Source organism: Pan troglodytes, chromosome 7 (genome assembly GCF_028858775.2).
Source record: "Pan troglodytes isolate AG18354 chromosome 7, NHGRI_mPanTro3-v2.0_pri, whole genome shotgun sequence".
Lineage (NCBI taxonomy): Eukaryota > Metazoa > Chordata > Mammalia > Primates > Hominidae > Pan > Pan troglodytes.
The window spans coordinates 56,319,092-56,553,388 of record NC_072405.2 but is presented as its reverse complement, the minus strand read 5'-3'; the positions used below and the strand labels follow the sequence as shown (position 1 = coordinate 56,553,388).

Genomic DNA, 234,297 nt, shown 5'->3' with positions numbered 1-234,297 from the left:
AAACCCTAGAAGAAAACCTAGGCAATACCATTCAGGATGTAGGCATGGGCAAAGACTTCATGACTAAAACACCAAAAGCAATGGCAACAAAAGCCAAAATTGACAAATGGAATCTGATTAAATTAAAGAGCTTCTGCACAGCAAAAGAAACTATCATGAGAGTGAACAGGCAACCTATAGAATGGGAGAAAATTTTTGCAATCTATCCATCTGACAAAGGGCCAATATATAGAATCTACAAAGAACTTAAACAGATTTACAAGAAAAAAATAAGTCCATCAAAAAGTGGGCAAAGGATATGAACAGACACTTCTCAAATGAAGACATTTATGCAGCCAAGAAACATGAAAAGAAGCTCATCATCACTGGTCATTAGGGAAATGCAAATCAAAACCACAATGAGCTACCATCTCACGCCAGTTAGAATGGTGATCATTAAAAAGTCAGGAAACAACAGATGCTGGAGAGGATGTGGAGGAATAGGAATGCTTTTACACTGTTGGTGGGAGTATAAATTAGTTCAACCATTGTGGAAGACAGTGTGGCGATTCCTCAAGGATCTAGAACTAGAAATACCATTTGACCCAGCAATCCCATTACTGGGTATATACCCAAAGCATTATAAATCATTCTACTATAAAGACACATGCACATGTATATTTATTGTGGCACTATTCACAATAGCAAAGACTTGGAACCAACCCAAATGGCCATCAGTGATAGACTGCATAAAGAAAATGTGGCAAATATACACCATGGAATACTATGCAGCCATAAATAAGGATGAGTTCATGTCCTTTGCAGGAACATGGATGATGCTGGAAACCGTCATTCTCAGCAAACTATCACAAGAACGGAAAACCAAACACCTCATGTTCTCACTTATAAGTGGGAGTTGAACAGTGAGAACACATGGACACAGGGAGGGGAACATCACACACTGGGGCCTGTCAGGGGTTGGGGGCTAGGGGAGGGATAGCATTAGGAGAAATACCTAATGTAGATGACAGGTTGATGGGTGTAGCAAACCACCATGGCACGTGTATACCTATGTAACAAACCTGCATGTTCTGCCCCTGTTCCCCAGAACTTAAATTAAAAAAAAAAAAAAAGGAGAAAAAGTAGTTAAGAGAAAAAAAAAAAGCTGGCATTCTGGTTCGTGCCTGTAGCCTCAACTACTCAGGAGGATGAGATGGGAGGATCACTTGAGCCAGGAGGTTAAGGCTTCAGTGAGTTATGATGGCACCACTGTAATACAGCCTGGGCAACAGAATGAGACACTGTCTTAAAAAAAAAAAAATGCAGGGGGCCAGGTGCGGTGGCTCACGCCTGTAATCCCAACACTTCGGGAGGCCAAGGCAGGTGGATCACGAGGTCGGGAATTCAATACCAGCCTGGCCAAAATGGTGAAACCCTCTCTCTACTAAAAATAGAAAAATTAGCCAGGTATGGTGGCGGCCACCTGTAATCCCAGCTACTTGGGAGGCTGAGGCAGAGAATTGCTTGAACCCAAGAGGCGGAGGTTGCAGTGAGCTGAGATCACACCACTGCACTCCAGCCTGGATGACAAGAGTGAGACTCTGCCTCAAAAAAAAAACAAAAAAAACAAAAACAAACAAACAAAAAAAACAGAAGAGGAAATAAAGAAGAATCATAATATACTATCCTTATCTACTCTCAAGCCACTGTAACTTGACAAGCCAAAATGAGACTGTTTTTCTCACAAAGGGACCTGACACAATAACCTAACTGAAATTTCTTACCAGTGCAGAGAAAAACTCTAATATTGTCATCAAATTGTTAAACTTTCCCCTAGTTTGTCTGCTGAGTTCTAGTGACCTCAGCATTATATACTTAGCAACAGCCTCTAGCTGACCTATCCTAAATATCAATATTTCTTAAACACCACATTTATTATGTCCTTACTGATTGAGAAAACCTGCATTTGCTTCCTTTTGCCTACCACCAGATTGGTAGTAAGTTTCATATTGATTGCCAATAATGATTATCTGAAGAGCCATTTCTAAGACCATATCCAAGTTCAGCAGAAAAAAAGTCTTGTCATCCCATGTTGGTGTAACTACCATAGGTAGTTATAGCAGAAAATGGTCCATTTACCACCCTGGCCAAGGATGCCAAGCCCAAACACCACGGCCTGATTTTCACAACCTACCAGAACCCAGCCTCCACTGATACCTCCTGAATGATTTCCCATCTCTCTCCAGTGGATTCCCACACTCAGCCAAGCCGCCTCTCAGGTGCACTATTGCCACTGCCCTGGTTGTTTCTCCACCTGAGATACCGCATCTCTCCTCCACCTTTCAACATCCTGTCCTTCCGTAAGGCCAAATTGAAATCCCACTTCTCTGAATCCTTTCCTGATTTATTTTTCTTGTCTTTTCGTTAAACTGATCTGCTCTTTTAGTCTGTACTAAGAAGTTAGTACAGCAAAAAAACTAATATGTTCTCTCTGTAACATGAAAATCAGATCCATTTTAATCCACTTGACTTTTTAACCCTCAGAGTTGTGGGGCCTCAATAGCCAAGACATTCATGGACCCTCCCACTAGCAGGAAGCTCAGTACCTGCGATCAAAGCACACTCACACACATGCACACACAGAAAAACCCATTATGCGCCCTGGGAACATTGTTGCCTTGACATTTTCATGCTATCTCCCCTGTAATTTAAATTTGGAACTGGGCTTCTTTCTCCTGTTGAGGACAAAGTTCAACCACTTAAAGTGCTTGGTCTAAAGCTTACTCTTCTCCACTTTCATTATGTTTTCCCTGTTTACGGTGCCATCCAATTATGGAATCTGATGGTTAATTCCCAGTGCTCATCCCACTTGACCTGCCAGCAGCTTCTAGAGCAATCAACAATTCTGTTATCTGAGAACTAAATTCTCTCTTTTTTTTTTTTTTTGTTTGAGACAGAGTCTTGCTCTGTCGCCCAGGCTGGAGTGCAGTGGCGCAATCTCGGCTCACTGCAACCTCTGCCTCCCGAGTTCATGCGATTCTCCTGCCTCAGCCTCCCAAGTAGCTGGGACTACAGGCATGCGCCACCATGCCCAGCTAATTTTTGTATTTTTAGCAGAGACGGGGTTTCACCATGTTGGCCAGGATGGTCTCAATCTCTTGACCTCATGATTCGCCTTCTTCGGCCTCCCAAAGTGCTGGGATTACAGGTGTCAGCCACTGCGCCTGGCCAATTCTCTCTTTCTTTTTTAACGACATGATATTTTGAAATACGTATACATTACGGAATGGCTAAATCAAGTTAATTAACATATGCATTACCATACATATCATATTCTAGTAAGAACACTTAAAATCTATTCTCAGCCATTTGCAAGAATACAGTACGTTGTTATTAACTATAGATCTGAATTTATTCCTCCTATCTAATTGAAATTTTGTATCCTTTGACCAACATCTCCCCAATCCCCCCACACCCTGGTAACCACTGTTTTTCCTTTCCTTTCCTTTTTCCTTTCCCCTCCCCTCCCCTCCCCTCTCCTCCCTTCTCCTCTCCTCTCAGTTTCACTATATTGCCCAGGCTAGTCTCCAACTCCTGAGGTCAAGCAATCTGCCCACCTCGGCTTCCCAAAGTGCTGGGATTACAGGTGTGAGCCACCATGCCTGGCCTCCATTCCTTAGAGTTGAAATTATTTTATATTCCACAAGTAAGTGAGATAATGTAATATTTATCTTTCTGTGCCTGGCTTATTTCACTTTAATATAAGGTCCTCCAGGTTCACCCACATTGTAACAAATGACAGTGTTTCTTTCTTTTTAAGACTGAGTAGTATTCTACTGTGTACATATATGCCACATTATCTTTATCCATTCATCCACTGATGGACACAAGTCAATTCTGTATCTTGAGGCTATTGTGAATAATGTTTGCCGTGGTTTGAATGTGTCCCCCAAAGATCAAGTGTGGGAAACAATCCCCAATGCAACAATGTTAAGAGGTACGACCTTTAATTAATTATTAGATCATAAGCCTCTGCTTCTTTTTGGAATGTCTTTTTGGATCTGTTGCCCTTTTTTTTTTTTTTCTGAGTCGGAGTTTCACTCTTGTTTCCCAGGCTGGCATGCCATGGCGCAATCTCAGCTCACTGCAACCTCCACCTCCTGGGTTCAAGCGATTCTCCTGCCTCAGCCTTCCAAGCAGCTGGGATTACAGGCATGCGCCACCACGTCCGGCTCATTTTGTATTTTTAGTAGAGATGGGGTTTCACTATGTTGGTCAGGCTGGTCTCAAACTCCTGACCTCAAGTGATCCACCCGCCTTGGCCTCCCACAGTGCTGGGATTACAGGCATGAGCCACTGTGCTGAGCCTGTTGCCCATTTTTAAATCAGGTTATTTGCTTTCTTGCTTTTGAGTTGTTTGAGTTCCTTATATATTTTTGATATTAAGCTCTTTTCAGATGTATGGTTTGCAAATATTTTCTCCCATTCTGTGGGTTGTTTCTTCTGGAGGACCAATTTTTCACTTGGCTTCAAAGCTACCACACTTTCATAGTGTTTTTTTGTTTTGTTTTGTTTTTGAGACAGGGTCTTACTCTGTTGCCCAGCCTGGAGTGCAGTGGCACCATCACAGCTCACTGCAGCCCTAACCTCCCAGGCTCAAGTGATCCTTCACTTCAGCCTCTTGAGTAGCTGGGACTACAGATACATGCCACAATGCCTGGCTAATCTGTTGTACTTTTTGTAGAGACGGGTTTCACCATGTTGCCCAGGCTCACCTCAAACTCTTGAGCTCAAGTGAGCCGCCCACCTCGGTCTCCCAAAGTGCTAGGATTACAGGCATGTCCTAGTGTTTTAAAGGTAGTAGGGTTGGTCAGGAGGCAGGAGCAAGAGGAAAATGTGGGTAACAGCCTTAATTGTATTTTCCATGGGAAGGAACAGGAAAGGAATGACAAGCAGGCTTAGCATTGGCTGCTAAGCCAATGCTAAGCGGGCTCTGAGGCATAAGGGCTGTCCCTAATTGTCGGTTACTTTGTCCTTGAATGATTAAGTTGGGAAAATAGTGTCCAGAGTGTGAGAGCTCAATAATGAAGGTGGTGAGGGAGCGCACTCGGTTGGTTTGTATTTGAAAGGCTCAATCCACAAAATGCTGTTTACTATCTCTAGGAATTAGCTAACACTGAGAGGGGCCATCCTTCAAGGGTCCACAAGGCCCAAAGTCGTCAATGCATCAAAATACAGAGAAACACCTGGTCCTTCTGCTACTTCACTTGCCATTTATTCTGAGTCTTCCTCTTCTACATGAATTCATAGTATTGAGGACTAGTTCTTTTTTTTTTTTTTTTTTTTTTTTTTTTTTGAGGCAAAGTCTCCCTCTGTTGCCCAGGCTGGAGTGCAGTGACGTGATCTCCACTCACTGCAGGCTCCGCCTCCCGGGTTCATGCCATTCTCCTGCCTCAGCCTCCCAAGTAGCTGGGACTACAGGTGCCCGCCTCCATACCCAGCTAATTTTTTTGTATTTTTAGTAGAGACAGGGTTTCACCATGTTAGCCAGGATGGTCTCTATCTCCTGACCTCGTGATCTGCCCACCTCGGCCTCCCAAAGTGCTGGGATTACAGGCATGAGCCACTGCGCCCAGCCATTGAGGACTAGTTCTTAGTGGCCTTATCAGAGCCCCAGCAGCAGAGAGTGGTTGGCTTGCAGGTGGTAAAATAATTTACCAACAACAGTTTAGGTTTGAAAAGGAAAGTTATATTAGATAACACATTGCAGCAGACTGCAACAGGGCGCTTCGGCAAGAGAGGACTGAGCTGCACAGTGGATTTTACTTAGGAGTATTTATGGACCTTAAAGTGGGAGACTAAGGATAATTTGGACCATCTTAGCCACACATGTCATGATAAGTGATTACATCTGTAGACATTTTGGTGCCATGATGTCAGCAAGGGTTGCACAATGAGTTTCAACATGCATACATTCCAGAGACGTATAGAAATTCTAGTTAAGGGAGGAGACCACCCCTCATATTGTCTTATGCCCAATTTCTGCCTCCAAAGAAAGAAGATGTAAAAACTAAAAGGCAGAAATGAAATCCACAGGCAGACAGCCTGGCGCCATGGCGTGGGCCTGGTAGTTAAAGATCAACCCCTGACCTAACCGGTTATGTTATCTATAGATTCCAAACATTGTATGGAAAAGCATTGTGAAAATCCCTGTCCTGTTCTGTTCCATTCTGATTACTGGTGCATGCAAGCCCCCTGCTTGCTCAATCGATCATAACCCTTTCACGTGGACCCCCTTAGAGTTGTCAGCCCTTAAAAGGGACAGGAATTGCTCAATCGGGGAGCTCGGTTTTTGAGACGTGAGTCTGCCGATGCTCCCGACCATATAAAGCTCCTTCCTTCTTTAACCCAGTGTCTGAGGAGTTTTGTCTGTGGCTCATCCTGCTACATAGTTACTTATAAGTTTTTTGTAAAGAAGCTTGGTACCAGATGCTGGCTTTAGATAATAGGGAAGTCTGGGCTGGGCGCAGTGGCTCATGCCTGTAATCACAGCACTTAGGGAGGCCGAGGCATGCAGATCACAAGGTCAGGAGATCAAGACCATCCTGGCTAACATGGTGAAACCCCGTCTCTACTAAAAATACAAAAAAAAAATTAGCTGGGCATGGTGGAACATGCCTGTAATCCCAGCTACTCGGGAGGCTGAGGCAGGAGAATCACTTGAACCTGGGAGGCAGAGGTTGCAGTGAGGCAATATTGTGCCACTGCACTCCAGCCTGGCGACAGAGCAAGACTCCATCTCAAAAAAAAAAAAAAAAAGGGAAGTCTAATTACTTATGAATTCCTCAGATAAGGAGTATTGCCTCTGGATGGTCCACTTGATAGCCACCAGGTGATCTTTGCTCTCCTCAGTTCTCAGTCCTTGGATATTGTTAGGGACAAACTGCCCAAAGAAAGCTTCTTTGGTGCTGCCCACCCCTCCCACTAATGCTCTGCAACTCTTCTCTGTGCCACCCACCCTTCCCCAAGTCTCTTTACATTTCTAAGCCCTTGTCAAGGGCCATGGTGAAGCCAGCCGACTCTCACTTATCAGACCTTGCTGCGATAAGCAAACCCCAATTACAAACCACTCAGACCGCATAGGGGAAGGTTGTGGGAAGCATAAACAAACTTTACCTACACCCTCCTGTAATAAATGTCACAAGGTGATATGTGGCAAAATTAACCAGCAAACAACCCCAGGATGCGGCCATACCAAAGAACTCCCTCAAGCTACTTTCCCCAATATAAACCCCTCATTCTGTAAGCTTGGTGCTGCTTCCCTTGACTGTTAAGGGGGCAGCCGGAAGGTTAATAAAAACTTGCTCGCCTGACTTTGGGTCTATTTTTCCTTTCTCTTGGCTGACCTTACATTCTGGTGCCGAAACCGGGAAGGGGATAGACTCTGGCCGGCTCTCGCTCTCTGTCTCCCTCTCTCTCACTCTCTCTTTCTCTCTCTCTCTCCCTCTCCCTCCCCTATCACCTATCTCCTGGCCAGTCTCTCCCCCTCCCTGAACCTGCCGAAGTCCCAGAGAATCTCCTAGACTCTCCCACTGCTGACGACTTCATCCACCATCAAAGCCTCCGCCAGGGTGAGTAAAAAGAGACTGTTGCTGTTCCCCGAAACCCTTGACCACCTGTCTCTCAGTTTCCAAAAGACCCAGCCCTGGGTCAAGGGCTTCCTCCGGCCTCCAGGCCTCTGGTTCCTCTGTGTCAGGGACGCCTGACACGGCGGTTACCTTCTCTATTCCAGACAAGTTCCCCGGGAAAGGGAACGCCCTCTTCCACGTTCTTGTCACCGGCAGTCTCTTCTTCTTCTAAGTGCCCCCCTACTTCCATTCATTATAGGAGCCTTTCAGTCTGCTCCTTCTAAAACTACCTGCCTTGGGTGCCTCCTATGCAATCTCAATACTCTTGGCCTCCATTCAGAAATCTGCCCTAAAAGGCTTATCTTTTACTGTAATACCGCGTGACCTCAATACAAATTAGACCATGACTCCCAATGGTCCGAAAATGGCACTTTCGATTCCAACGTGCTCAGAGACTTAGACAACTTTTGCCACTGCAATGGGAAGTGGTCTGAGATTCCTTATGTTCTGGCTTTCTTTACTCTCCGTAGTCATCCTTCCCTCTGCCAGTCTTGCTCGACTTTTCAAATTATCCTCGCCCGCTCCAAACTCCACTCGCCTCCTGCTCCCCTCACCCCAATAGCCCCAGCCGATGACTTCGCCTCCTTTGATCCCACTGATTTTTCCCCTCCTTGACAACATCCTAATCCTCCACCAGAACAGCATGACCCCCCCACCGTATGCCTCCACTCCGGCTCTACCTCCGTCTCTCCAACCATCCTGCCTCCTACTCTGAGTCCTCCCCGTCTCCACCCCTTACTCGTCCTCGAGCCCAACATGCCCAGCAGCCCGCTCCCTTGCTTCCTCTCCGGGAAGTGGCAGGGGCCAAAGGGATTGTCCGTGTCCACGTCCCCTTTTCCCTCTCTGATTTCTCCCAAACTGAGGAACGTCTGGGGTCCTTGTCCTCCCATCCCGACACTTATATGAAAGAATTTAAATATCTCACCCAGACTTATGAACTTACTTGGCATGATCTCTATATTATTCTGTATTCTACCCTCCTTCTGGAAGAGAAGGAAACAATGTGACTTGCAGCCCAGGCCCATGCGGATGACTTCCATTGGCAAGATTTTACTGGCCAGTAGGGGCCACTGCAGTCCCCCTGGGAAGAGCCTACCTGGGAATATTAACCCCCAGACCCCAGCCGGGCCTCCCGTAATCATATGATTACTTGCCTCATTGCAGGCCTTAACAAAACTGCCCATAAGGCTGTACATTTCGAAAAACTCAAAGAAACCTCCCAAAAGGCCAATGAAAACCCTGCCCAATTCCTTTCTCGCCTTATAGAGGCTCTCCAAAAATATACCCATGTCAATCCTGCCTCCCAGGAAGGAACTATTGTTCTTAACACCCATTTTTTTCCCAATCTGCCCCCGACATCCAGCGCATATTTAAAAAGGCTGAAGATGGCCCTCAAACCCCACAACAAGACCTCCTTAACCTGGCTTTCAAAGTCTTTAATAGCAGGGATGAGCAAAATAAATTAGAGAAAGCCCAAAGAGATCGTGCTAAATACCAACTTCTAGCAGCGGCTATCCATCAACCCAGCCATATTACCCAAGGGCACAAAGACCTGATAGCAGCAACCCTCCTGGGCCTTGTTTTAAGTGTGGCAAAGAAGGCCACTGGGCATGGGCGTGTCTTAACCCTCGAGTACCAAAGAGCCCTTGCCCAGTCTGCCAGCAGACAGGCCACTGGAAGTCCCTCTGTCCTCTCAGCAAACGGACAGACAAGCCTGCTCCTCAGAGCCACCACCCCTTCAGCAAGACAAAAAGTGAAGAATTGCTTGCACTCCCACAGCTCCTCGGCCTAGCCACTGAAGACTGACAAGGCCCAGGGCCCCTGGCCCCCACTGCCATCACTGCATGGAGCCCAGTGTAACTCTACTGGTAGCAGGTAAGCCGATCTCTTTTTTAATCGATAGCGGGGCCACCTACTGGGCTTTGCCTGAATTTTCAGGACCCACTCATGCCTCCCAGATCTCAGTTGTGGGGCTTGATGGACTCATCTCACGTTAGTCCACGCGCCACCAGACCCCTTACTTGCTCTCTGTTTGATACTGTTTTCTCACACTCTTTCCTTATCATGCCTCATTGCCCTACCCCCCATCCTAGGCCAAGACCTTTTAGCCAAATTCAAAGATTCTATCACCTTTTTCTGCCTTCCTCAACCAGAGTCCCTCCTACTCATTTGCGCTAGTCTGGCCCCTGAGCCCTCTCCCCAGTACCCACTTCCCACCTCTCTTGTAAACCCAATAGTATGGGACACCACCACCCCTTCCCTAGCTGCTTACCGTGACCCCATCAAAATCCAGTTAAAAGACCCCTCTAAATTTCTCAATGTCCCCCAATATCCCATCTCCCTAACCCACCAAAAAGGCTCACAGCCAGTCACAAGCTCTGCTCACGCAGTCTTCTTAGGCCAACACGTTTTCCATATAACACCCCCATCCTCTTGGTTAAAATATCAGATGGCTCATACCAACTCATCCAAGACCTCCAAGCCATCAATCAAGCCATCCTTCCTATTCATCCCATAGTCCCTAACCCCTATACACTTCTCTCTCTCATTCCCTCCAACACTACCCACTACACTGCTATTGACCTGAAAGATGCCTTTTTAACTATTCCCCTTCACCCTGATTCCCAAAACCTCTTTGCTTTTACCTGGACTGACCCTGACACCCTCCAGTCACAACAACTCACCTGGACTGTCCTCCCTCAAGTCTTCAGAGATAGCCCTCATTTCTTTAGACAAGTTTTAGCTTGAAATCTCACCTCCTTAAACCTTTCCCCCAACTGTCTTCTTCATTACGTGGACGAACTTCTCCTTTGCAGCCCCTCTCTAGAAGACTCTCAAACCCACACAGTCTCTCTCTTAAACTTTCTTGCCACCAAAGGGTATAGAGTCTCCCCCTCCAAAGCTCAATTTTCCAGCTCCATAGTAACTTACCTAAGAGTTCAACTTTCCTCTGGGGACCAGGCTATGACCCTGCCCAAGAGGCACTAATAGATAATCTGCCCCCGCCCCACCAAAAGGAAACTCCTTTCCTTCCTAGGACTAGCAGGCTTTTTTAGAATATGGATTCCCAACTTTGCCCTCCTAGCTCACCCCCTGTATGAAGCAGCCAAAGGCCCCCTCAATGAGCCCCTAAATCCCTCGCATAACATATTCCCCATCTTCCGCAAACTTCAAACTGCTCTTGTCACTGCACCAGCTCTGTCCTTACCTGATATCTCCCAACATTTCACTCTCTCCTTTTTTTTTTTTTTTTTTGAGAAGGAGTCTTGCTCTGTCGCCCAGGCTGGAGTGCGGTGGCGTGATCTTGGCTTACTGCAAGCTCTGCCTCCCAGGTTCAAGCCATTCTCCTGCCTCAGCCTCCCAAATGGCTGGGACTACAGGCACCCGCCACCATGCCTGGCTAATTTTTTGTATTTTTAGTAGAGATGGGGTTTCACTGTGTTAGCCAGGATGGTCTCGATCTCCTGACCTCATGATCCACCCGCCTCGGCCTCCCAAAGTGCTGGGATTACAGGTGTGAGCCGCCGCGCCCAGCCCTCTATATACTCTCTATACTGCTGAAAGCTGAGGAATAGCCCTTGGTGTCTTAGGGCAACAGAAAGGAGACCCTCCTTCCTTTGCCCCTGTAGCCTACCTCTCTAAACAATTAGGCAACACAGTCGGAGGATGGCCAACCTGTCTTAGAGCGCTAGCACCAGCAGCCGCTTTAGCTCTAGAAAGCAGGAAACTAACATTTAGTCAAAATACCACCATCTATAGTCCTCATAATCTACAGGATCTCCTCTCCTCCCGAGCATTAGGCTCCCTTCCTCCTTCCCAGATTCAGTTACTTCATGCCCTCTTTTGTTACAGGAAGTCAGGGACCCTGAATGGAGGGACTGACCGGAGCCAAGGCAGAAGAACATAAATTGTGAAGATTTCGTGGACATTTATCAGTTCCTAAAATTAATACTTTTATAATTTCTTATGCCTGTCTTTACTGCAGTCTCTGAACATAAATTGTGAAGATTTCATGGACATTTATCAGTTCCCAAAATTAATACTTTTATAATTTCTTATGCCTGTCTTTACTGCAGTCTCTGAACATAAATTGTGAAGATTTCATGGACATTTATCACTTCCCCAATCAATACTCATAATTTCTTATGCCTGTCTTTACTTTAATCTCTTATTCCTGTTATCTTCATAAGCTGAGAATGTATGTCACCTCAGGACCACTATTGTACAAATTGATTGTAAAATATGTGTGTTTGAATAATATGAAATCAGCGCACCCTGAAAAAGAACAGAATAACAGTGATTTTCAGGGAACAAGGAAAGATAACCATAAGGTCTAACTGCCTGTGGGGTCGGGCAGAACAGAGCCATATTTTTCTTCTTGCAGAGAGCCTCTAGACGGACATATGAGTAGGAGAATTATTGCCGAATTCTTTTCCCAGCAAGAAATATTAATAATTGAGACCCTGGGGAAGGAATGCATTCCTGGGGGTAGGTCTATAGATGGCTGCTCTGGGAGTGTCTGTCTTATGCGATTGAGATAAGGACTGAAATACACCCTGGTCTCCTGCAGTACCCTCAGGCTTACTAGGATTGGGAAATTCCAGCCTGGTAAATTCTAGTCAGACCGGTTGTCTGCTCTCGAACCCTGTTTCCTGTTAAGATGTTTATCAAGACAATGTATGAACAGCGGGACATAGGCCCTCATCAGTAATTCTAATTTTGCCTTGCCTTGTGACCTTTATTGCCCTCTGAAGCATGTGATCTTTGTGACTTACTCCCTGTTCATATACCCCCTCCCCTTTTAAAATCCCTAATAAAAACTTGCTGGTTTTGTGGCTCGGGGTTGCCATCACTGTGTCCTACCAATATGTGATGACACCCCCAGAGGCCCAGCTGTAAAATTTCTCTCTTTGTACTCTTTCACTTTATTTCTCAGACTGGCTGACACTTAGGGAAAATAGAAAGAACCTACATTGAAATATCGGGGGCTGGTTCCCCCGATACTCTTTATCAAAAATCCCAAATTCAGTCTTGCCAAAAGTGCTCACCTCACCCAGCATCCTTACTCCCTGTATCTTCTTCCCCTCCTACTCATTCTTGCACTGACATCCAAGATCACCTGCAGCCATACTTTCCCAACATTTCCTCCAAGCCTCTCACCAACCCTGATGACCAGCTATTTATAGATGGCTCCTCTTCCTGTCCCACTTGCTCCCCCAAAATTGCTGGGTATGCAGTTGTTTCCCTTGACCAAGTAACTGAAGCTAAGCCCCTACCTCCAGGAACCTCCTCTCAAAAAGCTGAACTCATAGCTCTCAACAGAGCCCTAACCGTTTCCAAAGGCAGACGAGTCAACATTTACACAGACTCCAAATATGCCTATCACATTCTTCATTCCCACACCACCATCTGGCAAGAGACGGGATTTCTCACTGCCAAAGGGACCCCTATCACTAACGGCTCCCTTATTTACCAACTCCTTCAGGCCACTAGGATTACTCAGACTTACTAGGCTTACATCTCCCAACTGAGGCAGGAGTTATACACTGTCAGGGACATCAAATGGGACAGATAAAATCTCAGGAGGGAACATAAAGGCTGATGAGGCAGCAAAAGAAGCCTCCCTTTCTTCCGCTCCTACCTCCCTCCTCCTCATTACCCCTGCAATCCAACCTCAATACTCCCCTACTGAGAAGGCCTTATTACTGCAACAAGGAACCTTCCTCCAGGGGGACTGCCTAGTTAAGGACCAGAAGCTAGTTCTTCCCCAGGGACAAACCGACAAAATCCTGACATCCCTCCACCAATCCTTCCATATTGGTGCATGTCCCCTGTATCTCCTCCTCCACCCATATTTCTTCTTCCCTCACCTATTCACCTCACTAAAAAACATAACTTCAAATTGTCATATATGCTCTGTCACCTCCTCTCAAGGAGCCCTCCATTCCCCATCTATTCCTGCACACCAGCTAAGAGGAATACTCCCAGGGGAACACTGGCAAATAGACTTCACCCACATGCCTCCTGTCAAAAACACAAGATTCCTTCTCACTCTTATAGACACCTTCTCTGGGTGGGTGGAGGCATTTCCTACCTCTTCAGAAAAAGCCGCAGTAGTCTCCCAGATCCTCATCACAGAAATCATCCCTAGATTTAGTCTCCCTTGCTCCATTCAATCAGACAATGGCCCTGCCTTCATTTCCCAAATCACCCAACAGGTCTCCCAGCCCCTTGGCGTCCACTGGTGCCTCCATATCCCATATTGACCCCAGTCATTAGGAAAAGTCAAAAGGGCAAATGGAATCCTTAAAACTCAGTTGACCAAACTCACTCTAGAAGTCCAGAGGCCCTGGACTTCCCTCCTACCCATAGCTCTAGCCCGCATCAGAGCCAGCCCAAAAGCACCCTCCTTCCTCAGCCCATTTGAATTAATGTATGGATGCCCTTTCCTCTTACAAAACAGGCCTCCTTCTGATTTTCAATTAGGAGAATACCTCCCAACACTCTCCCTCATCTGCCATCTCCTCCGCAAACAGGCAGACCAGGCCCTCCCAAAACTGAATAAAGTCCCCACTGACCACAGCCTCCTACCAGGAGAACATGTTTTCCTAAAAGCCCTTAACCCAACCAGCCTTTAACCAAAAGGGGAAGGCACTTTCCAGGTCATCCTTACAACCCCTACTGCAGCCAAACTCTCAGGACATACCTCCTGGTATCACCTTTCCAGGTTAAAGAGAGCTCCCACCTCCGATCTACTGACCTGCACTTCACCAACTTCTAATCGGTATTCCAGCACATTCCTCGGTGCCAGAGGAAACTTCACATCAGTAAATCCATCCATCTCAAACAGGTTTAAACTACTATTACAACTAGCCTCCTTTAATGGAAACACTCTATTACACCTTAATTGCAGGCATTATAGTACTTACCCTGTATAGTGTAATTCCTTTCGATTGGAATACCAGCCAAAAACCCTCCCTCACTTTAGCCTTCTGCCTAATTGTTATCCGTATAGCAGGAATCACAATCACTAACAAACAAACATTCCCACATCCTCCCTAGATGCCCTGCTTTTGTCTATCCTGCTGCTTCACTCTCTTCCTCACTCCCTCTCACAAGATATTTCCTAGTTCCGCCCATGGAACAACACCCTGGAAGCCTTTTTGGAGTGGATAACCGACCTTTTCTTCCGAGGCTCTCTATGGCTTCACTCTGGTGAAACCGAACTATTTACTTTTCTGCTCACTCTCTTCCTTTCTAACCCATCTCAGAATCAATACCCCAACCCTTCTTTCAGCCCAACCAATACCTATAACCCGTGAACACCTATACAGAACACTTAATCTCACACACTCCTTACTAAAAAACTCCAATTCCTCCCTGGCAAGAGACTGCTGGCTCTGCGTATCCCTCCTCTCCACAACATACAATGCAATCCCTGCCTCAGCCTATAACTGGACTTCCGCCCAAGTAACCTACCATCCCGAAACCCTCATTAACAGCCGCCTCGAACTCGACATGCTGGCATTAACAGAAATCTCCCCCCACTTAGCTAGCGAGTTCTGGCTGTTACAACCTTACATCCCTACTTACGCAACGTATCCCCCTACCACAGCCATGATAAACCCATATTAGGAGCCATAACAACCCACACAATCTTATCCTATGCAGCACCACTGTGCGTCCAATGACATCTACCCTCTGGCATTCCCCTCGGCAACCTGAATTCCAAACTGTGCAACTATACCCTACAACTCAAACCTTCCACTGAACATACTACTCTCAAAGCTGCCAACAATAAAGACAGGCTTCATTTCTCTAGCCCCCCTGGCCCTTGACACCTCCCACCTCCTTAATAAAAATTCAGAGTACTGTAATGGCCGACACTTCCCCTGTTTATCCCTCTTCCCTTGGCTGCCCTCTCCATGCACCATCCCTGCACCCATCACCTGCGACTGTCTCCTTATCCCAACATTCAGCAACACTCCCACATGGATCTTAGTGGACACAAAATGCTTCCTTTTACACAAGGAAAAATAACCCAAAAGCCTCCCGGACTAAACCAAACACCCCTTTACAACCACTTACAGCAGCAGCCCTAGCCAGGACCCTAGGAGTATGGATGCATGAGAATAACAAAATAATACATCTTTTTAGCACACACAATCAGTTCTGTCTACCAAGCTAAGGTATACTTTTCCTATGTGGTACCTCAACTTATATTTGCCTCCCTTCTAACTGGACAGGCACCTGCACCCTGGTTTTCCTCAGTCCAAAAATCAATGTTGCCCAGGAGACCAACCCCTACCAATACCCCTATCTGACACTGCCGTGCTATACAATTCATACCTCTATTAGTAGCCCTTGGAATAACTACAGGAGTTGGAACTGGGATTATGGGATTAACCACCTCCATTTCCTATTACCAATCCCTCTCCAAAGACCTCACAGATAGCTTGGAAGAGATAGCCAAATACTCTCCAATCACAAATAGATTCTTTAGCGGTGGTGGTTCTTCAAAACCGCAGAGGCTTACACCTACTCACAGCCGAAAAAGAAGGACTATGCCTTTTTCTAGATGAACAGTGTTGCTTTTATCTTAACCAATCTGGCTTAGTATAAGATGCTGTAAAAATATAAAGGACCGAGCACAAAAAATTAAAGAAAACATCCTGCGATGGCCAGCGTGGCCCTCCCAGTCCTTTAGTAGCTGGTTTCCATGGCTAATGCCCGTCCTAGGCCCAGCCATAACCATTCATCTTTTTCTAGCATTCAGCCCTTGTCTCCTATGCCTTCTCACCCAGTTTTTACAGGACCCTATCAGCACTTTCACCCACGGGACAATACAAAATATGATGCTGCTCCAGGAATACCAGAGGCTCCAAGAACAGCAGTCCCTACCGTCCAGCCTTCCCCCACAACTGTCGCCCTCTCCCAGTAAGAAGCAGCCAGATGATAACAGCACCCCTCTTCCATTACCTATTAAAAGTCTGGCATGAGAGGGACAACTGCCCCGAGAAAGCTTCTTTGTGCTGCCCACCCCTCCCCCAATGCTCTGCAATTCTTCTCCATGCTGCCCACCCTTCCCCAAGCCTCTTTACGTTTCTAAGCCCTTATGTAGTCGCTATGGTGAAGCCAACAGACTTCACTTATCAGACCTTGCTGCGATAAGCAAACCCCAATTACAAACCATCCAGACCGCACAGGGGGAGGTTGTGGGAAGCACAAACAAACTTTACTACACCCTCCTGTAATAAATGTCACAAGGTGATATGTGGCAAAATTAACCAGCAAACAACCCTGGGATGCAACCATACCAAAAAACTCCCTCAAACTTCCCTCCCCAATATAAACCCCTCATTCTGTAAGCTTGGTGCTGCTTCCCTTGACTATTAAGGGGGCAGCCGACAGGTTAATAAAAACTTGCTCACCTGACTTTGGGTCTATTTTTCCTTTCTCTCAGCTGATCTTACAGATATCTTTTTATCTCTCTCTACATTCACTTGGTGATCACACAATTAGGCTCATCACTTTAAGTGGCATCCTTTTTTTTTTTTAATTGTTTGTTTGGTTTGAGATGGAGTTTCGCTCATCGCCCAAGCTGGAGCGCAGTGGCACGATCTCGGCTCACTGCAGCCTCTGCCTCCCAGGTTCAAGCGATTCTCCCGCCTCAGCCTCCCAAGTAGCTGGGATTACAGGCATGCACCACTATGCCCCACTAATTTTTGTATTTTTAGTACAGATGGGTTTTCACCATGTTGGCCAGGCTGGTCTCGAACTCCAGACCTCAGGTGATCTGCCCGCTTCGGCCTCCCAAAGTGCAGGGATTACAGGCGTGAGCCACTGCGCCTGGGCAGCATCCGTATATTTCCACTCCCAATTTCTTATCTGAAGCCTGAACCCCTCCCATAAATTCTATGCTCTAATATCTAACTGCCTACTCAGGTTAGCATCTAAAAGGCTGTGTATTAGATGTCTCAAATTTAATTCAACTCCTATATTCTTCCCCAACAGAGTTCTACTGGAAGCCTTTTCTTTTTTTTTTTTTTTTTTTTTTTTTTCGAGACAGAGTCTTGCACCGTCGCCCCGGCTGAGTGCAGTGGTGCGATCTCAGCTCCCTGCAACCTCCGCCTCTCGGGTTCAAGCGATTCTCCTGCCTCAGCCTCCCAAGTAGTTGGTATTACAGGTCCCGCCACCACACCCAGCTAATTTTTTGTATTTTTAGTAGAGATGGGGTTTCACTATGTTGGTCAGGCTGATCTCAAACTCCTGACCTCGTGATCCACCTGCCTCAGCCTCCTAAAGTCCTGGAATTACAGGTGTGAGCCGCTGTGCCCGGCCAGAAACCTTTTCTTTCTTAGTAAACAACAAATCCATTCTTGCTGAGGCCAAAATCCTTGGAGTCATCTGATTTTAATTGCTTTCCCATACACCAGCAATCATCAAGTAGAATCTGAAATTTAAAACAAAATACTGAAACTGCCTTTGCAAAAATCATAACTGAGAAATATTACAATGAAAGAGATCCATCTTGCTTCTAACCCCCAGGCTGTCATTGTTCATTCCTGGGCCTAGGTTGAACTAACTTTGGGAGGAACTTAGTTTATAGTTTAGCTTTGAAACAAAGACAACAACCCTTTCCCAAAACAAGCCTCCTTCCTTCCTGGAGACTAGACTGCCTTTGCAGGACTAACAAATTAGCCACAGGATTAGAAACTACGGTTTAGGAGCCATACTGCTGGAGGCTGCAAGATTCTAAACCTCTCCAAATTGCTCCTAGGGATAACATCACTATTGCAAAACCTAAGATCAGTGCTTGAGATATTTTGCAGACACTGCACTTGATTCATCAGCTGGCACCAATCAGATCGATAAACTGGCTCATCTGGTCTTGTGGCCCCCACCCAGGAACTGACTTAGCAGTGACAAGAGGACAGCTTTGACTCCCATCTCTGACCCGACCAATCAGAACTCCCAACTCACTGGCCCCCTACTCAGCAAATTTTTTTTTTTTTTTTTTTTTTTGGAGACAGAGTTTCACTCTGTCGCCCACAGTGGAGTGCAGTGGCATGATGTCGGCTCACTACAACCTCTACACGCCGGGTTCAAGCAATTCTCCTGCCTCAGCCTCCCGAGTAGCTGGGACTACAGGCGCACGCTGCCATGCCCAGCTAATTTTTTGTATTTTAGTAGAGACGTGGTTTCACCATGTTGCGCAGGTTGTTCTCAAACTCCTGAAGTCAGGCAATCCGCCCGCCTCGGCCTCCCAAAGTGCTAGGATTACAGGCGTGAGCCACCGCGCCAGGCAGCAAATTATTCTTAAAAACTCCAATTCTCGAATTCTCGGGGAGACCGATTGGAGTAATAATAAAACTCTGGGCCAGACACGGTGGCTCACACCTGTAGTCCCAGCACTTTGGGAGGCTGAAGCAGGTGGATCACCTGAGGTCAGGAGTTCAAGAACCAGACTGGCCAACATGGCGAAGCCCCATCTCTACTAAAAATACAAAAATTAGCTGGTGTGGTGGCGTGTGCCTGTAATCCCAGCTACTCTGGAGGCTGAGGCAGGAGAATCGCTTGAACCCGGGAGGTGGAGGTTACAGTGAGCCAAGATCACGCCACTGCACTCCAGCCTGGGTGACAGAGGGAGACTCCGTCTCAAAAAAAAAAAAAAAAAAAAAAGTGGGATGTTTGAGAGGTGATGAGGTCATTAGGGTTCTGCTGTAATGAATGGATGATAGCCCTTATAAAATGGCTCAGGGGAACTAGCTAGCTCCCTTTCCATCTCTTACACCATGTGAGGACACATGTGTTCCTGCCCTCCAGAGGATGCAGCATTCCGGTAGCCATCTGGGAAGCAGAGACTGAGCCCTTACCAGACATCACACCTATTGGCACTTTGCTCTTGGACTTCCCAGCCTCCAGAACTGGGAGGAATAAATTCTGTTCTTTATAAACTACCCAGTCTCAGATATTTTATTATAGCAGCACAAATAATTAATAAAAAATTAATTCATTATTTTTTTTAAATGCCTCTCCATCCTAGGAAGCCTAGCCAAGGTCCTGCTATCCTATAGGTTTCAGTGACTTTCTCTCTTCTTGCGATCCCCAAAATGTCCTGAGGTTCCTGGGCCTGTGCGAAGTGACCGTCCCTTACACATTGCAAGGGAAACATGTGAGGGAATCTTGTGTACAAGATACAAAGCCAGCTTTTTCCTTCAAGGGGCCGTATTGGCTCCATGGAGTCAATCTTAGTTCCTAAAAGTTGTGTGATTATATCTGAAAATATGACATTTCAGTCAAAGCTTTGGTAACATGACTAATGTTTCCAATTGTGTCTTGGTACAAAGAGAGCAGATTCTTACTGAACTTATGCAAATAATTATATTGCCATGAAGATAAAAATACTAATAGTTTCTGAATTCTGCAGGGATAAAGTAGGAAGAAAAGATAAATGTTTACATTCTTTGTACAAAATTATAACTTACCAAATTGCTGTAAGCAATAGATAGCTTAGGAGAAAAGAAAATGGTATTCATATTATAATGATACTGATAAGGAAATTTTGTTATTTCAAGACATACAATATTTTAAGATAATAACTAGAATTAAGACTAATACTATGGTATCAGGACTAACAGATTTCTAGGAACTTTATGTAATTTCTTGAACACTAGTACTAAATATACCCAAAAATGTATGACTTAAAGAAGGTAAAACATCACTTTTCATTTGATAATACTTCCTATGCAAATTTAACATATCAAATAAGCTTAATTATTTTAATATCTTCCCTAAGGAGGGAAAAAAATTCTTTTGAGATAATGTAGGGGCCCTTGGAACATTCCAAAGTAATTTCAAGGTCAAAAGAACTTAATTTAGAAGTTGATTTTGGGAAGTTGTAAAAAATGTCAAAAGGTTTAAAATACTCAAATAGTACCACAGGTCACTGTGAAATATTTAGTTACACAAAGAGACTGGGTGCGGTGGCTCACGCCTGTAATCTCCGCACTTTGGGAGGCCGAGGTGGGAGGATCCCCTGAAGTCAGGAGTTCGAGACCAGCCTGACCAACATGGTGAAAACCCTGTCTCTATGAAAAATACAAAAATTAGCCGGGCATGGGGGTACGAGCCTGTAATCCCAGCTACTCAGGAGGCTGAGGCAGAACAATCACTTGAACCCAGGAGGCGAAGGTTGCAGTGAGCTGAGATCGCGCCACTGAACTCCAGCCTGGGCAACAGAATGAGACTCAGTCATACAAAGAGTCAAAAGATTTTAAAGACAAAGACAGAAAGTTACAGAGTTGTAGGGAAAACATCCACTCTTTTAATAGAGAGGACTCAGTTTTCTTAAGTAATGAAAGACCTGATAAAATACAAGATCAAGTACAGGAAATTATTTTGATAAAACACAAAATCTTTCTTTGGCAGATTACTTAAAAGGTGAAGAAAAACCTCTTATAATTTTTTCCTTCCTTCCTTCCTCCCCTCCTCCTCCTTCCTGCTCCCTCCCTCTCTTCCTTTCCTTTCCTTTTTCCTTTCCTTTCCTTTCCCTCTCTTTCTCTTTCTTTCTTTCTCTCTTTCTTTCCTTTTTTTTTTTTTTTTGACAGAGTCTCACTCTATCGCTCAGGCTACAGTGCAGTGGCACGATCTTGGCTCACTGCAACCTCTGCCTCCGGATTCAAGCGATTCTTCTGCCTCAGCCTCCCTAATAGCTGGGACTACAGGTGTGTGCCACCACACCCGGCTAATTTTTGTACTTTTAGTAGAGATGGGGTTTCACCATATTGGCCAGGCTGGTCTCGAACTCCTGACCTCAAGTGATCTGCCCGCCTGGGCCTCCCAAAGTGCTGGGATTATAAGCATGATCCACTGCACTCAGCCACAATTTCTTCTTACTTCAGAATTCTAAACGCTAGGCATGGTGGCTCACAACATGTTAACCAGCCTGGGAAGCATAGCAAGACCCTGTATCTACAAAAAATAAATTGGCTGGGTGTGGTGGCTCACGCCTGTAATCCCAGCACTTTGGGAGGCTGAGGCTGGCGGATCACGAGGTCAGGAGATCGAGAACATCCTGGCTAACACGGTGAAACCCCGTCTCTACTAAAAATACAAAAAATTATCCGGGCGTGGTGGCAGGCGCCTGTAGTCCCAGCTACTCGGGAGGCTGAGGCAGGAGAATGGCGTGAACCCAGGAGGCGGAGGTTGCAGTGAGCCGAGATCACGCCATTGCACTCCAGCCTGGGCGAGTGCATCTCAAAAAATAAAAAAATAAAAAAAAATTATTCGAGAATGGTGGCATATGCCTATAGTCATAATTACTTGGGAGACTAAGACAGGAGGATTGCTTGAACCAGAAGTTTGAGGTTACAGTGGCCTATGATTGCACCACTGCACTCCAGCCTGGGTGACAGAACAACACTCCATCATTGATTGATTGATTGATTCTGTTGCCCAGGTTGGAGTGCAATGATGCCACTTTGGCTCACTGTAAACTCCGCCTCCCAAATTCCAGTGATTCTCCTGCTTTAGCCTCCAAAGTAGCTGGAATTACCGACGTGCACCACCACGCCTGGATAATTTTTGTTTTTAGTACTCCTGACCTCGTGATCCGCCCGCCTTGGCTCCCGAAGTGCTGGGATTACAGGCGTGAGCCACTGTGCCCAGCCAATATTTATTTATCTTATTTTATTTTATTATTACTATTATTATTATTATTATTGTTATTTTGAGACAGAGTCTCTCTTGCCCAGGCTGGAGTGCAGTGGCGTGATCTCGGCTCACTGCAAGCTCTGCCTCCCAGGTTCACGCCATTCTCCTGCCTCAGCATCCCGATTAGCTAGGACTACAGGAGCCTGCCACCACGTCCAGCTAATTTTTTGTATTTTTAGTAGAGACAGGGTTTCACCATGTTAGCCAGGATGGTCTCGATCTCCTGACCTTGTCATCTGCCCACCTTGGCCTCCCAAAGTGCTGGGATTATAGGCGCGAGCCACTGCGCCTGGCCAATATTTTTTTAAAGATGGGGTGTTGGCTGGGCTCGGTGGCTCACGTCTCTAATCCCAGCACTCTGGGAAGCTGAGGTGGTGTATCACCTGAGGTCAGGAGTTTGAGACCAGCCTGGCCAACATGGTGAAACCCCATCTCTACTAAAGATATAAAAAATTAGCCTGGCGTGGTGGCGCATGCCTGTAATCCCAGCTACTCGGGAGGCTGAGGCAGGAGAACTGCTTGAACCCGGGATGTGGAGGTTGCAGTGAGCTGAGATCATGCCACCGCACTCCAGCCTGGGCAAGAGTGAGACTCTGTCTCAAAAAAAAAAAAAATTAGCTTGGCACAGTGGCAAACGCCTGTAGTCCCAGCCAGCTAGCCAGGAGACTGAGGTGGGAGGATCAATTGGGTCCTGGAGGTCAAGGCTGCAGTGAGCTGTGATTGCACCACTGCACTCCAGTCTGGGTGAGATAGGTTAAGATCCTATCTCAAACAAAACAAAACAAAACAAAACACCTCCCCTAAACCCACAAACTTTCCAACTGGGGCCACCATAATTCTAATTTTTTTTTTTTTTTGAGACTGCATATCACTCTTGTTGCCCAGGCTGGAGTGCAACAGCACGATCTTGGCTCACTGCAACCTCGCCTCCCGGGTTCAAGCGATTCTCCTGCCTCAGCCTCCTGAGTAGCTGAGATTACAGGCATGTACCACCATGCCCAGCTAATTTTGTATTTTTAGTAGAGATGGAGTTTCAACATTTTAGTCAGGCTGGTCTCGAACTCCTGACCAGAGGTGGTCTACCTGCCTCGGCCTCCCAAAGTGCTGGGATTACAGGTGTGAGCCACCGCAACTAGGCATTATTTTTTATCATATGTACCCATATCTCTAGAAATGCACAGGTTCTGAGCAGGAGTCCCAGACTCCTTGGATTCAGATGAACCTATTATTTTCTGACTTCTTGAAACATTACCTACCTGAGACTTCCCGCAGAACCCAGGTTGAACCCAATCTGATGTCTGGCCCTAGTCTGAATGAAAAATGCTCAAATAAACTCCTAAGTTGCCACAAGTTGTGAAAACTTGTATCTATCAAGGGGGCTTATCGATGCAGGTAGAAAAACAAGCACAATGGCTTCACCAGTGCCCCTACAGGTGGCTCATTGCTGCAGGTGCCACCCTCAGTGCCCTCCTTCAGATCCTCACTTCTGACAGGGGTACTATGAGATAAACTTAGGCATATATATTCAAATTTTAAAGTTTATTTGAGCAGACAAGGCAGCACCAGACCATAAGAAAACCTTCGTAAGGTGTTCATGGAAGCAAGACAAGTTTAAAAAATATATATATATACACACACATATATATATATACGTATTTATTTATTTATATATTTATATTTAATCCCTGAATAGCTGGGATTACAGGCGTAAGCCACCAAACCCGGCTATAAAATATATTGAATGCAGGGGCTGGGCACGGTGGCTCACACCTGTAATCCCAGCACTTGGGGAGGCCGAGGTGGGCAGATCACCTGGAGTTCGAGACCAGCCTGGCCAACATGGTGAAACCCTGTCGCTACTAAAAATACAAAAATCAGCCAGGTGTGGTGGCACGCGCCTGTTGTACCAGCTACTCGGGAGGCTGAGGCAGAAGAATTGCTTGAACCTGGGAGTTGGAGGCTGCAGTGAGCTGAGACCACACCATTGCACTCCAGTCTGGGTAACAGAGTGAGACTGTCTCAAAAACAACAACAACAACAACAACAACAACAACAACAACAACAACTACAAAAAAAAAAGGAAATCGAGGGAACATATGAACAAAATGAGAATATCAACAAAGAGATAGAAATTACTAAAACGAGGCCAGGAACAGTTGTTCATGCCTGTAATCCCAGGCATGATTACAAAAAAAAAAAAAATTAGCCAGGCATGGTGGCACACGTCTGTAATCCCAGCTACTCAGGAGACTGAGACAGGAGAACCACTTGAACCCATGAGGTGGAGGTTGCAGTGAGCCAAGATTGCTTCTGTTCAGCCTGGGCAACAGGAAAAAAAAAAAAAAAAAGCATCCATTAAAGGCTGGGTGCAGTGGCACATACTTGTAATCTTAGTATTTTGGGAGGCAGAGGCAGGATGATTGCTGAGGCCAGGAGTTTGAGAGCAGCCTGGGCAAGGTAGCAAGACTCCGTCTCTAAAAATTAGCTAGGCATCATGGTGTGTGCCTGTAGTCCCAGCTATTCAGGAGGCTGAGGTAGGAGGATCACTTGAGCCCAGGAGTTTGAGGCTGCAGTGAGCTACGATCACACCACTGCACTCCAGCCTGGGTGACAGAGGGATACCCTCTGTCTTTAAAAAAAAAAAAAAAAAAAAAAAAAGGCTGGGCACGATGGCTCACACCTATAATCCCAGCACTTTGGGAGGCCAGGGCAGGCAGGTCACTTGAGGTCAGGAGTTCAAGACCAGCCTGGCCAACATAGTGCAACCCCATCTCTACTATGAGATCAGTTAGGAAATAATTTTTTTCTGAGACGTAATCTCGCTCTGTCGCCCAGGCTGGAGTGCAGTGGCGCGATCTCAGCTCACTGCAACCTCCACCTCCTGGGTTCACGCCATTCTCCTGCCTCAGCCTCCCGATTAACTGGGACTATAGGCACCCGCCACCATGCCCGGCTAATTTTTTGTATTTTTAGTAGAGATGGGGTTTCACCATGTTAGCCAGGATGGTCTCAATCTCCTGACCTCATGATCTGCCCGCCTCAGCCTCCCAAAGTGCTGGGATTACAGGCGTGAGCCACCACGCCCAGCCTGGGAAATACTATTAAAAACTGCCGTTGCTTACTAAATCTAAGAAACTCTTAAAATGCCACTATAATTCAATTTTTTAAACTTGTATTTTGAAATAATTTCACTCCCGGGCATGGTGGCTCACACCTGTAATCCCAGCACTTTGGGAGGCCGAGGTGGGCAGATCATCTGAGGCCAGGAGTTCAAGACCAGCCTGGCCAACATGGTGCAACCCCGTCTCTACTAAAAATAAAAAAAAATTAGCTAGGCCTGGTGGTGGGCGCCTGTAATCCCAGCTACTAGGGAGGCTGAGGCAGGAGAATCGCTTGAACCCGGGAGGTGGGGGTTGCAGTGAGCTGAGATCGCACCACTGCACTGCAGCCTGGGTGACAGAGAGAGGCTCTATCTCAAAAAAAAAAAAAGAACAAAAGCAAACTTGATAAAATAATATCATTAAAGGAATGTCAGAGTGAAGGGTATATGGAAACTATACTGTTCTTGCAACTTTTGTGTAAGTTTGAAATTATTTCTATCTTTTTTTTTTTTTTTTTTGAGACGGAGTCTCGCTCAGTCGCCCAGGCTGGAGTGCAGTGGCGCGATCTCGGCTCACTGCAAGCTCCGCCTCCCGGGTTCACGCCATTCTCCTGCCTCAGCCTCCCGAGTAGCTGGGACTACAGGCGCCCGCTACCATGCCCGGCTAATTTTTTGTATTTTTAGTAGAGACGGGGTTTCACCGTGTTAGCCAGGATGGTCTCGATCTCCTGACCTTGTGATCCGCCCGCCTCGGCCTCCCAAAGTGCTGGGATTACAGGCGTGAGCCACCGCGCCCGGCCCTTTTTTTTTTTTTTTGAGATGGGAGTCTTGCTCTGTTGCCCAGGCTGGGATGCAGTGGTATGATCTTGGCTCACCACAACCTCTGCCTCCCGGGTTCAAGTGATTCTCCTGCCTCAGCCTCCTGAATAGCTGGGACTACAGGCACGCACTACCATGCCCGGCTAATTTTTTTGTATTTTTAGTAGAGACGGGGTTTCACTATGTCAGCCAGGCTGGTCTTGAACTCCTGACCTCAGGTGATCCATCCGCCTCAGCCTCCCAAAGTGCTGGGATTACAGGTGTGAGCCACAGTGCCCGGTCATGAAATTAGTTCAAAATAAAAGTTTAAAAAACTGAATTACAGAAGAATTTTAAGAGTTTCTTAGATTTAGTAAGCAACAGCAGTTTTTAAAAGTATTTCCTAACTGATGTGCTGAGTCATTAAATTCTGGGTTTCCTCATTCCTCTTGTTAGTTGTGTACTCCTTTAGATGGAGTTGGTTTTATCTATGATGGATGCTGAAGGAGAATGGCACATGCATTCTCCAATCAAATAAAGCAAGTCGTTTTAATTAGCAATACTAGATATCTCCTGGGTTCCATGAGATTATGAGGCATACCCTCTAAGGGAATACTTATAAGAATTTATGGGGCAGGACTGTAATTCCTCTTATTCCTCCACTCTACAGCCTAATACTTCGCTGTTTTCAAGAATGCCTTCTGACTTTTACACCTTCACCCTCCTTTCATAGGAGTTATCTCTACTAACATGTAACAAGCATCTAGCGCCAAGCACCAGGTACTGCACTGAAGGATACGACCATTCCTTCTCTCAAGAAACTTATGACCAGTAGGCAGGTTATAGACATAAACAAGTTTGCTAAATAACTACAATTTTTTTTTTTCTTTTGAGATGGAGTCTCACTCTGTCACCCAGGCGAGTGCAAGGGCATGATCTCGTCTCACTGCAACCTCCGCCTCCTGGGTTCAAGTGATTCAGCCTCCTGAGTAGCTGGGATTACAGGCACCTGCCACCATGCCCAGCTAATTTCTGTATTTTTAGTAGAGATGGAGTCTCACCATGTTGGTCAGGCTGGTCTCGAACTCCTGACCTCGTGATCCGCCTGCCTCGGCATCCCAAAGTGTTGGGATTACAGGCGTGAGCCATTGCGCCTGGCCAAATTTTAGAGTTTTTATTGAAAGTATAGAATGCTTCATGGATTTGTGTGTCAAACTTGTGCAGGGGCCATGATAATCTTTTGTGTATCATTCCAATTCTCACATATGTGTGGCTGAAGCAAGCACTGAATTATTTTAGACTCTGGAGAAAACAAAGTTTACTGAATTAAACTGAGATTCACTATGATGGAACCTGACAGCAACAGGACAACCCCATTATTTTCATTCTACTAAAATCCCCTTAAAATGAAACTATACACACACTTCATCTACAGTTGAATATACACCTTCAACTTGGTATTCAAGTACTAGGTTTAGAAAAATATTACTAGTACATAAACTTCAGGGGGAAATCATCTTAGTCAATAAGTGCAGATTATTTAATTATTGTTCGACTTATGATTTTTCAACTTTACATGGTATAAAGCTGTTACAATTTCAATGTTCTTCAAATTTTGAATTTTGACTGACCTTTTCTTGTGTTACCAATGTGGTACACAAGACATTTAACACTTTATTTGAGACAGTCTCACACCGCCAGGCTGGAGTGCAGTGGCATGATTTCGGCTCACTGTAACCTCCACCTCCGGGGTTCAAGCAATTCTCCTGCCTCAGCCTCCTGAGTAGCTGAGATTATAGGCACTCACCACCACACTGAGCTAATTTTTTTTTTATTTTTAGTAGAGACAGGGTTTGGCCATGTTGGCCAGACTGGTCTTGAACTCCTCACTTCAGAATCCACCTGCTTTGGCCTCCCAAAGTGTTGGGATTACAGGCGTGAGCCACTGCACCCAACCGTAACACTTTATTGTAAAATAGGCTTTGTTTTGCATGATTTTACTCAACCATAGGCTGATTTAAGTATGCTCAGCCTTTTTAAGGTAGGCTAGGCTAAGGTATGTTTGGTACATTAGGTGTATTAAAAACATTTTCGACTTAGGATATTTAATACAGCATTCTACTGCTAACATTTTAATGCTATTTAAATATTCAATTAGATCTTTTTTTTTTTTGAGATGGAGTCTCACTCTGTTGCCCAGCCTGGAGTGCAGTGGCATGATCTCGGCTCACTGCAAGCTCCGCCTCCTAGGTTCATGTCATTCTCCTGCCTCAGCCTCCAGAGTAGCTGGGACTACAGGTGCCCGCCACCAGGCCCGGCTAGTTTTTTTTGTATTTTTAGTAGAGACGGGGTTTCACGGTGTTAGCCAGGATGGTCTCGATCTCCTGACCTCGTGATCCAGCCATCTCAGCCTCCCAAAGTGCTGGGATTACAGGCGTGAGCCACCGCGCCCGGCCAGATCTATCATTTTCTATGGATACTTTATTAAAAAATGTTGATTCCAAGTTATAAAAAAGGCCCAACTCATATGATTTAAAGGTTTCAGAAATTATTTATTGTAGTAGTACTTACACGTAAGATTTTAGCCTATGGTCATTTTATAAAGATGACTGTCAGGATTTAATTCACATTTAAAGAAAATGAGATTCGTTACATTATGGTGTTTTTTATGACCTATAAAATACTTACCCCTACAAATTTCCATAAATGTAGTGGTTAGTAAAGCTTTTTTCTTACTGAAAAATAATGCCAGGTAACCAAGTATTATTTCTTCCATCATTTATTTAGGAAAAAGTTTTATGTATTAGAGTAAAGTGGTAGAAGTTAACCTAGAATCTAATAATCTCCAATCACCCATTCCTGATCTAATAGTAGCCATGAGAAAAAATCTCTAGAAAGAATCATACCTCTCAAAAAATAAAAAATAAAACAAAGGCTGGGTGCAGTGGCTCACACCTGTAATCTCAGCACTTCCGGAAGTTGAGGTGGGCAGATTGCTTGAGCCTAGGCATATCGCTTGCAGCCTGGGCAACGTGGCGAAGCTGTCTCTACCAAAAAATACAAAAAGTAGCCGGGCATAGTGACATACACCTGAGCCCAGGAGGTTAAGCCTACATTGAGCCGTGATTGTACCAGTGTACTCTAGCCAGGGTGGGAGAGTAAGACCCTATCTCAAAAAAAAAAAGTGCCATAAAAAAGAAAGGCTCTAGCCCTTTACCAATGAGGTGATATGCCCAGGCTATGCCTTTCATCAAATCCATAAGCATACTGATGATGGCCATGAGAAAGTCCAGCACACAAACCATGCCCCAGACTGCATCTGTGCATACACAGAGTAAAAGCCCTACTGCTATACTATAAAATGGCACCTGAAAATAATCTCTATGGTATGTTTGAAAATTGGCAGGTTTTTTTTTTTTTTTTTTTAGACAGTCTCACTCTATTGCTGAGGCTGGAGTGCAGTGGCGCGATCTTGGCTCACTGCAACCTCTGCCGCCTGGGTTTAAGCGATTCTCCTGCCTCAACCTCCCAAGTAGCTGGGATTACAGGAGCGTGCCATCAAGCCCAGCTAATTTTTTGTTATCTTTAGTAGAGACGGGGTTTCACCATCTTGGCTAGGCTGGTCTTGAACTCCTGACCTCATGATCCACCCACATTGGCCTCCCAAAGTGCTGGGATTACAGGTGTGAGCCACTGCGCCCGGCCAGCATAGTATTTTTATTTATAACGTGAAAAAAATGAAAACAGATACTTCACTACAAATATTGAACCCAAGTTAGAAAATTTTTATGCAGCCAAACCATGACTTTAAGCTCTATTTACACTGATGGCGGCCAACTGAGACGCAGACCACACCCATGTGGCGTGCAGCAAGCAGGACATGCAGGGAGCCTTCCTTGCTCACAAGGCTTCAGAGCAAGCGCACGGTCTTCCCAGTCACTGTCAGGAAATCATCATCTGCCAAGGCACGCAGTGCTTCTTCAAACATATCTTTAGTAATTGCCTGTGGGGAAGAGAAAGAAAATAAATATTGTACACGTCAAGTCCCTCCTTTACCTGTTAGAAACACAATAATGTTAAAGTACCACCCAGAATCTTTCTCTTTTTGGTGGCTGTACACATGCCTTAGGCTCTAAATCAGGAGTGGAGTAGCCAGATGGTCCATGTGGTAGACTTGGCATCTGTATAGTCCACGTTGTAACTATCAACTCTGCCCTCTCAGTCACAACACAGCGATGGAAAGTGGACCAGCACTGAAAGACTGCATAGTTCTTTTCACTAAACAACTACCTTACTTATTTACAAAAGGACACCCAAATATTTCATACCTAAAGCAAACTTATAACAACTATGAAAGGGGCATAACAATTTTTTCTTTTTTTTTTTGAGATGGAGTTCCACTCTGGTGCCCAGGCTGGAGTGCAATGGTGGGATCTCAGCTTACTGCAACCTCCGCCTCCCAGGTTCAAGCAATTCTCCTGCCTCAGCCTCCTGAGTAGCTAGGATTTCAGGTGCTTATCACCACACCCAGCTAATTTTTGTATTTTTAATAGAGACAGGGTTTCACCATATTGGTCAGGCTGGTTTCAAACTCCTGGCTGCAAGTGATCTGCCCACCTCAGCGTCCCAAATGAGATTACAGGCGTGAGCTACTGCACCCAGCCAAAAATTTTAATTGTGATTATTTCTTGATGATGGCTTATGGTTCATCTTCCTTTTCTTCATTCTTCTCTATATTTATTATTTAATAAATAAAGGAAAAAAACCCAAAAGCAATATTAAGGAAAAAGAGAAAGCTCTATCAAACAAAAAATACATATAAACACTTACTATGTCAGATTGTCCCCGAATATCTTCAAAAAGTTGCTGGTATTTTAGAGCTGGTGTTTTGCCCTTAGATAAAATAAGCTTTTTCAATGCTTCAGCTAATTCTTCTTTCCGTTTACGAGAGGTGGCACTCATCCCTGATTTAAAAAGAAATCAATGAAAACATTTTTGCTATTATGAAATGAAATGTTTCAAATTCTCAAAAATATTCCTTTAGTAGTATCACCTAGAAAGATAAGGCGACAGGGGCTGAGTACATTTGAAGGGAATGAGTTTTTAATTATTTGGAAATTTCTGTAAGCCACTAGCTGCTGCTTTCCTTAACAGTCTACACATCTGTGCAGCAAACAACTGCTGCTAAGAAACAAACAACTTCTCTAAAATGGGTTAACAAAACTTCCCAGACAGTCAAGGAGACAGAATCTCCTTAAAACTATACACAAAACTGGAATTGAACAATGAGAACACATGGACACAGGAAGGGGAACATCACACACCAGGGCCTGTTGTGGGGTGGGGGGAGGGGGAAGGGATAGCATTTGGAGATACACGTAATGTTAAATGACGAGTTACTGGGTACAGCACACCAACATGGCACATGCGTACATATGTAACTAAACTGCACGTTGTGCACATGTACCCTAAAACTTAAAGTATAAAAAAAAACAAAAAAAAACCATACACAAAACTGTGTGTGTTAATCAACATTTTTATCAAGATAAGATTAAAGGGCAACTTTCATCAGATTCTCAAAGGGGTCCTAATCCAAAAAAGGTTAAGAACTTCTGTTTCAAGTGATTTAACTGTTAGCTTAAATCTGACATATAAACTACATGCATATTGAAATAATTTTCAAAAGCTTTTCTGTTCACTGAAAATAACGAACCCGTAGTAAGAATAGATATGTCCACGATGCCAGTCCGGGGATCAGTTGCAGACTGCTTCAGAGCTTCCCGATGGAGGCGTTTGGCCTCTTCCACATCAATGGCTTCAACTTTGTTAGACAATCTTACTTTAGCATGGGCTTCTGCTAAGCGGATTAATGACTCTAGCTGTCGAGGGTATGCAGAAACCATTCCCCGGCTACTGCCAATCTTCCTCATGTCTACATAAGCCTATTGTAGGTAGAAAAACAAAAGCAAACCTCCTTGGTGACAACTTTAGTTTTGTGGTTGAATTTTGAACACTTAGGCTTCCGTTAAGTAAACGGAACTCAGATATGGTCCTGGGCCCCGGAGCTCATCAAGTGGTAGAGACTACACAGACAGACCACAGAAATCGCAGGTGAAGACATCAACGTGCAGCATGCAGTGGTGGGTGAACATATTCCAACTGGGAGATGCTTGGGAAGAATTCTTGGAGAGGGTGGCATCTAACGTAGCTCTGAAGAACAGAGACGGGCATGGCGTGGCAGAGGGAAGGAATGTGGCATGTGGGGAGAGGAGAAGGCTGTGAGCACTCATAGGGAGAATCAGGCCTGTCTGGGAAAATTGCTCACATGGGGCACAATGGGGCTCATAAGGATTGCTGGGAGAATGCTGCAAAGGTAAGTTGTATCAATTTCACATACAGATGACACAGTCTTATTTCTTCATTAACAACCCCCAAGACTATGACACACAAAAAAATTACATAATGTCTGTAACTTTCATCTTAGAATTTTTGGGAGCTCAGTTAGGATGCAAAGCTCATCAAAGCACCAGGAACCTTCTTAATATCACAATGCTTGAATAACCTAAATGTGCCATCATGCACTTCAGCTCATGTACCAGGATGCTGAAAAGTGAACCTAAAAGACAGCTCATTCTGTTTTTTACAAGCAAAAGGAAGCTTACAGAAACTGGATGACTTTTTCAGTTTCCAAATTACCGTGTAGTGTTGCCACTATTTGAAACCAGGTCTTTGATCTTAAATTCACTATGCTTGTAAGTATTTAAACATATAAAGTGTGTGTACTACCTACATAAATGAACTATTTCCCCCTTTTGCAACATTTGGAAAGGTCAATTTTGCAGTATGGGAGGAAGTAATAAACAGTTATAAAAAATAGTATATTGCTGGGCGCGGTGGCTCACGCCTGTAATCCCAGCACTTTGGGAGGCCGAGGCAGGCGGATCACGAGGTCAGGAGATCGAGACCATCCTAACACAGTGAAACCCCGTCTCTACTAAAAATACAAAAAAATTAGCCAGGTGTGGTGGTGGGTGCCTGTAATCCCAGCTACTCAGGAGGCTGAGGCAGGAGAATGGCGTGAATCCGGGAGGTGGAGCTTGCAGTGAGCCGAGATCGCGCCACTGCACTCCAGCCTGGGGACACAGCGAGACTCCGTCTCACATAAAAAAAAAAAAAAAAAAAAAAAAAAAAAAGTATATTATTCTTAGGCCCAGCATGGTGGCTTGCACCTGCAATCCTAACACTTTGGGAGGCAGAGGCTGGCGCATCACTTGAGGTCAGGATTTCAAGACCAGCCTGGCCAACACGGTGAAACTCTGTCTCTACTAAAAATACAAAAATTAGCCGGAGTGGTTGTGGGCACCTGTAATCCCAGCTAATAGGGAGGCTGAAGCAGGAGAATCGCTTGAACCAGAAGCACAGGCCACAGGCTGCAGTAAGCCGAGATCAAGCCACTGCACTCCAGCCTGGGCAAGAGAGCCAGGCTCTGTCTCAAAACAAGGAAGAGAACAGTATGTTATTCGTAACAAAATAATTAATATTTTAAAGGAGATGATTGGTCAGTTACATTAATGCTGTGGGCTACAGGCACAGTAAGCCTTTTTTCAGCAGGGTTACCTCGATGAGAGCCTGGCTGGCTTCCTCACTTAGCCGCGGCATGATGGTGCTGTGTGCGTAGGCAATGTAGTCCTTTAGCACCGCCATGTCCAGGAGCTCCTCCTCTGCCTGCTCCTCGCTCTGGTAGTACAGTGCGACCAGGTGGTGAGCCAGACGCCTGTCATAGGCTTCGTCCTGAGGGTCCAGCATGAGGAAGATCAAATCAAACCTAAGAAAACAAAGTAAAAATACTGTTTTTCCAGCACCTTGTGAGGCCGAGGCAGGTGGATCACCTGAGGTTGGTAGTTTGAGACCAGCCTGGCCAACACGGTGAAACCTTGTCTCTACTAAATATGCAACAATTAGCCAGGAGTGGTGGTGCCTGCCTGTAATCCCAGCTACTTGGGAGGCTGAAGCAGGAGAATCGCTTGAACCTGGAAGGCGAAGGTTGCGGTGAGCCAAGTTCGCGCCACTGCACTCCAGCCTGGCCGACAGAGGGAGACTCTGTCTCAAAAAAACAAACAAAAAAACCCAAAACAACAACAAAAAAACTGTTTTCCTAGTTGAGACACCAATACACCTACAAACGACGTACTAAAGACTGCTTGAGCACCACAGATGTGCAGTCAATGTGCACCCTGTGAGCGCCACCAGGGAGAAGCATCTTTGCCTGGTGTGGAAAGGGCCTTCGTGTCCATCCACTCACCCCACTCACCCTGTGCTGTCCCTAGCCCTTATGTCGGCCCAGGGAACGGCTGGGGACCAATCAGCTGAGTCAAAGGAAGTCTTCCCTTAGGGAAACGTTACTATAATTTTGACGATGGAAAGTTTTTTTTTTTTTTTTTTTGAGACAGAGTCTCACTCTGTAGCCCAAGCTAGAGTGAAGTGGTATGATCTCAGCTCACTGCAATCTCCACTCCCCCAGGCTCAAGCAATTCTTGTGCCTCCTCAGCCTCCCGAGTAGCTGGGATTACAGGCATGCGCCGCCACGCCGGGCTAATTTTTTGTATTTTAGTAGAGATGGGGTTTCATCAAGTTGCCCAGGGTGGCCTCAAACTCCTGAGCTCAGGCGATCCACCCACCTCAGCCTCCCAAAGTGCTGGAATTACAGGTGTGAGTCACTTTACCTGGCTGACAATGGAAAGATTTGAATGAAAACACATTCAACTGTTTTTTTGGGAAAAAAAAAACTTCTGTCAAAAAAAAGAAAAAAAAGCAAGTAATTAAAACCTAAAATCCATTTATGAAAAATGTCCAATATTTGTAGTGGGGCCAAGAGTGAAGATTATGTGATTGCACTTTAATAAATCTAACTTTTCAGAGCCTCATCTACTGTACGGAGTTGTTCTCTGTTGACTCTCAGCAGTGGCTTTAGGACTAAGAGTAGTGAGTGACAGCCATGTGAAAACGGCGTGGGAGGTAAACATCCCAACTGCTTAAAAAACAAATGAGAACACACATCATCCTTGTCGTGAAAACTCTTGACCAACCAAATTGGAAACATCTTGATAAGAGTGAAGAGTTTCCATTAGCAGTTGCTGAAATCTTAGTAGCTCCTTTTCAATCTCACCCTGAATATTCTACAAATGAACAAAATAAAAATCTGTTTTAATACCTTGATAATAAAGTATGAGGCAGCTGGATGTTTTCAATGGTTGTTTTTTTAGGATTCCACTGAGACTCAATGGGATTTGCTGCTGCCAGGACAGAGGTGCGCGCATTGAGCTGACAGATGATCCCAGCCTATCAGAGAAAGGAGTACAGTTAGAAGCCTCTCCCTGACGCTGGCAATTAACAAGCACCGTCTTTGCCCGGCCACCTACTAAACCCATATTCCCTCTACTGAGTTTCTATTGCCTGAGCCATGTTGCCTTTACTGACTTCAGCAGTTCACCTGGATAAGCCCTGTCCTCAGATTCATGCCAAGGACTGAGTTTAGATGAATGTGTGCTATAACCACATCTTTCTCAGGAAGCAGGCACCTTGCAAGAGCTTTAGGACAAATTCAAGGCTAGTACAGCAATAAAGACAAAACATGACACCCTGTAGAAGACATGTTGAGATTTAGCTGAAATATGATGTGAAAAGCACTTATCAATCTCCCCAAGTTAGAACCAAAGTAGCACAGCACAGTTCCACAGACCCTGTCTTTCAAGGGTCCACATATTTTAAACACGTCCACGTTCACGGTGGAGAAGGCGACTCACCTTTGCAATGGACAGAGTCTGCTGTTCCATGACTTCATGCAATACCGATCTTGTACTTTCATTCATCTTGTCGAACTCATCGATACAGCAGATGCCGTTGTCACTCAGGACAAGAGCACCTGTCTGCAGGACCAGCTGCCTTGTCTCAGGGTCTTTCATTACGTACGCAGTGAGGCCAACTGCACTGGAGCCCTTCCCAGACGTGTACTGGCCCCTGGGGACGAGGTTGTACACATACTGCAGCAGCTGGGACTTGCTGGTACCAGGGTCGCCACACAGCAAGATGTTGATCTCAGCCCGAAATTTGCCCCTTCCAGTGTGACTAAAATCCTTCCTTGTCCCGCCAAAGAGCTGAAGCAAAATTCCCTAAATAATCAAACAGAGACATGTCTAAACATTCATTTTCTGCACAGTAACTGAGATGTAGTTTAAACTTTAGAGGTACTTTTCTCTCTTATAAAGAACTACAATTAAGAAATCACAGGAAGGTATAAAAAGGCTCGTGAAAGTGCTTGATATGCTTTAAGTTATCACTGACCAATTCATCGGCACCTACCATTACACCAGAATGGTGGCCATGCAAGTCCCTATTCTGACACTGTGTGGCCTCTTCTGTCTAGAAACCTAAGTTTAGACCAGAGATGAGGATAGACAATGCTATGATTCTTCTCAACCAATGGCAAGTCAGGTTGCCAGCACTTGCTCTAACAGGCCACAACTCTGTCCTTTATGGCGGATGGCTTGAGTGGCGGAGTGGATGTTTATACTATTTGATCCCAAAGAATTGTAAATCCCAACCCCTAGTTTAAAATCCACTGTTACCTTCTTTATATCTTCATGTTCATAAATGCTTGGAGCCAAGGCTGAAGCAAGCCTCTCATAAATGTCTGGTTTCCTGGAAAGTTCCTTAAGCAATTCCACACGTTTCTCTGAAAAAAGTTTCTGTTCTGCTTCTTCATCAAGGCCATGCAGACGTTTTGCATCCGTTTTCCGATAATGAATGACATCAATGTGGGTTTTGTAGACAGACTTCACATTACTCACTCTTGGATTGACTCGAATAGGCACAGCTCGATAGATGCCTGAGGGCACAACCGGGAGATGCACTTTTACCTTCCCATATCTTCCTCCGAGTGGCTCGGCAACCAGCGTAGGCAACAGGTGCACTTCAGAGCGAGGCACCATGCCGGGCTGGCCCTGGAAAGGGTGAGCTCCACCGTCTCTTAAATGACCCTCCCAAGCCCAGGACTCAGGCCCACATTGCAAAGCTCCCGCTTGCTATGAGCAAGCAGGGAAATAGCAGCAGGAAACGGACAAGCTCGAAAGAACCAAGGTGGCTCATGTCTGTAATCCTAGCACTTTGGGAGGCTGAGGCAGGCGGATCACCTGAGGTCGGGAGTTCGAGACCACCCTAATCAACAAGGAGAACCCTGTCTCTACTAAAAATACAAAAATTAGCCGGGCGTGGTGGCACATGCCTGTAATCCCAGCTACTCGGGAGGCTGAGGCAGGAGAATGGCTTGAACCTGGGAGGCGGAGGTTGCGGTGAGCCAAGATCGTGCCATTGGACTCCAGCCTGGGTGACGAGAGCAAAACTCCGTCTCAAAAACAAAACAAAACAAAAAAGAAAGAACCCAGGTTTCTGCAAATGATAGACCCGAGGACGTGTTCACCTGGGCCCACTAGTCAGCAGTGCTCCAGGGCAACTGTAGCTACGTGAGCATGCCCACGGGCACAGTCACCCTGAGGGTGAAATGGAGCTGCTGTGCTTCTAGCTCAATGCTGGGTTCGTGGTTGTTTTTAATAAGCAGTATTTTTACTTCCCTAAGTTGAGTGTACAGAATCTGCCTAGCACTTACTTGACTGCAACAAAATGCTAAAATCCTCCAGTCATTAAAACTAGACTAGGTCCCCCCAACCCGCCCACCACCCCCGACAAAAGCATGCAAATCATGCATTCTTCTGGAAGCCAGGCTCCTCACATACAGAGGTCTGATCTGATGTTCGTCTTTTCTGGATTTCAAACCAGAAGGCTTTAACTCCAGGCTGATTGTTGCAGCTTTTGGAGAAAGCCCGGCCTTTCCCCGTTATAGCTATCTCAACGCAATGGCACAGAGCACTGTCCTTGTTTATTCAGTGGGTCAGCGTATTCTTGTTTAACACAACAAACCAGTTTACACACATTCTTAGAATACACACTATTCTTCACTCCAATATAGGCTAGGGATGGACGATTATGTTTAAAGTGGCCCGGGATGATTTATCTCACAGAGCAGCATTGATACTTATTTCACATCTACACAGCACTTTCCACAGCCCCTTGGCCCCAAATACTCTCACACATGTATCACCACATTAACTCCACTTTGTAGGTGAGGAAACTAAAATATTGGACTAAATACTCTATCAAAGGTTTCAGGGTAGCAGGACTGGAAATGCGCACGTCACTCACTAAAAACTACGCATTCTTTCAAATTCTCCATGACTTCAAGTACTTTTACGACGGAAGATTGCCAGTGATAACTGCGGGACTTCACACTGGGGAAGAAACAGGGTGAGCACTGCCTCACTGAAGACAAGAGCCGATGCGTGGTGTGCCCCAGGCCCTCCGCTCAGGAGCAGATTCAGGCACTCCGCGACCGTCGCCACCTTGCCCATCAATGAAGAACCGTGCTGCCATCAACACTCCCTTGCCCCCAACCAAAATCCATTGTGACTCTACAGCATCAAAAGGAGGACTGCCACACTCATATGGTGCTGTGCAAAGAGCACTCTTGTGGCAGCAAGAGAAGGAGACCTGGGTCCTGGGTCCTGATTTACCGTGGCATCTGAGCTACTGCTGTCTATGCATCCCTGAACCTCAGCTTATACACATGGAAACAAGTCACTCTGACTCATTTTTCTCTGTAACAAACAAATGTTAACCCTTGGCTATACATTTGGGAAATTAAGTAAAAATTACTTAAAACTCCAGCATTGGTGAGTAATACTTCTCTGAGCTGATGGCATAACTCAAACTTTACCCATACAAGCCTGTCTGAGGCTGCTCTCTCATGATGCCAACAGTACTGACTTGAGACACACACAGCTCCAGGATACTGAGGTATCAAGAGGCGAGTGACCACACGAACCATGAGCTCCAACATTCAAGTTTGGGAAGAACTGAACAATTTCATACTGCTGGGCCGTGGTACTCAGTTAAAAAGGTGGCAGATAAAGCAGGGATATACCCCACAGTCTCAAAGACAAGCAGTGACAACTGGAGGCAGAACTGGACCTGTGACCAAGTCCAATGACTCACTAAAGCATAGCATTGAAAGCAAGCCAGACATGCTCAAGTGCTGGTGCAAACCTACACTCTTACCTGTAACATTCACTCTGTCCCCAGGCTGGACCTTGTCAACGAGATCATTGTGAGCAAACAGGATAACTGTGTGTGGTGTCTGCCCTGCAGGCATGTCTTCCGGAGACTCCTGAAGCTTGATCTGAAGGGCAGCAAACAGAGAACATGTGGGCCACAAAGAGAGGGCAGGGGGACAAAATCTGCATGTCTTTGTACTGCTTTTGCCATATAAGGCTGCAGTGCATATCCCCACATAAATGATTGTCCATGTTTCTCATTATTTCTTTAGAAGTTACTTCTTCTAAAGAAGTTGCTGCAGCAGACAGCAACAAAACAGGGGAAGGAATGTAGGGAGCTGCGGTGGGGGAAGCTGAGATGCTTTTCATAAAGCAGGGTCGAGGAAGGCCTTTCCAAACCAGGTACCCTCTGAGAGGCCTAAGGATGCTGGGCTTTTCTCTAAGCCACTTTGGGGGCCTGCATGATTCTGAGAATAGGAGGCCATGTGCTCCTGCGGAGCAGGGTGCCTGCCTTTCTGTCTCCAGCTCTCCATCCCATGCAACATTAAAGAAACCATGCACACGCAGTCACAGAAAAACTCAAATCCTGTCCTCCCACATCTTTACAGTCACAATCACGGTAAATAAGCAATTTTCTACCTTCCCCTCACTTTTTTCTGTCATTTTAATAACTTCATCTTAAAATTTCATGAATAGAGAGAAAAAAGACCAAACTTCTTAGACAGTAAAATTTGTGAAAAAATTTCAGAAAAATTCCTCAATCCTTTACCAATGGAAAAAGCAGAATGACATTTAACCAAGTATTCTCATCTCAAACGTTTGAAGCATTTTAGGCCATGAAAATACAGTGTCTCTAACAACAGACAGTGCCACTGGCAACAGCACAGGGACAGTGCCCTGAAGCAGGGGCTTTGCGTGCTCTGCATATTTAGCCCATAGGCCACTAACGAAATCCACAAGACCAGAGAGGGATGGATGCCATTCGGGAAGTGAGGCTCAGGGTCCGAGGGACAAGTTATAGTTGGCCTTTTGAGGATACAGACAGGCAAAGCATAGCCTGGGGGGCCAGGGTGGCTGCGCACCATCTGCTTGTCAGAGAAGAGGGAGCGGTTGTGGATGAGTGCCATGCTGTGGGTGGTGTGGCAGCGCCCGCACACACTGGGCTCTGCAATGCGGCCGCGGTCCATCTCCACCCGGGTCGTGTGGGCACACACTTGGCACTGGAAGAAGGCCTCCTGCATCTCGGGAATCAGCTGGGATGTCCTGATCACCATGCCACTGATGGTGATGAGCTGGTCAATGTCTGTGAGGGGAGAAGAGAGGTCAGCACACCTGACCTGAGGTGCGGAGGTCCAGGAATAGCTGGGATCACAGACAGGAGCTAGGTGCCCAAGACTCTGCCTAGGGCGACCTTTCTGTGTTCAGTCATCTGCAGGCTATGTCTTCAGGAGACTCTCAAGCCCAGTGAACCTCTGGCCCTTCTTCCTCAGGGCCCCTGTCCAGCAGGCATCCCTCGTTCCCTTCTTGTCTGCCTACCCTGCTCCCTGCCTCCTGCCTCACTCACCTGGCCTCCTGTATGACACCCTGCTGTGTCAGGAAAAAAGCCAGACAGCCTGGACTGAGTCCTGACCCTAGCCTTTCTGTGTACATTTTGTGTCCCCTATAGAATGGGGTGGTATCAGCACCTATCCCAGAGCCAAGGACTGAACGTGCCAATGTACTTCAAGCCTAGTAAGAGCACCTGGTAGAGAAAAAGTCCTCTATACTTTAAAGTCATTACTATCCACACAGGAGAACCCCTTAGATGCTCTGATCTTTCACTCTTGCTCGTTTCCTCTATTATTTGAACCTTTCCTGACAGACAACTTTTTCCCTTTGAAGGTCCCACTGCCCCCAACTAATTTCCCCTGCTGGTTTCAGACAAGCTACCCTGTTCTGGCCTGTATTTAGCCACTGCTAGCCGTGAAGATCACCCTATCCTGCCACTGATTCATGAGACCTCTACAATTTTGTTGTTGTTGAGATGGGGTCTTAACCTGTTGCCCAGACTGGAGTACAGTGGTGCAATCACTGCTCACTGAAGCCTCAACCTGCCAGGCTCAAGTAAGCCCGTCACCTCAGCCTCCCAGAGTGCTAGGATTACATGTGTGAGCCACTGTGCCTTGCTAATTTCTTCTTAAAAAGAGACAGAGTCTCTTATGTCACTCAAGCTGGTCTCAAACTCCTGGCCTCAAGTGATCCTCAAATCCTTAAAATCTAATTTTTTTTTTTTTTTTTTTGAGACAGGGTCTCAATCTGTCACCCAGGCTGGAGTGCAATGGCACAACCTCTGCTCAGTGCAACCTCCGCCTCCCGGGTTCAAGCGTTTCTCCTGCCTCAGCCTCCCGAGAGTAGCCGGGACTACAGGCGTGTGCCACCACACCCTGGTAATTTTTCTATTTTTAGTAAAGGAGTTTTACCATGTTGGCCAGGCTGGTCTCAAACTCCTGACCTCAGGTGATCCGCCTGCCTCGGCCTCCTGAAGTGCTGGGATTATAGGCGTGAGCCACTGTGCCCGGCCAATAGTCACATCTCTTATATCAGAAACTTCAATTAAATTTAAAAAGTATAGGGGGTTCATAAGTATATAGGATAACTGAATCTGTATTATTGTCAATTTATAATCCGTCACCTTGACTACCACCGCCAATTACTTCTTTCATAATTTCTCAATGAAAACAAGGCTATTTTCATGTAAGGCATTTTCCTTCAACAAAAGTAATCCTATGAAAAATACATTACCTTCTGGATTCAGGTTTCTCATATTCTTAGTCTTCAATGCGTTGAATGGTCTTACTTGAATCTGATGTTCTAAGATTGAGTCAGGGTAACGGTCAAAGAAGATTTCATTGACAGCCATGTCAAAAGTTGGAATAACTTCCTGTAAAAACAAATATGAAGATGTATTTGTATTCATATCTCAGTGTTAAATATAATAAAGGCATGTCAGATTAGCAAAGTATAAAAAGACAGCATGTCATGTCCCCAAAGTATTACCCTACAGAATCATGCACGTGCTGTTTTCAAATTTAGGTATGCTGAACTATCTATCTCTGCATATTTTCAATTGGGTTAAATTTCATAATTTATACGAAAGTGCCTTCTTGATGTATACTGGCATATTCCTTGCTTTCTATTAGAAGGGAAAAAGATTTTGACCTCACATTTTATTTTCCTTCTATAATGAAATGATACCAAAGTAAGTTTTTTATTTATTTATTTTTAATTTTTGAGGCAGAGTTTCACTCTTGTTGCCCAGGCTGGAGTGCAACAGCATGATCTTGGCTCACTGCAACCTCCGCCTCTGGGATTCAAGTAATTCTCCTGCCTCAGCCTCCCGAGTAGCTGGGATTACAGGAATTTGCCACCACGCCTGACTAATTTTGTATTTTTAATAGAGACGGGGTTTCTCCACGTTGGTCAGGCTGGTCTTGAACTCCCAACCTCAGGTGATCTGCCTGCCTCGGCCTCCCAAAGTGCTGGGATCACAGGCATGAGCCACCATGCCTGGCGATACCAAAGTAAGTTAAATCATATTTATTCAAATTTCTTAACATATGGTTCCCATTTTACAGATGAGGAAACAGCTTTTGGTTGGCTAAGGAACTTGACCAAGGTTATGCAGCCAGTAATCAGCAAAACCAAGATTCAAAAACCAAGTCTGCTTGCCTCCAAAGACTACACCCAGAGTCAACAGAGCTGATACTTCATTAATAAAAACTGACCTGAGGCTTAGAAGTAAAAGTCTACAGTACAGTATATTCTTTCAAAGCAGCAGGAAGTATGTAATTCATTTAAAGTATTTCCATTTAAGATAACTTACTTCATGAAACCCAAGAAGCTATCAGTTTTAAGATTCATCATTTTTCTACATGAGAAACACTGCCAAGTAAACCATAACCTGTCATTGATAGTAATACAAGTCCCACTTTCAGGAACATTAAAATGTGAAAAAAAAATGTTCATCTTAAAGGAGATGATACATAGTTTTTTTTTGTTTGTTTGAGATGGAATCTCACTGTTGCCCAGGCTGGAGAGCAGTGGTGCCATCTCGGCTCACTGCACCTCTGCCTCCGGGGTTCAAGTGATTCTATCGCTTCAGACTCCCGAGTAGCTGGGACTGCAGGCATGCACCACCATGTCTGGCTAATTTTTGTATTTTTTAGTACAGATGGGGTTTCACTTTGTTGCCCAGGCTGGTCTCGAACTTCCGACCTCAAGTGATCCATTTGCCTCGGCGTCCTAAAGTGCTGGGATTATAGGTGTGAGCCACCACACCCGGCCAAAGGAGATGATACTCGGTTTCTTAAAGTGTTTGCGCATACTATCTTCATTACTGAAGAATTTCTGTTATCTGGAAACATTCTTTCTAGACAGTTACTAAAATTCATCAAGGTCAAAGCTAATTCTTACCTGTGGGTAAGAGACGAGTTGTCTGTACAAATTTTTGTCAAATGATTTGATGTGTTCACAGTTCACATTTAAAAATGGCTCACCAATAACATTAATCTAGAAAATAAAAATGAACGAGTTATATTTTGCTAATTTAACTATTTTAAAACACATAACTTGAATTTAAAGAGTATTTGATTACCTCCCCAAGTCGTTGCATGTATAGAGGTTCAGTAATATCTATGCCAACATTTTCTTCTTCTTTAGCCAGAGGGTCAATAAAACGCTGAAGAAATCTCTTTAAGTGGAGAGAAAACTGTATTAGGCATATAGCATTTGGGAACAGGCAACTACTAAAAACACACAAAGTTACGAGTATGTCACTATCAGGAGACAGAAATAAATAATATTTTTCTTCCTTTTTCTTTTCTAAAATTTAATTTGGAGATGGAGTCTCACTATATTGGTCAGGCTGCTATCAAACTCCTGGCCTCAAGTGATCCTCCCACCTTGGCCTCCCAAAGTACTAGGATTATAGGTGTGAGCCACCACAGGTGGCCCTTCTAGTCATTATGGCTACTTAGATATAGATTATAAACATGGTCTCCCAACATTTTCAGAGCCCAAAGTAAGAATTTTAATACATGTAGCTCACCTGAAAGTTTTCTTTGCATGCTGCCACATTTACATCTGTTCCCCAGATCACAAGTTTTTGGCCTAGAGACTGCTCGCTTGCCACTATATCTTCTGCTGCTGCCTACACAGAAAAACATGACAGAATCATGAAAATGGAGTTACCCACATGATACCCGCCATAAGATGGTTTCAGGAGACTGCATACTCACCCCGTCAGACTGCAGATCCACTTGCAGGCCCTTCTGTGCAGAGCCCAGGTCAGGCCTCTGTCTCACAGGTGTGCCCCTAACACCACTTCTTGGGGTTCCCTCTACCCGAGAGCTGGGAGTGCCGTATGTCAGTGGTGAACTAACATCAAAGTCAAGAGGGATAGCTATAAAAACAAAATTAGGAAATTCTGGTGGCATATCAAACCTGAAATTACAGCATGTTGTCTGTTGATCTATACCGTCTAATCGCAACAGCAAACTGAATATTTATTGCAACCTGCGGTGGCTGAGATTCTGAGCACTCTTAAATGTTCTATTAAAAAAAAGCACCAGAGAAGCTGCTTCCTCTGCTCACTAAGCCCTAAAACTACTATTTTCTGCACTCCGTTCAGCTCCTCTGGTTAAGAACATGCTCACTCACGTGCAGAGGGGATGCTTTAGGCGTTATGCCAACTGTTATAAAGCCAGTAAACCTGAGCAGATAAAGCATCAGCTGTGTATCAAGCACAGCAAAACCAAGATCTTCAGACACGCACCTGAAGAATGCATTTGGGGAGGGCTGGAAAACAGCACGTCCTGCGCAGCAGGGCTCTGCAGGTCCACTCCAGGCGAGGTTGGCATCGGCTGCAACTCCCCCGTGGAGGTGGAATCCTCGCCTCTACGTCTCTGAGAGGGAGATGACCTGGCATCCTCACTTCGAGCTTGTGTCACACAAAACAGAAAAGACAGCCATTAACTTTCAGGGCCGGCCTTCCTGGATTTGTCTTTTCCTTGGGGCATTATGACTCACCACTGAACCAAACCAAACAGAGGCAAATGGCAATCGAATTAAGCACCACCCAGGCCACAGCAGGCCTGCTGTGGGTGTCTGTGCGCACCAAGCGGCAGCGCCCAGCCCGAGGCTGAGCGCCCGGGTCCCGCGCACCCACCCAGCGCTGCCAGCTGCGGCAAGAGAGGGCAGACGGGGCGGCGCCGGGGGCTGTAGTGGGCCCGGCTCGGGGGACTCACGCGTCTGGGCGGGGGTGGCCCTTCCACGCCGGCTGCCGCGGCGGCTCGGGGTCGACGCCGGGGACGACATAGTGCTCGGAGTACCTGCGCGACAAGGACAAGCTCGGGCCGGGCCCGCCTCCCGGCTTCCCTGCCCTGCTCCGCAGCGCGGACGTTCCCGTCGGCTCCGCGCCACGCCCTCCCCGCCGGCGCGCGGTTACCGTGGAAAGGCGGCCGCTTGCCGACAACGCTCGCGGACTCCGGGTCCACCTGGCGAGTAGCGCTCCCAAACCGCGAGACCCAGAGTTCCCGCCGGCGGCAAGGTCGTCTCCGCCCCTGGCGGGGCCTCACCAATCACAGCGGCGCTCGTACGTGGCTCCGCCTCCGGGAGGCGCCACTGCGCACCGGCAGGGGGGGACAGTGCCGCTTCTTCCAGCGCCCGTGCGTAAACCAGAAGTAGGCCTCGCTCGGCCCCCCTTGGTCCAGATGGTCTGACCCCCTGCGCGGCAGCGTTTTCGCGGGAAAACTGGGTCCGACAGCACCAGCTCTCGGGGTGTGTTCCTCTAGCGTTGGCTAAGGAGTGTATGCTTCTTTATCCCTTAGGCGTTTTTGGTTAATAAGGACATTACAGATGCATTTGTCACTTAAAGATTTTTTTATTAAAAAAAATTAAGGACGGGAGGTGGTGGGGATGGTCTCATTATGTTGCCCAGACTGGTCTCGAACTCCTGCGATCCCCCCTCCTCAGCTTCCTAAAGTGTTGGGACTGCAGACGGGCATCACCGCCCCCGACCGCGTTTGTCGTTTTTTATCGAGGAACAAACTTGGAACTCTTGACCTACGCCCCTCGCTTGTTTTACCTGCCTCTGGTATTTATTTAGCCAAGTCCAACACCAAGTAGCCACCAAAACTACTTCCGCAGGTCAGACGTTTTTCCTTAGGTTTCCATGTTGATTCGGGCCCAAGAGGCGCGCTTACAGGCCAAGCCTTCCCGCAGGGGTCCCCGGGAAAGTTCCTGCCGCCGCGCCCCGCAGCCCCGCCTCCGCGCGTAGGGGCATTTCCGGGTCCGGGCCGAGCGGGCGCACGCGCGGGAGCGGGACTCGGCGGCATGGCGGGCTCCGGAGCCGGTGTGCGTTGCTCCCTGCTGCGGCTGCAGGAGACCTTGTCCGCCGCGGACCGCTGCGGTGCAGCCCTGGCCGGTCATCAACTGATCCGCGGCCTGGGGCAGGAATGCGTCCTGAGCAGCAGCCCCGCGGTGCTGGGTGGGTACCGGCCCGAGCTGGGCCGCGGGTGGGTCCTGGCTTCCCGAGTCGTTCTGGAGCCGGGCAGCCCGGCGCTTCTCTGTGTTTAGATGACGGTATTTTGAAGTACAGCAATTAGATTCTTGGGGGAATTTCTGTGCATGTGTATAAAGGGATTTGTCATACTGCTTTTACCCCCTAGTATTAGAGGAAAGATATTTTAAAGCCAAAGTTGGTGAAAACGACCCCTAATATGGCAATCATTGCTGTGCAGAGTGGGGGGCAGGGCAAGAGAAATAATTTTTTTTTTTTTTTTGAGACGGAGTCTCGCTCTGTCGCCCAGGCTGGAGTGAAGTGGCGCGATCTCGGCTCACTGCAACCTCCGCCTCCCGGGTTCAAGCTATTCTCCTGCCTCAGCCCCCCGAGTAGCTGGGATTACAGGCGCGCGCCACCACGCCCGGCTAATTTTTTTGGATTTTTAGTAGAGATGGGGTTTCACCATGTTGGTCAGGCTGGTCTCGAACTCCTGACCTCGTGATCCCCCCTCCTCGGCCTCCCAAAGTGCTGGGATTACAGACGTGAGCCACCGGGCCCGGCCAAGAGAAAGTATTTTCTTTCACCTGAATCTCGCCTAATCCCACCAGTACCTTTTCCAAACCCCTCTATTTGCCGTTCCTACTTTGAGAAAAATTGAAGAAATGTAATTGAAGTCATGTTCTTTTAACTCTTTAGCAATGCCTGGGTGGGAACTTTTTCCCCTTTGTAGTAAAAGTGCCTCTTTTTAGCATTTTAAATATTCAAATACTTAAATTATGTGGATCTCCTGTATTCCTTCTTTAAAACACGAGTATGCAGACCTTGATGTTGTGCCCTATTAAAAGGTGAGATTTTCTTCCGGAGGGTCTAGTAGTGAATATGGTGTAGGAATAACTTAAACAGTTTAAACTAGATGCTATATGTGGCACGGTGCGGTGGCTCATGCCTGTAATCCCAGCACTTTGGGAGGCTGTGGCAGGTGGATCACCTGAGGTCAGGAGATGGAGACCAACCTGACCAGTATGGTGAAACCTTGTCTCTACTAAAAATACAAAAATTAACTGGGCATGGTGGCGAGCGCCTGTAGTCCCAGCTATTCGGGAGGCTGAGACAGGAGAATGTCTTGAACCCAGGAGAAGGAGATTGCAGTGAGCCGAGATTGTGCCACTGCACTCCAGCCTGGGCAACAGAGCAAGACTCCGTCTCAAAAAAAAAAAAAAAGATGCTATATACACGTATCCTATATGTACTCTATCTGTCGTCAAGAATATATTAACAATGGGGAAATATCAAACAAAAAACTAACATTGCGTGATTACTTTCTCTTCTCAGGGTTTCAAATTTAGAATTCATTTTTGTTCGTTTAGTAACTTGTTTCTAAAGCACTTCCAAGTTTACCTTCCATTTATGCCATATCTCCTTTCACTTGAGAGATTCCAGGGGAAGTGTATTAGTTCCTTATTGCTGCTGTAACAATTACCACAAGCTTAGTGGTTTAAAACAGCACAGGTCTGTTACTCTTACAGTTCCCACTGTAAGGGGGATTCTGTGAGTCAGAATCCCACACAGGTCTCACCAAGCTAGAACCAAAGTACCAGGCAGGCCTGCTTTCTTTCTGAAGGCTCTTGGGGAGGATCCATTGCCTTATTCATTCAGGTTATATAGGATTGAGGTCCCTGACATTCCATACTTCTTGAAGCTGTCCCCTTTCCTTGGATCACAGCTCCCTTCCCTTGGTCTTCAAGGCCAGCAACAGCATGTCAAGTCCCCCTAACTAGAGGTTTGGAATCTCCCGCTTTCCCAACTTCCTGTCTCTCTGACCCACTCTTCTTCATCTCCTTACTTTAAGGGCCTGTGTGATTACATTGGGCTCTCTGGATAATCCAGTATGATCTTCCCATTTTAAGGTCAGCTGATTAGCTACCTTAATTCCATCTGCAAGCTCAATTTCCTTTTGCTATATACATTTAACATATTCACAAGATGTGAACCCAGGGATTGGGATGCAGGCATCTTTGGGGCCATTATTTTGCGTACTGCATCCCTGTGGAACATTGTCTAGAATTTTCTGCTTTGTTTTAATACAGCAATCTTGGGTTAGTGTTTTATATTTATAAGGCTGCCTTGAAAACCATTGCAACCTTGGCCAGGCGCGGTGGCTCACGCCTGTAATCCCAGCACTTTGGGAGGCCGAGGCGGGCTGATCGTGAGGTCAGGAGATCGAGACCATCCTGGCTAACACGGTGAAACCCCGTCTCTACTAAAAATACAAAAAAAAAAATTAGCCGGGCATGGTGGTGGGCACCTTTAGTCCCAGCTACTTGGGAGGCTGAGATAGGAGAATGGCGTGAACCCGGGAGGCGGAGGTTGCAGTGAGCCGAGATCGCGCCACTGCACTCCAGCCTGGGCGACAGAGCGAGACTCCATCTCAAAAAAAATAATAAGAAAATCATTGCAACCCCTTTAGGAGTGGTTTACATGATGCTCTTGGCACTCTCTTAACTTGTTTACTTATTTTTTTGAACAGCATTACAGACATCTTTAGTTTTTTCCAGAGATTTCGGTTTGCTTGTATTTGTCCGGAAGTCACTCAACAGTATTGAAGTAAGTTGACAATTTTGGTTTTGCTTTTCTTGTATATTCCTGGAGTGACTCCTCTTACCCATATTTACAATATGTATCTCTTTCATTACAGTTTCGTGAATGTAGAGAAGAAATCCTAAAGTTTTTATGTATTTTCTTAGAAAAAATGGGCCAGAAGATCGCACCTTACTCTGTTGAAATTAAGGTAAGAATTAAAAAACATACCTTATTACATTATATATCAACATCTGTTTTAACTTATGGTGTGAGGAACTTGGATTTTTATTTTAAAGATAAAACATTTTCCTTTCTCATTGGGGAATTTGCTTATTTCTGCTTCATTGTGTTACAAATGAAGTGGGCTCTTCATTAGTTTTTTTTTTTTTTTTTTTTGAGATGGAGTTTTGCTCTTGTTGCCCATTAGTTATTTAGATTTAGTAAGCTAAGGCCTTTGTCAGAGAAACTACTTTGATAATTTTTTTTAATAACTATCTTAATACTTTTTTTTCCTGAGGAGGTGGCAGTGGCACCCTGGGCTCCCTGGGGCCCTGATGGCCTCTTGATAACTTCACTGCAGCCTGGGCGACAAGAGCAAAACTCCATCTCAAAAAAAAATAATAATAATTTTTATTTTGTATTTTTTTATTTTTATTGTTTATTTGTTTTTATTTTGTGAGACAGGGTTTTGCTCTGTCATCCAGGCTGGAGTGCAGTGGTGCGATCATGGCTCACTGCAGCCTCCATCTCGTGGGCTCAGGTGATTCTCACACCTCAGCCTCCCAAGTTGCTGGGACCACAGGATGTGCCACTATGTCCAGCTAATTTTTGTATTTTTTTTTTTTTTTTTGTAGAGACAGGGTTTCGCCTTGTTGCCTAGGCTGGTCTTGAACTCCTGGGCTTAAGTGATCTTCCCGTCTCTGCCTCCCAAATTGCTTGCAGGCATGAACCACACTGTAATCCTCAAAGGGATTACAGGCATGAACCACACTGTAATCCTCAAAGGGATTACAGGCGTGAACCACAGAGTCCCGTGAATACTTTCAGGCTGGAGTGCAGTGGCACAGTCTTGGCTCACTGCAACCTCCGTCTCCCGGGTTCAAGCGATTCTCCTCCCTCAGCCTCCTGAGTAGCTGGAATTACAGGCGTGCACCACCGTACCTGGCTAATTTTTATATTTTTAGTAGAGATAGGGTTTCACCATGCTGGCCAGGCTGGTCTCGAACTCCTGACCTCAGGTGATCGCCTACCTCCGCCTCCCAAAGTGTTGGGATTATAGGCATGAGCCACTATGCCCGGCCTAATGTTATATTTTCCACAGCTAAATACTGAATTTTGGTATTGCTCCTCTTGGAGAAGTAGTTTCAGGTATTGCTGAGTCTTAGTTTTTATATCTTATTGATGATTTTGGTTATTTTTTTTTTAAAACCTAGAATACTTGTACCAGTGTTTATACAAAAGATAGAGCTGCTAAATGTAAAATTCCAGCCCTGGACCTTCTTATTAAGGTAATTATGTTTCTAAGTACACGTATTTTACATTAAACATATAACTTTTAAAAGAAAGTCAGAGTTTTGAGTTGTGTTTTGGGTGATGTGTTTGGGGAAGGATAGGATCTAATCACATTGATGTATGGGTAAGATGCACGTTTTCCAACCATCACCTGACAATACCCTGGCTTTTTGTTTTCAGACTCTTCTGGGTAGTAAAAGAAGAATTCTGAGTTGTGAGGAGAATGAAGGAGGAAAATGACTAAGGAATTTATTGCTCTTTCATTTATCACCCTTACTGGCTTTGGCAAAACCTAATGCTATTAGGAATTGCTGAAAGATCACCTTGTATCTCTGAGGTTTTTCCTAAAACCTTAGCAATGGGAAAGAGTTCATATGTTTTCTTTTCTTTCTTTTTTTGAGACAGAGTCTTGTTCTGTCATTCAGGCTGGAGTGCAGTGGCGCAATCTCGGCTCACTGCAACTTCTGTCTCCCAGGTTCAAGCGATTCTCCTGCCTCAGCCTCCTGAGTAGCTGGGATTACAGGCATGTGCCACCATGCCTGGCTAATTTTTTTATTTTTAGTAGAGACGGGGTTTCACTATGTTGGTCACGCTGGTCTCGAACTCCTGACCTCGTAATCCTCCTGCTTGGGCCTCCCAAAGTGCTAGGATTACAGGCGTGAGCCACTGTGTCTGGCGGGAATCAGTTGATACGTTGCAGTTAAGTGGTTGTTGGGGTCACTGTGACCTGTTACTGTTTTTTTTGTATTTGTATTTTAGAATTCCTTTGTTTCTGGTTGGTCCTTGGTTTTGTAGGCTTCTGGGAGAAAGGTTCTAGTCATGTTGTTGGTTTCTTGGGAAGGTAACACACCTAGAGCATTCTTCCCCTGATGTTCTTCCACCATACCCATCTCAACCTCTAATTCCCAGATAAGCTGGGTGGATGTGAATCCTGTGAGACCAAGTGTAAATCCTTGAGACACACCTAATTCTGAACCTTTGCTGTGGACAGATGCACTGAGATAGAGGAATCCCGTTATTTCCCTCTTTAGAGAGAATGCTAATTTGTATTGTTTTTTTTTTCTTGATTCCCGCACTACATTGACGTACTAATTTGTATTCTTTTAGTTACTTCAGACTTTTAGAAGTTCTAGACTCATGGATGAATTTAAAATTGGAGAATTATTTAGTAAATTCTATGGAGAACTTGCATTGAAAAAAAAAATACCAGATACAGGTGAGATGCATTTACATGTTATTTTCAAATAGTTTAGCAAATTAATATTAACAAATTATTAGCGTAAGACTTAGGTTTTCTCTACCAAGGTCTTATTTTACAGTCGAATCCTTTTTGCTGAAAATAAACCAAAATGGAACCAAACAAAAACAACATGTGAAGACTTCCCTTCATAAAAATGTTAATTTTTACAAAATTATTCCTGTAAATAGAAAACTCACAAGATATGACAAATATGATTAATACATTTGCATAAAACTTAGGAAAGAATGCAGTCCTAAAAGCTTTATATTTTATATCTCTTACTGTTAAATCAATTTTGAACTTTATTTTATTTTATTTTCTTCATACATTTTGGTTAGTTTAACTTATTTAAATGTAGTTTGAGGCCTTCACTTGTCTAAAATTTTCTTTTCAGTTTTAGAAAAAGTATATGAGCTCCTAGGATTATTGGGTGAAGTTCATCCTAGTGAGATGATAAATAATGCAGAAAACCTGTTCCGCGCTTTTCTGGGTGAACTTAAGACCCAGGTATGATGAGCTTTTATGACATTCTGCTTCCATAGATGCGGTTGTGTTTTTCTCTTGTAATGACATCTTCTTAAATCTTTTCTTTTAGATGACATCAGCAGTAAGAGAGCCCAAACTACCTGTTCTGGCAGGATGTCTGAAGGGGTTGTCCTCACTTCTGTGCAACTTCACTAAGTCCATGGAAGAAGGTATTGCTTGGCTTCACTTGATTTTCTTTATTCAAAAACTGTAAGTCTAACCAGCAATGCCTGATTATTTCTTTGAACTCTTAACCAATCCTGAATTTACATACAGTAGTGAGAAATAATCTAGAGGGACCTGTGGGCCCTCCCGAGTTCCCCTGATGATGACATCTTTCCCAACTACAGCACAACAGCAAGGTGGGCATTAACATTGATGTTGTCCACTGAGCTTTGTCAGATCTCACCAGTTTAACGTGCACACATTTGTGTATGTGTATTTAGTTCTGTGCAGTTGTTTAAAATTTTATTTATTTTTTTTGAGACAGAATCTTGCTCTGTCGCTCAGGCTGGAGTGCAGTGGTACTTTCTTGGCTCACTGCAACCTCTGCTTCCCAGGTTCAAGCAGTTATTCACTTCAGCCTCCTGAATAGCTGGGACTATAGGCACGCACCACCACACCTGGCAAATTACTTTCTTTTTTTTTTTGAAACAGAGTCTCGCTCCGTAGCCCAGGGTGGAGTGCAGTGGCTCGATCTCAGGTCACTGCAGCCTCTGCCTCCCTGGTTCAAGTGATTCTCCTGCCTCAGCCTCCCGAGTACCTGGGATTACAGGCACTCGCCACTAAATGGCAAATTTTTTTTGTATTTTTAGTAGAGATGGGGTTTCACCATGTTGGCCAGGCTGGTTTCGAACTCCTGACCTCAAGTGATCTGCCTGCCTTGGCCTCCCAAAGTGCTGGGATTACAGGCGTGAGCCACCGCACCCGGCCTAATTTTTGTATTTTTAGTAGAGACGGGGTTTCACCATGTTGGCCAGGCTGTTCTCAAACTCATGGGCTCTGGTGATCCGCCTGCCTCAGCTTCCGAAAGTTCTGGGATTACAGGCATGAGCCATTGCACCTGGCCCTTTTTAATTCTTTTTTTTTCTTTTTATAATTGAGACAGGGTATCATTATGTTGCCCAGGCTGGTCTTGAACTCCTGGGCTCAAGTAATCTGTCCACCTTGATCTCCCAAAGTGCTGGGATTATAGGCATGAGCCACCACACCCAGCGAGTTTTGTGTAATTCTGTCACGTGTATGTACCATTGTAATCAAGGTATTGAACAGATTGATTAGCACAAGGGTCCCAATGTGCTACTGACTTAGAGCCATAGTTAATCTCTTCCCCCGTCTTGGCCACCTGATAACCGTTCATCTGTCTCCATCTGTGGTTTCGTCATTTCAAAAAGTTACACAGATGAACTCATGGTATGTAGCTTTTCCTGTGTGGCTTATTTCACTTAGCATAGTGTCTTTCAGGTTCGTCCATATCCTGATATGTCAGCATTGTCTTTTTTTTTGAAGGCTGAATCATATTCCTGTGTGTATTTACTGCATTTTGTTGATTCATTCATCCATGTGTGGGCACTTGGTTTGCCTCTACTTACTGGTTATTCTCAGTAGTATTGCCATGATCATTGTTGTACAGAAATCTGTTGGCAGTCCCTGCTGTTGATTCTTTTGGATATATACTTAGAATTGTGATTGTTGGGTTGCATGGTAACCTTAGTTTTAATTTTCTGAGAAATCGTCATACTGTTTTTCACAGTAGCTGCAGCATTTTACATTCCCACCAACAGTGCCCAAGGGTTGCAGCTTCTCCACATCCTTACTAACTTGTCATTTTCTGTGTTTTTGGTAGCAGACATCCTAATGCCTAATGGTTGCGAAGGGATATCTCGTGGTTTTGATTTGCGTTTCCCTGATGATGAGTGATGTTGGTTGTGCATCTTTTCATGTACTCACCATTTGTGTGCCTTTAGAGAAATGTCTATTCAGATCTTTTGCCCATTTTTTAGGTTAATTGGTTTGTTTGACTTTTTGTTGAGTTGTAGATATCATTTTCTTTCTTTCTTTCTTTCCTTTTTTTTTTTTTTTGGAGACAGGGTCTTGCTCTGTCACCCAGGCTGGAGTGCAGTGGCTCAAACATGGCTCACTGCACCCTCAACTTCTTGGGCTCAAGGGAACCTCCCACATTAGCCTGCCAAGTAGCTAGGACCACAGGTGTATACCTGATATTAAAAAATGTTTTGTAGAGACAGGGTCTTGCCTTGTTGCCCAGGCTGGTTTCTAGCTCTTGGGCTCAAGTGATCCTCCTGCCTTGGCTCCCCAGAGTACTAGGGTTGCAGGTGTGAGCCACTGTGCCTAGCCAGATACCATTTTCTTAACAGATACATGATACATGAGTTGCAAATATTTTCTGTCTCCCTTTTTCTTTTCTTTTTTTTTTCTGAGACAGGGTCTCACTCTGTTGCCCAGGCTGGAGTGCAGTGATGCTAGCATGGCTCTCTGCCTGCCTCCACCTCCTGGGCTCAAGTGATCCTCCTGCCTCCGCCTCCCAAGTAGCTGGGACCACAGGCATGTGCCACCACAGATGGGTAATTTTTGTACTTTTTGAAGAGACATGGTTTCCCCATGTTGCCCAGGCTGGTCTCCAACCAAGAGATCTGCCCACCTTGGCCTCCCAAAGTGCTGGGATTACAGGTGTGAGCCGCTGCACCTGGCCCTTCTCTCATTTTTTGAGTTGCCTTTTCACTGTGTTGATTATGTCCTTTGGTACACAAAAATCCCTTATTTTGCTGAAGTTCAGTTTTTTTATTTTTTTTATTTTTTTAAGAGATGGGGTCTCCCCAGGCAAAAGTACAGTGGCTACTCACAGATGCAATCATGGCTCACTGCAGTCTTGAACTCCTGACTCAAGCAGTTCTCCCACCTCAGCATCAAAAATAGCTGAGACTATAGGCACCACCATGCCTGGCTCCTTTTATATTTTGCAGAGATGGAGTCTCGCTGTGTTGCCCAGGCTGGTATTGAACTCCTCCCATCAAGTGATCCTCCCACCTCAGTCTCCAAAGCATTGGGATTATAGGCATGACCTGCCACGCCTGGCCAATGAAATTCTTTTCTTTTTTTGAAAAGACAAATATAACTTTTTATCCTGAAATAATCTTTTTTTTTTTCCGGAGTCTTGCTCTGTCACCCAGGCTGGAGTGCAGTGGCGTGATCTTGGCTCACTGCAAGCTCCCGCTTCCGGGTTCACGCCATTCTCCCGCCTAAGCCTCCCGAGTAGCTGGGACTACAGGCACCCGCCACCACGCCCGGCTAATTTTGTTTTTGTATTTTTAGCAGAAACGGGGTTTCACCATGTTAGCCAGGATGGTCTCATTCTCCTCACCTTGTGATCTGCCCGCCTCGGCCTCCCAAAGTGCTGGGATTACAGGTGTGAACCACTGCGCCTGGCCGATCCTAAAATAATCTTAAGGGGAGGGAAAAAGCTCCTTTGCTCTTCCTTATCCCTTTTTTTTTTTTTTTTTTGAGACAGTTTCACTCTTGTCACCCAGCCTGGAGTGCAATGGCGCGATCTTGGCTCACTGCAACCTCTGCCTCCTGGGTTCAAGCCTTTCTCCTGCCTCAGCCTCCCGAGTAGCTCGGATTACAGGCGTGTGCCACCATGCTCAGCGGATTTTTGTATTTTTAGTAAAGATGGGGTTTCACCATGTTGGCCAGGCTGGTCTCCAACTCCTGACCTCAGGTGATCCACCTGCCTCGGCCTCCCAAAGTGCTGGGATTACAAGGCATGAGCCACCACCCCTGGCCTCCTTATCACTTTATCTTCAAGTAATTACCAAATGTTTGGACCTACTTTGTTTTTCTTCCATTAGGTTGAAACTTACAAAATTACTTATATCCAATGATTTTTTTTAACCTATGTAGGCAGCAGTTTCATTTTAAGCTAATGTTTCTACCCATGCCTTCTTCCTTGCTTATCAAGATTGTTAGAGTAGCCCTGTGTAATTTTCCTTCATGTCTTCTCTCTCCTCTCTCCTGTATCCTGTGGCTCCCACTTCCTCAGCTTCTTTTCAACTGTCACCCCTCTTAGGAAGCATTTATGATTCCCCTGAGGTGAGCACTTCCTCTGGCCTCTGTACTCCCCTCTGTGACAGCACTTACGGTCATATTTTAAGTTTGTTAGGTCATATGTTTAATTCTCTCCTTTGACCCTGTTGGCAGGTGATGTTGCTTATTTGTCTTTATGTTTACTTGGCTTATAAATCAGCACTCAGTGAACATATATAGTGGAAGGAAAATAGTAGCACTTAGTGCTCATTTATTGTGTGTTAAGGACTATTCTAGACGTGTTGCAAGGCAAGTTCCTGTAATGACTCTTCATGGCAGGTAAAATGTCTCTGCTGTATAGATTAGTAAACTGCCACTCAGACAGGTTAAGTAACTTGCCCCAAGTTACACAGTGACTTGCGTGGTTAGGAGAATAATGGCCACCAGGGTGTCCCATCCTAATCCGTGTTATGCTGCATGGCATAGCGGAATTAAGGTTGCTAATCAGCTGACCTTGAACTGAAGAGATGATCCTGGATCATCCCCATGGGCTCGGTGTGATCACAGGGTCCTTAAATGTGGAAGAGGGAGGCACAGAGGAGGTCAGAGGAAGGGGATCTGGAAGGCGGCAGGAGCCAAGGCATGGGGGTGCCTCTGGAGGCTGGAGAAGTGAGAAAAGGGTTCTCCCCTAGAGCCTCTTGGAAGGAGCACAGCCCTGCTGATGCCTTAAATTTAGCTCAATATGAGAATCATTTCAGACTTCTCACCTTTAGAACTATAGGTAATAAATCTGTATTGTTTTAAACTATTAAGTTTGTGGTAAGTTGTTATGGCAACACTAGGAAACTAATACAGCTAACAAATGGCAAGTCTGGGATTTAAGCCTTGGTCTGAGGCTAAAATTTATACTTTTCTTGTGATGCCATGATCACGTGACTTCAAGCACTAAATACTAATTCATGCGTACATATATATAAGGCACCCAGGGCCGGGCGCGGTGGCTCACGCCTGTAATCCCAGCACTTTGGGAGGCTGAGGCGGGCGGATCACCTGAGGCTGGGAGTTCGAGACCAGCCTGACCAACATGGAGAAACCCCGTCTCTACTAAAAAATACAAAAAATTAGCTGGGCGTGGTGGCGCATGCCTGTAATCCCAGCTACTCAGGAGGCTGAGGCAGGAGAATCACTTGAACCCGGGAGGCGGAGGTTGCAGTGAGCTGAGATCGCGCCATTGCACTCCAGCCTGGGCGACAAGAACAAAACTCTGTCTCAAAAAAAAAAAAAACAAGGCACCCAGGAAATACAGACTGTATGAATGACTTATAAAAATAATTGTAAGGCCAGGCAAGGTGGCTCCCGCCTGTAATCGCAGCACTTTGGGAGGCTGAGGTGGGCAGATCACAAGGTCAAGAGATCGAGACCATCCTGGCCAACATGGTGAAATCCCGTCTCTACTAAAAATACAAAAAGTAGCTGGGCATGGTGGCACATGCCTGTAATCTTGAACCCGGGAGGCAGAGGCTGCAGTGACCCGAGATCGCGCCACTGCCCTCCAGCCTGGCAACAGAGCAAGACTCCATCTCAAAAAAAAATTTATATATATATATATATAAAAACGCGTGTGTGTGTGTGTGTGTGTGTGTGTGTGTATGTAAATATATTTTTTTTGAGACAGGGTCTCACTTTGTTATCCAGGCTGTAGTGCAGTGCTGTGATACGGGCTCACTGCATCCTCAACCTCCTGGGCTCAAATGATGCTCCCACCGTGGTCCTCCCCAAGTAGCTGGGGACTATAGGTGCATGCCACCATGTCCTGCTAATTTTTATTTCATTTTTCTTTTTGAGACTTGAGTCTTGCCCTGTCACCTAGACTGGAGTGCAGTGGCGCGATCTTGGCTCACTGTAACCTCTGCCTCCCACGTTCAAGTGATTCTTGTGCCTGAGCCTCCCAAGTAGCTGGGATTATAGGTGCGCAATGCCATGTCCAGCTAATTTTTGTGTTTTTAGTAGAGACGGGGTTTCACCATGTTGCCCAGGCTGGTCTTGAACTCCTGGGCTCAAGCAATCCACCTGCCTTGGCCTCCAAAGTGCCGGGATTACAGGCATAAGCCACTGTACCCGGCCCCAACTAATTTTTGTATTTTTTGTAGAAATGGGGTTTCACCATGTCGGTCAGGCTTGTCTTGAACTCCTGAGCTGAAGCAATCCACCCGCCTTACCCTCCCAAAGGTGCTCAGATTACAGGCTTGAGGCACTGTGCCTGGCCATGGGTGCCATCTATCTAAAGAATGATGAACTTGGTGTTAAACCAGAGATTGAAATCACCAAGTTCCTACCATCATGAGCTCAGTCTAGTGGAGGAGACAGATGAACAAATAAAGCAGCTCTGCTGATTTTGGGGTTCAGCAGTGCCCAGAGGTGGGGTGTAGTGAAGAGGAATGCCAGAATTTGGAGAGGTGGAGCACACGACCCACGGGTACTTTCTGAGGATGTAACGCAGAAGTCGTGATCAGAAGGAGGAGAGGGAGACAGCTGGGGAAGTGCTGGGAAGAGCAGTCATTCCAGGCAGCAGCTGCTCAGCACCTGGTCCCATGCTCGGCCAGTCTCTAGCCCTGTGCTTAGCCTGCGTGCAGTGGTCCGAGGGTCCACAAGAGCTTGTGTGTCAAGAGTGTGGAGGTACACAAAGTGGGCCAGGGTGAGATGGGAAGGACACAGGGTTGGTGTTTGACGGTTTTCTGAGCTGGGATCTCATTCCAGATGGAATGGGAGCCAGAGCTTTTCAAAAAGGAGTGGATGTGGGCCAAGAGATGTTTCACAGGGGTCTGCCTGACTGCTCTTGGGTGTGGGATGTGAGTTAGTGTAGGATTGAGAGACTGTGAGTGAGGGACTGAGGGCTGTGCAGTGACTCCTAAGCTGAATGGGATGGGAGAGACCGGGTTTTTTGTAGAAACCTGGCCTTTTGTGTTGGATGTGTTTAACTAGAGACACTTAGGAAGCATCCAGGCTTAGATATCAGGTGTGCAGTTGTGCGTGTAACATGGGATCTTGGAGCAGAAATCAGACTTCAGGCTATACATTTGGATGTCTTCATCACGTAGGTAGTATTTAAAGTTAGGAGTGTGAGCAAGATGAGGAGGGGGTGAGAGTGCAGAGACCAGGCGGAGGGTCTCAGGAGAGTGCTGAGGAGGCAGTGCAGGGCTGCCTCGCATCTGGTGGAGTTTGGGGAGGAGGAGGAACTGGCAGTAAGTGGTGGGTTCAGCTCCACGAGAACCACATCCATTGAACATTGGAGAAATGGGACCTCTAGAGTGAAGAGCGGGAGGAAGTGGAGGCCATTTGTAGAAAACACGCTAGACAAATCTTGTAATGGAAGAGAGCAAAGAAATGGGCTGTGGCTGATGGGAGATGTGGGGGTAAGAGAGGGGTTTTTTTTTGAGGCAGAGTCTTGTTGGAGTGCAGTGGCACTATCTTGGCTCACTGCAGCCTCTGCCTCCCGAGTTCAAGCAATTCTCATGCCTCAGCCTACCAAGTAGCTGGGATTACAGGTGTGCGCCACCACACCCAGCTAATTTTTCCTATTTTTAGTAGAGACGGGGTTTCACTGTGTTGGCCAGGCTGGTCTCAAACTCCTGACCTCAGGTGATCTGCCCACCTCGGCCTCCCAAAGTGCTGGGATTACAGGTGTGAGCCACTGCACCTGGCCAAGAGAGGGTTTAAAAAGTAGAAGTAGGCCGGGCGTGATGGCTCACACCTGTAATCCCGGCACTTTGGGAGGCTGAGGCAGGTGTATCATGAGGTCAGGAGTTCAAGACCAGCTTGGCCAAGATAGTGAAACCCCATCTCTACTAAAAATACAAAACAATTAGCCGGGCGTGGTGGCAGGCGCCTGTAATCCCAGCTACTCGGGAGGCTGAGACAGGAGAATAGCTTGAACCCAGGAAGTGGAGGTTGTGGTGAGCTGAGATCGTGCCACTGCACTCCAGCCTGGGTGATAGAGTGAAACTCGGTGTCAAAAAAAAAGGATAGAATTTTCACACCTATGTTCCTAGCAGCAAATCCATAGTGAGCCAAAGGGCCAGAACCACCCAAGTGTTCATCCAGGGATGAATGGATAAACAAAATATGGCACGTAGACACAATGGAACATTACTTAGACTTAAAAAGGCAGGAAAGTCTGACACATGCTGCAGCATGGATGAACCTTGCAGACAGGATGCTAAGTGGAATAAGCCAGCCACGAAAGGCAAACAATGTGTGGTTTCACTCACACGAGGTACTTAGAGTAGTCAGATTCACAGAGACAAAGTAAAATAGAGGTTACTGGGGCTGGGGGAGGGGAAATGGGAGTTAGTGTTTGATGGGCACCCTTCTGTTATTGATGGTGAAAACATTTTGGGTATAGACAATAGTGATGGTTACACAACAGTGTGAATATATTTAGTGCCAACGAATTGTATCTGTACACATTGTTTAAATGATAAATATGTCTGTTTTACCACATTAAAAAAACAGATACAAGACCACGCTTCTACAGGGAGTGGGCCACTAGAGGGAGGGGCTGCAGGAGAGTGGACTGTGGAGAGCAGAGCCTGGAGAAGTCTGTCCTTGCTAAGTCCCCACCCTAAACCCACTGTGTACTGTGGGTGTCCTTGTGTCTGCACACTTGCGTTTATTAACATGACTATTTTCTATTTGAATGACCTTTTCCCCAACTAGTACCTATTCTTTCAGTCTTAGAACAAATGCTACCATATCTGGAAAGCCTTTATAGAATACTCATAGTCAGAAGAAATCTGCTTGTCATGAATTCCAAAGTAGCTTTTTTTGTATCTCATTTATGCCACCATCCTGCAACCATACAGATGTTTCTCTGCTTTAAGGCCTCTCTGACCACATTCTCTCTCCAGCTCCTATCACATCATCATCAGGGCTCTGTCTCAAATATGTCAGTCCTTGCAATGAAAAGCAAACAGTTCTTGAGTCTCTGCTGATTACAAGTCACTGTTAGAAGGGTAGAGAAATTAGTGATGAATAAAGCATGACTCTATAGCTACAATGAATAATGTGGTGGGAGACAGTTATGCAAATAATTGTGATGTCAGTCAGGCCAGGATTAGAGCCTCATGTTATAGTTGTGTGCCTTTTTTATCTTCCCTTTTAGTTAATAAGTATGCTGAGGTCAAAGATCATAATTTATTTGTATTTGTAATTGTCATAATATCTTGGCATGTACTATGTTTTTTTTCTGTTGTTTTTTTTTTTTAATTTTTTTCTTACATGTACTAGGTGTTGAATAAATGCCTGGGTGTATTGGGGAGAATGGTATGTTTGGCCATGAGTAAGTTATTTTATTTAATCCTCCAAACTATCCTAAAAGGTATATACTGTCCCTATTGCAAATAAGAAAATTGAGGCTCTGAGAGATTATCTAACAGAGCTTTTAAGTGATGAGTTGGTGTTTAAATCTCTCAGAGCTTATAAGTGATAGGTTGGTGCTTAAACCATGTCTTTGTTATTCCAGATTTTCTGTCTGTTTTCTCGCAGTCATAACCGTGCAGCAGTAATAACTTGCAACTTTAGCTGGATGGAATGATGAAAGATGTTTCTCCTGAATTCACAAGAGATTAATGGGGTTAATATAGGTGTCAAGCTGTCTGTAAAGTGTGTTATGTGATACTGTTATTACGATTTGTAACAGAGGCTTCTTGGTATTTCCCTAGATCCCCAGACTTCAAGGGAGATTTTTAATTTTGTACTAAAGGCAATTCGTCCTCAGGTAGGATTAATATTAATATTAATATTATTCTAATGCCTTTACAGTGCAGACTTTCAAATACTGATGGTGAATTTTTCTTTTCTAAAATAGATTGATCTGAAGAGATATGCTGTGCCCTCAGGTAGGATTCTGTTTATAATGAGGTATAATATTTTAGATTACTAAATTAACATCTCAAGTAAGGTTTTGCTTAAACTTTGAATGAAAGCAAATGTGATAACATCTGTGATGTTTCACACACAGTTATTTACAGGGAGGCTTTCGGTGACTTAGTAAGCTCTGGTTGAAATGCTGATACTCAGGTTACATGGTTGAAAGCACTTTATTTTAGGGTATCTTTCAGGGGATCCAGGCTGTTTGATTCTGACTTTGCCTCAATGAATCCTGATTCCACTTCTGACCCTTGTTTTGGGATTTGTCAGCCAAGTTATGGGCCTGTTGATTGGCAGTGTTAGAGCTCTGACAGGAATCCCTGGGTTACTGTAGTGTAATGGTACTAGATCTTCCTGAGCACAGTGTTGACTTTGACATATCCCTGCAGGTTTGTTGGTTTTCTGTTCTGTGTTATGTCGTCTGATTTTAAATATAATGGCATTTGCATTTGCAGCTGGCTTGCGCCTATTTGCCCTGCATGCATCTCAGTTTAGCACCTGCCTTCTGGACAACTACGTGTCTCTATTTGAAGTCTTGTTAAAGTGGTGTGCCCACACAAATGTAGAATTGAAAAAAGCTGCACTTTCAGCCCTGGAATCCTTTCTGAAACAGGTACCACAAATTCAACTGTCATTTAACAATATTTCTTTCACACACAGAATTAAATTCCCTTTGCATGCATGGTTGATCTGTAGCTTCTGTAGTATTTAAAGCAGAAAGATGTTGATCAGCCAGCCATATGGGAGGCAGCCAGACTGAAAGAGAGCTAGGGAGATGCCAGATTTGATTAGGGCCTCAGAGCCTAGATTGAGACAAGTGTAATGGAGCAAAGACGTGGTGAGGAGGTGGCCGGAAGGGCTGGGAGGTCAGGGCTGGAGAGTGGGTGGAGGGCTGAGGGGAGCCCCATCTCTCCTGGAAGAGGAGGGCTAGCTGTCTCCAGGGGATAGATGCTTGTGTGTCAACTTGAAAACAAGGGGTGCCTCTTTGCCATTGTGGATTTTCCACCTGGATAGGAGGTGGTTACAGAATCTGCACCTGCGTATGTGGAAGCTTGTCTGGTCGGCTGAGGAGACCGTGCTTGTCATTCTGAGCACTGGTCTCCAGGATGTCCTGGGTGTCCAGAGGTGGCTGCAGGGGCCTGGCCACTAAGGAAGTGGACTTCTGGGGTTGCTCTGAGGGAAAGGACTGGAGATTCACAACAAATGTTTTCTTAGGGGCCCTGCTGTACATGGGTAAACAGTAGCTGCATTCACAGGGTATCCATGCAAACCTGTGTGAACAGTGTGGCAGTTGTGTTAGCCTGAGAGTCATAGCCGGGATGTGTGGAAGGAGAAGAGAGAGCACTGGCATCCTTTTTTCATGTCTGGGCCTGCCTTCCAAAAAACTGAGCTGATGGGCCTCATCTTTGGCCTCTGCCTCTGCCGCCTGTCCCTCTCGCCTCCTTAGTCTCCCTGCTGTACTTGGCCTTCCCGTCAGACTTGTGTTCTCCCTGAAGTCACTCTTGGCTTTGAGGTTACCTTGGTCCTCCTCATGAAACTCCTGTTCCGCTGAACTTGGCTGGCCTTACTTGCTAAGGGAAATAAAAATCAGAGGAATTTATTTTTTACTGATTCATATGAATATGTTTGGATCTCAGTAAACATTTACTGCAATAAACATCTTGACAGAATTTCATGCTTTGTTAGCAAGGAGGAGTGTCCGGAATGTGTGCAGAGGGATCATCCCTGGTGGCACCCCGGGGGCCTTGTTCCCTAGCAATGCCTGCCTTTCCTAGCGCAGGGCTGGGTGGGGCGTGGGCCTGCAGGGAAGCCCGCCAGCCCTCCCTCCACTGCGCTGGTTGTCTTTAATGAGCCACGCAGACATCTCTGTTTCACATCCTTGCCAGAGACTTTTCAGTCCCCCACTCCAATTCTTAATGAAAACTACATTGAATAGATTTTAGAGTTTCATTGAGGAAATATATTCTACCTGCTAATCTCTACCTCGTGAGAAAGTTATTTGAACTTAGTCAGGGGAGAAGTTCAAGAGAACTATCCTCAATGCTGCCCTCAGGGCTGATGCCTGTTGCAAGTTTGGGAGTTTCCAATATACCCTCAAATTTGATACTCACATCTATGGTTTATTACAGCTAAAGGGCCCAGATAAAAATCAACCAAAGGAAGCGGCACACAGTGCAGAGATGAAGAAAGTACCAAATGTGGATCTTCCCTGGTCCTCTCCCCGCAGAGTCAGGGCAGCATTCCTTTCCCAGTATCCATGTGTGGAGCATTGACTGGGTGCTCCCCCAAACCTCTGTGTTTGGGGTTTCCCTTGGGGCCCCACCCTGTAGGCATAGTGGGTTGTTTGGTCTCGGCTTCCAGGGATGCTGTGTGACCCAAAGCTCCCATTCCGAGTCACATTGTTACCAGGTGTGGTCAGCTCCACCCTGAGTCCCATTATTAGATCATCCCTTGTGACCTGAGGCCCCAGGCAAGGAGAGGCACCCTCTTTCCCTCCTTCTTCAGAATAGGGAGTGAGGAGAGAGGAAGAAAGAGGGAAAGAGGACTTTACATAAAGGATACATAATTTTTTGGCCTTTTTTCCACTATGTTGAATATATTTTCCTCACAGTGACATCTATATGATGTGTTTTTTTTGTTGCTGTTTTTTTTTTTTTTTTTTTTTTTTTGAGATGGAGTTTTGCTCTGTCACCCAGGCTGGAGTGCAGTAGCGCAAGCTTGGGTTACTGCAACCTCTGCCTCCTGCGTTTAAGCAATTCTCGTGCCTCAGCCTCCCAAATAGTTGGGATTATAGGCACCTGCCACCGCGCCTGGATAATTTTTGTATTTTTGTTAGAGACAGGGTTTCACCATGTTGGCCAGGCTGACCTCAGGTCATCCACCCTTCTTGGCCTCCCAAAGGGCTGGGATGACAGGCGTGAGCTACTGTGCCCGGCCAACGTCTGTGTGATTAATTTTCAGTGGCAGTGTAATATATGATATTTATGAGCCATAGTGTTTTAATCTGTCCTCTGTCTGCTACTGTTGAATAATTATTTTCAAGTCTTTAATACTATATCCAGGAAATAGTTGAATAAAGATGCGTTAAAAACATGCTTACTGGGAATACAATAATAGAAAATTAGCATTATAGTATATAATATTTGCTATTCTGTAATTAAGTAAAATGCTGTTGTTTGTTTACTTCTTGAGAAACATTTATGATATGTTTTGTGAAGAAGGAAATTATGAAACAGTATATACAATGTTTCATTCTTCTAAAACAAGTAAGGAGCAAAGTTCCCCGAAGGTCAGGCGCTAAGACCTAGTGGCTTTAGGGGGATTGGGAAGTGTATGGATAAGTTGGCAATGAAAGGTGGATTTTTTTTTTCTGCCTTTGATAATTGTCTAGATAGATTCCTTCCATTCTTATTCTGGGCAGTCTTTGTGCTGAAATGGGGAATGCTCTTTGAATACCTGCATTGGTTCTTGCATTTAGGCTCTTGTCTCTTGGTTTGGTAAATAATGATCTATTTGCTTCTCAGACGACATTTTCCCCTTGCATCACTTAATTTAAGCTTTATAGTTTGTAGCTTATTTTTTTGAAAACTGAGATGCCTTGTCTTTCTGATTGTTCTGAACTCTATTTATTGATGACGTCTGAAGTCACTGGTCCCCTGACAGCTCTCTTTCACCCTGTGGGTGACAGGTGAGATTGTTCTGAACTCTGTTTATTGACGGTGTCTGAAGTCACTGGTCCCCTGACAGCTCTCTTTCACCCTGTGGGTGACAGGTGAGCTCTAAAGACTGCTCTTTGCTTCCTCAGAGAGCCTTAATTCAAAACCTGTTTTTGGTTTTTGTTTTTTTTTTCAGACTTATGCGTATCCTTGGTCTCTTAGTCCCTTCTCTAGGAAAAATGTATCACATAGCCTTATTTAAGACACTTTTCTGAACCTGATAGAGACTAAGCAAAATGGAAGCAAAGGGTCTTTATGATTAAAAGCAATTGCGTGTAACTATAACAGTACATTAGTAGCATCTAACAGTTCTAGTTTTTCCATGTTTGTATAGATTCCATTGCTATTAAATATTTCCAAAAAAATAAATATTATGTATTTGCAGGTTTCTAATATGGTGGCGAAAAATGCAGAAATGCATAAAAATAAACTGCAGTACTTTATGGAGCAGTTTTATGGAATCATCAGAAATGTGGATTCGAACAACAAGGAGTTATCTATTGCTATCCGTGGATATGGACTTTTTGCAGGAGTATGTCTCATTAACTTACTCTATTTTGTCTTGGTTTCACGTGATTGTTTAAAGGAATCTAATTCATTGCATTTTGAATAGTGTCTAATACTTGTAACAATACAGTAGACCCTTGAATAACATGGGCGTGAACTGCACAGGCTCACTTACATGCAGATGTTTTTCTACCATATGGATCAAAAATACAGTGTGTGCTGGATGTGAAACTTATATAGAGGGCTGACCTTTTGTATATGAGGCTTCCACAGGGTGACTGTGGGACTTGAGTATGCATGGATTTAGGTATACTGAGGAGGCCTGGAACCAATCCCTCCCACATATACTGAGGGTCACTGTATTAGTATTGTTTATTAACAGTTAAGATTTCTTCAGTGTCTGCTGTGTACTAGAATTCTTTACATGTGGTATCTCAAATTCTCCTAACCCTTAGGAGCTCAGTATTACTCTGTTTTGCAGATTAGCAAACTGAGATGCAGAGAAATTAGGAAACTTGTCAAGAGACTCAGAATTGACAGAACCAAGGCATAAGTCCAAGTGTGAAGAATGGAAACACCATGTTTCCCCTCTGTGCTATGCTGCTCCTTATTCCTAAAGTAAAATTGTAGTTGATTTCACAAAGTTTTAGGAAGAGAAGTTAAAAAAAAGTTTATATGACAGAAAGAGATATATTTAAGAATATTAGCTAGGTGTGGCGGCCCACACCTGTAATCTCACCATCTCACCGCTTTGGGAGGCCGAGGCGGGCAGATTGCCTGAGGTCAGGGGTTTGAGACCAGCCTGGCCAAGGTGGTAAAACCCTGTCTGTACTAAAAATACAAAAATTAGCCGGGCATGGTAGCACATACCTGTAATCCCAACTGCTTGGGAGGCTGAGGCAGGAGAATCTCTTAAACTCAGGAGGCAGAGGTGGCAGTGAGCTGTGATCGAGCCACTGCACTCCAATCTGGGCAACAGAGACACTATCTCTTAAAAAATTTTTTTTAAAGAAAAAATATTAAGAATAACCCTAGTTATTTCCTCTTAGTGGAATTCTGTGACTTCTGCTTTGTAGAAAAAACAACTGATTTCTTTTTTCTTCCTACAATCTCTCCCTTTTTTTCTTCTTTCTTTTTTTTTTCTTTTTTTTTAATTTTTGAGTTGGAGTTTCGCTTTTGTTGCCCAGGCTGGAGTGCGATGGCATGACCTCGGCTCACCACAACCTCCACCTCCCGGGTTCAAGCAATTCTTCTGCCTCAGCCTCCCAAGTGCTGGGATTACAGGCATGCTCCACCACACCTGGGTATTTTTTTTTTTTTTTGTATTTTTAGTAGAGACGGGGTTTCTCCATGTTGGTCAGGCTGGTCCCGAACTCCCGACCTCAGGTGATCCGCCCACCTTGGCCTCCCAAAGTGCTGGGATTACAGGCGTGAGCCACCGCTCCTGGCCTCTCCCTTTTTCCTTTCTTTTTCTTTTTTGCCTCTCAGGCTGGAGTGTAGTGGTACAATCATAACTCACTGCAGCCCTGACCTCTAGGGCTAAGCAATCCTGCTGCCTTAACTTCCCGAGTAACTGGGACCACAGACATGAGCCACCATGCCCAGCAAATTTTTTAATCTTTCGTAGAGACGATATCTCACTTCGTTACACAGACTGTTCATGAACTCCTGGCTTCAAGCAAACCTCCCGCCTCAGTCCCCAAAGCACTGGACTTATAGCTGTAAGCCACAGTGCCCAGCCTTTCCCTTTTTCTTAATCTTCATCTCCATTTGTCTCTGTTGGCTACTTTAAATATGCTTAGGGCAGAAGAAACAGAATGGCAGAAGGCTCTGAGCTAAAAGATTGCATGAGATTTTCCCTTTACACAGTGATCTATCCCCACTTGAGCTTGTCCCTGTGGCTAGAGCATGATAGGCAGGAGAGGGGAAATGGATCTGAAGAGGTGCACCATCAGATCCTCGGGGAGTCTGGACTGGATTCAGAAGTCCTAGAAAAGAAGCCTTGGAAAAGTCTGAAATTGAGCAATTACATTAGCGCATTTGTGAGTCTGAAAAAATGGCTCTGGTGTGGTAGGGTGTGTGACATGGAGCATCTTCCAGTCATGTATGGACTCCTGGCCTCTCCTGTAGGTGGACAGCCTTGGGGCAGGGACTGCCTCTCATTTGTCCTCAGTACCCACTGTCTAAACAGTGCCTAGAACATAGCTGACAACCAATAAATGCTTCCTGTGTGAATAAATATTTAAAATGTGGTTACAGATTATTATACAAAGCATCTTTATAATGAGATATATTTTATTTATTTATTTTTTTTTTGAGGCGGAACCTCACTGTTGCCCAGGCTGGAGTGCAGTGGCGCCATCTCAGCTCACCGCAACCTCCGCTTCTTGGGTTCAAGCGATTCTCCTGCCTCAGCCTCTTGAGTAGCTGGGGTTACAGTTGTGCGCCACCATGCCTGGCCAATTTTTTTTTTTTTTTTTTAAGTAGAGACGGGGTTTCACCATGGTGGTCAGGCTGGTCTCAAACTCGTGACCTCAAGTGATCTGCCCGCCTTGGCCTCCCAAAGTGCTGGGATTACAGGCATGGGCCGCCGCACCCGGCCAGATACTGTATTTTATATCTGTATTTCTTCTTAATTAAAAAGCCTGTGGCTGGGCACAGTGGCTCCCGCCTGTAATCCCAGCACTTTGGGAGGCTGAGGTGGGCAGATCACCTGAGGTCGGGAGTTTGAGACCAGCCTGACCAACACGGAGAAACCCTGTCTCTACTTAATACAAAAAAAAAAAAAAATAGCCAGGCGTGGTGGCACATGCCTGTAATCCCAGCTACTCAGGAGGCTGAAGCGGGAGAATCACTTGAACCTGGGAGTTGGAGGTTGTGGTGAGCTGAGATCACGCCATTGCACTCCAGCCTGGACAAGAGCAAAACTTCGTCTCAAAAAAAAAAGAAGCCTTGTTAAACTTGTGTTTATAATCACATGGCTTAACATGACACCTTAAAGATTATTTTGATCTTGATAAGATTGATGAAGACTTCTGTTTTACCTTTTCTAAAGCCCTGCAAGGTTATAAACGCAAAAGATGTTGACTTCATGTACGTTGAGCTCATTCAGCGCTGCAAGCAGATGTTCCTCACCCAGACAGACACTGGTGACGACCGTGTTTATCAGATGCCAAGCTTCCTCCAATCTGTTGCAAGCGTCTTGCTGTACCTTGACACAGTAAGTGAACTAAACTGAGCACAATTTTAAGTATTTAATCTTCATTTCTTCAAATAATTTGATGGAGTCATACAATACATTTAGTGTAGGCACTGTTGGGAACAACGTGACAGTTTTAGCATTTTGTGGCAATAGAATTATTGTCATGAAACTTGATTTTTTGTTATCCAGAACAGGAAAAAAATATTTGTTTCTCTTTCCATCTTTCTGAAAGATTTGGAATTGTTGCTTGGGATAGAATTGCACCTCAAGACAATTTTTACTCTGTGTGTGTGTTTTTTTTTTTTTAAGGCAATCACACTAATACATGTTAAGCAGCAGGTTAGATGACAAACCATGTTTTTCTTTTAATAAGTATCTAATTCAGTTGTAATTACTTTGAATATTTGTATTATTCTTGTATTCATTGATTACCTCCTCTAACTCACAGTTTGCTGATTATTTCCGGTAGGTTCCTGAGGTGTATACTCCAGTTCTGGAGCACCTCGTGGTGATGCAGATAGACAGTTTCCCACAGTACAGTCCAAAAATGCAGTTGGTGTGTTGCAGAGCCATAGTGAAGGTGTTCCTAGCTTTGGCAGCAAAAGGGCCAGTTCTCAGGAATTGCATTAGTACTGTGGGTAAGTTTGCGATTTATTGTATTTATGAGTAATGATGGATAATTAACACATTATTTGATATAGGTAAAGAGAATCTGGTTACCAAATTCTTTTGTATCTTTGACACAACTTTTGAACTCCTAAATTTTGGTAGACCAAAATCTTTTCCTTTTTTCATCCTATTACCTCTGAATTTTAATAGTTCTATTAATAGAACTATTAATTTTAATAGTTTTTTTTCTTTTTTTTTGGTGACAAGAGTCTCACTCTGTCCCCCAGGCTGGAGTGCAGTGGCACGATCTTGGCTCACTGCAACCGCTGCCTCCTGGGTTCAAGCGATTCTCTTGCCTCAGCTTCCAGAGTAGCTGGGACTACAGGCGCCCGCCACCATGCCCGGCTAATTTTTGTAGTTTTAGTAGAGACAGGGTTTCACCATATTGGCTAGGCTGGTCTCGAACTCCTGACCTTTTGATCCACCTGCCTCAGCCTCCCAAAGTGCTGGGATTACAGGCATGAGCCACTGCGCCTGGCCAATAGTTTTAAATTTTAAAATTAAAGCCGTGAATGAACTTAGAAAATAAATTGAGAGGTAAAGTTGGGTTCCAAAATATAATGACTGTTTTTTTTTTTTTTGAGTTTTGATTCTGTTTTTCAGTGTTTCCTTCATTTTTGTTTTCTTTTTCTTTTTTCAGTGCATCAGGGTTTAATCAGAATATGTTCTAAACCAGTGGTCCTTCCAAAGGTAAATTCTGAATTTAATGTTTAGAAAATTAATCTGTTATCACTGAAAGCTAGGAATGTTGCTGAGGTTTTCGAATATAATTTTGCAAAAGTGGCCGTTCTTTTCTTAGTTATTAGCAATGCCTTACATTTTGAAAAGTGTAGGACATAATACCTCTATATTTTGTTAGGTGAATACACTTCTAAGGTATGAAACATCTTTAAGCATAACTTTAGGTTTTATACATTTTTGTAAATAAGAAATGTTTTCTCTCTTGAAACTCTAGGACAAATTGCTAAGGGAGGCATATCTTAGTTCCCAGAAATTATAGGACATATGATGAGATGAAAGATTGAACTATGTACGAAAGCAAGATAAATGATGATAGCACATTCAGTGGATATTGTATTGAAATACTTGTTGGTGTATCACAGTTTTAGTCACAGAAGAATCACATATTTTTCCGTTATCTATTTATTTATTTATTTTTTGAGGCAGAGTCTCGCTCTGTCACCCAGGCTGGAGTGCAGTGGCACGATCTTGGCGCACTGCAACCTTCCCCTCCAAGGTTCAAGCGATTCTCCTGTCTTAGCCTCCCAAGTAGCTGGTATTACAGGCGACCGCCACGTTGCCCAGCCAATTTTTGTGTTTAGAGTAGATACATTTTGCCATGTTGGCCAGGCTGGTTTCAAACTCTTGACCTCAGGTGATCCGCCCACCTTGGCCTCCCAGAGTGCTGGGATTACAGGTGTGAGCCACCGCACCTGGCCTTAGCTTTTTAAATTATGCTTTTTTAATACAATGTCTTCCTTAATCATATGGTCTCCTATGGGTGGCAGTTTAATTTAGAAAATTCTGAAAACCAGCATGTTCTGGCAGCAGTGCTGCTTCTGAGAATCCATCACTACATATTGTTATGCTGTCTTTCTGGCCAGGGCCCTGAGTCTGAATCTGAAGACCACCGTGCTTCAGGGGAAGTCAGAACTGGCAAATGGAAGGTGCCCACATACAAAGACTACGTGGATCTCTTCAGACATCTCCTGAGCTCTGACCAGATGATGGTAACGTTTACCATTGAAAACCATAAATGTATCTTACTTCCTTTATTAGTCTCCATAGTTTAGACATAAGACTTATTTCAGAATTATATTTTACTAACTTTCAAAAGTTTAAAACAGTGTACTTCAAAAATAAAAAATTAAAACCGTATGAATCAGGAAGTTAGAATGAGAGTGGAAATAAATGAATTGAAAGAAACACAGACATAGAACTCCTTTAACATTAGTTACTGTAGCTGAGTCCTCATTTTAGCTTTAAATAGCAGGATGGTATAGCTCATGCTAAGCTGTTCTTCCTAACAGGTCCAGCCTGAGGATGGATATATATGTATTTGTACGTATGTATATATGTGTACGTTTATATATGTGTGCATATTTAGTTATGTATGCACATAAGTATATGTGCATGTACTTACATGTACACAGACATAAAAGATGTAGTGTCTATATATGCATATTACACATATTTGTGTTTATACATACACATCCACAGATTAATTGGGGTAAATGCTTTGACAAGGATTGGCCTAAATCTTCTCACTTACTGCTGTATACAGAGTAAGTATTTGTTACATGACTGGATAAATGACATCTGACTGAAATGATGCTGTTATAATAATTTAGGAAGGTATCTTGCAACTTGAAAACTTCCAGGTAAATCTGCTACAGTTTATCATCACTGTTTGCATAATACCCAAACCGGCACGTACCTCTGTGTATGTGTCTTAATGCTTATAAAATACTAATACTTTTTTGCACGAGATTTTGAAGTTTATTGTTTTTCTTTATTTAAAGGATTCTATTTTAGCGGATGAAGCATTTTTCTCTGTGAATTCCTCCAGTGAAAGTCTGAATCATTTACTTTATGATGAATTTGTAAAATCCGTTTTGAAGATTGTTGAGAAATTGGATCTTACACTTGAAATACAGACTGTTGGGGAACAAGAGGTTAGAAATTTTTATCAGTAGTAATTTTTCATCATTTTTGTATCAGCTGTCTTTGCATATAAATATTTAGGGGATAATAGCACATTTGTAAAGGAGAACTGGAGAAAACTTGGTTCTTCAGGATTATTATGTGCCACTGATGCATTTCTGTTGGATGTAACCTATTGTATAGAAAATGTTGTTACTAGATGGTTCAAAAAGTAATTTATATATGTTAATTTTTTTTTGAAAAAATTATTTACTAGGTTCATTTGTTTCTTATTCCTTAGCAGTAGTAAAGAGTGACAGAAATCTTATTTTATGTAGAAATGACTTTGTGTGGGATAGGGAAGCCTGGGGTTGCTCTTGTTTATAGTTAAGGAAACTCCAAATTGTGGTACAAGGTGTTAAATGTGTTCCTGATATAGGAAAATATAGATAATAGGAAGAGAAATAAGAAAATGCCCTCCCTTTTTTTCGCACCCAATTTTCCTAGCCTGAGTTAAAGATAAGTCATGGCTTAGGCCTGGCGCGGTAGCTGAAACCTGTAATCCCAGGACTTTGGGAGGCCGAGGCAGGCAGATCACGAGGTCAGGAGATTGAGACCATCCTGGCTAACATGGTGAAACCCCGTCTCTACTAAAAAATACAAAAAAAGGCCGGGCGCGGTGGCTCATGCCTGTAATCCCAGCACTTTGGGAGGCCGAGGCAGGCGGATCACAAGGTCAGGAGATCGAGACCATCCTGGCTAACACGGTGAAACCCTGTCTCTACTAAAAATACAAAAAATTAGCCAGGCATGGTGGCGGGCGCCTGCAGTCCCAGCTGCTCGGGAGGCTGAGGCAGGAGAATGGCATGAACCTGGGAGGCGGAGGTTGCAGTGAGCCGAGATTGCACCACTACACTCCAGCCTGGGCGACAGAGCGAGACTCTGTCTCAAAACAAACAAACAAACAAACAAACAAACAAACAAACAAAATACAAAAAAAATGAGCCGGGCGTGGTGGCGGGCACCTGTAATCCCAGGTACTCAGGAGGCAGAGGCAGGAGAATGGCGTGAACCCGGGAGGCGGAGCTTGCAGTGAGCTGAGATTGCGCCACTGCACTCCAGCCTGGGTGACAGAGTGAGACTCCATCTCAAAAAAACAAAAGGATAAGTCATGGCTTAAGTCTGGAGCTGCCCTGCTCTGGTCCGAGGCATTGGTGGTAACTGGACTCCATGGTAATTTGGCTGGTGAGAAAGAACTGAGATCCTGGGAAGGTGTCTTGCTTGCTTTCGACTGCAGTGATTGTTTCAGACCAGATGGTGCTGATTCGAGTTCATGCGTCAGTACCTCCACTGCAGTCCTGAGAAGTTAGACAAGAGGCAATGGGGAGGATGTGCAGAGGAAACATGAAGGGAAACAGTACAAGCCGGTGGTCACATCAGCTTTATTGCACTTGGAGTATTCTGTTTTTCATGAGGGATGATAGATAGCAACACTGATGTGTGCTTTATTGCTCTCTGTGCTTTGCAAATGTCTAAAATAATTTTATTTAAACAAAAAAAAAAACTTGCCCAAAGGGACTTCCTGGAACTGTGTCAGCTGACAGACCTGCATTTTAGAACACGTGTGTTCATTGCTGTCTTCAGTGGCTTCCCTTTCTCCTCTGTTCCCTGCCCTTCCAGCTTCATTCCAACAGATCAATGACCACCTGTTAGCACTTCCCAGATATATTTGGTCTCCAGCCTCCTCCTCCCTTGTTGGTTCCTGCTCTGTATTTCTAACTACTTGTGCAACATTTTAATTTGAATACACAGTTGTGTTTGGTAACACAAATTTGGTGACACAAACTTAGCGTGTTTAAAACTGATCTTCATGCACTTCCAAAATACCACATTTTTCATTTATCTTTCTTACTACTGTTAATATTTTCTCTATTTCTCTTTTTCTTCACTTGAAATCTCTAGGTCACCTATTAAAATTCTATCTCTGTCAAGGCATTATTGCTAGCTCCCTCAAGAAGTGCTGCCCACCTCTGGCATTTTCCTATTTGTCCCATTCTCTCATCACTTCCTGTGAGTCCTTTTGGTTAACGCTTTCTGCAAGTCCTGCCCTTCTTATCAGACCATAGGTCTTGAGCACCCATCTTGGTCTTTCTCGCTGTTGCAATCTTTCTTCATAGCATCAGGCCTTGACCATGAAGTCAGTTGGAAAGTTATTTGTTGAGTGATTCGTGATTGAATGGTACAATGTTTCTTTGCTACAATTACTCTTTAAGAATGGAGATGAGGCGCCTGGTGTTTGGATGATCCCGACTTCAGATCCAGCGGCTAACTTGCATCCAGCTAAACCTAAAGATTTTTCGGCTTTCATTAACCTGGTGGAATTTTGCAGGTATTTTGTAAAATTCTAATTATTTAAGAATGAAAGTGATTGTTAGTTATTGGCTGTAATATAGGAAATTCCTTATATAGATGTAAGAAATGAAATAATAGGCCGGGTTCGGTGGCTCACGCCTGTAATCCCAGCACTTTGGGAGGCCGAGGCAGGTGGATCACGAGGTCAGGAGATCAAGACTATCCTGGCTAACATGGTGAAACCCCATCTCTACTAAAGATACAAAAAATTCGCCGGGCATAGTGTCAGGCGCCTGTAGTCCCAGCTAGTCGGGAGGCTGAGGCAGGAGAATGGCCTGAACCCGGGAGGTGGAGCTTGCAGTGAGCCGAGACTGCACCACTGCACTCCAGCCTGAGCAACAGAGCAAGACTCCGTCTCAAAAAATAAATAAATAAAAAATAATAAAAGGCAAAATCTGTAATCGATTATATAGGTCTTTAAAATATATCTAAGTGTACTAGGTTACAGTTTTCATTTTTTATATTTAAAAGATCCTCAGGTAGAGAAAAATGGATTATAGATATAACTAAACATTTTAGGATACCTCAAAATGTTACGTGATGGGTTTGTAGCTTAGTTGTTCGATTATGTCCCTTACAATTTTAAGATCAGAATGATACAAATTTCTACCTTCAATTTCTAATTTGTTTTTACAGAGAGATTCTCCCTGAGAAACAAGCAGAATTTTTTGAACCATGGGTGTACTCATTTTCATATGAATTAATTTTGCAATCTACAAGGTTGCCCCTCATCAGTGGTTTCTACAAATTGCTTTCTATTACAGTAAGAAATGCCAAGAAAATAAAATATTTCGAGGTGAGTCTTTCTTGCAGGACGTTGAATCTTGTGTTTTTTTAGGTCATGAGTATATATAAATGTATCATAAAATATGTGATTGTGGACTATGCAGTTTTAAAGTCTACTAATTTTATTCTATGTGTTTAAAAAAATTGATATGTGAATGGCAGTTAGATAGCACTCTAAAAAGCTAGCAGCATTTTTTGCCCTGATGCTCAAACACCTGGCTAATTATGTAAGATTAACAAGGCCTCTCAAAGTATGGTCCCAGGACCAGCAGCCTTGAGCATTGCTTTCTGCATCACAAACCTTGGGGGCAGGGCTCTGCTGCCCTGCTAAGCGCCACCAGGTGATTCTGGCACCCAGTGAAGTTTGAGAACAACTGGATTAGCATTCTCAATGCTCCAGTCAGTCACATGAGGAGCCCACCTGGGTAATTACAGGGTGAGATGAGGAAGAGGGAATGGACTTAGCTGTGTGCTTGGCTTCTCACTAGCTGCCAGCTTCCCTCCTCTTGTTCTGACTGGCCTGTGCCTTGAAATGTCTGCAGAGCTGATTCTGCCTCCTGTCTTCATTAGATGTTGGTAACTTGAAATGGATTCACCCCTTTGAAGACAGGCTAGGAACTACTGGATTGGGATACAGTCTCCCGATTCTTGTTCAGTGTACTAACTTGCTGTTTTATTTGACAGGGAGTTAGTCCACAGAGTCTGAAACACTCTCCTGAAGACCCAGAAAAGTATTCTTGCTTTGCTTTATTTGTGAAATTTGGCAAAGAGGTAATTTTTAAATGATTTATCTTAGTGTTATCATGAACTGTTTTTAAATGAATATCTATTGAAAAAATCCTAGTGATCATAAATAATTATTTTAAGAATTGGGGCTGGGTGCAGTGGCTCATGCCCTTAATCCCAGCACTTTGGGAGGCCGAGGTGGGAGGATCACAAGGTCAGGAGTTCGAGACCAGCCTGACCAATGTAGTGAAACCGCGTCTCTACTAAAAATACAAAAATTAGCCAGGCGTGGTGGTGCACGCCTGTAATCCCAGCTCCTCAGTAGGCTGTGAGGCTGAGGCAGGAGAACTGCTTGAACCCTGGAGGCAGAAGTTGCAGTGAGCTGAGATTGCACTACTGTACTCCAGCCTGGGTGACACAGCGAGACTCTGTCTCAAAAAAAAAGAATTGTGTCAGGTCAGGAGGCTGGGGGAGGAGAATCGCTTGAACCCGGGAGATGGAGGTTGCAGTGAGCCGAGATAGTGCCACTGCACTCCAGCCTGGGGAACAGAGCAAGACTGTGTCTCAAATAAATAAATAAATAAATAAATAAATAAATAAATAAAAATTAAAATGTGTTTGCTAAATCTAGAGCGGGAGTAAGGTCCTAAAAAAACTAATAGAGGAAGTTATTGTGCTTCAAAAGTCCCTCAGCCAGACACTTTGGTTCATGCCTGTAATCCTAGCACTTTGGGAGGCCAAGGTGGGTGGATCACTTGAGGGCAGGAGTTCAAGACCAGCCTGGCCAACATGGCGAAATCCCATCTGTACTAAAAATACAAAAAATTAGCCAGGTGTGGTTGTACGTGCCTGTAATCCCAGCTACTTGGGATGCCAAGGCAGGAGAATCGCTTGAAGGATGGCAGAGGTTGCAGTGAGCCGAGATTGCACCATGCACTCCAGCCTGGCTGACAGCACGACTCTATCTTACAAAAAAAAAAAAAAAAAAAAGTCCCTCAAGCTCTCTTAACATAATTCAGTTGAGTGATGACAACTCAAGATGAAATAGATTCTTGTTTTTCCATGTAGTAGGTATTAAGCATTTCAACAAATTAACTTTCCTGGAGGTTAGTGTGTAATTTGTAAGTGAATGTGGTCATGTCAATAAAGGCTACGTGCCAATTTTTGTATTTGAGAATAGGGCAAATACTTTTTAGTTGATTTTCAAATGTAGGCTCTATTCAGATATACATTACTGTCTTCTTTCTTGTTAAGGTGGCAGTTAAAATGAAGCAGTACAAAGATGAACTTTTGGCCTCTTGTTTGACCTTTCTTCTGTCCTTGCCACACAACATCATTGAACTCGATGTTAGAGCCTACGTTCCTGCACTGCAGGTAGGCGTTGTCTTGAACAGAGCCATCTCTTCATCGCTGTTGTGAGTCCCAGAGCACATGGAAACACCATCCTCTTGCCCTGGCAGTCCCAGCAGGCGTTTCCTCACGGGCGTGCCCGGGTCAGGGTCTGCTTCTGCCACTTACTGGCTTTGGGACTTAGACCCTTGGTGACTCTGAACTGCACTTGGAGGTCGATGTGAGAGTTAAACCTGTGTGCCTTGAAAGGCTGCGGTATACCACAGCCACAGAGACAGCTGCTTGCTTTCCTCCTGATTACCTGGACTGCACTCTCCAGCGGTGTCGGGCATCCAGCAATAAAAAGGAGTATTAATTAGAAATCACAATTACTTGGTGTTTTTTTCCTTTAAATCTTATATTTCCTGCGTTTCAGTTTAACTTGTTTGTATTAACATACAGATGGCTTTCAAACTGGGCCTGAGCTATACCCCCTTGGCAGAAGTAGGCCTGAATGCTCTAGAAGAATGGTCAATTTATATTGACAGACATGTAATGCAGCCTTATTACAAAGACATTCTCCCCTGCCTGGATGGATACCTGAAGACTTCAGCCTTGTCAGGTAAGGTTTAGAAGAATTGTGATGTGTATGGTAATTAAAATGGAAATGGAGTAACTATAATAGGTAGGACTGTATTTTTGTAACTTCTGAAATTTAAACCCAGCGTGTTCAAAATATGTTTGATTGCTATTTTTGTAATTTCCCTAAGTTATCTGACTCTAATTGTGATAAAGAAATATAGTTGAGGTATTAAAAATATTTTTCATTTACTCACTTATATATAGCTTACTAAGATTTATAAAATCTTCAAAGACAAGTACTGTCTTCAATACCTTGAAATTTTTATGGCTCCTAATACACTGCTTTGCAAAAAAAACTTGTTGAATAAATCAGTCAGGAATTAAAAACTTCAGAAAATTCAACAGTAATTTTGTATTTTTACTTTCACTAGATTTTTATTGCTTTTTAAAACATAACTGGTGAAGCACACTAATGGTAGCTAAGAATTGCGAAAAAAATGTCATCATAGAAAAAATAGGTTTGGGAAAAGAGTCAAAGAAAAAAATTATCTGCCGAGGTCAAAATATTACTAGTCAAGAGAAGAAAAAGTAGGACTTCAGAGTTGGGGTGGGGCACAGACTTAATTAAACTGGAATGAAAAGAGACATTGTCATCCGATGCAAGCAAAAAGATTCTGTTGGGAGAAAGACTGAAGTATTTGTAAGAATTTAAGCTTTACTATCTTCACAGTAGAAGTCAAGTATTAATTTATAAGGTTTTTTTCTTCATGAGGCCAAAAAAAGAAATACAGAAAAAAAATTGTGAGGTTTTACCTGTGTAAATCATTATTTTATTGTTAAATCTTATTGGCTTGGAAACATTAAGTGAAAGTTGTGTGACAGATTTCATGCACTGTGTCTGCTTTTTCTGACATCCTCAGTACATATGCAGAGTTCATGAAGAAAGAGTCACAATTTTTTTACAGATTGTAATAACAAGCATATTTTAGAGACCAAAATTACAAACTAGTTAACCTTTATAGCTTTTAAAATTCACATTTATATAAGGAGTGCCATTATTTGAGTATTCATGACAAATACATCACTTAGTAAAATGAATATATCTGATAGCATATATCTTTATAGTATTTAATTTTCTTTTTTGAGTTCTGTTAACTCATTGAAAAGTTTTAGATTAGTAAAGGAAGTTACTGTGATTGTTTTAAATGATTTGCCTGTTAAACATGTACCCTATCTAGATGATTCGATAATTGAGAAAAGCAGAAAGTAAGCAAAATTAGGTGACAAAACAAAATCTATCATGTTAGAGACAGAAGTTAGTGTTTTAATAACTTTTTTTGATGTATCAAACTTCCAGAACAATTGCAGGAACAGTAAAAAGAACTCCATGTGTTCTATCTAGATTCACCAGTTATTAAGATTTTGTACCATTTATGTTGTTGCATGTACTTTCTCTATTGTGTGTTTGTGCATGTTTTTATATTTACATGGGACATTTTTTTTGGAACCGTTTGTGAATAAGCCGAAGGTGTCATAGATCTTGAAGACTTCATTGTATATTTCTTAAGAGTGAGGACATTCTTTTACGTAACTACAGTATTATCATCAAAATCCAGAAAAATAACATGGATACATATTCTTCCAAGTAACAGTCAATAGGCACATTTTTCACTTGCCCTATTAATTTCTTTTTTTAGCTGCATTTTTCCTGGTTTAGAATTCAGTGTAGGATCATGTGTTACTTTTAGTTGTAACTCTTTAGCTTTCTTTAATGTGGGATAGTTCTTCAACCTTTCTTAGTTCTCATGACTTGACATTTTGAAGGCTGCAGGCCAGTTATTTTGTACAGTGTCCTTCTATGTGGGTTTGTCTGATGTTTCCTCTTGATGAGTTTTGGGCTGTGCCTTTTTGACAGACGCTGGGTTCTCTTCAGGACACTTGGTGCCTTTGCTGGTTGTTTCCACTGTAACCATTTGGTCAGTGTTTGCATCATCTTTTTGTGGTTGTCAGGTTACTGTTTTTCTCTCTGTGTGAGTTAGTAATTTGAGGCATTCCATGCTCCACTTTCTGGAGTGATGAGTCTTGAGGCCTTTAGGTGGTACAGAGGAAGGTAGATGCTGGGCAGGGGGAGGTCCCAGGTGCTCCCAAGGGTGTGAGGAGGTCATCCCCCATGGGGTGGCCTGGCATGGGGTTTACCCAAGCCAGATGAGGCACCCACGTGTTGGGACAGCTGTCTGGGATGTTGGGGTACAGGCAGGGTGAGAAGGGCGATGGAGGTAGTAGTTTGGTTACATACAGGAGATTGAACAAATACATAAATTCATTGAGAATAAGGGAAACTAGGTTTCTCATGTTGAAGTGAGCTACAAATACAGAAAGACAGGAAACTGGAATGGACACTGTGGAGTTGCATTGGAAGTGGGTATATCAGTGTGAACCCATGGTCCTCCGTCTCCCTCTGCCTCTCCCCAGTTATATATGTGCATTCACTTATGGATGCATCTAAATAAATGTGAAAATAGAACTGAGAGAGAGAGTGTGTGTTTGTGTGTTACATGTACTCTGGCCACTGAAGGGACCTCTAGGAGTGTGGTATCTGAATAGTAACAAGCAAACCTGGCACCCAGGTCATGGCCTCCAAATCTCATTTTCCTTTTTTTTTTATTATTATTATTATTTTGAGACAGAGTCTCACTCTGTTTCCCAGGCGGGAGAGCAGTGGTGCAATCTTGGCTCACTGAAACCTCTGCCTGCTGGGCTCAAGTGGTCCTTCCACCTCAGCCTCCCAAGTAGTTGAGACTACAGGCATGCACCACCACGCCCAGCTAATTTTTGTATTTTTAGTAGAGATGGGGGTCTCACTATGTTGACCAGACTGGTCTCGAACTCCTGACCTCAAGTCATCTGCCCACCTCGGCCTCCCAAAGTGCTGGGGTTACAGGCATGAGCTACCATGCCCAGACCCACACCTCATTTTCCATTAATGGAACCAGGACTCCTTGGTTCCAACCTGGGGCCGGGAAAATATATTATGAACTTAGAATACTGTATTTTATAGAACATCCGGAAAGTAAGGACCTGTTCAAAGCATGATGGGGGAAATGTCACAGGCAAAAGTAGTGATGACTTGAGCATCAAAATAAATAACTTTAGAAACGTTATAACCCAGGTAATCAAATAGGAAGCAGTGAGCATGTACAGATATAAATAAGTAAAATGAGTAAGTTAAAGTTTCCTAGTGGTTTTTTTTGTTTGATTGTTTGGTGTGTAATAAGTTCTTATAAACTTAGCTTAAATTAGCACCCATTGATTATTTCGTAGATTTGTAGGACACAAGTCCAAATGGGCTCAGCTGGGTTCTCTGTTAAGTCATATGACTGAATTCAAGGTGTTGGCTAGTCCAGGCTTGTTCACTCCCCATCTAGGTTGTTGGCAGGATTCAGTTCCATGTGATTGGAGGACCAAGGTTCCTGTCTCCTTGCTGACTGACGGCTGGAGCATGATTCTCAATTCCTGGAGGCCTCTGAGTGTCCTCCTAGATGGCCCCTACACCTTCACAGCCAGCATGGCACTTTTTGAAGTACCATGGTTTTAAAGTACCTCACCCAAACACGTACTAATGATTGAGAGTGAAAATAGTGATTTTACAGCATAGACACCTGGTAGAGCCCTTCTTTGCCCACTGACTAGCAGTAGGACTTGTGGGCCACACGTGCATCCTGATGTGACTTGCTGAGGGGAACTCAGTGCCACTCTGGGCCTCTTCTGTCAAAGACACATGGCCTGAATCTCCTTTTTCAGACAGTGAAGTCAGTGTAAAGCTCAGAAAATTTTTCTGGTAAGACAGTGAATCTTTGCTGTCTTGGCAGATTACATAGAATGATTTCTTGGCTGCCTACAGTGGCTCACGCCTGTAATCCCATAACTTGGGTGGATCACCTGACGTCAGGAGTTTGAGACCAGCCTGGCAAACATGGTGAAACCGTGTCTCTACTAAAAAGAAAAAAAATTAGCCTGGCATGATGGCGCACACCTGTAATCCCAGCTACTTGGGAGGCTGAGACCAGAGAATCACTTGAACCCGGGAGGCAGAGGTTGCAGTGAGCCGAGATCGCGCCGTTGCACTCCAGCCTGGGCGACAGAGCGAGACTTCATCTCAAAAAAAAAAAAAAAATGACTTCTCATGGTATAGGCAAAGTCCTTGATCAGTAAACCAAAGAAGCAAACTTTTCAAGATTAAGTGACCTTTGCTAAAAATTTAACTCATCTCATACTATCTTTTTAGGCTCAGATAGTCGCTTTCCGAGATTTGTCCTGTGTTAATGTCCTTTCATATTCTGAAACCAATTGACACAACTTTCAAACACCAGTTCCCAGGGTGTCTGGGAGATCAGAACTCTTCTCATTGAAATACAGAGATGTTATGCATGTTAACATGACCTCCAAATCAATCAATAAGTCTTTAAAACATTATTTCTGTTTCCAATATAGTAACTGCTACTAGTTCTAACCCACAAAACAAAGATTTATGGGGTCAGTCCTAATTCTGGAAAGAGATCCAGACATGAAAATGTCTGAGATTCACTGTTTTATGAGGAACTACCCTCCTTACTTAAAAATGAAAAGCAGGCTGGGTGCAGTGGCTCACACCTGTAATCCCACGTACCATTTTGACTGACCGAGGGATGAGGATCACTTAAGGCCAGGAGTTCGAGACCAGTCTGGGCAACATAAGGAGACCTTATCTTTACAATTTTTTTTTTTTTTTTTTGAGACGAAATATCGCTCTGTTACCCAGGCTGGAGTGCAGTTGCGTGATCTTGGCTCACTGCAACCTCCGCCTCCCGGGTTCAAGCAGTTCTCCTGCCTCAGCTTCCCAAGTGGCTGGGATTACAGGTGCGCACCACTGCACCTGGCTAATTTCGTTACAAAAATTTTAAAAATTAGCTGGATGTGGTGGTATACGCCTGTGGTTTCAGCTACTTGGGAGGCTGAGGTGGGAGGATTGCTCAAGCCTGGGAGGTCAAGGCTGCAATAAGTCATGATTGCACCACTGCACCATAGCCTGGGTGACAGAGTGAGACCCTTCTGAAGAAAGAAAAAAGAAAAATCAGGCTGGGTGCTGTGGCTCACACCTGTAATCCAAGAAAAATGAAAAATCAGGCTGGGTGCAGTGGCTCACGCCTGTAATCCCAGCACTTAGGGAGGCCAAGGTAGGCAGATCACGTGAAGTCATGAGTTCGAGACCAACCTGGCCAACATAGCAAAACCCTGGCTCTACTAAAAATACAAAAATTATCTGGGTGTGGTGGCACACACCTGTAATCCCAGCTACTCGGGAGGCTGAGGCAGAATTGTTTGAACCCAGGAGGTGGAGGTTGCAGTGAGTGGAGATTGTGCCACTGCACTCCAGCCTGGGTGACAGAGCAAGACTCTGTCTCAAAAAGAAAATCAAAAGCATGCATGCAATTGTATTTCTGTACTATTCTTCTAATATAGCCACACAACCACTTGTTAATTATATAATTACTAAACTCATGTTTCATGTAGAAAACTGGAGTGGGAAATTGAGAATTGCCTTACACACCAGCAGTATGTCAGACTCATGGAGCTCACAGATACCACTGTCTGCAGCCCCCCAAGAGACAGCATGCACGTGCCTGTTAGCATGACCCAAAGCTCCTACCTTCAATGGCCTATAAAAGCAAAAAGGAAAAGCACATAAACACAAAAATTGTGCCTTTTCATCAGTATTTCAGTATTCTATTAATATTTTCCTTAGAAATTATCAAAGTACCCAACCATCCAAAGTATCCATTAACTCAGTCAGTCCAAGGTTGCAAATTGCCTAAAGATAATAGAGATTATCTTCCAGTTGGCATGCTGCACAGCGTAATTACTTGGGAAATAAAAAGTTTACCCAGATAATGATTCAATTTAGTTGGACATAAACTTATTACATTTTTCATTTTTTTTTTTTTTTTGAGATGGAGTCTTGCTCTGTCGCCCAGGCTGGAGCGCAGTGGCGTGATCTTGGCTCACTGCAAGCTCCACCTCCTGGGGTCACGCCATTCTCCTGCCGCAGCCTCCCGAGTAGCTGGGAATACAGGTGCCCGCCACCACACCTGGCTAATTTTTTTGTATTTTTAGTAGAGATGGGGGTTTCACCATGTTATCCAGGATGGTCTAGATCTCCTGACCTCGTGATCCGCCCCAATCGGCCTCCTAAAGTGCTGGGATTACAGGCGTGAGCCAACCGTGCCCAGCCACATTTTTCATAATCTTAAAAGTTGTATGGGACTGTTTCAGATGTTGAAAAATTTCTGGAGATGGATGTGGTGATGGTTGCACAACATTGTGAATGTAATTAATGCCACTCAATTATATACCTAAAAATGGTTAAAAGAGTACATTTCATGTTATGTATATTACACCACAGTTTTAAAAAACGTTATGAGAAGTAATGTTAGCTTATTAGCCGGAATAACTATAGGGAAAACAAACACAAGTAGAATAAAGTGCATGTTCGTATTATATTTAATACTGATAGATAAAATTCATTTATTTAAACCAAAATATTAAACTTGTCTCTTTACCACAGATGCGCCTTAATTATGTGAATATTCCTAAATGATCCCAAATTGTTTTCTGTACGATTTTTAAAATCTAGCACATTTAAAACACTGTTAGTTCAACTTCCTTATTTTTGGAGAATTTTAGGAATACTCAATTTACATATCTGTATAAATCAGGACAGAGCTCCTTTAAGAGACTTTATAATCTAATTTATCAATACCCCCCAAATACAGGAGAACATTATACACAAAATTAGATATAGGCCTTTGTTAATTATAGACACATACTTGCAAAGACACATAGAGAGCTTAGTAAATAGTTTCAGTTCTGCAATTTGAGCCAAAAACCAGGAGATACAGACATTGCCGAGACCAGCTCGGTCATGGAGTCCCTAACCCAGCAGCGCTAGAGGAATTAAAGACACACACACAGAAATATAGAGTGTGGAGTGGTGAATCAGGGGGCTGACAGCCTTCAGAGCTGAGAGCCAGGAACAGAGATTTACCCACATATTTATTGACAGCAAGCCAGTGATAAGCATCGTTTCTATAGAGTATAGATTAACTAAAACGGGAAACAAAGGGATGGGCTGAAACAAAGGGATGGGCTCTGGCTAGTTATCTGTAGCAGGAGCATGTCCTTAAGGCACAGATGGCTCATGCTATTGTTTGTGGTTCAGGAACGCCTTAAGTTATTTTCTGCCCTGGGTGGGTCAGGTGTTCCTTGCCCTCATTCTAATAAACCCACAACTTTCAGCGTGGACATCATGGCCATCATGAACATGTCGCAGTGCTGCAGAGATTTTGTTTATGGCCAGATTTGGGGGCCTGTTCCCAACAGACGTAGAAAATGATGAATAGTCCAGATATCAAATATCTGTTTTTTCCAGTGAACTAAAAATTCTTAACTTATTGGAGCTCAAAAAAAAAACCACTGAAAACTGGATTCTCTTATTATCTCTGGCCCATCAGAGAGTAGAACTCTTTAACATCTTATAGAAAGGAAAAGAACTAGCTAGAGAGAGCAGAGCTAAGATCCCACTGCCAGGGATTCATTCTGGAACCAAGAGAAGACTTGCTGGAGTTAAACCACCGGCAGGTGCCCTCCCGCGGCGCAGCTCACCTGGCCGTGTCAGTGAATGCACTGGACATCTCAGAACTTTTGGAAATGACTTTATAGTTGTAGAACTATGACTCTGCAGAGAGAAAATGAACATGTGTCAAAGTTTAATTCAGCAGTTAATAAAGGAAATAGTAAAATGTTACAACTGGTTCCCATAACCTGAGTCTAATCATGAGAAAACATTAGACAAATGCATATGGAGAGACCACGTATGAAATTACTGGCATATGATTTTTTAAATGTCCAAATTATGAAATGCAAGGTAATACTGAAGAACAGCTTCAGTCTAAAAGAGACTAAAGAGATAGGTCAACTAAGTGCAATATGCTGTCCTGAATTAAAAACATTCTTAGGTGAATGCTGAACTCGGGAGTGGTGCTGAGGAGTGAATGTTGGTAATCTGGTTTGGATGGTTGTGTGGCAGTTGTATGGGAGACTGTCCTTGTGGAAAACACATTGAAGCATTCGGGGCAGTGGGGTGTTGAGTCGGTCACTTACTCTCAGTGCTTCAGGAAAGAAGTTATATACTCTCCATCCTCTGTAAGTTTATGATTGCTTAAAAAAAAAAGGAATTTATTCGGGGTACTTCAACACTGTAAATAGTCTTGTTCCTCATCAAGCTCACCATAATAGTTTTAGTATCCACTGACTATTCTTCTGAATCAGGTATTACTTTGATGGTTGCAAAATGGTGATTTTCTACCCCCATCATTTCTTTCATCCTAGTTGATGTTCTACTGCAAGAAACAATTTTCCCCATTATTTATTTATCTGTATTAGTAAGATTTGTGGATTCTTATTTTTTCAGTGGGTCTAATCTTTTGCCATCATGATTGGTTTTGAAGCCCACATTGTCCCAGATTTGGCCCGAGTGTGATGCGTGGGAGCCACTCCTGCTCCACGAGATGATTCATGCTCTTCTCGACCCTGGAGTCAGACACTTCCCAAGGAGCCATGTTCCTTTTGGCAGACAGTGATGTTTAAAAGCAACCACCATTTATATTTTTTGTTTTAGAAACTTAATTTTTTTAAATCGTAATTTAGGATTTTAATGTTTCTATTTGACAATATAGTTTGTTGCCTCTAATGTACATTAAATGAATGAATAAATGCTATTTTAAATTTATTTTCGTTTACTATTGATAGATGAGACCAAGAATAACTGGGAAGTGTCAGCTCTTTCTCGGGCTGCCCAGAAAGGATTTAATAAAGTGGTGTTAAAGCATCTGAAGAAGACAAAGAACCTTTCATCAGTAAGAAGTCCTTTGTATTTTCTGTACCTTACATAATGCAGAGATCAGATTCTAACACTTGTGAAAAGTAAAAATCTTCATTTAAAATGTTAGTTGTTTTTGTATACAAAGTAGAGTACAATATAAAAATAATTTTAATATATTGGCCAGGCATGGTGGCGCACACCTGTAATCCCAGCACTTTAGGAGGGTGAGGTGGGTGGATCGCTTGAGCTCAGCCTGGGCAACATAGGAAGACCCTGTCTCTATTAAAAAATACAAAAAATTAGCTGGGTGTGGTGGCGCATGCCTGTGGCCCCAGCTACTTGGGAGGCTGTGGTGGGAGAATCACCTGTGCCCAGGAAGTTGAGGCTGTAGTGAGCAAGATCACACCACTGCACTCCAGCCTGGGCAATGGGAGTGGCCTGACAAAAAAAATTAATATATTTTTAGCTATGAAAATATAAACTATATTAACTGTTTTGTTTATTTTTTTGGTCTTGTTTTTCTGTTCATCCCTGCCCTCAAATGTATTTAGTGGATAATAAAAGGTAAACTGGTTCATATTAAATAAGCAAGTCAGAATACTGATACCAGGGATATGTAAGACTTTCATTTATGCTTAGATCTTAAATATGTCATATTATCAGGTTCAGTTTGTTTCAGTTTTCTTTTTTGTTCTTTTATGGCTTTTTGGTGATAATTCCTTGGGGCAAGTTTTCTCGAGATGAGCCATACGATGTGATAGTAAAATATGACGTAAATAGAGAAAATTGAGTTAGAATAGGGAAAATAGCTATTTTTGGAATGAAGTAAGAATTAAAATTTGAAAAACTTTTAACATCTAAAACTGATAATGCAAACTCTAGGGTCAGTTCTTCTCACCTCATTATTTTGGGCATCTTTTGATTGAGAGACTAGAATGAAACTAGAAATGGCGGCATAAAAGTTTTTATAATTTTATGGCACAGCAGGATAAAATAAATATATCTCTGGTTTTACAAATAAAATTTCTTTTTTTCTTATCGATTTAATTTTTTTTTGAGGCAGGATCTCATGTTGTCACCCAGGGTGGAGTGCATTGGTGTGATCTCAGCTCACTGCAGCTTCAACCTCCCAGGCTCAAGTGATCCTCCAGCCTCAGCCACCCGAGTAGCTGGGACCACAGGCATGTGCCACTATGCCCAGCTAATTTTTGTATTTTTCGTAGAGATGGGTTTTGCATTGTTGCCCAGGCTGGTCTTGAACTCCTGGGGTTAAGCAATCTGCCCACCTCAGCCTCTCAAATGCTGGGATTACAGATGTGTGCCACTGTGCTTTGCCAAAATTTTTGTACAGATACACAATGCCTGTTCCTTAGCACTATGGTTCTCTAACTGTGATCCCTGGGGGATCCAGGGTGCAAGGCCAAAGCTATTTTTAATCCGTTAATTTGCACCATGGTATTATGATGGAGAACACTGTTGATTCTCTAACGTTGACTCTGAGCACAGATTTTTAAAAATACTCCGTGTGTGAGGCAGGAGGTGCACCTGAAGCAGGCCTGCGTAGAAAAGTGTGACAGCTGTCTGGAGAAAAAGCACTGTGTGGTGCTTTTAACTGGGAGCTGAAGTAGCCACTGCTTTGTGGACACAATTTTTATTGAAATGACAACTGAAAGGCACACTGAGGTTATTCATAGGTGGATATATGCAGACATTTTCTCTAAAATGAACCGAGCCTGCCACTTTGAGGAAAACTTCTGAAAATCTGTTGCCAATGATAAAATTTAAGCTTTTAAGTGAACTGTAAAATTTTGGAGAACTTGTAACTATTGCAGTAAGTTTGATAGCTTCTCATTACTTAAAGATTTTTTTTTTTAAATTTTGAGATGGAGTCTCGCTACGTTGCCCAGGCTGGAGTGCTCACTGCAACCTCCACCTCCTGGGTTCAAGCGATTCTCCTGCCTCAGCCTTCTGAGGAGCTGGGATTACAGGTGCGTGCCACCACGCCTGGCTAATTGTTTTATTTTTAGTAGAGATGGGCTTTCACCATGTTGGTGAAAGGCTGGTCTCGAACTCCTGACCTCGTGATCTGCCCACCTTGGCCTCCCAAAATGCTGGGATATAGGTGTGAGCCACTGCGCCCAGCCTAAGATTTTTTTTCTAATAAGATTGGTGGTGATATTTGCTTATGTGATTTTTTGCATATATAATGAAATGTGTCAACATTTGGAATATCTGCACAATCCAGTGAACCAGTATTTTCAGATGAGGAATACATGATGTTTCCAAATTATACATGGATGAAAAATCCACTCAAAGTGCAAGATCAGCCACTGGATTTTAACATAGTAGAGTACGTAGAGTTCATGATAAGAATTCAGATTCGACATTGTAACCTTTAAGAAACTATCGCTGGTTCAGTTTTGGTGTAATATCAAAGAAGAATAACTACAGTTAGCTAAAAAGACTATTTAAAATTTCTTGCCTGGTTTTCCAACTGCAATATCGGTGTGAGGACCAAACTGTCTCCCAGTGAGCTACACTGTAAACGGATCTGCACTACTGTGGAATGGCCACTTTGCCCAGAGTTTTCATTTGTTTGAAAAATATAGTTACTTTTTATAACATGTAATGGGTTTTGTAGTTTAACTGTTTACATAGTTTCTGTGTTTCAATTTCTAATGTCATTAATACTGATAAACAGGACCTACATAAAACAGCTCTTTGGGGGTCCTTGATATTTCTTAAGAGTGGAAAGGATCCTGCCAAAAAGTTTGGAACTGCGGTTCTAGGAAATGGACATCCTAGTGGGTGGCAAAGAGTTTTTTCCTATGTCTTCTATTTAATCTTTAACCCATTTGTAATCACATATATACAATTGTTCAAATTTACAGAACGAAGCAATATCCTTAGAAGAAATAAGAATTAGAGTAGTACAAATGCTTGGATCTCTAGGAGGACAAATAAACAAAAATCTTCTGACAGGTAAACTTCTTTTAAAATAAATAACCTCTGTAGATATATTTGTGCTTTTATTTGGATGTATCCAGGTCATAATATATTCTGAATATTTGCTCCTATATGTGATTTATATATTTCTAAATAAGATTATAAAGAATAATATCTTGCCTAATGGTTTGACTGTATCCGTAAAATTGGAATAATTCAGTATACTGGTAGAACATATGTTCTAGCTTGACTTGTTAAGCATGTTATCCAGTTTGAAACAATGTAATTTGATACTCTTTTCCATATTAGTGTCGGGAATTCCAAGTTAATCTCTTTGAGATCCAATATTGTTAATGTTTTGATATTTTTAGAAATTTTTACAAATGAGAATTACCATTTTTGATTAGTAGGCTGCGTGTGGTGGCTCACGCCTATAATTCCAGCACTTTGGGAGGCTGAGGTGGGAAGATTGCCTGCGCTCAGGAGTTTGAGACTAGCTTGGGCAACAACATGGCAAGAAGCTGTCTCTATTATTTTAATTTAAAAGAATCCGCTTTTTTTTTTTTTTTCCCTCGCTCTGTTGCCCAAGCTGGAATGCAGTGGCACAATCTTGGCTCACTGCAACCTCCGCCTCCCAGGTTCAAGCGATTCTCCTGCCTCAGGCTCCTGAATAGCTGGGATTACAGACAGACGCCACCATGCCTGGCTAATTTTTTGTATTTTTAGTAGAGATGGGGTTTCACCATGTTGGCCAGGCTGGTCTTCAACTCCTGACCTCAGGTGATCCACCAGCCTCGGCCTCCCAAAGTGCTGGGATCACTGGTGTGAGCTACCATGCCCCACTGTGCCTGGCCAAAAGTCTACATTTTTGATTAGTAAAAATTCCTCTGTATTTTTACTTTTGAAATTTGGTGTTAAATATACCAGTGACTTTTGGTTATTTAGGGAGTTAGAGCCTGTATTTGGAAAGTGTTTTAAAGAGATTTTTTTTTTAAGTAAAAATTTTGTTCATTGACTTTCTTCTACAAAATACTTTAAGTAACTCTTACTGAATTTGGATATTAAACATTTGAGACTATTAGGCTTGTTTAAAAGTAATTTTACTTTAAATTAAATCGAGTGATTTCTGATGTTGTAATTACATATCTGAGGCAAAAGAAAAGGGAAAGATGAATGAAGTGCTTCACTTTAATAGAATGTAGAACAGCTGGCATTAGAAATGTTTTGATTTGTGAATAATTCTGACACTAATAAAAAGAAAAAAAGTGTTTCATTCTTCTTAAATCTTTTCTAACAGTCACGTCCTCAGATGAGATGATGAAGAGCTATGTGGCCTGGGACAGAGAGAAGCGGCTGAGCTTTGCAGTGCCCTTTAGAGAGATGAAACCTGTCATTTTCCTGGACGTGTTCCTGCCTCGAGTCACAGAATTAGCGCTCACAGCCAGTGACAGACAAACTAAAGTACTTCTATTTTTCATTTCACCCATTATTTAGAGCCTATTGCTTTAAAAATACATATTGCTTAGGATATAGAGAACACGTTTCAGCCATTCCAATATTAGTAATTTTGTATTTTCTGTAATATAGTAATTAGAAAACTACTTACTTATTAGAAGTCAGTGTCATTGATAAATGTAAGTTAAGTATAAATCATCTTAATAGGTAATTGGGCTGGGCATGGTGGCTCATGCCTGTAATCCCAGCACTTTGGGAGGCCGAGGCAGGCAGATCACTTGAGGTCAGGAGTTTGAGACCAGCCTGGCCAACATGGTAAAACCTGATCTTTACTAAAAATACAAAAATTAGGTGTGCTTGCATGCGAGTGTAGTCTCAGCTACTCGGTAGGCTGAGGCAGGAGAATCGTTTGAACCTGGGAGGCAGTGGTTGCAGCAAGCCGAGATTACACCACTGGATTCCAGCCTGGGAGACAGAGCGAGACTCCGTCTCAAAAAAAAAAAAAAAAAAAAATTGCCTTTCAAAACGTTAATATACCAAAAGCTCTTCATTATATAAAATGGAACATAAAGGGCATTTGAGAGTGATATTCGGGCTATGCTTGGTTATCCCCTTAACTCTGGGAGATTAGAAACAGATAATCTCAAATTTTCATACAGGCATAGCATACCTTGGTGATACTGCAGGTTCAGCTCCAGACCAAAGCAATAAAGTTAATATCTCAGTGTAGCAAATCACACTAGTTTTTTGGTTTTTCAGTACATGTAAAAGTTATGTTTACACTATACTCTGGTCTATTTAGTGTGCAATAGCATTAGAACTTCATATACATACTTTAAAATGCTTTATTGCTTAAAAATGCTAACAAAGTGAGCACATGCTGTTGGAAGAATTGAGCCAATAGAATTTCTCAATGCAGGGTTGCCACAGACCTTCAATTTGTTAAAAAACACATTGTGTCCAAAGCTCCATAAAATGAGGTATGCGTGTATTAATTTGTAAATTTTCTATAGTGCTTCAAAAAATATTTTTACTTAAAGTGATAGTTGAAAATGTGCTAACAGATGAAGCAAAGTTATATAGTTCTTTAATATGGCAACAGTGAAATATACTTCCCAGTTTCTAAAGCTTTTACATTTTAATTCTTTGTTCTTGGATAAAAAAGCAAAGTGAACAGAATCATTAGTTTTATACAACAAGAAATGTTAATTCCAGTTAATTTATATTTGGGTTACATGATAGTTATGTGCAATGAAATTTTTCTTCTTAAAGGCTAAATTGAGTGACATTTCAAATATTCTCTTGTCATCAACGTGATAACTTAAACATTGCTGACCTCCTGGTCTATTTTAGGTTGCAGCCTGTGAACTTTTACATAGCATGGTTATGTTTATGTTGGGCAAAGCCACGCAGATGCCAGAAGGGGGACAGGGAGCCCCACCCATGTACCAGCTCTATAAGCGGACGTTTCCTGTGCTGCTTCGACTTGCGTGTGATGTTGATCAGGTAAGGGCTTTGAATCTGAAATAGCTGTAAAATTTCTAAAAGTTTGGTTTGTCTAATTCAGTGGTCAGCAGAGCAGTGGAATTACCTGGAGATGGTTAGGAATGATACTGCTCCCTGACTGCTACCCCAGGTGCTCTGGTTTAATTGGTCATGGGCATGACCTGGGCACCAGGACTTCTAAAAGCTCTCCCCTCCACTTTCAGTGTGTCTCGGAGTTTGGGAATCGCTGTTGTAGTTAAAAGTTACTGAGAGTCCAGGCATCTAAAGGTGAATTAGCTGTCACCCTTCTCATGGACAAACATAGTCTTTCACAGAGGGAAGAAGAGAGAAATAACCATGGGCCGGGCGCGGTGGCTCACATCTGTAATCCCAGCACTTTGGGAGGCTGAGGTAGGCGGATGACCTGAGGTCAGGAGTTGAAGACCAGCCTGGCCAACGTGATAAAACCCCCGTCTCTACTAAAAATACAAAACTTACCTAGGCGTGGTGGTGCGCATCTGTAATCCCAGCTACTTGAGAGGCTGAGGCATGAGAATCACTTGAACCCAGGAGGTGGAGATTGCAGTGCTCTGAGATCACGCCACTGCACTCTAGTTTGGGAGACAGAGTGAGACTCATTCTCAAAAATAAATAAATAAATAAATAAAAAATAACTATGGCTGGCAAGTGGCCTATACTGTGACTTTATGGACAAATCCTTCACTGCTGCCATGAAGCAGAAAAAGGTAAGAAATCTTCTCAGTTCATTTTATGAATCTAGCATGACCTGGATATCAGGGTACACACTTAAAAAAGAAAATGAAATGCAAAACTCATTCATAATGCAGCTGGAAAATTCTGCAGTATACATGAGTGGATATAGTCCAGCAGTATGTTCAGATGCACTGTGATTAAATAGAGCTCATAGTGAAAACTGGAAACTTACCACAGAAGTAGATTTAACGTAGCAATGAACCTCTCCATGGAAGCCTGGAAGGCATTTGGCAGCTCCTGATAAACTAGGAGTAGTTTCACATGATGTTTAATGTGATAGAATGTCTGCCTGAATCTTGCAGCCAGGTCATCCTCTGTGTGAAGCACTGACACTCCCTTGTGCTTCCACCCAGCATGGGAGCATGGCCTGTTTCTGGGAGTGATCAGTGCTTTACTTGGAGTTAGTTAAACTCTGCATGGACAGAGCTTGGTGTTCCTTGCTCCCTCTCCAGCATCTACCCCAGCACTTGGCACTTAGCAATCAAAAGACACTTGTCAGCGGGCCAGTAAGGCTAGGATATCAGCCCCACTAACTATTTGGGAGATTCTATTCAATACTGTAAGATAAGAAAATCATAGAAGGACTATTAAGAAGGAGAAAAGATTATTATAATTGTTTTCAAAATCTGGAAGGCCCAAGAGTAAGCATATCAGCTGATAAACTCTAAGAATTAATAAAGGAAAAAGCTGATGAATTATAAACACATAATTCTCATATATCTTTTTTCATATATTATTCTCATATATTTCATATATTACTATTGACCACTTGGAAAATATGTCTATAAACATCTTATTCATAACAGCATCAAAAAAAAATGTCTAGGAATAAACTTCAATGTGCCAGGCAAACATATTTTATGACTATAGAAGATGAATAGCTTATGTACCTGAGGTAGAAGTCATTATTGAAAAAAAACGTCAAGTTTCCCCAAATCAATTGATAACTCTGGTGTAATTCCAGTAAAAAATCCAGAATTAATTTTATTTTTGAACTTAAAAGAATAATCTGAAGGAGTAATTGCTTGAGCCTAATAAGCAAGACACATTTTGAAAGGGTTGCACGCTGGAGGGAGTCTTGTGTAGTAGATGTTGAAAAGTGGCCTTATGGAGTATAAGAGGCTGAACCAGCGCACAGATGGCTCAGTGGGAGAGCTAGGTGCTGGGAAGTGGCCCCTTGTGTGTATATGAAAATTGTGTCTATGGTAGGGGGTCATTTAAGTGGGAAATGGGTCATTTAATAAATGGTATTAGGTCAAATGACTAACATGTTAAAGAAAAAGTTATTCATGACATTCGTTAAGATGTTAAGGAAAACTATTAAAGGGGAGGCTACTCCAGTGGGCTTTTACACTGCTGTAGAGGGATTGGGCTCTACTCCAAATACTTATTGACCAGGGGGATTGATAGCCAAGGAGCAGGGTCAGGGTCAGTGGATGGAAAATAACTAAGAGGAATATTGGGGGAACCAGCCCCCAGTATTTCAACGTAGGTTCTTTTCTATTTTCCCTAAGTGTCGGCCGGTCTGAGAAATAAAGAGAAAGAGTACAAAGAGAGAAATGTTACACCCGGGACCGTGATGACAACCCCGAGCCGCAAAACCAGCAGATTTTTATTAGGGATTTTAAAAGAGGAGGGGGTATATGAACCAGGAGTAGGTCACAAAGATCACGTGCTTCAGAGGGCAATAAAGGTCACAAGGCAAGGCAAAATTAGAATTACTGATGAGGGCCTATGTCCCACTGTGGATTGTCTTGATAAACATCTTAACAGGAAACAGGGTTCGAGGGCAGACAACCAATCTGACTAGAATTTACCAGGCTGGAATTTCCCAATCCTGGTAAGCCTGAGGGTACTGCAGGAGACCAGGCCGTATTTCAGTCCTTATCTCAACTGCATAAGACAGACACTCCCAGAGCAGCTGTCTATAGACCTACCCCTAGGAATGCATTCCTTCCCCAGGGTCATTCCTTGCTGGGAAAATAATTCAGCGATATTTCTCCTACTTGCACATCCGTCTATAGGCTTTCTATGAGAAGAAAACTGTGGCTGTGTTCTGCCTGACCCTGTAGGCAGTCAGACCTTATGGTTATCTTCCCTCGCTTGTTCCCTGAAAATCGCTGTTATTGTGTTCTTTTTCAGTGTGCACTGATTTCATATTGTTCAAGCACACATATTTTACAATCAATTTGTACGGTAGTGGTCCTGAGGTAATGTACATTCTCAGCTTACGAAGATAACAGGATTAAGAGATTAAAGACAGGCATAAGAAATTATAAGAGTATTGATTGGGGAAGTGATGAATGTCCATGAAATCTTCACAATTTATGTTCAGAGACTGCAGTAAAGAGAGGTGTAAGAAATTATAAAAGTATTAATTTTGGGAACTGATAAATGTCCATGAAATATTCACAATTTACATTCTTCTGCCTCGGCTCTAGCCGGTCCCTCCGTGTGGGGTCCCTGACTTCCCACAACAGAAGAAACATCAGGCATAAAGAGGACTGTGGCTAAACCAATCCTAAGAGTGTTATGGCTGAAGATGGGCTAGGGTGACCAGACACTGCCTGGGGGCTGGGGGGAGATGAGGAATTAGATTATATATATCAAGGGGAGGAGTTTTCACTGAACTGACTCAGCGGAGTTCTTGGTGAAACTGGACTAATAGAGATGAACATGGAAGCCCAGAAGTCAAGGCCTAGTTGAGAAGAGTTCAGAGGAGCCTGACTAGAGTTAGGGTAAGGAAGAGGGGCTTTGTCACAGGTGAAGAAACTAACTGTAAATCAATAAGATTTAGAAGGAAAAACGAACTATAAATAAATTACAGAAAAATGTAATGACCACATAGCATATCTGTCTGTGTATATCTTTAGGTCTTTTTTGTTGATAACACATCAGTTTATAATATTAAAATGTTCAAAGATAAAAATGAACCTTCACGTCACCCCTTTCACATGCTTGTTCCCTGGGAAAAGATGTTAGATCCTCTGTAAAGTCTGGAGAATGTCTTTATAATAACACATCTTGACATGTGCATAGATGTTTTGTTAACAAAAAGTAGACTCGTAGCATTTCAAAACGTTTTCTTCTGTGTGCAGTGTGATTTCTGCTCCTTGGATGGATTTCATTACTTTTCTATAATCGGCATCCTTCTGTGTCTTTCTATAAAGTTTGTACAGATAGGGAGACACATAAAAGTGTTAATGTATTGATAGTTTTGACCTTATAAATGTTTAAGACTACTGAATGGCACAAAACCAACATTGTAACATATGTATAATGTGCAACATACTACTGAAGAAATCAGATTTTAAAATGGACAAATGTATAAAGAAAAAAATAGGCAGCTCATAAAAGAAGAAATGTAAATGGCCGATGGAATGTATCTTAAAATAGTCAACCGTTTTGTAAACAAGGAACTTCAAATTAAAATGATATTGGCTACTGTCAAATATTTAAAAGATGAACAATGTTTGGTGTTGCCAAGGGCACAAGGAAAGGACCCTGCGCGTCATGGTTGGTGGGGCAACACAGGCACAGTGCTCTGCAGCTGGGCTCGGATTGAGTGACCACAGTCCTGGCCTAGCAGCTTCCTTACAAGAGAGCTGCTTAAACAGTGTGCTCAGGACTCTCCACTCTGTATGGTAGTCATAATTTAGAAATACTTGCATTTCTAGCTGTAGGGTTCTGGTAGCTTGGTTGTGGTCCATAGTTGAGGTACTGGGTGGCTACTGAAAACATTGGTAGAGTGCATATGTTTACGTGGAAAGTACTCTAAGAAGAAACCAGTTACTGGTTTCTTCCAGGAAGACAGGAGCTCTGCCTCTTTGGCAGATTTATTTTTATTTTTACACGTGTATATACACATATTTAAATGTATATAAATTGGCCGGGGGTCAGGAGTTTGAGACCAGCCCAGCCAACACGGTGAAACCCTGTTGCTACAAAAAATACAAAAATTAGCCGGGCGTGGTGGTGGACGCCTGTAATCCCAGCTACTTGGGAGGCTGAGACAGGAGAATCACTTGAACCCGGGAGTCAGAGGTCGCAGTGAGCCCAGATTTCGCCACTGCGCTCTAGCCTGGGTGACAGAGTAAGACTCTGTCTCAAAAAAAAAAAAAGGTATATAAATAAAATATTTTGAAAGTTGACAGTGGTTACCTTTGGGATGTAGGATTGTAGAGGGACGGTTTTCTATAAAGGGGTATGTCTATATTGTGTGTGTGTGTGTGTGTGTATATATATATCTAGCTATGTATACATGTATTTAAAAACTTATGTACTAAGAATAAAACAGTATGATTCTTGGCCAGGCGCGGTGGCTCACGCCTGTAATCCCAGCACTTTGGGAGGCCAAGGTGGGTGGATCACAAGGTCAGGAGATCAAGACCATCCTGGCTAACACGGTGAAACCCTGTCTCTACTAAAGGTACAGAAAATTAGCCGGGCGTGGTGGCGGGCGCCTGTAGTCCCAGCTACTCGGGAGGCTGAGGCAGGAGAATGGCGTGGACCTGGGAGGCGGAGCTTGCAGTGAGCAGAGACCGCGCGCCACTGCACTCCAGCCTGGGCGACAGAGCGAGACTCCGTCTCAAAAAAAAAACACCAGTATGATTCTTTTGTGGAAAAAAAAGTGATGCTTTAAGACCAGGTTAAACTTTCAAACTGAAAGTTAAGACCCTTTTATATTGATTAATTTTAAAAATTGCTTCATAGAGGCCAGTGAAGGTATTAGGGGAAAAAAATAGCTTCAAAGACTAGAAAGACTGTTTGGAAGAGTCTCTGTGTTGTTTAGTCTGAGCCCTGGGACATTTTGCATCATTTTTGAGGTGATATTAACTACAGTATGGACCTCTAATATCAAAGTACTTAATTGTTGAGCTCAATAACCGTGGGGAATAAAGGTCTCCTGGGTGGCTCAGTACTCCTATAAAAGCCCTGGCCTCTGAGACAGAAATGTACAGGATATCAGTGTAGGGAGTGTTCACCTTAACTTCCACCACAAGCATTTTACTTTTTTTTTTTTGACGGAATCTCACTGTGTCTGGAGTGCAGTGGCACGATCTCGGCTCACTGCAACCTCCACCTCCCAGTTCAAGCGATTTTCCTGCTTTAGCCTCCCAAGTAGCTGGGGTTACAGGCGACCACCACCACACCCGGCTAATTTTTGGATTTTTATTAGTGAAGAGGTTTCACTGTTTTGGCCAGAGTGGTCACAAACTCCTGACCTCAAGTGATCTGCCCTCCTCAGCCTCCCAAAGTGCTGGGATTACATCGTGCCTGGCCATTTTAATTTTTTTTTTAGACACGGTGTCCCTCTGTCACTCATGCTGGAGTGCAGTAGTGCAGTCATAGTTCCCTAAAGCCTCCACCTCCTGGGCCCAAGCCATCCACCCATCTCAGCCTCCTGAGTAGCTGGGACTACAGGCATGCACCACCGTGCCTAGCTAGTTAAAAAATAATTTTTTGAGAGACAAAGTCTTCCTATGTTGCCCAGGATGGTCTTGAAGTGGCTTCAAAAGACCCTCCCGACTTGGCCTCTCAAAATGCTGGGATTATGGGCATGAACCACTGCACCTGGCCAGCATTTTACTCTCATGTATAATGAGGGTTAGATCTGTAGCAGTTTGTCTAGCTAATTGCTCTGATCCACTTCTCTTTTTGCTCCAAGATGGCCACATGGTCACACCTCCACCAGGCCACTAGGTTACACTTCCAAGCCTCCAGGAAGACAGGAGCTCTGCCTTCTTGGGTATGGATTTACTTGTCATAAGGGAGGAGCCCAGACCTGGAGACATCTTGGATTTTACAAAGCCAGGGAGCACGGGGCTACCTGGCCCCTGGAGAGGCTTTATTTATGTTCCAGAAGATTAGACCTAGGATCCTTTTCATCCCATCTCCATAGAGGTTTTCCTCCCTCCTTTTGGCAGCAGTGGGAGAGGCAGCTTCCTCTTTGTCCTGTATATAAACAGATTAAATCTGTTTTTCTATGTTCCTCCCCTGTGGTACTGGCTTTGAATTTGTGTATATAGGACATTGATTGGGTTTCATTTTGTCACCACAAGGGGAGACAGTTAGGCTGTGGGGAACCACAGCGTTGTTATTTGCTTTGTACAATAGTTGAATAGCGACTAGATTGTCTGTAATCCAGGATATCTTGTGTGCACGTTCAAGATCAAATGAATAAAGATGAGTTACAAAGCCAACAATATGTATCCTAAATTGCCCTCCCAATCAGAGGAACAATGAGCTTTTGTTGCATATTTTTCTTTGCTGGACTCTTCATCATGGAATTTAACTGGAAAAGGAAACTAATGGGGCTGGGGATGGTGGCTCATAGCTGTAATCCCTGCACGTTGGGAGGCTGAGGCAGGAGGATCACTTGAGGCCAGGAGTTCAAGGCCAACCTAGGCAACATAGTGAAACCCTGTCTCTACAAAAAAAATTTTAAGTTAACTGGGTGTGGTGGTACATGCCTGTAGTCCTAGCTATTCTGGAGGCTGAGGTGGGAGGGGACCACTTGAGCCTGAACTAAAAAAGGAAACTAATACAACCATGGTAGTAGTATTACTTAATTTTATACTGCAAATGGCATTTAAATGGAACCCTTTACAGCATAACATTTCTTTAACATGAAGGGAATTAACTTTAATGGTATTGTTTCTTCAGGTGACAAGGCAACTGTATGAGCCACTAGTTATGCAGCTGATTCACTGGTTCACTAATAACAAGAAATTTGAAAGTCAGGATACTGTCTCCTTACTAGAAGCTATATTGGTAAGTAATAGTTGATTCTTTTCCTCTTACTCCCATCGATTAGTTGTATTTGATGTTTCTTTATTTATTTATGTTTTTGAGACAGTCTTGCTCCGTCGCCCAGGCTGGAATGCAGTGGCACGATCTTGGCTCACTGCAACCTGCGCCTCCCAGGATCAAGCAATTCTCCTGTCTCAGCCTCCTGAATAGCTGGGACTACAGGTGCACACCACCATGCCTGCCTAATTTTTTGTATTTCAATCAGAGACAGCGTTTCACTTTGTTGGCCAGGCTGGTCTTAGTCCTGACCTCAAGTGATCCGCCCACCTTGGCAGTGAGCCAGGCACAGTGGCTCACGCCTGTAATCCAACACTTTGGGAGGCCGAGGCATGCAGATTGCATGAGCCCAGGAGTTGGAAACCAACCAGGCCAACATGGAGAAACCCTGTCTCTACTAAAAATAGAAAAATTAGCTGGCATAGTGTTACACACCTGTAGTGCCAGCTCGCCAGGTGGCTTAGGCATGAGAATTGCTTCAACCTGGGAGACAAAGGTTGCAGTGAGCTGAGATTGCGCTACTGCACTCCAGTCTGGGCGACAGAGTGAGACTCTGTCTCAAAAACAAAGAATAAGAAGAATTTCTGAGTATATCCCATTTTCTCCTATACTCAGATTCAATAACTAAAGGGCCCTGGAAACAGCAGTTCACCTTTTACACAGAACTCTCCTGACACGGAGAAGCATTGTCTTAGAATTTGGTCGCCAGCTCACTGAGGGCAGAGGCAGTGAGGCCAGCTAAATTGTAGTTTTTTTTGATGCTTATTTTACTATAAATTTTGAACCTGTGCAAATAAGTTTATGTCTCCTGCACAGCCCTGGTTATGCTGCTGGCAGTGTACTCTGAGTGTGATCTTTCTTAGTCATGTTACGGGTAGGGGAGAGTGACTGAACATTCGTTAGGGTGGTGACATAATTAAACCTGTAGTTTAATTCCCTGCAGTGTCTACCAGTGAATCCTACCTATAATAAATACAGTTAGTTAAAGTTAATTTATGGCTTATTTACATTCAGATGTTTTCATTATAATGTTTCTGTTAAAAAGTTTTTATTTTAGTTGTTTTCTGTTTCTTTTCTCCCTTTTGATCCTTGAAGGTAGATTAAGTAAGAGATTAAGAAAGAAATCTGATAAGTAAAACGAGATAGTTGAGGAAAGAAAAGGTAAAGAAGCAGCATGAACTCGGTAGCACAGCACTCAAGTGAAGGAGGGCCGTGGGTTTCCTGGTGAGAGCTGCTGTTCCCTGCATCACCACTTGGCGCTGGTGACCTCTGCTCTGAAAAGCAGGAAGCACCCTCTCCTCCCATTACCATGGCTTGTGTTACCTTTTTGGATTCTAATTACCTCTGCAAGAAAGGATTTTATATGTAGCAGATAACTGGAAGTGTTAGGCAGAACTCTCTTAATTCATTGTTGAGTGTACGTTTTCAAGTTAAACTTTTCCTTTGTAGATCTGAGACAGCGTCATGACTAGAAGGCAACAAAGCATAAAGTAGAATACATCTCTGTGTGGTCGTTGGTCAAATGTCCATAGCTGTTTTCGGCAGGGCCTTTATGGGGTCTGCTCTTAATGCCTCCATAGGATTTTCCTTTATGGAGCAGTACAGTTTCTTTGGAACTTCAAAGGGTCTTATTCTCTTTGACTTCAATATGCAAAGTGTCTCAAAAGCTGTTATGGGGTAAAATCAACAATCAGAATTCCTCTGGAATTCTTAGGATATAGCCATTTTCTTTTTTTTCAGGGAAGGGAAAGATTGTTTTGTTATAATTAAAGTTTTCTCTCCCCTCTTCATGGCTTTTCAGTTTATTAATTTGTTTAAAAGAAAATGTTTTCATTATATCAGAAGGAAATAGTTATTCAAGCCTAGATTCTGGATACACTATGGAGATTGGTTTTACTAATGTTTATTTTTTTCTTGACTAGTGCTATAAATTAATTTTTAACATACTTTAGTTATGCTCAGAGATAGACCAAGGGTATTCAGTTGTCAGTGGTTATAAAAATTAGTACAATCAAGGTCTCTTTGTTTTGTTTCAGGATGGAATTGTGGACCCTGTTGACAGTACTTTAAGAGATTTTTGTGGTCGGTGTATTCGAGAATTCCTTAAATGGTCCATTAAGCAAATAACACCACAGCAGCAGGAGAAGAGTCCAGTAAACACCAAATCGCTTTTCAAGCGACTTTATAGCCTTGCGCTTCACCCCAATGCTTTCAAGAGGCTGGGAGCATCACTTGCCTTTAATAATATCTACAGGGAATTCAGGTTTGTAAGCTACACAACAGAGAAGAGAAACTTGTGGTTTTGAAAAGTGACTTGGAGTTTCACTCTGTGTATCCGTGTGTCATATTTCCTGCATTTAGTAAGTAATTATGTGCTGGATGCTGTGCTGTCTTCTGGAAATTAAAAAGTGAATTAAAATTCAGTTTGCACTCCAGAAGCTTGGAAACTGCTGAGAAATGCATGTAAACACTGTCTCAGCCATTTTGGAAATGCAACAAAAGACACATATACAGGGGCTTTGGGTGCACAGAGGAGGAGTAGCTGATCCAGGGTGAGCAGGTTTGCTGTGGCCTCTTGCTAGGGTTTATATTGGAGATGAGACTTGAAGGATAAATGGAAGTCAGCCAAGGCATTTTAGATCAAAGTTAGTGGGTGGTGGGGGGGTAGAGATAAGAAATAGGAAGGTGTCTGAGGCGATAAAGTCCTTTGAGGTTTGGAGGCAGGTGTCGTGAGGCTGGCGAGGAGGGCTCTGCTTGCTGTAGTAAGGAGCGTAGGTCACCGCTAGTGACAGAGGATCTGTGGAGTAGTGGGTGCAGGGAGAGATGCATTTAGATTTCCTCCTAAAATCCACTTGCTGGTAGCTGTGTAGAGAGTGGGTCTGAGTAGACTGAAGACTGGGACACCAGTGAACAGGCCATTTCAGAGGTCCAAGGTAAAAGACAAGTGGTCACTGACCTAAGGTAGTGGTGTTCATTCATTCATCCAGCATTCCTTATTAGGAATATTGTGTACCACATTTACCTGTGTAACCTCACATCCTGCACATGTACCCCTGAACTTAAAAGATGAAGAAAAAAAAAATGATGTGCCAGACCTGTGTCTGTGTTGGAGGTATAACGATACAGCCCTTCGTGAGGGTTACATTTCAGAAGGACACATAGATAATAATTAGCCACATAGGCAAATGAGCAGTTCTGCAGACGCAAGGGACAGAGGCACTTGTGTGGAAACAGAGCGTGTGCTGCCTCTTTGGTTCATGTAGCTTTCCTCTAGTCTGCTCTTGAGGAAGTATCTTTGAGAAGTGTTTTAGGTTGTTTCATGGTTTTTCTTTTTTTTTTTTTTTTTTTTTTTTGTTTTTGGAGACGGAGTCTTGCTCTGTCACCCAGGCTGGAGTGCAGTGGCGCGATCTCGGCTCACTGCAACCTCTGCTTCCCAGGTTCAAGCGATTTGCCTGCCTCAGTCTTCCAAGTAGGTGGGATTACAGGCGCCCACCACTACGCATGGCTAATTTTTGTGTTTTTAGTAGAGACTGGGTTTCACCATGTTAGTCAGGCTGGTCTTGAACTCCTGACCTCAGGTGATCCGTGCCTCAGCCTCCCAAAGTTCTAGGATTACAGGTGTGAGCCACTGCACCTGTTTCATGTTTTAAGACAGAGCCCCCCGCCCCCGCCCTTTTTTTTGTCTGAGACAGGGTCTTGCTCTGTTGCTCAGGCTGGAGTGCAGTGGGGGGATCATGACTCAACCTCAACCTCCTGAGCTCAAGTGGTCCTCCTGCCTCAGCCTCCCAGGTAGCTGGGACCACAGGTGTGCACCACTGCACCCAACTAATTTTTTTTTTTTAATTTTTTGTAGAGACAGGGTGTCACTTTGTTGCCCAGGCTGGTCTCAAACTCCAGGGCTCAAGTGATCTTTATAGGCATGCGCCACCACACCCAGCTGAGCCTTTAAAAAAACAACAACAAAAAAACAATTTTTTTTTTTTTTTTTTTTTGAGCTGGAGTCTTGCTCTGTTGCCCAGGCTGGAGTGCAGTGGCAGGATCTCGGCTCACTGCAAGCTCCACCTCCCGGGTTCATGCCATTCTCCTGCCTCAGCCTCCCGAGTAGCTGGGGCTACAGGCGCCTGCCACCGTGCCCAGCTAATTTTTTGTATTTTTAGTAGAGACGGGGTTTCACTGTGGTCTCGATCTCCTGACCTCGTGATCCACCCGCCTCAGCCTCCCAAAGTGCTGGGATTACAGGCGTGAGCCACCGCACCCGGCCACAAAAAACAAATTTAATTAATGTGTGCCTTCTTTAATTCCATTCCTTCTTTTCTTTGTCCTTTCTGCTTTATTGTTTTCTTAGGTGAGGTTTCCTATTCTTTATTTTACAGGGAAGAAGAGTCTCTGGTGGAACAGTTTGTGTTTGAAGCCTTGGTGATATACATGGAGAGTCTGGCCTTAGCACATGCAGATGAGAAGTCCTTAGGTACGTTTTGCTTCAGTGTTCTGTGTGCGTTACAGGTCTGAAGAGTTTCCCCAATGAGGAGTTAAGGCTCGTGTGATTCTCTTATAAGGTTTTTTTTTTCCCAAGAGTTCTATAAATTAATAAATGTGAAGAGAAGAGAAGCCCCTTCAGTGCCTCAAATCCAGCTTGTTAATAATTTTTTCATGCCCTCATTCTCTTTGACTCACCATATACTCCTGGTGGCCATTGAGGTTGACCCTGGTTGGTTGCAGATCCTGCCCAGGGCAGGGGAGACAACGAAGCCAGTCAGACACTATGATGCTATGATGACAGAACATGAAAATGTGCAGATATGGTGCTGAAGAAACTGGATGTGGTAACCACTGAGATGTGGTCAGTGCCTCTGCACTCACTCGTGATCATTTAGAAAGTAGAAAGTGGGTCTCATTACAGGACTGTGATAAAGTTGTTTCATCCATGATGAAGGAATATTATAAAGATATTAAGTCAGAAGTAGGCTAAAATAGCTAAGAGAGTAATAAATGATTACAATTAAATTCTCTGCAAGAAGTTATTAGGAACTACATAGAGTTGTTGAGCTAGAAGACTTCTTAACTCCCCGTTGGTCCCAGCACATGATGTAGTTGGGGCACAGAGGCTCAGGCGTGTCATTAACTGAGACGGCCACACAGCTGTGGCAGGACTTTATCACGATACGGGTCTTGACTTATTTTATTTTATTTGTTTATTTTTTGTGATGGGGTTTTGCTCTTGTCACCCAGGCTGGAGTGCAGTGGCGCGATCTCAGCTCACTGCAACCTCCGCCTCCTGGGTTCAAGCGATTCTCCTGCCTCAGCCTCCCGAGTAGCTGAGACTACAGGGACCTGCCACCACGCCCGGCTAATTTTTGTATTTTTAGTAGAGATGTTTCTCCATGTTAGCCTGGCTGGTCTATAACTCCTGACCTTATGTGATCCACCTGCCTCAGCCTCCCAAAATGCTGGGATTACAGGCATGAGCCACTGCGCCCGGCAACTTTGTTTATTTTTTAAAAAGACAGACTGAGCTCTGTTATCCTTCATGTTGATAGTCTACTGTGGGCAAAAATGTGTAAAATTTAGTCCTCATTGTCAAATTGCTTAAATTTGCTTTGTTTATCTTGATTTCCCATATGGATGAATTTTTTCAACGAGTGAAACTTTTTTTGTGATCACGGACATATTTAAAAAACATAGAAAACTTTTTCATGGTGACACAGGTCAAAATAAGATGTATAAGGCTCCTTTCCTAAATAATTCCAGACTTCTGTGAGTGACTTCACCATCTTACCTCTGTTGTACTTCTCCAGAGGCTGTATTACCAAACGATACCGTAGTTTATCCTGCATAGGAAGGGAGGTCAAGGGATTTACACCCCTTTAAAATAGCCACATTGAAGTCCACAGGCTCTGGCCTGGTATGTGGGTTTTGTAATACCTGCAAAGTCTCTTCCATCTCAGGTCCATTAGGAGAGGCTGTGCTTTGGGTGGCCGAGGTGTTGGTGGTACAGTTTCTAGTTAGGTATGGCATTGCTCTGAGTGTGTGCGTGTGTTTGTGCGTGCACGCACCATGCTATCCTGCAGTCTTAAATATGGGTTTTGTGTTCATTTTTGAATATGCAGTGTGAATCATTTATCTAATTTTATTATTATTAGGGATGAAAACATATTAAATCTATAGTAAAATTACCTTTTCAGTTAAAAATTAGGCCAACACATTTATAATACAAATTTAATAATAATCAGCTATATATGCCTTCTTTGGAAATATGTCTCTGTACTTGAGAACAGGTACAATTCAACAGTGTTGTGATGCCATTGATCACCTATGCCGCATCATTGAAAAGAAGCATGTTTCTTTAAATAAAGCAAAGAAACGACGTTTGCCGCGGTAGGTGATCTTGCTTCCTTTTCCGTCTTTTCCCACAACATAAAACTAATTCACAGCTAATGAAGGACAACCTGGGATGGATCTGTGGAAGTATAAGGAATTACTTCCTAAACAAGGAATGTGTGGCAGTATGAAGAGTTCGTTTTCCAAAAACGTTAAAAAGCTTTGTGTTTGAAAATACTTGGTTTAAGGGATAAGGTATAAGGTACTTGATCTGGGTTGAGATAGTACATACAAATTGAAAATTAGTTTTGTAACAGACGTTTTATTTAATATGCACTAATTTTGAACATGTTTTGATGTGGATGATTTGACTAGAATATGCATGAACCATTATTCCATAAATTTTGAAGTGTATGAACTGAATGTTCAAATAGTAACATTTTGACAGACATGGAATTATAAAATTAGGAAATGAAACTGCCTAGAGCCAACCAAGGCTGGGATGTTGGCCAGTGGTTTCCAGTTTTTGCCCTTATTCCATCCTAGTGGTGTTGCCTTCTCCAGTAGGGTGAGTGCCCTCCATAAGCCCCTCCAGATCTCTGCAGGGTATCTGGGGACATCTGTTATCCATGCTAGTGACCGCCACTCTGGAGAAGCACAGTCCCATGTGGACTGGATTATTAATATTTTCTCAGTTGTTTTAAAAGTTGATTCTTCCAGATTCTACTATTAACTTACGATATCAGTTTAGTTCATTGGTTCTAACTTTAGCATACATTAGAATTGCCTGGAGATCTAGTTAAAACACAGATTGCTGGGCTGGCCCCACCCTCAATTTCTGTGTACCCCTGGGGTAGGGCCAGATAATTTGGATTTATAACAAGTGCACAGGTAATGTTGGAACAGCTGTCCAGGGACCACACTTTGAGAAGCACTGCTTTACAAGGTATATTGCAAAGGAAACATGAAAATACTTAGTGCTGTTCTTTTAAGGAGAACTTTTTAATTTTTCCCCACATGAGAAAATGAACATGAGCAGCATTTAGGACCCATTTCACCTATGTTATTTTGATTGCATCTAATTATAATACATTAAAAATAAGTCGAATGCCTTTTAGTGAGATTTCTACATATATCTGTGTGATAAAGATGAGTTTATGATTTCTAGAGCCTTGGTAGCTGAATGTTGCATGTTGGAGAGGGACTAATGACAGTATGCTGTCTCTGTGCAGAGGATTTCCACCTTCCGCATCATTGTGTTTATTGGATCTGGTCAAGTGGCTTTTAGCTCATTGTGGGAGGCCCCAGACAGAATGTCGACACAAATCCATTGAACTCTTTTATAAATTCGTTCCTTTATTGCCAGGTATGGTAATCTGTATATCTTTAATTTCACCACGGTTTGCTTTATTATCCCATTTAAAAGAAGTAAAGAAGAATTGAGTAATTGGGTGATGATTGCAGTTAACATGGTATTCAGTTAAGATTCAGAATATTAACAGTTGATGAGGTAATGCAGTTCGGTTTCAGCATGTGATTAATAAGAAATTGCCAGCATCCTAAGTCTGAATGATCTCAAATCATATTAAAGGAAAGCAGTGAACCTGTGCTTTTCAGTAATTACTAAACCATTAAACTGCTTATGGACTGAAATAATGACAAGTTTCTCAGGAATAAATGTATTGCTCAGTCTTGTCCATTAAGTCCAAACCTAGGTTTGATAGCTTGGGAGTGGGGAAGCTGTGCTCAGGACAGATCAAGCCCTGCCTTCCCCCATTGTGGGCTGTCACAGCCCTGTGCCATGTGTGGAGAGCGCCTCAGGTGAGATGGGTGTGCTGGTTCCTTGGCAAAAGTTGGGGTGGAGTTTTTTTTGTTTTTTTTTGTTTTTTTTGAGACGGAGTCTCGCTCTTTTGCCCAGGCTGGACTGCAGTGGCGCTATCTCAGCTCACTGCAAGCTCCACCTCCTGGGTTCACGCCGTTCTCTTGCCTCATCCTCCCAAGTAGCTGGGACTACAGGCACCCGCCACCGCGTCCGGCTAATTTTTTGTATTTTTAGTAGAGACGGGGTTTCACCGTGTTAGCCAGGATGGTCTCGATCTGCTGACCTCGTGATCCACCCGCCTTGTCCTCCCAAAGTGCTGGGATTACAGGCGTCAGCCACTGCACCTGGCCTGGGGTGGAGTTCTGTCTGGGCTTTTTCTTCATGGAACAAGAGGAAAAAAGTTACTTTATATATTTCCAGGCTTCTAAAACTAAAAAGGACTTTACATTTTGTTATACTATAGGATATATTATAATGTTATATACTACATATTATATACTATAGAGTATGTATAAATACATACTATAACTGAATTCGATTATTTTATATATGCTATATAAATAATAAAGTATAAATTTACTGTATCATTTTACATGTATAATAGAAATGTATATCTGTGTTTTAATTTAGATAATTGTTTAAAAAACATTAGCATTTAAAAAAAATTTTTTTCCCCCGAGACAGAGTCTTGCTCTGTCGCCTGGGCTAGAGTGCAATGGCACGATCTTGGCTCACTGCAGCCTCTGCGCCCTGGGTTCAAGCAATTCTCCTGCCTCATCCTCCAGAGTAGCTGGGATTACAGGCGTGTGCTACCACGCCCGGCTAATTTTTGTATTTTTAGTAGAGACGGGGTTTCACCATGTTGGCCAGTGTGGTCTTGGAACTCCTGACCTCGTAATCTGCCAGCCTCTGCCTCCCAAAGTGCTGGGATTGCAGGTGTGAGCTACCACGCCTGGCCTAGCATTTTCAGTTTGCTTAATGTGTTTAGCTAACAACTTTTTTTTTAATATGTTAAGTCATTCTCACAGCAACCTTGTGAAATTAGTCATTGAAGAGTGGACCAGTGGCTGGGGAAGGGCTGGAGGGCAGTGGGCAGCATTTTTCCTATATTTAGTAGAAACCGAGACCCTGATAGCATGTTGGTAGAGCTGCTTATGGGCAGACCACTATCTCACATTGAGTCTGTGACTCTGGTAGCACATAGGATTTCTTGTGACCTCAGCTGTACTGATCTCAGGCATTTCTAGTGCTGTTCTCTTCTCAGTTGCCTGTGATACGGACCTCATGTATTCTGAACTAAATAGAGTTCCACCTCTCAGCATTGTGTTTTGTTGGACAAAGGCTGCTAGGTAGTAGGTGAGCCTTGCCCTTCTTCCAACAGGTAATTTGTATAACATTAAGGAGCCTTCCTTGATTTATCTCTTCTGTGGCCTTGCAGGGTGTAGCCACCTTTCTCCTTTGGTATCTTTATCCCCCAGTGGGTATTTTTGTTTTCTTTTATTTTTTTCCTTTTCAGTTTTAGAGACAAAGTCTCACTATGTTGTCCAGGCTGGACACGAACTCCTAGGCTCATGTGATCCTCTTGCCTCAACCTCCTTAGTAGCTGGGACTGCAGGTGTGCAGCACCTGTTTGTTTTTAAGAGACAGGGTCTCACTCTGTTGCCCAGGCTTGGTAGGTTGCAGTGACATGATTATAGTTCACTGCAGCCATAAACTGAGCTTAAGTGATCCTCCTGCCCCAGCCTCATGAGTAGCTGGGAACACAGGCATGTGCTACCAGGCCTGGCTCATTTTTAAGTTTTTTTGTAGAGATAGGGTCTTGGTATTAATATGTTGCCCAGGCTAGTCTTGAGTCCTGACCCCAAGCAGTCCTCCTGCCTTGGCTTCCCAAAGTGCTGGAATTACAGGTACGAGCCATTGCATCTAGCTTCCTTCAGTGGTTTTTAAGCGTCTGTGTCAGGTGTCTCTTTAGCTCACTGTGTAGCAGCAGTCCTGGGTACAGGAACACCCAGATCAGTAGGGCTTGACGACAGGTGCAGGGTTGTCCCTCTGACATGTGTCCAAGAGAGACAGCTCCTGGCGGCTTCTGAATACTGAGACTCAGCGTGGTCCAGGCCCAGAAACAGACAGCAGGTCCTCGGTGGAGACCAAGGAAGAAGTAGGGCTGGGCAGGCTCCCCAACCCCAAGCGTGCTTGTCTGCGTCTTCAGCTTCTCTGTCTTCTTGTGATGTACCCTTGTCTGCTCTCTCTCGATCTGCCTTTTTGTGTCCTTTCTTTCTATCATTTTTCTTCTGTCACTCTTGATGTAGAATTTAAATATCTTACTATTTATTTTTTGCTCATTATTATACATTTCTTTGTCTCTTCTTAGTGAAAGTAACAGAACATTACAGAATATTCCTCCTCTTAATATACAAAATGTTCTCTCTCTCTCTTTTTTTTTATACCGAGTCTCACTCTGTAGCTGAGGATGTAATGCAGTGGCGTGATCTTGGCTCACTGCAACCTCCCCCTCGTTTAAGCGATTCTCCTGCCTCAGCCTCCTGAGTAGCTGAGATCACAGGCGCGCACCACCACGCCTGGCTGATTTTTGTATTTTTAGTAGAGATGGGGTTTCACCATGTTGGCCAGGCTGGTCATGAACTCTTGACCTCAAGTGACCCGCCCATCTCAGCCCCCCAAAGTGCTGGGATTACAGACCTGAGCCACCACCCCTGGCTGAATGTTCTGTTTTTAATACATCAGAGATACATGTTTTGAATTCTTCATTAGAGTCAGAATGATTTGACATTTTCAGTGCTACTGATCTCAGAGCATACAAAATGCAGTTTTATGTATTTATCTTTTTAATTTAGAAGAAGTTTAATATTTAAAAGAAAATTTCCTGGAAAAAACGGCTCATTCGATTCTCTTATTTAACAAACACTGCACTTACTGTGTGGTAGACGTTATTCTAAGCACATGTTCAAATATTAACTACTTTAATTCAGCTAATTTTTGTAACAGCCCCAGAGGTAGATATTATTGTTCTCATTTGCAAATGCTGTTTTGTGACTTAAAGGAATAATAATTTTTAAATAAAAAGGCAGGGGAAAGAGTATTAGTATGCAGCTACTCCAAATGGTGTCCAACTATTTTTATAATGTTTGAGGAACCTGAAGAGAATGGCTGTGGTGGAAATACCTTCTTGGAAGTAATTACAGTGAAACAAGTTGAATGCGTAGTAAAATGAAAAAAGATTGTCCCATAACATTTTGAAATTTTAGGTACAAAGATTAGATTAAAGAAATGTAGGTATACGTGTGCATTTTAATTTTGTTTCTTTTTAAAGGCAACAGATCCCCTAATTTGTGGCTGAAAGATGTTCTCAAGGAAGAAGGTGTCTCTTTTCTCATCAACACCTTTGAGGGGGGTGGCTGTGGCCAGCCCTCGGGCATCCTGGCCCAGCCCACCCTCTTGGACCTTCGGGGGCCATTCAGCCTGCAGGCCACGCTATGCTGGCTGGACCTGCTCCTGGCCGCGCTGGAGTGCTACAACACGTTCATTGGCGAGAGAACTGTAGGAGCGCTCCAGGTCCTAGGTAGGTCACCCTTGCCTTATTCTGGTGTGTGTCGTGCTGCCAGAGTCACCCTGGGCAGTGGCTCTGCCAGGTCAGAATCCCAGCGACATGATGGTAGGTGCTGTGCACCACCTTGCCCGTGCTTTCATGTCACTTCTCTGCAAGGGTTCCTTTCTTCACACTTCAAAGTTGACAAATACAGTGTTCTCATAGCTTTATATAATTGAAAAAGTTACACTTTCTGGTGTATTGTAAATGTTGACATTTTAAATACACAAAACTCTTAATATTACTTAAAAAAACGTATTCCATGAACAATGAATACTGTAGCAGTTTTATGTACAGTATCATTGGCTTTAAAATATAGCTGCTTTATTGGAAATTTTGCAGAGTCCCTGAATTCATATTCTCATTTCCTACCCTTCAAATGATTTTATCCTAAAGTACTAAGTTTTTTTTGCTTAAGATTTTACTGTATCCCTATCTACGTCTTTTTAATGAAAAGATGTACATATTTAAAGATTCCTTGGCTGGGCGCAGAGGCTCTCTCCTGTAATCCCAGCACTTTGGGAAGCCGAGGCAGGAGGATCACTTGAGCCCAGGAGGTTGAGACCAGCCTGGGCAACACGGCGAGACACTATCTGTACAAAAAATACTAAAGTTAGTCAGGCGTGGTGATGCACATCTGTGATCCCAGCTCATCTGTGATCCTCCCAGGTGGGAGGATCGCTTGAGCCTGGAAGGTTGAGGCTACAGTGAGCCGTGATTGTGCCACTGTACTCTAGCCTGGGCGATAGAGTGAGACCCTGTCTCAAAAAAAATTTTCTTCTGTGTTACTATTATATTTGTTATTAGTGCACATTACATTTTTTACTGCCAGAACAACAAATATAATAAAAATTTTGGTAATTATTACACATAAAATGTAAAATTATGCGGTTGGAATTTTATTTTTGTACGTATAGATTTTAGTATTAAAAAAACTTGTTCATGGCCGGACGCGGTGGCTCACACCTGTAATCCCAGCACTTTGGGAGGCCGAGGTGGGCACATCACCTGAGGTGAGGAGTTCGAAACCAGTCTGGCCAACATGGCGAAATCCCGTATCTACCAAAAATACAAAAATTAGTCAGGCATGGTGGCAGGTCCCTGTTAATCCCAGCTACTCGGGAGGCTGAGGCACAAGAATCGTTTGAACCCCGGAGGCGGAGGTTGCAGTGAGCTGAGATCGCACCAGAGCACTCCAGCCTGGGTGACACCGTCTCAGAAAATAAAACCAAAACAAAAAAAACTTGTTCACATAAATAAGTGCCATATTTGGTTTATTCTAAAATGTACATTTTCCCATATTTAACAGATCCATGGTTGCAGTGTGTCTTACAATCCAATATTCTATTGGATTCAAGGATAGTTGGTTTTTGAGAATAATTAGTTTTTTTCTTTTTTGAAATGGAGTCTCCGTCGCCCAGGCTGGAGTGCAGTGGCGCGATCTTGGCTCACTGCAAGCTCATCCTCCCGGGATCATGCCATTCTCCTGCCTCAGCCTCCCTAGTAGCTGGGACTACAGGTGTCCGCCACCACGCCCAGCTAATTTTTTGTATTTTTAGTAGAGACGGGGTTTCACTGTGTTAGCCAGGATGGTCTCGATCTCCTGACCTCGTGATCCGCCCGCCTTGGCCTCCCAAAGTGCTGGGATTACAGGTGTGAGCCACCGCGCCCGGCTGAGAATAATTCTTAATATAAGTTATCTCAGTTCTTGGAATACATCAAAATACATGTTATCAAAATTATTTTTAATGAGGTCAGTTGACAGTTTGGATTGACTTTCCTTAAATTATGTTGGAAACAAAGAATTAGAAACCATGAGACTTACAAAAAGGCTTTCCTACTCAATTGTTGCCTTTACTCTTTCAACAGTGTACAAGTATTTTAAATCATCCCTTGGCACTCTAAAGGGCTGTGCACCTTGGAGTAATAAACTACAGTTAGACTAGAGAGAGGTGAGGGTGGGTCTGTCTTTCATTAAGCAGGAGAGTCCTGATGAACAGCCTGAGATGGGAAAGGAGAACCAGCTCCAGGGTGTTTTCAGACAAACGAGTTTTATGACAAAGCCCGTTTGAGGATTGATCTGAAAGTTGATTCCATAAGATGACTGGTACCTGTCCACACCTGCTTGAAGACTGCTCCATAATTTGTCTCTGTCCTTTGAAGGACAGGATTTTTTATTTTTTCATTATTAATAACATTCATTATTGATAACAGTGCTAAAAAGAAGATTCTTACAACCACATCTCTGCAATTCTGCAGTCATTTCATTAGGTTAAAATTTCAGTGCTGGATCAAAGCATAATGAGTTTTTAAACATTTGATAGAAATTGGCATGCATATTTTTAAAAACTTAGTACGAATTGCCAAATTGCCCTTTAAAATGAGCATATTAATTTATCTTCTCACATGTAATGTTTGGGAATAAAGACCTGACTTTCCATCAATGTGTCCTTTTGATATGAGAAAAAATAAATGCCACTTTATTCAGCTATTATTAAGCTGTTTGTTTCTTTTGAAAAATTTTGAAATTTTGCTGAACGTATATCATGCCTATACTTAGAGAAGCAATTTTATGTTAATCTTAGTGGAGTTGAAAGGAAGCATATATTAATACTTTAATATAATTGCTTCTAGGTACTGAAACCCAGTCTTCACTTTTGAAAGCAGTGGCTTTCTTTTTAGAAAGCATTGCCATGCATGACATTATAGCAGCAGAAAAGTGCTTTGGCACTGGGGCAGCAGGTAACAGAACAAGCCCACAAGAGGGAGAAAGGTACAACTACAGCAAATGCACCGTTGTGGTCCGGATTATGGAGTTTACCACGACTCTGCTAAACACCTCCCCAGAAGGATGGAAGGTAGGCTGCTCTGTTAATTTGAGGTCAGTTTTTGGTACTGGAAAACTACTTCAAAGGTTTCTGTTAGAAGGGGTTTTGGCTTTTAATAAAAATTTATCATTATTATTATTATTATTATATTTCATCCTCTCAACCCAGCTTTTCCTGACTTCGGGAAGAACCAGGAAGAGAAGGCTAGGTTTTGGCTTTTCTAAAACTTTGCATTGTCAGAAGAGTTATATGTCAAAATCAATTTGTCAATTTGTTTTAGTTGACAAAAACTGTATTTATGGTATACAGCATGATGTTTTGATATGCTCTGCCTTGTGGTATGGCTAAATCAAGCTAATTAACATATCTGTTACCTCATATATGTAACATTTTTTCTGATGGGAACTTTTCAATCTATTTTCTTAGCAATTTGCAAAATTACAATGCATCGTTATTAACTACAGTCGTCATGATGAATGATCTATTGAAAATCATGAAACTTTGCATGTCCTTCAGAGTTTCACTGTGTGAATAAAATACAAAATAGTTTTTTCTAATTGTTTTATTGGATGCTGTATTTTATGCTATGATCAAACATCTACCTTAGGAAACACACATTCGCAAATATTTATAGATGTATCCATGAGGCTTATTGTGTAAACAAACTCCAGTCAGTTCATTCAGGGAATCTCTGCCAGGTGCCTGTGGCACGCCAGGCCCTGGGATGCAGCAGTGTCCTGAGTCAGGGGCGGGGAAACCCTGTCCATGGACACAACCTCACCTGCTGCCTGCTCCGTAGATAAAGCTACATAGGAGCATAGCTGTGCGCCTCTGTCCACCTGTTGTCTGTGCTGCTTTCTTATCAGACGCGTAAGGAGTTGAAGCAGAGACTGTCTAGCCCACAAACCTCAAGTGTTTACTGTGCCCCCGTTTTACAGAGAAACTCTGCCCACCTCTCCCTTAGTCAGGCAGAAGTTCCCAACCTCGTGGGCCCTGCACTTTGGTGAAAATAGAAGTGCTGGCTGACGAAGTGTTTTTATCAAACAATCTGTTACAGCTCCTGAAGAAGGACTTGTGTAATACACACCTGATGAGAGTCCTGGTGCAGACGCTGTGTGAGCCCGCAAGCGTAGGTTTCAACATCGGAGACGTCCAGGTTATGGCTCATCTTCCTGATGTTTGTGTGAATCTGATGAAAGCTCTAAAGATGTCCCCATACAAAGATATCCTAGATACCCATCTGAGAGAGAAAATAACAGCACAGAGGTGGGTACTTGGGTCACAATCGGGGACATGTTGTCCTGGAATTTCAGGCCCTAGTATGTTGCCGTGCTCCTGCAGCTGCTCCTGCTTCCTCAGGGAAGGCTTATATCAGTGGAATGTTTGCTGCCAGTGACCTCAGTAGTTGTTTAGAAATCACATTTAACCAGTGCCTTCCCTGTACCAAACTTAAGCAAACTTCAGACATGGTTAGCGCCATGTTTGATCTCCATGCTAGCTTAGTGCGTGTGGATCCTGTTAGATGTTGCCTCTGTTTGCTTCATAACAGTGCAAACATTTTTTTCAGTGTATCTTGATAATTTAACGAGATCAGAGCTCACCTAATTTACTGTTTTGTCACATGGCCAGCATTGAGGAGCTTTGTGCCGTCAACTTGTATGGCCCTGACGCGCAAGTGGACAGGAGCAGGCTGGCTGCTGTTGTGTCTGCCTGTAAACAGCTTCACAGAGCTGGGCTTCTGCATAGTATATTACCGTCTCAGGTAACTATAACTTATTGTTTTTACATTTATTTTAGCTTTAGTATGATAATTAGTGTATTTATTTATATTATTTCTTAAAAGTCCTTTATGTATTGAGCATGCTGAAATGGGAATTATAGAAATACTTGCTCTAGACATGTAGATATTATGTATCTGTATATCTATGATATATCAATATAAATATGAAAGCAAATGTAAAAATTTATAAATATAAAATGAAAGTAAAATAAAGGACATTTAGGTATTTACAGAGCAGCTTTCTGAAAAACTTTAGGAACTGCTGTTGTGCCTTTGTGGCAAGACAACACAAATGAAGAATCTAGCATAGAAAGCAAGGTTGAGCCAGATACAGTGGCTCATACTTGTAATCCCAGCACTTTGGGAGGCTCAGATAGGAGGATTGCTTGAGGCCAGAAGTTTGAGACCGACCCAGGCAACATGGCAGGAATTCATCTCTACAAACAATTAAAAAACAACAACAACAACAAAAAACATTGTCCAGGAGTGGGTGCCGCGGACCCGTAGTCCCAGCTACTCAGGAGGCTGAGGTGGGAGGATTGCTTGAGCTTGGAAGCTTGAGACTGCAGTGAGCCACGATTGTGTCACTGCACTCCAGCCTGGGCGACAGAGCAAGACCCTGCCTCACAATAGCAAGAACAACAAAAGCAAAGTTGAATTAAAATTTTTCTGAATATTGGAAGGTAATTGTCAGTGCTATCTGAAGTGGGTTTTTTATTTAATGAAAGGAGTGAAGTTGTTTTTTTCTAAGAAATATCTTTTTGCTAGGCATTTCAGTGTTGGCTTCCTTTTAGTCCACAGATTTGCATCATTCTGTTGGTACAGAACTTCTTTCCCTGGTTTATAAAGGCATTGCCCCTGGAGATGAGAGACAGTGTCTGCCTTCTCTAGACCTCAGTTGTAAGCAGCTGGCCAGCGGACTTCTGGAGTTAGCCTTTGCTTTTGGAGGACTGGTAGGAAAAACGCCTCTGCATGCTGCACTCCCCTAATAATAGAAATACATATGTCACTTGCAGGTGTCTCTAGAAACTGTGGAATTTGGGTAGTAAGGTTTTAGCTGGACAAGTATTATATGATTTGCATGAGCCAACTTTCTAAAAGATTATTTTCTCAATAGTTAAAAAAAAAAAAAACGGAATAGAACAACATTCTTTTTAAATAGAGGTTTTGTCTATCCCACTTTGTTTCCAAAAGGAATTAGCTAGAGAACGTTTTGTGATTATGAAGCTGAGTCATGTTGACATGTGGCCTCTTCTCCTCTCCTTGGTGGTCCTTCACATGGATGATTGGGAGGGCCTCTGAAGGATAATCCCAGAGGAACCAGAGTCTCCAAAAAAATATTCTCATGGCTCTTTGAACCATGCAGGGCTGGCCTTAAATAGTCCCTGCTGTAGCTGAAATCTGCAGCCAGCCCTCTGTGTTCACTCCATCCCAACTTTCTTCTGTAGCAGAAACCCCTTTTTCACCCCTTTGTCCAATTAATGTAAACAATTACATATTTAAATTGTCTAAAAATACTCACCCTTAATAGACTATCCTCAAAGCAACAACACTGGGGTAGGCAGATGGCTTGAGCCCAGGAGTTTGAGACCATCCTGGACAACATAGCGAGACCCTGTTTCTACAAAAAAATTTAAAAAATTAGCCAGGTGTGGTGGCACATGCTTGTAGTCCCACCTACTCAGGAGGCTGAGGTGGGAAGATCGCTTGAGCCCAGGAAGTCAAGGCTGTAGTGAGTCATGATCATGCCACTGCACTCCAGCCTGGGCAACAGAGTGACACCCTGTCTTTAAAAAACAACAAGGCTGGGCAGGGTGGCTTATTGCTTGTAATCCTAGCACTTTGAGAGGCCAAGGCGGGTGAATTGCTTGAGGTCAGGAGTTCGAGACCAGCCTGAACTACATGGTGAAATGCTGTCTCTACTAAAAATACAAAAATTAGCCAGGTGTGGTAGAACGCACTTGTAATTCCAGATACTCGGGGGTGCTGAGGCCGGAGAATTGCTTGAACCTAGGAGGTGGAGGTTTGCAGTGAGCCGAGATCGCGCCACTGTACTCCAGCCTGGGCAACAGCCCGAGAACCTGTCTCAAAAAATAAAACACAACAACAAGACTTTTGGACATTTGGAAGAAATATGGGTCAAGGAAGATTTCTTTCCCAAAATGAAACCTAGAAAATGGAGGCTAGTTGAAATATATACAATTTCAGCTTGAATCCAGGCTTCACATATCAGGCTCTTTTTAGACCTGTGTCATTTTCCAATTTCAAAGTTATCAGTTGCCCAAGGGTCTTTCTGTGCCATGTAAAGATGTGCCCCAGTTATGGTACTTCTCCTTTCTTTTTCCCAGTGTGAGCGCCTTGTGAGTCTTCTCCTGAACCCAGCGGTGCTGTCCACGGCGTCCTTGGGCAGCTCACAGGGCAGCGTCATCCACTTCTCCCATGGGGAGTATTTCTATAGCTTGTTCTCAGAAACGATCAACACGGAATTATTGAAAAATCTGGATCTTGCTGTATTGGAGCTCATGCAGTCTTCAGTGGATAATCCCAAAATGGTAACAAAATTTCCCTTTAAATAAACTGTTTTTTTGTTTGTTTGTTTGTTTGAGACAGAGTCTTGCACTGTCGCCCAGGCTGGAGTGCAGTGGCACGATCTCTGCTGACTGCAACCTCTGCATCCCAGATTGAAGCGATTCTCCTGCCTCAGCCTCCCGAGTAGCTGGGATTACAGGCACCCGCCACCACACATAGCTAATTTTTTGTATTTTTAGTAGAGACGGAGTTTCACTATGTTGGCAAGGCTGGTCTTGAACTCCTGACCTCGTGATCTGCCCAGTTTGGCCTCCCGAAGTGCTGGGATTACAGGCGTGAGCCACTGCACCCGGTCAATATTTTCTTATATAATCCTTATAAAAGGGTTGCCACATTCCTGAAATATTTCATTAAAGTATGACAAGACTTTTTCCTATAAGGTTGAAAGCTCTTGCTTTTAACAAACTCAGAAAAACCCAAAACATACCCCTTATCAATAGTTAATGAATATTAGGCCAGGCATGGTGGCTCATGCCTGTAATCCCAGCACTTTGGGAGGTGGAGGTGAGCGGATCACCAGAGGTCAGGAATTCAAGCCCAGCCTGGCGAACATGGCAAAACCTTGTCTCTACTAAAAATACAAAAAATTAGCCAGGCATGGTGGTGTGGGCCTGTAATCCCAGCTACTCAGGAGGCTGAGGCAGGAGAATTGCTTGAACCTGAGAGGCGGAGGTTGCAGTGAGCTGAGATCATGCCCACTGCACTCCAGCCTGAGTAATGAAGCGGGACTCTGTCTCAAAAAAGTAAGAAATAGCTAATGAGTGTTATTGGATGTTAAAACATTGATTGTTTTTTCTATTCCCTTATGCTTTGCAAATTTCTAAGCCTGAATATTATACGGCACAGCTATGCAGGGTATTGACATTTGCCAAGATGTGGCTTTGGAGCTTACAAACCTGTCCTGGGGCCCAGAGCTGGCTTTGCATTCATACCAGCTGCAGGCAGGTCTCTGCACCCCGGTAGACCTCTCTGTTCTCAGAGTTCTCTCGTGGCTTCGATGCTGAGTTATCATTTCTGGCATGTTCCTGCCGTGTCCCCCTTTCTCCCTCACATTGACTCTCTGGAGATCAGTATTTAATATATAGTTGACTTTCGTTTGCTAAACCTCTGGGATTTTGAAATTTAACTTGTTCTGTGGACAGAAACTGTTAACTGTTGATATGACCATTTTAAGGGAGAGTACATGATTTCCTAAGTTGAGCTTTTATTGCAAACAGTGCTTTTCTGTTGTAGGGGAATCTTTTGTGGTAGATTGCAGTAGGAATTTGTATTCTTTAAAATTAGAAATCGTAGTAGATGACACTCAGATTTAACATTCTGATTTCGTAAACTATGACCTCTGATGGAAATGATAGAAAAAACATACGCCTTTGACCTCTATTCCTTCCCTAAATACCTCTAAAGTAACAGAATGAGATTTTTAAAACACCTCTACAATCTCAAAGGACACAGAGAAAAGGACTTCCAAGAGTGACAAGAGTTGTAAATCAAAAGGACAGGTGTGGCAGACTGCATGCAGAGTTTGAGATAGCTGCGAGGTGATGCAGCCTTCGGAAGTTGGGGTCCACACGTGCTGAGCCCCAGCAGGGCAGACATGGGAGCAGGGGTGAGCAGAGGCTGAGAAGAGAGGATTGGGCAAAGGCCAGCTCTCCCCTGCAGGGCAGCCTCCTGTCTCTGCTGCTGGGGGTCTCCTCCCCACTTGAGGAGAAGGCAGGAGGCAGTGACTCCCTGGAGAGGATAGAGACCTCCAGACTGGGGGGCTCTGGCGTGGCTGAATATGTGGATACCATCAGGAAAAGAGGAAAGTTAAGTACTAACCTACCTAAATTCTAGACTTTCAGGCTGTCTGCCCTTTCCCTCTGAATACTTTCAGTTCAGCATCTGCCCTTGGCAGGGCACCAGAATATCCTGACAAGCCCTAAGAGAAAATAAAGATGCAGGCATCATAGCCAGCTGGGTCAGTGACAGTGATCCTCCCCACCAGCGAGCCCTGCACGCTGCACAGCGCTTCCAGGCGGGTGATACCTGTGAGCCGGCAGCCCAGGGGCTCAGGCACCTGAGGAAAGGGACGCCAGAGGGCGTAGCAGGACACAGGCAACTGTGGCAAGGCCTGTTCAGTGAGATGGAAATGTAAGGTGGAGAAAAAAAACTGAAAGATGAGAGACAAAACTGTGAAATAAGAATTGCTATGGAGAATGAACATCAGAGAACAAAAAAGATCTCTTGGGAATTAAGCATAGGCATCAGAAATTAAAAATGAAATGAGTTTGGAAGGTAAACTTGAGTAACTCTCACAGAGAGTAGAGTGAAAGACAAAACAGAAAACACGAGAGAAAAGAGGAGGAGACTAGGGATTCATGCATGAGGTTGAGCAGCAGGGCCTTGGCTCCGGAGGGCAGGGGTCAGGAGTGGCATTTGCTGAGGACACAGCTCCAGAGGAGCCCAGAAGCAAAGGCTTTGAGTTTCCAGGTAGAAGAGGGCCATGGAGTGTCCAGCATGGTGCACAGAAACAGCTCCACGTGGAGCACATTTCTTGAGAATTCAGAACCGTGGGGTTTCACTACAATAAAAGATTCTCAGGTTTCCACTGGAGAAAAAGCAGTTATGTGTGAAAGGATCTAGAAATTGAATGACATATGTCTTCTCAGCGGCAGTGTGGACATTGCAAGACTTGAACCAGATTTCTTCCATAGTTCATAAGAGAAATCTTCAGCCTAGAGTTCTGAATCCAGCTGGATTATCCATTATGTGAGAGTGGAATACAGATGTTTTAGACATGCCAGATCCCCAAGAGGTCCCTGTGCACTCTCATCACGATGCTGCTGGGTAGAGAGTGATCAGGCAGTGAGCCAAGACAGGGGAAGGTGCTGGATACAGTATGTCGGCCCCACACAGAGGCGTGGATGGCCCAGCACCAGGTCCAGCACCAGCATTGCAGATCAAGAGCTGAGTTGCCACAGAAATGGGGCAGATAGACCTGATAGGCTTAGAGGGCTTGCAGCAGTTTCATAACTTGGGAGAGTTTGATGACGAATTAATGACAGACACATTGAAAAGAGCAATGAAAGCAAACAAGGTTAGCTTCAGAGAGTACAAAATGTGCAAAAAGGGAAAAGCATTGTTTCTACTTGGAACATCTGTGAAAAATGTTTGCATAGTCAGAATGACAGGAATAGTGCATGTTAATCTGACCAAAATTAGCCTGTCACTCTGTTGCGGGAGTGGTGGTGAGACAGGAAATGTGGGTGTGCATGTATGATGGTAGTTGAACAAGAAGTGTGCGTTTGCGTGTGTGCATGTTTGCTTGTGTGTGTACACCTGTGTGTGCTAGTGTGTGCCTGTATGGTGGTGGTGGAACCGGAAGTATGTGCTTGGGTGCATGTTTGCTTATGTGTGTACATCTGTGTGCTTGTGCATGCATGTACAGTGGTGGGACAGGAAGTGTGCATTTGTGCATATGTGCATATTTGTGTGCCTGTGTGTGTACACCTATGTGTGCTTGTGCATGCATGTACAGTTGTGGTGGTGGTGACAGAAGAGAGCTGACTCCTTTTTCCTAGACTGCGCAGACTAGGAAAGCCAGAAGAAGCTGGATGAGCCTGATGACATAGCTAAGGCCACCCTGTACTTTCTGTGGAAAAACTATGGTTAAAGTGTACCTCAAATCAAACTCGAGGAGTTTTGAAGTAGATAAACATCTATTATAGAAATAGCTTATTTATTTTCCAAGAATAGCTTTGAAATAAAGGTAAATTTTGTTTTCTGTCATTCTCAAAATTAAGAATTTTTCTTCACTCACAACGAAATTGTCTCAGGTGAGTGCCGTTTTGAACGGCATGTTAGACCAGAGCTTCAGGGAGCGAGCAAGCCAGAAACACCAAGGACTGAAACTTGCGACTACAATTCTGCAACACTGGAAGAAGTGTGATTCATGGTGGGCCAAAGATTCCCCTCTCGAAACTAAAATGGCAGTGCTGGCCTTACTGGCAAAAATTTTACAGGTATTTTGATATTCCTTTAAAAAGCAGTCATGTTTATTCTTCTGAACTCTGTAACTTGTGTCTTTAAAATTTGATGGAGGTTGCTCCAAAAGCTCATTGGTTTGACAAATAAGAAAATATTTTGACAGGATGGTTGCTTATATTTACCTTTTTAAACTTTTTCCATTATTTATTAGACTTACTATTTCTTATGCTATATCTTTTTAAAGTACCTTTGCATGTATTGTCCTAACAGATAGTATTACAATGTTTTACAATAAGATTGTGAAAATATTATTGAAGCCCAAAATTAAATTTACAGTTCATTTCTGGAATTTAAACATTTGAGCAATGGGCTAAAGGAAATAGAGATGTAATATACAAATGTGTCCTGTTTTTCTTTTCCTTCCTTTAGATTGATTCATCTGTATCTTTTAATACAAGTCATGGTTCATTCCCTGAAGTCTTTACAACATATATTAGTCTACTTGCTGACACAAAGCTGGATCTACATTTAAAGGTAAACAGTGAAATATTTATTTTTTTGGATTACATTCTCTTCTGTTTTCGTATTTTTTTTTGTGATGTTTTTTATTTTTTATTATGGAAAATTTCAAACGTGTTCAAATGTAGGGAGACTAGCACAGTAATCCCCCGTACTTATTAGCCAGTCTCGATAACCATCCTGTGTGGGTGTGTTTGTTTCACCTGTGCGGTCAACCCACCCGTCAGCAGGCAAGGAAGGCCAAGCAGGCCGGGCGTGTTATCTGACCTGTATCTGCTTCAGTTCAGTGTGCCTCTCCAAGACATGAGAACATTTCTTGCTTGCTTGCTTGCTTGCTTTTTTTTTTTTTTTTTTTTAGACAGTCTCGCTCTGTCACCCAGGCTGAAGTACAGTGGCACAATCATGGCTCACTGCAACCTCTGCCTCTTGGGTTCAAGTGATTCTTGTGCCTCAGCCTCCCGAGTAGCTGGGATCACAGGTGTGCGCCACCAGGCCTGGCTAATGTTTTTATTTTTAGTATATTTCACCATAGTGGCCAGGCTGGTCTCAAACTCCTGACTTCAAGTGATCTGCCTGCCTCGGCCTCCCAAAGTGCTGGGATTACAGGTGTGAGCCACCACACCCGGCCTAGAACATTTCTTTTAAAGTATAAGATTATCATATTTGGATGAATTAACATTTGTGTTTGCATACATATTATTTAAATTGGCTTTTTGTGCTATAATGACTTTATTACTCAGTCATTTTTCTATTAAAATAATATAAAAATTTTTGGTGATTTTTTAGGGTCAAGAATGAATAAATACTGTCATTTTAAGGGTTACTAATTTTAAAGTCCTAGAACAATTAGATTTTAAACCCTATTGAAAAGTGGCCTTAATTCAAGGGACCTTTTTACTGGATAAAGGGGATAATTCTTTGGAATTTTCTGCTGTGTGATTAATCAAGTTTCCCATTTCTCCATAGACAGTCTTGGAATTTACTGCCATGCGAGGGAGAACAGGAGTCAACTCCTAGTTCTTGTTAAGCTCAGTATGAAGTTCTTCTGTAGTTCTGCAATGTGTAGTTGTAAACTCCTCCTTAGGTTATTCAAAATGTTCTTTCTACACAAAGCTTGTACAGTACATTTTTACTAGGTTCATTATTTGTAGAAGAGGAAGCACATACCGAATCAGCACCATGTCCCATTTATTTATGTGTCCATAGCTGGCATCAACCAACTAGCCTGGGTAAGAGTCAAAGCTGAGGTATAGGCTGGTTGCGGTGGCTCATGCCTGTAATCGCAACATTTTGGGAGGCCAAGGCGGGTGAATCTCCTGAGGTCAGGAGTTTGAGACCAGCCTGGCCAACATGGCAAAACCCCGTCTCTATGAAAAATATGAAAAGAATTAGCCAGGCATAGTGGCAGGTGCCTGTAATCCCAGCTACTCTGGAGGCTGAGGCAGGGAGAATCACTTGAACCTGGGAGGCGGAGGTTGCAGTGAGCCTACTAAGATCATGCCACTGCTCTCCAGCCTGGGTGACAGAGTGAGACTCTGTCTCAAAAAAAAAAAAAAAAAAAAAAAGCTGAGGTATAGAATTGTATTCATGTTGGTTTTTAATATAATTTAGAAATTATGGTGAAGTCATTCATTGATTCCACATAATGCTTTATTTGCAATGTCTTACAGTAATTTTATTTATTCTGTAGGATATATAAGCCATAATTCGTGCAGTTTCTTATGTCTGTCTTGCTCCACAGGGCCAAGCTGTCACTCTTCTTCCATTCTTCACCAGCCTCACTGGAGGCAGTCTGGAGGAACTTAGACGTGTTCTGGAGCAGCTCATCGTTGCTCACTTCCCCATGCAGTCCAGGGAATTTCCCCCAGGAACTCCGCGGTTCAATAATTATGTGGACTGCATGAAAAAGGTTAGTTTCTAGTAGTATCAAGTAAAATTAAAACACTGATTTTTTTTTTCTTGTTACATATCTTGATGAAAAGAGGTGAGTGAAATATCCACAATCAGAGAAGTTGTAAACCACCCAATAGGTTATTCAAAATGTTCTTTCTACACAAAGCTTGTACAGTACATTTTTACTAGGGTCATTATTTGTAGAAGAGGAAGCACATACTGAATCAGCACCATGTCCCATTTATTTATGTGTGTGTGGCCTGAGAATTCATTTAATTCACTTGGAAAGCAGTGACAGGAGTATATGTGAATCCACTGGAATTTTTTTCTCCCATTTTTAATTGTGAAATACTTTATGTGTAAAATGGAATGTATAAAGTATATGTAAGTTATGAACAGTAATACCAAAAGAAGCTAAGAAATAGAATATTACCAATAATTTCCAGTTTCTAAAATTTAATAGAGTAGCGATTATTTGAGAAGCATTTCGTGATTATCCCTAATATGATAGGTTGAGCATCCCTTATCTGAAATGCTTGGAACCAGAAGTGTTTCGCATTTTGGAATGTTTGTGTATACATGAGATATCCCGGGGATAGGACTCAAGTCTGGACATAGACATGAAATACATTGGTGTTTTTTGTTTTGTTTTCTTTTGTTTTGAGACAGAGTCTTGCTCTGTCGTCTAGGCTGAAGTGCAGTGGAAACTGCACACAACAGTTTCAGAGATGAAAGAAGGTATTATGTCCATGAGATAGGATAATGATCCTTGGAAATTAAATATGCAGAAGCAAAATTTAAATAAAACATACTTGTTCTATTCTGAAGATAAAATTAAGGGTATCTCCTAGAAAGCAGAACAGAAACTGAGATGGAGAAGGGGAGAGTCAAGATGAGAACATCGGGGGAGCGGCCTGGGATATCCCCTCTGTAGCGAGGACGGTGTGGAAAAGATGCACATTACCAGAATCAGAGTAAGGGCGAGAGTCCCTGGCATGGTGAAGGAGGGGGGCCTGTTGAAGGCACGTCTCCATGTACTCTCAGAACCTGAGATGCAGAGAAGAGTAGCATCTGCAAAACCTAAAAAGAATAGGGGCTAGGTACAGTGGCTCACGCCTGTAATCCCAGCACTTTGGGTGGCCGAGGAGGGCAGATCACCAGGTCAGGAGATCGAGACCATCCTGGCTAACACGGTGAAACCCCGTCTCTACTAAAATTATAAACAATTAGCCAGGCGTGGTGGCGGGCGCCTGTAGTCCCAGCTACTCGGGAGGCTGAGGCAAGATAATGGCGTGAAACCTGGGAGGCGGAGCTTGCAGTGAGCCGAGATCGTGTCACTGCACTCCAGCCTGGGCAACAGAGCGAGACTGTGTCTCCAAAAAAAAAAAAAAAAAAAAGCCTAGAAAGAATCTAGGCTCAGTATATAGTGAACATTGATATATACCAGCCACTCAACAATATCTGTAAAAATGACAGAAATACTGGTATTTGTTAAGTCTGTGAAATTCTGGTGTATTTTTCTGTATGTTATATTTTTTATTATATAAGAAACTTTTTATATTTTTAGTATATAATTTAACTATTGAAGCAAAAGTAAAACCCAACAAAATTTTAATGATGTTGATGTATTTTTTCTAGTTTCTAGATGCATTGGAATTATCTCAAAGCCCTATGTTGTTGGAATTGATGACAGAAGTTCTTTGTCGGGAACAGCAGCATGTCATGGAAGAATTATTTCAATCCAGTTTCAAGAGGATTGCCAGAAGGTAAGTCATTCTGGCCTGGGATCTCAGGAACCATACGCATTTCAGTTTTGTGGGAAATTATCCTCTCTGTTCCAAAAAAAAGCTGAGTGGCAATTATATTCTTGCTACTAAACTTTATTTTAGTTTTTTGTCTTTAAAACAAAACTTTTATTATTATATTTTTCAAACATACACAAAGCTAGAGGAAGAGTATAAATAAGGCCCCAGATTGAACAAAGTTCAGCATTTTCCAAGCTTCATCTTGGCCTTTTGTCATTTTTCTTTTTTGCTACTGCTATTGTAATTTAAAGCAAATCTGTGACACCATGTCGTTTCACCTCTTAAATCCTTCTGTATATGTCTCTTAAAGCAGTTTTCTTGAATAGCCATAGTACCATTATCAACTGAACGAAATTATCAGTAATTCCATAGTCAGATTTCCTCAGTAGTCTCAAACAAGCTGACAGTGTTGGCTTATTTGAAATTTGGTCCAAACAAGGTTCATACATGGCATTTCACTGTTATGTCTCTTCAGTCTGCATTTAAAACAGTCTCCTCTATTATTTATTTTGTTTTTGGAGATACTTGGACACTTGTCCTGTATAATGTCTTATATTCTGGATTTATCTGATTCTTTTGCTTTCATTGAACTTCTTCCTCTAGCCCTTGGATTTTCTGTAAATGGAAAGTTATGTCTAAAAGCACAGTTAGATTCAGGTTGAAATTTTGGCAAGACTAATAGTTGATACTTTATACTTCTTATTCACGGCATTAGGAGGTGCATAATGTCTGGTGATCCTGCTTTTAGTGATGCTAGGATTGACTAGCCATGTGCATGACTGTATTTTCCTCATGGTTTAGCTCTATTTATGATGATTGCCCTGAATCACTTATTTCATTAAGAGTTGCAAATGGCCATTTTTCTGATTCTTTTATTCCTTCTAAATTTAGTGCCTGGAATTACAGTGTAATGAAGGTCTCATCACTCGGATTGTTTGGTTACCAAAAATGCAATTTAGTATTTTAGCAAAAATACAGTGGGAAAGATAGGACATATTTGATTGTTGATTTTTTTTTTTTTTGAGACAGAGTCTGGCTCTGTAACCCAGGCTGGAGTGCGGTGGCATGATCTTGGCTCATTGCAGCCTCTGTCTTCTGGGTTCAAATGATTCTCCTGCATCAGCCTCCCGAGTAGCTGGGATTACAGGCACGCCAACACACTGGCTAATTTTTGTATTTTTAGTAGAGAAGGGGGTCTCACCATGTTGGCCAGGCTGGTCCCGAACTCCTGACCTCAAATGATCTGCTTGCCTCGGCCTCCCTAAGTGCTGGGATTACAGATGTGAGCCATCCCTCCTGGCCCCGATTATTGATTTTTGAAGTAAGGGTTTGATGCCATGGCTACTCCTCATAGTAAACTTCCAATGAATTTTTAAAATTGGCATTTATCTATATTGAATTTGTAAATATCCATGTAAATTTGTCTTGAGTTGTATTTTACAGATCATAAACTTCACCCACTGTAAGTATATAGTTCCATGATTTTTAGGTAGTTTATTGAGTATGCAACCAGCACCATATAACATTTTTATTCCCCAGTAAGACCCCACAGGACCATTTACAGTTGACTGCCATTGCTGATCCTAGCTCCACGCAAACACTAATCTACTTTCTGTCTTTATAAATCTGCCTTCTCTGGACATTTTATATAAGTGGAATCATACAATATGTGATCTCTTATTCCTGGCTTCTTTGTTCAGCGTAATATTTTTGATGTTCATCCATGACATAGTTCATTCCTTTCTACTGATATTTTTTAAAATATCATAATTAACCAACTATAAAACAGAATTCTGCACGGCAGCAGAACACATTCTTTTGGAGCATACCTGCAGCATTCTTTAGGACAGACTATATACTAGACCATAAAAACAAGTCTTGATAAATTTTAAAAGATTGAAATCATACAAAGCATGTTCTCTGTCCAAAGTGAAGTTAAATTAGAATTCAACAACACAAGGAAATTTTGGGAATCTGAAAATGTTTGTAAATAATATATTTCTAAATAGCCCTTGGGTGAAATAAGAAATTACAAAGGAAGTCAGATAGCATTTTGATCTGAATAAAATAAGAATAAAGCTTATCCAAATGTGATGCAACTAAATAGGTGCTCAGAGGGAAATTTGTATCTTTTAATTCCTGTGTTTGAAAATAGGAAAGATTTAAATTAGTAATCTGAACTTTCTACCTTAAAATCTAGAAAAAGAAAAAAACTAAACCAAGGTAATACAAAGGAAGGGAATAGGAAACAGAAAAATGGTGGAGAAAAATCAGTATTTGTTTTCACAATCAAAGCTAAAGGAGTTGACAAACCATTAGCTAGGCTAGCCAAAAATAAAGGAAGAACCACAGTTTGTCAAAACTAAGAATGAAAAGAGGTGGATGTTACCACTGACCTCTCAGAAACTGTAAGAAGATTATAAGCGAATATTACGAAAAATATTAGGCCAGCAAATTCAGCAACTTAAGCAAAATGGGCAAATTCATAGAAAGTCGTAAATTACCAAAACTGACTCAAGAAGAAATAAAATGTATGAATACACCCCCAACAAGTAATTAAATTGAATTAATAATTAAAAATCTTTCTGTGAAGGAAATCCCAGACCTACATAGCTTTTTTGTTTTGTTTTTTTGGATGCAAGGTCACACTCTGTTATCCAGGCTGGAGTGCAGTGGTCAAGGCTCACTGCAGCCTTGACCTCCTCCTGGGTTCAGGCAATCCCCCCACTTCAGCCTCGTGAGTAGCTGGGACTACAGGCATGTACCACCACACCCGGCTAGTTTTGTATTTTTTATATACACACAGGGTTTTACCATATTGCCCAGGCTGGTCTTGAACTCCTGGGCTCAAGCGATCTACCTGCCTCGGCCTTCCAAAGTGCTGGGATTACAGTCATGAGCCACTGTGCCTGGCCTCCAGATAGCTACTAGTGAATTTTGTCAAAAGAGTCTCACTTTGTCTCCCAGGCTGTAGTGCAGTGGCTCACAGCAGTCTCTGCCTCCCAAGTTCAAGTGATTCTTGTGCCTCAGCCTGCTGAGTAGCTGAGACTACAGGCACACACCATCACACTTGGGTAATTCTTTGTATTTTTAGTAGACACAGGGTTTCGCCATGTTGCCCAGGCTGGTCTCAAAGTCCTGAGCTCAGGCAATCCTCCCGCCTCAGCCGCCCAAAGTGTTAGGATTACAGGCGTGAGCCACAGTGCTCGGCCCAGATATATAATATATTTTTGTTTTTGTTGGTACATAGGTGCATATATTTATGGGGTACATGAGATATTTTGATACACGTGTATAATGTGTAATAATCACACTTTGATACAGGTGTATAATGTGTAATCAGGTCAGGGTGACTGAAGTATTCATCACCTCATTTATCCCTTCTTTGCATTAGAAATAATCCAGTTATACTCTTAATTATTTAAAAATGTAAAATATTGGCTAGGCGCAGTGGCTCATGCCTGTAATCCCAGCACTTTGGGAGGCCAAGGCGGGCAGATCATAAGGTCAGGAGATCGAGACCATCCTGGCTAACAAGGTGAAACCCTGTCTCTACTAAAAATACAAAAAAAAAAATTAGCCGGGCGTGGTGGTGGGCGCCTGTAGTCCCAGCTACCCGGGAGGCTGAGGCAGGAGAATGGCGTGAACCCGGGAGGCAAGTGACTGAGCGAGACTCCGTCTCAAAAAAAAAAAAAAAAAAAAAAGGAAAATACCATTGACTGTAATCACCCTATTCTGCCATCAAATACTAGATCTTATTTATTCTATCTAACCATGTTTTTGTACCCATTAACTATCCCCATTTCCCCCTCCCTTTTACCCTTTCCAGCCTCTGGTAACCATCTTTCTATTCTCTATCTCCATGAGTTCAATTGTTTTAATGATTTTTGGATCCCACAAGTAAGTGAGAACGCGCAAAGATTGTCTTTCTGTGCCTTACTTATTTCACATAACATACTGATTTCCAGTTCCATTCACGTTTTTCCAAATGACAGTATCTCATTCCTTTTTGATGGCTGAATAGTACTCCACTGTGTATATTTTCTTTATCCATTTGTCTGTTGATGGACACATACGTTGCTTCCAAGTTTTGGCTGTTGTGAACAGTGCTGCAGTAAACATGGGAGTGCAAGTACCTCTTCGATATACTGATTTCCTTTCTTCACCCAGGCTGGAGTGCAGTGGCATGATCTCGGCTCATTGCAACCTCTGCCTCCCAGGTGCAAGTAATTCTTCTGTCTCAGCTTCCCTCCCGAGTAGCTGGGGTTACAGATGAGCGCCACCTTGCCCAGCTCATTTTTTTTGTATGTTTAGTAGAGATGGGTTTTCACTATGTTGGCCAGGCTTATCTTGAACTCCAGACCTCAGGTGATCCACCCACTTTGGCCTCCCAAAGTGCTGGGATTACAGGCTTGAGCCAACTCGCTTGGCCTATTTTTTGTTTTTGTTTTTGAGATGGAGTCTTGCTGTGTCACCCAGGCTGTGTGTATACCTAACAGTGAGATTGCTGGATCATATGGAAGTTCTATTTTTAGTTTTTTCAGCAACCTCCATGCTGTTCTCCATACTGGCTGTACAATTTATATCCTTTGTCCACATTATTTCAGTTTTTTGGAATGTATTAAGACTTGTTTTGTGGCCTAACATATGCTCTATCCTTGAGAATGATCCATGTGCCTATAAGGGTAATGTGTTTTCTGCAGCCATTGAGTCAGATGTTCTGTAAACATCTATAAGGTTCATTTAGTCTGTAGTGCTGATTGAGTATGATGTTTCTTTGTTGACTGATTTTCTGTTTGGAAGATCTGTCCAATCCTGAAGGCGGGGTGTTGAAGTCTTCAGCTGTTGTTGCATTAATGGTCTGTCTCACCCCTTTAGCTCTAATATTTGATTTATATATCTGAGTGCTGCAGTGACCGGTGCATATATATTTACAATTGTTATATCCTCTTGATGAATTGACCCCTTAATCATTATATAATGACTTCAAAAATCCCTTTTTATACTTTTTGTCTTGAAATCTATTTTGTCTGATGTAAGTACAGCTACTCCTGCTCTGTTTTGGTTTCCATTGGCATGAAATATCTTTTTTCATCCCTTTATTTTCAATCTGTGTGGATCTTTATAGGTGAAGTGTGTTTCTTGCAGGCAACAGATCTTTTTTTTTTTTTTTTTTTTTTTTACTTTTTTATATCAGTTTAGCCACTTTATTTTTATTGGACAGTTCAATCCATTTACATTCAATGTTGTTGTTGATAAGTGTGGACTTCTACCATTTGTTATTTGTTTTCTGGTCATTTTGTGGTCTTTCCTCCTTGCTTCCCTTCCTGTCTTCCTTTTAGTGAAGGTTATTTTCTCGGGTCATATGTTTTAATTTCTTGCTTTTTATTTTTGTGTGTTTGTTGTATGTTATTTTTGATTTGAGGTTACCATGAGGCTTGCAAATGATATAACTCATTATTTTAAACTGCTGACAGCTGAACACTGATTGGATAAACAAACACATGAGCAAGAGAAAAAACTAATAAAAATTATACACTTTAATCTCATCTTCCGCTTTTTAAACGTTTTGCTGTTTCAAGTTATACCTTATTACACTGTCTATATCTGGAAAAGTTATTATTTTTGATAAATTTATCTTTTTAGTCTTTCTACTCAAAATATAAGTAGTTTACATACCACAATTACAGTGTTACAGTATTCTGTGGTTTTCTTTGTACTTATTAGTGAGTTCTATACTTCAGGTGATATCTTATTGCTCATTAATGTCCTTTTCTTTCATATTAAAGAACTCCTGGCCAGGCGTGGTGGCTCACGCCTGTAATCCCAGCACTTTGGGAGGCCGAGGCTGGTGGATCTCCTGAGGTCAGGAGTTTGAGACCAACCTGGTCAACATGATGAAACCCTGTCTCTACTAAAAATAAGCCAGGCGTGGTGGCAGGTGCTTGTAATCTCAGCTACTCAGAAGGCTGAGGCAGGAGAATCGCTTGAACCCTGGAGGTGGAGGTCGCAGTGAGCTAAGATCATGCCACTGCACTCCAGCCTGGGCAAGAAGAGCGAAACTCCGTCTTAAAAAAACAACAACAACAACAAAAACTCCTTTTATCATTTCTTGTAGCATTTATCTTGTGGTATTGATAAAATCCTTTAGCTTATGTTTTCTGGGAAAGTCTTCATGCTTGAAGGATATTTTTATTGGATATACTGTTCTAGGAAAAAATGTTTTTCCTTCAACATCTTCAATATGTCATACCACTCTGTCTTCGCCTGTAAAGTTTCCACCCATAAGTCTGCTACCAGATGTATTGGCACTCCTTTGTATGTTACTTGTTTCTTTCCCCTTGCTTCTCTTGGGATCCTTTCTTTATTCTTGACTTCTGGGTAATTGCTTGTTAAATGCCTTGAGGTAGTTTTATTTGGGTTAAATCTGCTTGGTGCTCTATAACCTTCTTATAGTTGAATATTGCTATCTTTCTCAATAGGTTTGGAAAGTTCTCTGTTATTATCCCTTTGAAAAAACTTTCTACCCCTGTCTCCCGCTACCTTTTCTTTAAGACCAGTAAGTCTTTGATTTGCCCTTTTGAGGCTCTTTTCTAGATCTTGTAGGTATGCTTCATTGTTTTTTATTCTGTTTTCTTTTGTCCCCTCTGTGTATTTTCAAATAGCCTGCCTTCATGTTCATTAATTCTTTCTTCTGCTTAATCAGTCCTGCTTTTAAGAGACTCCAGTGCATTCTTCAGTATGTCATCTGCATTTTTCAGATTGATAATTTCTGCTTGATTCTTTTTAATTTTTTCAATCTCTTTGTTTAATTTATCTGATAAGATTCTGGATTCCTTTTCTGTATTATGTTGAATTTTGTTGGCCTTCCTCAAAACAGCTATTTTGAATTCTCTGTCTGAAAGGTGACATATCTCTGTCTCTCTTGGATTGGTGTTGGTGCGTTATTTAGTTGATTTGGTGAAGTCATGTTTTCTTGGCTGGTTTTGATGGTTGTGGATGTTCATTGATATCAGGGCATTAAAGATTTTAGGTATTTATTGTAGTCTTCTGGGCTTGTTTATATACATCCTTCTTGGGAAGACTTTCCAGGTATTTGTAGGTACTTGGGGGTATGATCTAAGTCTTCGGTCACTGAAGCCATGTCTGCTTTAGGGGCCACCCTAAGTCCTAATCTGCTGTAGGAGGCACCCCAAACCCAGTAGCACTGTGGTTCTTACAGACTTATAGAGGTACCACCTTAGTGGTCTTGGTACAATCTTGGAAAATTCCCTGGATTACCAGGCAGAGACTCTTGTTTCCTTTACTTACTTTTCTCAAACAAATGGAGTCTCTCTGTCTGTGCTGATTACCTGTAGCTGGGGGAACGGTAATATGAGCACCTCTGTAGCCACCACCATGGGGACTGCATGGGGTCAGACCTGAAGCACAGCACAGCACAGCACTGGGTCTCACTGAAGGCCTTCAGTGACCACTGCCTGGCTACTGCCTGTGTTCATTCAAGGCCCAGTGGCTGTACAATCAGCAGGAGGCAAATCTAGCCAGTCTTGTGTTCTTTCCTTCAAGACAGTGATTTCTCCCTGGCTCCAGGTGGGTCAAGAGATGCCATCTATGAGCCAGGCCTAGAGTTGGGAACTGTAGGAATTTACCTGGTGCTCTATTCCACTGCAGTTGAGCTGGCAGCCAAGCTGCAAAACAAAGTCCTTTTCATTCTTCCCTCTCCTTTCCTAAAATAAAGAAGTCTCTGCCTGTGGTCACCATTGCCCCAGGCCTGCAGTGAGGACTGCCTGGCTACTGCTGATTTTCACTCAAGGCTCAAGGGCTCTGTAGTCAGCTTGTGGTGAATGCTGCCAGTCCTGAGTTTCTCCCTTCAGGGTAGTGGGCTCCCCTCTGGCCCAGGGCAGGTCCAGAAATCCTAAGAGCCAAGGCCTAGAACTGGGGACCTCAGAAGCCCGCTTGGGATGTTGCCCCTCTGTGGCCAAGCTGGTGCCCATGTTGCAAGGCATGAAACATAATGCAAGTCTCCTTTACTCTTACTTCTCCTTCTCTCAAGCAGAAATGGTTTCTCCCTGTGGCCACCACAACTGGGAATGTGCTGGGTCACACTCGAAGCCAGCGTGGCCCTGGGTCTTAACCAAAGCCCACAGCAAGTACTACCTGGTTAGCACTGATAATTCGTCACCCAAAGGCTCTTTAGTCAGTAGGTGATGAATCCCATCAGACTGAGCCCTTCCCTTCAAGGCAGCAGGTTCCCTTCTGGCCCAGAGTGTGTCTAAAAATGTCGTCTGGGAGCCAGGACCTGGAGTGAGGGACTCAGGATTCTCCCTGGTGCCCTGTTCTGCTGTGGCTGAGCTGGTATCCCAGTTGCAAGACAAAGTCCTCTTTACTCTCCCCCTCCTGTCCTCAAGCAGAAGAAAGGAATCACTTTTATTACTGCAAGCTGTACTACTTAGGTTTGGGGAGGCATGGCCAAGCACTCCCATAGTGGCCACAGCTGGTATCTCAGGTCATGTGCCCCCCAAGTCCACTTGTTCTGAGCCCAGCCCAGCACGAGGACTTGCCCAAGAATTGCAATTGTTGTCATCTTAGTTGCCTTTTAAGTTTGTTTGGGACCCCAAGGCACTTTAGCCCATGGTGGCAACGCTTGCCAGAATGTAGTTTCTGACCACTGGGATGGACAGTTTGCTTCTGATTAGGGCTGGTCGAAATGTTCTCCCAGTGAGTGCTGGCTAAATTCTGCCCTGGGTTGGTTTCTGCTGTGACAGGACATCACTGAGTTCCAATGCAAAGTGCCCCGTCACTGTGCGTTTCCTCCCCCAAGTGCACAGCTTCTGTGTCCTGCGTGCAACTGCTGCTGGGGGATGAGGAAGGAGTGGTGTAGCTGATTGAAGACTATCTTTCTTAGTTTCTTCAGTGCCTCTTTCCTTAATACGAAGTTAAAACCAGGTACAATGATCACTCACCTGATTTTTGGTTCTTATGAAAGTGCTTTTTTATACAGATAGTTGTTCATTTTGGTGTTCTGCGGGGGAGACAATCACTGGAGGCTTCTATTTAGCCTTCTTGGTCCACTCCTTCCATTGAATTTTATCATTCATTCATTCATTTATTATTTTTGAGATAGGGTCTTGCTCTATTGCCCATACTGGAGGGCAGTGGCATGATCATGGCTCACTGCAGCCTTGACTTCTGGGCTCAAGTGGTCTTCCTTCAGTCTGCCTAGTAGCTGGAACTACAGGCATGCTATCACGCCCAGCCTTTTTTCTTCTTTCTTTTTTTTTTTAAACGTAGAGAGGTTCTTCCTAAATCGCCTGGGCTGATCTTGAACTCGTAAGCTCAGATGATCCTTCTTTCTCAGCCTCCAAATTGCTGGGATTACAAGTGTGAGCCGCCGTACCCGGAATTAAAATATTTAAAAAGAAATTGTACCAGTAGTTCATAAACCCTTCAGGATATAGAGGAGGAAGGAATACTTCCCAACTCCTTTTGTGAGGCGAGTAACAAGACCAACATAAGAGAAAGACAGCACAAGAAAACTATAGACCAGTAAGTATCCTTCATGAATATAAACACAAAAATTTTTAAAGATACATTAAGCTATTCAGCAACACCCACAAAACATTATATGCCATAACCTATTGGTGTTTATTGTAAGAATGAAAGGTTGCTTTTCTATCTGGGAATCAGTTAGTCTTAGATACCATATAATAGAATAAAGGAAGAAAACTCATTATAATTTCAGTAGATGCAGGAAGACTTTTGACAAACTACAACATCCATTTGTGATAAAACTGACAAAGGCTGTCTATGAAAAACCAATAGCCAACAAAATATGTAATAGTGAAGGAGTGCATGCTTCCTCCTGAGATTGGGAACAAGGCCAGAGAGCCTGAAAAAATAAACAAAAATAAATAAAGGGCAACTAAATTTTTTACTATTAAAATTTTTTTCTTATTCTTTTTTCTGTTTTACAGGATTTTAGTGTAACTTCTTTTCTTATTCCTTTACTCTGTGCATCTTGTTCTCTTTTCCTTTCTAATGTTTCCAGTGATAGTCTATAATTACTCAATGGCTTTACAATATGCACAAAATACTTTCAAAAATAACAATACCAGTATTATTACATAGAATAATGACAGCTAGATGAAGTTTAAGTTTTTCATTTTAGCTATAATTTTCTTAGTACATGCCATCTAAGGATATACAGTCAAATTTTTGTGTTACAGTCAAATTTTGTGTTCCAAAATCATTTGATGTAGTTTTTTCTTGATGTGTGGTTATTACACCAATTAGTAGTGCTTATTTAATTTTCAAATTTTAGAAATTTTGTTTTTTCTTTTGACTCAATTTTCATTTTGAACATGTATGATATTTACATGACTAAAATCAAAGCTATATAATGAGCTGCAATTCAGAGGATCTTCCTTCCATCTCGGGCCCTTCTCTTGTTCCTCTTTTGCCCCATCACCTTCCTATCTCTTCCACTTTTGTCTTGTACAGATCTCGCCCTATCAGCATATAGAAATCTTCCTCATTCTTTGTCTTAAAAAATTAGTGTTTAATTCTTCATTGCAAAGAAGTATCATAGTATTTTAAAGTAGCCCTTTGCCGATGGACTTCTGGGTTCAATCTTTTGCTGTTAAACATAATGCCACAGGGAAGCCAGATGCAGTGGCTTACACCTGTAATCCCAGTGCTTTGGGAGGCTGAGGCAGGAGGATCACTTGAGCCCAGGAGTTTGAGACCAGCCTGAGCAACGTAGCAGAACCCCATCATTACAAAAAATATTTTAAAATAATAATAATAATGCTGTTGTGAATAGCCTTGTGTTTATATCATCTTGTATTTGCCCGTGTATCTTTGGGGTAGATTCCTAAATGCAGATGAAAAGGTAAGTACATTTGTAATTTTGCCAGGTATCTCTGTATTGCTTCTTTTGGGGCTGTATTATTTGCATTCCTCCCTTATTTGTAATATACTAGTGTATCTGTTTCACTACTGTCTGGCCAACATTGTGAAACATTTAGATTTTTTCCAATTTATAGGTGAGAAAGGGTTTCCCTTTGTTACCTTAATTTTTCTTTTATTATGAGTAAAGTCAGGCATATTTTTATATATTTAATTTGCATTTTTCAGTAAATCATCTGTGGGCCCATTTTTAACATTAGGTCTTTGCTCTTTTTATTTTGCTTCTCCTTACTATCTTAGCTTTTTAGGTAAGAGTCAGATGTTTTATGTGCATCTCTACTGTGCTTGCTAGTGGAAAGCTCCTCAAGAGAAAATGAGCCTAGGATGGTGCCTGTGTTATTCCTTTCAGGCTGCTATAGCAGAATAGCACAGAGTGGGTGGCCTATAAAACAACGGAAATGTATTTCTCATGGTTCTGGAGGCTGGGAAGTCCAAGAACGTGCTGCCAGTTGATGGAGTGTCTAATGACAGCCTGCTTGCCTGCTTTATAGGCAGCACCTTCTCTCTGAGTCATCCATGGTAGAAGGGACAAAGAACTCTCTAGGGCTTCTTTTTTTTTTTTTTTTTTTTTTTTGCGACGGAGTTTCTCTATTGTTGCCCAGGCAGGAGTACAATGGTGTGATCTCAGCTCACTGCAACCTCTGCCTTCTGGGTTCAAGCAATTCTCCTGCCTCAGCCTCCTGAGTAGCTGGGTTTACAGGCATTTGCCACCATGCCTGGCTAATTTTTGTATTTTTAGTAGAGACGGGGTTTCGCCATGTTGGCCAGGCTGGTCTCAAACTCCTGACCTCAGGTGATCCACCCGCCTCGGCCTCCCGAAGTGCTGGGATTACAGGCATGAGCCACTGCACCCGGCCTCTGGGACCTCTTATATAAGGGCACTGATCACCTCCCAACAGCCTTACCTCCTAATACAATCACACTGGGGATCAGGGTTTCAACATAGGAATTTGGGGAGTCTTAAACATTCAGTCCATTATAGTACCCAAATAAACTTTGCAAATCCTGTATGGCATCTAGTAGTGTCCTATAGTCTTTTTATGACTGAGTTACTTTCTGAATCTAGTATTTTTGACCTGGTTATCTAACTTCATGGCATCAGAATTTTAATGGCCATTTAGTCTTAACCCTCTTATTTTTACAGATGAAGATACTAACTCTGCGTTCTTAATTTATAGATTTATAGACAAAACTTTATAGATGATTATTCAAATATATTATTTTCAGGTGAGAAAATAAAGGGCCAGATAGACAGGTATATTTCTGTTTGGGAAATAGCAATGGTGGTTCACTGGTAGGGAGAAACTAGAATTTTAAAATCATAATTTCTGATTTTTTTTTTTTTTTTTTTTGAGATGGAGTCTCACTCTGTTGCCAGGCTGGAGTGCAGGGGTGTGACGGCTCACTGCACCCTCCGCCGCCCATGTTCAAGCATTTCTCCTGCCTCAGCCTCCAGAGTAGCTGGGACTAGAGGCGCACACCACCACGCCCAGCTAATTTTTGTATTCTTAGTAGAGACAGGGTTTCACCATATTGGCCAGGGTGGTCTCGATCTCCTGACCTCATGATCTGCCAGCCTCGGCCTCCCAAAGTGCTGGGATTACAGGCGTGAGCCACCACGCCCAGCCAACTTCTGAGTTTTATATCCTAGAAATGTGTCTATTTTTAGGCTTGAGATTCTTCCAGAGCCTTCCAGATGTTCTTTAAGCAAGACCAGATTTGAAAGTAAATGAAACATTCTTTTTAGTGCCCATGTTTGATTTGAAGATTTTGGGGAGTGGATAAAAGTAGTATGGTTCATGTGCAAATGCTTTTTGTGTTTTGTGGATTTTGCATATATATAGTCCTTAAAGTTATTTTTGTAATTTGTAATCACTGGTGTTTACTTTGCCTGTTATGTAGTAGGCACTCATAAAGTTCCTCTTCAAAGCAGGGATGTTCATATAATTTTATCTTGTTTTCTTAGGGGTTCATGTGTCACACAAGTAGGCCTTCTGGAAAGCGTGTATGAAATGTTCAGGAAGGATGACCCCCGCCTAAGTTTCACACGCCAGTCGTTTGTGGACCGCTCCCTCCTCACTCTGCTGTGGCACTGTAGCCTGGATGCTTTGAGAGAATTCTTCAGCACAATTGTGGTGGATGCCATTGATGTGTTGAAGTCCAGGTTTACAAAGGTATCATACGCCTTAAATCAGTAATAAGAAGTAAGCAGCCTACTTGACTGGTGTGCTTAGACACTGCTGTGTGCTCAGTCACATGGCCTCTGCTGTTCAAGGAGTGTGCCACATAACAGTCTGTGGCTACATGGGATCTGCCTTTATTTCCTGTGGCTTCTGTAACAACTTAACGCAAATTTGGATATTCTCTTACACTTCTGGAGGCCAGAAGTCCAGAATCAGTTTCACTGGGCTGACATCACAGTGTTGTCAGGGCCACGCTCACTCTGGGAACTCAGGGAAGAGCTGTTCCTGGCGGTCCTGGGGGCTGCCAGCATTGTTTGGCTTGTGCTGGTTTCACCCTGGTCTCTTCCTCCCTGGTCACATTTCCATTTCCTGTCTATCTAATCTCCCTACACATCCTTCTTACAAGGTTGCCTGTGATTTCATTTATGGCCTACCCACCTGTACAATCCAAAATAATGTCCTCATCACAAGGCCCTTAACTAAATTTTGTCTACAAAGTCCTTTTTTGCCACATGAGGAGGTAGGTTTCAGGGATGAGGGCATCTTTTGGATACTTTTTGTGGGGCGAGGGCAGGATGTATCACTCAGCCTCCCTCGGAATCCTGTTGGGAAATACTATGAATACCCAGATGCCGCATTGTTAATGCAGACTTCAAAATAGCTGAGAATTTTGGATTTTCACCTGTTGTTCCCATGTCTTCAGTAAGATTTTGTGCAAACATTTTCTACCCTTGGCTCACTATTTGGATGTCACACATTATTTCCTGCTTCACCAGTGTAACATATCAATGCTTATATTCGTGTTCTAGACCTGGACAATTGCATGCTTTCTTATTGAAGTGATTTAGCATTTTTGACTGTTAAAATTCTGTCTGTCTAAAGGATATTAAGTATTAAATTTGATATATTCTATAAGATATATTTCATGTTTAATAAGACCAAAGATAATTATTTGTTACCTTTTTGAAGCTAAATGAATCTACCTTTGATACTCAAATCACCAAGAAGATGGGCTACTATAAGATTCTAGACGTGATGTATTCTCGCCTTCCCAAAGATGATGTTCATGCTAAGGAATCAAAAATTAATCAAGTTTTCCATGGCTCGTGTATTACAGAAGGAAATGAACTTACAAAGACATTGATTAAGTAAGATTTTACTTAATTTTGGATTCTATTTTATTTATCAATGCTTTGGGTACATATATTTTTATGTATGTATATAGTGTGAATAAATATTTTATTTAGATACTGAGCTTTTATAGTTTTCTTCTTATAAACCACTTAGGTGAACTTTGATTAGGGCATTAATTTAGGGTGTATTGGATAACAGTTGTTTTATCTTGTACTAATGTTTTACAAATAATAAAACTTTTTCCTTTTACTGTTCTTTTCCTACTGTTTTTCCCCTTGAATAGCTTGATATATTTTTAGTGCTGTGATTTTCAGTAACAAAAGATTTAGAGTATTTTATTTTTTCTGAGATTTGAAATTAAAGGCATAGTAAATATTTTTTAACAGGCATTCTAAACAATACAAAAGTAATCAAATGTATTTTCTCTAAAACTTGTCTTTTAATGGAGTTCTCCTCCTAGTAAATATTGAACACAGACTTTTGCCGTATCACATTTTGCATCACCAAACAAATTTATTATTACCCTCCTCTTACTTGGTGCTGTCTTACCTCATCAGTGAATGATGTCACCATTCAGTCATGACTAGGCTGTTGTCTGTCCTCCTTGCTTCCTTCCCTCTCTTTACTTACTGCACTTGATGCCATTGCGTCACTGACCACTGTGTTGCAAGATCCATGTATATATGCTGCCCTTGCTGTGAGATGGGTGACATGTTCCTTTTCATATTCCCAGTGCCTAATACTCTGCCTGGCACAAGCCTGACCCTCGAGAAAGGTTGAATGGCATTAGGTCCTGTTGTCTGGCATTGTTGGGCTTGAGCAGTGATTGCCATGTTGTGTGAATTGATTTGTCACATGGATCTCTCTGCAGATTGTGCTACGATGCATTTACAGAGAACATGGCAGGAGAGAATCAGCTGCTGGAGAGGAGAAGACTTTACCATTGTGCAGCATACAACTGCGCCATATCTGTCATCTGCTGTGTCTTCAATGAGTTAAAATTTTACCAAGGTTTTCTGTTTAGTGAAAAACCAGAAAAGGTAGGCCACTCCTACGGTGTGCACTATTGTTATTGTAGGAGTTCAAAAGTTAGATTATATCAGTTAAACTTACAGATAATTTGTACCATCTTATATTAAAGATGTGGTTCGTTTAATTCTGCTTAGGTATATTTAAAGCTGGAGTGCTTTTCCGTGAGCTATTACATAGCATTAATTCTAAAGTAACATCGATTATGAGGATCTTCACCATTCAGCTGTTTTTATATGATTCTTTGTATTCACAGAACTTGCTTATTTTTGAAAATCTGATCGACCTGAAGCGCCGCTATAATTTTCCTGTAGAAGTTGAGGTGAGTGAAATTTTCAATGTTCTAAGTTAAAAAAAACTTATCAAGTGCTCACAAAGAAAACCATATTATGTCAAACACATTAAGTTGCCAATATTCAAGTCGGCTTTCAACAAAAACTGGTGGTTTCATGTGGTTTCTATAAAATCTGGCAATTGTAGCTTCAGATACAATCTCAGGCAACTACAAAATTTGTCAGAACTTGATTTCGTCTCTTGACATGTGTAGGAAAGACGGTGCCAGTAAAAGGAAGTGTTAGGACATATCCCAGAAGTTGTTTTCTGAGTGAATTGCTCCAGTCAAAGAAGTTGAGATCCTTACTGTGGCCTTGCTTGGGCAACGTGGTAGGATCATGGAAAAGTCATGGGTTAACTGGAAGACTTGCTCTGGCAGATGGGACAAGGTTTGTTTTAGCCAAGCTCAGATTGACATGCCAGCCTCAGCAGTTGGGCAGTTGGTGAGAATGTGGTGGTTGCTGCCTTCAGCACCCATTGGAAATGGGAAGGTGGGCAGAGAGCTGAGCTCATCCACCATGGCGTGCACTTTCCCCACACAGCTGCTGACCTCTACCATGTCTTAGTGCTTCACCACTACATGTGAATGCTGATCCTGCCTTGTACTTCTTCTGAACAAGACTAGGATTGTTTTCTAGGCATATGTTCAAAGAACTAAAAAACAAGAAAATTAGCACCAGTTTATTAAGCGTGTAGACACATGCTGTATGTTACTTCTATGTTTTACAACAATTACAGGCACTATGATATATCATAACTAGATTTGAATAAATTGAGGTTCAGAGATAAATAGAATTTATCAGCAGTCCAGGCATAAGAGCTTGGTACACACTGTACGCAGTGAGCTGTACCAGAGCTGAGATGGAGGTTAAGTGCCTGGGCTGAGTTCTGTGGGAATCTGCAGGAAGGGCTTTCCTTAAGGGACACTCACTAGTCTCTTTTCGAGGTTATTTTTGAGTGCTTTTAAATTTGTTTTGTTTTGTTTAAAAATTTATAATTTTTTTTTTGCCAGATTGCTACTAAAACAGAAAAAGTATCACTATTATTATAAAATGTTTTACATTGTTTATTTGTTCTTCCCAATAGGTTCCTATGGAAAGAAAGAAAAAGTACATTGAAATTAGGAAAGAAGCCAGAGAAGCAGCAAATGGGGATTCAGGTAGGATGTTTTCAAAATCATGAGAAAGGATTCAAATCGATGGGTTATTTTGTTTTGTTTTGTTCTAAGACAAATAGAGGAGTAAAGTATTTTTTATGTAAATAGAAAATACTTTAAGTACCCTAAAACATTGAAATTGACTTTGAAAAAGTATTTTAAGTGGCAAATGGAATTATATTTTGAAAGAAATGTACTTAGCTAAACTTAGCTGCATAGAAAGGTCTCAGAGTGGCCAGACGGGGTTCAGATATGTTACACTTTTTTAAAAATACAAAATTAGCTTGGTGTCTTATTGTTTGCATATGGATTGTGTTTGTATGTTGTTCAGATATATTCAGAAGTCTACATTAGAATACAAGTCCTTTCCAGCCACTCTTCTGTGCCCAACCTCACTGTGGGTTCCCATCTCTGGCAGGACAGAGCTGCTCAAGGCCTCTGACCTGCCGACTCCCTCCCCTGCAGCCCTTCTTACTGCTCACTCCAGCATATGGCTCTTGCCTGTGCCTTGTAGGCGCCAGGCCTGCTTTTGCCCTAGGTCGTGTGCACTTGCAGTTTCCTCTAATACCCTCAACCCCAGGTATCAGCATACCTCATGACATTTTGTTTAATGTCAACCCCTGAAGTAGACTCTTCCTGGCCTCCCTATTTAAAATTAGTCCACTATCCCTCTATATGCTCCTTGTTTTTGTTTTTTGCTTAATTTTTCCTTATAGCTTTATCATCATTTCTTGATATGAGAATAAAATTTGGACCAGTTTTCTAAATCTCTTAGGTGTTTTGGATTAGCTACTTTTCAGTGGTATTTCTTCCCACATTTTTGTTAGACTTAATGGGCAAAATGTACATCATCAAAATTTTAAATGCAAAGAAAATGTGTTAATCATATGCAAAATTGGACCAGTATAACAATTTCCTTGTCTATGACAGAATAACTGCTTGATAACAACAAAAAGAAAATGAGGTCTTTTCCCCATTTCTTTTTTGCTTTCTTAATCTGGATAATAGGTTAATAATCACTGGCTTGATGAAAACCTTAGATTAAAATATGCTTTAATTTTCATATCATTTGAATTTAGAGAAATAATTTCTTACTAATTATGTTTGAATACATGTAATTTTCTCCTTTTTTATATTTCAGATGGTCCTTCCTATATGTCTTCCCTGTCATATTTGGCAGACAGTACCCTGAGTGAGGAAATGAGTCAATTTGATTTCTCAACCGGAGTTCAGAGCTATTCATACAGCTCCCAAGACCCTAGACCTGCCACTGGTCGTTTTCGGAGACGGGTGATCACATTTCACATACTAAAAGAATATTGTCGATGTTTGTGAAGAAAGGGGGTCACAGCTATGCCTTGCTGTTACTACAGGAAGCCAGTTCTCTGTCCATTGACAACCCTCGGAGTATAGAGTTAATTTGGAGAATTTTCCAAGATCTAATTCCTAGCCTTTTATTCTGTAGACTCAGCAGTCAGATATCATCAGCACAGTAGGAGGTCAGGGGTCAACATAGCAAAGATGCTCTGACCTGAGGTGCACTCCCGGGGAGTCACCATACAGACGGTTCAGGGGGTCACACAGCAGAGACATCTGCCCTGAGGAGTGACCATAGATGGGGGTCAGGGGTCAGTGTAACAGAGACATCTGACCTCAGGAGCCACCCTGTGGAATGACTGGGCAGACGGGACAGGGGGACTATGTACTTGGGATGCAAGGAAGACATGAAATCCTTCTTATCTGTTAATTGTACAGTGAGTGTATTTGATATTATTACCAGATTATCATTATTACCTAAGTGTTTGTTATATGCTGTTGCCCCAGAAAGAGCCTCCCACATCCACTGCCTTGTCCACTGAATGTTAACTGTACCCTCTGCTCTCCTGGGCCCTCCCTTTCGCAGGAGCAGCGGGACCCCACGGTGCATGATGATGTGCTGGAGCTGGAGATGGACGAGCTCAATCGGCATGAGTGCATGGCGCCCCTGACGGCCCTGGTGAAGCACATGCACAGAAGCCTGGGCCCGCCTCAAGGAGAAGAGGTGCTTTTCCCACTCATCTTACCTGTTAATACTATATTCATTGGTGTCATACTGAGAATGAACATTTAATATTGAAAACAAAACCAAACTGCTTATCAAATAAATGTGATTTTTTTTTGTTCATGTCTTACTTTGTCCTTGTTTTCCCATAATACCAAAATGTATCATTATTTTATTCCACGTTTTAAGGTAATTTTGAATGTTTTATTTTAGGATTCAGTGTCAAGAGATCTTCCTTCTTGGATGAAATTCCTCCATGGCAAACTGGGAAATCCAATAGTACCATTAAATATCCGTCTCTTCTTAGCCAAGCTTGTTATTAATACAGAAGAGGTAAGTAATTGATTATTTCTTTATTCTTTGAATAGATTCTGTAAGTCTGTTTATTCAATTCTATGAATGAATCAATTGCAATGCTATGAATATACTTAAAAACACACACAAAAAAGGAAAATATAAAGGGGCAGAGCATGACATTTTTGTTCTCTGATTAGCCACCCAATATTTATCTACTTGTTCATCACCATTCTTTTATCGTTTTTAACATATGTAAATTCACCTCTCGTGAGTTAGAAGTGGTCTTTGTATAAAGTACATGTAGCTGCTTTCTTACGGCTGCCAACGTTCTTTCCTTATAGTAGAAAAAAAAAAAGCGGGGGGTGGAGCGGTGGAGAAAATATTCCTGTTAACTCTATATGAAAAACAGCTGACTCTTAGGCAATTGCTGAGTTTGTGAGGTAGGAGCATCTTGGAGTCCATTTTGGAAAGGCCTTTGAGCTAGACGTGGTGAAGTGCAGTGAGAGTTTGCACTAGGCAGGGAAGGAGTAGCATAGCACGGGTGGTCCCTGGGTGAGCCAAGCAGGTCTGCACTGACTGCCTGGGCTGTGGGAGTGTGGTCTGGACCAGAGCCAGGCCAGGCCATCCAGAGCTATGCAGAGGGTTGGGCTCATTCATTGAGCACCAGGGAACCACTAAGGGCACTAAGTGGTGGGGTGACACCATCCACTTGGCTCCGTAGAAGGTCATTCTGGGCAGCTCTGCAGACATGGCGAGTCTGTCAGGACGTCCCTGACAGGCTGCTCTAGGGCTGCAGCAGCACCTTCTTTCCTCGGGGCTCACTTGATTCTTCACACCCTGGGCACATGGTCTCAGGGTGCCATACTGGGGGGACTCAGACAGCCGTGGCCTGAGATCAAGCTGCTGGCAGGGTTGGTTCCTTCGAGAGCTATGAGAGAGCCTGGTCCAGGCTACTCCCAGCATCCGGCAGCCTCAAGCACTATGTGGTGTGTCAGAGGCATTCTCCCTGTGTCTTCACCTCATCTTCCCCCTTGTATCTGTCTCTGTGTCCTGATTTCCTCTTTTAATAAGGACACCAGTCGTATTTGATTAGGGCCCACACTAATGCCTTCACTTTAACGTGCTTACCTCGCTTTTGGCTTTAGGTCCAGTCATAGTATAAAATTTTAGCTGATGGAAGATACAGTCTTGTATTAATATTTTGGCAATTTAAGACCATTCTTTGATGTTTGACTTTTACATCCTCTTGTAGGTCTTTCGCCCTTACGCGAAGCACTGGCTTAGCCCCTTGCTGCAGCTGGCTGCTTCTGAAAACAATGGAGGAGAAGGAATTCACTACATGGTGGTTGAGATAGTGGCCACTATTCTTTCATGGACAGGCTTGGCCACTCCAACAGTAAGGATTGATGCATCTTTTATGTTAATATATTATCCTTTGCCAATAGCCTATAGAGCCTATGACACATAATTCAGGTCCCTCTCACTGACTGTGCTATGGTTTTCAGCATTTGTTGCTACATTGCTGGTATGCTCCTAAACCAAATGGCCTCAGCCTGCTTTGGTTTTGTTTTGTTTCCTTTGCCTTTGGTAATTCGTCTGACCTTGCTTTTATTATGAAGCTGTCAGGTGTTTGTTTTGTTTTGTTTGCTGCCTTTACTTGCCTTAGAAATGAGATTGCAAATTTATTATGTGTAAACTGAATGTCAACCAACCCTGAATGGGAGGCTCTGAGGACTTCTGCCCTGAAGTCCCTGGATTTTGGCATTTGTGCCATCTTCTCTACTCCCAGAGTATTGACTAATACCAGTAATGGCAAGATTAGGGCTAAAGCAGTAGCTGCCAGATGATAACACCATGTTATGTTGAGGCAAATGCAGTACCCACCAGTGTAGACATGTGTGTGTGTGTTGGTGCTTTGCCTACTCATTTAAAACTGTGGACACTGACAGCATACAAACGTTTTCATGTGAGGAGATGGTAAGAACAGTCTGTATTAAATATAATATACACATGCGGGGCTAGGCATGATGGCTCACACCTGTAATCCCAGCACTTTGGGAGACCAAGGCAGGCAGATCACTTAAGGTCAGGAGTTTGAGACCAGCCTGGCCAACATGGTGAAACCTTATCTGTACTAAAAAAATGCAAAAATTAACTGGACATGGTGCTGCATGTCTATAATCCTAGCTATTCGGGAGGCTGAGGCAGGAGAATTGCTTAAACCCGGGAGGCGGAGGTTGTGGTGAGCTGAAATGGCACTACTGTGCTCCAGCCTGGGCGACAGAGTGAGACTACGTTCCCCCAGCTCCACCACCACCCACCCCGCCACAAAAAAATACATGGAGCTTTCTCATACGCTTGTCTCTGGATGTACCTATCTCATTTGTTTCACAGTTAACCAAATTTAGATTTCTTTGTCTTAGTGTAATGAAATACTTTGTTTTCTGCTTAATAAAATGAAAAAATTAAGAGGGGTTCAGTTTAACAAGGGTCCGTTGAAAGAGATTGATGTAGCTGTCAGCGGCTCAGCTGAACTCAAGAGAGTGGAACTGCCGGGCTCGGGGTAGCTGAATAAAGCAACAGCAAGCCAGAAAGGTTGCCGTGAAGCTTTTACTCACTCTGGAGTCATGGGAGTGAGAGGCTAACACTGGAGGGAGACTCCCCTTGTTCTGTTTGCCCCTAGAGTGGTGCACTGCTCAGCAGCCAGATGGATTAGCACAGACAGGGGCCGTCTCACCATTGAGAGGGCCTGAACAGGAGGCTCTGCAGTTTTATAGGGAAGAGCTAAGTCAGAAAGCACTGGATACTGAGTTGGAGTGGGGAAAGTACCTTCATGCTGCTCCCCTGCCCTGCAGGCGACCCCTGTCCAGGGCCTCAGATAAAGGATCCTAGGCATGGAGGCTCCAGGGAGGAAGGCAGAGGTGCATGCATGGGGCATGGCGGCTAGCAGCCTGCACCCTGGACGGCAACTCTGAGATTGCAGCGCCGGCGGTGCCTGGTCCTCTTGCCAGGTCAGCCTTTGTTGTTACCTGTTTCTGAAAAATCACAGGGCTTTCAACAGGAGCCGGACTCCTGTAAAATGCCAGATTTCTTTTATAAATGAACTTGAGTTAAAAAATGCTTTCCAGAATGGAATGCCGCATATTAATACAGAATTTCTGTACCTTTTCAGGGGGTCCCTAAAGATGAAGTGTTAGCAAATCGATTGCTTAATTTCCTAATGAAACATGTCTTTCATCCAAAAAGAGCTGTGTTTAGACACAACCTTGAAATTATAAAGACCCTTGTCGAGTGCTGGAAGGATTGTTTATCCATCCCTTATAGGTATGTTTACTGGTTTTTGCAGTATTGTTTAGAAATTTAGGTTAAAATGTAGTGTGTCGTAAATGATGATTACAGTGAAATTTAATTACATGAAATGATAGGAGGAAGAAAATAATTTATTGTTACTAATAAAACCACAGTGTGGCACCAGATGCGTGTCTCGCACCCTCCAGTGGCCCTGCCCTCCGCCTCAGCTTGCCTCTGATGTCCCCACGCTGGGGAGGGGCACTACCTTCCATTGGCCCATGGGGTAGAGGGTGGTGGGAGGTAGGTAGGATTTGTGCGTAATTCCTTTTTTTGTAGGCTGAGGCAAGCTAAAACTTCCAAAAAGTTTTGCTATCAACTAAGGGAGAATTTAGGCAAATAATTAAAATATGAGGGCGATAAAATTGCCAGTGTTACAAAGCTGGAGGAACCTGGATGTGAACAGGAGGTGTTAGCAAGCAGGGATATTGGATATGGGAAAAGAAAAAGAAAGCATTTCTGTAAAGTCAAAGCTAGACCTGGGGAAGAAACAGAAATAAAGAAAAAGCATTTCTTACCCTGAAGATTAGCTTTAGAAAATTCTGTATTTGGCCGGGCACGGTGGCTCACGCCTGTAATCCCAGCTCTTTGGGAGGCCGAGGCGGGCGGATTACGAGGTCAGGAGATCGAGACCATCCTGGCTAACACAGTGAAACCCCGTCTCTACTAAAAAAATACAAAAAATTAGCCAGGTGTGGTGGCGGGCGTCTGTAGTCTCAGCTGCTTGGGAGGCTGAGGCAGGAGAATGGCGTGAACCCAGGGGGCAGAGCTTACAGCAAGCCGAGATCACGCCAACTGCACTCCAGCCTGGGCGACAAAGCGAGACTCCAAGACTCCGTCTCAGTCGCGCCACTGCACTCCAGCCTGGGCGAGAGTGAGACTCTGTCTCAAAAAAATAAAATTCTGTATTTGTCTTCCTGCTTCTTATTTGATTATGCAACAGTCTCAATTTTCTCCTTTGTGCTTATGTTTCAGGTTAATATTTGAAAAGTTTTCCGGTAAAGATCCTAATTCTAAAGACAACTCAGTAGGGATTCAATTGCTAGGCATCGTGATGGCCAATGACCTGCCTCCCTATGACCCACAGTGTGGCATCCAGAGTAGCGAGTACGTGTTTGCTTGATTATTTTTTAGGTCACGTCTACCCAAACTGGATTGACAGACTTCAGTATGGTGCAGTTTTGATAATTTTAAGGACCAGACCCATGCTACAAATGTTTCTGGGCCAGGCACGGTGGCTCATGCCTGTAATTCTAACACGTTTGAGAGGCCAAGGCAGGAGGATTGCTTGAGTCCAGGAGTTCGAGACCAGCCTGGACAGCATAGCAAGAGCGCATCTATACCAAAAAAATTCTTGTCTACCTAAATTTAGGAAGATGGATTTAGATTTTTTTGGAAGAAATGTTTGGGGCAAATGAGAAATGTAGGTGTTTAAAACAGTGTAATTTTTTCATATCCATGCTGGCAGGTGGGAGGTGTTAAGTATTTCTTATTTTCTAAACTGATATTCTGAACATTTATCCCCAAAAGTAATGCAGGCCCCTCGGAAGGCCTTGTTCTGGGCTCTCTGACGGTGAGGGCTGGTAGACGCTGGGCTGCACCATCCCGCCTGGGAGCTAGGGCAGCTGCGTGTGACATGTCAAGACAAGAGGCCTCAGAAAGATGGTTCCGGGACATCATAAAAGGAGCAGGACATCTTTGTCCTGCTCCTGAGGGTTGTGAAGTCAGTGTTGATTCCTGGCCACTCCCTGGGTTTCCGCCTGCCCTGCCCAATCACTCTCTCTGTTTGGTCCTCCATGTTGGCCCCCCAGCACCGTCGGACCAGTTACTGGTGCCAGAGATGACACATGACCTCAGGGCTGAGGCAGCCAGCTTCGCAGCAGCCTCAGTGGGAACTCGGCTCCTTTTAGACAGTCAGTGGCTGGGGCTTTGGCTTCTACACTAGGATAACCTTGCAGAGTCCCCTGAGTGCTGACAGTGAATGGGTGGCTCCCTGGGAAGCCTCCTCACACAGACGGCACTGGGAGTATGCTCTTTCTCATTTTATTGTCCTTGTCCTGCTATAGTAGGTGGGTTTTGAAAGGGAGTCAGTGTCCCGTGATCTTGGATAGTAGCTCTTTCTGTCACTGCACCTTTCTGTCTGTTCAGCTTTGTGGGATGGTCCAGCTGCAGCGGTTCTGCATGATGGGACAGCAGACTGCCCTATGCTTTTCTGGTTATGACATCGGGCACCCTTACGTACATGCTGATGTGTGCATTTGTGCATGGAATTTGCATCACATTCTATATTTAGATTTCCTCAACTTAGGCTGTCAATATGACATGAGAAGGAAAATTGTCATTTATATTTGTGGAACAACAGAATGGTTTATTTGATGCATATGTCTTTTCTGTGTTTATGGTAGATACTTCCAGGCTTTGGTGAATAATATGTCCTTTGTAAGATATAAAGAAGTGTATGCCGCTGCAGCAGAAGTTCTAGGACTTATACTTCGATATGTTATGGAGAGAAAAAACGTGAGTGTGCTACACAATTTTCGATAAATACCTCTTACTCTATTTTGATTTGTTATGACCCTTGATACTTACATGTTTATTTCTTGTATGGTATTAGAAACAAAATGGGCATCTGCATTTATTAAAATTTTACTGTTTCTTACTATAATATAGCAAATATAATACTCAGTTTTTTAGAGAGGGCACATGATTTTTAAACACCTTGGAAACTTGGTGAACGTGGAGAGATCAGCAACCGACTTGGTAATGTAAAATCAGGATGAGAGTATTTAACCAGCTTTTATTACTATGAACTTGGTCTCAGGATTTCCTTGTGGAGGAAATTGTCCTGGTAGATAGCTGCTGTCCTCTCCCAGTCCATTCCTCCCCTTGCAGTTTTTGGTGTAGCTGTTGAACAGGGGCAGGGACCTCCCAGGCGACCCTCTCAGTACTGCTGCCTTGCCCACTGGACAGGACTGTGAGATGAGCCTAACTGAACGTTTAAGTGCAGTGCGCTGTTCAGATAAGAGGACTGAATGAAGAAGTAACATGTTCTTTATTGTTTTAAAGTCTTTTTAGAGCTGGGTTCTTGCTCTGTCACCTGGGCTGGAGTGCAGTGGTGTAATCATAGCTCACTGCAGCCTTGCACTCCTGGGCTCAAGCCATCCTCCCACCTTAGCCTCCCGAGTAGCTGGGACTACAGGCATATGCCACCATGCTTGGCTAATTTTTGTATTTTTTGTAGAAACAAGGTTTCGCCATGTTGCCCAAGCAGGGTGGTGGGTTTCAGGGTCATCACTGGGATAAGGTGCTCTGTGGATCCCTGGGGATCTTGCTGCTGCAGAGCCTGTCTGGGTGGCCCAGCTGGTCACACCTTGAGGACACTCTTGGCTCCCGTCCTCCTCCTGTGGCAGCCCCCTCTCCCTTTCCTCAGCTGCATTTCCCTGAACACCTCCACAGCTCGGCTTTGGCCTCACTCACTGCTCCCCTGCCCGCCTCGTCCAGCCTCATGGCTTTATGTAGACTGCCATTATGTTCATGATTCTCCAGTTTGCACCCCCAGCTCAGTTACTCTCCTGAAAGAAAGGACAGAGTAGAGTCCAGGCCATAGTCACTGTCGGGCTGGATGAGGAGAGGCTCAGGAGAAGCCAGGTGGTCCTGAGCAGGCACCAGTGGGCCCAGTGCTGTGATTGGACCCTTGTCCATGTCACCAAGTATGGATTTGTTTGGATTTAAAATAAAATTAAGATGACCCCTTTGGGAAGATCAAATATTACTTGTAATTCATTTTAGGGATTATCAGCTATTTTTGTAAATAAACAGATTTTTAAAATTCAGTAGAACTTTTTTACAAGATGATTCTAACATCCCTAAATATGAGGTTTAAATCTACATAATATGTTTCATTTCCACCATAAATGGAGCAGGTTACAGCAGATCCCCAGGTTTAATCTCTCATGACTTAAATTTCAACTTAAGAATAAAAAACACTTCTGTTTTACGTATTTTTTTCTGAATATAAAAGTGATACAGATTTATCGTAGAAATTTGGAAAGCAGAGTAAACATAAAGAAGTTGGTAAGAGGCCGGGTGCTGTGGCTCATGCCTATAATCCCAGCACTTTGGGAGGCTAAGGCAGGCAGATCACTTGAGGTCAGGAGTTCAAGACCAGCCTGGCCAACATAGTGAAACCCTGCCTCCACAAAAAATACAAAAATTAGCTGGGCATGGTGGCACACGCCCATAATCCCAGCTACTTGGGAGGCTGAAGCAGGAGAATCCCTTGAACCTGGGAGGCAGAGGTTGGAGTGAGCTGAGATCACACCACTGCACTCCAGCCTGGGCGACAGAGTGAGACTCCATCTCAAAAAAAATAAAAAGAAGTCAGTAAGAGAGGCTCGCACTCTTCCCACGCAATGTCCCTCAGCACCTGTGGCACACAGCTCCACTGTTCTTGGTCTCTGTTATTCATACTGTTTTATAACTTGCTTTCTTTACTTGCTAGATTGTGATCATTTCATTGTGTTGTCGTATTAAATACTTTTAATAAAAAGACATCTGATTAATTGGTAGGGTAATACTATGTGTATTCTATATGGGGTTCAGGCCGTTGAAATTTGTGGTTTTGTGTTAAGGGTTTTCCTTAAGATAATTTAAAAATAGCCTCATACTACAGATTCGGTATCTCTATTCCAAAATGCTTGGGACCAGGAGTGTTTCCATTTTCTGGTTTTGCAATATTTTCATGATAGTTTCTGTTTGAGCATCCCTAATTCAAAAATTCAAAATTCAAATGCTCCAGTGAACGTTTTGTTGAGTGTCATGCTGAGGCTCAAAACGTTTTGCATTTTGGATGATTCTGGATTTTCAGATTTGAGGCGCTCAGTCTGTGTTGAGTTTGCATTGAAAAACTGTTCGGTCTGTGTGCCTTTGAAACGTTGCCTACCCCTCTTTCTGATGTTTGTGAGGAAGGAGGTGAGCCAGGAAGGACAGCAGTGTTTTCCGTTGCTTCCTTCCAGTGGACTCTACTGAGTACTTCTCTATGTGGAGGACATTTGAGGACTTCCTGGTTCTAGGGATGCAGTAGGGAACAGGACAGGTCATGTCCCTGCCCTTGGGGAGCTGGCATTTGGGGAGGGGAGACAGATGGTACACAGATGAATATATAACAGGTAGCAACACTTGGTGAAAAGAGGCAGGACATGAGCAGACAGTACAGTGATGGGGACTGCTGTGTGAATAGAATTGCTTGAAAATTCTAGTCCATGTGAATATTTTTTATCAGAAATCTGAACACCATAAAATATGTCTCAAACAATATTTAGCCATTTAGCTTAGCTTCTCAAAGGACATACTGGTCCTACCAAGTGTTTTGGTGTCAGTAGGAAACACTGATCTTCATTGATCTGACATCTACACGAGCCAGACACCTGGGTGCTCAGCACAGAGCACAGTGATGTGGACTGGCTCACCGAGGTGTAGGAACTCAAGGATCCAGAGCCTAAGGGTGTGCGATGGTCAGTGTAGACCAGCAGACATCCCCAGCACCTACTGTCCCATCATCTACCTTGTAGGTGACAACATTGAGCACCTTTGTTGGGCTCACTTAAATACTCAAGATAAACTTTGCTTTCAGTGCTTAACCTACATTTCCACTTTTGTGTATTTGAAAATAAACTTAATTTTTCAGATACTGGAGGAGTCTCTCTGTGAACTGGTTGCGAAACAATTGAAGCAACATCAGAATACTATGGAGGACAAGTTTATTGTGTGCTTGAACAAAGTGACCAAGAGCTTCCCTCCTCTTGCAGACAGGTATGGGCTGTCCAGGGATCCTGTCGGGGCAGGAGGGTCCTCGGCCCTCCTCTCACCAGTTCCCTTCCCCGCCAGGTTCATGAATGCTGTGTTCTTTCTGCTGCCAAAATTTCATGGAGTGTTGAAAACACTCTGTCTGGAGGTGGTACTTTGTCGTGTGGAGGGAATGACAGAGCTGTACTTCCAGTTAAAGAGCAAGGACTTCGTTCAAGTCATGAGACATAGGTGAGTGAACACTAGCCCTGCTCTTGGTCCCACTGGCTCATAAAGTGTTAATTTGTTAAGACGTCTCCAACTCAAGAAGAACCTATGGGTTTCCATGATATGCACATTTGTGAAGTTGGAATCTCTGAAGAAAAGGTGAAGGCACCATAAGAATAGGATATCTGCTGAGGTGGGCCTGCTCTCTGCTCCCTTGGCCTGGCATCTTGGGGAGCCACATCCCAGGGCGTGTTTTTCATCCATAAATGAAGGAGGTGGCCTATGGGGTTACCTTGGCTCTCTTCAGATTTAAAATGTATGCTTTTGAGTTCTGTACCTATTTTGCCAGGTGAGAGGCTTCTGTTAATGTGTTTAAATTGTTCATTAATTTTCAAAATTGCAACATAACATAAAAGTATATGTTAAAAGAGAAAGCTGCTGATCACTTACATTATATTATTTCCCTGTCCCTGTACTCTTTTCCAGTCTTAGTCTATTAGTCCATATACCTTTTTTTTTTTTTTCATTTTTTTCAACTTTTATTTTTGAATAAGGAAGTACAAGTGCAGGTTTGTTACGAAGGTATATTGCGTAATGCTGAGGTTTGGTGTACAGATGAATCTGTCACTCAGGTAGTGACCATAGTACCTAGTAGTTAGTTTTTCAACTCTTGCCTCATATCCTCCCTTCCCCTTCTTCTGTTCCCCAGTGTCTGTTGTTCCTGACTTTATGTCTATGTGTACTCAGTGTTTAGCTCCCACGTATGAGTAAGTACATGCAGTATTTGCTTTTCTGTTTCTGTACTAGTTCACTTAGGACAGTGGCCTCCAGCTGCATCCATGTTGCTGCAAAGGACATTTCATTCTTTTTTATGGCTGCCTACTATTCCATGGTATATATGTACCATTTTCTTTATCCAGTCCACCATTGATGGGCACCTGGGTTGATTCCATGTCTTTGCTGTTGTAAATGGTGCTGTAGTGAACATATGGGTGCATGTGTCTTTTTGGTAGAAAGATTTATTTTCCTTTGCGTATATACCCAGTAATGGGATTGCTGGGTCAAATGATAGTTCAACTCTCACTTCCTTGAGAAGTCTCCAAACTGCTTTCCACAGTGGCTGAACTAATTTACATTCCCACCAACCATGTATAAGTGTTCCTTTTTCTCTGCAGCCTTGCCAATATATGCCAGATTTTTAACTTTTTAAGAAAACCATTCTGACTGGTGTGAGATGGTATCTCATTTGCATTTCTCTGATGATTTGTGATGATGACTTTTTTATATATATATATATATATATATATATTTGTTGGCCGCTTTTATGTCTTTTGAGAAGTATCCATGTCTTTTGCTCATTTTTTAATGGGGTCACTTTTTACTTGTTGAATTAAGTTTTTTATGGATTCTGGATATTAGACCTTCGTTAGGTGCATAGTTTGTGACTATTTTGAATATTTTCTCCCATTCTATAGGTTGTCTGTTTACCCTCTTGATAGTATCTCTTGCTGCACAGAATCTCTTTAATTTAACTAGGTCCTGCTGGTCAATTTTTGTTTTTGTTGCAGTTTCGTTTTAGAACTTAGTCATAAATTCTTTGCTAAGGCTGATATTGAGAAGGGTATTTCCTAGATTTTCTTCTAGTATTTTTGTAATTTGAAGTCTTACATTGAAGTCTGTAATCCATCTTAATTTTTTTATGTGGTGATAGGCAGGGCTCTAGTTTCATTCTTTTGCATATGGTTGGCCAGTTAGCACCATTTATTGAATGAGGCATCTTTTCCCCACAGCTTATTTTTGTTGACTTTGTCAAAGATCAGATGGTTCGGCTTTATTTCTGGGTTCTCCATTCTGTTCTATTGGTCTGTGTGTCTGTGTTTTTTTGTATTTTGTTTTTTCCCCTGACCAGTACCATGCTGTTTTGATTATTGTATCCCTGTAGTATAGTGAAGTTGGTTAATATGATGTTCTGGCTTTGTTCTTTTTGCTTAGAATTGTTTTGGCTATTTGGGCTCTTTTTTGGTTTCATATGAATTTTAGAATAGTTTTTTCCAATTCTGTGAAAAGTGACATAGGTAGTTTGATAGGAATAGCATTGAATCTGTAGATTGCTTTGGGCAGAATGGCTATTCTAACAATATTGATTCTTCTAATCCGTTTTTTCATTTATTTGTATCATCTCTGATTTCTTTCAGCAGTGTTTTATAGTCCTCCTTGTAGAGATCTTTCACCTCCTTGGTTAGCTGTATTCTTAGGTGTTTTATTCTTTTCTTTGCTATTGTAAATAGGCTTACATTCTTGATTTGGATCTCAGCTGTAATGTTATTGGTGTATAGAAATGTTACTGATTTTTGTACATTGATTTTGTATCCTAGAACTTTACTCAAGTCATTTATCAGTTCTAGGAACGTTTTGTCAGAGTCTTTAGGGTTTTCTGGGTATAGAATCATACCATCAGAGAAGAGGAATAGTTTGATTTCTTTTCCTATTTGAATATGTTTTATTTCTTTCTCTTGCTTGATTGTTCTGTGTAGGACTTTGAGTACTGTGTTGAATAGGAGTGATGAGAGTGGGCATCCTTGTCTTTTCCAGTTTTCAAGGGGAATGCTTCCAGTTTTTACCATCATTCAGTATCATGTAGGCTGTGGGTTTGTCATAGATGATTGTTATTATTTTGAGGAATATTCCTTTGATGCCTGGTTTGTTGAGGGTTTTTATCATGCAAGGATGTTGGATTTTTTTCTTTTTCTTTTTTTGTTTTTTGAGGCAGAGTCTCCCTCTGTTACCCAGGCTGGAGTGCAGTGGCGTGACCTCAGCTCACTGCAACCTCTGCCTCCCAGGTTTAAGCGATTCTCCTGCCTCAGCCTCCTGAGTAAGTGGGATTACAGGCACATGCCACCATGCCTGGCTAATTTTTGTATTTTTAGTAGAGACAGGGTTTTATCATGTTGACCAGGCTGGTCTCGAACTCCTGACCTCAAATGATCCATCCGTCTCGGCTTCCCAAAGTGCTAGGATTATAGGCGTGAGCCACTGCGCCTGGCCCAGAATGTTGGATTTTATTGAAAGCTTTTTCTCCATTTATTGAAATGATCATATGGCTTTTGTTTTTAATTCTGTTTATGTGGTGAATCACATTATTGATTTGTGTATGTTGAACCAACCTCGCATTCTAGGAATAAAGCACACTTGATTGTCACGCATTGACTTTTAGTTGTGTTGTTGGATTCAATTTGCTAGTATTTCGTTGAGGATTTTTTCATCTGTGTTCATCAGGGATTTGGCCTGACGTTTTCTTTTTTCATTGTGTCCTGCCAGATTTTGGTATCAGGATGATGCTGGCTTCATAGAATGAGTCAGGGAGGAGTCCTTCCTCCTTGGTTTTGTGAAATAGTTTCAGTAGGATTCGTACCAATTCTTTGTATGTCTGGTAGAATTCAGCTGTGAATCCATCTGCCCTGGGTTTTTTGTTTTCTCCTTTTTTTTTTTTTTTTTTTGCTTGGTAAGTTTTTTTCATTATTGATTTAATTTAGGAGCTCCTGATTGGTCTGTTCAGGTTTTTTTTTTGTTTGTTTGTTTGTTTTTAATTTCTGGTTCAATCTTGGGAGGTTGTATGTTTCCAGGAATGTATCTATTTCCTCTAGATTTCCTAATTTGCTTACGTAGAGGTGTTCACAATAGTCTCTGAGGATCTTTTGTATTGCTGTGGGATCAGGTATGATGTTATCTTTGTCATTTCTTATTGTGCTTATTTAGATCTTCTGTCTGTCTGTCTCTGTCTCCCTCTATTGATCTAGCTTGTGCTCTATCTCGTTTATTCTTTCAAATAATCAACTTTTGGTTTTGTTGAATCTTTGTGTAGATTTTTGGATCATAATTTCATTCAATTCCACTCTGGATTTTGGTTATTTCTTTTCTTCTGCTGTCTTTAGGGTTGGTTTGTTTTGTTTTGGTTGGTTTTAAGGTGGAGTCTCACCGTGTTGCCCAGGCTGGAGTGCAGTGGTAGCGATCTCGGCTCACTGCATCCTCCACCTCCCGGGTTCAAGCTATTCTTTTGCCTCAGCCTCTTTCCTGAGTAGCTGGGACTAGAGGTGCACACCACCACGCCTGGCTAATTTTTTTGTATTTTAAGTAGAGACAGGGTTTCACTATGTTGGTCAGGCTGGTCTCAAACTCCTGACCTCAAATGATCCTCCTGCCTCAACCTCCCAAAGTGGGTACAGGCGTCAGCCTCTGCACCCGGACTTGGTTTGTTCTTATTTTTCTAGTTTATATGCAATGTTTGGTTATTGATTTGAGGTCTTTCTAGCATTTTGATATAGGCATTTAGTGTCCCTGTTTTCCTTAATTGAAAAAAATTTTTTGATTCTTGCCTTAATTTTGTTGTTTTCTCAATAGTCATTTAGGAGTAGGTTGTTTAATTTTTATGTAATTGTATGGTTTTGAGAGGTCTTGGTATTGATTTCTATTTTTATTGTATTGTGGTCTGAGTGTGTGCTTGGTATGATTTTGAATTTTTTTTTTTAATTTATTGAGGCTTGCTTTATGGCTGAGCATGTGGTTGATCTTAGAGTATGTTCCATGTGCAGATGAGAAGAATGTATATTCTAGTATATTAGGTGGAGTATGCTGTAGATGTATTGGGTCCGATTGTTCAAGTGTTGAGTTTAAGTCCAGAATTTGTTAGTTTTCTGCCTTCCTGATCTATCTAACACTGTCAGTAGAGTGTTAGTTTCCCACTATTATTGAGTGCCTGTGTAAGTCTCTTCATAGATCTAAAAGAACTTATTTTATGAATCTGGGTGCTCCAAAGTTAGGTACTTATATATGTAGTATAGTTAAGTCTTCTTATTGAATTGAACCCTTTGGCATTATGTAATGTCCTTTTTTGTCCTTTTTAACTATTGTTGGTTTAAAGTTATTTTATCTGATAAAAGAATAGTGACTGCTGCACTTTTTCATTTTCTGTTTTTGTGATAGATCTTTCTCCATCCTTTTACTTTGAGCCTGTGGGTGTTGTTACATGTGAGATGGGTCTCTTGAAGAGAGAAGATAGTTGAGTTTTATTTTTTTAAATCCAACTTGCCACTGCGTGGCTTTTAAGAGGGGCCTTTAGACCATTTACATTCAAGGTTTATATTGATATGTGAGGTTTTGATCCTGTTGTCGTGTTGTTACCTGGTTGTTTTGTAGACTTAAGTTGCTTTATAGTATCTGTGGGCTATGTACTTAAGTATGTTTTTGTGGTAGCAGGTATTGTTCTTCTGTTTCATGTTTAGCACTCCCTTAAGGACCTCTTACAAGACAGGTCTAATAGTAACAAATTCCCTTAATGTTTCCTTGTCTGAAAAGGACTTTATTTTTTCTTTCCTTATGAAACTTAGTTTGGCAGGATATTAAATTCTTGGTTGGAATTTGTTTTCTTCAAGGATGCTGAAAATAGGCCCCAGTCTCTTCTGGTTTTTAAGGTTTCTGCTGAGAGGCCCGCTGGTAGCCTGATGGGGTTCTCTCAGTACGTGAGCTGACCCTTATTTCTAGCTGCCTTTAACATTTTTTCTTTCACATCGACCTTGGAAAATCTGATGACTATGTGTCTTGGGGATGGTCTTGTATAGTATGTCACAGGGGTTCTCTGAATTTCTTGAATTTGCATGCCCACCTATCTCTAGTGAGATAGGGAACATTTTCATGGACTATATCCTCAAATATATTTTCCAAGTTGTCTCTTTCAGGAATTCCAATAAGTCATAGGTTTGGTTCTTTTTACATGTAATGGATTTTTACATAATCCATTATTTTTTAGAGATTTTATTTAAAAATTCTTTTTTCTTTATTTTTTTCTGACTGGGTTGATTTGAAGGACTGGTCTTCAAGCTCTGAGATTCTTTCCTTAGCTTGGTCTATTCTTTTGTTAATGTTTCCAACTGTATTATGAAATTCCTGTAGTGAATCTTTCAAATCCAGAAGTTCAGTTTGGTTCCTTTTCTTTTCTTTTCCTTTGTTTTGTTTTGTTTTCGACAGGGTCTTGCTGTGTAACCCAGGCCGAAGTGCAGTGGTTGTGGCCATGACTTACTGCTGCAGCCTCGACCTCTCAAGCTCAGGTGATCCTCCCATCTCAGTCTCCCGAGGAGCTGGGACCACAGGCATGCACCACTATGCCCAGCTAATGATTTATATTTTTGCAGAGATGGGGTTTCATCATGTTGCCCAGGCTGGTCTCAAACTCCCCAACTGACTACCTGCCTCAGCTTCCCAAAGTGGTGGGGATTACAGGTGTGATCCACCACGCCTGGCTTGTTCATTCTTAAAATGGCTATGTTGCCTTTTGACTCTTGAATCATTTTACTGGATTTCTTGGATTGAATTTCAGCCTTCTCCTGGATCTTGAGCTTTCTCGCCATCCGGATTCTGAATTCTATTTCTGTCATTTCAGCCATTTCAATCTGTCTGCAAACCATTGCTGAGAGGTTAGGACAGTTGTTTGGAGGTGAGAAGATACTTTGAATTGCCAGAGTGTTTGCACAAATTCTTTCTCATCTGAGAGGGCTGGTGTTCCTTTATCTTTTTGGAGTTGCTTCTGCTTGGATGGGACCTTTTGTTTTCTTATTCATCATTTTCCTTGAGGGTTTGACTGTGGTGTATGCTGAGTATAGTCAACTGGCTTCCTTTCTGGGTGTTCTCAGCGGGCTGAGGCTCTGTATAGGCTCTCCTGAGGCTCTGTATAGGATCTCTCCTGTATAGGATCTCTCTAGGTTCCTGCATTGGGTTTCACAGGTGATGGATACTAGAAGAATTTTTTTTAGTGATATAATTCAGACTATGATCCAGTATATGGTGCTTAAGGATAAGGGCTAGCAGATAGACTCTTAGATTACAGTGCGTTCAGCACAGTGCTCTGTGCTGGGGGTAGGGGAAGGGAGATGACCCCCTCACCAAGTTCATTCCCAGGCCTTAGAGGAGCCCCTTCCAATCACTGGCACCATACCCACATTTCCTGAACCCCAAGGGGGGCCCTGGTGGGCTGCACTCCCCATCCCTTAGCAGTAGCCTGAGCTGAAGGTTAGGTCACCAGGAGACCTGCAGCATTCCAGAGGCCCACTGGTCCTCTGTGCTTGGCAAAGTCAGAGAGGGTTGTGGGGTATGTCTCTGGGTGGTCTGTTGGTATAGTAGGTCAAGGGTGGGGGATCTCAGGGCAGGGTGATGTTGTCGTGGTTGTGCAGCTGGTGAGGTGCCCACAGCCTGGGGTTTTTTGCCCAGCAGACAGTTGTGGGGACTGCCCAGTTCACGTTCCCTTGACCAAGTCTGCTGGTGTCTGCCCTTGTAGCTAGCCTGACCAGCCAGTTTTATGCCATGCTTTCTGCGCCCAGATCACTGGGCTGTTAGGTGTTTCAGGCCACAGGGTCCCTCAGGCAGATGCAAAGCTGGCAAACAGGCCTCACCCTTCCCAGACCAGCCTTGTGGAAGGGGACTTACCCAGCACTCATGCTGGAACACAAACCCACGTCTCACTCTACTCAGTGTTCTAAGCAGAGCTTAAGTTCTGGCCACAGATCTCAGCTCTGTATTCCTGAACGATGTGCTTAGACCCTGGGGGGCTGAGACCAGGCCCACAGCTTTGTCCTCTGTCCCCTTGGAATCAAGCACTGTGCTGGGGTTGCCGAAGTGCTCCAAGGCCACTGGCAAAGCACTCAGGCTGGGTAATGGAGGCTATGCTGTGTGTATGCTCTTGTGGGAGCAGCTGGGGTTGGGAGTGCCTGGGAAGTTGACAGATAGGCGTGTAGACCAGCCTCTCCCCAGACCCACAGGAAGGACAGCCCTGCTCTTTCCCAGCCCAGCATTCAGCAGGGGATAGAGTGACTCAGAGCAAGGTGAGAACCTGAGGGCATGGGTGCCTGGGGTTGCATTTTGCTGGAGCTGCTCCACACTGAGTGAGACCTGCTGGGCTCCACATAGGCTGGTGCTCTGCCTGTGCCTTCTCTCTGACAGTTCCCTACCAATTCAAATGTCTTTGGGGTTGTGGGATCTCTTGTGGCTAGTATCCCAGAGCTCCACGGCGAGCGTGGATTGCCCCATAGTCACTCCACTCACCCCTTCCTTAGGACCTGATTAGGGCCAGGAGCAGGTCCTGGCACCCGGAGACTCTGTGCAGGCTTCCCAGCTTCCTCCCTCTTCAGCCTCAGTGTATGTGTTGCCTCTCTATTGATGCCCAGTGCTTTCTTTCCAACGATGTCTTCGAAGCATGTTGGTTTACTCATTTTGCTCTGTTTTGGTGGGAGAGGCCCTCCTGGCTATGTCTATTCAGCCATCTTGTCCCCCTCCTATGTAAATATTTTTACATAGCAATAAACATGCATTGTGTCAGTAACAAAAAATGTATGTCACTGTCCTAATATCCTTACATTCACTGAGTATCTACTGTATGAAGCATTCAGCTGGGTGCTATAAGGAGTCAAAATAAGGAAGTAGATATTTGCCTCATTTAGAGCTCAGATTGTACTTCACTATACACCATGCCAGGTAGCTCTTGAAGTCCTTTTAAAAAATACTTTGCCATTATTAGGTTTTTCTAAAAATAAACTTTTTATATTGAAGTAATTTTGTATTTACAGAAAAGTTGAAAGATAGTACACATAATTTCCATATACACCCTTTACCCAACTTTCCCCTCTTACATAATCTTGGTACATTTGTCAAAAGTAAGAAATTAACATTAGAACATTACTATTTACCAAACTAGACTTTACTTCCATTTCACCAATTTCCTTCTAATATCCTTTTTCTATTTCAGGATCCAGTGTAGGGTAGCACATGAAGTAATTTGTCTTATATTTAATAATCTAGTCCATGATCATTTTAAGAATATAAGTTTTATATAAGTGTAGCGTTATCTATTATAACTAATTTTGAAACAAAGAAGAAAAAGTTGCCTGTCATACTTTGAAAGTACAATAATAAAAATAGCTAAATTTGTGTGTTTTTAAAATCTCTCCCGTAGAGATGATGAAAGACAAAAAGTATGTTTGGACATAATTTATAAGATGATGCCAAAGTTAAAACCAGTAGAACTCCGAGAACTTCTGAACCCCGTTGTGGAATTCGTTTCCCATCCTTCTACAACATGTAGGGAACAAATGTATAATATTCTCATGTGGATTCATGATAATTACAGGTAAGCTATACATTGACTATTTTATTTTGTTACTTTTTTGAGATAAGGTCTTGCTCTGTCGACGAGGCTGGAGTACAGGGGCACAAACACAGGTCACTGCAGTCTCAACCTCCTGGGCTCAGTTGATCCTTCCATCTCAGCCTCCTGCGTAGCTGGTTCTATGGGTGTGCACCACCATACCTGGCTAATTTTGTTTATTTTTTGTGGAGACGGGGTTTCACCTTGTTGCCTAGGCAACATTAACATTTTAGGGATCATTTGGGTCCCCTTAGCAGTCTGGAACATAATAACACATTTTTTTTTTTACCATATGATTAATAATTAAAACATGTATTTTGGTATATCTAATTGTATCCTTTTAAAAACTCATTTCACATATGTGTGTGAAAAAATCAGAGTGAAAAAGTGTGGTGTTGTGCTTATAAAACCTATTTTCATAGTTGTCCTTTTAAGATCTTGCAAAGACCAAGGAGATGAACTCTGCCAGGACCACCGGGCACTACCACACCACCACAGCTGAGCGTCACAGGACCGCTGGGCCTCCTGTGGGCCCATCCTCCTGTTCCACTCAGCTCCTGCTGGGAGCAAGGATGGGTTCTCAAGGCTTGTGCACACACCCATGAGTGGGGCAAGCTGTGATTTGGAGATCTAAAGTCTAATGGGAAAACCAGCCTTTTAAAATTGAATTCTAGATGGTGTTACTGTAGTTGAACAAAAGGGCCAGAAGAGAGCATTAATGTTGTGACATTTTGCTGTTTTCTCAAGCAGAGATCCAGAAAGTGAGACAGATAATGACTCCCAGGAAATATTTAAGTTGGCAAAAGATGTGCTGATTCAAGGATTGATCGATGAGAACCCTGGACTTCAGTACGTGAATAACTGGGCTGGGACAATTAAATGTTAAGGGTATTGCTTTCAAAGGTAGCATAGAGTATTTTTCAGGAGTTTTAGAAATGTATTTGCAGTATTAGCATTTTCTCTGCTTTCTGCATTTCACAATATTTAGTAAAAGAGTATTTTAAAGCACATTATGAAGAGTAAGGCTTTACAATCCTGACAACTTAAAAATAACACTCTTGAAAAAGTCGTATGGACCAAATGCTGTATGCTAGGGCAGTGAGTTAAAGTGTTTCAAAATGAAAAGAAAGTCTGTAATGACAATTCTTCTGTTTCCCATTTAACACACATAGTTGAGATCATGCTGTAAGTATTAATGTTGAAAATAAAGTGTTTGAAACTTTAGAAATAAGAGGAAACTGTAATATTAGTTATATATGAAAGTGTGAATGATGATTGTTACCCTCTAAAATGCCTGTCCTGAGTAAGTCAGTTATATGTGTTTCTTACCAAATACTGATTATATAAGAAGAGGGGTAAACTTTTTATTATTATTATTATGTTTTTTAGAGATGAGGTCTTGCTCTGGCACCCAGGCTGGAGTGCAGTAGTGTAACTGTAGCTCACTGTAGCCTCTGACTCCTGGGTTCAGATGATCCTCCTCCCTCAGCCTCCTGAGTAGCTGGGACTACAGGCATAACGCCAACAGGCTTGGCTGATTTTTTATTTTTTGTAAAGATAGGGTCTTGCTATGTTACCCAAGTTAGGCTTCAATGCCTGGCCTCAATCCTCCTGACTTGGTTTGCCAAAGTGCTGGGATTTTAAGTGTGAGCACTGCACCCAGCCTCAATATAAGAAGCCATATACTTTTTATATGTTTCTGTATATTACTTATTTTTCCATTCTGCTATAATTTTAAATTCATTGAGCTTCTTAAAATTGTATTTGGATTTCATATGCATTCATAAATTATAAGACCTAATTTGGTATGTATGTATGTATGTGCACCAACTACATACATACATTTATTTTATTTTATTTTTTTGAGATGGAGTCTCACTCTGTCACCCAGGCTGGAGTGCAGTAGCACGATTTCAGCTCATTGCAACCTCCGCCTCCTAGGTTTAAGCGATTCTCCTGCCTCAGCCTCCCGAGTAGCTGGGACTACAGGTGGGCGCCACCACGCCCAGCTAATTTTTGTATTTTTAGTAGAGACGGGGTTTCACCATGTTGGTCAGGCTGGTCTTGAACTCCTGAAGTCAGGTGATCCACCCACCTCAGCCTCCCAAAGTGCTGGGATTACACGCCTGAGCCACTGCACCTGACCCCTAATTTGGTATTTAATTAATATATGTTTTGAGTATTTTATGGCAGTAATTTTTATAATGGATTGTTTTGGCAAGGCAGTGAAGGATTTTGTGTAATTTCTTAAATTTTTTTTTTTGTTGTTGTTTCAAATAGTTAATATTATGTATTCATCGTTGAAAACTTCCCAGAGAATAGAGATAAGAGAATAAAATCACCCAGTTTCTCCCCTCCCCTCTGTGGCATAAAAAATATGCTACATTTTTTGTAATATTCTCTTCCTTCAGTGGATATGTTTCATAACTCAGACTATATTTTTGATATAGTTGAAGGTGGTTTCCCTCTCTGTTAAGCTTCATGTGGGTGAAGAGCTGTGCCTTCTCCACAGGACACCCTGTACAGCACATTCTTTCCCATTTGCCATTGTCTAAGCAATATACTTTTTTCTCTTTGCTTTTCAGATTAATTATTCGAAATTTCTGGAGCCATGAAACTAGGTTACCTTCAAATACCTTGGACCGGTTGCTGGCACTAAATTCCTTATATTCTCCTAAGATAGAAGTGCACTTTTTAAGTTTAGCAACAAATTTTCTGCTCGAAATGACCAGCATGAGCCCAGATTATCCAAACCCCATGTTCGAGCATCCTCTGTCAGAATGCGAATTTCAGGTAATGTGGTCTTCTCTCTCATAGTAGTGAATATTATAGGCTTTTCCTGTTCATGAACATTTTTAATAGCTTTGACTGGCTCTTTGCCTTCTCAGAATACTCACACATTCCTTTCTGAAAAGGAAAGAGAAGGCTCGTGCCTCTGCTTCAGCCACCTGGAGGTCCACTGGCCTCACCCTCTTGGCCTCCACTAGATTTCCCTTGTCAGGATCGCCATTGCTTTCCCTCCCCTCATTCCTCCCAATCCACAGTGGATGCTGAGCTTGTCCTGTCTCGCAGCAGCCTAAACAGTGGGATGATGGGCAGGTTGCAGGGAGCTCCTGGGGTAGGGCCCCTCCTGTCCCGCTCACAAGCTCAGGATCTGTCCCAGTGGCACGTGTGTATGTGGACAAGCTGGGTCGCTTGACTCATTGCATTTGGGTTGTGGTGCTGAGCATGATATCAAACCTTTTTATGCAAACATTAAGAAAGCTGGGTTTTCTCGCTTGATAGTTAACTAGTTTTTCTAGTTGGCAAATCACTTAGTTAAAACTTTTAAATTAGAGAAGGTTCTTCTTCAGCTGCATATGAAGTTATGGTACAAATATGCTGATGGTACCATTAGATTTTAAATAGAAATATATCAGTGTTCCTAAAAAAGGAGCATTATTTCATTTGAAACTTTATTTCATTTGAAACTTTCTTATGTACAGGAATATACCATTGATTCTGATTGGCGTTTCCGAAGTACTGTTCTCACTCCGATGTTTGTGGAGACCCAGGCCTCCCAGGGCACTCTCCAGACCCGTACCCAGGAAGGGTCCCTCTCAGCTCGCTGGCCAGTGGCAGGGCAGATAAGGGCCACCCAGCAGCAGCATGACTTCACACTGACACAGACTGCAGGTAACAGTGACCCTGCCCGCTGGCCCTGTATACAGCACCCTGACCTCTGTGGGCAGCTTCTGTCACAACAGTGTTGGGCTTTTGTGAGAGAAGTAAGGGATAATAGCAAAAAGCGTTAAGAACCCAAGGAAGATGTCATTCAAAAGAGGGGGTTCGTGTAACAGTCAAACTCATGGAAACAGAAAGTAGAGTGCCAGGTGCCAGGGTCTGGGGAGGAGGAATGGGGATTTATAGTTTAATGGGTACAGAATTTCAGTTTTGCAAGAGGAAAAGTGCTGTGGAGGCAGGGTGCAGTGACTCATTCCTGTTATTCCAGCTGGGGCAGGAGGATCAGTTGAGCCCAGGAGTTCCGCACCAGCCTGGGCAACATGGAAAGACTCCATCTCTACAAAACAATTTTACAAATTAGTTGGTCATGGTGGCGCACGCCTGTAGTTAGTCCCAGCTACTGGGGAAGCTGAGGCGGGGAATGGCTCGAGCCCAGAAGTTCAAGGCTGCAGTGATCTGTGATCACGCCACTGCACCCTACCTTGGGCAAAAGAGCAAGGCCCTGTCTCAAAAAAAAAAAAAAAACCAAAAAGCAACTCTGGACATGGAAGATGTTGATGGTTGTACAGCAGCGTAAATGTCCTTAATGCCATTGAACTGTGCACCTGAGAATGATTGAAATGGTAAATTTTATGTATATTTTCCTTTTTTTTTTTTTTTTTTTTTTGAGACGGAGTCTTGCTCTGTCACCAGGCTGGAGCTGGAGTGCAGTGGCACGATCTTGGCTCACTGCAACCTCTGCCTCCTGGTTTCAAGCGATTCCTCTGCCTCAGCCTCCTGAGTAGCTGGAACTACAGGCGTGCACCACCTCGCCTGGCTAAATTTTTGTATTTTAGTAGAGATGGGATTTCACCACATTGGCCAGATGGTCTCGATATCCTGACCTTGTGAGCCACCACGCCCAGCCTGTTTTGCTACAATTTTTCTAAAAAAGAAATGGATTATTTCTGACCGGAAAGATCAGGGAAAGTTTCAGTATATGTATGTTTTGGTTTTGGTTTGGTACAGAAAAACATAGTGTAGCAAATTTAAGACATCTTATCACCAAAACAGAGTAGAGGTAAACCAAATTCATTTACTAGATTTATAGTTATTAAACTGTTCTTTCTCAGATGGTTTAACTGCTTCCTTTCATGAGCAAAGTACAAATTGTAGAGTAACATATCTTAATCCTTTTATATAAACTCTTTAACGTTTCTCCTTTGTGTAATTTTTTTGCACATTTTGTTGGTTCTGGAAGTGGGACTAATATGAATAATCACAATTGAAATTCGGTGACACTAATATTAGAAGTCAGGGGCTTTTAGCACCTTTCAGTAGATAACAAAGTGTTATTCCTGTGGTGGGAGCAAGTGGCGTGTTTCTTACTTTACAAATGGGGACACTGCGGTCCAGGGGCACTGAGGCCCACGTACCTGGTTTTCCTTGGGGCATACCCTGGGACCTGACAGAGCCTCTGCCCAGGGTTGGAGTTGAGCACGGAGGCCTAGGGTGCCACCAGGTGTGTCCTGGCAGGTGGTCCTGCCCCGTGCACAGAGCTAGGTGATGCTGAGTGCCTGACCTCTCTGATTGCATGTCGCAGATGGAAGAAGCTCATTTGATTGGCTGACCGGGAGCAGCACTGACCCGCTGGTCGACCACACCAGTCCCTCATCTGACTCCTTGCTGTTTGCCCACAAGAGGAGTGAAAGGTTACAGAGAGCACCCTTGAAGTCAGTGGGGCCTGATTTTGGGAAAAAAAGGCTGGGCCTTCCAGGGGACGAGGTGGATAACAAAGTGAAAGGTAAGCTGGGTTGCTAAGTGTGCTTAAAATAGCTTCCCCACTAAATTACTGCAGAGCTCAGGTCTGGGGACATTTCTGACTGTATCCATGTTTCCTTCTCATTCGTAATCAAGCCCTTTAAAATTCAGTTAATGTTGCCTAGGCACTCACCATGCTGAAGAAATTGTTTTCTGGGAGTTCCAGAAGAATCCTTCAGTAAGTTATACTCGATCCATTGTTGAGTGATCTTCTGGAGCAGTAAGAGTGGGTGAGGCATTTATAAAGGGGTGATTGTAACAAGAGGTGGAATTAGCAAGCATGGTCTAGGGCTAGAGGGCTTAATACAGGTGGAGAATGGGGAGAGCGTCCAAAAAGACTGGGTGGAGGAAGAGCATTTGAGAGGAGCCTTGGAGCTGGGGGTGCAGGAAGGGAAAGGATGAAAAGGACAGGGATGGAGAAGTGTCAGGGTGGGTAGGCTCAGATCGATTCCGCAGTCCAGGTGAAGGGACGCTTCGGGGCATGCTAGAGTAACGGCAAAGGGTGCTGTGAGGACAGGCTTGTGGGTGTGGGGGTGTATGTCGAACTTCAGCTTTAGGAAGCAGCCTTGTAACGCACCGAGCAGAGGAAGGCACGGGGACTGAATGCCCTTCTCTGAGGTTTGTGTGGGGCAGAAGTGGAGTGATGGGGACTGGAGGCAGGGGCCACAGGCACCAGGACCTGGTCTTGGCTAACAGATGACCAGAGCTAGACGGGTGCCGAGAGGCTGGAAGCAGCTTTTTGTGAGAAAGAAGTGTGGCTCTGGGAGGGAACAAGGGCCCAGAGGAAGGACATGTGCAGAGAAGAAAGGGCCCATGACAGAACCCTGGGGGAGCGCCAGCAGGGAAGCTCAGCTCTGTGGAAGTAAACTTAGAAGAACTTAGAAGCAAAGCTCCCTGCCTTCTTATCTAATCGTAGGAACTGAAACACAGGCAACAAAACTTGCTTTACTCCACCACTCTCTCATACTTTTCAGTCACAAACCTGTGGCCCACACACAGTTCTCTAAATGGAACCTGGAGAGGTCAGTGTGGCCCACCTTTTGGCATGTGCTGTGAGTTGAAGGAGTGCTGGTGGCGGTTGTTCAGGTGGAGCCACCTGGGTGCTGAGAATGGGGTCAGCAGCAGGGAGCTTTCTCTGGGATCTGATGGCTTGGTGGTCTGGCGGGAGTGCTGCTGTGGAGCTCCATACGTGGGGCCCCCGGACTCCCTGCTTTGCAGGGCTGCGGGCGCCAGGCCTGGTGCCATCCTCCTTGGGGATGCTTTATGAGAACGTGGGTCTTTTCTCTGTGGATGCTCTCGGGATCTTCTCTTTTAAACCAGCGTTCTGACATTGCGCACAAGTGTCCTTGGGCGTAGATCCGTTTCAGTCTGTTTTTCTGGGCATATGGCGGGAGCTTCCAGGCCGCTGACTCTCACCTTCCAGTTCTGGAGCATCATCACAGGTGATTTTGTTGAGTTCTTCATCTCAGTTTGCTGTTTTCTCTTTTTGGAGTCCTAGTGCTTAGATATCACACCTGCGTGAGTGTCCTTCTGAGGTGTCATATTTTTTCCTTTTCCTCTTTTCTGGGAAATCCCTTCAACCTTATCTTTCAACCTGTGCTTTTAAGTTATGACATGTTTCAGTTTCCATGAGCTTTTTTTCATGCTCTGAACATTTCTTCAGTTCCTACTCTTCTCTTTCTGATAAATGATCATGTTTTGAAATTTTTTCCTGCATGATCTGCTTTTAACAGTTGCTCTTTCCTTGTTGCTTACTTTGGCTTCTGTTGTTCATATTTGAAGCTTTCCTTAGAACCTGTCGTGATTTGGAGGTTAAGGCTGGTGTCTCCTGGTGGGATACTAAACAGGCGTTTGGAATCATACGGGTTAGGAGTGTTGCGGTCACCTGTCCCTGGTCAGGTTGCCACAGTCCCGAGGGAGGCTGGTCTGCACCGGGTGTTGAAGCCTCTGAGGCAGCTCCTCTCTAGTTCAGTTAGCCAGAGGCAAAGCACTGCCAGGCGAGTTGGGCGGGGGTTCAGAAGGTGGCTGCGTGCCCTCCCTGGGCCTCCCTCTGGAGGGGCCTGGCCCGTTCAGCGCTCCTGCCTGCTGAATCCACTGCTGAGCAGTTCCAGTTGCAGCTGTGGCCCCTGCACTCCTGCTCCCGGTCGCTGCCTCTGCGGCACCTGTAGGTTTTGTCTTTGAGGAAACCCGAGGTGAAAATGAACCAGCAGAGCCAAGTGTCTGGTCGGCGGGGAGTAACTGGGCCTGCTTTCCCTCTCCAGGTGCGGCCGGCCGGACGGACCTACTGCGACTGCGCAGACGGTTTATGAGGGACCAGGAGAAGCTCAGTTTGATGTATGCCAGAAAAGGCGTTGCTGAGCAAAAACGAGAGAAGGTTTGTATCTTGTCAAGAATTTGATCAGAACGATGCAGTTTCTGTCACAGGATACAGACGAAGTGAACAAGCTTCCTGCCAGACACTGCCTCCAATGTCACCTGCAAACCAGGTGGCGGGACTGCACCAAACCAGCCTCCTGGGGCTCCCCCACAGGGATGCAGCCCTCATGGCGCTCTGGTGGGGGTCCAGGAGTGCGCCCAGTTCTCTCCGCGGGTGGAAGTGTGGCCGGCCTGCGATCAGCCGGCTGATCCCAGGCCTACCTCAAGGCCCGCGCCCTGGCAGGACTTCACTGGCCCTCGCTTCAGGGACCAATGCGGCGGGCGGGCAGCTGGGGGCTGGGACCCACGGGGCCCCGAGGACAGGTGGCCAGGAGGGCGTTCCCGTGGCGTGGAGACTCCGTAGCCGCGGAGACTCCGTAGCCGCGGCATCCATTCCGCCTAGAAATGGGTCATTAGGATGCATTTGTAAGAAGGGGGTAGGACGGATCGTTAAGAAAAATCCGTCGCGGTGCTCCAGTTCAGCGCCAGCCGCCGCCGCCACAGGAGCGGCTCCATCCACATCTGGGTGTGAAGCCCTGGAAGTGGGGCGCTGTGCCGGCCCCCTCCCCAAGCCCTGCCGCCCAGCCATGCTTGTGGAGCCTGATGCCTCCCCCCCCCCCCCGGGGCACTGTTTTGCCCCCTCGGAGGGGAGCTTTGGGCTCTGCAGCTGCCTGGGAGCAGAGGCAGCCGGAGGGCAGGACCTTGGGGCGGAAGTGGGGACCGGCTGCCGGCCTCGTTCTCAGTGAGACTTTCCAGAGAATCGGCCCTCCAGCCGGTTTTTAAATACTTCTAAATCAAATTTTCCGATTTTATAAATATTCTGATTATAGGGAATGTTTAAAGCCTTTCCACTGCTTGTTGTGCAGTGATTTTATTTTGGATGCAGTGTTTGCCCTAGACGGTAAAGTACAGCGACTGAGCCTCTGCGAGCATCAGTTCCTACCGCTTCGCCCTCATGGTTCAGGGGATCCTGGCAGCCTCATAGCTCATGCACGACTAGTTTCCTTCAATGAGAATGCTCATCATCTTCTTTGGTTCTGGTGCTTATAGGAAATCAAGAGTGAGTTAAAAATGAAGCAGGATGCCCAGGTCGTTCTGTACAGAAGCTACCGGCACGGAGACCTTCCTGACATTCAGATCAAGCACAGCAGCCTCATCACCCCGTTACAGGCCGTGGCCCAGGTCAGTTTTTGCCGCTGCGTTTTCTGTTGACAGGTTAAAATCTGTTTCCAGTTCAGGGGTTTGCCTACGTGAGGAAACATGGCTGAGGCTGTCCTGCAACATAGATGAGGTGTTGGTTTGTCCTCAACAGTGGACTTGGTATAAAGACCTTGCTCCAAGTCCTGGCTCTACCATTTCCTAGTTCCATGACTTCTTTGCACATGCGGAGACTCTGAGATCATCAGTGCTGAAGACGTTATTTATCGTTATTTATCAGGATTACCACTGCATTTTTCTGAACAAAGGGAGCATAAATGAAGGAATTTGTACCTAGCACTCAGGAATCAGTGGATTGTAGACATGGAAACCTGTCTACCACGTGTTACATAAAAACAGCAGGTTACCAAACAGGTGTAAAAGTGTACACACCATTAAAAGACACGTGCCAGTGACTTATCTCTTTATGGTATAATTATGGGCGATACTTATTTTCTTTTTTCCTAAACCACATTTTCTGGGTGCTCTATTCTGTTCCATTGGTCTGTGTGTCTGTTTTTGTACCAATACCATGCTTTTTGGTTACTGCAGCCTTATAGTATTGTTTGAAGTTGGGTAGTGCGGTGCTTCTAGTTTTGTTCTTTTTGCTTAGGATTGCTTTGGCTATACGGGCTCTTTTTTGGTTCCATATGAATTTTAGAATAGTTTTTTCTAGTTCTGTGATAAATGATGTTGGTAGTTTGATAGAATTAGCATTGATTCTGTAGATTGCCTTGAGCAGAATGGCCATTTTAACGATATTGATGCTTCTAATCCGTGAATATGGAATGTGTTTCCCTTTATTTGTGTCATTCTTTTATGATTTCTTTCGGCAGTGTTTTTTAGTTCTCCTTGTAAAGATCTTTCACCTTCTTGGTTAAGTGTATTCCTAGGTATTTTATTCTTTCTGTGGCTGTTGTAAACGGGATTGTGCTTTTGATTTAGCCATATTTTCTAAAATTTTATATAGTAATCACTAGAACTTCTTATAACAAGATAAATATATTACTTAAAATAAACAAGGAATCAAATTTGTATGTTTTAGTCATACATAGCTTTTATCAAAGTAATTTTTGCATTTGATAATTAGATTTATTTTTTAAATATTAAGTATAATCTTAAATCAGTAGAATTTCACAGTAAACTTTTCAAGTATTTAATTTTTGGCTATAGTAACTTAAGTGTAAACCATTGCTTTTAATGTTCTTTTCAACAATATGCAAAAATCACACTTGATTTAAGAACATTCATTTAATAATGTAATTTGTTCATAAAACATCAAAAATGGATTATCATTATATTGTAAACATAATTAAAATAGGTCTTAGACATGAAAAAAGAACATGATCCCAAAAAGCAGCACAAGTCTCACCTCCTTCAGAGGCAAACGTGTAGCAAAATTAACAAAAAGATATTAACAGAATTGACCTGTCAATTATAATATGATAGAAAACTTATTAACAGGGAAGATCCCTAGAAGATTACACTAAGTAATTTTTAAACTTTATTTATCATGCTTTCGTGCCTCCATTTAGCAAAACTAGACACTATATGCCAGGAACTGTTGTTGGTACTGATGTCACAGCATGAATAAATAAAGGGAGTATACTGTGGCCATGAAGTGTGCGAGGGTTAGGGCTGTAAATGATTAGGTAGTGTGCTATTTGCGGAAGCTGATGCTCAGAAGAAGCCTTTGATGGTTTCAATAGTTTAAAGTGGTCAGGTGGTGGGACCTTGAAAATTAACACTGGCATTTTATTTAAGCTCATCAGTTATTTTAAGCTTTACCATGGTGCTGATAGGAGGAAAATACCTAAACATTTAATCTTTCTCTGAGATTTTATGAAGTGCTGCACTAAGCACTGGCTGCACTTCATCTGGGCTAATCTTCCCCGCAGCCCAATGTGATGTGTTCTGGTAGCCCCCATTTAAAGATTGGAGACCCAGACTCAACTCAGGAGAGAAGCTATGTCATTATGTATTGATTAAGCCAGCTTTTAAATTTATCTCTCTGGGCCAAAAGTCCATGTTTCCATAACATACATCAAACAGATATATTTGGTTAAATTCCAAATGCTTCCCTTGTCAATGCCTGCTAAATCTTTCCAGATAGAATTGAGAGGTATAATAGGTGTGTTTGCAACAGTTTGTATTTTCCAAGCTCTGATAGTATTGGTGATTTATAGCATTTTTACTTCAGATCCTAATTTGTCTTTGTTTTGAATTTTTTACAGAGAGACCCAATAATTGCAAAACAGCTCTTTAGCAGCTTGTTTTCTGGAATTTTGAAAGAGATGGATAAATTTAAGACACTGTCTGAAAAAAACAACATCACTCAAAAGTTGCTTCAAGACTTCAATCGTTTTCTTAATACCACCTTCTCTTTCTTTCCACCTTTTGTCTCTTGTATTCAGGTAAAGTCTGTACACACTTCATCAAATATACATTGTTTGCTGTGGCTTCACATGGCCTTTCCATCATCACTATGTTTCCCGTGTTGAGACTCTTGATAACCTGGTGTTTAACAGAGTAAGATGTACTATTTGGGTTACCACTTCCCAAATGAGTAGATGTAATTTATTTTTTCCCCCCAGAAAAACCGATATGTGACAGAATAACCAGAAATCAAACATGTTACGTTTTATTTTGTAGTAAGCCAGTCCCTTCAGTGTTTTTGATGAAACCCTTCATTTATTTAGTTGTCTTTCCTTACGTAGTGTTTCACCAAATTCTTTCTGCTTCCTGACTACTGTCAAAAGATGTTGACTGAGTACCCGCCTGGCTTTATTCTAGGTGGCTGGGCCACATTGATGAAGAGGCAAAAATTCCTTTCCTCCCGACCTTATATTCCCATTAATAAATGGGTAATAGGCAACCCACAGGGAGATGTAGAAAGGGACATTAGGTAGTAGTTAAGTGTCATAGTACTTGAGTAATAGGGAAGTATTAAAGCAGTGTAAGATAGTAATGAAGCAGGTAAGCAGGTGCCTCTTGATGGGGTAGGGTGTGTTTGCCTAGATGCAGTGGTCAGAGAAGTCCTTTCCAAGGCAACACAGCCTGAGCAGAAAATCTAATTTAATATTCAGTTACTACTTAAATATGTTTGTCAGAAGATTATTTTTCATGTAAGAAATGTTTTCTGTGCCATTCAAAGTATGGATTATATAAAATTCCCTAGTAGAAAATCTTTTTGATTCATTTTAGTATTTTTGTATCTAGTGACCTTTTCTGAAATAATTACTAATTTATATTCTTCAATATTGTTTATCGGTAGTATTGGTTTACAAACGAATTGGTTAATACTTTTCTGAAATGAAATAGTTTTTTTGTTTTATTCTCTTTGATGGAACGAGAAACTGTCAGTATAAATTTCTTTATACATTAGCTCCGTTTTTTATTGGTTTCTAATTTGTGTGTGTGTGTGTGTGTGTGTGATCTTCATATTTTGATAGGTGCTTTTCTTGCTTTAAATTGATCCCTGGAATGGAAGCGTAAAATTAAAAGGTCATTTCCTCCTTTGAGCAAATTGAATATTGTTGGAAAATGTGTTAATAGCATTACACAGAGAAACTTCTGGTGATATCACTACCCACATGGGTACCTTTTATGTTTAGTAAAGTATGTTACTCCTTGTGAAGACATGGTCGAAGTACCACAAGCTAAACAGCTGGTTGTATGTGTGGTTTCACAGGACATTAGCTGTCAGCACGCAGCCCTGCTGAGCCTCGACCCAGCGGCTGTTAGCGCTGGTTGCCTGGCCAGCCTACAGCAGCCCGTGGGCATCCGCCTGCTAGAGGAGGCTCTGCTCCGCCTGCTGCCTGCTGAGGTGCCTGCCAAGCGAGTCCGTGGGAAGGCCCGCCTCCCTCCTGATGTCCTCAGATGGGTGGAGCTTGCTAAGTAAGTGTGAGGTCAGGTGCTCTTGGGAGCACACTGGATTTGACCAAAGCAATACGGAAAACACTTGGCTTCATTTGGCAGAAAATGAGCTAATAAAGTTGATAGTAACACTAATGTGAAATTTAAAAGAAAAGTCTTTCAGGCTGAGTACCATTCTCAAAGGCAAGAACAGTTGCCACAACAAGTAATGTCTTGCTCAAGGAAAGAGAATGTTATTTAAACCTGCTGATTTCTTTCAGTATATGATTTTTTGGACTCAGTATTATTCACCAAGTTTAGTTTCTTGTAAAGTGTAGCTGTGAATCATAGTTCCTAATATTTTATGTTATTTCCTGCTTCACTACACTGAATGGAGGAAGATTTAGTATTTTCAGCAGGACTCAAGATTTTAGAAAGAGTTTAAATCAGTTAGTTTATTTGGGATAAACAGATTCCATTTTCTAGTTATACCATTTTCCCTTATGTCTGATTCTTCCCTTCTCTGTGATCTCATCATATGAAAGCCTCATTCTGAGGAGGTTGTTAGGTTAAGATTGAAATTTAACTTGAACTTCATTTTGTAGTGCAGATTTTTAGAGCTTTAGGTTTTAAGAGAAAAGATAGTAAAAGTAAGGGAGGGGATCCTTGTGCTTCATGCTGTTTTGTAGTTAATTCATGTCTGTCCTGATTGAGCACTGAGTGTACAAGTGCTGTGCCAGGCACCAAAGAGACATGAAATTGGATTAGACATTGATCACAGACTCACAAAACTAGCAATCTAATAGGAAATGTATGTACTTTACACATAAATAAATCATAATTGAAGTAGGAGGTGGTGAGCACTGAGAGAGACAAGATAAAATGCCAGGGCCATTCAGAGAGGGCCTCTGAGCTATGCTGATTTTACCTAGGAACCGTTTTCTCCTGTTGCTTCAGATGTGTAAGTGAACAGGAAGTGACACCTTGTATGTTTACTATTTCCAGGAGTGGTAAACATACATAATGTGTATTTGCTAAGTAAGTGAAGCAAACAACTTTTAAGGGCCTAAACTTTAAACATTTTTTTCTAACTGTATTAAGTACATTCTCATACTTTTGTGATATTTTTGCATTCCTTGCAGAGCATTGTGAACATAGTTTAGCTTTTTTTTTTTTTTTTTTTTTGAGACAGTCTTGCTCTGTCGCCAGTTGGAGTGCAGTGGCACAATCTTGGCTCACTGCAACCTCTACCTCCCAGGTTCAAGCAATTCTCCTGCCTCAGCCTCCCAAGTAGCTGGGATTACAGGCACCTGCCACCACGCCCAGCTAATTTTGGTATTTTTAGTAGAGATGGGGTTTCACCGTGTTAGCCAGGATGGTCTTGATTTCCTGACCTTGTGATCTGCCCGCCCCGGCCTCCCAAAGTGCTGGGATTGCAGCCGTGAGCCACCACACCCGGCCTTAGCCTTTTTTTTGATATGTCATGGCCATTGTTCTAACCATGTTATAGTGAACATAATCCAGGGACAATGGAACCAGTATAGGGGTATGTAGGTGATCTCTTTCCTGAGTCTATGCAGAATGTAGCTCTCCCTCTTCCCTGACTCTGGGGCCATGAGCTGCTGCTCCATCACCTACCTACCCACCCACCTTTACTGCTGATTTATTACCCCTAACATTCTGTAATCAGGGCAATGAAGAGAGCCGCATCTACTAGATTTTATTGAATTCAGAATTCATAAGCTCTAGGAGAGAACCTGTAGGGCTCTTTTGATGTAAATGCAAGAGGCTTAGTACCCAGAAGGGAACTGAACAGCAGGAGAACTAAGGAGGGAGCAGTCCTTGGCTGGCTGGTTTAGGAAGAAATAACATTTGGGTTGAGACTGCAAGATGGAAAGAAATTTCCTGGAGGAAGGGAACAAACCCCATAAACACTTTGAGAATATCATGGACTGGGAAGCTTGATTGAAAGGGTCAAGCCAGAATTTTGTTAAGGTAAAGAGATGAATGAATGCTCCAACAAATTGAGATGGTTCATAGAACATGGATTAAACATGGCATCAGTAGTCAGGATTATTTTTTCTTTTGCTTCTGGGTTTTTTGGAGCTAGACAAGGATTCCAAATGGTTCGCCTGTAGATATTATAATGGATTAGTACTGGAGAACCTTATGTAATGACACATCTTATACACTGTGAACCTTTGATATTTTCAGATTCCACCTTTTTTTTTTTTTTTTTTTTTTTGAGGCGGAGTCTTGCTCTGTTGCCCAGGCTGGAGTGCAGTAGGGTGATTGGTTCACTGCAACCTCCACCTCCTGGGTTCAAGCAGTTCTCTGCCTCACCCTCCCAAGTAGCTGGGACTACAGACACACGCCACCATGCCCAGCTAATTTTTTGTATTTTTAGTAGAGATGGGGTTTCACCATGTTGGCCAGGCTGATCTGAACTCCTGACCTCAGGTGAGCCACCACACCCGTCCCAGATTCCACTTTAAATGCACATCTGAATAATTTCTGCCTTATGTATGATTAAAGTTATAAAACCTAAGGGCAACTTCATAGTTTCTTAAATTTTATATTTTTAGCAAAATTAAAGTAACACTTTATGTCTCTTCTTTTGTTAATATAATGTGTGGCAACTTGATTTACTATCATTTCATTAGAATAAATACTTTTAAAATACTGGAGTGTTCATTGATTTGGCCTTTTTGATTTGTTTTGTAGGCTGTATAGATCAATTGGAGAATACGACGTCCTCCGTGGGATTTTTACCAGTGAGATAGGAACAAAGCAAATCACTCAGAGTGCATTATTAGCAGAGGCCAGAAGTGATTATTCTGAAGCTGCTAAGCAGTATGATGAGGTAAAATTGATCTCTGGCAAAATATGACATTTACTTCAACACTTTTGTTTTCTGCTGAACTATGACTTTAAGCAAAACGAGGTACAGCAGATCCTTGTTGGTTCAATGTCTTTTCGTTACAATGTTGATGAGGAAGAAAATTGGTTTCCTTATAGGTTGTTCACTTAAGTTAGGGCCTACCATACTATGAAACTGTATATTATTTCTCTGTCTGCTCTTACACAGTTTCTGTTTGAATAGGTTGTTTTCTTTCAGTTAGTTAAAAAAAAAAATTATAAAGAAATTGTATTAGGCTGTTCTTGCATTTCTGTAGAGAAATACCTGACACTGGGCAATTTATAAAGAAAAGAGGTTTAATTGGTTCACGGTTCCACGGGCTGCACAGGAAGTATGGTGCTGCCTTCTGCTTGGCTTCAGGGGAGGCCTTGGGAAGCTTTTATGCATTGGTAGAAGGCGAAGCAGGAGTAGGCATTTCACATGGTGAAAGGCAGTAGCAAAAGAGAGACAGTTGGGGAGGGGGTGCCATATACTTTTATTTATTTAGAGACAGAGTCTCATTCTGTCACCCAGGCTGGAGTGCAGTGGCACTATCATGGCTCCCAGGCTCCGGCGGTCCTCCCACCTCAGCCACCTGAGTAGCTGGGACTTCAGGCATGCACCAACATGCCTGGCTAATTTTTGAAATTTTTTTGTAGAGATGAGGTGTCACTATGTTGCCCAGGCTGGTTGGGAACTCCTGAGCTCAAGCCATCATGCCTGGGCCTCCCAAAGTGCTAGGATCACTCATCACCAAGGGAATGGCCCACTTCATTCATGAGGGATCTGCCCCCCATTGATCCAAACACCTCTCACCAGGCCCCACCTCTGACATTGAGGATTACATTTCAACATGAGGTTTAGGTGGGGACACATATTCAAATTACATCAGAGGTAAAGAAGAATTTGGGAAGATGAATATAAGTTCAGTTTTGTACATTCCGTCAGTGGCTATTCAAGTGTAGGTGTTGAAATTCAGGGTCTGTGACCTGTGAGACTCTTCAATGAGCAGTCCAGGTTTTGTTTGTTTGTTTGTTTTTGAGAGTCTCACTCTGTCGCCCACGCTGGAGTGCAGTGGCGCAATCTTGGCTCACTGCAAGCTCCGCCTTCCGGGTTCACGCCATTCTCCTGCCTCAACCTCCCGAGTAGCTGGGACTACAAGTGCCCGCCACCACGCCCGGCTAATTTTTTGTGTTTTTAGTAGAGATGGGGTTTCACCATATTAGCCAGGATGGTCTCGATCTCCTGACCTTGTGATCTGCCCGCCTCGGCCTCCCAAAGTGCTGGGATTACAGGCTTGAGCCACCGCTCCCAGCCGAGCAGCCCAGGTTTTAAAATCCTCTGCAATTTTCTACAAATGTCCTGTATTCTAATTTTATTCTAAGAACTTGTTATGTGGTAAATAACCCCCAGTAGAGATGTAAATCAAGTTATTGTAATTGAAAGTCTTCAGTCTTAGTAATTGGTTTCATTGGTAAGTTTCTCAGAGAAATGGCTTCCTCCTAGTTAGGATTTTTGTGGCTTTTTTTTTTTTTTCTCTCTCTTAAAACAGGGTCACTCAGGCTGCAGTGCAGTGACACAATCTCAGCTTACTGCAGCCTCAACCTCCTGGGCCCAAGTGATCTTCTCACCTCAGCCTCCCAAGTAGCTGGGACTGCAGGTGCTTGCCATCGTACCTAACTAGTTTTTGTGTTTTTTGTAGAGAGTTTTTGTGTTTTTTGTAGGCCATGTTGCCTAGGCTGGTCTCAAACTCCTGGGCTCAGGTGATCCATGTGCGTTAGCCTCCCACAGTGGTGGGATCACAGGCGTGAGCCAGCGTGCCCAGCTGGGTTTTTCTATTCATTTAGTACTGTAGGATTCCTTTTGGTTTTTCTTCCATTCAGTGTTACTCTGAATAGCTTCTCTTTTCTCTCTCCTTTCCGTAAATCTGAAAAGGATTGTTTTTAGTGTGATTGTTACATTCCTCCTTTTTACGTGTTCTCATTGGTATTCTTTCCAACTTTGTAAAATAATTTTATTAACTTTTCTCCACTAGGCTCTCAATAAACAAGACTGGGTAGATGGTGAGCCCACAGAAGCCGAGAAGGATTTTTGGGAACTTGCATCCCTTGACTGTTACAACCACCTTGCTGAGTGGAAATCACTTGAATACTGTTCTACAGCCAGTGTAGACAGTGAGAACCCCCCAGACCTAAATAAAATCTGGAGTGAACCATTTTATCAGGTGGGTAAAATTATTTTTAAGTGATTGAAATAATTATTTTAGATAGGTGTTTTCTACTTAACAAAATTGTTTAAAACGTTTCAAAAACAGGTAGTACTTGTGAAGCACTAGGGAATTGCATGACCTGAGTCCACCTACAAACCCCATAGTATTGTTAAATCTCTTATCACTTTTAGCTAATCATCTTTTCAAAGTGAAGGCAATGCATTTTAAAATAAATATTAACATTCCTAGTATGACTACATAGGAGCATATTTCCTGTTGTCTCTTATATTACAAGAAGTCGCCCCGGATCACTGGCTAAACACAGGCCTCCCAGCTCCTGTGACAAGAGGCTCTCCGCTTTTCTCCACACCATACCTATCCTGACTGTGCTTGTAAATTCCTCAGTTTGTACGTAACATCCAAATCATCTTCCAGCCAAAAGTAGTTCCCATTTTTTGTAGAACGTGTTCCTATATATTTTATGGTTACAAAACAAGCTATTTTAGATGAATTTGTTTTAAAAATTGGAGGTTACTGTTTCAGACATCAAACATCATCGCTTTGACTTTAAATCTTGACCTGTGAAAGTATAGCAAAGAATATAATAGAAATAAAATAATTAGACATACTCAAATTGGCTTTCTGTGTAGTTACAAGTATATTTTTATGTTCCTTAGGAAACATATCTACCTTACATGATCCGCAGCAAGCTGAAGCTGCTGCTCCAGGGAGAGGCTGACCAGTCCCTGCTGACATTTATTGACAAAGCTATGCACGGGGAGCTCCAGAAGGCAATTCTAGAGCTTCATTACAGTCAAGAGCTGAGTCTGCTTTACCTCCTGCAAGATGATGTTGACACAGCCAAATATTACATTCAAAATGGCATTCAGAGTTTTATGCAGGTAATACTATATATTATATATATATGCTTGTATATATATAGTGTATATATATATTATAATGTGGATCTATCTGAAATATACTATTTTTAGGATATTTTTAAAACTCAGTAAACTCATGAAAAAAATCAACAAAAATTTTCAAGTACTATTTTCATACCACCTATTTCCTTCTTTCTGTTCTTCCAGTAATGCTGTTCATTCTGTCCTTTATCTTAATGCCTTTTTAAATCTTTTTTTTCTATTTTAGAAAGGTTTCATTTTTTTTCCTTTTTGTTACCTTTCTCATACTCTTAAAGAACACTTGAGAGTAGGGTGTTTTTTTGTTTGTTTGTTTGTTTGTTTGTTTGTTTTTTGAGACCAAGTTTCTCTTTTGTCGCCTAGACAGTGGAGTGCAATGGCGCAATCTGGTTCAAGTGATTCTCCTGCCTCAGCCTCCCGGGTAGCTGGGATTACAGACCCTCGGCTAATTTTAGTATTTTTAGTAGAGACGAGGTTTAACCATGTTGGCCAGGCTGGTCTTGAACTCCTGACGTCAGGTGATTCACCTGCCTCAGTCTCCCAAAGTGCTGGGATTACAGACGTGAGCCAACGCTCCTGGCCAAGAGTAGACTTTTCTATTTGGGGTAGCGGAATGGAAGTTTGGTTGCTTTGTAGAGAAGAGCAGGGTTTGATCTTTCCTGATTGTTTACTGCCACTCTTTCTTTCCTTTTTGCTTTTCTGCGAATCTTTTCCTGACAGTTGTTTGTTTGTAAGTGAATGTCTTGTATAAAGTTTATTAATAACATTTAGTATAGGTTAGTGACATTTAGCATAGAAGCATATTCATTCATTGTTTTCATTTTTATTTAATGTGTTGAAGCTGATTAGCACTCTTGAGGAAGTTTATCAAAAAAAGAATTGGCTTCTGTAGTCAGCAGTTTTACATTATAGGATGTTAGGATTGTTAAAACTTGGTGGCAAGTCGAGGCAGTGATAGCCTGGTGATATCAGTTTTATTGATTTCATTGAGCCAAAATGTTATTGAAACCTTAAATTTTTTTAAAAAATTTAAACTATTTGTTAACTGTGTCTGTGATCTAATTATTAACCATTCTGAGGCATATTTGTAGAATAATTGCTACATTTCATAATTTAGAGTACTGTTAAAAACTTAAAGTCACAGCTTGATTGATTTATAACATGGCATTTGTAAATGCCCTTTTTTTTTTTTTTTTTTTTTTTTAAGAATTATTCTAGTATTGATGTCCTCTTACACCAAAGTAGACTCACCAAATTGCAGTCTGTACAGGCTTTAACAGAAATTCAGGAGTTCATCGGCTTTATAAGCAAACAAGGTAATTTTTTTTGTCTGTCTTTTTTTTTCATTTCTAGTTGTGGAAGAGTTTTAGCATCTAAATTATTTTCTGCTTAGTGAAAGTGCATGTTTCTTAATGTATGGGTTGGAAACTCCATCGAATTTCCTCTACAAATACCTATTTTCAGATCATTGAAATAAATGTTTAAAATGGTCAGGCAGAGTTCTAGGCATCAGGGCTGCAAAGTGAAAGAAAACATGTTGCTTACCTTAATGAAGCTTTTGGAGTAGCGGGGTGACTCCAGAGGATACCTGCCCACAAGGATGGTGGGGTCCACCCTGGCCTGAGAGGGTGCAGGACTCCTGGAGGAGGGTCCTGAGCAGTGGGGAAGAGACAGGGGCTTGCAGACAGAAAGCTGTGGTGCCCCTGAGGTGCACGCTGAGGGCTCTGGGTGCCCTGGCTTGAAGGGAGGGCAGGAAGGCTGCGGGCAGCAGGGCCCACATCAGGAAGGCCTTTGTATCGCTGATGAGTGGGTTTTATCCCAGTGCCTATGGGAGGCCACCCAAGAGTCTAAGGGGAAGAGTACATCTTTGCAAAGGTAAAATGTTTTGTTTGTTAATCTGAATTTCATTTTTGTCCTAAATAATTAAAAATAATTACAAAAGATGCTTTCAGAATACTGATAAAAACTGATATTTATGTCTACCTAGTTATTTTCTATTTTAATTTTGGAAAATTATTTTTCAAGTACATGTTAATCATATTAATGACGTATCATTTATTAAGTGCATTCTACTTTCAGGAGCTATGTTAATCTCTTTATCAATATTACCTAGTCTTTTTTTTTTTTTTTTTTTTGAGACGGAGTCTCACTCTGTTTCGCAGGCTGGAGTGCAGTGGCGGGATCTCGGCTCACTGCAAGCTCTGCCTCCCGGGTTCATGCCATTCTCCTGCCTCAGCCTCCCGAGTAGCTGGGACTATAGGCGCCCGCCACCATGCCTGGCTAATTTTTTGTATTTTTAGTAGAGATGGGGTTTCACCATGTTAGCCAGGATTGTCTCGATCTCCTGACCTCGTGATCCGCCCGCCTCGGCCTCCCAAAGTGCTGGGGTACAGGCATGAGCCACCGTGCCTGGCCAATATTACCTAGTCTTTATAACAACTTTATGAGATGGATTTTTTTCTCCTCATTTTTTAGAGGCTTATAGAGATTGAATGACTTGCCTAAGCTAATAAGTGAAAGATTTTAATTTTGAACCCAGGACTGTCTCATCTAAGCTTGTGTTCCTGACTGCTGTTTTCCCCCAACAGAAAGAAAAACACATTAACAATGTGAATTTTCAGTTTTGTGAAGATTATTATGAATCTCTTTGCTGAGACCTTTGAGGCCAGAATGTTTTGGACACTAGAAATATTACCTGTGTACATGCCAGGGGCTAGGGCAGTATTCTGTAACTCTACAGCTTAAGTTATGAATATTCACATTGATGCCATAAACAAAGACTAAGTAGCCCTATACCAATGAAGATCAGATTTTTTTTTGCCAAGAAAATTTGCTGCAACCCCATGAAAATCTTTTTAGTTATCAATGCTTTTTAGATTTTGATATTACAGATGGACTGTAGACCTGTAATAAATGTAAGAAGAATTTGTGCATGTTTATTTCTCCATCTTTATTCTCTGTCCTTAAGCAATTGAGTTTAAATGTCAGAATATATTAAATTTAGTATGGTAACTTTGTGTTCCTTTTGTGAAAGAAAGGACTTTTTTGTAATTTGGGCAGGAAGTTTGAATTTTCTATTTACTGGTAATGACCTTTGTCATTTGATCTTATAATTGAGCTGTGTGTATAGTCACCCTCTAATACTATTTTTAGGCAATTTATCATCTCAAGTTCCCCTTAAGAGACTTCTGAACACCTGGACAAACAGATATCCAGATGCTAAAATGGACCCAATGAACATCTGGGATGACATCATCACAAATCGGTAAGACGTGGTCCCTTTCAGTCAAATGTGGATTGTTTTTTGAAATTGTTGGAATGGTTTTTCTTCCAAACCATGGTTTAGAGAAATGTGGGATTTGAGCCTAGCACAGCTGTTTGCCATCCTTCCTGTCTCCCATGTAAGTAGTTCCGATAGAGCTCTCTGTGTCTGCAGTGTCCTCTTTCCCGCTTGCCCTGTGGGGACGCTGCTGTCGGGAGGTGCTTGTGGCTGATCCTGAACCTGCACCTCCAGGAAGGGAGACAGGGTCAGTGTGCATTTGCTTCTCTCACAACGGAATGTTAAGTAGTTAGATGACAACAAAGAAGACGACTACATAATGATTTTTATTATCCTATTTTTTATAACTAGGATTTTTGACATTCTTGCCTCCTACCTCCCAACTCCATTACACAGTCATGTGTCACTTTCCCAGGTCTCAGGTCATTTTCATGTCCTCATCTTCTCCATCCTGTAACTACCCTGTGGAATCCATAGGGCAGGTACTAACCATGTAATAAAATCAGAGAGGTTTATTGCACACAAATGTGTGTAGGAAATAGGACTTAAGGACTCTGACCCCAAGTGTCATGGTCTCCCATTATTTCCTCCACTACTACTTTTTTTTTTTTTTTTAACTTTTTATTTTGAGATGAATTCTTGTGGAAAAGTTGCAAGAAAAGTAGTACTCTCCTGGGTGCTTTAACCCAGATTCACTGATTTTTTAAATAACATTTTAAACATTTTTCCATGTTAGTATTTGTATTTTTTTCTTTTCTACCAGACCCTACATATTATTTATTTTCTGAACCGGTTGTGAGTGTAAGCTGGATACATCCCTTTGCCTCGTTATAGATCAGTGTTCATTTCTTAAGAAAAAGAATTTTTTTTTATGTAACTACTGTTCAGTGATGAACCTCGGTGCTTTCATTTTTCCTCTACAGGCCAATTTCAGTTTTGTTAATTGTCCCAGTAATGTCCTTTGTGGCATTTTCTCTACCTCTACGACAAGATCAGTACAGAATGATGGACTCCATTTATCTGATGTGTCTTTTTAGTCTCCTGAAAGGCTTTGTGTGTCCTAATACTGCCACTTTTGAGGAATGTTCGTCTGTTTGGGTTTGTCTTACGTTTCCTCATGGTGGGACTCAGGTGATCTGTCTCTGGCCAGAATACTTCTCAGGCTAGCAAATCACACGTGGGGCACAGTGTCCATCTGCCTTTTACTGGTGATAATTTTTTTTTTTTTTTGATGCAGTCTTTTTGCCCAGGCTGGAGTGTGGTGGCACAATCTCAGCTCACTGCAACCTCCGCCTCCCGGGTTCAAGCAATTCTCCTGCCTCAACCCCCCAAGTAGCTGGGATTACAGGCACGCACTACCATGCCCGGCTAAATTTTGTATTTTTAGTAGAGATGGGGTTTCACCATGTTGGCCAAGCTGGTCTTGAACTCCTGACCTCAAGTGATCCTCAAGTGAGCCTTGGCCTCCCAAAGTAATGGGATTACAGGCATTACCTACCATGCCCAGCCTGGTGATAATAATTTTGATTGTTTGGTCTCTCCACTGTATAATGCCATTTTTTTGTTTTTCTTTTGCAACTAACAAATAAATGTAGGAGCTGCTTTGAGACATACAAATGTCCTGCTTCTCCTAAGACTTATCCCTCTGTATTTCACGTTTGTGGATGACTCCTGGCCCAAACCAGTGTTGACAATAATGGTTGCAAAATTATAATTTCCAACTCTACCATTCATTTATATTAGTCTACATCTTATTGTAAGCAGGCACCCTCCCTTCTGTTTACTTACTTATTTACTTTTTGAAGATTATCAATAAAGACTCAGGGATTCAAATTTTATTTAGTGGGATATAACCTATACTGTCCTTATTTATTTTGTGTTCAATTATCTCAGATTTGGCCAACAGGCTCCCCTTTAAGCTGACAAATCAGGCTCATCTTACCTGTCTTCTCCTGTTTTCTTTTAGAAATGTTATGGTTTTAGGTCTTACATTGAGGTCTCTGATGCACTGGAAGAAAATTTTTGTAAATGGCGTGAGGTAGGGGTAGGTGTTTACTTTTTCCATATAGATATCTATCTAGCCGCATTTGTTCAAAAGTCTTTCATAATTGAGTCACCTTGGCAATTTTTTTGAAACTCAATTGACCACGTATGTGTGGGTCTATTTCTGGATGCTCTATTGTAGCCCTTGCTTTGTGTTTTTTTCACAATAGCAAACTGCCTTCATTTATATCACTTTATAGTACGTTTTGAAGTCAGACAGGATGAGTTCTCGAACTTTTCTTTTTTTTGAGACAGGGTCTTACTCTGTCACCCGATAATGGCTCATTGCAGTCTCAGTCTCCCAGGTTTAAGCAGTTCTCCCACTTCAGCCTCTCAAGTAGCTGGAACCACAGGTGTGCGCCACCATGCCTGGCTAATTTTTTTGTCTTTTTTTGTGGAGACAGGGTTTCACTATGTTGCCCAGGATGGTATGTAACTCCTGGGCTCAAGCAACACGCCTCCCAATGTGTTGGGATTACAGGCATGAACCATGGCACCTGGCTCAACTTTCTTTATGAAAACTACTTTATTTTAGTTGATTTGCATTTCTATTTACATTTTAGAATCTGCTTGTCAATTTGTATAAAGAAAAACTGCTGAGATTTTGATTGGGACTGTATTGACTATAGTTTAATTTGGGGAGTTGCTATCTTAACAATATAGGGTTATCAAGTTCATTAATATGGCATATCTCTGTTAATTTAGATATCTTTAATTTCAGTGATTTGTATTTTTTCAGTATGGAGATCTTGGATGTCTTTTGTGATTTATTCCTAAGTATTTTATGTTTTTTGGCACTGTTATAAATGGATTTATTTTTAAAATTGTATTATTTTCCAATTATTTGCTGCTAATGTAATTGCTTTTTATATATTAACTTTGTATCTTTGCTAACATGGTAGTTTTAGTTCTTGTTTTGCAGGTTTTCTGGGATTTTCTATCATATCATCTGCCGATAGAGCCACCTTTCTTTCTTTCTGAACTTTATGCCATTTATTTCATTTTCCTGCTTTGTTAAAACCATGAGGACCTCAAGTACAATCTTGAATATACGTGCTAAAATGAGCATCTTAGTTTTATTCCTGATGTTAGAGAAGATAGTTCACTCACTCAGCTTTAAAAAATAATTTTTTTGTAAATGCCTTTTATCAGATTGAGGAAATTCCCTTCTATTCCAGGTTTTCTGAGAGTTTTGTTTTATCATGAATGAATGTCGAATTTTATCAAACACTTTTTCTGCAACAGCTTAATCATATTGTTTTTCTCCTTTATTGTGTTTATGAAGTATTACTTTGATGCTTTTTAAATATGAAGCCAATCTTGCATTCTTAGGGTAAACCCAATATGGTCATGATGATCCCTTAAGGATTTTAGCATCTACATCCAAGTGGGATATTGGTGTGTAATTTTCTTTTTTGTAATATCTTCATCAGGTTTTGGTATTAGGGTTATCATGGCCTCATAAGATGAGTAAGGCATGTTCCCTTCTCTATTTTAAAAAAAGTTTATGGCCAGGCGTGGTGGCTCATGCCTCTAATTCCAGCACTTTGGGAGGCCAAGGTGGGCGGATCACCTGAGGTCAGGAGTTCAAGACCAGCCTGACAAACATGGACAAAACCTGTCTCTACTAAAAATATAAAATTAGCCGAGCATGGTGGCGCATGCCTGTAATCCTAGCTACTCGGAGGCTGAGGCAGGAGAATCGCTTGAACCCGGGAGGCAGAGGTTGCGGTGAGGCAAGATCGTACCATTGCACTCCAGCCTGGGCAACAAGAGCAAAACTCCGTCTCCAAAGGAAAAAAAAAATTATATAAGATCCTCATTATTTCATACTTGAATATTTGATAGGATTTACCAGTGAAACCTATCCTATTTGGGCATGGGTTTTCCCTTGGGGAAGATTTTTGATAATGTATATAATGTCCTTAGTCAATACTGATAGAGAATTTAAACTTTCTATTTCTGGCTGGGCATGGTGGCTTACGCCTGTAATCCCAGCACTTTAGGAGGCCGAGGTGGGTGGATCATTTGAGGTTAGGAGTTGGAGACCAGCTTGGCCAATATGGTGAAGCCCTGCCTCTACTAAAAATACAAAAATTAGCTGAATGTGGTGGTGGGCACCTGTAGTCCCAGCTACTCAGGAGGCTGAGGTAGCAGAATCACTTGAACCCAGGAGGTGGAGGTTGCAGTGAGCAGAGATCGTGCCATTGCATTCCAGCCTGGGAGACAGAGCAAGATTCTGTCTCAAAATAAATAAATAAATAAATAAATAAATAAATAAATAAGTAAATAAGTAAATAAATAAATAAATATAAAATTCTATTTTTGTGTCATTTTTGTTAAATTGTATTTTTCAATCACATTGACCATTTTCTTTTTAAATTTCTGCCTTCTTTATTTGTTTTTTAAAGTAAATTTGTCCATTTCATCAAAGTCATCAAATTATTGGTATAATGTTCACATTATTCTCATCCTTTTTATTATTTGTAGTGTCTGTGGAGGGAACCCCCTTTTTCATTCCAGATATTGGTTATTTGTGTTCTCTTTTTTAACACTTGATTCATCTGGGTAAAGGTTTGTGTCAGTTTTGCTTTTTCAAAGAATCAGTTTTTGACTTTGTTAATTTTCTTTATTATTTGTCTGTTTTCTATTTAATTGATTTCTAGTATCGTCTTTACTATTTTTTTCTTTTCCTCTTACCTTATATTTGCTTTTCTTTTTCTAGTTTCTTTAGGTGGAAACTGTTGATTTTATACCTTTTCTTCCTTCTAATATAAGCATTTAAAGTTATTTGTGTCCCTGTAAAGTACTGCTTTAGCTGCATTCTGCAAATTTTGGTATGTCATTCAGTTCAACATATTTTTCTAACTCTCATGTGACTTGATCCATTAAATATTTAAGTGTTTTAATTTCCAAATACCTGGGTTTTCTGGCTATCTTAGTGATTTCTAAATTCCACTGTGGTCAGAAAACACCCTCTGTATGATTTTGATCCTTTTAAATTTTATTGAGACTTCTTTTATGTGCCAACATATGGTCTATTTTAGTAAATACCTATGTAAACTTGAAAATTTTTGTATATTCTGCAGTTCCTGGGTATCAGGTTTTATAAATTTCAATGAGATCAAGGTAGTCAGGGATACTTTTCAGATCTTCCATGTCTTTACTGCTTGTTTGTGTAGTTCCATCACTGCTGAGAAAAGGGTGTCAAAATCTCCTATGATTGTAGAATTGTCTGTTTCTCCCTTTACTTCTGTGTATTTTTACATACTGTATTTTGATTCTGTTATTAGGCACATACATATGGATAACTGCTGTCTTCCTAATGAAATTATTTTTATTATACATTAAGTTCTGGGATACATGTGCAGAATGTGCAGGTTTGTTACATAGGTATACACATGCCACGGTGGAAATACTTTTTTTTTGTGATGGAATTTTGCTCTAGTTGCCCAGGCTGGAGTGCAGTGGCATGATCTTGGCTCATTGCAACCTGCATCACCCAGGTTCAAGCCATTCTCCTGCGTCAGCCTCCCGAGTAGCCGGGTTTACAGGCATGTGCCACCACGCCCAGCTAATTTTGTATTTTTAGTAGAGACAGGGTTTCGCCATGTTGGTCAGGCTGGTCTCGAACTCCTGACCTTAGGTGATCCACCCACCTCGGCCTTCCAAAGTGCTGGGATTACAGGCGTGAACCACCATGCCCTGCCAAAATACTCCTTTTATCATTATGAAGTAATGATATGTTGATGTGTGTGTGGATGGATTTCATGTGTGTTTATCTATGAAGTAACATATAATGAAAACACCACTAGATAACACTGTACTTTCAACAGTCATACATATTCTAAAGAACATATGTGGTTTTCCTCACATATTCTTTAGAACATAAGTATGTGTTCTTTATTATACTTACCACACTGTACTCATCATTTATTCCTAAGACCCAAGTTTTTCTCTTGTGTCATTTTCCTTTAGCCTAAAAATCTTCGTTTAGCAGTTCTTGTAATGCAGGTCTACTTGTGATGAACTCTTGTTAGTTTTTTCCTTCTCTGAAGATATCTTTATTTCTCTGTCATTCCTGAAGGACACTTTCTCAGAATGTATAATCTGGGTAGATTCTCCCTGCCCCTTGTAGTATCTTTTGGCTGCTGTGTCTCTGAAGATAATGTCCTCGTTATTCCCATTGTTGTGGCCCACATGTAATGTGTCATATTTTTCTGGCTGCATTCAAGATTTTTTTTCTTTATCATTGGTTATCAGCAGTTTGATTATGATGTGTCTAGGCCTGGTTCTCTTTGAATTTATCCCATCTGAAGTTCACTTACCTTCTTGAATCTGTACCTTTTTGTCACCAGATTTGGGGAGTTTTCAGTCATTGTGTTTCTTCAAATGCTTTTTGTCCAAATTTCTCTTGGTCTCTTTGTGGGAATGCAGTTACACATACATCATGCCTTTTGACATTGTTCCATAGGTCCCTGACTCTGTTCATTTTTATTGTCTTTTTTTGTTGTTTATTCATCAGATTAGATCATTTCTATTGATTTGTCTTCAATCTTACTGTTATTTTCTTTTGTCTTATTTGTTCTTCTAGTAAGTCTGTCTAGTGACTGTTTTATCTTAGGTATTGTATTTTCCAGTTGTAAACTTTCCATTTGGTTTATTAAAAAATATTTTCTCTTTTTCTGCTGAGATACGCACCTTTTCATTTATTGCATGTGTGTTTTTCTTGACCTCCTGGAGCATAGTTAACATAGCTGCTTTAAGGTCCTTGTATGATCATTCCAGCATATGGGTCAGCATAGAGTTGGCATCTGTTTTCTGTTGAGATGGATACATTCTCCTGATTCTTTTTATCAGTTAATTTTTGAATGTAACTTGTGAATATAGTAGTCCCTTCTTATCTGTAGGAGTTCAAACATCCCCAGTGGAATCCTGAAACCATGGATAATACCAAACCTTATGTATACTGTTTTTTCCTATACATACACACATATGATAAAGCTTAATTTGTAAATTAGGCACAGTAAGAGTAACAGCAATAACAATAATAAAATAGAATAATTCAAACAGTATACTATAATAAAAGTTATGTGAGTGTGGTCTGTCTCTCTCAAAATATCTTATTGCACTATATCTCCAGTAACTGAAGCCAGGGAAAGCAAAACTGCAGGTAAGATAAGGGGGACTACTGGATTCTCTTGTGTAGATGCTGGCTTATAATTCTGTAGCTGGCGATCTGTTTAGATAGTAGGCTCTGTCTTTCCTTTTGTTGGTTGAAACCTCAGTTCCTGTCCAAACCTGTGCTGTTTTGAGTCTGTCTGCACATGCACACTTCAGGGCAGCCTGAGCCTGGTGGGTTCATGTGCAGACCTAGAGGATTTTTCTCTGGTTCTCTCCCCTCCAGGATTCTCCCTGTAGCTCCTGTCTGCCTGGACTCCTTTTCCTGTTCCCCTGGGTAGAATGCAGCAGGCTTGTCTTAAGGATCTCAGTCACATAGCCACCACACTCCACAGGGGCAAAAGAGAGTAAGACAGAGAGGAAGCAGGAAGCTCATCCCAATAGCAGACCTTCCCAGTTTTGATTTCCCTGCGCATACATACAGTCTGCCATCTTTTATTCACTCAGAGTTCTTGGGGAGTTGTATTTTATCCAGTTTCTAGTTGTTGTCAGCAGAGGATAGGCCACAAGGGGCTCACAGTGCCATACCGGATCCAGACTCTTGTTTTTAGAAAAGGTGGTTCTCTTCTTGGTTTATTCTCCCTGATTTGATGTGAGAACATGTCACGCAGTGTAACTCTTCTCTGCCTTTGTTTAATTTGTTCCCTCTGTCTGGGACTCCCTTGTCAGCTCCACTCCTAAAATTGCATGCACCCTTCACAGCCCAAGGAAGTCTGTCTCATTCTGTGGACGTTCCCACCTCCCTTTCCTGAGATCCCAAGCACTTTATTCACACTGGTAGGAGACATTTATGAATCCAGTCATTCATTATTTATTGAAATGTTAATCCAGTACCCACTTGTATTTATTTTTATGATTAAAAACAGTGAAAGCTTAAAATCAGTGGCAGCTTTAGGGAATGAGCCAGCACTGTGGTTGATGTGGGGATGAGGAGCCCAGAGCAGTGTGGTGAGAACAGGAAATGGCCAGCAAGGGTTGTATCTTGGGAGTAACAAAAAAAGAGGAAAAAGGAAAAAGAGATGTGAAGCATGATGGTTTATCTTCCTGCAGTGTTTCCTTCTCCCCTCTCCTCCCCCTCCCTCCCATACCCTCCCTTCCCCTCCACTCCCCTGCACTCCCCTCCCCTCTCCTTTCCTCTCCTTTTTTCCTCTTTTTCCTTTCCTTTTCTTCTTTCCTTTCTTTCTTTCCTTCCACGCACAGGGTCTTGCTGTGCCACCCAGGCTGGAGTGCAGTGGTGCAGTCATAGCTCACTGCAGCCTCAAATTCCTGAGCTCAGGCGATCTTCCTGAGTAGCTGGGAATACAGGCTCACGCCACCATGCCCAGCTAATTTTTACATTTTTTGTCGAGATGAGGTATCACTATGTTGCCCAGGGTGTTCTCGAACTCCCTGGCCATACTGTTTCTAAGAAATTGGAAATGAGTTCCTGGAAAAACAACAGAAATTTACTTGATGGTTGATCAGGGATGAGCTTTGTATGTTAGGGCCCTTTGTCAGTGTTACTAATATTAATAGAAATAAAATTACTTGGACAGAATCATACATGTAAATTATGATTCAAATAAAAAGAATTTTGAAGTTGGGCATGGTGGCACACGCCTATTGTTTCAGCTTCTTGGGAGGCTGAGGCAGGAGGATTGCTTGAGCCCAGGAATTCAAGGCTGTAGTGTGCTATGATTACATCTGTGAATAACTACTGCACTACAGGCTGGGCAATATAGTGAGGCCTGTCTCTAAAATAATAATAATTTAATAGCAACCTAGACTTCTCTTTTAAATTTTCATGGCTGGGCATGGTGGCTCATATCTGTAATCCCAGCCTTTAGAAGGATTCCTTGAGCCCAGGAGTTCGAGACCAGCCTGGCAACATAGCAAGCCTCCGTTTCTACAAAAAAATGTAAAACTTAGCTTGATGCGGTAGCACGCACCTGTAACCAACCCCGGCTATTTGGGAGGCTGAGGGAAGAGGATTGTGTGAGCTTAGGAGGTCGAGGCTGCAGTGAGCTGTGATTGCACCACTACACTCCAACATGGGCAACAGAGCAAGACCCTGTCTCAAAAAAAAAAAAAAAGAAAATTTTCAGTGATTATAAACTGTTTACTATTATGTATTTATCACCTTAAGTTGGGACATATAAGGAGCAAAATGGCTCAACACAGGGTATGTTACCCATTCATCAAAAGATAAAATTTAGGCCAGACATGATAGCTCACTCCTGTAATCCCAGCACTTTGGGAGGCCAAGGCAGGTGACCCAAGGATCACCTGAGGGTCAGGAGTTCAAGACCAGCCTGGCCAACATGGTGAAACCCCGTCTCTACTAAAAATACAAAAATTATCTGGGTGTGGTAGTGCACGCCTGTAGTCCCAGCTACTCAGGAGGCTGAGGCAGGAGAATCGCTTGAACCCAGAAGGTGGAGGTTGCAGTAAGTTGAGATCGTGCCACTGCACTCCAGCCTGGGCGACAGAATGAGACTCCATCTCAAAAAAAAATAAGTAGGCCGGGTGCAGTGGCTTACGCCTGTAATCCTAGCACTTTGGGGGGCCGAGGTGGCCAGATAACGAGATCAGGAGATCGAGACCATCCTGGCTAACACAGTGAAACCCCGTCTCTACTAAAAATACAAAAAATTAGCCGGGTGTGGTGGCAGGCGCCTGTAGTCCCAGCTACTCAGGAGGCTGAGGCAGGAGAATGACGTGAACCCGGGAGGCAGAGCATGCCGTGAGCCTAGATGGTGCCACTGCACTCCAGCCTGGGCAACAGAGTGAGACTCCATCTCAAAAAAAAAAGAACAAACATTTACTAAGGTTTAGAATTTCTGCCTGTAATTGCTATCCAGCAGCTTCCTATTCCTGAGTCTGTGACATTGTCTCATTTTTCTTTGTGTAGATGTTTCTTTCTCAGCAAAATAGAGGAGAAGCTTACCCCTCTTCCAGAAGATAATAGTATGAATGTGGATCAAGATGGAGACCCCAGTGACAGGATGGAAGTGCAAGAGCAGGAAGAAGATATCAGCTCCCTGATCAGGAGTTGCAAGTTTTCCATGAAAATGAAGATGATAGACAGTGCCCGGAAGCAGGTGGGTACTCGTGTCTGTCCTCCCTGCTGTGTCACAGGATTTTGCTAAATTAGCTTTTCTCTAATTTTAGCTTTTCTTTAGAGTCTGAACTTTAAAATAATTGGTAGGTGTTATTTTTTTTCTCTCTTTATAAGTAAACTTGGCCGGGTGCAGTGGCTCACACCTGTAATCTCAGCATTTTGAGAGGCCAAGGCAGGCGGATCACTTGAGCCCAGAAATTAGAGACCAGCTTGGGCAACAGAATGAGAGCCTGTCTCAGAGAAAAAGGAAACTTGAAGGAGCACTTATTCAAAACTCTCCAGAAAGCCTCTAGAGTTTATTATATTCCTGTTAATCATTTCAAAATGATTGTTAGCTGTTACTTGAAAAGCAGATAAACCTAATGTCAAGTTTGATCGTTAACAAAATGAATCCTTACCAGTTAGTTACAAATTATTTTTAGGTTTACTTTGTAGGAATTATCATTTAATACTAGGACCCCTTCTCGATATTAAGTATACATTGCTTACAAATTGCATGTAATCTATTTAAATGTATATAATCTTTAAACATACTACAGAAGCTTGCTATGTTAATGACCCTCTATCAATTGCTATTGCAAGGCAAAGGATGATATTCTAGTAGAAATAATACTTCTTTTTTGTAGCTTTAAATGCTCATTTATAGATTTTTCTTTGGACGAGTGTAATATCAAGTAAGAATTTTTATATTGCAAATAACAGAAAATCCAATTAGAGGCAGGCAGAGCAGGAACTGGATGAGAGAAAAGCAGGGTGTGGCCAGAAGGGGCGATCTGAACTGAAGGACTTAGTGGTGAGGGAGTTGGGGTCATGGGGAGAGGACCCAGTGTAGTTAGGAAACTGTCTGGCATGATGAGGGGAAAGACATGTTCCCTGCCATTGTTACTGTCTAGTGAGAGTGGGGGCTGCACACATGATGACAACAGCACTGGTGGGCAAAGAAGAGAGATGTCAGCAAAGCCTGGAGGGCGCAGGGAAGAGAAGAGCTTCTGCCTTGGACAGGGAGGTGTCTGGGGAAGGGGGATGTGATTTAGGGTAGGCTTTATGGGCATGGAAGGATTTGGACATGGGATGGCACTGGGTTTGCAGAGGGCGGGAGACTGCATCAGGAGGCCATTGAAGGTTGCATGCGTGCTGGCTAGTTGTAAGCTGTGTGGGAGATTGACAGCTCTGGGGAAAGCAAAGGCAGAGAAAGACCAGGAAGCTCCACATTAGGGGAGTGGGGTGGGAGTGAGCAGGGCAAGAGAGGTGCTCTGTAAGGAGATCCAGGAGAACCCGAGGTGACAGGAGTGATGAGAGTGTCTGGCTGGAAACAACTCGGATTTCTAGCCTGGGTGGTTGAAAGGGCAGTAATTAGGAAGACCAAAGTCTGATGAAAATGCCTTTTGAAGCTTGAGAGAGAATTAGAGGTGTAGATTTAAAAAGACATCCATATAAGCAACTAAATAAAAAATGGGTCAATTGTATTCAGAATTAAAACTGTCGTGCCTTACCTGAGAAGCTGAAGAATGTATAAAGACAACTCATGTAATGGGAGAAACTATTTCCTGATCACATATCTAATAAGGGTCTAGTATCCAGAATTCATAAAGAATGCTTCACAACTGAACAACAAAGAGTCAAACAACCCAATTAAGAAATGGGCATGAAGTGTTTGAATAGACATTTCTCCAAAGAAGATAGGCAAATGGCCAACCAGCTCATGCAAAGATGCTCAGTATCCCTAGGCTTGAGGGAAATGCAAATCAAATCCACAAGGAGAGACCGCTTCACACCCACTGGGATGGCTGGAAGCAAATACACAGATAACAAAGCTTGGAGAAGATGGGGGAAACTGGAACCCTTCTGCACTGCTGGTGGGAATGTAAAATGGTGCATCTGCTGTGGAAAACAGTCTGGCATTTCCTCAAAAAGTTAAACATAGAGGCTGGTCCAAGTGCAGTGGTTTTTACAACTAATTGATCACAAACATTTAAGATTTCTTTGTTGATTCTCCACTTCTGATGCTTCACTTGACTATACTTTAAAAAAAAAAATGTTGAGGCCGGGCGCGATGGCTCACGCTTGTAATCCCAGCACTTTGGGAGGCCAAGACAGGTGGATCACCTGAGGTCAGGGGTTCGAGACCAGCCTGACCAACATGGTGAAACCCCGTCTCTTCTAAAAATACAAAAATTAGCTGGACGTGGTGGCACATGCCTGTAATCCCAGCTACTCGGGAGGCTGAGGCAGGAGAATCGCTTGAACCTGGGAGGTGGAGGTTGCAGAGAGCCAAGATTGTGCCACTGTGCTCCAGCCTGGTGACAAGAGCAAAACTTTGCCTCAAAAACAAAACAAAACAAAACAGTTGAACAGAGGTACCATATGACCCGACAATTCCACTCCCAGACCCATGAGAAACAAAAGCTTAAGCTCACATGGAAATTCATACACAAATGTTCACAGGAGCATTATTCAAAATAGCTGGAAAGGTGGAAACAACCCAAATAAGATGTGGCATGTCCAGCCGGGTGCAGTGGCTCAGGCCTGTAATTCCAGCACTTTGAGAGGCCAAGGCGGGTGGATCACTTGACGTCAGGAGTTTGAGATCAGTCTGGCCAACATGGCGAAACTCCATCTCTACTAAAAATACAAAAATTAGCCAGATGTGGTAGCACACACTTGTAATCCCAGGTACTTGGGAGACTGAGGCAGGAGAATTGTTTGAACCCAGGAGGCACAGGTTGCAGTGAGCCGAGATTGTGCCATTGCACTCCAGCCTGGGCAATAAGAGTGAAACTCCATCTCAAAAAAAAAAAAAAAAAAGGTGGCATGTCCGTGCAATGGAGTATTATTCAGCCATAAGGAGGAAAGAAGTGCTGACAGGTGCTGCAACATGCATGAACATCATGCTAAGTAAAAGATGCGAGACACAAAATCACCACTTATTTTCTGATACCATTGTTACAGAATGTCTGGTGTAGGCAAATCCATAGAGACAGGAAGGGAATTTATGGTTGCCAGTGGCTGGGTAGTGACTCTGAACAGACAGTGAATTTCTTTTTGGGGTAATGAAAATGTTCTGGAATTAGGGGTGGTGGTTGTACAGCTTTGTAAATATACTAAAAAATACTGAATTGTACCCACCCTGCCCCACCCCCTGGAATTTTTTTTTTTTGGAGACTTGCTCTGTTGCCCAGGCTGGAGTACACAGCAGCTCACTGCAGCCTCAACCTCCCAGGTTCAAGTGATCCTACTACCTTAGTGTCCAGAGTAGCTGGGACTATAGGCACGTGCCATGGTGCTGGCTAATTTTTTAAATTTTTTAGAGACGGGGTCTTACCATGTTGCCTAGTCTGGTTTCAAATTCCTAGACTCAGGTAATCCTCCCTCTTTGGCCTTCCAAAATGCTGGGGTTACAGGCCTGAGCCACTAAACCTGGCCTGAATTGTACTCTTTAAATATGAATTATATCCCAGTGATAAATTTAGAGACATAATTGAAGCTAAAGAAATGGATTCGCTACTCTAAGGTGGATTGTGTCGTGCAAAGGGGGAAGCAGGCCAATTAGAAACTTCTGTCACTTGTGTATCATCATACCACCTTCTCTCTTTTTATTGTATTCATACAGAACAATTTCTCACTTGCCATGAAACTACTGAAGGAGCTGCATAAAGAGTCAAAAACCAGAGACGATTGGCTGGTGAGCTGGGTGCAGAGCTACTGCCGCCTGAGCCACTGCCGGAGCCGGTCCCAGGGCTGCTCTGAGCAGGTGCTCACTGTGCTGAAAACAGTCTCTTTGTTGGGTAAGTTGACCGCTTTTATCCACTTATATCTTAAAGGGCTGTGTTATATTGTCTTGTGTATCTTCTTCTTCTTTGTGCTGCATCATCTGACATTTGGGAGGTAAATCTTTGCAGTAATTTTAGGGAATATAGCAAAGTGAGCCAGAGAATGATAGTTTAATTATTTTGAAAACTTTGTGTTTGCATATAAGATGTAAACAAACATGAAAAGCCATTTCAGCCTGGGCGCAGTGGCTCACGCCTGTAATCCGAGCAATTTGGGCGACCGAGGTGGGTGGATCACGAGGTCAGGAGATCGAGAACATCCTGGCCAACGTGATGAAACCCCATCTCTACTAAAAATACAAAAACTAGGCTGGGCATGGTGGCTCACGCCTGTAATCCCAGCACTTTGGGAGGCTGAGGCAGGCAGATCATGAGGTCAGGAGATCGAGACCATCCTGGCTAACACAGTGAAACCCCGTCTCCACTGAAAATACAAAAAAATTAACCAGGCATGGTGGCGGGCGCCTGTAGTCCCAGCTACTCGGGAGGCTGAGGCAGGAGAATGGTGTGAACCCGGGAGGTAGAGCTTGCAGTGAACTGAGATCACGCCACTGCACTCCACCCTGGACGACAGAGAAAGACTCCATCTCAAAAAGAAAAAAAAAATTACAAAAACTAGCCGGGCGTGGTGGCAGGCGCCTGTCTTCGAAGCTGCTCTGGAGGCTGAGGCAGGAGAATGAACCTGGGAGGCGGAGGTTGCAGCGAGCCAAAATCGCGCCACTGCACTCCAGCCTGGATGACAACAGCAAAACTCCGTCTCAAAAAAAAAAAAAAAAAAAAGCCATTTCCTCCCAAAATAGTTTAGTCTTTAAGACTACATTAAAGGAAGAAAGCTTTCTTGTACAGGTTTGGGTTTGGTCCCCCGCTCTGTTGCCCTGTGTCTGAGGGTGTGTGCTAGCATTCTGATCAGGCATGATCCAGCTGGTTCCCAGACCAGCTCTTAAGCATCAGCCTCAATAAAGGTGTCTAGAGGAGAAGCACTCTTTGTACACTGATCCCAAGAGCAGAAGATCATCCTAGTTGGATGTGGTGGCACGCACCCGTAGTCCCAGCTACTGGGGAGCCTGAGGCGGGAGGATGGCTTGAGATCAGGAGTTCGAGGCTGCAATGAGCCATGATTGTGCCTGTGTGAGTAGCCACTGTATTCTGGCCTGGGCAGTGTAGTGAGACCCTGTTTCTAAAAAAAGAAAAAGAAGAAGAAAATTATCCTTATGATTGCTAAATAATTATATGGGCTTTTTTGAGGGGAAGAGGAGGAGTTTGCTGATGTTAATATTAGTATCCATATACCCATATAATAATAATTACACAGAGTATGGTTGTAGTTCGTAACAGCCTTGCATGATAAGCAGGGCCAGTAGTTGTGATCCTGTATGTGAGATAACTTTGGCAGAGAACTGTCAGATCATGGGCAAGGAGGGCATGTGGTTGATCAGGCCTCCTAGTTTCAACACTGTTACCGCACCTCTGGACACTGCAGACTTAACCAGCACTGGTTCAGCTCCTTGCCCAGAACCACACAGTCAGAGCAGAACTAGAACTTTAAATGCAGCAGTGCCTGTTGCTTCATTAGCTATGGGCCACAGTGCCAATTTAAAGATCTACTCTGGATTATTAATATATGTACAAACACATTAGTACCCATTTCCTATTCTTTATAACAGAATTAGGTGCTTTGAAAAATTGCAGAATGATGATGCTTGAATAAAAAGTTAATTCATAAAGTTTCAATTGCTTAGCCTCTGTGGGCTTTGATACAGTTACTTCTAACAAAGAACATTTTTCATTAATATGTGAGTTCAAGAAATTCCCTAGTCAGTATTTGAAGTCAGTTTCTTATACTTTCAACATTTATTTTTATTAATTTCTTAATAGAAAACAACTTTTAGGCCAAGCATGTTGGCTCACACTTGTAATCTCAGCGCTTTGGGAGGCCAAGGTGGGCAGATTGCTAGAGCTCAGGAGTTCGAGACCAGCGTGGGCAACATGGCGAAACCCCATCTCTACCAAAAATACAAAAAATAGCCGGGCATGGTGGTGCAAGCCTGTAGTCGCAGCTAATTGGGAGGTTGAGGTGGGAGGATCGCTTGAGCCTGGTAGGCAGGGGTTGCAGTGAGCCAAAATCGTGTCGTTGCACTCCAGCCTGGGTAACAGAGCGAGACCCTATCCCAAAAACAAAAGAAAAGAAAACTTTTATAGACAATGAATTTCTTCTTTTTAATTCCACACACACATACAAAATGTTTTTTTTGTTTTGTTTTTTTAATCCAACAGATGAGAACAACGTGTCAAGCTACTTAAGCAAAAATATTCTGGCTTTCCGTGACCAGAACATTCTCTTGGGTACAACTTACAGGATCATAGCGAATGCTCTCAGCAATGAGCCAGCCTGCCTTGCTGAAATCGAGGAGGACAAGGCTAGAAGAATCTTAGAGCTTTCTGGATCCAGTTCAGAGGATTCAGAGAAGGTGATACTGGAGGAATGTTTTACGCTAGTGTGCTGTGTATGTCTTCAATGTGCAGTGTTCAGGCTACAGGAAAGTAATAATAAGGGTGTTGCTTTGTGTTTTTAAAATATATTTGACAGTTATGCACAGCCAATTTTCTTTTTATTTATGTATTTATTTTTATTTATTTTTTAAATTATTATTATACTTTAAGTTTTAGGGTACATGTGCACAATGTGCAGGTTAGTTACATATGTATACATGTGCCATGCTGGTGTGCTGCACCCATTAACTCGTCATTTAGCATTAGGTATATCTCCCAATGCTATCCCTCCCCCGTCCCCCCACCCCACAACAGTCCCCAGAGTGTGATGTTCCCCTTCCTGTGTCCATGTGTTCTCATTGTTCAATTCCCACCTATGAGTGAGAACATGTGGTGTTTGGTTTTTTGTCCTTGCGATAGTTTACTGAGAATGATGATTTCCAATTTCATCCATGTCCCTACAAAGGACATGAACTCATCATTTTTTATGGCTGCATAGTATTCCATGGTGTATATGTGCCACATTTTCTTAATCCAGTCTGTCATTGTTGGACATTTGGGTTGGTTCCAAGTCTTTGCTATTGTGAATAGTGCCGCAATAAACATACGTGTGCATGTGTCTTTATAGCAGCATGATTTATAGTCCTTTGGGTATATACCCAGTAATGGGATGGCACGCACAGCCAATTTTCTTATGTGGAAAATTGACATACTCCGTGCTTCCTATTTATTTGAATGACACAAATTTTTTAATATTAAAAATCATGAATTTTAAATTTTTTTGAATTAAAAGAACTGTAGACAGTTCTTTTATGACTTTTGTTAATTAAATTTCCCCACCCATCACCATTCAGACGTCCCACCCGCTTATGGAACAAATCAGCCTTTTCTGCATTTTTATTTAGTGCCTGCTTTGCTTAGCTTCTTGCCGATTATTTTGTTTTTTTCAATAGTTACCTGCTTCCGTCTCATTCACTATGTCCTGCCTCACCTCAGTTGTGGGGCCTTGTCTTCTCCTTCCATGATGCTACTAGCGTCTGTGCAGGACACTGAGTGCAGGAGCCGACTTCCATCTCCCTCTTATATTCCCGACAGCCACGCACTCCACTGACCAGACCCAGCTCTGTGTTGCTTGTGCACCATCTGGCCCGCGCTGGGCTTGCATTTTTGTTTGGCCAGTTGTTACCTGCTGAGGATCTTGCTGGAATTGCTTGCTCCTTCACAGCCAGGGTGGACTCTTGTTTTTCCAGTTCCATAGCTTCAGTGTTATTTTGGAGCTGTTGATCCATTTATGTGTCATGAGTCACAAATGGAAAGCAGAGTTCTTTGAGAAAGCTTCAGTCATGCTCATGGGTTTAGGTCTCTGTGAATTCCAGGTGATCGCGGGTCTGTACCAGAGAGCATTCCAGCACCTCTCTGAGGCTGTGCAGGCGGCTGAGGAGGAGGCACAGCCTCCCTCCTGGAGCTGTGGGCCTGCAGCTGGGGTGATTGATGCTTACATGACGCTGGCAGATTTCTGTGACCAACAGCTGCGCAAGGAGGAAGAGAATGCATCAGGTGAATTGAAAATTAAAAAGCTAATGTTCCATTATGTCAGCATAAAGTCTTATGAATTTTGTACATACCTTTGGTCTCCTCTTTGTTTGTTTTCAAATTACAAATATTTTGAAAATCCTACTGTCTTTTTAAGAGACAATGGCAGCCGGGCGCAGTGGATCACTTGAGGCCAGGAGTTCAAGACCAGCCTGGCCAACGTGGTGAAACCCCAACTCTACTAAGAATACAAAAAAATTAGCTGGGCGTGGTGGCCCATACCTGTAGTCCCAGCTACTCAGGAGGCTGGGGCAGGAGAATTGCTTGAACCCAGGAGGCAGAGGTTGCAGTGAGCCGATATCCACTACTGCACACCAGCCTGGGTGACAGAGCGAGACTCCATCTCAAAAAAAAAAAAGAGACAATGGCCTCTCTAAGCAACATGACCTACATTTAAATGGAGTCAAGTGGTCCTCTGTTTCCATTTGTTTAATTTCTACTTTGATATTTTGTTTGCAGCTTCAATATTACTGGCTCGTGTGGCCTGCTTCATGCTCCTGGAATAAAGTCAATAACCACCAGTTGCCCCTTATGTTCCCAGCCCAGGATTCAAACTGTGCTTCATGCAGAATGGGCACTCTAATGGAAGGATTTGGCTCCAGGATAGATACAAAACTGTACCTGGTGTTTGTTGGTGTAAAGTGGTAGTTAAGAAGAGAACAATGACACTACAAAATACAAGCCCAAAAGGGAAAGTGTTAGCATTTAACATCATAGTTTATGGATATTGGGATACATTGACCATTGCTTTCTTCTTTGGTGTCCTTGATAGTTATTGATTCTGCAGAACTGCAGGCGTATCCAGCACTTGTGGTGGAGAAAATGTTGAAAGCTTTAAAATTAAATTCCAATGAAGCCAGATTGAAGTTTCCTAGATTACTTCAGATTATAGAACGGTATCCAGAGGAGACTTTGAGCCTCATGACAAAAGAGGTTGGTGTCTTTATTCTACTTGGCGGTAAGGAACTTTACAGAACTTAAAGATACGCTTATTTATATTCAAACGCGTTAGTGTGTGCAGTGCATGTATTATAGCTTTTCCCAGCCAGCTGTGAATTCTGCTACATTCTGAGGACATAGGTAATTTAAAGCTGCAAAAACGAGTTTTCGCATTTACCCATTTTCCTCTGTGGGTGTTGATAAAAACACTGTGTCTGAACAAGGACCCAGAGAGATGGAGACGGGGTGTGTGGGATGGTAACGGGATCTTGTGTGGGAAACTTGTTGCCCCTGCAGATGAGGCTGTGGCCAGTCACATTTGCTGTGCCCAGTGCTCACCTGTCATTTAGCCCAGAGGGAGTGAGCAAGGTTCAGCTTGCATCCCACCTCCCAGGAGCACAGCATCTGCCAGCAGCACGGTGTCCAGAGGGTCTGGGAGCATGAGTGAGGGGTTAGCGTATGGACATGGGAGGAACCCGCACCCTTCCACGTGACCTGCCCCTTGGCCCCACCAAGGGCTGCACTGCCAGCTGCACTCCTGTCCTTTGGGCTCTGTCTGTGTGCAGGAGGGTTCCACTGACTTCATTTGCAAAGTGTAGGGCCTCTGAAAGGCTTCGTAGTTGACTTTTATAGACGTGTAACTGGAAGATAGGGCCAAGCTTTGAGTTGAAAATGTAATAGTTCAAAAAGGGTTACATGGTTCGTTCTCTATTAGCTTTGCATGGTGAGTTTTTAAGTAATGTTGATCTCTGGGCTGCGGGGACCCAGTTTGACTTTTAGGGCCCTAACCACTCCCTCCACCTTTTTCTGCATTCTGAATAGTAGACTTTCTCAGTAGGTATTAAACAGGTTAAGGTAAATTCAGAAATGCAACATGTATGTGTTTTTCTTCAAGATAAGTGAGCAAATAACTTCATTATGATTTTATTTTTTTCCAATATAATATAATATTTATACATGATAAAAACAGCATTTGAATTTGTGAGGACATGAAGTATTCACTCCACGTTGTCAAAACACCCAGTAGACACGTGCAGTGAAGCCGGTAGCCTCTCTCGTGAGCTTACATGAGCTGGGTGGACTGATCCTTCCTCATACGCCATGCTGTCCTCAGCTCACACGTGCACTCAGGAAGCTTGCCCATACTCAAGCCTCACGCTAGCATTGCAGACACATCAGGTTTTATCTTCAGAAAGACACCTTAAAAGTATCAGAGGAAAATGTGAACACATTTTTTTAAATGGTCTTGGAATGAAGAGACAAAAACCAGAATCCATGAAGGAAAATAGTTTGACTTCTATACAGAAAAAGAAAATACCGTATACAAAGTTAAAAAAATAAAAAGCCAGGTGCAGTGGCTCACGCCTGTAATCTCACCACTTTGGGAGGCCAAGGCGGGCAGATCACGAGGTCAGCAGTTCGAGACCAGCCTGGCCAACACGGTGAAACCCTACTAAAGAAACAAAAATTAGCCAGGCGTGGTGGCGAGCACCTGTAAACCCAGCTACTCGGGAGGCTGAGGCAGGAGAATCACTTGAACCCAGGACGTGGAGGTTGCAGTGAGCCGAGGTGGCGCCACTGCACTCTAGCCTAGACGACAGAGCAAGACTCTGTCTCAAAAAAAACAACAACAACAACAAAAAAAAAAATGAAGAAAAACGTTTGCAACACATGTAAGAAACAAAAAGCTGACTTCGGCAATCTACAAAATAAATGGTCACAATAGACCAGTAGAAAATGGTGAGAGGAAATGCATGCGTGATTAAAGGATGTAAGGCAAATAAACATGGAACATACAGCCTCACTAATAATGTAAGTTGAAAATTTAAATTAGGTGTTTTTCACTTCTCAGATTGACAGTGATTTTATTTTTATTTATTTATTTATTTTTTATTTTTTTGGTGACGGAGTCTCGCTGTCACCCAGGCTGGAGTGCAGTGGCATGATCTCGGCTCGACAGTGATTTTAAAAGTTGATTATGTGCAGTGTTGGTAAAGACTTTAGAAAGTAGTCAGTCTAATACTTTCAGAAATGAAAATTTGAAAAATTCTTTACCGTGGCTCATGCCTGTAATCCCAGCACTTTGGGAGGCCGAGGTGAACGGATCACGGGGTCAGGAGATTGAGACCATCCTGGCTAACACAGTGGAACCCTGTCTCTACTAAAAATACAAAAATTAGCTGGGCATGATGGCACATGCCTGTAGTCCCAGCTACTTGGGAGGCTGAGGCAGGAGAATCACTTGAACCCAGGAGGCGGAGGTTGCAGTGAGCCGAGATGGCGCCACTGCACTCCAGCCTGGGCAACACAGTGAGACTCTGTCTCATAAAAAAAAAAAAAAATTCCATACCAATGTTTATTACAATTTTTAAAGTTGACACTGTAATTTTAGTTCTAGGAATTTATCCTACAGGTATATAGCACAAAGAGTTACGTGTACAGGGGACCAGGTGCGGTGGCTCATGCCTGTAATCCCAGCACTTTGGGAGGCCGAAGCAGGTGGATCACCTGAGGTCAGGAGTTTGAGACCAGCCTGGCCAACGTGGCAAAACTTTGTCTCTACTAAAAGTACAAAAATTAGCTGGGTATGGTAACGAGTGTCTGTAATCCCAGCTACTCGGAAGGCTGAGGTAGAAAGAATTGCTAAAACCCAGAAAGCAAAGGTTGCAGTGAGCTGAGATCATGCCACAGCACTCCAGCCTGAGCGATACAGTGAGACTCCATCTCAAAAGAAAAAAAAAAAAAAAAAGGCCGGGTGCGGTGGCTCACGCCTGTAATCCCAGCCCTTTGGGAGGTCGAGGTGGGCCAATCACGAGGTCACGAGATCGAGACCATCCTGGCTTACATGGTGAAACCCCATCTCTACTAAAAATACAAAAAATTAGCCAGGCGTGGTGGCAGGCGCCTGTAGTCCCAGCTACTCGGGAGGCTGAGGTAGGAGAATGGCGTAAACCTGGGAGGCGGAGCTTGCAGTGAGCCGAGATCACACCACTGCACTCCAGCCTGGGTGACAATGAGACTCTGTCTCAAGAAAAAAAAAAAAAAAAAGAGTTGGCCAGGCACGGTGGCTCACGCCTGTAGTCCCAGCACTTTGGGAGGCCGAGGTGGGCAGGTCACGAGGTCAAGAGATTGAGACCATCCTGACCAACATGGTGAAACCCCCATCTCTACTAAAAATACGAAAATTAGCTGGGCATGGTGGCGCGCCTGTAGTCCCAGCTACTCAGAAGTCTGAGGCAGGAAGATTGCTTAAACCCAGGAGGCGGAGGTTGCAGTGAGCATCATGCCACTGCACTCCAGCCTGGTGACAGAGCGAGACCCCATCTCAAAAAAATAAATAAATAAATAAAGTTATGTGTACAGGGATGTCTACTGCAGCATTACCTGTGATAAAAAATTGAAATATTCATTATAGAGCAGTAAACAACATGGAATACTACACAGCCGCCAGGAGGAATGAAGTAGAAGATTTTTCTATACATCTGTCTAAGAACAACCAGCAGCAGCTGTCTCGTGTGATTCCATTCTTGCAACAAAAGACTGTTCTCCTGCACAGAAAGTGCCTGGGAGAGTCCAGTGGTTGCCGCAGCAGAAGAGAGCTAGGGGATGGAAGACTTGTTTTGTACTTGTGTTTTTATACTTCTGAGTTTTCTTTATTTTGGACATATGTTACTTTTATAACAGATGATGTGAGATGTTTTACTCAGCATTAAGTTTCAGCTCTCTGTTTTAGATCTCTTCCGTTCCCTGCTGGCAGTTCATCAGCTGGATCAGCCACATGGTGGCCTTACTGGACAAAGACCAAGCCGTTGCTGTTCAGCACTCTGTGGAAGAAATCACTGATAACTACCCGCAGGCTATTGTTTATCCCTTCATCATAAGCAGCGAAAGCTATTCCTTCAAGGATACTTCTACTGGTCATAAGAATAAGGAGTTTGTGGCAAGGTAGGTAATATTACAGAAGGAATAGGTTGATCAAATACTATAGGTTATAAAAATGTGGTTAAAGCACACACGTGGACACTACATTTGTTTTCAAATTAATTAGAGTTGTCATTGAAGAATAATCTTAGCCGTCGCTTTGTTGAATATATCTATTCTGGGTATGTTACTTGTTATAGGATGTATCTCCTTTAAATACTTTCATCTTACACTGCTAACAAAACATTCTGCTCATATGGTCATGATTGCTTGGGATACACTAGATGAGATGATTTTTGAAATCAGCTCCTGAAATTGTCCTGTAATTTAAAATACACAGAACGACTCTTCCTTTTAATTAGGACTCAGTAGATGGCCTCAAGTGTCATCCTGTCCACTCTTAAACGGATTTATGAGTTGAGACCGATGATGAGTGAGCAATAGTGCGCAACTATTTCAAGGATGCTTTGTACACAAACTGTGTAGTGTTTTAGTGACATTCTCCATCATGAGGTTTTGGGGTTTTTTGTTTGTTTTTAATTATGAGCAGATCTGCCTCATTATTTTGAATGTATTGATTTCAACAAGATGAAAAAAAGCGCTGGCATCTTTTTTTTTTTTTTTTAGTTTTTTTAAATTAATTTATTTTTATTTTTATTTCTTTATTTTTTATTATTTTTTTTTTGAGACAGAGTATTGTGCTGTCACCTAGTGCAGTGCAATCTCAGCTGCAACCTCCACCTCCCGGGTTTAAGCAGTTCTCCCTGCCTCAGCCTCCTGAGTAGCTGGGATTACAAGCGTGTGCCACCATGCCCAGCTAATTTTTGTATTTTTAGTAGCAACAGGGTTTTGCCACCTTGGCCAGGCTGGTCTCGAACTCCTGACCTCAGGTGACCTCAGGTGATCCGCCCACCTTGGCCTCCCAAAGTGCTAGGATTATAGGCGTGAGCCACCATGCCCGGCTGAGGCCCAGCTTCTGTTGCAGTTAATGGGTGGCTTATCTGTGAACACACCCCTGCCCTACTGAGGCCCTGCCCACCATACTGTTTCTCTGAACAGACAGCTATTGTCTTGAAAAATAAAAGAAGAGAAAAAGATGCGAGAGACAGTGTGTCAAGAAAGTGACCTTGCTGGGCATGATGGTCTGTGCCTATAATACCAACTACTTGGGAGGCCGAGGTGGAAGAATCGCTTGAGGCCAAGAGTTCATGACCAGCCTTGGCAACATAGTGAGATCGCATGTCTAAAATAGTAAAATAAAAATAAGCTAAGCATGGTGGTGCGTGACTGTACTTCCAACTACTTAGGAGGCTGAGGTGGGAGAATTGCTTGAGTACAGGAATTCAAGGCTGCAGTGAGCTATGACTGAACTTGTGAGTTGCCACTGCAGTCCAACCTGGACATCATAGTGAGACCCTGTTTTTTAAAAAGTGACCTTTTCTTTCATAATGTAACTTCAGAAACTATATATCGCGTTATATACGTCAAAACGTCAACATCAGTTGCAAGATTTGCTTTTATCTAAGAGCAGCTCTTTTTTTATTTTAATTTTTAATTTTTATGGGTACATAGTAGGTGTCTATGTTTATGGGGTACATGGGATATTTTGATACAGGCATACAGTGTGTAACAATCACATCAGGGTAAGTGGAGTATCCATCAGTTCAAGCATTTATCACTTCTTTGTGTTATAAACATTCCAGTTATACTCTTCTAGTTATTTTTAAATGTACAATAAAAATTTACTGTAGTCAGGCCGGGTGCGGTGGCTCATGCCTGTAATCCCAGCACTTTGGGAGGCTGAAGTGGGCGGATCAGGAGGTCAGGAGATCGAGACCATCCTGGCTAATGCGGTGAAACCCCATCTCTACTAAAAATACAAAAAATTAGCCGGGCATGGTGGCGGGCGCCTATAGTCCCAGCTACTTGGGAGGCTGAGGCAGGAGAATGGCGTGAACCCGGGAGGCGGAGCTTGCAGTGAGCGGAGATCAAGCCACTGCACTCCAGCCTGGGTGACAGAGCAAAACTCCGTCTCAAAAAAAAAAAAAAAATTTTACTGTGGTCACCCTGTTGTGCCACTAAATACTAGATCCTGTTTTTCCTAACTATATTTTTGTGCCCATTAACCATCCCCGCTTTCCACCTCCCCTCCCCATGAGTTCAATTGTTTTAATTTTTAGCTTCCACAAATGAGTAAGAACATGTGAAGTTTTTCTGTGCCTGACTTATTTCACATAATGTCCTTCAGTTCCATCCATGTTGTTTCAAGTGACAGGATCTCATTCTTTTTTATGGCTAAATAGTACTCTATTGCATGTATGTACTGCATTTTCTTCATTCATTTGTCTGTTGATGGACACTTAGGTTGCTTCCAAATTTTGGCCGTTGTGAATAGTGCTGCAATAAACATGGGAGTGCAGATATCATACTGATATCCTTTCTTTTGGGTATATATCCAGTAGTGGGATTTCTGGATTATATGGTACTTCTAGTTGTAATTTTTTTAGGAATCTCCGTAGTGTTCTTCATAGTGGTTGTATGAGTTTACATTCCCACCAGTAGTATACAAGGGTTCCTCTCTCTACATCCTTACCAGCATTCGTTATTGCTGGGGGTGAGATGATACCTCGTTGTGGTTTTGATTTGCATTTCTCTGATGTTCATTGATGTTCAGCATGTTTTTATATACCTGTTTGCCATTTGTATGTTTTCTTTTGAGAAATGTCTATTCAGATCCTTTGCCCCATTTTAAAATGAGATTGAATTTTTTTTTCCTGTTGAGTTGTTTGAGCTTGTTATGTATTTTGGTTGTTTTTTGTTTGTTTGTTTTTGAGGCGGTGTATTGCTCTGTTGCCCAGGGTAGAGTGCAGTGGCGCAATCTCTGCTCACTGCAACCTGCGCCTCCCGGGTTCAAGCGATTCTCCTGCCTCAGCCTCCTGAGTAGCTGGGATTACAGGCAAGCGCCACCATGCCCCGCTAATTTTTGTATTTTTAGTAGGGACAGGGTTTCACCATGTTGGCCAGGCTGGTCTCGAACGCCTGACCTCATGATCTGCCCACCTTGGCCTCCCATAGTGCTGGGATTACAGACATGAGCCACTGCGCCCGGCCATATTTTGCTTATTAATTCTTTGTCAGATGGGTAGTTTGCAAATGTTTTCTCCCATTCTGTGGGTTGTCCCTTCACTTTATTGTTTCCTTTGCTGTGCAGAAGCTTTTTGATTTGATGTGATCCTCCTGTTTGTCCATTTTAAATTTGGTTGCATGTGCCTGTGGGGTATTACTCAAGAAATCTTTGTGCCCAGACCAGTGTCCTGGAGAGTTTCCTGTTTTTGTTTTTGTTTTTGTAGTTTTATTGGTTGAGATCTTAGGTTTAAGTCTTTAATCCATTTGGATTTGATTTTTGTATGTGGTGAGAGATAGGGGTATAGTTTCATTATTCTGCATATGGATACCCAGTTTTCCCAGGACCATTTATTGGAGACTGTCCTTTCTCTGATGTATGTTCTTGGCACATTTGTGAAAAAATGGATTCACTGCAGGTGTGTGAATTTATTTCTGGGTTCTCTATTCTGTTCCATTGGCTTATGTGTCTGTGTTTATGCCAGTGTCATGCTGTTTGGGTTACTATAGCTCTGTAATATAATTTGAAGTTAGATAATGTGATTGTGCCAGTTTCATTCTTTTTGCTCAGGGTGGCTTTGGCTTTTTGCTCTGGGTCTTTTGTGGTTCCATACAAATTTTAGGATTATTTTTCCTATGTCTGTGAAGAATGTCATTGGTATTTTGATAAGGATTGTGTTGACTCTGTAGATTGCTTTGGGTAGTGTGGACAGATTTAACAGTATTGATTCTTCCCATCCATGAACATGAAGTAACTTTGCATTTCTTTGAGTCCTTTTCAATTTCTTTCATCCATGTTTTACAGTTTTCATTGTAGAGATCTTTCACTTCTTTGGCGAAGTTTATTCCTAAGTATTTTCTTTTATTTGTGGCTATTGTAAATAGAATTACTTCCATGATTTCTGTTTCAGATTGTTCACTGTTGGCATATAGAAATGCTACTGATTTTTGTATGTTGATTTTTGTATCTGCAGCTTTACTGAATTTATCAGTTCTGATGGTTTTGTGGTGGAGTCTTTAGGTGCCTCCAAATATAAGATCGTATCATCTGCAAGCAAGGATAATTTGACTTCTTCCTTTCTAATATAGATACCCTTTATTTCTTTCTCTTGTCAGCTTGCTCTAGCTAAGACTCCCAGTAGTATGTGGAATAACAGTGGGCATCCTTAACATGTTCAAGATCTTAGAGAAAGGTTTTCAGTTTTTCAGTGTTCAGTATGACACTAGCTGTGAGTGTGTTGTACATGGCTTTTATTGTGTTGAGATATGTTCCTTCTATACCTAATTGTTTGAGAGTTTTTTTTATCATGAAGGGATGTTGAATTTTATCAAATGCTTTTTCAACATCCGTTAAAATGATCAGTGGTTTTTGTCCTTTATTCTGTTGTGTAGATACAATTGATTTGTGTATTTGATCTATCCTTGATTGATTTGATCTATCCTTGCATCTCTAGAATAGGTCCCACTTGGTCATGATGAATAATCTTTTTAATGTGCTGTTGAATTTGGTTTGCAAGTATTTAGTTGAGGATTTTTGCATTAATGTTCATCAGGGATATTGGCCTGTAGTTTTCCTTTTATTTGATATGTCTTTATCTGGTTTTGGTATCAGGATAATACTGGCCTTGTAGAATGAGTTTGGACGTATTCCCTCCTCCCTTGTTTTTTGGAATAGTTTGAGTAGGATCAGTATTAATTCTTTTTTAAGAACCTCATCTCTTGATAGAATAGATGCTTCTTGCTTCATTTAACATTGGGTGGAATTTTAAATTACTATGTAGTTGGTTATATATATATGATATGTATAAATTATACTTAGTTATATATAACATACATTATTTTATATATGTATAATATATAACTTATATATGTATGGTATATAAAATATATATTGATTTTTGGAAGATATTTGATTGCCTAAACTTTGTAAATTTTTTAAAATAGGATTAAAAGTAAGTTGGATCAAGGAGGAGTGATTCAAGATTTTATTAATGCCTTAGATCAGCTCTCTAATCCTGAACTGCTCTTTAAGGTAATGATAGAACGGCTTCTGGCACATAAAACATATAAGTTGGGTAAAACTTAATTGCAATCTAGCTTGATTTTTTTCTTACTTTTTTTTTCCCCTGACAGGATTGGAGCAATGATGTAAGAGCTGAACTAGCAAAAACCCCTGTAAATAAAAAAAACATTGAAAAAATGTATGAAAGAATGTATGCAGCCTTGGGTGACCCAAAGGCTCCAGGCCTGGGGGCCTTTAGAAGGAAGTTTATTCAGGTATGGACTGGCACAGCCTGCTATTTTGATAGCAGAGTCGTTGTGACAGTCAATAGTTACATTATTAAATGTAATAATATTTGTATTAAATGTAATCATTAATTTAACAGTTCTGCATTTAAAATGTCTGTTGAATGCTTTAGATCTCATGCTTTCTGTGACACATTGATAACATTTTTAGGTCGGCTGGTAGCAGGTGAGTCAGTAGGTAAAACCTCAGAGTTTCATTACACGTTGTTCATGCTCAGATTTTTAGATCTGAAAGTTACATATAGATTGGGATTTCCAATTCTTCAAATGGCTTGAATATTGGGCCAAGAAAATATTTGTGTGTTAAATAAGCTGATAAGTATTTTCAGGCACTTAGTTCGGGGCACAGTTCTGGGTGCTCAGGAGATACATGGAGAAGACAGATCCAGTCCCCAAATACAAAGGGGTTATGTGACAAAACTGCTTACCAAGAGCTGTGCCTAGGACAAGTGTGGTAAGTGTGAGATCTTTCAGAGGGTGCTGGAGTTGGAAGGGAAACACACCATCATTTGATGAGAATGATGGAGCAAGTAGACTGCAGTCAGCCCAGTTGCTACACCTTTGCAGCCTGCTTGGCTCCTTCTCTCCCTCCTCCATCTGGAGACTTGCCCTTGGGCTTGGCGTCAGCATCATTTTTCCTTTAGAGCCTTTCCCAACCCTCCCCACGCAGTGATCTCCAGAAGAGTCGAGTGTTCATCCTCTCTCACCTAAAACACCTTACTTTACAATCTCTCTGTTTAGCATGGGTCATACTGACTTTTCTTTCTAGTTTTTGTCAAAATTACTTTTATTCATTAAACCTCAAGAAATTTAAGGTCATAGATAAGTCTTGGAACTCTTGTTGCCAGAGTTCTCAAGTTCTACCATGTATAGGGCAAAGGAAGAGCTTTATCCTTTTTAAATAACTGCTTTGTTACTATATAATTCACATGGTCCTTAAGTCATCCATTTAAAGCATACAACGCAGTAGTTTTACATATATTCACAGAGTCATGAAATCATCACCATATCAATTTTAGTACATTTTCATCACCACAAAAAAGAAACCCATACCCATTAGCAGCAGGGCCTCCACATAGCCTCCAGCCTAGCCTGCCCCCAGCACACTGCTACCTCAGCCAGTGTGCACGTTGTGTCGGAATTCATGGCCACTTTGTTGCTGGAAGCCCTGAGACTTCCCTGCAGGGCTGTCCATGGGGAGCACAGTTCTTACCCCTGCGCAGCACCTGATCCTGCCCAAGCCTGCAGGGTGCAGAAAGGCCTCCTTTGTTCCTTTCAGGCAGGAGATGTGTTTGGAGTTTTATTTCTAGTACCTTAGAAAATCTATCCAGAACTTTCCACCTTGTACCAAATCAAAAATAACTTGCATTCGTTCAAAGAATAATCTACCAAAGCAAAGTGCCTCAAATATCACTTTAGAGGATCCTTAAGGGCATTATGTCTTTCAGATAGGATGATGCTGATTATGTTTGGAAATAGCTAATCTTTCTAAGAATTGAAAATTGTTTTCTACATTTTTCATCCACTTACAGATCAAAGAAGAAATCTGTTTTATATATGTCAATTTTCCTATAGTGGATTGTCTTAAAATAGAGCACGTTTGATTTACACCAGATTTATGTTGTGACATTAGTTACAAATTTGGTAAAAACATTTCTAATTAGAGATGATCAGGTAAATCTTGACAACTGTTGAATAACTGCTAGTAATGCTCTTGAGATTTATTTTTTATTTGATATCAGATTTATAATTCAAGTAAATATCTGAGTAGAAGCTAATGCAAACAGATAATTACTATATTCTAAGGTAGAGTACTTATAATAATTGCTTTTAGAAATAAACATATCTGCTGGGCATGGTGGCTCACACCTGTAATCCCAGCACTTTGGGAGGGCGAGGCGGGCGGATCACTGGGTCAGGAGTTCGAGACCAGTCTGGCCAACATGGTGAAACCCATCTTTACTAAAAATACAAAAATTAGCCAGGCACGGTGGTGTGCACCTGTAGTCCCAGCTACTCAGGAGGGTGAGGCAAGAGAATCACTTGAACCCAGGAGGCAGAGGTTGCAGTGAGCCGAGATCGCACCACCGCACTCTAGCCTGGGTGACAGAGCAAGACTGTGTCTCAAAAAAAAAAAAAAAAAAGATTAATAATATTTTTTCTGGTTTATTACCCAAAATAATAGCTTGAAAGACTCTTAATAAAGAAAGTAGCATTCTTAAATTTTTCTCTTCAGCTGGTATCAGAAATTATGAGCCATTTATTTCTATTGAACTACTTCCTTTATTTTGTTGTTTTTAACTTTGTTCCTAGTTATTTGTGTCATCATAATGATGTAGACCACTAACTAGACAATGAGTGCACAGAGGTTAAATGACTTCGCCAAGTTTTTAAAGCCCTTATTAGGATTTATAACTAAAAGTCACTACTAACCATGTTTTTGTTTTTTGTTTTTGAGACTGAGTCTCGATCTGTCGCCCAGGCTGGAGTGCGGTGGCATGATCTCGGCTCACTGCAACCTCCGCCTCCCGGATTCAAGCAATTATTCTGCCTCCGCCTCCTGAGTAGCTGGGACTACAGGCGAGTGCCACCGTGCTTGGCTAATTTTTTTTATTTTTAGTAGAGATGGGGTTTCACCATATTGGCCAGGCTGGTCTTGAGCTCCTGACCTCGTGATCCACCCACCTCAGCCTCCCAAAGTGCTGGGATTACAGGCATGAGCCACCGCGCCTGGTCAACCATGTCATTTATTTATTTATTTGAGGCGGAGTCTCACTCTATCACCCAGGCTGGAGTGCAGTGGCGCGATCTCAGCTCACTGCAACCTCCGCCTCCCGGGTTCAAGTGATTCTCCTGCCTCAGCCTCCCGAGTAGCTGGGATTACAGGCATGAGCCACCACACCCGACTAATTTTTTGTATTTTAAGTGGTACAGGGTTTCACAATGTTGGCCAGGCTCGTCTCGAACTCCTGAGCTCAAGTGATCCACCTGCCTCGGCCTCCCAAAGTGCTGGGATTACAGGCATTAACCATGTCACTTATAATGGAACACAAGAAACAAAAGGCAGACTGGATGTTTTAGAGTATTGAAATATTCAAGGAAAGCAAAACTATAATTTTTTTTTTTTTTTTAGAGACAAGGTCTCACTCAGATACCCAGGCTGGAGTGCAGTGGCATCATCATAGTTCACTGTCACTTCAGACTCCTGGGCTCAATAGCGATCCTCCCACTTCAGCCTCCTGAGTAGATGGAACTACAGGCATGTGCCATCACACCCAGCTAATGTTTTTATTTTTTGTAGAGATGGGGTCTTGCTATGTTGCCCGGGTTGGTCTCAAACTCCTTGGCTCAAGTAATCCTACTACCTTGGACTCCCAAAGTGCTGGGATTACAGGCATGAGCCACCATGCCCAACCAAAACTATACATCTTAAAAGCAGAGAAGAAACATATACCATTGAGCACTCCATTCATTACACTTATAAGCTTAGAGCCTTTTCCAAAGTCCAAACTAAACATCAGTCTTTATAGTAAATTCTTACTAATTTCAGACTTTTGGAAAAGAATTTGATAAACATTTTGGGAAAGGAGGTTCTAAACTACTGAGAATGAAGCTCAGTGACTTCAACGACATTACCAACATGCTACTTTTAAAAATGAACAAAGACTCAAAGCCCCCTGGGAATCTGAAAGAATGTTCACCCTGGATGAGCGACTTCAAAGTGGAGTTCCTGAGAAATGAGCTGGAGATTCCCGGTGAGTTAACCTCCAGGGGTGACAAAACTGTACTGTCAGGAGCACAGCACTGTAATAAGAACTCGTGGTTTCTGGAATAGTGATACTGGGATATTGACAGTTATTTCTTTTTTTAAAGAATTTTAAAATTCACCGAATTTTTCATCATTAGGAAAATCCGTAATTATGAATGAGCACACATTACTAAATGTTTAATGAGATTATAGTTCTTATATTTCTGATTCTGACAAAAGTTCAGATTTTCATTTGGTAATAATGGTAAACAGCAATCATAGATTTCCTCTGAATGTATTCATGCTATGCTCCTGAATAACTTTTCTTCAGAAATATAATACAGGTATAGAGGCAGATTACTTCCTGGGATGTGTACACAGTTCCATTTAAAGTGACAAGTTTTTTTAAAAAAAAAAAAGTGACAAGTTAATGATAAGTCACTGACCTGCAGGAAAAAAGATCATAATATTAAGGATAGAGATGCACAGCAAATTGGCCAGATTTCAAGGCGTGACTTTTTCAGAGGAAACCTGTGTACATTCCATTTTCCTCACCCCGAATTTGCCAGAGGAAAAAAAGTTTTAATCTGGTTGTTCATATTCTCATTTCAGTGGGTATAAGAAAAAACATATTTGGAGAAACACTTTTCTTTGTTATTAATAATGACTATGCAGTTGCATATGGTTCATTTCAAGAAAAACATTTAAATGTCAGCCTTGTCATGTGCAGCTTGATTGGCCTTGAGAATATGCAGTGTTCTAGTCAATGCATCATTTTTTCTACTTAGGATTTGTCCATGCTATTAGAATAGAGTGCTAACTTCCATAATCAGTCAAAATGAGAAATAACTTTTTTTTTTTTTTTTTTGCGATGGAGTCTTGCTGTGTCACCCAGGCTGGAGTGCAGTGGCGCAGTCTCGGCTCACTGCAAGCTCTGCCTCCTGAGTTCACGCCATTCTCCTGCCTCAGCCTCCCGAGTAGCTGGGACTATAGGCGCCCACCACCACACCCGGCCAATTTTTTGTATTTTTAGTAGAGACGGGGTTTCACCATGTAAGCCAGGATGGTCTCTGTCTCCTGACCTCATGATCTGCTCGCCTTGGCCTCCCAAAGTGCTGGGATTACAGGCGTGAGCCACTGTGCCCGGCCGAGAAATAACATTTTTTTTAAAGTCAGTTCCCTTTAAGTGAAAACTTTTCAGTAAAAGGTTTTATCATGTTAGATTGGCTTTTTAAAAAGTAGATCAAGAGGCATGTTTTAAAATACAGGCGGTTGTCTAACAAGCTGTTCCTAAGCAAGGTTCTGGTTTGTTTTAGGTCAGTATGACGGTAGGGGAAAGCCATTGCCAGAGTACCACGTGCGAATCGCCGGGTTTGATGAGCGGGTAGGTGTGAGGGTGTGTGACCCAGTCCCTGTCCTGATGAACGTTCTTCAGATGACAATGATCTGTTTGCCTTTAGTATATGAGACAACGGCCCATGTTGATCACAGATATATCAAGTTTAGCATATTTACTGAATTCCTCTTTTTTTTTTTTGAGACGGAGTCTTGCCCTGTTGCCTGGGCTGGAGTGCAATGGGACGGTCTCTGCTCACTGCAACCTCTGCCTCCCGGGTTCAAATGATTCTCCTGCCTCAGCCTCCCGAGTAGCTGGGATTACAGGCGCACGCCATCATGCCCAGCTCTGTTTTTTGAATTTTTAGTAGAGACAGGGTTTCACCATGTTGGCTAGGCTGGTCTTGAACTCCTGACCTCATGATCCATCCACCTCCGCCTCCGCAAAGTGCTGGGATTACAGGTGTGAGCCACTATGCCCGGGCTTTTTTTTTTTTTTCTTTTTTCTTTTTGAGACAAGAGTCTCATTCTGTCAGCCAGGCTGGAGTGCAGTGGCGCATTCTCAGCTCGTTGCAACCTCCACACCCTGGGTTCAGGCGATTCTCCATGTCTCAGCCTCCCTAGTAGCTGGGATACAGGTGTGCGCCACCATGCCTGGCTAATTTTTGTATTTTTAGTAGAGACAAGGTTTAACCATGTTGGCCAGACTGGTCTCGAACTCCTGAGCTCAAGTGATCTACCTGCCCCATCCTCCCAAAGTGCTGGGATTACAGGCGTAAGCCACTGCTCCCGGCCCTGGGTTTCTTAATATATTATGTCTCCAGTGTTTGAACAACAGTTCTATTTAAGATATCATAAACTCAAAGAGTAAGCTGTGTGTGAGTATCCACTATAAAATATGTGTAGCATTAGCTTACTACTGTAGAAAGTTTGCATGTTGGCTGTTGCTGCTTGCTAAAGGTATCCACATTCATAAGCAAGTATTTATAATCAGGAATACAACATTTCTGCGGGCACAGCAGTCAGGCACAATCAGGTAGCAGAAATTCGTTGCTGGCCTGGGCGCTCTGCTCTTTGGCACTGTCTTCAGAGGGCGGCCCTGTGGAGGAATGCTCACAGCCACTCTGGCTTTTCCCTCTGAGTTTGACACGTGGCTAGCCTGTGCCCTGAGATGACATTCTGATTTTTGAAGGTGACAGTCATGGCGTCTCTGCGAAGGCCCAAGCGCATCATCATCCGTGGCCACGACGAGAGGGAACACCCTTTCCTGGTGAAGGGTGGCGAGGACCTGCGGCAGGACCAGCGCGTGGAGCAGCTCTTCCAGGTCATGAATGGGATCCTGGCCCAAGACTCCGCCTGCAGCCAGAGGGCCCTGCAGCTGAGGACCTATAGCGTTGTGCCCATGACCTCCAGGTAACTGCCAGGCTGCTCCCAGCCAGTAGGCTGCTGCATATTGCTTGGCGTCCACGGGACTGTTTTTTTAGTGAAGAAAGAGCAGTTTGGGTTTACTCGTTAACCTTTTATTCTCCCTTTCAGGTTAGGATTAATTGAGTGGCTTGAAAATACTGTTACCTTGAAGGACCTTCTTTTGAACACCATGTCCCAAGAGGAGAAGGCGGCTTACCTGAGGTAAGGGCGGCCACACGCCCTGCTCCCCCAGCAGTCGCCTCCCCTCACTTCTCCAGTGGCAGGTCGGGGCCGTGACAGGCGCGCTCGAGAGCCCACACTGCCTGCCCCGCAGTCTGCTGGCTGGGTCAATAAACCAAATGGAGTGCTGGCTGCTAACCAGTAGTTGCAGATATTTTACCGTAATACAAAATATTTATTAACTTTGGGTGGGGGGAAGAAAAATTGTTGAAGGAAATAAATAATAATAAAATTATCAGATAACATGTAGTAAAACATTTTCTGTGGGCTAGGTACTGTTCTCAATTTTTAACGTGTATGAACCAATTTACTTCTCACCAACAACCTGCAAGGTAAGTATTATTATCACTGCTATACAGATGAGGAAGCTGAGGCCCAGAAAGGTCAAGTAACCTGTCCTGTGTCACTTAGCCTGTAAAGTGGGGTAGCTGGGATTACTAGTAATTCTAGGTCATGATATGGATGCTTTTTTATTTTTCTGTATCCTTTTCTCTATTTTCCAAGTTTTCTACAATTAACATGTACATTTTAACCACAAGGTTTTTTTTATTTCCTTTTTGTTTTTGTAAAGAAAAATAAGGACAACATGAGAAACATTTTGAGGGTTGACAGATTTTGACAACCAAAGTTGACAGGTTTGGGTGACAAGCTGTAGGATAAAGGAACAGCTTCAGGGCTTCTTTCTCTTTGATGTTCTCTGATTCTTTTTTAAAAGTTTTTAAATAGGAGCAGTGTTCCCTTCAGTCAGGAAAGATTTCTGAAAATATCAAACATATTCTTATCAAACTCATATTCCCAGGTGATAATTACTCTACAGGGCAGTGTTCACCAACTTTTAGTTCCAGACATTTGAGTCCTTTGCTTAGAATTGTTTCTACTTTCCCTGGAAGACAGGGCAACTGATGAGCACGCTTCCTGGAGTCTCACAAATTGCAGATCTGGCCCTGGCACTGAGGCTCTGCCTGACAATGCAGGTGCCAAGCAGGTGTCGCCTTTCCCGTGGTACCTGCCTGCATTTGTGGGATGGAATGTAGCGTGGAACCACACAGGGTTAACATAGGTACCAGGAGAGTTGAAAGCACCTTACATAATGGAATTATGAAAATAATTTCCAACTGCCTTTTTACAGGGCACTTCCAATACCCATTATTTAAATCCTTGCTGTTTTTTTTCTTAATTCAGCATGTTACAGTGTTTTGTTTTTTTGAGACAGAGTCTCTCTCTATCACCAGGCTGGAGTGCAGTGGCATGATCTCGGCTCACTGTGGTCTCCGCTTCCCAGGTTCCAGCAATTCTCCTGCCTCAGCCTTCCGAGCAGCTGAGATTACAGGCGTGCACCACCATGCCCAGCTAATTTTTGTATTTTTAGTAGGGATGGGATTTCACCATGTTGGCCAGGATGATCTTGATCTCTTGACCTCGTGATCCGCCCCCATTGGCCTCCTAAAGTACTGGGATTACAGGCCTGAGCCACTGCGCCCGGCCTACAGTTTTATAACCTAAGAATTTTCATCTCAGTTTAAACTAGGAGGAGAGAATTTTAAGATGGAGTGGACTACTTTTAAAGCTAACTTTAATAGCAACTCAGAAAAGATTTCACCTGAAGTGATTGAATTGCTAAGTCACACGTGAAACTGTTCTGTCTTTAGATTTTATCGGGAAAACTTGTTAAAGCTTTCCACACAAAAGTACTTAAACATACGTGTATCACATTGTTTCCCACTGCCCAGGTACTGCCTTTTTCCTAGGAAACACTGAAAACAGCTTTTCAAGTTCACTTAAGCATCCATTGTCATTTAAGAAAATACTTTCTCATAGGAGTGCAGAAGCCTTATTGGAAGAAAAAAGAAAAAATATTTTCTCATACTTACTATGGATTGTGTGTATATCTACCTATTGGAAATATAAAGAAAGATGTGGCACTGGCTGGGCGCAGTAGCTCACGCCTGTAATCCCAGCACTTTGGGAGGCCAAGGTGGGCGGATCGCCTGAGGTCAGGAATTCGAGACCAGTCTGGTCAACATGCCAAAACCCTGTCTCTACTGAAAATAGAAAAATTAGCTGGGTGTAGTGGCGGGCGCCTGTAATCCCAGCCACTTAGGAGGCTGAGGCATGAGAATTGCTTGAACCCAGGAGGTAGAGGTTGTAGCAAGCCGAGATTGCACCAATGCACTCCAGCCTGGGCGACAGAGTAAGACTTTGTCTCAAAAGAAAAAAAAAAGACAAAACAAAACAAAAGAAAAAGAGGCCGGGCGTGGTGGCTCACACCTGTAATCCCAGCACTTTGGGAGGCCGAGGCGGGCGGATCACAAGGTCAGGCATTCGAGACCAGCCTGGCCAACATGGTGAAACCCCGTCTCTACTAAAAATACAGAAATTAGCTGAGCGTGGTGGCATTTGCCTGTAATCCCAGCTACTCAGGAAGCTGAAGCAGGAGAATCACTTGAATCCATGAGGCAGAGGTTGCAGTGGGCCAAGATCGCACCACTGCACTCCAGCCTGGCGACAGAGCTAGACTCCCATCTCAAAAAAACAAAAGAAAAAGATGTGGAAGTGGTCTAAATAAAGATAAAAACAGACATAATCCATCTTTAGCAAAACTGTGCGGGCTTTTTGGCTATGGTAGTGACATGGCCTGAGGCTTCCAGCAGCCGCCTGTGGTGCTGTCGCCCTCTTGCTATGGTTCTTTCTAGGTCAAAGTTTCAGAATGGCATGCCTGGTTAATAAACAGTTATGTTTAGTTCATCTTATTCCTCTCTATGTCAGTGGGAAATTTGTTGGATCTGATGGTTTTGTACCTGAATTTTTCATAGGCAATAGCTTGGATTTCTTTAGGAGTAATTAAGAATGAATAATGGTATATTGAAATTCAAGATCCAGAGTAATGTGGGTTCAGTGTTAATATTGAATATGGTTAAAAGTCATATTATTTTTTCCTGCCTCTTTGCTATTTTTCAATGAATTCTTGGTGATCTTTGCCTTTGAAATCACATAATGCTAAAATCTTCCTAATTCCAATTCCCCTTTTCTCACTCATTAGTGATCCCAAGGCACCGCCGTGTGAATATAAAGATTGGCTGACAAAAATGTCAGGAAAACATGATGTTGGAGCTTACATGCTAATGTATAAGTAAGTTTGGTTTTGATTTTTCTTTGTATTAGTTAGTTCATTCTTCTGCAAATTGCATGTTTTCTTTTGATTCTTAGCTTTGCCTCAGAGAGATCATCAAGATTATTCGATATTTGAGTCTCAATATAAACAAAAAGTTTTAAAATTTAAATTTTAAGTCAGAGAAACTTTTTCTAATTAGATGTTTCTATTATTAAATCATAGGGGCGCTAATCGTACTGAAACAGTCACGTCTTTTAGAAAACGAGAAAGTAAAGTGCCTGCTGATCTCTTAAAGTAAGTACCCTTCTGCCCTCACCCTTAGTGGGATCACAGCAGCCGCACAGCTGTGTCTCTTTTGTAGGCGGGCCTTCGTGAGGATGAGTACAAGCCCTGAGGCTTTCCTGGCGCTCCGCTCCCACTTCGCCAGCTCTCACGCTCTGATATGCATCAGCCACTGGATCCTCGGGATTGGAGACAGACATCTGAACAACTTTATGGTGGCCATGGAGACTGGCGGCGTGATCGGGATCGACTTTGGGCATGCGTTTGGATCCGCTACACAGGTGCACTTGCTGTGCTCTCGTGATCCTGGGCAAGGCGAGAGTCATCATAGGACTTTCAACACCCTCCAGAAATAGACAGTTTTTAAGGAAAAACAACATATTAGTTAGATTCGTTTTGTCATGGTCATTGAATGCAGAAAGGGATAATCACTTAGTTCAGCCTCATTCAGTCAGGTCACAGAAGTCATGGTGATCAGTGATATCATCAGAGCCGGTAATCAAATGTGTTCGCAGATCAAAGGAAGACTCTAAGAAAGTTTTAGGAAGTCCCATAATAAAAATGTCTGGTCAAAAATGTGATACAGATCTTTTCTCTGGTTAACCTCTGAATGTTTTGGATCATCCTTCTCAATCTCTGCGGCCCTGTATCCTGTGCACGTGGGTTTTGCACTGAGGGATAACTCAAGCCGAGGTGGTTACTCTCGAGCATAGGAACTCACATCTGTGTAGCTGATTTCAAGGGAAGCAGAGTCTGTATTTTTACTAAATGTGAACAGTAACTATGTGAGGATGCTGCCATTTGTGCTCGGTACTTTGAGAGTTCTGGCTTACATATTCTGCTCCTTGCCTTTTTTCTTGTTTAGTTTCTGCCAGTCCCTGAGTTGATGCCTTTTCGGCTAACTCGCCAGTTTATCAATCTGATGTTACCAATGAAAGAAACGGGCCTTATGTACAGCATCATGGTACATGCACTCCGGGCCTTCCGCTCAGACCCTGGCCTGCTCACCAACACCATGGATGTGTTTGTCAAGGAGCCCTCCTTTGATTGGAAAGTAGGTTTTGTTTCATGTGCACTTTTCACTTTTGTGACAGTGTCCCCGTGATCAAGCTGGTATCTCTCGTGTATGATGGAAGTGCATTGAGTCATGTTGATGAAAATATTTACATTATTTTGTACAGCATTTCTCAAAGTTAGTATTTAGGATTGTCTGCTTGAAAACCAGTTAAGAGGCCGGGCCTAGTGGCTCACACCTATAATCCCAAAACTTTGGGAGGCAGAGACGGGAGGATCACCTGAGGTCAGGAGTTGGAGACCAGCCTGGGCAACATGGTAAAACCCTGTCTCTACTAAAAATACAGAAATTAGCTGGGCGTGGTAACACACACCTGTAATCCCAGCTCCTTGGGAGGCTGAGGCAGGAGAATGGCTTGAAACCAGGAGGCAGAGGTTGCAGTGAGCCGAGATCACGCCACTGCACTCCAGCCTGGGCGACAAGAGTGAAACTCTGCCTCAAAAAAAAAAAAAGTTAACAGGCAAAACCTTTATTTGGAGAAATAAGGGGACTGCTGAGGCCCCTCGTCTCGTGATGTGTGTGCCATGGAGTCTGTATGAACAGCTTTGTAGCTGTAGAAAGCAAGGCTGCTCCTGGTTATAGATGTTTGTTTACTTTAAGATCATTACTAGATTTAATCTGTTTGGGCATGATTGTATATACCATTATGATCAGCCGGGAAAATCATGTTCTTTTCTTCTAGAATTTTGAACAGAAAATGCTGAAAAAAGGAGGGTCATGGATTCAAGAAATAAATGTTGCTGAAAAAAATTGGTACCCCCGACAGAAAATATGTTACGCTAAGAGAAAGTTAGCAGGTGCCAATCCAGCAGTCATTACTTGGTAAGATTTTTATATGTGGAAAAAACTAACGGACTACCAACATGCTACTGTTTCTCGAGGAGCCAACATATGTACAAAGTGCTGAGCTCTTGATACTCTGTTAGCATGACTTCTCTGCTTTCATTGAGGAGGAAAGCAGGGCTTAGAGAGGCTGACTTCCCCAAAGCCAGGGCAAGGCCTGCAACTCTGACGTATGTGACCCCTGCACTGTCTTCAGGTTTACACTCAGTCCCTGGAACAGTGGCGCCAATTGGAGAAACAGAAGGTGCACTCTTAGACAGTTGCCAGAATATTGTTACATGCATGAGGAGACTTAGGTTTTAAATTTGCTTTTGTCCTTTTTAGGGCGTTTGACCCTGATGAATATAGTACCTAGGTATGAAAAGCACGGTGTGGGCTTGTTAGATGAGAATTCAATTTGGGTTGGCTTTTAGATTAGCCTTAAAGTTTTCTCTTGTTGAGGTCTAAAGCAAATAGAAATTTATGGAGATGATTCATAGGAATGAAAAAAGTTGGACTTTAGAATTAAGTAATAGTGGCAATCTATTGTCAACTTATTTTTGACAAGGGTGCCAAGACCATTCAGTGACCTTTCCAACAAATAGCGCTGGCAAAAGAATGAAGTTAGGTCCTTGTTTCACACCATGTGGAAAAATTAATTCAGAATGGATCAAAGAGCTAAGTGTAAGAGTCAAAACTATAAAACACTTAGAAATAGGAGTAAATCAGCTGGGCGTGGTGGCTCACGCCTCAACACTTTGGGAGGCCAAGGCTAGTGGATCACTTGAGGTCAGGAGTTTGAGACCACCCTGGCCATCAAGGTGAAACCCCATCTCTACTAAAAATACAAAAATTAGCTGGGCATGGTGGTGCGCACCTGTAATCCCAGCTGCTAGGGAGGCTGAGGGAGGAGAATGACTTGAACCTGGGGAGGCGGAGGTTGCAGTGAGCCAAGATGGCACCACTGTACTCCAGCCTAGGCGACAAAGTGAGACTCTGCCTCAGAAAAAAAAAAAAAAAAAGGAATAGGAGTAAATCATCCTGACCTTGGATTTTGTTGTGATACTTGCCATTTTTTAGGTATGACACTGAAAGCACAAGCAAGAAACAAATATATACATTGGACTTCATCAAAATTAAACAATTTTGTGCTTCACAGAGTGCTATCAAGAAAGTGTTTCAGCCTTCCAAATGGGATAAAATATTTGCAAGTCATGTATCTGATATGGGACTTGTATCTAGAATACATTAAAAAAACTCTTATTGCCTAATAATAGGTAGATAGATAACCCAATTAAAAATGGTCAGGGCTGGGCGCAGTGGCTCACACCTGTAATCCCAGCTACTAGGGAGGCTGAGGCAGGAGAATCACTTGAACCCAGGAGGCAGAGGTTGCAGTGAGCCGAGATCACGCCATTGCACTCCGGCCTGGGTGACAGAGCAAGACCCTGTCTCAAAAAAAAAAAAAAAAAAAAAAAAGGTCAAAAGACTTGAACTGACATTTCTCTAATGAAAATATACAAATGGCCAATAAGCGGCATGAAAAAATGCTCAACGTCACTAGTCATCAGGGAAATCCAAGTGAGATACTACCTCACACCTGCTAGGATGGCTATTAATTAATTAATTTATTTATTTATTTATTTTTGAGACAAAGTCTTGCTCTGTCACCCAGGCTGGAGTGCAATGGCACGATATGGACTCACTGCAACCCCCACCTTCTGGGTTCAAGCGATCCTCCTGTCCGAGCCTCCTGAGTAGCTGGAATTATAGGTGCATGCTACCACGCCTGGTAATTTTTGTATTTTTAGTAGAAATGGGGTTTCGCCATGTTGGCCAGGCTGGTCTTGAACTCCTGACCTCAGGCGAGCCACCATGCCTTGCCAGATGGCTATAATTTTAAAATGGGGCTAATGCAGTGGCTCACACCTGTAATCCCAGCACTTTGGGAGGCCAAGGCAGGAGGATAACTAGAGCCCGGGAGTTCAAGTCTAGCCTGGGCAACATAGCAAGACCCTGTCTCTACCAAAAATTTTTAAAACTTTCTCTTTTTTTAATTTTAAAAAAAAAGGAATCTAACAAGTGTTGAGGATGTAGAGAAGGTGGACTCCTCATACTCTGCTGGTGGGAGTGGGAAAAGGTGCAGCTGCTGTGGGAAAGTGGCAGTTCTTCACAAAGTTAAACATAGAGTTACCATTGGACCCATCAATGCCACTCCTAGGTGAATCCTAGGAATTCACTCAGGAGAAGTGAAGGCATACATTCACACAAAATCTTGAGCAGCATAATTCATGTTCTGTTTTCCTACAAATCCAGTCTTTGACTTCAAGGTTATAAGCCACAGAAAATACTCTGTGAGTGATGACATGGGGAATGTGTTTGGATAGGATCACTAGGGATGCAGGCAACAAAGGACAATGACACATGCTTTGTGTTTTCTGTGTTTGTTTTTTTTCCAGTGATGAGCTACTCCTGGGTCATGAGAAGGCCCCTGCCTTCAGAGACTATGTGGCTGTGGCACGAGGAAGCAAAGATCACAACATTCGTGCCCGAGAACCAGAGAGTGGGCTTTCAGAAGAGACTCAAGTGAAGTGCCTGATGGACCAGGCAACAGACCCCAACATCCTTGGCAGAACCTGGGAAGGATGGGAGCCCTGGATGTGAGGTCTGTGGGAGTCTGCAGATAGAAAGCATTACATTGTTTAAAGAATCTACTATACTTTGGTTGGCAGCATTCCATGAGTTGATTTTCCTGAAACACTAAAGAGAAATGTCTTTTGTGCTACAGTTTCGTAGCATGAGTTTAAATCAAGATTATGATGAGTAAATGTGTATGGGTTAAATCAAAGATAAGGTTATAGTAACATCAAAGATTAGGTGAGGTTTATAGAAAGATATATATCCAGGCTTACCAAAGTATTAAGTCAAGAATATAATATGTGATCAGCTTTCAAAGCATTTACAAGTGCTGCAAGTTAGTGAAACAGCTGTCTCCGTAAACGGAGGAAATGTGGGGAAGCCTTGGAATGCCCTTCTGGTTCTGGCACATTGGAAAGCACACTCAGAAGGCTTCATCACCAAGATTTTGGGAGAGTAAAGCTAAGTATAGTTGATGTAACATTGTAGAAGCAGCATAGGAACAATAAGAACAATAGGTAAAGCTATAATTATGGCTTATATTTAGAAATGACTGCATTTGATATTTTAGGATATTTTTCTAGGTTTTTTCCTTTCATTTTATTCTCTTCTAGTTTTGACATTTTATGATAGATTTGCTCTCTAGAAGGAAACGTCTTTATTTAGGAGGGCAAAAATTTTGGTCATAGCATTCACTTTTGCTATTCCAATCTACAACTGGAAGATACATAAAAGTGCTTTGCATTGCAAATTTGGGATAACTTCAAAAATCCCATGGTTGTTGTTAGGGATAGTACTAAGCATTTCAGTTCCACGAGAATAAAAGAAATTCCTATTTGAAATGAATTCCTCATTTGGAGGAAAAAAAGCATGCATTCTAGCACAACAAGATGAAATTATGGAATACAAAAGTGGCTCCTTCCCATGTGCAGTCCCTGTCCCCCCCACCAGTCCTCTGCACACCCAGACTGTTTCTGATTGGCTTTTAGCTTTTTGTTTTTTTTTTTTTTTTCCTTCTAACACTTGTATTTGGAGGCTCTTCTGTGATTTTGAGAAGTATACTCTTGAGTGTTTAATAAAGTTTTTTTCCAAAAGTAGTGTGTATCTCTTTTATGCAGTTTCAAGAGCAAAATATTCATCTTACAAAATAGTTTATTATATTACTTGCCTAGTTTGTTCTGATAAATGCGGGTTAAATGCATTATGGCATTTAAAATAAACATTTATGGCCAGGCACAATGGCGTACACTTGTGATCCAAGCATGTTGGGAGGCCAAGGCTTGAACTCCTTGAGCCCAGGAGTTAAAGACCAACGTGGGCAACATAATGAGATCCCATGTCTATTTTTAAAAATAACAAATTTATCTTCTCAACAAATGACACCTATTGAACCAAATTTCATCTGTAAAGAAAAATAAGTAATCGTGTGTGTGAAAAATCTGGTGCACATGATCTAGTAAATATTTTTGCACAAAAATGACCAAAGTAAGCCCACTTTGGAGTAAGTTGATAATATATTGTTTTCTGTAACAACTAATTAGCTATAATTCTTGCTTGAGTCCTGATAATTCGGGCTACATTCATTAAATGGATCACCTACATTGTGGGAAACCCTGTTTTTTAATGACTACTTTTCATATCAATAAAAGTTGATTGTTACAGCCAGGTGTGGCAGCTCACGCCTGTAATTCCAGCACTTTAGGAGGCCGAGGCGGGTGGATCACCTGAGGTCGGGAGTTCGAGACCAGCCTGACCAACATGGAGAAACCCCGTCTGCACTAAAAGTACAAAATTAGCCAGGCGTGGTGGCGCATGCCTGTAATCCCAGCTACTCGGGAGGCTGAAGCAGGAGAATCGCTTGAACCCAGGAGGCGGAGGTTGCGGTGAGCCAAGATCATGCCATTGCACTCCAGCCTAGGCAACAAGAGCAAAACTCAGTCTCAAAAAAAAAAAAAAACAAAAGTTGATTGTTACAGGTTGTGTATGTGGTTCCAGTCTCAAAGCTGTGTGCTTAAAAAGTTCATCATTGCTCACGAGAATGCAGTAAGAAGAAACATGCTGTGTACAGCATTCAGAAAACATTCATAAAGTTACACTAGATGTTAAATGGTCATTACACAACGAAGGAACTGCACATCTGAATCATCACTGGGGCTCGAACTTTAACTTGTGATTCTTGCTGAATAAGAATATTTGATTTGGAAACCAAACAAAAAACACTTAACACTGAT

At 42.6% G+C, this 234,297-nt stretch overlaps 2 protein-coding genes, 1 long non-coding RNA gene and 2 other non-coding genes across 9 annotated transcripts; 1 reads left to right on the top strand and 4 right to left on the bottom strand.

Annotated features, from left to right (window-relative positions):
• Positions 1–27,459: 27,459 nt before the first annotated feature.
• Positions 27,460–27,564, bottom strand: LOC112204244 (U6 spliceosomal RNA). The gene has a single exon (XR_002937821.1). It is a non-coding gene; the product is annotated as a U6 spliceosomal RNA (small nuclear RNA).
• A 1,479-nt stretch (positions 27,565–29,043) lies between these two features.
• MCM4 (minichromosome maintenance complex component 4) lies at positions 29,044–46,738 on the bottom strand. Its single transcript, XM_528129.9, has 17 exons — positions 45,928–46,738; positions 45,728–45,811; positions 45,256–45,420; positions 44,720–44,883; positions 44,530–44,631; positions 44,077–44,172; positions 43,896–43,991; positions 42,225–42,363; positions 40,526–40,746; positions 39,448–39,568; positions 36,906–37,165; positions 36,084–36,449; positions 35,492–35,619; positions 33,898–34,105; positions 31,994–32,222; positions 31,111–31,244; positions 29,044–30,283 (listed from the first exon to the last, which is right to left on the bottom strand). The coding sequence occupies exons 2-17, from the start codon at positions 45,795–45,797 to the stop codon at positions 30,191–30,193; spliced, it is 2,592 nt and encodes an 863-aa protein (XP_528129.2). The 5' UTR covers positions 45,798–45,811; positions 45,928–46,738; the 3' UTR covers positions 29,044–30,190.
• Positions 46,739–46,757: 19 nt separating this feature from the next.
• PRKDC (protein kinase, DNA-activated, catalytic subunit) lies at positions 46,758–233,160 on the top strand. Of its 5 annotated transcripts, none has more exons than XM_001147162.8 (86): positions 46,758–46,968; positions 49,511–49,587; positions 49,679–49,771; positions 50,997–51,071; positions 52,183–52,291; positions 52,710–52,822; positions 52,911–53,010; positions 62,602–62,657; positions 62,748–62,778; positions 63,265–63,422; positions 66,911–67,057; positions 70,088–70,252; positions 70,704–70,872; positions 71,544–71,593; positions 72,508–72,633; positions 73,426–73,578; positions 75,820–75,935; positions 76,595–76,754; positions 77,429–77,515; positions 78,725–78,844; positions 79,262–79,421; positions 88,226–88,332; positions 91,190–91,280; positions 92,542–92,705; positions 94,053–94,205; positions 101,625–101,732; positions 103,805–104,031; positions 106,142–106,236; positions 108,044–108,143; positions 109,319–109,452; positions 113,240–113,488; positions 116,150–116,373; positions 117,401–117,609; positions 117,973–118,105; positions 118,918–119,076; positions 120,472–120,675; positions 124,528–124,713; positions 125,108–125,212; positions 126,939–127,106; positions 128,729–128,856; positions 141,830–142,037; positions 143,016–143,194; positions 144,052–144,220; positions 144,466–144,531; positions 145,629–145,701; positions 146,840–146,988; positions 147,602–147,739; positions 147,953–148,072; positions 149,289–149,432; positions 151,209–151,360; positions 152,360–152,491; positions 153,790–153,901; positions 157,071–157,195; positions 157,271–157,420; positions 166,392–166,565; positions 167,334–167,432; positions 169,169–169,376; positions 170,069–170,258; positions 171,889–172,089; positions 174,368–174,480; positions 175,572–175,703; positions 177,953–178,132; positions 179,410–179,615; positions 182,298–182,436; positions 184,508–184,696; positions 185,359–185,583; positions 186,809–186,917; positions 188,755–188,866; positions 198,996–199,185; positions 202,816–202,990; positions 205,310–205,503; positions 206,902–207,082; positions 207,891–208,051; positions 211,791–212,002; positions 217,046–217,133; positions 217,235–217,378; positions 220,959–221,163; positions 222,473–222,540; positions 223,684–223,904; positions 224,028–224,120; positions 227,179–227,268; positions 227,473–227,544; positions 227,612–227,813; positions 228,398–228,586; positions 229,290–229,429; positions 231,889–233,160. In XM_001147162.8, the coding sequence occupies exons 1-86, from the start codon at positions 46,815–46,817 to the stop codon at positions 232,091–232,093; spliced, it is 12,387 nt and encodes a 4,128-aa protein (XP_001147162.5). In that variant the 5' UTR covers positions 46,758–46,814; the 3' UTR covers positions 232,094–233,160. The 5 variants fall into 5 exon arrangements, 4 of the variants coding, with proteins under 4 accessions (XP_001147162.5, XP_016814940.4, XP_519750.6 ...); XM_016959451.4 differs by having other exon boundaries at positions 167,331–167,432; XM_519750.9 differs by lacking the exon at positions 224,028–224,120.
• Positions 62,961–65,222, bottom strand: LOC129135704 (uncharacterized). Its single transcript, XR_008536712.1, has 2 exons — positions 64,921–65,222; positions 62,961–64,380 (listed from the first exon to the last, which is right to left on the bottom strand). It is a non-coding gene; the product is annotated as an uncharacterized LOC129135704 (long non-coding RNA).
• MIR320D-2 (microRNA mir-320d-2) lies at positions 116,498–116,544 on the bottom strand. The gene has a single exon (NR_035745.1). It is a non-coding gene; the product is annotated as a microRNA mir-320d-2 (primary transcript).
• Positions 233,161–234,297: the final 1,137 nt, after the last annotated feature.

Excerpts from the sequence above, each read along its gene's own strand:
- MCM4 (XM_528129.9), bottom strand. The coding sequence starts at position 45,797 with ATGTCGTCCCCGGCGTCGACCCCGAGCCGCCGCGGCAGCCGGCGTGGA. Across the intron at positions 35,620-36,083 it reads AGACTCTGTCCATTGCAAAG|GCTGGGATCATCTGTCAGCT; the intron begins GTGAGTCGCCTT and ends TTTCTCTGATAG. Across the intron at positions 30,284-31,110 it reads TTCGGGGACAATCTGACATA|GCAATTACTAAAGATATGTT; the intron begins GTAAGTGTTTAT and ends TCTTCCCCACAG.
- PRKDC (XM_016959451.4), top strand. The coding sequence starts at position 46,815 with ATGGCGGGCTCCGGAGCCGGTGTGCGTTGCTCCCTGCTGCGGCTGCAG. Across the intron at positions 51,072-52,182 it reads CCCTGGACCTTCTTATTAAG|TTACTTCAGACTTTTAGAAG; the intron begins GTAATTATGTTT and ends GTATTCTTTTAG. Across the intron at positions 184,697-185,358 it reads GGAGTGAACCATTTTATCAG|GAAACATATCTACCTTACAT; the intron begins GTGGGTAAAATT and ends TATGTTCCTTAG.